At 45.2% G+C, this 230,759-nt stretch overlaps 3 protein-coding genes across 22 annotated transcripts in view; all 3 read right to left on the minus strand.

Moving 5' to 3' along the window:
- The window catches only part of LOC146893485 (scavenger receptor cysteine-rich domain-containing protein DMBT1-like), a 64,601-nt gene extending 41,716 nt beyond the window's left edge, over positions 1 to 22,885 (minus strand). For 4 of the 14 annotated variants that reach the window (XM_087908359.1, XM_087908358.1, XM_087908353.1 and 1 more), the window contains exons 1-10: positions 22,761 to 22,878; positions 18,459 to 18,485; positions 13,796 to 14,107; positions 11,050 to 11,376; positions 8,266 to 8,292; positions 7,402 to 7,431; positions 5,118 to 5,153; positions 3,286 to 3,342; positions 1,774 to 2,097; positions 515 to 541 (exon numbers count right to left, since the gene is read on the minus strand). In XM_087908359.1, coding sequence (XP_087764485.1) covers positions 515 to 541; positions 1,774 to 2,097; positions 3,286 to 3,342; positions 5,118 to 5,153; positions 7,402 to 7,431; positions 8,266 to 8,292; positions 11,050 to 11,376; positions 13,796 to 14,107; positions 18,459 to 18,485; positions 22,761 to 22,821 — 1,228 coding nt within the window. In that variant the 5' untranslated portion in view covers positions 22,822 to 22,878. Of the gene's footprint in view, positions 1 to 514; positions 542 to 1,773; positions 2,098 to 3,285; positions 3,343 to 5,117; positions 5,154 to 7,401; positions 7,432 to 8,265; positions 8,293 to 11,049; positions 11,377 to 12,580; positions 12,617 to 13,795; positions 14,108 to 18,458; positions 18,486 to 22,760 lie in introns of all 14 variants that reach the window. The other 10 variants (XM_087908352.1, XM_087908355.1, XM_087908354.1 and 7 more) reach the window with 10 other exon arrangements.
- Positions 22,886 to 77,853: 54,968 nt separating this feature from the next.
- Htra1 (HtrA serine peptidase 1) lies at positions 77,854 to 128,922 on the minus strand. Of its 2 annotated transcripts, none has more exons than XM_048455182.3 (9): positions 128,322 to 128,922; positions 103,179 to 103,278; positions 102,598 to 102,802; positions 84,619 to 84,813; positions 84,099 to 84,131; positions 82,358 to 82,472; positions 81,916 to 81,973; positions 80,402 to 80,497; positions 77,854 to 78,556 (listed from the first exon to the last, which is right to left on the minus strand). In XM_048455182.3, the coding sequence occupies exons 1-9, from the start codon at positions 128,905 to 128,907 to the stop codon at positions 78,388 to 78,390; spliced, it is 1,557 nt and encodes a 518-aa protein (XP_048311139.3). In that variant the 5' UTR covers positions 128,908 to 128,922; the 3' UTR covers positions 77,854 to 78,387. The 2 variants fall into 2 exon arrangements, with proteins under 2 accessions (XP_048311139.3, XP_048311138.3); XM_048455181.3 differs by having other exon boundaries at positions 80,402 to 80,500.
- Positions 128,923 to 145,747: 16,825 nt separating this feature from the next.
- Plekha1 (pleckstrin homology domain containing A1) lies at positions 145,748 to 198,873 on the minus strand. Of its 6 annotated transcripts, none has more exons than XM_085693219.2 (13): positions 198,739 to 198,873; positions 185,793 to 185,953; positions 181,610 to 181,666; positions 177,865 to 177,910; positions 169,785 to 169,882; positions 163,909 to 164,034; positions 158,522 to 158,665; positions 156,070 to 156,138; positions 152,609 to 152,673; positions 152,030 to 152,093; positions 150,869 to 150,958; positions 149,490 to 149,530; positions 145,748 to 148,309 (listed from the first exon to the last, which is right to left on the minus strand). In XM_085693219.2, exons 2-13 carry the CDS (start codon positions 185,931 to 185,933, stop codon positions 148,099 to 148,101), a joined length of 1,152 nt encoding a protein of 383 aa, XP_085549345.1. In that variant the 5' UTR covers positions 185,934 to 185,953; positions 198,739 to 198,873; the 3' UTR covers positions 145,748 to 148,098. The 6 variants fall into 6 exon arrangements, with proteins under 6 accessions (XP_085549345.1, XP_085549344.1, XP_085549343.1 ...); XM_085693218.2 differs by having other exon boundaries at positions 149,460 to 149,530; XM_085693217.2 differs by lacking the exons at positions 149,490 to 149,530; positions 198,739 to 198,873 and adding exons at positions 194,180 to 194,251; positions 197,997 to 198,134.
- Between the last annotated feature and the right edge of the window lie 31,886 nt (positions 198,874 to 230,759).

The following is a 230,759-nucleotide window of genomic DNA, read 5'->3' on the forward strand; positions in this document are numbered from 1 at the left end:
AAGTCTGAGATGAGCCTGGGCTACATGGATGTCAAAAATAAATAACTAATAAATAACTAAATAACATGGACATATTTTTTTTCTTTTTTAAGGCTTAGGAAACTAATGGGCCTATACTCTTGCAAATCCTAAAGTCTTATTAGTCCTGGACCAGGCAGATTTCCCAAGTGTGGAGGGGGGAAGGCTATCCTTACACATCATCTGCCAAAGCACAGACCCCTGAGGCACTCTGAGTATCCAAGTCAGAGTCCCTTGAGGGAAGGATGTGAATCCCAGGGCACACAATCAGATAATCTATTAATTCTGACACAATCTGAGGCAGGGGCAACATCAGATTGAAGACTTTGCCTGTATTACCACATGACGCTTTATGTTCTAGCTGGCAGAAGCTTCTGTTGTCATTACATGTCCATTCAGACATCCTCATATCCTTAGATAACTTTAGTGAGTCAGTGTTTATTACGACATAGGGGAAACTCTAAACTGATATAGTCCATCTTTCCAAAGTACTTACCAGGTGGTGTATAGCTTGAATGAGAATCTGTAAGGGAATAAAGCAAATTCAGATTCTGTGTTTCACCCACAGGAATCCTGGGGAAAACCTAACTGGGGAGCCAATAATACTGACTCTTAGGCATTGATCAACCAGAACACCCGAGGTTAAGTTTATCAACACCTGAACAGAAAGCTCTTACGTCTCTGCTGTATGTGCTCTCCAAAAACACAATCTAACACTGAGGTTCCATTTTCTTTGTCAAAAGAGCAAACAGCCTCAGTAATATTCCAGTATTACTGTGTCCTTGGCTTTCTTCACGGATAACACGGGCAGTGGATCATAAACTCGGGGAACCCCTGCACCTGTACCCAGCAAGCAGAAGCTTTCATTCTGCCCTCATCCCAGGAGCACGGAAACGACTCACACAGCCGTGGTGTTCTATCAGGGACTCTAACTGGGAATGACTGTAAAAATGTGGAAGGACATGTGTGGGTCACAGAGCAGATTTTATAAAGATTTGAGTAAAAAGAGTTTGGGTATAAGCAAGGAAGTTATTAGTCCTCCTATAGAGACTGACAATATCCCTGGACTTTAGAAAGAACAGTTAGGCTGGGAGGCAGTGGCACACACCTTTACTCCCAGACAGTACGCAGAGTGAATCTCTGTGAGTTCGAGGTGCTATGGTCTACAAGAGCTAGTTCCACGACAGGCTACAGAGCTACAGAGAAGCCCTATCATGACAAAAAAAAAAAAAATCAACCGACTGATCTAATAAAGAACTGAATAACCAATTGCATGGCATGGAAGGATGAACAGGTATGGAAGGCAGGGAGAATAAATGGAAGGAGAAATCTGAGCGGAGAAGGAGAAGTAGGAGTCGGTGGCCAAACACCCAACTACACAGCCAGTCACAGAGTAAGAAGTACTGAGAGGTGTACAGAAATAGGGAAAGTAAAAGCCCTGATGCAAAAGAGAGATGTGATAATTGAAGTTAAGAAAAGGTAACTTTAAAAGCCAAGCTAAAGCTAGGTACTTTAATACAAGAATAAATTTCTGTGTGTGATTTATTTGGGAGCTCAGCGGTTGGCGTGTAACAGCAAGGAGCCAAAAGAGAAAAGAGTGAAGACAAACAGCACTGGATGAGATTGGCAGGGCTCTGGCTATTTACCAGCCTTAGAGATAAACAAGGACAGAATGGAGATGGGAGGGAGGGGGGGTTAAAAGGGACAGAACCATATCTCATGCTTAATGTCAGGACTAAGGATCTCTGGTCATACCTGAGCAGATGACTCCAGCGTCCTCGTGGTGTCCACAGTTGTGGGAGAACCAGCCTTGGTGGGAGCAGCTCCCCAGATGGTACTCGTGTCCTGTGCAGGCCACGTCGTCCATGACAATAGGCCCAGAGCCTGATCCAAACCAAGCATTTCCGGGGGCAGACACGGCCCAGCCACAGCCCAGCTGCCTGCACACCACATTGGCATCATTGATGTCCCAGCTGTCGTCACACACGGTGCCCCAGGAACCCTGGTACAAGATCTCCACGCGACCCTGACACCTGTCTCCTCCATTCACCAGCCTCACAAACAAATCAAATTCTGTTCCTGGAAAGACAAGAGGGATTCTCCTTCACTGTTCCTGTGCGGATAATGGCGCATGTGCATTCCCGGGCAGCTCTTTCATGGGGTTTAAGGCAATTCGGCATGCGAGCCTCTCCCCTGTTGCTTTTTGGGTCTTGGAAAGATCTTAACCCTGTCACTTGCCCTTGCACCTGCACTGAAATGCTCGCTGCTTCTGTTCTAGACAGGAAAGGTCTGTCTGTTACCAGAAGGGCTATGTGTCTGCAGAGCTGACATGGGTTGAATCTATCCTGGATGGTGGGCAGACCCCTGCTGCATCTTGTAACTGAGGCCTTTGAGTACCATACACTCTTCAGGATACCAACATATACTGGTCAATGTAAGGTCTTTCAAGGACATAGAGAAATCACAGCCATCCAACTCCTAATGCACAGACTGCACATCAGTACATCCAGCCCCACTCTGACATACACTGCTCTATGACTGACCAAAGGGACGGAATGATGAGCTCCCTGGCAGAAGACAAGTTCATGGATCCTTCGCAAAGGCTCTCACCGGCTGCTTACCCAGACAAGGGTGAGATGTGTTATCAGAACTGTTTTTTCAGGCCCAATAAAACAGTGTTAAGCATGAATAGAAGCTATTGTTCACCCCACTGAGCTGGGTCAGGAGACTGCCCCATGAGTCCACCTTTTGTCTACAATAGCAGCACACTAGAGAATACTAAATTTTATCACTACTGGTCTCCAAGACCACTGATGTGAACTTACCACTGAAGTCAAGCTTTAAGTACCCACATGTTTAGACAAGACAAAGGTCCACATGGGTTTTGCACTGGATTAACGGGACCCTTTGAAGGGACTCAGAATGGATCCCACAATATATCAACAGTCTCCTTTTGCCATGGAAACCTCTCTGGAAGCTTGTCTTATCTTGATCCTCTAACCCAGAGTTTCTTCTGACATAACATTAAATTTAGAGACCGTGGAAAAACCCACTCCATTGCTGAGTGATTCTTCCACACAGAGACAAATGGGTCATGATAGAGGAAAGCTCCAACAATCAGGACCCGATCCTAGCTTCTCTAAGATTTCACAATACTACACACACAGACACACACACACATCCCTTTAAGTGTGTCAAGAAAGAAAGTCATGGCTGACACTGACATTACAACCTACATCAGAGAGAGATTTATACAATTTCAGTTACCTATTGGTAGAGTGGTGGGCGCCTCTGGAGTGGTAGTCGGCTCTGGAGTGGTGACCTCTTCACGGTCACATATGGATGAGAAAGGAAAATGGGAAACATGAAGTTAAGTCTCCATTGAGAAAAGGTCAGACATGCAAAGACTCTTAAAACTGCTGAGGGGATGTGATTCAGGGTCTCTACTGTGTGATGCTATGTGACTCGAAATGGGTGAGAAATCTGTCTAGTCTTGAGTTCCCCCAATCTAAAAGGCTACATTTGTAGAAATGTCGTTAACCTACAAACCCCAACTCTAAAGCCTACATTTGGCTTGGGTTGAATCTGGGGATTCAATACAAACATGTTTTACATACTTATAAAACTAATTAATTGTTCTTATCTGATTGCATTGGCTGATATGTCTAATATAATCTAAACCAGCAAAGTGTTGGAATGCCTGCTTGAATTTTTTATATAAATGTATTTTTTTCAATTCAATGTCTCTGTATGTACACTATGCTACACTGAAACTCAAGATTCTCCTTATTCAGTCTCCTGAGTACTTGAATTGTGTGTTTGTGAGTGTGTGTGGGTGTCTGTGTATAACCATGCCTAGCTCACAGCTCTTACTTTAGAAATGCTTCTAATATGGCACTTGTAAATAATATATTAGTTTAACAACACATGTGTAAATTGTTCAAAATGTGCCTGGGTGACTCTAGGACATGGTCCTGCTGCTTAGAGAGGAGATATCGGGAGATGAATCCATTGCTGTCAAACACCCAGCCTCTATCGAGTCACTGGAAATGAAGGAAGTTGACCTCTTCCCACACTGTAGGTCCTGATACAAACAGCTCTAGAAAAGTCTTCTCCTGCAGAACTGTGTTAGAGACTTGTCCAGTCCTCCCATGACTGATACAGTTGCATCATAGAGCCTGTCAAGCATCGAAGAGCCTGTCAAGCATCTAAGAGTGTCCTGTAGGGGCACCAATACAGAGGAGAAAATGGATTCTCCTTGTATAGTTGTTAATATAAATAATAACTATTTATATTAACATATAAATATAAATAATATTATATAATATGTAATATTTGTATGTTTAATATATAAAAAATAAAAGGTAGAATCATGGGGGAAACTATGGAAAAGTTAGAACAATGCCAGTCTCATCCTTGGGATACCCAACATGCCTAAGGAAGAACAATGGCTCATCTGTGGGCCATTTAGATTACAAAAGAATTTTGCACTGGCCAGAGGCCTGCATGTGGATTGAGAATGTTCTTGCTGATGACCTAGAAACAAAAAACCACCTGGAATAAAAGAAGTGATTTTTCTTCTGAAAGCCCGGGCTGACAGGCTCTAAACTGTTCTGAGGTGCCACCAGCATCTCTCACTGGAGGATGTGAGAGAGGAAAGCAGCATCTGTGATGTCCCAGGGTGGAGCATCAGGACTTCCCAGGGAGCTTCTTATGCCCCAGAGGGAAAGATATGACAAGGGTGGAGGTTAAGCTGACTTTGTCTTCCTTTCCAGGCACCAAGGCCAAACACAAACCCTAGATTGACCAAGGTACAATGTGGAACATGGGAGCCTCAGGGATCTGAGGATCAAAAACAGACCCCAGGAAACACGAGCCCCATGGAGCCCCTTGCAGATAACTCTTCAGAAGGATTCCCACACCATGCAGGGATGTAATCCATGGCATAAATGACTTGTAAACTTGAAACCCTATTGAGAAATTTCCCCTGGGAACTTAAGATCCACATCCTTTGCCTTCTGCCCATCTACTGGATCCCAGGTGAGCCTGTAGGTTCTAGGGACAATAAGGCCACAGAGATACCACAAAAAACATGTTACCTTCTGTGTACATGCTTGTAGTCTCATAGATAACATCTGCAGAATGAGAAAGAAAGAAGTCACTGGATGTTGGTCCTCACTTGAATCTCAGAAGCTGGAGCTGACATCTCCCATGCTAAAGGCCTTCTCTCACTGATACGCTGTCATTTCTCCCTGTAGAATCTGATACTGACCCTTCTGTTACTTTGCCCCTGAGATGTCACCATGAGCATCTTTTGTCCCTCACCCTCGTTCAACTCCTCTGCTTCTACTTCATCACAAACACCACCCAGGTCACTAAACAAGCTTCAAGATACGAAATAGCCAGATAAAATCTAAATTCCAAAAGTTATCTGGCTATTTCTGCAGTTCAAACAAACATCTCACTATAAACATTTGCCATCACGTAAATATTCCTGAGAAAGTGGCCTCAACCAGAAAGACAGGGGACTTCCACAGATTATTGCACAATTGCAGAGGAAACCTGCTCACAAAGTGACTGCTTGGAGGAGTCTGCTTCTTCAACACTATTCTCAGGTGGGGTCTGGATCACCATAGCCACACTATGCTTGTCGTGACATGTACACAGTCCCGGGGACACAGAACAGCTGCCTATCGATGGTTAAACTAGCAAATCCTCTTGGGGACATACAATGGACTGGTTTCCTGGGTGACTTCTTTGTAGATTGAAAGATGCCTTGGTATTTGAATGTATATCATATAATCAGTGAGATACCTTGTTTTGGGATTTCCTTGGTTGAATCTGGGAGAATTTGTCATCCCTCTGGTTGAGTGTCTTTTGCTTGTCATTTAATACCCAATAAAGAGGACATATTGACTATTTTTTTGCTTTGATTTGGTTTGCACATACGAAGAATAGACAGAGCATCTCTGCCCTTTGGTCCAGATGGAGCAAATATACATCTATACTCAAAATACTAATTGAACACACCCTAGGTCAGGACCTCTCCATTTTGTAGGCACCTGTTGTCAACAACTTTGGAAAACCAAAACAAACTCAAACTCTCTGACCACCAGTCAAGGTGGAATGGACACATATCCATGGGCCAGACAGATTAGCAGCTGCCACATCAACGAATGCCCTCAGACCGAAAACGTGATCCTGCCTCCAGGAAAACCTCAGAATGAGGCTGAGCTGAGAGCTGTCTCCTCCCATCCTCCCTAGTTCTACGATTAACGGTGTGCACCACTACTGCCCAGTTTCTATGGCAAGCTAGTGAGGCTATTGAGATTAAAGGTGTGTGTCACTACTGTCTGGCCTGTAAGGATGGCCAGTGTGACTGTTCTGCTCTCTGGTCTTCCGGTAAACTTTATTTATTAATATCCAAATGAAACACCACTACACAACTTTCCATTTTCAGTCACAGAATATTAGACATGCAAATATTGCCAAATTATCTAACTATGTCTTATTATTCCAATCTGAAAAATAGGATTATTGATACATAACTCAAAATATTAAGGTTTCATTATAGTAGCACATTTTACCTGGATTAGTTGAGCATTGATTATGTGCAATATTTTTAATTATGAAAAATTTGTTTTATTTTTAATTATGTGCACAGGCAAGTGTCTGTGTTTGAGTATGGGCACATAAGTACAGGTGTCCATAGAGGCCAGAAGACGGTGTCAGAGCCACTTGGGTTGGAGTTATAGGTAATTATAAGCCGCCCAATCTGGATGTTTAAAACTATGCTGCGAAATGGCCTTTAATCCCAGAACTTGGGAGGCAGAGACTGGAGAATCTCTGTGCATTCAAGGCCAGTCTGGTCTACAGAACAAATACAAATTTCACGACATCCAGACTTACACAGAGAAACCCTGTCTCAAAAAGACAAAACAGAAAAAAACTAAACATACATATAAACATAGCGCCACTGTCACCTGGCACAGCTCAGTCACTTGAAGGAGTCTCAACTGCTGGCCTCATCTAAATCATGTTTGCAGAAGGCCATGTCTGTGGGAACTTCTCTTGATGGATAACTGACAGGGGAATGCCAGCACACTGAGCTGGGCAGGTGAGCCTGTGCTATATAATATTGCTAGCAAAGCATGACCGAGGAAACCAGCAAGCAGGGCTCCTCCATTGTCTCCAGATCCGTTTCTGCCTTAGGTTCCCACCTTCTCTACACTAGATGATGAACTGTAACCTGGAAGCCAAACAAACCCTTTGTCCTCCAAGCTGCTTATGGCCAGTGTTTTATCACAGCAACAGAAGGCAAACAGGACCCCAAATCAACCAGAAGACTAAAGTCAGAGACTAAGAGGAAAGAAGAGGCCTTACCATTCACTGTTGGATCATGGTATGGATAATCTAAAGAAAAACCAAACTCAGATTAGAAAAGAATCCACTGTTTAGAAATGAACCCATAAAGGATACGAAATTAACCTCAACTGCACTATGCACTCCTGCTAGGGGTGGGAGAATCTGTAGGTTCAGGCCTGGCTATGTCCACTGCCCTAGGTCTTGATATAAATGATTTATTTTTGCAAAAAGGAAATAAAACTAAGTGGTCTAAAGGTTGGGTATATATCATTTCAGGTATAATAAACAACAACTGGACAGGACGACAAACACCTGGAATCCCAGAACTATGGAACGGAGCTATAGGATCAGGAGACCTAGGGTAGGTAGTCTTGCAAGTCTGAGACTACTCTGAGTTAAATAGGCTTCAAAAAACTAAATAAATGAAAACTATACATAGACTTTTTGTGCTTTGTAAAGTCTTAACAAACAAATGGCACAATAATCGTGCTAAAATTAAGACCTTATTAATGTTGGACCAGGCAGGAGTTTCCCCAAAGTGTAGAGGACGGCAAAAAACAGATCTGAGTCACTCTGGGTCTCTGATCAGAATCCCTTCAGGGAAGATGTGAATCCCAGGCCATGTACTCAGATAATCTATTATATTCTGACGCACACTGAAATCTGAGGCAGGGGCAACATCAGATTGAAGACTACACCTGTATTAGCACCTGACCCTTTATGCTCCAGTTGGCAGAAGCTTCTGTTGTTATTACATGTCCAGATCAGACACAGATTATTTAATGATTCCTTGTCTGGTTAGATAACATTTAGTGAGGCAGTGTTTATTACGACATAGGGGAAGCTCTAAACTGATACAGTCCATCTTTTCAAAGTACTTACCAGGTGTTGGATAGCTTGAATGAGAAGCTGTAAGGGAATAAAGCAAATTCAGATTGTGTGTTTCACCCACAGGAATCACGGAGAAAACCTAACTGGGGAGCAATAGCGCTGATTTTATGCATTGATCAACCAGGAAAACCTGAGGTCAGGTCCACCAACCCCTGAACAGAAAGCTCTTACACCTCTGCTGTGTGAGCTCCCCAAAGACAGTCTAACACTGAGGTTTCATTTTCATTGGTCAAAAGAGAAAAACGGCCTTAGTAATATCCCAATCAGCATTCTGTGTCCATGGCTTCCTTCACAGTTTACACATGTGTTTCTGTCTTCAGGCATGTACTTCTCTGTATGTTTCTATCCTTGGAAGTATCTAAGGAAGTTTGGTTATATCTCTGTGTATGTCTACTTTGTGTGTGTATATGTGTGTTTGTGTGTGTATTCATGTTTCTAGGTATGTTGAGTATAAATCAGAAAGGGGCTTCTCAGGGGAACAATGCTCCGGCCATCAGATTGAGCAGGTAGAACAAGCTAGTGAAGGAGAGGATAAATAGATTGGCTCTAGAGACCAGAAGAGCAAGAGTGAGCAGACTGTGGCTACAGATGACGCTGTTGGAGTTGCACTGTAGCAACCACAGTGCTGTGCAGTGAGTGACCTGCAGGACCCTTTATAATAATATAATAAGGAGAATAAAGGAAACCAGAAGGTGTGCTGGGCACGGTGGCTCTAAGTTTTAATCCTGGTACTGTGGGACTGAGGCTGGAGAATTCATTACTTGAAGGCCACAGCAAGGGTTATATGGATAGACGTGTCTCCATGAGATAAGCTGTGAAAAACAGAAAGAACATGGAGGAACTGAAATACAGAGAAGTCAGCATGAATGGACAGAGACACAAAGACACAGGAAACATAGCATGGGACCATGAGGTGCCACCCTGCAGGCTTGTACTCAGTGCCATGGTGAAGTACTGCCCCTCCATGTTTGATAGCATTCAGCAGGGGGGTTCTACATGCCCAGTGGTGTGTTCACACAAAAATTCATAGGCAGACTTCGTCAGCCTTGAATGGGCTGAGACCAAGGATAATCACATAGGTAACATATGTAGGAAAACTCTGATGAGGACAGTAGTAGGTGTCTTCACAGTGCCCTAGTGCTAACAGAAAGAGCCTGACTCCAAAAGTGTCCAGGAGAACAGGGACGCTCAAATTCTAGTTGTGGAGACTCACCCGAGCTAGGTGTGGAATGGACACCGGTGAAGCAGAAGGACAGGGAGACACAAAGTGCCCAGTAGTTCACCAAGGCCACAGGGAGGACAGAATCAGCATTTTCACAAACCAATCAGAGGCTGGAATGGAAGGGCAGGGGCTTCCAGAACAAGCCATGAGCTATGCAGTAGTTCATTGAGTTCTACTCTATACTCCTCTGCCCTGGATGGGACCTGGGCTTCTGCAGCTTACTAAATGCAAGTAAGGAAGTTATCACCACCTCTGGGACAGAACAGCAAAGGCTCTGCATTGTGATGCAGATCGACAGCCAATGGTACCCTCAGCAATGAGTGATGACCACCTAAAGGTCCACCTTCCCAGGACTAGGATTCTGTAGGACTCTAGCAATGCTCGCAGTTCTCTCTCCCCTGCTTCACTACTTCTTTCCATGTGGCTTGGGGACACATGACATACGTCGACCCTGACACACCCACACCCTCAACAGTCATTTGTAACTTCCCCTGTGCTCATGATTGGGCTATTGAGCCTGAATCAGGGAAAATCCTGGTATTATTACAGTGGGAAGAGAGTAAAGAGTATTGAAGTTTTCCCAAAAGAGTCTTTCTGCAGTGCTTCTGAGGATGCGGGCAAACACTGGCAAGAGAGACCTGTGTTTGCTCCCCTAATAGCGCCGTACGACTCTTCCTCTGAACACAGCAAAGTCATACAGAAACCGGTTCCATTTCTGCAAACCATTACTAGCTTACACCTTGCAGGAGGATGTGCATGCTGACCCTGTTGCTTTCTCAAGTCTGGGGCCTGATGCTGCCCTTCCGTGAATTATCTGTCCCACATGAACGCTGGAACCCTGGATAACTGAGAGGATTGTGAAGGCCCTGACTGAATGCTGGAGAATATCATTTTGAGATGAGTTTCATTTGTTTGTGGTGTGGAAAATTTGGTTTAATGATGGAAAGATGTGTTGCCTTCTTTTACGTTACATGTGTTTACCTCTGTGAATCTATGTTACATTACCTGTCCAAAACACATGATTAGCCTAATAAAGAGCTGAATGGCCAATAACTTGGCAGGAAAGGATCAGGGGGGCAGGCAGGCAGAGAGAAGTAATGGGATGGAAAAATTGAGAGGATAAAGAAGCAAGAGAAGAAGGAAAGGAGGATGTAGGCGGCCAGCTACCCAACTACACAGCAAGCTATAGAGTAAGAAATAAAGAAAGGTATACAGAAACAGAGAAAGTCAAAGTCCAGAGGAAAAAGACACATGGAGTAATTGAAGTTAAGAAGACCTAACTCAGAAAGTCAAGCTAAGGACTGGCCTTTATAAGGAAAAATAAGCCACAGTGTGTGAATTATTCGCCAGCTGTGTATGAGGCCTCCGAAAGACCAGGGAACCAAAAGAGAAAAAAGTAAAAACAACAACACCAACTGGGAAGGGCAGTGACCTCTGAATTCACCTGTCTTAGAGGGCTGAGATGCACATGGCCGGAACTGAGTTCTGGGGTTGTTAAAAGGAATTGAACCATATCCCATATGGCTGTGAGAACTAAGGATCTCTGGTCATACCTGAGCAGATAACTCCAGCGTCCTCCTGGTGTCCACAGTTGTGGGAGAGCCATCCTCGGTGGGAGCAGCTCGACAGATAGTACTCGTGACCTGTGCAGGCCACATCATCCAAGACAATGGGCCCAGAGCCCGGTCCAAACCGGGCATTTCCAGGGGCAGACACGGCCCAGCCACAGCCCAGCTGCCTGCACACCACATTGGCATCATTGGTGTCCCAGCTGTCGTCACACACGGTGCCCCAGGAACCCTGGTACAAGATCTCCACGCGACCCTGACACCTGTCTCCTCCATTCACCAGCCTCACAGCCAAATCAGACTCTGTTGTTCCTGGAAAGACAAGAGGGATTCTCCTTCATTGTTCCTGCGGAGATGGCAGAGTATGTGGGTTCCTGGGCAGCTCTTTCGTGGGGATTAAGGCAACACAGCACAGGAGCCCCTCCCTCTGCACTTTGCAGGCTCCCTGTCTTGGAAAGACCTTACCCCTGTCACTTGCCTTGGCATTCTTACTGAAAGCTCACTACTTCTGTTCTAAAGATGCAAAAGGTGTGTCTGTAATCAGACGGCTATGTGTCTGCAGAGCTGACGTGGGTTGAATCTATCCTGGATGGTGGGCAGACCCCTGCTGCGTCTTGTAACTGAGGCCTTTGAGTACCATACACTCTTCCGAATGACGACATACACTGGATAACACACGGTGTTTCAAGGAAAAAGAGCAATCACAGCCCTCCAACTCCTAATGCACAGACTGCACATCGGTACATCCAGCCCCACCCTGACATACACTGCTCTGTGGCTGACCAAAGAGACAGAATGATGAGCTCCCTGGCAGAAGACAAGTTCATGGATCCTTCGCAAAGGCTCTCACCGGCTGCTTACCCAGACAAGGGTGAGATGTGTTATCAGAACTGTTTTTTCAGGCCCAATAAAACAGTATTAAGCATGAATAGAAGCTATTGTTCACCCTCACTGAGCTGGGTCAGGAGACTGCCCCATGAGTTCACCTTGTGTCTGCAATAGCAGCACTCTAGAGAATACTAAATTTTGTCACTACTGGTCTCCAAGACAACTTAATGTGAACTTACCACTGAAGTCAAGCTTTAAGTACCCACATGTCTAGACAAGACAAAGGTCCACATGGGTTTTTGCATTGAACTAACTGGACCCTTTGAAGGGACTCGGAATGGATCCCTAATATATAATCAGTCTCCTTTTGCCACGGAAACCTCTCTGGAAGCTTGCCTTATCTTGATTATCCAACTCAAGTGTTTTTTCTGACACAGCTCTAAATTTAGAGACCATGGAGAAAACCACTCCATTGCTGACCTCTGCACACAGAGACAAATGGGTCATGATAGAGGATAGCTCTTATAATGAGGACCAAATCCTAGCTTCTCTAAGTTTTAACAATACACACACACACACACACACACACACACACACACACACACACACATCACCCCATCCCTTTCTTTCTGCCCATCTTCTAGATCAGAGGTGAGTGTGTGTACTCTCGGGACATAAAACATGCTACCTTCTGTGGACATGCTTGTAGTCTCATAGATAACATCTGCAGAATGAGAAAGAAAGAAGTCACTGGGTGTTGGTCCTTACTTGAATCTCAGAAGCTGGAGCTGACATCTCCCATGCTAAAGGCCTTCTCTCATTGATACGCTGTCATTTCTCCTTGCTGAATCTGATACTGACCCTTCTGTTACTTTGACGCTGAGATGTCACCATGAGCATCTTTTGTCCCTCACCCTCGTTCAACTCCTCTGCTTCTCCTTCATCACAAACACCACCCAGGTCTCTAGCAGCCCCAACCAAGGCACAAGATACGAAACAGCAGGATGAAATCTGAATTCAAAAAGTTATCTGGCTATTTCTGTAGTTCAAACACAACATCTCACTATAAACATTTGCCATCACAGAAATATTCCTGAGAATGTGGCCCCAACCAGAAAGACAGGGGACTTCCACAGATTATTGCACAATGGCAGAAGAAACCTGCTCACAAAGTGGCTGCTTGGAGGAGTCTGCTTCTTCAACACTGTTCTCAGGTGGGGTCTGGATCACCATAGCCACACTATGCTTGTCATGACATGTACACAGTCCTTGGGACATAGAACAGCTGCCTATCGATGGTTAAACTGGCAAATCCTTTGGGGACACACAATGGACTGGTTTCCTGGGTGACATCTCTGTAGACTGAAGGATGCCTTGGTATTTGAATGTATATCATACAATCAATGAGATACCTTGTTTTGGGATTTGCTTGGTTGGATCTGGGAGAATTTGTCATCCCTCTAGTTGAGTGTTTTTTGCTTGTCATTTAATACCCAATGAAGAGGACATATTGGCCACTCTTTGCTTTGAATTTAGTTTGGACATTTAGGTCGTAAGAACCTGCAGTCGCCTTCTCAACTACTGCCCTAAAGAGAGAGAAACTGCCCTTTCGGTCAAGGCTGATCTTGATGCCACTCCTCATAGTGATGGCATCAGAGAGCTCTGATGAGATAGAGCCTGTCCTCACCACTTTCCAGCCTGCGACGCTCAGAGCCTCAGTGTCTTCATCTATGAAGAGAGCCCAATGTATGCAGCGTGTAACATCAATTAAGGCATGATTCACAGCAAAGCACATTAGCAGCTACATGCTGTGCACATACAAGCACACATGCACATGTAAACATATAAGCACGGTGTTGCCCAAGAGTGCACATGCAACAGCTAGAAGCAACGGCCACACTACCTGAACACACGACTCCGGCGTCTTCCCTGTGGCCACAGTCATGGTTGTACCAGCCATCATGCTGACAGCTGGACAGGTACGGTTCCTGTCCTGAGCAGTACACAGCTCCCAAGAGAATGTTCCCTGAGCCCTGACCAAATTGGGCCCCTCCAGGTGCTGATACAGAATGGCCACAGCCGAGCTGCCGACAGACGACATCTGCATCCTGGGTGTCCCAGCTGTCGTCACACACGGTGCCCCAGTAGCCTTGGTAGAGGACCTCCACCCGGCCCTGACACCGGTCACCGCCATTCACAAGCCTCAGAGGCAAACCTGCATTGACACAGCGGGAGCTGCTCCATGCTGTTCTGCACTGGCACCGCCTTGTGCCCCTTCCTCCCCTGACCTCCAGTGCTGTCTTATGTGGTTCCCCACCCTGGACCTGAAATAGCACCTTCTTCATAGTCTTCCCAGTCTGCTGTACTCCACATTTTCTGGAAAATTCCAGACAAGGGACCCTCAAAGTCACCTCTTCCATCCTGATTTAACCCTGACAGTCCCAGGGCAGAACTCTAGATTCACATTCCATCAGCTTCCTGGATACTCATGTCTGCCACTGCAAACTCTGTCTCCTCCTCCTTTGGGATCCATGATGCCACCCTGTGCCACAGTGCTGAGAATGTGGATATCAAGTTTGATGACTCTCTCTCCACCTCTCCTCCTACGTCTCACCGAGGCTCTCACACCAGGCTGTGTCCATCCTCCTGAAACTACCCTGCTCTGGGACCTCTCCTTTCAGCTCTGCCTCTACCTAGTTCTTATCTATACTTGCAGACCAGAGACACAGCCATACCTTCTGAACGGTGTGCTTCATGCCCATTGCCGCCTTGAGGGCTCATCTGTGTCTCCTGGTTGAATCTTGAGTTTCATTTAACAAAGCAGTTGGGCAGCAGGACCCGGTAGATTTCTGCTAGTTCAAGTTCAATATTGTCTACGTAAGGAGTTCCCGTTCAGCCAGGGTTACATGGTGAGACCCTGTATTACACACATTGACACAAACACACACACACACACACACACACAGGGCAGGGTTCAGGATCCTCTCCAAACTCAACAGATTCAAGGATGCAATGGTACTAATATAACAGAAGTCTCCCCCTACTTCTCCAGCCTGCCCTTCCAACATAAGGATAAGCATGGCAGGGGAGTCTGTAGGCAGCATGCTTCTGCATGGTGTGGTGCCCCTAAGTCACTCACAGTGAAAATTTGGGCTACTTGTGTGAGGAAACAGACAGCAGGTGAGTGCTGGCAGGCCCCTCAGGAAGGAGTAGGTTCAGCATCCTGACAGCAGGATCCTGGGTATGGCTTTGCTGTATCTACTTGGTGGTGGTGAGTTCTCTGTGGTATCAAGTGGTAGCTTGGAAGGGATACAAGGTGAGGGGGTCATATGGGTGCTGCTGTTGGAGATCTTCACAGGGATGGGGTGGGGATGGGGAAAAGACGACTGAGCATTCCAAGATAGTCCCAAGGTGCACTCTGGGTCTGAGTGAGCCACCTTGCTGCCCTCTGCTCTGTGAATGTCCCCCTAGAGACCTGCCATCCTCGGTTTGACCCTCACTGGAGGTTGATCACAAAGCTTCCCCTGAGTCCCTGCCAGGACATTTCTGCTTCTCTCAATACATGTACTCAAGGGGAGGGAGTGGCTTTATCATGCCAGGGGCACAGTGGCACAGGCACTGGTCCTCTATGGCTTCCCCTATAAACTCACACAGAAGTCCGCAAGCTCTCACCCTAATTGGGCAAAGAATTGGTAGAGGGAGACTTCTGACAGTTGAATACCATAGCACTTCTGACCCTCATGAGGATGGAGAGGGTGTTGAAACACTGAAACACTCTGTGTGTGTGTGTGTGTGTGTGTGTGTGTGTGTGTGTGTGTGTGTGTGTGTGTGTGTGTGTAGAGGGGGGAGAAAGTTGGGGGATCTCACCATATTGGTTTGGCTAAACTAGAAATCCTTATGTAGAGAATATTGAACTTTGACCTTGCAGGAAACTACTTGGTTCTGTCTCCAGAGTACTGGCATTAAAGGTGTGCACCACAATTCCTGGAAAATGCTGAAGCACTTAGGGCATGAAAGTAACTAAAATATACATGTACCGTGTCAGGATGAAACTCAAGGAAAAACCAGGGAACACAGATGAGCCCTCAGGACAGCGATGGGCATGCCCTGAATGGGAAAAAAACTGGTAAAAAGCCACACTGGCTCTCACCTCAGTCCAAAAACATGATCCTGCCTCCAGAAAAACCTCAGAATGAGACTGAGCTGAGAGCTGTCTCCTCCCATCCTCTCTAGTTCTACGATTAAGGGTGAGCACCACTACTGCCCAGTTTCTATGGCAAGCTAATGAGGCTACTGAGATTAAAGGTGTGTGTCACCACTGTCTGGCCTGTAAGGATAACCAGTGTGGCTGCTTTGCTCTCTGGTCTTCAGGCAAACTTTATTTATTAAAATCCAAATGAAACACCACTACACAACTTTCCATTTTCAGCCACAGAATTTTAGACTTGCAAATATTGTCAAATTATCTAACTATGTCTTGTTTTTTCAATCTGCAAAATGGGATTAATGATTCATACCTCAAAATATTAAGGTTTCATGATAATAGCACATCTTACCTGTATTAGTTGAGCATTGACTATGTGCAATATTTTCAATTGTAATAGATTTGTTTTATTATTAATTAAGTGCACGGGCAAGTGTCTGTGTGGGGTGTGTGCCCGTAAGTACAGGTGTCCATAGAGGCCAGAAGAGGGTGTCAGAGCCACTCGTGTTGGAGTTGTAGGTGGTAATAAGCTGCCTAATATGGGTGCTTAAAACTATGCTGGGCAGTGATGGCACATGCCTTTAATCTCAGCACTCAGGAGGCAGAGACTATGAGGTCGAAGCCAGCCTGGTTTACAGAGGAACTTCCAGGACAGCCAGAGCTACACAGAAAAATCAGAAAGAAAAAAAAACTAAACTTAAATACAGTGTGTGCTCTTAATAACTAAGTCATTTCTCAAGTCTCTACTTTAAATTCTGATGTATCCTTTTCATACATGAAAACTCTTTAAGTTGGGGTACATAACAAGTTATCTAGCTTTGATGATGTTATTTACCTTTGCAAGAACAGCTCTTATTGTACAAGGAAGAACCGATGAGTGTTTCCAGTGAGCTTTTCTGACACTAGGCTCAAGCTAATGTCACCCATCAAGTGACTGAAGGGCAGAGAGGAGAAGGAAGGTGAAGGACAGGGATTGGTGGAGTTTGCCCAGCAGCTTGACACCCACGCCTCTCATCTCCACTCCATCCCTGATTCTGTACCAAAAGCTGCACTTGGATCCCAGCAGACAGCAGCAGGAGCAGCAGGGCTGAGCACCTATTCTAGCTAGCGCCGCTGTCACCTGGCACAGCGAAGGAGTCTCAACTGCTGGGTTTATCTAAATCACATTTGCAGAAGGCCATGTCTGTGGGAAATTCTCCTGATGAATAATTGATGGGGGAATGCCAGCACACTGAGCTGGGCAGGTGAGCCTGTGCTGTATAATATTGCTAGCTCCGTATGTGGCAGAAAATCAGCAAGCAGGGCTCCTCCGTGGCCTCTGCATCAGTTCCTTCAGGTTCCTGCCTCGTGCTCCTGCCCTGGCTTCACTGGAAGACAGACTGTAACCTGAAAGCCAAATAAACCCTTCCCCCTCCAAGTTGCTTATGGCCAGTGTTTTATCACAGCCACAGAAAGCAAACTGAATCCCAACCCAACCAGTAGCTGAAAAAGGACCCACTATTTAGAAACAGACTCATACAGGTTACAAAATTAGCCTCAACTGCACTGTACACTCCTGTTAGGGACAGGGGAATCTGTGGTTCAATCTTGGCTATGCCCATTGCCCAAGGTCCTGATCTTTTTTTCTAAAAGGAAATAAAAGCAAGTGGGATGGAGATGAAGTATACATCATTTCAGATATGATTAACAAGAGTTGGGAAGGGTGGCCCATCGTGAATCCCAGAACTCTGGAATTAGAGGTAAGAGGATTGGGAGTCCAAGGGTAGATAGCCTTGCTACACAGCAAGTCTGAGGTCAGTGTGACCTGCGTGGACCTCAAAAATAAAGAGAGAGAAAGAGAGAGAGAGAGAGAGAGAGAGAGAGAGAGAGAGAGAGAGAGAGAGAGAGAGAACGTGTACCTATTTTTCTTGGTTTTTTTGAAGTTTCAGCAAACTAATGGCCCTGTAACCTTGCTAATATTAGTCTTGGGCCCGGCAGAAGATTTCCCAGAGTGTGAAGAAGGGAAGGTTATTGTCACACATCATCTTCCAAAGCACAGACCCCTGAGCCAGTCTGAATCTCCAAGTCAGAATCTCTTGAGGGAAGGATGTGAATCCCAGGCCATGCACTCAGATAATCTATTAGATTCTGACACACACTGAAATCTGAGGCAGGGGCAACATCAGATTGAAGACTGCACCTGTATTAGCACCTGACCCTTTATGCTCCAGCTGGCAGAACTTCTGTTGTCATTACATGTCCAGATCAGACACAGATTATTTAATGATTCCTTGTCTGGTTAGATAACATTTAGTGAGGCAGTGGTTATTATGACGTAGGGGAAGATCTAAATTGATACAGTCCATCTTTTCAAAGTACTCACCAGGTATTGGATAGCTTGTTTGTGAACCTGTAAGAGAATAAAGCAAATTCAGATTGTGTGTTTCACCCACAGGAATCCTGGGGAAAACCTAAATGGGGAGCAATAGCACTGACTCTTATGCATTCCTGGTTGGTGATCAACCAGGAACACCCAAGGTCAAGTCCACCAAGTCCTAAACTGAAAGGCCTTACATCTCTGCTGTGTGGACTCCCCAAAGACAAAGTCTAACACTGAGGTTCTGTTTTCACTGATCAAAAGAGTGAAACAGCCCTAGTAGATTCCAATCAGCGCTCTGTCTCCACGGCTTCCTTCACAGATTACACAGACTCCATGGGTCCCGTCACACATTACACCATGACTTAATTCACAGATTACACAGGCAATGGATGATAAAATCAGGGAAGCCCTGCACCTGTACTGAGCAGGCAGAAGCTTTCACTCCACCCTCATCCCAGGAGTACTGAGGCACAGAGACGACTTACACAGCCTTGGTGTTCTATCAGGGGCTGTAACTGGGGAGGACTGGAAGGATGCAGGAGGACAAGTGTGGGTCACACATCAGTTTATATAAAGATTTGAGTATGGGAGGGTTTGGGTATAAGCAAGGGAATTCTTAGAACCAACCTCCTATGGAGACTGAGATAACATCTCGGGAATGTTGAGGATGCTGTTAATACTGTTCCTGGTTTAGCATTTGTGCATATATGTGAGTTGGTATATGCATATATTATGGAAACAGCAGAGTTTGGCAGGAGGAATGAGGTTGGGTGGCTCACCATTACATTCTCTGTCCTGTTTGTTGGAATGTAGTCTTGTGAGCCAGGCACATTGTTAGGCTCTTGGTGCATGTACTAAGTCGGGCACTAAGTGAGAATGGTGTGTTCCCTGCCGTCTTGAGAATTCTAACATAAGTAGGCCTCTGAAGACACCAACAGCCAGTCTTGTACAGGGGGCAAGGTCTAGCTGAGAGGCAGTGGAAGAATGTGAATGGCCACTGGGTGACATACAGTGTATGTGTGTGCTTGTCTGTTAATGTCCATATCTGTCTCTATGCATCAGTCTGGATTTGTATGTGTCTGTGCACCTATATGCCTGTGTCTTTGTCAATTTGTATGTAAAACTTTGTCTCTGTGTCACATCTGACTGTCATGTGCATATTTTTGAGTGGGGATATATGTGTATGTTTTTCTGTGTTGCTGTATGTATCTCTCTGCATATTTCTGTCCATGCAAGCGCTTTCTCTCTCTCTCTCTCTCTCTCTCTCTCTCTCTCTCTCTTTCTCTCTCTCTCTCTCTGTGTGTGTGTGTGTGTGTGTGTGTGTGTGTTTCTAAGTATGTTAAGTATAAATCAGGAAGGGTCTTCTACGGGGAACCATGTCCTTGACCATCAGAATGAGCAGGAAGAACAAGCTAGTGAAGGAGAGGATAAATAGATTGGCTCTAGAGACCAGAGCTGCAAGAGTGAGCAGACTGTGGCTACAGATGGCGCTGTTGGAGTTGCAGTGTAGCAACCACAGCTTTGTGCCGTGAGTGACCTGCAGGACCCTTTATAATAAGGAGAATAAAGGAAACCAGAAGGTGTGCTGGGCATGCTGGCTCACAACTGCAATCCCAGTACTTTGGGACTGAGGCTGGAGAATTAGTACTTGAAAGTCAACAGCCCGGGTTACACAGATAGACATATCTCCGCGAGATAAGCAATGTAGGAACCAGCAAGAACATGGAGAGACATGGAGATGTCAGTGTGCAGGGGCAGAGACACAGAGACAGCACAGGACTGTGAGGTGCCAGCCTGCATGCTTGGAGCCAGGACTGTGGTGAAGCCTTAAGTCCCCCATATTCAGTAGCATTCAGTGGTGTCGTCCTGTGGGCCCAGAGATGTATTAGCACAGCGCTGATGAAATTGAAAAGGAACAGCTGTGACAAATTCGGGGCCCATTATGTCAGCGACTCAGAGAAGCCTCCTCAACCAGCACCACTCACAATGCCTGGAAGCCCTCGCTCAGATTTCCCCTGCCTTTCCTAGGAAATAGGACACAACTTCAGCCACACTGAGGATGGCTAAGTCCAAATAAGGAACCTGCCAGGAACGTGTTCACAAGCAGCTCCCTCATCCTATAAAACATTGGCTATAAAGGAATGGGAACAAAGGAGTTAAAGTTAAAAAGATTTTTGTTTCTTTTTGTTTTTTAGCTAATTTTAAATTTAAAAGGACATAGCAAAAAATCCCACTGAGTTGCCACGGCCACTTACTCTCTCCCAGTGCCCAGCTACAGCATCCTGCATCTCACGGTGCATTTGCCACAGCTGACAATCCAAGGCAGTGCCCTGCTACCCACTCCTGGTTGGTCTTATTTGGATTATTCCCAAGTCTCCTCTTCTGGGAGATACTCCGAGATCCATGCTACCCTAAGGGATACAGCATTGGGGAAACGTCTAGAATAGGACATGGATCGTCCTGAGATTTATTCTACCTGGTAGCCCTACCTGGGTGACCTCACTCCTTGACAACCCTTAGTAGAACAGAGGACATTGCCTCATTTGTGAATGCGTACACTGAGGTCTACTGCAGGAGAGAGGTTGTGGCACCGCTGCTGTCCCAACAATGTTCTTGTGTTCCTGGCTCTGCCACTGAGCAGCAGAGGTGCCACAGCCTCCCTCCTGCCCACTGTGAGCCATGCACCTGACTTTGTACAGCACCAAGGTCACCCATGCAGCAGATTTGCCCCCTTTGCTCCCTGAATGAGGAGACAGTGGCTGAACCCACCATAGCTACTATCGCAGTTCCAACAGACCCTACTCTGGGTTCAAACTCTGGTCCAACTGCCAGATAGCCTGTCTCCTGGGCCTTAGTGTCCCCCAGATGAACAATGGAGGTGATGATGTCTAACTTTGGGGTGTCACCAGGCTTGAATTGGAGAAGCTCATGTGGAAGAGGGTCAGTTCTCCTCTGTGCGCTGAAGCCACACGCTTGAATAAACATGCAAGAAGGCACGCATGCATGCACACGTGCATAACTGTGTATAAACATAGATGTTAAAATAACAAACTCCCTCAGCCCCATAGTGCTACTGCATTTGTTTCTCTGTGGACAGGACAAAGCAATTGGTTATCTGTCCTCCAGGACTGGTGATTTCAGGTCACTGGGCAGGGACGGAGCAAGCCTGTCACCCTGAAAGCTGGACCCGCCTCCCATTTCACAGTCTCCAAGAAGACAGCCTGTCTAGTCCTAGGCTGCCTCCGTCTAGAACCCCTTGGTCAGCAGTGCAAGCCTGGGGGTTTGGTGTTGAGAGGGGGTTCTCACGAAAGCCATCCCCCAAGTGAGTTTTCATCTTCAGGAGACTTTCACCCAGCCAGGAGAGGGTGATCATTATGGAATTCATCTGGATATCTAGAAAAAGTATGAAATGTAGCCAAAAGTGACACCAAAGTGGGAGAAGTCAGGATGTGTGAAGAAGAAGGGAAGGAAGGAAGGAAGGAAGGAAGGAAGGAAGGAAGGAAGGAAGGAAGGAAGGAAGGAAGGACGGACTACGAGGAGATGAAGAAATAAGATATCCAGGAATGGGGAAGGTAGGGGAGGAGAGAGAGAGAGACAGATGGTGAGACAGAAAAGAGAGAGAGAGATGGGCAGAGACAGAGAAAGAGAGAGAAAAGATAGAGGGGGGAAGAGAGAGAGGAGAGAGAGAGAGCAAGCAGGTAGACAGACTTGTCCTCTGTGAGATGACACAGATTCAACCGTGCCAAGGACTGGCCAGGTAAGTCTTCCTTGCTCATGATTTGACACTCTGAGAACGTGAAACCGTGTCAGAGTGACTGAGTGAAAGAAAGTGACTAGCGCCGTGACAATGTCCTGTCTGTCAGTCACCTGACCCAGGTTTGCTCAGCAAATATTGGTCACAGCGCCAGACAGCCAAGAGATAAGGCACACGCGGAGAGTTGATAGAAGGCTGTCTCTGTCCGTCTTCACAGCACACCACCCGTGTATTTAGTAAGGTTTAAGGCCTCTTTTTAATGCCCGTAAGCCTTTCCTAGCCTGGGGATGTCTAAGCATGGCCAATCATTCCCTCCATTGAATGACTCCCTGAAAACATCGACGGAATGGCCGCTTTTTCACACAGCCACCATTTGTAGCTCTCAGGCAGAAACAGAGCATTCCTTCTGCATGCTTGCAAGAATTTACAGTTATCAGCAAATAACCTTCTTGAGACGGAAAGTCACACAGCCATGAACAAATTCATCTAACCCACCAGGACCCAGGCTTGCAGAAGCACAATTCATGAATATAAATAATGAGATAAAATACCTGCAGCAAGAATTTGACCCCATAAAAGACATATTTCAAAGATGACCGTGGAGATCCCCATTGTGCCGGTTCCTCTCGATTTCAGGAGAAATTCCTTGACATTTATAAGTTCCTGGGTGGAAGGAGGTGTGCCCTCCTGGGTGGTATATTTCTATTGCTGCTATAAATCGATATGAAGGAAGTAAGGAACTTAGTTAACTGCCTGGCTAATCCGTGGGAACAAGGTTAGGTGTGTTTGATTGATTGTGGTATGAACAATCTGGCTATTGCCCAATTCAGAGGGCCTGACTTCAGTGATAAAACTTCCTTCTAGGTGAGCATCGAAGACTCCCAACGGCTCCCTGAAAATGGCCTTGATTTTCATCTTGAAGAGTCTGAAAGAAATTATGGGAAGCAGGATGTGGGTTGTTGGGCAAATAAGAGACATGGTGCCAAGGGGAAGGCATGTGTTTGGGATGGTTTATCCTGGCAGGCTGTCCTCCTAGTTGGCTCGTGTGGGCATCACCAAGGCTCAGAGGACTGAGAATGCCCTTGCTTACTAGCTAAAGAGTGGAGGGCATGAGGGAGCATCCCACCCAGACCATGTACCCATGCTAGCTTTCAACAGATGGGCCACCAACATCAGGGTCTCACAGGTGCCACAGTCCAAGAGCTGAGGAACGCAGGACCTCAAGCTAAACCACCCCCAACCATCTCAGCCAGCTTTGATTTCTTGTCCTCAGCAACCACACTGTATGATGCTCAGGGCTTGACAAAGTATACAACTTGTCCCTTGTTTCTTTCTGTCTTCCAGTCAATCCCTTTCCTCGGGTTTGAGACGTAAATGCCCCCACACTCCTTGGGATGCCCCACTCTGTATCCCGGGATTCTAATGGACCCCCCCACACACACACTCTGACAAGGTTGCTTGGCATCTGTAAAATACTCTCTGTGATGGAAAGGGCTGGTGGAAAGCGGTCAGCTCAGCAGAATGGCCTGTTTTCTGGCCTTGTGAGGAGGGCCTTGTCTCATAAGACCCCAGAGCGGCTCGGCTCCTGCACTGTTAACCCGTGGTCTCTGTACTTGATTCTAGTGGGATACTGTGAAGTCACCACTAGGGGCTGAGAGTCTGCCTCTAATTTCATCCAAAGGCAAGTCACATTCCAGGCTTGACTTCTGTGCTGGCCAGGGTCGTCAGACAGCGACCTGTCTAAACGAAGGTGCTCACTAAGGATAGCACCACCACCCGTGAGAGACTCTGAAACCAAACTCACCACAGGGCATCCAGACTGTTGGAAGTCCAGCTGCACTAATTACACCGCTCAAAGACTATCAGTACACCAGGAAATTTTAGTCATTGACAATGGAAGTGTATTTTGGCTTTAGAATGAGTCTGCATGAGAGACGAAATTATATCCCAATAGTTTGTTTGGGAGCACAGAATAAGAACAAGGAAACTGAATGGTATCCAAGGGCAACTCTTCCCCAGATAAAGGAGACTGTCATGGGCCTTCTCGGGCAGTCTCTGCACAAAGAACTGTTCTGGGCACCTCTAAGGGCTTGGTGTCACAACTGCCCCCTCTGGATCATGGGCATGTGGTCCCAGGTAAGTTGGAGATGTGGGAGAATTGACCAGATCACCTCCAAGCCAGAATACACATGAACACAGCCATAGACTTGTTTGGCTTATCTAAGGATTCTTGCTGAATTCCAGATGGGTCAGAGAGTGGCAGTCATTGGCCTTTAGGCAGAAGTAAGAGGTGGACCCGTTTCCTCTCTCAGAAGGCTTATGGCTCCAAGCAGCTGATGTTGGGGCAGTGCCATGCAGAAAGGATGCCCAGCTGGAGAGTCTCCTTGCCTTCAGTTGTCACCTGGATCTGCAAGGGAGAGACGACCATGAAACGAAGGTGTCACCAGTGCCCGAGCAGTCTAAATAGACAGGAGCTACTGAGAGCGCAGGATGTGATCAAGTGAACCCCCAAGTCAGATCTGACTTACAGTCTAACACTTAGTTGCACAATTCTTGGAGGGTGGGGATTGTATGTACCAGGAGGCAAACAGCAAGGCAATGCTCAGTTGAAATTGATCAAGTCAGGTGGACTAGGCTACCCCAAAATGTAGATTGATCTTAGGCATTAAAAAAAAAGGAAGACCACTTCCTTCTGAATGAAGGACCCTACCCTGAGAACTTCTGCACTGAAGCCCTGGCTCTGGACTACATACATCTGCTCAGAGCCTGTAGAACAAAACCCAAGACTGTCACATAGGGCCCGGTGATGTGTTACAACATGCCGTACATAGGTTCAGAACCTTACTCAACATAGAGAATATCTACACTGAAGAGAACATAGGGAACCTTGTCACTGTGCCAAATGGGTTTACATCTTGGGACACAGGAACAAAGGAGGAATGGCCCTGAACTTTATGGATCAGGTAGTCAGTGACCCCAGGAAACTCCATAGATGACGGTTATATTGGGGAAATAGGCACACAGGAAACACAGGAGCCCAGAATGTCCCCCAATTGGACTTTGAGTCATTGACACCAACCAAAGGTGCTACCTATATGACAGGGGACTCAGAAGAAAGGTGGGAATTTGGAAAGCAAGTGTTCCCTGGGCCATGTCCCTTCCTTCAACACTTCTTCCTCCTAAAAGTCCATCTAGCCTGCAGCTTCAAAGACAGTCAATAGACCATAGACCCCAAACTCTCCCCCAGACCTGCTTTCAAGTCGTTTGCAACCTGTAGCTGGTAGAGTGCTCACCTAGCATATATGAAGCCTTGGGTTCCACCCCAGAACAGCATAAACCAGATGTAGAGGTGCAGGCAGGAAGCCCAGCACTTGAGGCAGGAGGATCATAAATAAACCCAGGTCATCCTTGACTGCATAGCAAGTTCAAAGACATCTTGGGTTAATGAAAACCTTGTCCAGAAGAAAGGAAGGAGGGAGGAAGGGAAGAAAGGGAGGGAGGGAGGGAAGGAGGAAGGGAGGGAAGAAGGGAGGAAGGAAGAGAGGAAGGAAGAGAGGAAGGAAGGAAGGAAGGAAGGAAGGAAGGAAGGAAGGAAGGAAGGAAAAAAAAACAAGAGGCCCATGATCTGTTGCCCACTTTGCCAAGGAGTTCACCATATTCCAAATGAGCTCAGTTGTATCCCTACGTACCCAGCAGCACCACCAAGTCTCTCCACTCCAGATTACCAGTTCATACAGAGTTTAAGGCAATGGCTCAGGACCTCGGATTTGCTTGGCAACTGCTACCATATCCCCAGTCAGTTATTGTCAGGGGGCTTGGCAAGTGGCCTTGAAAAATACAACAAACACTGTCACTCCAAGGAACTTGGAACAAAAGGGAAGCTTAAGTGTGCATGGGGCAATGACAGGTACACAGCACTAAGCCAAAGCAAAGAAAATAAAAGTGCCATTGGTGTCACCAAGCTAAAGGGCAGCAGGGCCATAATGGGATTCTTATGTGTGGCCAGTGAAGGGGCAAACCGCAATGGATGGCCTGCACTGAGCTCGCTCACACTCAAGTGAGTTCCGTGAGTGGGGATCTCACTTTTGTTTTATTTCCTCCTTCCTCATTACAGTCCCAGGCCAGAGGGCTACCGTGTGTGTGTGTGTGTGTGTGTGTGTGTGTGTGTGTGTGTGTGAGGCCGTGTAGTAACTAACCCACAGTGGATAACACAAGCCTGTCTTGGTGGGTGTAGTTAGGCAAGCATGAATTTTCCAGTGCCTTGGAGGCCACCGTGCTGGTGATTTTGCTAGCACAGTGTCCGTCTCCAGAAGAAGTAAGCAGGGTCAGAGTGGAGCATCCTTCATGGGATGCTCTCCACTAAGGTGTATCCCCAGGTGGACAGCCTGAATGCTGCCAACAGGCTCTGGTTGAAAGAATCGTTGATGCAGTTCTGTCTTGTGTCCCACAGGCCAGGGACCAAGGTGTCTTCTTCACCCAAACACAGGAGACCTCTAAGAGATTCTGATCTGGTCCCACGTAGAAAGCTGATGCCTCCCTCTCGATCTCCTGCACAGCAGGCAGCCCGCCTCACTCTGCTCCTTCATCTCTCACACCAGGCTGCTGCAGCCTAAGTCCCCATGCACCCGTTCCAGGTCCTGCTCGGAAGTTCCACCCCCAACTCTGTGAATGACCTCAAAAGGCAGCTAGGGAAGTCTTGCAAACCCCGTCACCTTCCTGTATCCTGCACCTCATGGAACAGTTCCACATGGCCTGGACAGGCAAGACTTGGGGTCCAATAGTACAACCATCTTACAGATAAAAAAAAAATGAGGCTCAAAGAGGGCAAGTGACCTTCCCAATCTGGTGATCAAGAAGTGAGCACAATGGGGCAGGCTCAGTCCCTGCGCCATGATTATCTGACTGAGGTCCTGTCTGTCCCACTGTCCTTCCTTGGTTGATGTGGAATTTTGGTTCTCTGTTGTCATCAGGCTTAGTCCAAAACAATCTGATGCCATTTTCAAAACCTCATACAATGTAATAGCAAACAATGATGTGGTTGAGATCATGTAAACAGAAAGATAATGGCAGACAAGGGCATGAAAGCTAGAGAAACAGAGCCTAGACCTGAGGGATAAACCATAAGCCTTCCACATAAGCAAGCCCACGTGACCACCCACCCCCACCCTTCCCACCACCTGCTAGAGGGACTTAGCCACTGAAGGTTACTAGGTTTGTGGCTATGCACTTCCTAACAGTCAAAGAAAACGTGGATACAAGATATGGGTCCAGTCCGAAGATACAGCAGAGCCGAGAGAATATTTATCTGACCCGCGGAAGCTCAAGGAAGCTCAGGGCTTGAGCCACTACCTCTACCCTGAGGGAGAGGGGTTTGCATACCTGTAACTCCGCTCAGAATTAGAGGATCTGAAGTTCAAGGTCATCCTCAGCTTTATAGCAAGTTCAAGGTCAGCCTAGAATACAGGAGACCTTGTCTCAAATGGGAGTGTGTGTGTGTGTGTGTGTGTGTGTGTGTGTGTGTGTGTGTGAGAGAGAGAGAGAGAGAGCTCATGTGTACATGTGTGTGCATGTGAGTGTGCACATATGTGTATTTCCATAAGATTTAACCCCTCTCTTGGTTCTTCACATGCCTTACTTTCCTGTTCCCAAGGTTGAAGTTTCGTCCCAGAACTTATAATCTACCTAATGGACATTTCTTATTTCCCAAGGAGGAAATGAAGGTTGCAAGGTTGCGTGCCATTCCCAGGCCCCTAGTTAAAGTCTCGCCACTCCACCTGCTTCCTCCTTGCAGGCTGCTGTTGCTTTATTGATTAATCCCTGTCAGTCAGAACAAAGCCGGCAGGAATGAGAAGATAAGCCAGTGGCCCTCTGATTTTTCCACTCTTGCTTCCTGCAGTGACATAGCAGGCAGAGACTGCCTCCTCCCAGTCCTTCTAGAAGCTACCTTTGCAGACAAGAGAGACTTCCAGTGTAGGATCATTTGAGCTGGCGTCATTCCTCGAAGATGCTAGACACAGCGGCTGACAGAAGGATGAGACTGCCAAATTCAGAAGCTGCTGAGCTGTTCTTGGTGGTTGCAAGAGTCCCCACAGGTCTGCTGGGCTTCAAGGCTTATAGATTCTGAGTCCCTGGGCTGAATTAATATGAGGGAGACTGCAGAAAGCATGGTCTTTGGGCTGCAAGGTGCTCAGCAATCAGAGTTTGCCCTCAAGATTTGTCTTTTGAATGTGCTCAGTTTATTCACACAGATGTTCCTACAATATCCTGCTAATATAAAGGCTAAACAGTCATCTCCCCGAGCAGGGAACAGCTGCATGGGCAGAAACACTGCTGCAGGGCTCTGTTGAGGAATCTTCTCCCTTGAGGATGCTCCAGAAGCTTGAGGAACCAATCCGTATCCTCCATGGAGTCTTTCAGGTGTGGCAGGCTTTCCATCAGGATGGCACTGATGGAGGCCCAGGAGGTCTTTGAGAGCATAGGCCCTTGGCTAGCGCTAGCAGGCGGACCTGTGTGGGTCCAGCAACAGTGCCGGTAGATCAGTGATCCCTGAGTCCAGGGCCATATAGAGAGTCTCAAGTCTTCTTGAGGATGGGCATCAACTCAGAGGCTAGAAAAACCGTGTCTTGGAACATGGCAGTGCCGTCCTAGAGACAATTTTTGTATTAGTTATTTGGGCAGTAGCTTTGTACTACGAGGCTCATAGTTTAGGGCTGGTTCACTGGCACATTAACATCACCTTGGGGTAAGCTCATTAGCATATCAAAGCCTTGCTGGTCTAGGCTCTGTATCTGAGCTGTCCAGTGACCTGAAGAGGCTTGCTTTTGAGACTCAGATCTTACCAGAGCTGCCTGCTAGCAAGCTCAGGCATCATATCATGTCAAGTCACATATAATGGTGTCTGAGTCACACAAAGTGTTGTTTTTTTTTTTTTTTACTTAAGTTCCTAACAGGGGCCCAAGACGTTTTTGCTTAATATTTGTTTAAGATTTCTAGATTAGTGACCCACTGAGATTTAAAGAAAAATAGTAGTTCTGGAGATAAAGAATCACTAGGTTTTAACCTGTACGGTTCAGGAAAGCATGATGACATTCCCACACTGCCCTACTTTATCCTGCCTGAGATATGAGCTGTCTCACTGTCCAGTACCAGCCTATTGTCACTTAGTAGCTGTCTCGGTCATCAGATTGACTGTTGTGGTATGGTAGCACATGTGTTCAAGACAATGGCAGTCTAGCTAGTTGCCATAGTAACTAACATTGCCTCCCAGTGCCCACGTCACCACCTTGCTTCACTCCACCACACTGGGATCTCACATCATCAAGGAATGTCAAGAGACGACACTGATGATATTTAGAGAGAGGCACAGTCACAGAACCTCTAGAAGAGTGTGCTGCTGTTGTTGGCCATACCAAGAACCTTCCACATGCAGGAACCAGGTCCCTCAGAGCTCCCCCACTTCCCCAGCCCCACCTTCAACGGCTCAGTGCCAACAGCCCATCTCTAACCAAGGTGACATATTTATTTTCACTCTGCACCCCCTATAAAGTCCGCCCTCACTTTCTGGCCTGTCGCTGTCTCCATCCCCACTCAGAGGAAGTCGCTTTACATCCTCCTTCCCCAATAAATCTCCTGCATGAGGTCTGTTATGTGGTGTGAATTTTGTGGGATTCCTTGGCCCTCTACTGCCAAGACACTCTTGCCGCAGAATCTTCTCATTGCTAATTCCTCTATTTTACTGCCAGTTGCTGTTCAGTTCTTACTGTAGCCGATTTACCAATTAAACTTTATCTAGAGTATTCACGTATAGGGCAAAACGTAATCCACCTTGGGGACTCCTCCGTAGCTGAATTCCTTTTAGGCCACCAACCAGTTCCCAATTCATAACTCAGAAACTTATTATTGGTTTTGAATGCTCGGCCTTAGCTTAGCTTTTATTTTAATCTGTTTCTCTTTATCAATGTTTTGCCTGGACTTTTTACCTTCCTTATTTCTTTATTTCTTTCTCTCCTGCCTTCCTTCCTTTCCTTTTTCTTTCTTTCTGTATGTCCTACTTCCACTGCTTCTCATGTCTGGTTGGCTGGCAGTTGCCTGGCTTCTGGCCCTGGGCATGCCCCTCTCTTCCTCCCTTGTTCTCTTCGTTCTTCTTCTCATCTCTCTCCTCCTATTTATTCTCCTTGCCCACGAGCCCTGACTATCTCTCTCCTGCCTGGCTATCGGCCATTCAGCTTTTTATCAGACCAATGAGGTGCCTTAGGCAGGCAAGGTAAAACAGCAACACATCTTTACACTGCTAACAAAGACAGCCAAAGCAAATGTAATTAAAATTCATTTCTGAAGCATAAACAAATGCAACGTATCTTTACATATTTGAAATAACAGTCTACAACAGGACTCTACTGGGGTCTTGAAACACATCATTAATGGATAAGGGGGCTGATGAACCTTAAGGACTTTGGGGCTGCAATGCTGTGTTGCCTTATATAGATCATGGAGGACTCTGGATGTAATTCACTGGCAATGAAAAGCCCTGGTGGATTTTTGAGAAGGGGTGATAAGAAGACAGACAAGGAATTGTTAGGTCTCAGACAGTGCGTATCTAGAAACACATTCAAACTGGACTATAGAAGGATTTCGAATAAATAAAAGTCAGAACTCCTCAGGAACTTGTGAGAAGGGTCCCTGTTCCCCCCAAAAGAGTCATTTCCCTGACTTCTGGTAGAGGGGACACATGGCTGTCTATTGACATGTACCTGTAGCCGCATATCTAAGTCTATGCTGGCCTCCTTCAGTCCCTATTCGTGAGTACCCATTATACATTTCAAAGTCCCAACACTAGCATCCTGGCCCATCTCACCTCTGCCTCTACCCTAGGCCTGTTCCAGTTCCTGGCTTTCCTCCCCGCAGCTACCCAGCCTCCTTATAACCCACTATCCTCCACTATCTGTGCCCTTGCTCTCTTGAGTCTCCCCTATCCCCTCCCACATTCTCTCTTCTCTCGCAGATAGCGTAGGGGCTAAAGTTAACCCGGAAGCCCCGCTTGCCTAGGGATGGATAACTTCCTGAAACCCTGGGGGTTCCAGTTTATGTGAGATAACAAGTCATGTGTTTTCACTTCAGTAAACAAGGCTGGTTTCTCCCAACTCCACAGGAAGTGTTTGATCATACATAGGCAAGAGATACATAGGCAGGAAGTACATCAGGATGGGTGCATCCACCAATTAGATGAAGGTGGGAAGTACCATGGCCTTGTGGGTTCTGCCCTTATGAGCACCTGACTGACTGTTCTATAGGGGACCATTCTCTGAGAATCCCGAATATGGATGCACCTGGCCAGCATCTATCTTCCTGGCCAGTACTAAATAAAGCTTGCCTTAATTGGACAACCGTGGATTTGGTCTTTCTCCTTGCAGTTTTCAGATTTAACAACATCCCTGGCCACATCCAGTCTACTTCTTTCTTGCTCTGCTATGGACTCTTCCAGATACTGCTGGATTTTTCTGTCTCTCTTATTCACAAAGCAAAAACAATGGTCGATCCTAGTCAAAGACTTATGAGATGGGAACCAGACTTCCTACACACTTGGATTATAAATTCTAATCTTCTGTGCTATGTAGCATTACTTTTAGAACTAGGAAGCCGTTATTTTAAAGTGGAATTTGCACAGATACTTTTATCTAACAGCTGGGAATAAAACCACAGACCGAATACAGGTTGCTCTGCTGCATCGGCAGGTGGTGTGAGTTCTGCAGAAGCCCGCACTCTGAGTTTGAGGCTCACAGAGAAGTTAGGGGAATTGATGGGGCCTCAGGGGATGCTCTCAAAGTAACAGCTGACATTTCTGGAACATCTGTTTCTCTATCTTTTATTGAAACACAAACCACTTTATTTTCTTTTAGTTTAATTTGATTGCGTGTGCATGTGCATGCATGAGTGTATGTGTGTGTGTGTGTGTGTGTGTGTGTGTGTGTGTGTGTGTGTGTGTTTAATCAAGGGCAACTTATATCTCCAGCCACCTTTTTTTTTTTACTTTTTGTTCTGAGTCAAGAACTTACTAAGTTTTCTAGGGTGGTCTTGAACTCGTGAACATTGTGCCTTACCCTCTAGTTATCTGGAACCAAAGGCCTGTGCCACGAAACCTGGCTTCACTGACCACTTTACAGAACAGCAATGTACTCACAGAGCAGCAATATGAGGAAAATTTGATGTAACATGGCTAGGGGCCATCCTCCTGCCTGGCTTTACAGTGGCCCCACTGCTGGTGCGAGGCTTAGCAGGGAAATGCACTTGCTCCCAAGCCTGAAGATCTAAGTTTGATCCCCAGAACCCCAAAGCCCACATGATGGAAGAAGAGACTCAAGTTCCACAAGTTATCCTCTGAGCCTCCACACATGCAGCTACACACACACACACACACACACACACACACACACACACACATATGCACACAATAAATAATATAGAATTTTAAAAAGAATTTGTGTTTTGATGATACCATGGATAGCATTGTATTTACTCAATGTATTAAATATACTAGCAAAGTTCTTAAGGACAAATACAATTTTCTGAGATTTTTATTTTTTATTTAGTGTGTATCTGTGCATACGTGAGTGCATGTGTGCACATGGATGTCTACACACAACCTCACAGACCTGACAAATACAATTTTTAAATGTACTTACTAAGCAGTGCATGAGTAGTTTATCATCATACAAGGTACCTCCTATTTCCAAAGATTCTTGGGTCATGAGCCTTCCCTAGGCAGGCTCTTTTTACACACCAGGACTGCTCCTGAAACATCATGTTTATGTGAGGGAACTTAGGTCACCAAAGAAATCCTTCTGGGCCTCCTTCATTCACTGAGAAATCTACTCCTAGTTATCCACCCTTGGGTGGGTAGTAATCTTCCTTCTTAAGCATTAGCTTCCTCACTGTTTCAACCCTTCTTCCCATTTGGGGCCAAGCATATGGATATTAAGAAGGCATGTTAGTTGACCTTGAAGCCAGAAAGCAGGGGCTTTTCCCTCAACGAGTTCTCAAAAGCCCTTTGTTTCTCTGCTTGGACTCTGCCATGCATGAAGTCAGAGGGATCCTTGAGTTGTAGGATCCTCAAAATGGCAAGAATCTCAGGGGACAACCTGGTCCTTCTTCTCCATCCTACAGCTGAGAGGATAGTGCCAGAGAAGCCGCACGTACAAATTTACATGGGTGTGTCCAGTCCTTCTCCACTATCCTGTTCCATCTCCTTGCTTCTGAGCCATGCTAGGCCCTGATGGTCATTCCAAGAAGGAAGTCCACTGTGGGTGCCCAGTTTCTTCTTTGAGTCAGGCTCATGGGAAGCACTGTGATGGGAAGGCAGGGTGGAGTGAGGTGAGGTCACCATGGAGAAGGGCGTGTCACTCAGCCTCTGAGTGGTACAAAAGATTTTCACAGGTCCCTGTGTTCCAGAAGGATAACTGAGCAAACTATCTTCTCCCCAGCCGCTCCCTAGAAACCCTGGCATATGCGACCTGTTATCTTATTTCTCTTTGTGTGGCAGTGACCGTAGCTGAGTGTGTAGAAGACTGGGGACAGCTTCCTCTTCCTGATGCCAATGCTGATTGCTCAAACCTTCCCCTTCGTCCCAGCTTGTTATTTCAAGAGGTGGGGTCTGCACTGTGTTGGCCCCCTATAAAGTCCACTTCCCCCTTTAGTTTCGAGCATGCTCCTACGGAGCCGAAGAAACAGGCTTCCCCATCTTCCTTTCACCTGATTTTCTTCCAGAACCTTCTTTATCGCTCTCTCTCTCCTAATCAATCTATGTTTGGCTGTCTCCTCTCAGAAGGCCGCTTGGTATGATAGAGAGCCTGGGGCATCTTGGCCCAAGGCCTGCCTGTCCCTGGCACCTGCCTGCCTGTCTTTATCATAATGACTTTCCTCTTGGCATCTGGCAGATGTTTTTGTCTGTGGTGCCTCTCTCATGGCCATCCTGTGCTGTTCCCACTCTGCTTCTCCTTCCCTCTAAGACAGCCAGAGCACAGCAGCTGTCCATCAGCACGGAGCTTTGTTCAGGGGAGTGCGTGTAGACGCCCCAGTAGGGCACTCGGCCAGGCTCACCACAGCTGCCTTCATCCCAGAACGTGCATCTCTGGGCAAGAAGAAACCATTCCTCGATCTTCTGCTTAAGATATCTCTTTGAGCCACCCCAGATGTTTGGAGACATTTAAACATCAGCTGCTGTTTCTGGCTAATTTCACTTGGCATACTGACCTCCAGGTCCATCTGTTATGTGACAAATGCCAGGACCATCCTCTTTTTTTAAGGCTGAATTATGATTCATTACATATCTTTCTGGTATAAATATGTGTTTATTATATATACATATATATATCATATATATGCATGCACAGTGGCACAGGATATATATATGGTATGTCCATCGATGGTCAACCTAGCCTGTTTGAATACTTTGACTATTGTGAATAATAAGTTTTCAATGAACACAGGAGAGCCGATGTCTTTAATCAGGGGTAACTTCATCTTTTTCAAGTCCAAATTTGGTGTGGGTGGGTGGGTGTGGGATGGTAGAGGGGTGTGGGTGTGTGTGGGGTGATCGTTCTGCTTTAATTCCTTTAGGGATCTACACCTGTCTTCCTTCATAGCTATGTCAGTCTACGTTCCTCCAAGTGAGCCAGAGTCCCTTCTCTCCTGCTCACATTTGCAATCCTCTCCCCTACCCCTCCTCTGCCAGACGGAGGCAGCGAAGGAAGCACACAATTCCACTTACACGTGGACTAGAAAAAGGAAGGTTAAAGTATACTGGGGTGAGAATGAAATCGTAGGCGCCAAGGTGAGTGACAATAAGAAGAATTTTGTTAAAAGTACAGCAATAGCAGACATGAACAGTGAACAAGGTTGGCTAACTAACAAACAGCACAAAGATGAAAGCCAGTGCCGAATTATGTCGGGGTTTTGTTTTAAAAAAAAATGTCTGTGACAGTAACAACTCTCTCTCTCTTTCTCTCTCTCCTCTCTCTCTTCATCCCTCCCTCTCTTTCTCTCCCTCTCTCTTTCTCCCTCCTCCCTCTCTCTCTCTTCCTCCCTCTCCCCCCTCTTCATCCCTCCCTCTCTCTCTTCCTCTCTCCCTCTCTCTCTCTTCTTCTCTCTCTCTTCCTCTCTCTCTGTCTCTCTGTCTCTCTGTCTCTCTCTCTCTCTCTCTCTCTCTCTCTCATACACACACACACACAAACACACACATATACAGTAACCATGTATAATGGGTAGTTTCACCTGCTTCATCATAAAAAGTATTTTATCCTCTCTATACATCCCATAATGTCATGGTGGAGTCCTCAGACATACATAATAAAAGTTATTTAACAAGAAAAAAGTATGACAAGGTTCCATAATTCTTACTCATCCTTTTTCATGGGAGACAAAACACAAAATGTACAAGAAGAATGTTGTTAAACACTGACCCAAAGGGGGAAAGAAAATGACTGTCTCCGTTTGTCCCCGCACTGTAGGGATGGGAGCTACAGGACAGCCTTCCTCTGTCTGCCTGGAGAGGACAGAAAGGACCTGATACCACGTCACCTGGCTTGTACCCCTGCCCAGCAGAGCACATCTGTGCAAACAAGCTGAGAAACAAAGGAGATTTGGGTAGAGAGCCTGTCCTGAAGCCAGCCAGGGAGCCTGTTTGTAAAACTCATTTGGACTTTGGTTGTGAGAAGCAGCATCTCTCAGGTTGATGCAGCTTCCCCTGGATTTTCCTCCAGACACAGAATGTGGTTCCTGTGTCTTTTTCTTGTTTTAAAAGGCCCCCGTGTGTGATGTTGTGGTTTGAATTTAAAGTCTCTGGTAGGCTCATGTTTTCAATCCCTGGCTGCAAGACAGGTGCTGTTTGGGGAAACTCAGAAACCTTATGGAGGAAGAGTCAAGCCTAGAGGCGGGTCTCTAAGGAGAAGCCTTTGACAATGGCAGTTCTAGCCACCCTCTGCTGCCTGGCCTGCCACCATGTCCATGACAGGCTCCTGCTGCCACGAGTGAAGCTGTCCTGCGGCATGCCTAATTAAATCTCTCCTCCTTCAAGGTGCTTCTTTTGTGGGCTTTGTCCCAGTTACAAAGAGAACAGTAAGGCACACTTTGTCTTGTCATGTTGTTACAGGGAGCCCACCAGAGATGACCACTCAGACACAGTCATAGCCAGTTGGAAGTCCTTATTCCAGCTGACTGGGACCACACTCAGATATTTGGGACCCAAGTGTAGCTCCAGGTGTTTATGATAGTGTCTAAAAACTGAATAATCTTAGATCTCATAGAAAAGGTTGAACTAACTATTGTTTAGATTTAAAAGTAAGAATTAAGAGGGCTAGAGAGATGACTCAGCTGTTAAGAGCTTATGTGGCTCTTCCAGAAAACCTAGGTTCAGGTCCCAGCACCCACATAGGACAGCTCACAACCACCTGGAACTCCAGCTCCAGGGGAATCTGATATCTTCTGGCCTCTGCAGGCACCCTACATGCATGTACACATGTATACACACATAAAAATAAATTTAAAAATGTTTTAAAAGAGTAAGAATTAAAATAGTAATGTATAATTTCTAACTTTTACTGTTGTAGGGTAACCCTTCTGTACACTGTGACTATATGTTGCTCTCATTGGTTGATAATAAAAGCTGCTTTGGCCTATAGCAAGGCAGAATATAGCTAGGCAGGAAAGCCAAATGAATACAGAGATGAAGAAAGGCAGAATCAAGAGAGAAGCAAACAGCCACCCAAAAAAACAAGATGACAGCAGACTGTTAAAAGCCACGACTGCATGGCAATACTTAGATGAATAGAAATGGGTTAACTTAAATGTAAGAGCTAGTTAGTAGTAAGTCTGAACTATAGGCCAAAACAGTTCTGTAATTAATGTTAAGATTCTGTGTGATTATTTGGGACCCTGCAGTCAGAACACAAAGCTCTGCCTCCACTTACAACTTATTTGGGCAGAGAAGATAAATAAATGCTAATAAACATTATCATCTTAGTGAAGGTAGGATGAAAAGATACACAAACGAAGCCAGATGTGATGGTATACGCCTGTCTCCCAGCACACTGGAGATTGCAACATGATGAACAAGAGTTTGGGGGCAGCACAAGTTATATAATGAGCTCAATGCCTGTCTGAGCTATGTAGCAAGATCCTGTATCAAAAACAAAACAAAAATGAAAGAAAAAGAAATTGCAGTCAGAGGTGGTGGTGCAGGTCCTTAATCACAGCACTTGGGAGGTTGAGGCAAGAAGATTGCTGAGCTCAGGATCAGTGAGAGTGGGAGCCAGAAGAGGCAGAGTGGCATAGCAAGACTATGAACAAAAAGAAAGGAAGGATGGAAAGAGGAGGGATGGAGAGAGGGAGAGAACCATAAAAGAAATCATGATGATGTGAAGTTTGATCTTGGTGTCAGATTGATTTGCTAGGTTTTGAATAGAAAGGAAAGTGCAAGAGGACACTGAGATGGATACTGGGGACTAGGGAATTTTTTAGACGCGTTATTAATACTATGAACAGCAGATAGAGGGGTGACAGCATAGGAGGCTTCAAGGAAAGTTCAGGCCTCACCACCAGAAACAGACAGCGTGTAGCATATGTGAAGAGAATCAGAGCTCACATGGCAGAGAGTCTCTTTTCATTCCTTTTTCAAGGATGAAAAAGCTCACAGCAAAAGCCTGTAGCCAAGTTCTCTTATCCCAAGGCAGGCAGCAAGGAAAGAAGGGGAAGCAGGATGTGGCACTGTCAGGTGAGATGTCACCGCACCAGAAAGTCTGTTAGCTAGGAATTTACAATGTCCAAGTAAGGTCCCTGTCAGTATCTGTGGGAGGAGACCTGAGAAGAGCCTGGAGTCTAATATCGCATTCCTACTTGAAAATCTGAATAACACAGAAATGCAAACAAATTGGGCAGGAGCAGAAAACATAAAATATGTAGAATAAGTTCAAATAGAGAAGAAATCACACTAAATGTAAATGGTCTAACTTCATTTTTCAGTAGAAGCAGAATTTCTACTGTGTTTTCTCAATCAAGCTATGCCCTGTCTATAAAGGTCATGCCTAAGCCGGGTGTTGGTGGTGCATGCCTTTAATCCCAGCACTCAGGAGGCAAAAGCAGGTGGATCTCTGTGAGTTCAAGGCCAGCCTGGTCTACAAGAGCTAGTTTCAGGACAGGCACCAGAGCTACAGAGAAACCCTGTCTTGGAAAAAAAAAAAGTCATGCCTAAAACAAAATGACCTTGAAAGATTGAGGGGGAAAAAAAGATGTCATTCAAATATCAAATAAAGGCTTGAATGGTGATGCCAAATTTTAACAAAATATATAATTTATACTAAAAATAGCAACAAGGATAAAGAAAAATGATGTAGTCTTTTAGGAAAATATTTCACCAATATTTGATTACATTTTCCAACATAATCTTGAAGCATATCAGACACAAATTGATATGAGTGGAGGAGATATTAAAACCATAACTATCAACCATCATCTAAGATTTTAGTTCAGATACTGTAGATTAAGTAGGTCCAAATGGACAGGAATATGGAAGAGTTACAGGATATTAAAGAGAGCCAGCTACCAGATCATGACTGAAATCTAACCTCTGGCAGGAGTTCAACAAACGCTCTCCTACTGTGATTTCAACACTAAATGTCAACATTCTTTCTTCTTATCACTTCTCTGAGAATCACTCACCTATAACCAACCAGGTGGAGTCTGCTACTGGGAAATGATTCAATAGCTGGGAGTGGGGGGTACAGACATATTTACAATACTTGTCAAAGGATAAGAGTGTCATAAAAATACAAAAAAAAAGTCAGTCCTTGAAATGGCAGGAGTTTTAGGATACAAAAGGGCCACTGTTGCTCCCTCCATCACACCCCAGGACTTATAGCTTGTGATTGATGTATGGACCACTCTATCTGGGGTAAGGTCCTGTGAAGAATTTTTATGGGAACTTGAAGAATCAAACATTCAAAACAGTGTTGAAGTTCACAAGAGAATCTCTACTTTGCCTGTAAAGGCATTCAGATGATGTGCTTCTCCACTGTTCTTCCATCAAAGCTCTGGCCGGGAACTCTTACCATCCTGACTATACACACACACACACACACACACACACACACACACACACACACACACATCAGTCTCAGGCTCAGCTGTGCACAAAGCGCTAAAGTCTTCCCCTGAACAAAGATCTCAGAAAAAGTCTTTCTCTCTCCTCAAATGTCCTGATTTGTTCAACAATATTTTGATGGGTATTTCAATAGCAATATATATTTTCATTATAATGAAAATGTACTGCAGGGGTGGTCCAGATCCACTAACTCTCTTGAGAAGAGATCACAATATACTGAGGTGCCAGAGCCCAACCTCTGAGAAGCAGGATGCTAGCTAGGGTCTCACCATCCTTACTCACTTTATAGAACTTTGTACATGAGGAGCTTTGCTTTCATATAAAATAGTTTAAATGCATATTTAACCTACATTTAAACTGCTCCATGTCAGGTTCTGGGTCAGGTATTAAGAGTCAAAAAGTATCTGGGCAGTGGTGGAGCACACCTTTAATCCCAGCACTTGGGAGGCAGAGACAGGCAGATCTCTGATTTTGAGGTCAGGTCTACAGAGGTCCAGGACAGCCAGGGCTACACAAAGAAACCTTGTCTTTAAAAAAAATGAAACAAAACAACAGCAACTAAAAAACGTAGTCTAAAATAATAAAATAAGGTCCATAAGAGTTTATGGTGCAATGGTGGAAAACTGACTGAGAAGGCAATTACATGGCAAAGCAATGCAGTAAGGGAGCCAAACAGGTACTAAGGGCATCAAGGAGAGGCTCTCGCTGGAGGAAGTAGCACAAAGTATGAACATTAAGTCATAAAAGTAATCATGAGAAAAAAACAGGCAATATGGGAATCAAAGGCAGAAGGGAAGGGGACAGAAAGAGGGCTTCCGAGCAGAACTGGCATGCACAGGGAATGTGAAGGTAAGAGCAAACAGCAGCCTATGCACAGACAGCAGCCTTGTACATATACAGCAGCCTTGTGCACAGCAGGAGCCTTATGCACAGACAGAAGCTTTGTACACAGATAGCAGCCTTAGCACAAACAGTAGCCTTGTGCACAGACAGCAGCCTTGTACACAGACAGGAGCCTTGTACAGACAGCAGCCTTGTGCACAGGCAGGAGCCTTGTGCACAGACAGGAGCCTTGTACAGACAGCAGCCTTGTGCACAGGCAGGAGCCTTGTGCACAGACAGCAGCCTTGTGCACAGACAGGAGCCTTGTACACAGACAGGAGCCTTGTACACAGACAGCAGCCTTGTGCACAGACAGCAGCCTTGTGCACACACAGCAGCCTTGTGCACAGATAGCAACCTTGTGCACAGACAGCAGCCTTGTGCACAGACAGGAGCCTTGTGCACAGATAGCAGCCTTGTGCACAGACAGGAGCCTTGTACACAGACAGCAACCTTGTACACACACAGCAGCCTTGTACACACACAGCAGCCTTGTGCACAGGCAGGAGCCTTGTGCACACACAGCAGCCTTGTGCACAGGCAGGAGCCTTGTACACACACAGCAGCCTTGTGCACAGACAGGAACCTTTTACACACACAGCAGCCTTGTGCACACACAGCAGCCTTGTGCACACACAGCAGCCTTGTGCACACACAGCAGCCTTGTGCACACACAGCAGCCTTGTGCACACATAGCAGCCTTGCGCACACACAGCAGCCTTGTGCACACATAGCAGCCTTGTGCACACACAGTAGCCTTGTGCACACACAGCAGCCTTGTACACACACAGCAGCCTTGTGCACACACAGCAGCCTTGTGCGCACATAGCAGCCTTGCGCACACACAGCAGCCTTGCGCACACACAGCAGCCTTGCACACACAGCTGAACAAGTAGACACATGCCAGGCTAAACAGGAGACCATAGTTAACAGCAACACAAATTCTTCTTCATCTGAAGGACTGGAAGAGCCATTTTGCTTTTCTTCTTTGGGATTTGAATCAATTTCGGCCTTTTGCAGTTTCCAGCAGCCATCAAACTCACCTTCCAGGACCTTCAACGCCCACAGTCAACAAGGCAGATTCCTAAATTTGACATTCAAGGCCTTCCACCAGCTGCATTTATTCTACCTGCCTGTCCACAAATTTCTGTCCAAGCCAAGCCATGCCCCAGTAGCAGGACTGACACTCTCCAACTCTTGGCAACAGCCTACCTACCCTTCTAGAACACAGCTTTCCAGAGCAAACCTAGTAACACAGCACTGGGGAAAGGGAAAAGTGTGCCTTCTTGCCTTGAAATGCAAAGTAAAACCACAGCAGAATACTACTGACCCAGTGGAACCATGATTCTAGGGTCTCACTGTCTTCGTGTTGGCTTTGTCCATCTTCTCATGTTAGTTCTTATCTCCTGGGCTGAAGTGCTAGCTCCTGAGGTGGGGAATGTGCTCACAAAGGATCACTATATATTTTATAAAGAATCAACACACACACACACACACACACACACACACACATACATAGTGGGCCAGAAGCTGATTTCTTCTCTATCATTGTTGCAAGGGAGACCCAAGTAGCTAAAGCCCACACCAAACAGAGCATCTTGATGCAACAGAGCACAGGAGATGAGATGAGAGCTCACTTCCTCCCTCTGAAGGTAGACAGTCTCATAGCTGTCCACCCACTGGCAAGATCATCTCCCCGCCCACGACTTTTATCAGTGAGCTATGTCATCCACAAAAATTCTAGATCACTGAAGAACCATTTACCTCTGAAAGTGGCCATGTAAGTGCCCAGGGACTTTCCCCTTGGTTCGATGAACTTCGACATTATTTGAATCTATGACAGTCATGTAAAACTCGTATACACAATGAACAACTTTTTAAATTTTTTTAAACAACCAGGAAGCACATAAAAATGACAGACGACACCCCAGCTGGATTTTGCGTCCTTTTCCCTCTTCCTGAACACTTAGGCAGGTGCCAGGGAGACAGGCTGAGCTGGGCACCAACAACATTCGGAACATTTTCATTCAAAACTCTCAGTGTGCGGATGCATAGCGTGTGCTGAGACAGAGACAGACAGGGAATGCAGGCTGCAGATACCAGTCAAGACACGGGCATGGAAGTTCTTCATCCTGCCCTCAAAAAAAAAATCATTTCTTGGAACAAGAAAATGCAGGCAGACGGTGAAGTTTTGATTTGGGGGGTGTGCAACTTCTAGGGAGGAGTCCATTCTAATTATTGTGCATCTAGTGGAGAGAAGTGAGAGCAACATAGGGCGGATACCCCTAAGGAAAAGATACTACACATTCTGGGAAGATCTTTTCCATTCAGTTCAGGGTTCCCAGGGAGGGAAGCTGCAGAGGTACATACAAAAGCCATCTCGTCCCCACAGTTCAGGTGACCTGTAGGACCATTTGAGGCCATCCAGGATGATGAGAAGCCCCTTCCATAGTCCCAATGGACAGTCCCTGGACGAGTCTAGCTGGCAGTACAGTCACAGCACACCACAGCCTGCCAGCAGACCAGTCCAGACCAGCTTCTGATCTCCTGGGCAGCTGCAGGAGTCTCCTCACTGGCCTACTGTCTGCCTTCACAGCAGCCTTGATGGTCCGTCTTTCTTATATGTGCACGAGTGACTGAGTGAGGACAAAGAAGCAAACAAAAACCTCACAACGCTTAATTTGCATTGAATATACATGGCAGGGTGGCTAATAAAACTAATACAGATGCACTGCCTTGTACTTACTACTCTGCAGTATGAATGTTGAGCATCTACACAGCAATTTTCAATAATATAATGCATTGTTATTAATTAGACTCCATGTGGGCCACATTGTTCTTGAATTTATGCCTTCTGTCTAAAGGAAATCCTATACCCTTGCTCCCACGCCTTCCAATCCACAGGCCATGGCAACCACCTTTCCACGCTGTACTTCTGTGAGTTCATTTCTGGAGCTCCAGTGGCACAATTGGTTAGCGTGTGGTACTTTTATGAGTTCATTTTATTTATTTTACTTGTTATCCTTTTGTTTATAGTTTGATTGGTTGGTTGGTTGGTTGGTTGGTTGATTGGTTGGTTGGTTGGTAGGCTTTGGTTCTTTTGAGACAGGGTCTCACTACATGCCTAGCATGGCCAGGCTGGCTTCAAATTTGTAATCCTACCTCAAGACTGTTTTGGATATTTGATTGGGGATCTTTTATAGATCTATATACGTTTTAATAGATTTTCTACTAAAGAGTAAAATGTCACTGCGATTCAATGTGATTGCATTGAATCTGTAGACTACTTTAAGTAACAGGGATGTTTTATCTTAATTCTTTCAATTCAGGAACATAGTATACTTTTCCATTTATTTAGAGCTCCTCTCATTTAATTTATCAGTGTCTCTATAGGTCTTCAATTTCTTTGGTAAAGTCTAAACCCACATGTCTTTGCTTTCATAGATATTACAGTTGGGCTCGTTCCTTATGAGTTATAGAAGAACTTCCATATAGAAGAACTCATCGTTGGTAGATTAAATAACTGCTGATCTTTGTATGTGGGTTGCTGTGGTTCCAGTGTTAATTGTTCACCACAGGTTGGTGTGTTTTGGAAATTAGATCTTCAGATGGTGGCACTGCTTGGAAAGGTCTGGAAACTTTAGGAGACATAGGTCCTAGCTGGTGTATGTAGGTCACTAGAGGCAGACCTTGAGGGTTATAGCCTACCCCCAATTTCAGCTGAACTGTTTCCTAACTAGCCAAGGTATGAGCAGGCCATTTTGTAAGCTCCCATCACCACAAACTGAACCACTGAATTCACCATGACTTCCCCTCCATGACGGACCATAACCCATGAACTGAGTCAGACTAAATCTTAGCTGCTTATAGCAGATATTTGGTCCCAATGATAACAAGAAAGTAACTGGTACATGGATGATACAGTTTTAACTAAGAAACAAACAACAAATAACCCATGGGTTCAGAAAATTCTATTAAAGCAAAATAATAATAATCATAATAGAGACATTGTCATTAGTTGTGTCAGCTCCATTAGAATATATAATAACTTTGGGAAGACTATTGTATAACTTTGATAATCTATATGAATTTACAATTTTTCCCTTAGAAGATTCTTTTCTATAGCAATTAGTCAAAAGCATTCCATCAGTGTTAGGTCCTTTCTACTCTGCGGAAGTGCAGGCTAATGGTTGGTCCCTGAGCTTCTCCCTCAAAACATCAGTCCAAGACTCATGAGGCTTCATTTCTTCCATAAATATTTACTGTGCCTTCTTCATACTAAGCTCTGTGAAGAGATTAAAGAACATGGGATTCTGCCCTCCTGAGTCTTCTGAACTATCAACAGACAAATTAAACAAGGGCTGCCTCAAAATCCTCCTTTATCTTCCCTTGTTAGAGTCACCCAAGTGTGTTCAATGACCAACGAAAAATGAGTTCTTCAGGATTTCACCTATCTTTTCCTTAAAGGATGTCCCTAGGCTAGCTTGTCTATCCTTGACTGCAAAATGCTTCTGACTTGAATTATTAGCTGTAAGACAACTTCCATTGTTATTGGTAACCCAATCTGAGAAGCCATATCTTTCACTGTCAAGAGATGCTTCCCCCTCTCAGAAAACCTAGATTATGACCCAAGGGAAAGAACTGTGGCACAAGAAAAATGACTGAGATCAACCTGTTGCATATTCAGTGCAGGTTTTTCTAACTCATAAATCTTCATGCATGATGCATTGCTCCATGTTAGTATTCTATTATTGATTTCCTGAGTTGGGGAAATCTAAACATAGACATAGTTCAACAGATATATGGACTTTAGGGCACCATGAATGCGTAAGATGAAAAGTGTGTGTGTGTGTGTGTGTGTGTGTGTGTGTGTGTGTGTGTGTGTGTATTCTAAGTATAGAGCTGGAATTGTCTCATCTTCCGGTTTAACCAGGCACCAGGCATCATGAGCAAGGCCCACATGCAGATGCAGCTCGGGGAATCTATCCATGCTCTCCAGTATGTCACCTACAGAATGGCCTTTGACACCCCTGGGGAGAAACAAACACCAATAAGAAATAACAAACTGGAAAAACAGGCTGCAACTACAGAAAGAGGACCAAGAGGTGAGTGATCACCTGCCTGGCAGAGCACCCCACTTTCTAGGCTCTCCATACTGGGTCAAAACTGTGGGCCTCTCCCCTACTTGCCTCAGCTTCTCTAGCCAGTCAGCAGGCAAGCTTCCTGCAGGTAGGCTGCTCCAGCACCCCCACCCCATTGATAGGACCCTATAAGCTACAAGTCCCACTCTGCCCCCAAACCCTCCTATCCCCCCCCACAACCTCAGAGGAACTCTGAAACACAGGCTGTAACTGCACAGAGTGGACCAAGAGGACGAACAAAGAGCATAAAAAAGGAGTGGACCAAGAGAGCGGGCCAAGAGAGACCTCAATGGCTCCCTGAAACACGGACAGTGACAGTACAGAGCAGACCAAGAACAGTTCCCAAAGACACAGACAACCACTGCAAGGGTTGGACCAAGAGGCAAAGACACAGCCAGCACCAATTGGAGGAAGAGATGGGTAAATACCAATGCAAGAATCCATTCAACAACCTAAGAAGCAATGCGGTAACACCAGAACCCAGAGGTCATACAACAAGAAGACTTGATCATCCTAACCCAGAAAAAGCAGAAGAAAACTATTTTAAACATAACTTTATGAGGATGATGAAAACTTCTACAGAGGAAATGAAAAATTCCCTTAAAGAAATGGAGGAAAAAACAAACAAAAACTTGGAAGAAATCAATAAATCTCTGAAAGAAACACAAGGAAGAAAAGGAAAAAAAAACAACTAAACAGGTGAAGCATGCAGTTCAAACAGTTCAAGACTCGCAGGCTGAAATAGAGGCAAGAAAAAAGACACAAACAGCGGATTCTGGAGATAGAAAATCCGGGTAAACAAATGAACAGGAACTACAGAGGCAAGCATAAGCAACAGAATACAAGAGATGGAAGAGAGAAACTCAGGTATTGAAGATACTATAGAGAAAATAGGCTCATCTGTCAAAGAAAACATTAAATCCAACAAATCCTAACACAAAGCATACAGGAAATCTTGGAAACCATGAAAAGACCAAACTTAAGAATAATAGGGATAGAAAAAGGAGAACTCCAGCTCAAAGGCACAGAAAATATATTCAACAAAAAATCATAGAAGAAAACTTGACCATCCTAAAGAAGGATATCCCTATGAAGGTACAAGAAGCTTACAGAACACCAAATAGACTGGACAAAAAACAAAAAACAAACAAAAAACATGAAATCCAGAAGGTCCTGGACAGATGTGCTGCAGACCCTAAGAGACCACAGATGCAAGCTCAGACCACTATACCCAGGAAAGCTTTCAATCACCATCAATGGAGAATATTCTATGACAAAATCAGATTTTAAAAATACCAATTCACAAATCCAGCCCTATAGAAAGTACTAGAAGGAAATCTCCAACCCAAGGAAGCTAACAGTATCTACAAAAATACAAGGAACAGATAACCTCACACCAGCAAAGCCCAAAGAAGGGAAACATACAAACACTATCTCCCCCCCCCAAAAAAAAGGAATTAACAATCACTGGTCATTAATATCTGTTAATATCAATGAACTCTATTCACCTATAAAAAGACACAGGCTAAGAAAATGGATACCAAAGCAGGATCCATCCTTCTACTGTATACAAGAAACATACCCCAACCTCAAAGACAGACATTACCTCACAGCAAAGGGTTGAGAAAAGCTTTTCCAATCAAATGGACCTAAAAACAAAGGGTGTAGCTATCCTAATATCTAACAAAATAGACTTTGAACTAAAAATCAATCAGAAGAGATGGAGAAGGACACTTTATACTCATCACAGGAACAATCCATCAAGATGCAGGCTCAATCCTGAACATCTATGCCCCAAATACAAGAGTACCCACATATGTAAAAGAAACATTACTAAAGTTTAAATAACACATTAAACTCCATACAGTAATAGTAGGAGACTTCAATACCCAGCTCTCCCAAATGGACAGGTCAACCAGACAGAAACTTACCAGAGAAATAAGAGAATTAACAGATGTCATGATTCAAATGGACTTAACAGACATATTCAGAACATTCCACCCAAACACAAAAGAATATACCTTCTCAGCACTTCATGGAACCTTCTCTAAAATTTACCGTGTAGTCAGTAACAAAGCAAACCATAACACATACAGAAAAAGTTGGAAGAACTACCTGTATCTTATCAGATCACCATGGTTTAAAGTTAGAATTTAACAACACTAATTACAAAAAGCCTACAAACACATTGAAAGTGAACAGTGCTCAGTTGAACCACTCCTGAGTCAAGGAAGAAATAAATAAAGAAATTAAAGGCTTCCTAGAATTCAACAAAATGAATGCACAATGTACCCAAACCTATGGGATGCTATGAAAGCAGTACTATGAAAAAAGTTCATAGCACTAAGTGCCTACATACAGAAAGGGGAGAAATCTCACACTAGTGACTTAACAGCACACCAGAAAGTTCTAAAATGAAAAGAAGCAGACTCACCCAGGAGGAGTAGATGACAGGAAATAATCAAATTGAGGACTGAAATCAATAAAATAGAAACAAAGAAAACAATACAAAGAATCAATAAAACAAAGCTGGTTCTTTGAGAAAAATCAAGATAGATAAACCCTTATACAAACTAATCAAAAGGCAGAGAGAGAACATCTAAATTAGCAAAAACAGAAATGAAAAGGGGGACATAACAATAGACACTGAGGAAATCCAGAGACTCATTAGGTTATACTTCAAAAATCTATACTATACAAAATTGGAAAATATTTTAAAAATGGACAATTTTCTGAATAGGTACTACACACCAAATTAAATCAAGACCAGGTAAACAATTTAAATAGACCTATAACCTGCAAGGAAATAGAAGCAGTCATCAAATGCCTCCCAACCAAAAAAAGCCCAAGGCCAGATGGTTTCAGTGCAGAACTCTACCAGAACTTCAAAGAAGAACTAATACCTATACTCCTCAAAATGTTCCATGTAATAGAAACAGAATGAACACTGTCAAACTCTTTTTATGAGGCTACAGTTACCATGATACCTAAACCACACGAAGACTCAACCAAGAAAGAGAATTACAGACCAATCTCTCTCATGAACATAGATGTAAAAATACTCAATAAAATACTGACAAACCGAATCAAAGAACCCATCAAAAAAATTATCCACTATGATCAAGTCGGCTTCATCCCAGAGATGCAGGGATGGTTAAGCATATGAAAATCCATCAATGTCATTAACCATATTAATTAACTAAAAAAAAACATATGATCATCTCATTAGATGCTGAGAAACATTAGACAAAATGCAGCATCCATTCATGATAAAGGTCTTGGAGAGATCAGAGATACAAGGAACATATTGAAATGTAATAAAAACAATATACAGCAAACCTACAGCCACCATCAAATTAAATGGAGAGAAACTCAAAGAGATTTCACTACAATCAGGAACAAGACAAGGCTGCCCACTCTCTCCATATCTGTTTAACATAGTTCTTGAAGTTCTGCTAGAGCAATAAGACACCAAAATGAGCTCAAGGAGATTCAAATTGAAAAGAAAGAAGTCAAACTTTTGCTATTTGCAGATGATATGATAGTATATATAAGTGATCCCAAAAACTCTACCAGGGAACTCCTACAACTGATAAATACCTTCAGTAATGTAACAGGAAACAAGATGAACTCAAAAAAAGTCAGTATCCCTACTATATACAAATGATAAAGAAGTTGAGAAAGAAATCAGAGAAACATCACCCTTCACAATAGCCACAAATAACATAAAGTATCTTGGGTTAACACTAACCAAGAAAGTGAAAGATCTGTTTGACAAGAACTTTAAGTCTTTGAAGAAAGAAATTGAAGAAGATACCAGAAAATGGAAAGATCTCCTGTGCTCTTAGATAAGTAGGATCAACATAAGAAAAATGTCAGTCCAACCAAAAGCAGTGTACAGACTCAATGCAATCCTCATCAAAATCCCAACTTCACAGACCTTAAAAGAACAATACTCAACTTCATATGGAAAAAAACAAAAAAAAATTCAGGGTAGCCAAAACAAGAAACTTCTAGAGGCATCACCATCCTTGACATCAAACTCTATCACAGAGCTACAGTAATGAAAACAACTTGATATCAGCATAAAAACAGACAAGCTGATCAATGAAATAAAATAAAAGACCTGGATATAAGCACACACACAGATGAACACCTAATTTTTGACAAAGAAGCTGAGATTACGGATACACGTTACCATGCCCAGTTCGTCACCATCATCATCAACAGTTTTACAGTGCTGGGGCTCATGGATTTTTTTTGAGGTGGGTTTTCTCTCTGTAACAGCTCTGGCTGTCCTGGAACTTACTTTGTAGACCAGGCTGCCTCAAACTCACAGAGATCCACCTGCCTCTGCCTCCCAAGTGCTGGGATTAAAGGCGTGCACCACCACTGCCCAGATAGGGATGCATGTATTCTTGACAGCTGCTCTAGCACTGCTACACCAGGACCCAAATCACTGCTTCAAATGCATCTAAAGGGCCAGATTGAAAACTTGTAATAATGACAGAGATCTCAGCTGTCATCTCCAACTAATAAGAATTGAGCTTGGGTATAGAAGGCGTTGTGGAATCCACAAAATTCTATAAAGTAGATTGTATTGGCCTATTTGACAGATGAGGCAGAGTTGGTGAAGCTATGCAGTGGCACATAGTAAAGGGTTCAAGCCAGGGCCTAACCTTGATTCTCATTGTCCCCTGCTGACAGAAGTTTCTGTTCCACCTGGTACCGCAGCTGTTCAGTCCCAAAGAAATACACAGAGGCTTATATTAATTATAAATTGTTTAGCCTACTAGCTCAGGCTTATTATTAACTAGCTCTTACAACTTAAATTAACCCATAATTCTTATCTGTGTTTAGCCGCATGGTTTGGTTCCTTTTCTCAGTAAGACATTCTCATCTTACTTCTTCTACATCTGGCTGGTGACTGACTCTCTGCCTTTCCTCTTCCCCAGAATTCTCCTAGTCTGGTTGCCCCACCTATACTTCCTTTCTGGCTACTAGCCAACCAGCATTTTATTAGACCAATACAAGTGACAAATCTTTACAGTGTACAAAAGCATTAGCCCACAGCAGTCCCCAACCCTTATTACATCCATCTGTCACCTACTGTGATGAGAGCCTTTGACTGTAAGACCAATGCAGTCCCTAGTTTATTGCATTTAATTGCTTATTCTTATAAGAAGCATACCAAGAATACTGATGTAATAAATATACTTTAATTCTAGACTTGCAATTGGAGCATATGCAGTGTGGATACATGTCTAGAAAGAACTGAACATAGCATCACATGTGACTCATGCATTGGCCCAGGGGTCCAGATTCTACTCCCCCAGAGCTATCAAACACTAGCTGCTGAGTTGATGTCCTTTGCATTGAAATGATCATGAAAACTTGTCTCAGTTGTCAACCTACATGGGAACAATTCCAGTTCATGTCTTTTCATTTACTTGTTTCATTTATTTTAAGATCTAATCTATTATTGGTGCTATTTGTTGGGGAATATTATTTTAAGGTGTGTTGTTTATGTTTATGCTGAATTTGTTTAAACTCTGTGAAGCTGTGATTCTTTGCCTGTCTAAAACATCTGATGGTCAATAAAGAGCTGAATAGCCAATAGCAAGGCAGAAGCAAGGATAGGCAGGGTTAGCAAACAGAAAGAATAAATAGAAGGAGAAATGAGGAAGAAGGGAGGAGCAAAGAGAGACCAAAGAAAGGAGGATGCTAGGGGCCAACCACCCAGCCACCCAGCCACCCAGCCAGTTGTGGAGTAAGAGTGAAAGTAAGATATACAGAAGTGAGAAAAAGAAAAAGTCTAGAGACAAAAGGTAGTCAAGATAATTTAAGAAAAGCAGGCAAGAAACAAGCCAAGCTATGGTCAAGCATTCCTAATTAAGAATAAGCCTCTGCGTGTATGATTTATTTGGGAACTGAGTGGTGGGCTCCCCAAAAAGCCAAAAGAGTAAAAACCTCAGTTAAAACTACTGTTTAAAACTACAGTTGCTGTTGGTAGTAGTAGAAGTCGTAGTAGTGTGTGCGTATGTGCATGTGTGCGTGTATGTGTGTGTGCAGATGCATGCATGCCACCATATGCACATGGTGGACAACTTTGGAAACTCAGTTCTCTCCTACAATGTGGACCCAGGGATGGCATGCAGGTCATCAGTCTTGCATGGCAAAGACTTTACCTGGCGAGCATGCTGGCCTTCCAATGCCCATCCCCGCACTGCAGTTAATCATTCACAAGGTCCCTCACAATTTCAATGGTGCCAGTAAAGTACAATTCAAAACTAACTATTCAGAAAGATTAGCTTCGGTCAGATTGTGTTATAAAATAACCGCACTGCTGGCCCAGAGGTTATCAAGCACTAGGGCTATGTAGAAATATCCTGTCCAAGACCCACTTTCCTGTTACAAACAGTCTTGATTCCAAAAGATTTCTAGGCAAAGTCCACCACCCTCCACTTTTTCCATCAGCCCCTAAATGCTGGATATTATCACGCAGTAAATGGGATGTTGCACAAAACAAGGTGTGATGTGCTGAACACGAGCCGAGATAAGCTGTAATTTGCCAAAATCAATGCATGATTGAGATTCCATAAAATACTTACCATCATTACTTCTAATAGTTAATAGATAGGAACTTTATCCAGGCTGATATGTACTCTGGAGAGACCTAACCGGAAATTAACCATAAGAATCAGTTGGTTCAGCCCATGCACAGAAAGGCCTAAACTTTATGTTTCATTAACTAAGCTCACAAAACTACTCTAATAGCTAATATTTGGGGGAAAACTTTTGTCTAATAAGGAAAAAAGTTATTCTGTCCCGAGATCTTGTAAGCCATCAGAATCAAGGAGTCTGAGATGGATTTAAGATCCACTAGACATAGGGGTACACACCTTTAATCCTAGCCCTTGGGAACCAAAGGCAGGAGGATCTCTATGAGTTGAGTTCTAGGCCAGCCTGGTCTACACAGTGAGTTGCAGGACAGCCAGGACTACCTAGTGAGACCCTTTCTCAATAAATAATAAATAAATAAAAGAATCCTAATGTGGGAGCTGAAGAGATGGCCCAGAGGTTAAGAGTACTGGCTCCTCTTCCCGAAGTCCTGGATTCAATTCTCAGCATACACATGGGATTTCATAAACTGCGGTCTGTAAGCAGAGTTTCAGGGCATCCAGCATGCTCCTCTGGCCTCCGTGGAGATCCGGCACACATGTGGTACACCAGCACACATGCAGGCAGAAAACACACTAAAATTACATAAAACGAACTGTAATGTGTATTTCCGTCACTCTGCTGTAAGTGCAGACAACACTATGCAGAAGAGACAGAGCTGGCCTTTCCCTGGCCCACAGCCCGCAAGGCCCAGGCTCCACCCACCCTCTGCTGCCGGGAACAATGACTCTAACTGACCCAGCCCTGCCTCCTACCTTCTTTTCAGAGCCAAGGGCTAAAGTGTAGTGATAAAAAAGGAAAAAAATGGCGGTATCCTCTCCAGGGAAAGGCTAATATATCTATTAGCTCAAAGCAAGGGATAAGAGTGTACAGCTCACAAAAGGCAGAGCCGTTTACTAAACCCCTTCTCAGCCCAGAACTTCCTGGCTATCGAACTCTACTGTCCTCTTTGCCTATTGAAACATATCCCACTGCGTAGCTCAGGCCTTGGGCTCACAATCCTCCTGCCTCGGCCTCAGTGCTGGGATTATAGACTTGTATCCCCACAATTGGTCACAGTCATCTCATTCCTCCTTCTAGCCACTCACCACTTCACACTCCCCTCACGTCTCCTGAGGGGCACACGCACATGCAAAAGAGATAGCAAATTCTCCAAGTACGTCTGCTAGGTAGACACGGGTTTCCAGGGGAGCAGGGCATTCATCTGGATGGATGAGCCAGAGAAATCACAGCATACGCCCAGCCCTTTCCCGTTCCCTGTATAAACGTATTATTTCACAGTCCTTGAGGGAAGTGGTACAAAATGGATCTGAGGAGCTAAGACCTACGTATCTGTGAAGCCAATCCTTCTTCAGACCCTAGGAGAAACCGTGTGCTTACTCCTAGGCCATTTGGTTTCTTTGGCTCTGGTTTCTTCCTGCATGGCCTTCAATGCTCATTACTTCGACTCCTGCTTCTGGGGCCACTTCTCTTCTGCCCTCCGACCCTCCTGCCTCCTTCTTACAGGAGACTTGAGATACACCTATCAGCTAATCCATAGCGATCTCCGAATTTCAATATCCTTAATCCAGTCACACGTGCAAAGCCTCCTTTGCTATAGTAAAGAACGCATTCACCGCTCCTGAGAGTAAGGAGAAGCATGGGTGTTACTCATCCCCTCCCCACAAACAAATGCCAGGAATCCAGAAAACGGGGCTGGGAGGGGAGTCCCTGCTCATGGATGGGACAAGTGTTGACATTCTGGTAATAAACTAAAGAAACGGTCCCTGAAAGTCTAATCTTACAGTGCTGACATTCTGGAAGAGGACCTTGTCAGCCTCATCACAGAGATAGGCCAACAGAGGTCACATTTTTAGAATCTAACCTGAGGCCTTAGTTCCTTCTTCTATAGACAAATCGTTAGTCTATAATCCAGGAGCTGGATTATATAATCCAGAACTGGAACTCAGGCCAGTTCTCCTCGGCCTCCCAAGTGTTTGTGATTATGCTCAAATTCCTTACACTGTAAGCATATTAATATTTATTGCATGGGCTTGCTCAAAGACTAAGGTGTCTTCGCAGGGTGACTAATGAGTAGGAGAGAAAGGATGGGGACTTTGGAAACACCGCAAATGACGTCAGTGCCCATTTCCCATTCCTCTCCCCAAGGCTGAAAGGGCACAGTAAACCGAGAAATTACCAACGGAAAATCCAGCGTCTGAAGAGACCACAAAAACACTATGAGATGCCATTCTCCTTCCCAGAAATTGTAAGGGCCGCAACCAGTGGCTAAGGTCTCCTGCCAAGTTAGTTGGTTATTTCCATTCAGAAAGACAAGCTAACAGCATGGACAAGCCAAAGGAGGAGCTCAGCTCCAATCAGGAAGTCGATAGATTCCAAGTAGCCTAGCACCGAGTTTGACTTCTCTGTAAACACTGGGTTGGGTTCGTGAGAGAAATAAGTTTGACAAGAATCGTTGATTTCAAACCCAGAAGTCTCTGGCAGACAGGGATCATCCTCTTTGCCTCCCCAATGTGCAGGACCTGAGGCCTGGCATTTGACGCTGAATGTCTGTGTCCATATGCCGAAGGCTAGTCCTCAACGTGATACAATCTGAAATCAGGGCTTGTGATGGTTGATACTGTCAACTTGATGGGGTGATCTAGAACCACCCTAGAAATGAATCTGGGGCATGTCTGTGAGGGAGCTTCTAGATTACATAAAGTGAGAAAACCCCACGCTAAGGGCAGGTGGCACCATCCCACAGGCTGAGGGCCCAGTCTGGGTAAAAGAAGAAATCAAGCTGAGTCCTAGCATTCATCTCTCTGCTTCCTGACTACAGAGGCAGTGTGACCTGCTGCTTCTCGTTCCTGCCTCCAGGGTTTCCTACCATGAGGGACTGCATGTGAGGCCCTACAACTGTGAGCCAAAGTATCACTCCCACACACTTCTCAAAGTGCTTTTGCACAGAGTGTGTCACAGCATCAAGGAGACGGTGTAATGTGGATTTATTGGAAGGTGATTAGGGCAGGAAGACTATGGGATTGATACCTATGAGGGCAGTGGTTCTCAGCCTGTGGGAGGCGACCCTTTTGGGGTCAAATGGCTCTTTCACAGGGACCACATATCAGATATCCTACCTATCAGATATTATATTACAAGTCATATCAGTAATAAAATTATAGTTATGAAGTCGCAAAGAAAACAGCCTGAGGAGATATAGTAAAGGGTCACAGCATTAGGAAGGTTGAGAACCACTGTACTAGTACTAGAGGGACCCCAGATAGACTTCTTGCTCCTGTGAACACATAGAGAAAAAGATGACCTCCAATGAACCAGGAAGAGGGTCCTTGCCGGGCACAAAATCTGCCAGTGCCTTGACCTTGGGCACAACTGGGTGACTGAAGGTGGGGCGGGGAAGGAAATAGAGTGAACTTCCTTCTCACATAACTGGATTTTTTTAGTAGTGAGATGTGACTGATGGAACCAGGCTTAGATGTTAGTGCATTTCCTGGAGGCTTGGCCTGGACCGTTCTCCAGCTTGCGTAAGCAACGGGATCAGTTACAAACACAGGTGTCTCCCATCTGGAAGCTGATTGCCCTCTCTAGCATGACTGAAGTGTTGGGGCGGAATCCCTGGCAAGTCCAGGATGATTCTTTTAACAAAGCCATGGCTTGGCCCTTCTTAAACTTCAGATTGAATTTCCCCCCCTCATAGCCCCTGCATTTTATTGATTCTGGTAGCCCACTGCCTTCCAAGTGGGCAAAAGTGGCTCAGGATAAATACTCATTTCAAAAAGGAGCACTTGAGGACACGGCAGCAGAGGCTGTCGTGGGACCCAAGGGAGCAGACTCCGGGCTGGTGTGGGTCAGAAGGCTATTTGCAGCAGTGGAGTCAGCTGGGAGCCATGTCTGCATGAACCCAGATTCCCTTTTAGTTGCAAGAAACAGAATCTTAACTGGAAGCGCTCAAGCATAAAGGACCCATCCATTCAAGAATCCCATAGTCCCCAGGGGGCAGGATGGACCAGCCTCCAGGATGGATAAGAACTGTCGACTGTTCCCCTCAGGACTCTGTCCATCCCTCACCTCTGCTGCTTCAAACTCAGAAGCTCTCTGAGACAGCGCTTCGTGGTTGGTTTCCTCTGCTGCTCAGAGAAGCCTCGGACAGTCCACAACTCAGGGATTGTTGAGTCTGTTTGTTGGGAGCACAATACGACGGTCCTTGCACCCACAGATCTCCAAAGCATCCAGGATTGTTCTTTGAAATGGAAGGACGGATAAGCTGTTTTTCCAGAAAGCTTGGAATTGGAAGTAATTAATAGCCTGGTGATCTAGGTTATCTGTTGGGCCAGGCCATATCAAGCTCCTGCAACCAGGACTGGAGGTGGCTAGTAATCTACATGACCCTTATAGTCAGCCAAATGAACTCTACACTCTCTGTATGACTGAGACCAGGCCAGACTCATCCCTAAACCCTTAAGCTAGCTAGTACAGGTAGCATATCTCTAGAAACAAGTTACTTACATGGAGAGGTCATTATGACCACCAAAGAAGAGGGGCACAGAGACCAACCAATTCTGTTTCTGCCACATATTGACCGGGACAGTGTCAATATGAAATAGTCCCCTGTGACACATTACTAAATGCTTGATCCCTAGCTGGTATTGATATTTTTGGAATCTATAGAAGGTGTTACATCAGCTCAAGAAGTAGGCCATCATGGGGCTGGAGAAATGGCTTGAAGGTTAAGAGCACTGGTTGCATTTCCAGAGGTCCTGAGTTCAATTCCCAGCAACTACATGGTGGCTCACAACCACTTATAATGGGATCTACAGACTTGCATGTAGACAGCACACTCATACATTTAAAAAAGGGGGGAGTAGGTCACTAAAGGTGTGTCTTTAAATATTATGCTTGGTCTCTTCCATGTTATCTACTTCCTGTCTACTTCAAAGTGAAGAAGCCCAGCTTCCATCCAGAGGGCCATCGGAGGGGTGAGTTTGCTTCGGGCCCATGGCAGGGGCCCGGCAAGGAGGAGCTCGGACTTTCCCCGACCCCATAGACTCCCAGGTCAGCCTGCACTGCTGGCTCCACCCTGCTAGCGCCCCCGCCAGCCATCCCAGCTTCCAGCCAGAGGGCCATTGGAGGGGTGAGTTTGCTTCGGGACCGCGGCAGGGGCCTGGCGAGGAGGAGCTCGGACTTTCCCCGACCCCATAGACTCACAGGTCACCCTGCAATGCTGGCTCCACCCTGCTAGCTCCCCCGCCAGCCATCTCAGCTTCCATCCAGAGGGCCATCGGAAGGGTGAGTTTGCTTCGGGCCCACGGCAGGGGCCTGGCGAGGAGGAGCTCGGACTTTCCCCGACCCCATAGACTCACAGGTCACCCTGCAATGCTGGCTCCACCCTGCTAGCTCCCCCGCCAGCCATCCCAGCTTCCAGCCAGAGGGCCATCGGAGGGGTGAGTTTGCTTCGGGCCCACGGCAGGGGCTCGGCGAGGAGGAACTCGGACTTTCCCCGACCCCATAGACTCCCAGGTCACCCTGCAGTGCTGGTTCCACCTTGCTAAGCTCTCCCGCCTGCCATCCCAGCTTCCATCCAGGTACAAATTCCTATATTTCTCCCTTCCCACTGGGGCCATAAAATTTCCCCAGCTTAGCTGCCTTGCACGCTGGGCCTGCTCTGTAGGTGCATCCCGGAAAGAGGGAGTGCCTGTGCTTCAATAGCCTGCCTGAGGAAAGGTAGGCATTCTATCAGTGAGTTCCCTGCCCAACAAGGGAACCTGACCCGCTGCCAGAAGTTCCAATAGAGAGCATTTGAACAAAGAGATGGGCAGACGCCAAGGCAAGACCTCCTCCAACAATCTGAAAAACAACATGAAAACACCAGATCCCAACGACTCTACAACAGAAGGACTTGAACACTCTAACCCAGAAGAAGTGGAAAAAAGTGCCATTATGAAAGCAATAGAGTCCCTTAAACAGGATATGAATAACTCCCTTAAAGAATTGGATGAGAAGTATGACAAAAAGTTTGAAGAAATGAGTATAGAAATGGATGAGAAATATAACAAAAAATTTGAAGAAATAAGTAAATCCGTGAATGATACCCTGAGAAACCAAGAAAAAACAATCAAACAAGTAAAGGAAACAGTCCAAGAATTGAAAACTGAAATGGAGGCAATGAAGAAAACACAAAACGAGAACCGACTGGATATGGAAAACCTAGGTAAACGAACGGAGACTACAGAATCAAGCATAACCAATAGAATACAGAAGATAGAAGAACGAATCTCAGATTCTGAAGATACCATAGAGAAAATAAATGCTCTGGTCAAAGAAAACGGCAAATCCAACAAATTCTCTTCACAAAACATTCAGGAAATCTGGGACACAATAAAAAAAAGAAATCTAAGAATAATAGGGATTGAAGAAGGAAAAGAACTGCAGATCAAAGGCCCAGAAAATATATTTAACAAAATTATAGAAGAAAACTTTCCCAATCTAAAGAACGATATTCCTATGAAGGTTCAAGAAGCATACAGAACGACGAATAGACTGGATCAAAAAAAAACGTCCCCTCGCCATTTAATAATCAAAACACAAAACATTCAGATTAAAGAAAGAATATTAAGAGCTGCAAAGGAAAAAGGTCAAGTGACTTATAAAGGTAAACCTATCAGGCTTACACCAGACTTCTCTATGGAAACCATGAAAGCCAAAAGATCCTGGATAGAGGTACTGCAGAAACTAAGAGACCATGGATGCAAACCCAGACTACTATACCCAGGCAAGCTATCGTTCACTATCAACGGAGAAAACAAAATATTCCAGGATAAAAATAAATTTAAACAATTCGTAGCCACAAATCCAGCCTTACAGAAAGTAATAGAAGGAAAATCGCAACCCAAGGAATCCAACGTTGTCATCACTGCCTACAATAACCCAGACATCTAGCGACCCTTCACAACCACAACTCAAAGAAGAGAAACACACAAACTCTACTACACACACACACACACACACACACACACAAATAATAAATGGAATCAACAACCACTGGTCATTAATATCACTTAATATTAATGGACTCAACTCACCTATAAAAAGGCACAGACTTAGAGACTGGATAAGAAAACAGGATCCAACATTCTGCTGTTTACAAGAAACACACCTCAACCACAAAGATAGACATCTACTCAGAGTAAAGGGTTGGGAAAAGGTTTTCCAAGCAAACGGACCTAAGAAACAAGCTGGTGTGGCCATTCTAATATCTAACAAAATCGACTTCAAACTAAAATCAATCAGAAGAGATGGAGATGGACATTTCATACTCATAACAGGAACAATTAATCAGGAGGAAGTCTCAGTCCTGAATATCTACGCCCCTAATATAAAAGCACCCACTTATGTAAAAGAAAAACTTTTAGAACTCAAGGCAGTCATCAAACCACACACACTAATAGTAGGAGACTTCAACACACCTCTCTCACCAATGGACAGATCAAACAAACAGAAACTCAACAGAGAAATAAGAGAATTGCTAGAGGTAATGAATCAATTGGACTTAACAGATATCTATAGAACATTCTACCCAAAAAGGAAAGAATATACCTTCTTCTCTGCAGCTCATGGGACCTTCTCGAAAATGGACCACATACTCGGTAACAAAGCAAACTTACACAGATACAAAAAAATATAAGTAATCACCTGTGTCTTGTCGGATCACCATGGAATAAAGTTAGAATTCAATAACAATTTGAATACCAGAAAGCCTACAAACGTGTGGAAGTTGAACAGTCAACTACTGAATCATCCTTGGGTCAAGGAAGAAATAAAGAAAGAAATTAAAGTCTTCCTTGAATTTAATGAAAATAAAGACACAACATACTCAAACCTATGGGACACAATGAAAGCAGTTCTAAAAGGAAAGTTCATAGCACTAAGTGCCCAATTAAAGAAAACGGAGAAAGCATATATTGGAGACTTAACAGCACACTTAAAAGCTCTGGAAAAAAAAGAAGCAGACTCTCCCAGGAGGAGTAGAAGATTGGAAATAATCAAACTGAGGGCTGAAATCAACAAAATAGAAACACAGAAAACAATTCAAAAAATCAACGAAACAAAAAGTTGGTTCTTGGAGAAAATCACCAAGATTGACAAACCCCTAGTCAAACTAATCAAATGGCAGAGAGAGAACACTCAAATTAATAAGATCAGAAATGAAAAGGGGGACATAACCACAGACACAGAGGAAATTCAGAGAATCATTAGATCTTACTACGAGAGTTTATATGCCACAAAGTTGGAAAATGTACAAGAAATGGATTGGTTTTTAGATAAATACCATTTACCAAAGTTAAATCAAGACCAAGTGAACAATCTAAATAGACCTGTTAGTCGCAAAGAATTAGAAGCTGTTATCAAAAACCTCCCCACCAAAAAAATCCCAGGACCAGATGGTTTCAATGCAGAATTCTACCAGAACTTCCAGGAAGAGCTAATACCTATACTCCTTAATGTATTTCACAATATAGAAACAGAAGAATCATTGCCAAACTCTTTTTATGAAGCTACAGTTACCCTGATACCAAAACCACACAAAGACACAACCAAGAAAGAGAATTACAGACCAATCTCACTCATGAACATTGACGCTAAAATATTCAATAAAATACTGGCAAACCGAATTCAAGAATACATTAGAAAAATTATCCATTATGATCAAGTGGGCTTCATCCCAGAGATGCAGGGCTGGTTCAACATATGCAAATCTATCAATGCAATCCATCATATAAATAAACTGAAAGAAAAAAACCATATGATCATTTCATTGGATGCTGAAAAAGCATTTGACAAAATTCAACACCCCTTTATGATAAAGGCGTTGGAGAGATTGGGTATACGAGGATCATACCTAAATATAATAAAAGCAATATATAGTAAGCCAACAGCTAACATCAAATTGAACGGAGAGAAACTCAAAGCCATTCCACTAAAATCAGGAACACGACAAGGCTGTCCACTCTCTCCATACCTCTTCAATATAGTGCTTGAAGTTCTAGCAATAGCAATAAGACAACATAAGGGGATCAAGGGGATTCGAATTGGAAAGGATAAAGTTAAACTTTCGTTATTTGCAGACGATATGATAGTATACATAAGCGACCCCAAAAACTCTACCAAAGAACTTCTACAACTGATAAACACCTTTAGTAATGTGGCAGGATACAAGATCAACTCCAAAAAATCGGTTGTCCTCCTATACACAAAGGATAAAGAAGCAGAGAGGGAAATAAGAGAAACATCACCTTTCATGATAGCCACAAATAGCATAAAATATCTTGGGGTAACTCTAACCAAGGAAGTGAAAGACCTATTTGACAAGAACTTTAAGTCCTTGAAGAAAGAAATTGAGGAGGATACCAGAAAATGGAAAGACCTGCCCTGCTCTTGGATTGGGAGAATCAACATAGTAAAAATGGCAATTCTACCAAAAGCAATCTATATATTCAACGCAATTCCCATCAAAATTCCATCAAACTTCTTCACAGACCTTGAGAGAACAATAATCAAGTTTATATGGAAAAACAAAAAAACCAGGATAGCCAAAACAATCTTATACAATAAAGGAACTTCTGGAGGCATTACCATCCCTGACTTCAAACTCTATTACAGAGCAACAGTATTGAAAACAGCTTGGTATTGGCATAACAACAGAGAAGTCGACCTGTGGAATCGAATAGAAGACCCGGGTATTAACCCACAAACATATGAACACCTGATATTTGACAAGGGAGCTAAAGGTATACAATGGAAGAAGGAAAGCATCTTTAACAAATGGTGCTGGCATAACTGGATGTCAACCTGTAGAAGAATGAAAATAGATCCATATCTACCACCATGCACAAAACTCAGGTCCAAATGGATTAAAGACATCAACATTAATCCGACCACTTTGAACCTGATAGAAGAGAAAGTGGGAAGTAGTCGACAAGATATTGGCACAGGAGACCAGTTCCTAAGCAGAACCCCAGGAGCGCAGACAATAAGAGAAGCAATGAATAAATGGGACCTCCTGAAACTGAGAAGCTTCTGTAAAGCAAAGGACACTGTCAGTAATACCAAAAGGCTACCTTCCGACTGGGAGAAGATCTTCACAAACCCCCCTCATCAGACAAAGGTTTGATCTCCAAAATATACAAAGAACTCAAGAAACTAGACTCTAAAACTCTAATTAACCCAATTAAAAAATGGGGTACTGAACTGAACAGAGAATTCACAACAGATGAACATCCTAATGGCCAAAAGGCACTTAAGGTCATGCTCAACCTCCTTAGCAATCAGGGAAATGCAAATCAAAACAACTTTGAGATATCATCTTACACCTGTCAGAATAGCCAAACTCAAAACACCAATGATAGCCTATGCTGGAGAGAATGTGGAATGAGGGGAACACTCATCCATTGTTGGTGGGAATGTAAACTTGTGCAGCCACTGTGGAAATCAGTGTGGCGGTTCCTCAGGAAACTGGAAGTCAACCTCCCTCAGGACCCAGCAATTCCACTCTTGGGAATATACCCAAGAGATGCCCTATCATACTACAAAAGCATTTGTTCAACTATGTTCATAGCAGCACTATTTGTAATAGCCAGAACCTGGAAACAACCTAGGTGCCCCTCAATAGAAGAATGGTTAATAAAGGTGTAGAACATATACACATTAGAGTTCTACTCAGCGATAAAAAAACAATGACATCTTGAATTTTGCATGCAAATGGATGGAAATAGAAAACGCTTTACTGAGTGAGGTAACCCAGACCCAAAAAGAGGAATATGGTATGTATTCACTCATATGTGGATTCTAACCATAATTAAAGGTCTTTGAGCCCATTATTCGTGATCCTAGAGAAGCTAAATAAGAAGGTAAACCTGATGAAAATCATGTAGCTATCTGCCTGGAGATTGGAAATAGACAAGAGTCCCAGGTAACCTCGGGTGCGTGGGGGGGGGGGGGTGGGAGGGTTGTTGGAAGGGGAGAGAGTTAGAGAGAAGGGAGTAGGGGAGGAATGGGGAAAGCTAGGTGGACTGGGATAGGGGGAGGGAGGAAGGATGGATATGAGATCAGGGAAGAATATATTTCAACTAAGGGAGTCATTTTAGGGTTTACAGGAGACTTGATTATAAATGGGATCCCAGGTCCTAGGAGATCCCCAGATTGTTCTCTGGACAGAAGAGAGGGTGCCTGAAACGGCCTAGGCCCATAACCATACTGATGAATATTTTGCTTAACACCATAGAACCTTCATCTGGCGATGGATGGAGATAGAGACAGAGACCCACATCGGAACACTGGACTTAACTCCCTAGGTCCAAAGGAGAAACAGAAGGAAAGAGAACGTGAGCAAAGAAGGCAAGATCAGAGAGAACCTTCATCCCACGATGGATGGCGATACAGACGGAGACCCACATTGTAGCACCGGACTGGGCCCCCCAAGGTCCAAATGAGGAGCAGAAGGAGGAAGAAAATGAAAAAGGAAATAAGGACTGCGAGGGATGCGATCACCCACTGATACAAGGGGACGGATCTAATGAGAGTTTACCAAGGCCAGTTGGACTCGGACTGAACGAGGACGCAATCCAACCAGATTCTCTGAATGTGGCCGGATTCTCTGAATGTGGCTGGCCCAGAGTCTTTCTGAAAAGCCATTGACAATGGCACTGGGACTTGTTTCCTCTGCATATACTGGATTTTGCAGATCCAGTCCGCTGGACACTCACCTTCCTGGACCTGGAGGGAGGTGGGAGGAACTTGAACTTCCCACAGGGCAGGAAACCCTGACTGCTCTTAGGGATGGAGAGGGAGGAGGAGAGGGAGTGGGGGGAGTGGGAGGGTGCTGGGAGGAGGGGCGGAAATGGAAACTTTTATAATTTAATAAAATTACAAAAAAAATAAAAAAATAAAAAAAACAAAGTGAAGAAGCCTGCTTCCTCCTCTGCACACTCCCAGAAGGGTGCTCTGCCTCACCACAGGCCCAGAACCTACCTTACATGAGCTCCACCCTGTCCTCTCTTGAGTCATTTGTATTGGGCACTCCATCACTGGGATGAGAAGGCTCACTGAAAAGATACCATGTTAACCCCCACCCTTCCTTCTATGATTCTCTCTCCTTCTGGGCTCTGGCAATTCCAACCCTAAGTATCGGGAAGGGCTCCAGATGTCTAAGGAAGGTGGATTGCTTGCTCAGCTTTCCGGAAGTAAGGGCTTCACATCACGGGCTGAGGAAGTAGATGTTAGGATTCAAGCATTATGCTGGCCCTGTCACCTGGCAGGATGAACCCAGGCCATGTTGGATGGGGTGGAGCCAACAGGCAGGGCTGTGGAGTTGGTCCTAGCCATGCCTGCTTAGCATTTAAAAAAAAAAGGCACTCCTGGTCATAAAATGATTATAAATATGCAATTAAGACAGATTCAGACAAAAATAAACCTCTGAATGGGTCATATTGTATTTAAAAAATGTACATAGGCTTGGGAGAGAGAGGAAAAAGAGTATAGACAAGAATACAGACAATCATAGATTAAAGGAGTAAAGATAATAAAATAAATATTTAAAAAGTAATTGAGTTAAAAAAAAATAAGCCATATAAATATGGAATATACACAGAAGAGTCTGTATTGTGTCTATTATTCTGAATATTTTGACTGTGAATGAGCTAACTACAGAGAGATATTTCATATCTAAGCTAACCCTATATATATATATATATATATATATATATATATATATATATATATATTAAAGGTATCTTAATTTCAGAATTTGAGTCTAAGGATATGTTACTTTGGAAAAGAGATTATGCTTTTGTTTCCACAGAAGATGAGAACTTGTGAATTCCTTTCAGATAAATGTGGTTTGCTTGAAAAATGCCCCCCTGAAAGGTCTTCGTGAACCCTAAAAATACTTTGGCCAACAAACAACAGGAAGCAGTTTAGAAAAAAACTTTGCCCAAATTCCCAAAATGATTGTTTATAAATGTTTGTTTTCATTTAAAGGAAGTTGCTTATAAGTGGTTAGTGATCACAGTCAATCTCTTTTTAAAGAAATAAATAATAAGGAGGATATAATACAGAGATGAATACTTTGCATCAGTATGGATCTTGGTCTACTGATACAAATTTTAGGTCGATTTTGTTACACTGTGTATATGTATTTCTGCTCTTGTTTAGGGTACTATGTTTGTGCCACTCATTTTAAAGTGTAATGTATAGTTAAGAAATACAGATTAATAGATAGTCATTCATAATAGTGAAACTTTAAGTCATGTTAGTTAGGTTTTCTAGATGTACAGAGATATATTTCAGATGGATAGGTATCCTTTAAACCTTTCAAAGACCCACAGAATATGGCATTTAAAATGTTTTAAGAACTTAGGCTTTTCTCAACAGTAAGACATATCTGCTTCTGGCAGCACCAATTACTTCAGAGAGGTTGATGGTCATTGAAGAAACTCGTTATGGAATTTGCCTTCAATGTAACAAGGGTAGTCATTTGGGCAAGAAACTGCTCTTGCCTAGACTGCTTGGTGATATGCTGTATGAACTGGACATGCAGGACCCACAGAAAAGTGACTACTGAACTTTCCAAAAGATAGGATGGTCCTTCAGGGTTCCTGCTTCACAGAAGAAACTGCCAGACATTCTGCAGGACACAGAAGAAAGCAACTGATGAGTTTTGCCAGTACACAGCAGAACAGATCTTCAAATTTCCTGCTTCACTGAAAAGTCTGCCAGACACTATGGCCCTGTAGGTTGAAAATAGGCTCCCCAATGTTACAAAGAACTTTGGGTGACTGTCCAGGCAGTAAGATGTCTCTGTCAATTCTAGAGTTTTGGAAGTTGCTCACAATTCACTTCCTGTTTATTTAGGTAATATTATATCCTTCTAGAGTCTTTGATGGAGTTGAAGACTAACTAGTTATAATTATAGTTTTCCTTAGTTATAATAAAAGATTAATTAAATATAAAACTTTATGTTCACAAAGATAGGATAGAAGATATTTTCCTTAATTTGCCAAATGTAAATGGACTAAATATTGTAACTATAATTCTTGTTTGATACATGTTTTGTTATATGTAATGTTACTATGTTAAAGTTAACACCTTCCTTTTTATTTAGACAGAAAAGTAAAGATGATGTGGGATTCCCCTCTGAAAGCTGTGAATATGTTTTATTATCACTGGTTAATAAAGAAGCTATGGCAGGGTAGAATATAGCCAGGTAGGAAATTGAAACAGGGATATAGAGAGAAAATAGGCAGAGTCAAGGAGACGCCATGTAGCTGCTGAAGGAGAAAGACACCAGGCTGGAAACTTACTGGTAAGCCATGGCTTCAAGGCGATACATAAATTAAAAGAAATGGGTTAATTAAAGATATAAGAGCTAATTAGAAAGATGCCTAAGCTGTTAGCCAAACAGTGTTGTAATTAATATAGTTTCTGTGTAATTATACAGGTCTGAGTGGCTGGGAAATGAACAAGCAGTCTCCATCTACATCATGCCTATTTGCATGTCTATCTGCAGACACAATCTAGGGTAGAGAAGGGTGACTCAGGAATCCATGCTGGAGGGGATCCCCAGACCTCATGACCCTGTAAACAAAGGTTCAGACTTGAGCATCTCAGCATCACCAAGGAGATAAAACCTTGCTAATTTTCCATATAGGGGAAAGTTTGGAGGAATTTCTTAACTCAGTGATGATAAATACAGAGGGATGTGAAACCACTCTTGGAAAGGGACCTCAGAAAGGTTCTCTTGTCATATGCAATGACCCCCTGCCCCTCAGGTCCTAAAATATGCTCATATTTCAAGCTTCCCAAAGTCAGGAGCAACAGTTGTTTCTTTTAGAGTGAGTCAGATATGGGGCATTTTTAATGGACTTTTCTTTTTTTCCTTTCATTTTCCTTCCTTCCTCCCCCACCCCTTAGGTTTTCAACACAGGGTTTCTCTGTGTAGCCCTGCCTGGCTGTTCTGGAACTCACTCTAGAACATGTTGGCCTCAAACTCCTTGAACTTAAAGATCCATTCACCTCTGCCTCCCGAGGGCTGGGTAAAGGCCAGCTTCTCGTGAGCTTTTCTTTTTCCCTTACTATCCATGGCCTGCTGCGTGCTTGTATTGGTCAGATTTTCATCTCGGTGACAAGATGCCTGACAGGAACAGGTTAAGAGGAGGAAAGGCTGCTCTAGCTCAGCATTTCAGAGACTTGGTTCTGTGGTGCTTTAGTACACTGACTATACCTGAAGCCAGGCTAAATATGACAGTTATAGGTGTGGGCAGCACAGGAGAAAGCTTGCCTCAAGACAGCCATACACAGACAGAAAGCGCCAGAGACAAGAGATGCCCTTCAAAGTTGTTCCCACTGACTCATTTCCTCCAACTGTGGACTCTCTTCCATACCATCAAATTACATCTCCACCGATGGATTCATCCATCCCCTAAGTCAGTGCGCCTCAGGATCCAGTCACCACTCGATGATTAGATCTACCAGCCGGGGACCAAAAGCCACAGCAAACCCCATAACGTTGGGGAAACGCTTTGTATCTACCATATCATATTGCTCCATGCTATTGAGGTCCTTACTATCGTGGGGCTTATATTGTTAGCAAGAGAAACTAGTAATAACCAAGCAAGTGGGCGAGGCTGGCATGTGCAGGAGGAGACTGTGGCTGAAGCAGAGGAGGTGGAAGTGGGCTTTGGTTCCCTGCCTGAGGTCTGACTGTGTCGTCCTCCACAGTGGGGCTGCAGGAGGTCGTGACTGCTGTTGCCACCAGATTCACATGCTCACTCTCTCTCCATTCCTCCCTCCAGGTTTGTATTCCTTTCACAGGGGAACACCTCCCTGAGGTTCCATGAAGTCAGCTCACCACCTAGTGGACAGACATACACCACCATCTGCGCAGCTTTTCCTTAATGTTTCCCTTCTTTCTAGCAAAGTAAGAAATAGCTGAAGTGTCCTAGACCTCGGGGGCCATATGCCTCCTTCACTGAACAATTTAAGGGTCTACAGAGAAACGGAAACAAGAGGATGTGTTCAGGTATAGAGAAAGGCATGGGCTGTGAGGGACGGACTCATGATGATGCAGGCTGGGAAGTCCCATGATGACACACACAAGCTGGATTCCCCAGCAAAGCAGGTGAGACTGTTCCTGTCCAAAGCTGAAGTTCAGAAACCGGCAACACTGATATCTAAGGACTGAAGATATGTGTCTCTCTTCAGAGAGCGAGGGGAATAGAGAGACTTCCTCTGTCTATTTGTTCTGTTGACTCTTGGTGAGCTGAACGATACTCACCTATTGTTTTAGGAGCAATCATTTTTATCCTGTCCACTAATTCAAAAGCTAAGCTCTTCCAGAAACTTCCTTGCACATAATCAAAAACAAGATTTTTCCCAGCTGTCTGGGCTCCCCTTAGCCCAGTCTGGTAAACACAAAAGTTAAGCTATCACATCCACCATGATGAAAAAGGGCTGGGGCTATAAAATGAGCCAGTGAGAGGAGGGAGACCCCGTGTGAGCAGGACCAGACTAGCAGATTTGCCAACCCAAGCATCTCCTAAAAGATCTTGGTGGGATGCAGGAGGAAGAAAAGTGAGCGTGCTGTCCAGGCAGATGTCTCTGAGTAGACTGCGGCGAAGAGGCAAAAAAAAAAAAAAAAAAAAGAAACCCACAAGGCTAGTAGAGAGGGCGGGTGGCTGTGTGAAGGAGATTGCAGTCATTGTCACGACAGGTCAGTGTCCCCCTCACACCTCAGGAAAGGCGTGTGTGTGCCCCTAGTACAGAAATACATGGTGACAGTGGCCCACCTAAAACAGCACCAAGCAGGCACAGGGCGCACTGTGTCCTTCTTCTCGGTTCCCAGGGACTCATTAGTTCAGAACAGATTTTCCTTCACAGGGACATGTGTTTCTGTCATAGGACAAGTACGTGGCCGGAAGTGTTTACAGAATAGCAGCGACATTGGGAGCCACGTGGGAGCCACGTGGGAGCCATCTGCCATGCTTCCAGCAATCGGTGGGACCTTCCCTTCTGATTTCAGGTTCATTTTACAAGTATAAGCTTGCTGGGGTCTCCTTCTCTAACAGAGCCCCGCTAGGCTCATCTTTGCCCGGGACATGTCTTAGACCTGCAGTATGGCCCGTACAGGTTGTGGCAGAGGGTCAGGGTGGAATCTCTGGGTCAGTCAGGCACCTCCCTTGGGATTGATTACTACCTCTTATTGTTTAGTTTAAAAAAAATTAGTGAGCTGTATCTTTAAGACCAGTTTAGGTTCCCAGGTAAGCTTAATATAAAGGGCAGAAAATTCCCATACATGCCTGGCCTTCTGTCTCTCCCACTGCCGACAGCTACCACAGCTACATGAGCCTCTCACTGTTACCCAAAGTCCAGTGTCCTATAGGGGTCGCTTCCAATGTTGTCTTTTTTTTCCTTTGTTTGTTTGTTTGTTTGTTTTTGAGATGGGCTGTCCTGAAACTCATTCTGCAGATCAGACTGGCCTCCAACTCACAGAGATCTGTCTGCCTCCATCTCCTAAATGATTAAAGATGTGTGTCACACACCTGGCACAGTGTATGTGGGTTGCAGGTATGTGAGTGTACATGCCTGCACATGTAGACGCCAGGGGTCCACATCAATTGTCTTCTTCGGGCACCATCACCCCCTTTATTTTAAGACAGGTCTCTCATTGACCCTGAAGCTTGTTTAGACTAAACTAGCTGGTCCGCAAGGCCTTAGGACCCACTTGCATCTGTCCCCTGCGCCCAGCTCTGGGGTTACAGACATCCACCCAACTCAGGTCCTCATGCTTGCTCACAGCTCTTTACCCACTGAGTCAACTCCCAGACCTTAGTACTGTTCCTCCGGTGGATTTTGTCACCCGTACGCTTCATGATATACCTCCTCCATTACAATATCCTACAAAGGAGTCCCCCGTTACAATATCCTACAAAGGAGTCCCCCGTTACAATATCCTACAAAGGAGTCCCCCGTTACAATATCCTACAAAGGAGTCACACAGCCCAGAAGCCCTTGGTCTTCAGTCCTGGCCCTCTTCTAGCTTCCAGGATCTTACCTTTCTGGGATGCCCTTTATTGGAATCATCAGAATGTGGCTTCTTCCAATCAGATTCTCCCAGCAGCATGCGTTTAAGCTTCCTTTGTCTTTTTTGCTTGTTTGTTTGTTTGTTTGTTTGTTTGTTTGTTTTTACATGACTTGACAGCGCAATCTGTCTTAGCACTGAACAAAATTACGCTGTGTGGCTACACTACAGTTTGTTTATTTGTTAACTATTGAAGGACAGTTTCGTTTCTTCTAATTTTGGGCAAATAGGCATAAAGTATGAATTTTCTGCTCAAAATTGATTTTTAGTGCTGCTTCCCAAGGCTAGCCTCAGAGTTGCTTGCATTAAAGCTGGCCTTGAACTCCTGGTCCTCCCATCTTCCCTGGTATTGGATTACAGGTGTGTGACATGAAGAATAAAATAAAAAAAACAGCACTTGGGAGATAAAGGCAGCTGTGGTCCACAGAGAGAGTTCCAGGACAGACAGGGCTACACAGAAGAACTCTGTCTCTGTCTCTGTCTCTGTCTCTCTGTCTCTCTCTCTCTCATACACACATATACATACACATCTATATATATATATATATATGTATACATACACACACACACATATATATATACATACACAGAAAACGCTCTCTCTACACACACATACACACGCACACACATTCTTTATGGGTTATTACTTAACCCACAAATAGAGTACTATTTTAAGGGCTAAGAGTGGGCTTAGCAGTTGAGAGCACTTGTTACTCTTGCAGAGAACCTAGCTTCAGCTCCCAACATCATAACAATGTCTACAACTGCAGTTCCAGAGGTTCTGACGCCCTCTTCTGGCCTCCACAGGCACTGCATGCATGTGGTGCAGACATACATATAGACAAAACACCTATACACATAAAATAAAAATAATTTCTAAGACACCATTTTAAGTAATTTTACTGATGAGAAAATTATATTTGATGAATGTTTGCTTCCTCCCAGCCTCCAAAATGTCAATAGGGACAGGTCTATATGCCTCTTGATCATTAAGTCAGTCAGGACTTCAGGGCCTAGGCTACCTCATGCAAATTTGGCAACTGCATTGGGAGCCAGATTATAGGACCTGAAGGTACAAAAGCTAGCTCCTCCCCCTCTGGATTCTGTAGCTGTGTACCCTTGAGGAAGGGAAGATGCCTCTCTGAATTTCTGCCCACCCACTCTTAAAAAAAATCCACACATTGACTGCGTGTGGTATCATGGGAAGTCAGTGGAGTGTATGCAGTACGACAGTGCCCTAGTGCCTCTCCCAAAAGCAGGACATGACCTGACCAAGCCCCACCCTGGTCCTCGATGCGGGGGACTAGTGTCTTCATGTTCACTTTGATCCACTTTCTTCTTTGGCTGTGATAAAACAGTGACCCAGAGCAACATGGGTGAGGAGAGACATCATGTGTCTTACACTCCCAGGCCAAGGTCCCTCAGGATGTCAGGGCAGAAACTTAGATAGAAACTTGAAGCAGAAACCATGCAAGAGCACTGCTTGCTTGCTCAATCACAAGCTCATGCTTAGCTGGCTTTGTTAGAAAACTCATGGCCTACATCAGTCAACAAGGCAATTCCCCCACAGACAGCCCACAGGCCAAATTCCCCCACCCCACAGACAGCCCACAGGCCAAGCCACTCCCCACCCCCAGACAGGCCCACAGGCTAACCCCCCCCCACACACACACACACATGCCCACAGGCCAATCTGATTGGGCAATCTCTCAATTGAGATTCCCTTCTCAAATTACTCTAGACAGCTAAAACTAACCACACCACCATCTTTCTCAATTAAAGTTTATACCAAACAATGACTGAAACATGAGGGAAGAGCAAGAATTAGCAGGGCAGAAGTGGTTGAAGACCAGGGAGTCTGGAATGTGGAGCAGGGGAAGAAGATGGAGCTGTGTACACTGTCTTGATTTCCTCTTCCAACCACCCAGAATGCCTTTCCCGAGCTCCGCATCAGCCAGAGGTCTAAGCTTTCAGAGCCTGAGCTTTGACCTGGGGTTCTTTCAGACTTGGGGTTCCCCTCAGACTTCATGTCCTGGTCCAATGAGGAAGAGAATGTGATCGATACTACAAGATAGACAGACAATCACAATATCAAGGAACCTGAGCAGCTACACAAGAAAAGGTGTACCTGCCTGCTCCATGTGAACCCACCTGCTCCCTCTTCCTCCCCACAGCACCCATGATGCTTGCACAGGAAGCAATGCCTATGGAACACGATGAGAATCTACCCATCTGAAAACTCAGTCGCACACCTACCGCTGAGCCTGCCTGGGTCAAGCCAGCTTTTCTTTAATGCTACTGAGATGCCATTGTAGAAGGTAAGTCTTCAGTGACCATTGTCCCTGGGAATCAGACCAAGGGGATCATAGGGTGAAGGGAGAAGGTTCTGGAGACCAACAACATGGGTTTCCAATGTGTTGGTTGCCTTTTCTCTTCATGAGCGATTTCAGGCTGGTCACTGAACTGCTCTGAGCCTCAATGCCCTCATTTGTTAAATGGCGATCCTAGCATTACCTATCTCTGATATGAGAAGGCTGAAACCACCTTCAGTACACTGTCTGCGTGACTGGTGGTGAAAGCAATGATGGCGAACAAGGAAGAGCCCGGGGGGAGACCGGTGATGCCTTAGCATGCATGCCTAGCTTACCTCTCCTAGTATATAGAAAGCTGTCACCACACAAAAGCTGAGCCCTATTTCATGTAAACGGAAAGAAAACTGCATGTGTTAGCGTTCGCTGCATTTGATCTTTGCTGGCTCTTGGCTGGGGCCCCACACTGAGGCAACTGCTTTGCAAAGTTCTAAATAAACCAGGAAGGCCCCTCCCCTGGCTCTGCTCCACCTACATCTGGATGGAAGCACCAGAGGGCTCATGAGTCCAGCCCAGCTGGGCCCCAGACACTGAACAGCTTAGCTCTCCCAAGGCCAGGCTGGGTACCCTGGAAAGGCCAGCCCTTCTGATGTGTGCCTGCTGCAGACAGACATTTGAGTCTAAGCACTGGCATCCTGTGGGGCATTGGAACTCCTTTCATTCTTCTGCTAGGCTGAAGGTTGGGGAGCACGGTGTACCTATCTAGGAGCTAGCAGAGTGGCTAAGTGGAATGTCAAAGAGAAGCCAGATCCATTTATGCCACAAAGTGACATGGCATCTCTCCAGGGATGAGGGAAACCTGCTGTGCACACGGAACAATGTCAAGGCCCAACCAAGCAAGTGAGAAGGCAATATGGCGGGAGAGTTCTCAAGTCATGTGGGCACGGGCAGTGTCTAAGCCTCAATTGACCATTCCTTTTCTGGTTTCATGGAACTAGGTGATAATTACAGAGAGTGAGGAGACAGAAGTGGGTGTGGGATTGAATCTGGCCCTGCCTCTTCCCAGTGCTCCGTGCTTCCATTTCCCCTCACGATAAATGAACACTTGGCTTGTGTCAACGTTCATTCCCCACACACTCGGAAGGGAGGACAAAACAGTGACGGTGGGCGGGGTTATGAAGGGCACACTCATGCGTCTGTGCCTCCTACAACATTCACTGCCTATTTAGAGCCCAGAAGTTGTCCACAGAACTGTAACATTAGCTTACATTACCAAACTGACAAAAAATGTCTGAATGGGGAATTGTCCAGATCGGGCTATCCTGGAGGCGTGGCTGTCTGGGATGACCTTGATTGGGTTGGCACAGAACAACCCAGCCCATCGTGGGTGGCACCATTCCCTGGGTTAGGGTTCTGGGTTGCATAAGAGTGGAGAGAGAGAACTGAGTAGTCCTGCATATCTCTCTCTCTCTCTCTCTCTCTCTCTCTCTCTCTCTGTGTGTGTGTGTGTGTGTGTGTGTGTGTGTGTGTGTGTGTGTGTGTTTGATATTGTTTTCCGAGACAGGATTTCTCTGTGTAACAGCCCTAGCTGTCCTGGAACTCACTGTAGACCAGGTCTGCCTCTGCCTCCTGAGTACTGCGGCTGGAGGCATGTACCATAACACTGGGCTCCCTGTCTGCTCTTGACTGTGGATGTACTGGCTCCTAAGATGACCTTGGGCTGTCTTCAGTCCCATTAACAAGAACTAATCATCCACTTCCGTATCTTACCTAAAATTCTTTTAGCTATCAGATACAATCTTTAAAAAATATACTAATTAGCCAGGCAGTAGTTGTGCATGCCTTTAATCCCAGCACTCAGGAGACAGAGGCAGGTGGATCTCTGTGAGTTAGAGGCCAGCCTGGTCTACAAGAGCTAGTTCCAGGACAGGCTTCAAAGCTACAGAGAAACCCTGTCTCGAAAAACCAAAAAAGAAACCAAAAAACAAACAAACAAAAAGGATTAATTAGTATACCACCAGCTTTCATCAACCCCAAATCTAAGAATGTCATCAGTAATATCTGAGGCCAGCAGCAGAGACCCACTGTCGTCTGTCCATCCACCACCACATGTGTGTGCGCGCGCACACTCGCGCACACACACACACAATGTATTTGCAACAGCATTAATTTATGACATCTTTCGTTCTGTGACCATTAAGATAAGCATGTCCGTGATGGAAGATGCCATCTAGGGCAAACCAAATCCAACCTCCAGTCTATGGTTACCCACACTTGGCTCAGAACACACTATCATTTACTCCTTTTGGACCAAGAGCTCTGTTTTGCAGACAAGCTTGCCCACAGATATAGATTCTGTCTGCCTGTACAAGGCCTGTGGCTCTGTCTTGGGGAAAGCCTATGAATCTAGTCCTGGTTGGGCTCAGAGAGGATGTCCCAAAGCAAACTGTAGAATGGAACTCAGGTCCCAGGGACCTCCCCTTGACCCACAGCTTCCAGCATCTCTGAGCACCTTTGACCTTGTCTCCCTCCCCAAGAGCAGAGAGGGAGGGGAAGGTTTCTCCTCAATTTCTTGAAAGTTCCTTAATTTGAGTAAGACCACTGAGGGGAACTCCACCCTGGAGTACAATTGCCAAACTGGGAAGATTAACCAGGAAAAGACTGGACAAAGACTAGAGTCCTTCCCACACCCAGCTGCACTTTTCCTCTGCTTCTCTCCGGCAGACAGCCTGAGAGACCTGATCCACAGGTCACACCAGGCCAGTGCTGTTGCCTCTATGTCAGGGATCACCTGATTCACAGGTCACACCAGGCCAGTGCTTTTGCCTCCAGGTCAGGGATCACCTGAACGCTGGTCCAGTGTGGGAAGTCCTTCTGTATATGAGTTGCTTCTATTGGTTAATGAGTAAAGAAGCTCTTCCAGCCAACGGCTTAACAGAATATATAGGCAGGCAGAAGATATATAGAGAGAGAGAGTAGGTGGAGCAAAAGAGACGCCATGGAGCCGCCAGAGGAGAAAGATACAAGCCGCCAGCCAGAACCTTGCCGAAAGGCCATGAGCCTCATGCTAAAATATAAAATACCAGAAATGGGCTAATTTAAGGGATAAGAGTGAGCTAGAAATATACATAAGCTAATAGGCCAAGCAGTGTTGTAATTAATACAGATTCTGTGTGATTATTTCTGTTCTGGGCATCCAGGAACCAAAAAAGCGGCTTCCTCCTACACTGGTCCACTCCTGGAGGCAGAGATGGTGAGAAGACAGGAGGCTCTGCTGTGCAGCGGGCACAGAACAGCAGGCTTTGGGTCGGAACATTAGAGAAGTAACAACCTGTAGGTAGATACAGACATGGGGCTGGAGAGACGGCTCAGTTAAGAGCACTGACTGCTCTTCCAGAGGATCAGGGTTCAATTCCCTGCGCCCACATGGCAGGGCAGCTCACAACCGTCTGTAACTCCAGTTCCAGGAGACTCAACATCCTCACACAGACACGTGTGCAGGTTAACATCAAAGCACATAAAATAAAAGTTATATAAAAAAAGATTCTTTTCAAAGGGAGAAGAAAAAGATATGAATATGGAAACAATAGCATAGACGGCATCAGTCAGAAACCTCTGGGTCCTGGGGAGATGCTAAGACCTGCTCCTGAGGGCCTAAAGGCCCAGCAGGGTTCATCTATGTTACCAAAATCCTGTGTCAGAGGGACCTGAGCTACCACTGTCCCCAGACTCCTCGTTGCTTCTATACATGCCCACAAAGCCACATCCAGTATCCGCCAGTGACCAACAGCGGGCAAGCTACTTCTTACAGATTGTCACTTCTAGGCCTATGAAACTGGAAAGCAGCGGCTCCTATTCCTAGCTGCTGTGGGGCTAACGAAGGTATGTGCGATGCCTGTCTGCTTGGCACAGATATCCTTGGCCATGGCATGAGGATCTCCTGTCCACGGTTCTAGTTGTAAAATGTTGCGTCCCCAGACAAATCCCTTTCCTTTTACTATTTTCTGTCTCCCAGTTTTTCAGTAGGAGTGGCATGAACCTTACTTAGGTTAAAGTAACAATCGACTCCCACTCCCCTGGTGCAGTCCCTCGGCCCCAGACCTTCCAGGGAACACCTTCCCAGTGCCTCTAAGGATGAACCTGAATGCTCCCTTCCTCCTGTTAAGAAACAGAACATAAGCACTGTTGAACTCCTTCCCGACATGCCTACATCATCTAAGTAGAGAGCAGAAGGCTGGGCTGGGATGCAAGGACCACAGGATACCACAAGTGCGAAGACCAGAACTGGTGTATACTTTGCCTAACATCAGAGGCCCTGCAATCTGGCCCTCCGATGCCTCTCTTGGTACAAACTGGACCGTGCTGGAGAGAGAAAACTCGGTCTGGACAAAGAAACCTCTCTCCTGTGCCAGGACCATCTTCTTGATGCTGGTTATTACTCGACTCTTGATAACATCTCCCCCACAAGCCATGTATTCTCCTCACGGAGATCCAGGTATGTGTACAATTCAAAGTCTGGCGACAATTTTCTTGAGTCCCGCTGTCCAGACCCTTGTAATTCTTTTCCACAGGAAAAGGAGTCCTGCAGCTGGGAACGCTATACCTGTGGGAAGGCAGTCTGAGGGAACCCTGCTCTAAATTCCAGAGGAGGGAAGTCTTCCTCTTATTTTGGACTCAGGATAAGTGCGTTTGCAGAAGCTTGTGCGTTCTGCAGACTTAGATCAGGCCATTCCTGTGTCCTGGTCTAAACCGGCTGTCTTTCGGGAGACCTGCCTACAGAGCAGACGGCTTGCACCTGTCCTGTCCCTGCTCTGGCTGTCCTCCACACTTGACAGGACAGATGCAAGGCCTTTTGGCACAGAGCAGAGGCCCAGGGAAATCGCTATTGACTGATTACATGACGTATGAGATCAACAGACTCTCTTTAGTTTGACAGGCTCCAGAGAAAAGCAGAACTGTCCATTCAATGAGTCAAAGCAGCCAAAAAGGGTCGTGTAACACTGTCAAATCCCAGTGGAGAGATTTTGAAAGCCCAGCCCTGCATGCACAATATGGCCGAATGAGGAGCCCACTGACATCAGGGCCCATTTCAAAAGGACCGCCGACCGCTGGTAAAAGAAATACACCAGGGCTGGAGAGATGACTCAGTGGTTAAGAGCATTGCCTGATCTTCCAAAGGTCCTGAGTTCAATTACCGGCAACCACATGGTGGCTCACAACCATCTGTAATGAGGTCTGGCGCCCTCTTCTGGCCTGCAGACATACACACAGACAGAATATTGTATACATAATAAATAAATAGTTATAATAAATAAATAAATATTAAAAAAAAGAAAAGAAACACACCAAAACCCAAGTATGAAGAAGTACTTTAATAGCTGAAACTCAAAGTCATTGTGCTCCTGGTTCCAGGATTCCTAATTGGCATCTTTGGCCATCTCAGAAGCCAGGGTCACCCACCTATGGTGTCAGGGCATGAACTTCCTCTGGGTGCTGAGAGTTGGAGGAAAGTGTGACCACGTCCAAGCCCATGGCTGTGAGGACCTTCCTCTTATCTATGCATCCAGTCAGCCGCATCAGTCGGACAACGTGGGCTAAGGAAAGAGACGAATGTTGACTGCCTAAGCAGGAACAGCCCAAGCCTGTAAGGAAAAGCACGCTGCATACATAGCATACAGAGGGGAGGGCTTCTGCCTGTGCATCTGCAACATTACATTTGTTTTGCCCGCAAACTATCAAGAAGGATTCTGTCGGCAGGGGATGCTCCCTGAACAAGCAAAACGTTGGACAAAAGTCCCGGATGTCCTGCGTCACCAGCTCAGAGTTCTCATGCGTCATCCACTGGAGAGTTTTGAGGGAAACATGAAGTCAGGCTCCTGCCTCTGCCTATGGGTCGATTTCTTCAGGAATCACGGTAATCATAACGTCTTCGTTGCCCCTGCGGACAACCATGTTCAGGGTGTTTTCCTTTTTAATGACATCGCTGACATCATTGGCAGTGACCACCGACTGTCCATTGATGCTGATGATGACGTCATTTTCCTTGAGCCCTCCACTGAAAGACAAAGGAAGACACACTGGTGACACTACCCTTGTTCCCAGTTATCCAGGAGGCCACAGCTTAGAAGCCCAGAGCCCAGAACACAGGGGTTTAGAGGAGAGGGTGGTGAACTGGGAGAAATGACCTCTGACTGATGAGTAGGTGATGTTTCCTGTCAAGATTTTTAGGCTACATCAACAATGTCCATTGCAGAAATGCCTGTGACATTGTGTAGTGATAAGAGCGGCGGGCTGTGTTCCTGCTGCCCGGCTCACGCACGGCTAGCTTTACACCCAAAATAACAACACACAAATTGTATTCATTCAAATACTGCCTGGCCCATTATCTGTAGCCTCTTATTGGCTAACTCTTACATATTGATCTAACCCATTTCTAATAATCTGTGTAGCACCACGAGGTGGTGGTGGCTTACCGGGAGGATCCTAACCCACGTCTATCTTGGGCAGGAGAAGCATGGCAACTGCCTCACTGCCTTCTTCCTAGCATTCTGTTCTGTCTACTCCACCCACCTATGTTCTGACCTATCAGGCCAAGCAGTTTATTAATTAACCAATGAAAGCAACAGAAATACAGAAGACCCACCTACATCATTTCCCCTTTTTCTGTTTGAACAAAAAAGAAAGGCTTTCATTTTAACATAGTAAAATTACATACAGCAAAACAGTTATAAAGCAAGAATTATAATTATAATATCTATATCTATTTTATCTTTTATCATAATTAAGGAAAACTATAACTATCTATTTATTCTTCAACTCCATCAAAGACTCCAGAAGGATATAATATTGCCTAATTAAACAAGAAATAAGCAACTCGGCTGTTCTCAGAGAGGACAAGGAAACACCAGGTACTGTGACCGCAGCCAGTTTGCTCATAAATGGCCTCCTAATCCAGAAAGTGATTCCTCCAGGAATGTTGGATGCCTCTACTCAGAGAGGCTCCTTTGTGCTGTGGCTGGAACCTTAGTTCATACGTGGCAGGGTCACTGTGCTACCGCAGTCCTCTTCCTCCTATCCTAGGGCTACAGACTTGTTCCACAAAGGGCCAGAAGGGAAACAGCTCAGGCTTCCCCAAGTATTTAGTGGCTGTGTCTTAGCTATCCAAAGTCTGCTGCTGCAGCAGAAAAACTGCTCCAGACAAGATGTCATCTTGTCTGGGGACACAGCTGTGGTCCAATGAAACACGTGTCCACATTAGCATCTCAGAGAATTTGCAGTATCACAAGACAGTGTCATTTGGATTTTTTTTTTCCAACCATGAAAAAAAATGCAAAAACTGTTTTTTGTTATCCCACAGGTCATGGACAATGAGGCATCAGGCCAGGTCTGGCCCCTGGGGCTCATATCTGCAGCTTCAGTCCACATTGCTTTCCAGAGGTCACGGGGGGTCCAGGTAACAAGCCTAACTTTTGGCTGAACTGCACCATGGGGGTCCAGGTAACAAGCCTAACTTTTGGCTGAACTGCTTCTTTCACTATTTTGATGTCATCTGGATTGTTTTTGCGTAGGTGTTGACAGGTATGACTTCACTAGTCACAAATACAACCAGAGCAGGCCCTGGGGATCTGCATCCTGCTCCACAGAACCTTCCCTCTAGCCAGGCTTTCCAGGAACTCGCAGTCAGCCCACCAGTTGAGTGCTTTTTCCATATGGATGACCCCAGCCATGACCCAAGGCAAGAAACCTCCTTCTGGGGGACAAGCCCTGAGTCCAACCCAGTCAGAAGCCCTGGCTGCGGGAGATGGTGGGCTGACACACCCATCTGAGCCAGCCGTAAACACTGCTTCCTAGCCCACAAGCCACGTGGATATTAGAAAAAGGGGAAAGACTTATCACTCACGCTTCTGCCGGGGTATCGGGGATTACTTCGATGATGTATGCCCCAGACAGTACATCTGGGAAGTCTCGGTGGCGGTCCTTCAGCTCTTTGGCCTTGCTGCTTAGGGGGAAAAGTCTGTGTGTTAATATTAAGCACCCACAACTTTCCTGTGCCAACACTTGGCTCTTACCAGAGTCCCTTCTCATTCTCCACTTCAAGTCGGCTGATTTACTTGATCGTGACACATACATGCACAGGCTTTGACACAGCACAGAACACATGCCGAGGTCCAAGGACAATCTCAGTCATCACCTCGCACCTCGTTAGGGACAGTGTCTCTTGCCTGCTGTTGCTCACACAGGCCAGCTGGTCTGCAACGGAGAGTCTCCCCCGTTTACCTCCAGTCCTGATATAAATAGCCCCAGGACTACAGACATGTACTTCTATGCCTGGCTTGGCATAGGTCCTGGGGATTTGAACTTAGGCCCTCACACTACCACAGCAAGCACTGTACCCACGGAGCCACCTCCCCGGCCCCCAATTCTCCTTTAAAATGGCCTGTCTACTAGCATCAGCAGCTGCTGTATGATAGCAGGAAACTGATCTAATCATCAGCATAAGACAGCTGCGGCAACAGTGGTTGTCACTACCAAGGCTGAACCATACCTGACGATACAGTAGGCACACCCACACTGTTAACCTCATCCTAACGGGGAGGGTGCTGAGCACCCAGGATAGAACTTTGAGAGGTGTAGGGGCAATAACAATGAAAGGAGACCCCATAGCCTAGCTTCCTCCACCCATACTTCCATCTCTTTGGCTCCCAAAGACAACCCGTGTGCGTTCAGGCTCAGCAAGCTGTCCCGTTCTTGACAACACTGAGAAAAGTACCATTGTTCATAGCTTGTATGGAATGTCTTAATATTTTGACAACTGGGTAAAACAGTACTATCAATACATTCTGCTCTTTAGTGACTCAGACATGCCAGTCAGTTCGGTTTCCTGAATTTCCTGCAGGTTCCCTTCAACCCCCTCTAGTAGTACGTCACGAGCCTGGCAACCCCAAGCAGCAACCTTCACACTCAGGAAAACAAGCCCATCAGTCTTCAGTACCCCGAGGCAGGGCCTGCCCTGGCATTCCTGCAGCCACACCCCACGCTGCAGCGAGCAGGGGAGGCGGGTGCTCTCCGCTGGGGCGGGCAGGCGCTGGGGCACTCCTGGAATGTGAGTTTCAACAGAACAAGTGGCCAGAGGCAGGCAGGAGAGTGTGCTGGAGGGAGCCAGCCGTCTGCTGTTCAGGCCTGCCTTCGGGGAGGAGGGCAGGGTTTTCCAGGTGGTCAGAATGCAAAAGCAAAGAGGCCCAAGCCCAACGGCCCCTCTCCTTCCCCAGTGAGACTGACTTTTAAGCAGAAACTGAGGTATCTGAAGGAAATAGTTTCCCTTCAAGAATAGCCATGAAGCCTTGTGATGTCCAGGATTGTATAAAGACAGGGCAGATGTTCACATTTATATCACTGTGTGTCCTGTTTACCTACCTAGATGTGAGCGACATCATTCGGATCCCAATATACTTCTTCTTGGTGACAGCTTTCCCTAGTGTGGCAACAAAGGGACAAAAAGTCAGCCCAGTTGGTGGGAGTATTGGGACACAGGAGCCAGAATTCCAAGGCTCCAGTTTGTAGCATGAGCCAGAGGAGGGCACCCAAAGACTGTGGTTCAGTCCTGGCCTGGGCTTTTAAGAATGTCTCTCATTTCAGAACGGTCAAAAGCTTAGCCCTTCGTTCCTAACCCCTTTGGGTATCTAGATTGAGAATCCTCTTTGTTCAGTCTCTACCACCACCACCCTGGTAACACATATTGACTCTTGAGAAGACTGGTCTCAGGGACTGTCACCTTCCCCTTTCCCAAGTCCTCAGGGGGCAGCTAAGCCTCAGGACTGAACCTGCAAAGGTCCCCAGGATGCCTGGACCTGGTTACCTTTGGCCTGTCGGTCGTGGGATTCTGTCAGGAACTTCTTTATCTTATCGGATGGAATTGCAAAGGAGATGCCCGCCGTCACCTTCAATGTGTTAATTCCAATCACCTCGCCATCCTGCAAAGCAAGCACAGCTCACTGAACCTGGGAGGGTCAGAGGCAGGTATAGGCAGGAAGATGAGCAGACGCGCCATGTGACAGAAGTCTTTGAAATGCGTTGCCAGGTGTGGCGCCTCGCGCCTGTCATCCCAGCTCTCAAGAGCAGCTGAGATAGGATCACGCTGAGATCCTGGCCAGCCTGAGCTATGGTTTGAGACCTAGTCTCCAAAAACAAGGTTGAGAAGAAGATGCTATCTTCGCTGGTCATCCCATACTCTACCCCACAAATGTGTACAATTAAAACAATAAAAAGAAGAAGAAGCAGTGTGGGCTGAGAAGATGACATGGTAATTAAAGTGCTGACCAGGCACGTGAGAAACTGGGAGTTAGGATCCCCAGAGTCCATGTATATGCTGGGTGTGTGTGGCGGCTTGCCTGTAATTCCAGCCTCAGAGGCAGAGGCGGGATCCCAGGAGAAAGCTGGTTGGTGCAGCTAGCTCTGGGTTCGACTGAGAGACCCTGCCTTCCTGGGTAAGGGGAAAAGTGAATGAGGAAGATCCTTCATCAGCCCTGGGCCTCCACAGGCACAAATACATACGTGCAAAGACAACACCCCCCACCCACCCACTCACACTTGGGACCATACATACAAATGCTCATATACATAGGCATATGGCAGGGAGAGCATTTTGGCTACGTTTGAGAATCTGGAGGGCTGCAAGGAGGAGCCTGGGGGTCAGGAGGGGAGAGGCATTAGGGCACTTGTGTAGTGCCTACCACACTCAGTTCTGGAAGGATAAACAGACGCTCCAGGTAGGAGTTTAAAGACTGCTTCACTGCGTGTACAGATGAGGTTAAAATCCACCAGATGTGCTCTTCTCACAGAAGAATGTGTCCACCCCTCATTATCTCCGTTTCCAATGCCCCTGATGTGACTGTGGATGCTGAGTTGAGCCTGGACCCTCAGGGTTTACTCCCAACAGCTGCCCCAGGGTACGGTAGGGACAAGCGAGGATGTGGCTCTTTCCTGAGAAGTTTCTGGTGACCTATTGCTGCACTGAAAAAAGGGACCTTAAGAACGGTCAACATAAATTGCTCCTGTTGTACGTCACAGAGAGCAGCTCCTGACAATGATACTCCCCAGGAAGTATCACTGGGTGGCCTCAATTTTATACTCTCTTAAACAACTCCCAAGCGCTGGCATTCTGTGACCTTCAGTTTTATGCTGAGGTATTAAAGTCTAGGTTAAGGGAGATTTGTGTGAGCACGCGGTGGCTCCCCATCATACCCACAGGCATTCAGGGAAGGTTCTGGCATGGAGACAAGCCAGGCCAGCTCATCCCCACTCAGTTACCCTCGAGGCCAAAGGCACCTTTATGCAGCCGGCCAAGCTGCAGGGACCTTCAGTCCCCTTTCTGCCTAGAATTTCACGGCATCCACCTGTGGCCTGAAACCCAAGAGTGTCCTCTGGCCTTACTGCTTCCAGAAAGGGCTGCTGGGGCGAGGTGCAGAGATACAGTACACTCAGGCAGCTCCCTATAAAGTTAATTACGTCATGTGTTCTGACAAGCTCGTGTCCAAAGAGAAAGCAAATAGCATGCCCACAGACGGAACAAACACAGCACAGGGATTGAAAGGCCTTACCAGGTTTACTAACGGGCCTCCGGAGTTTCCATACTGAAACGGAACCAAAAGGGAAAGGTCAGGTCTGTTTCACACCATCATCTAACCGATGTCTCCGCCCAGCAGGTTTCAAATCTCTGTGCTGAAGCAGCTGGCAGGGCTCTTTCCCAAGATTCTCTGCTCCCCTAATATTTTCTTGGCTCACAAAAAGGATCTTGACCATTTTCACAAAGCTTGGAATGTGCCATAGTGAGACGATTTAGCTCCAGGCCCACTGTGAGCAGCTAACCCCTTTCACCTCCTCCTCGGATGAGACTAGCTACTCGCTTGCTTCAGGACCCCATAGTTCAACCCTGTTCAGTCCCAAGGGGGTCACCACCATCACCACCACCCACACACACCCCACTAGGACTACACTCCATGTAGTTTATTCTAGTTCTGAGAATTCGTGCAGACTACAAGCAAGTTTGGGAACAATAGCTAACTTCCTCTGACAAAAGCTTGTCCCCACCCCAGTAGGTAGAGGGAGCGGAGGGCTCACATTGATGATGGCGTCCGTCTGAATGTAGTCCATATCGGAATTCCGGAGCCCCAGCTCTTTGCCGCCTCGCTGGGTGGTGCTGACAATCCCGGTGGTGACCGTGTTTTGAAGAGAAAAGGGGCTTCCGATGGCTACCACAAACTCTCCCGGTCGTAGCTCTGAGGAACGGCCAAGCAGCAGAACTGGCAGCTTTCCCTGCAAGCACAAAGGCAGGTGTTGCTGCACTGCAGCTTGGCATGCTGGATAACGCAGATGTAGGGGCCACGGAGCAGTCCTGGCTCCTAGGGATGAGCTCGCCAGCACTAACACCGCTCTCTCAAGCCCTTGCCATAACCCAACACCACAAGCCATCAGGGACCCAATGAAACAGAAGATATCCAAAACAGAAGAAGGAAAATGGGGAAACGTGAGAGACCATTTCTCAGTTTCACATCTTGGAGCTATCCACACAGCTAGACAGAGGACACCAGGAGACAACTTAGGCTGAAGACAGTCTTAGAGATCAAAGTTGCAGACAGGGATCCTGAGCCCAGGTGCCTTAGGGGAAGCAAGGAACCTCAGGCCTACTTCCCATAGGCATAGCCTTCCTGAGGCCTGGGATATGAGGAGCCCTGAGGGCAGGGGCTCACACTGACTTCCTTGTGCGCCCCAGTGGTGGTGAGGCACAAGGACAAGCAGAGGGGTTGGCAGCACTGGGGACCCAAGTGTTGGGCTATCTCTTCTGCTGGCCCTGGGAAGGTGTCTACGCTCCCAGCCTGGGCAGACGGAGGATTCAGCGGAAGAAGCCGCATTTCCCATGCCCTCTAGTTAATAGGCAGAGTTATGAGCCCTAAATAACTCCTCATAACAACACAGGATCCTCCAAAGGCTATGGAGGTTGATGGGCTGAGGAAAGTCGATAGAGGCTGCCTTCATTCACTAACAAGGCCCCCAGGCCCTGCGTTCTTTCTTCCACGTAGCCCAGCAATCCCGCATGCCGCTCGTGGACTTCTGTAAGAGCTGGTCCCACTGCCTGCTAAGGGAAACTCTTTACATTAATTCACCTTGGAAAAGAATAAGCTTAAAGAAAAAAAAAAAAAAGGACCCAGTGTGGGTGGAGATGGGATGGGCAGAGAGACCAATGACTTTAGCATCCCCTCTACAAAGACAATTGTGCTGCTGATGAGCTGGGACAATTGTTCAGCAGACAAGGGAAGCTCCAGGGACCTGGGTGACTTGTGACAGAACCAAGATTTAACCTGATTCCTCTACCCTCCACCACTACACAATCCAGTGCAGATTCTACACACACACACACACACACACACACACACACACACACACACAAAGTCGCGCACATGTGCTCACACGCACACATACTGAGACAGACAAGACAAACAGACAGAGGAGTAAGGCCAAGACTGGATAAGAAAACTCATGCAGAAGGAGAGAGTGCAAATTCTCACCAGCAAGGAGCCTGAGAAGCCACACCCCTTGACTCTCGGATAGCACGCAGTCCCACAGAACACCAGCCATTGGTGGCACAGACTGAGGCCAGGCTGCCGAACTGAAATTCTGCGTGAGTTTACAAGCATGAACTCCTCATCTGAGAACTGGAAATGAGACAGTCCACCGATCTCAGTGGTCTCCTGTGAGAACCCGATGAGCTAGGAGCCTGACCGGCTCTCTGGAAACAGCCGGCTTGGCTGGTGTATCAGCGGAGCATCAGCTATTCGCCAGTATTAAAGTCCCTGAAAATTCAATGAAGGAGTCCAGCAACTGTGCTGGGACAAGCTAGTGTAGGTCACCTTTCCAGACTCAGCTCCACCCAGTCTTTGACCCTTTCACTTTAAGGTCACCTGAGGCCAGAGCCTATGGCATTCCCTAAACAGACCCACTCAGCATCCAATGGCACGTAGCAAGCTCAGCGCGACGTGTTTACCCTGGGTGGGCGCCAACAGTCCCTGCCAGCAAACTCTGCCAAGAATGACCTCAGCAATCACGGCAGGGTGAGGCAGAGTCTGGCTGCTGATGTGTGCTCGCTCGGCCACACTGGAGGAGGCCCACCAGGACAGCCCCATTCCTTTGGGGGCCCAGGAGTGGCTGAAAGTCCTGTCTTTGAGGCTTCAGGGATAACTGAAGGGCAGGCAAAAGGGGTGGCCAGGGCTGGAAGCCTGGACATCCAAGGAAGCAGTCTACACAGATAGTCGAGTTTAACTTGGAAGGGTAGGCCCAGCTACACAGTGGGGACTATATCAGGTTGGAGGGAAGGGCCACTGAGAATCATTATCAGCATTTGTCTTGTGCCATACCCTAGCCTCTGCCTGCTAGGAGGGGTGGCAGAAGCAGGCTTTAAGCCTCAGGGCCCTTAAGACAACAGGGACCTAATGACAACTCTGTCTAGCACTTCTGTTCCAAAGTCTGAGCTCAGGCCCAGAGGATGCTGGGAAAGAGACAAATGTTTTCAGGGGAAGTTGTGTGGACAGATGGTAGGACCTCTATGATGGAAGGAGATCGAGGCGCCTATGTCATAGAGTACTTAGAAGACATGCCAAGCTCAAGATCAATGGACTCATCCACTGTCACCAAGGTGACCATGGGCTTGGACAAGAGGAACACTAATGGTGAGAACCCATAGGAAAGCCTATGTCACCACCCTGTCCTATCTGTCCAGGTGGGCAGACCCAATGGTCATGTCTCTTTAAATATATGCTATAAATCATTCAGGGTGATTATAAACACAGTACTAAACAGGCAGACACATAATGGCAGGGCAAGGAGAAGGGTATCATAGTCCAAATCCTCAATTTATAGGAAAGGATTAACCCTTTCCCTGACAGGTGACCAAGTTCTTACAGGGCACTCAGATGACTTGGGGACATAACACCCCCACACACCATTTTATGGCTATGGAAACTGAGGCTCAGGACGGAGGCACTCTTCTCAGCCGTGAAAACCCTGATTAAGCTTGAGAATCAGCTTCTAGGCTTGAGCCTCCATCCCCATAAGGCAGGAATTCTAATTGCTGGCCTCCAATTATAGGCTGAAATCCCTACAAGGGAGAGTGAGGTGGTGCCGAGCTGGCGGCCAGGCCAGATTTATGGCTCTGTGAGGTCAAGTTGCCTTAAGGGGCCCTTTTGGCCCTTGCTCCCTGCAGGTGCTGGCTGGCTTTGAGCCTCAGACTCCTTAGTTTATTCGGATCCAAACGGGGCTGATTCTCAGCCACAACCCTCACTCAGGCCTGTCTGCTTGGTAGCTATGCCTTTGCTGGCCAAATTCCTGCTCTGTAATTGAGCTTTTAATTGTATCCCTGTCTAGACAGCCACACTCTTGGGGGGACAGAGGAGAGGAAATGTCCAAGGCTGGAAGGCACAGCAGTGCCGCAGCCTTGACCTACAGGCGCTCTGTCACACTTCAGGGTCCCTGCTCTATGTCCACAGGCTGCTTCCTCTGTGTCCACATCAAAGCTGTCTCCAAGCTCCTGGCTGTAGACGCTCTGTCTAGGGTTCCCTTTGAAGCAGCAGTCAGTCAGTCACAGGCCATCCAAGAGACCAGCTCCTCTCCTGACAGACACTTCCCATATCCGCCCCCCCAATCCTACAAATCTAAGCTCCCCTAAGAAGTAAACAGGACAAGCATCCATCCTGATAGTTGCAAAGATTGAGGGGGAAAAAAGGGATCCATCACTCCCACTGACCTCACTGCTGGGGAGGCACGGACATGTAGCTTGTGGGAATAATAAAGTCATGAGAAGGAAAAACAGAGCTGTGAGACTCCATATCATGAAGCCAAGAAGGAGCCCTCAGCCTCTAGCAGGAGGGCCAGCAGCTTACACTAGGTCAAAACGCAAGTCCTTCTAGGATGAGGGACATTGCCCAGTGAGTCTCGCACAGTTGAGTTCTCACCAGGCTGGAGAGCAACAGTAGCCTACGAGGCCAACAGAAGAGAAGAGTCTGAAGCAGGAAGATATATAACTACTGTATCTCCGGGGCACTGCCGGATGCTAAACAGTATCCTCAGCATCAATAAGAAAGTCACCTGGGAAAGAGAAGAAGTCCTGGAGGCTGGGAAGATGGCACAGCCAGGCAGCCAGATGACCTGAGTTCCACACCTAGAAACCTCATACAAAGCCACACGTGATGTCACAGATCTGTAATCCCAGCACTCCTACTTTGAGATGGGAGAGAGAAACAGGAGATGCTGCCAGGAGCTCGTGGACCAGTTAGCCTGGATAATTATATGCAGGGCAGTGGCAGGAATAAGAGGGAACTTCAACAAGGTGAAAGACAAGAACTGTACCTTAAAGCTGTCATTTCATCTCCACGGACACACTTGCATACCTATGCATAGGCACACACATACACACACACAACAACAACAACAAGGATAATAAAAGAATCCATAATGCCCAAGTTATAGGCACACTGTCACCTGAGTAGGTGAAGAATGAGCTCAAGGGAGTGTCAGCGGCCCTGGACATGGATTACAGGCTTACCTTGTCCACACAAATTACTAAATAGTCACAGACTGGATGCTAACTGTGAAGTAGGTCAAGGGCTTGGTCCACAGCATGGTTCTAGCTAATTAAATTATAGCCATCACAAAAGCAGGCCTACAAGCTTTGCTTTCAGGGCACACTGCCTACCTGAAGAGGAATAGTTTCAACAAATAGTCTTCCCAGCGCCTGGCGTAGGACCCATGTATCCAGTCCGGCTCTCCAGGCTTCCTGTCTGATGGACAGAGCATGGATGGACCACCGGGGCCCAAGAGTAAATGCAAATGGAGTCCATTCCCTTGCCGTAGGCAACTGGGCACAGATCGTCTACAATGCCAAGCACAGAACCATACTGCAAGGATCTCTGCCTGATTGACATGCAAGGAAGAAAAAGCTGAATCTAAAGTGGACACAGCCACACAGCCAGGTGTCTGGGGCCAGAGTTGTACCAAGCCTGGGAATAAGGAGAAGCACTTTGTGAGGTGAGCTAGGAGCAGGCTTGTCCACTATGCCCAGGCTTCAGAGGCTGAAGAACATTAAGACCCAGAAGCATCCTCCTCTCCACTCCGTCAACTTCAGTATGCTCACGGTCACCAGACAGTCACCACCATTACAGATATCACACAAAGACAAGAAGATGCCTAGTAGCCACATGACAAAGAGGGCCAGTAAGATGGCTCATTGGGTAAAAACAACCGCCACCAAGGCTGATAACCTGAGTTCTATCCCTAGGAAAGGTCCCCCAAGATCTGGTCTGTGACATGTGTCTCAGCTTAGTCAAGGCACAGGTGACTGAGTGGAGCCTGGCCACAGTAGACAAGCTCACTGCTGGTTCACCTCACACAAGTGCCTCCTCCCACTTTGTGGCTCAGGAATTGTTTACAATGAGCATAGGGCAGGCTCGCACCCAATGGGCTGGGGTATGCGTGTGTGAATTCAACACTCCCTCTCTCCTAAACCTGGGTGGTAGATCTACTCCAAGTGTTCCCACCAGCCCACCAGTCCAGCAGGCAGATGCTCAGGTCACACCAACCAGCAAGGGAACAACTGATCCGTGCACAGAGGGAAGGGACAAGAGCCAGGGTAACAGAACAGAACAATGAGAAGTTAAAGAACCATGACATAAACCAGGAGGTAGTGGCACATCATTTAATCCTAGCTCTTGGGAGGCAGAGACAGGGGGATCTCTGAGTTCAAGGCCAGCCTGGTCTACAGAGGGAGATTCAGGACATCCTTGGCTACACAGAGAAATCTTGTCTTGAAAAACAATAATAGCTGGACGGTGGTGGTGCATGCCTTTAATCCTAGCACTCGGGAGGCAGAGGCAGGAGGATCTTTGTAAGTTCCAGAACAGGCTCCAAGGGTACAGAGAAACCTTGTCTCAAAAAAAAAAAAGAAGAAGAAGAAGAAGAAGAAGAAAGAAAGAAAGAAAGAAAGAAAGAAAGAAAGAAAGAAAGAAGGAAAATGAAAAATAATAATAATAATCACATAAAAGAATGTAAGTGGAGCTCAGCACATGCCAAGATCTTGTGTTCTATCCCCAACACAAGGAAATTTTAAAATATAACAATCAGATGGACCAGCCGACATGAGCTGAGCTAGTGGTTCATAAGTAAAGGTGCCCTTGCTTGTTACCCCACAGTATCTTTTGGGAGGTCTGTCTTATGCTCATTCAAGCCCTGGTAGGCCTGGGCCTTGGCTTCAAGGCACCATGTGCTGGAGGTTTCATTAGTGGTCAGAGGATGAACCCTAACTTCCAGAACTTCTCAGGACAGGAAAGCTGAGCCTGCAACTAAGGAAAGCTGTTGCCTGCGCTAAGCAACACTTCATGGTGATGGCTGCTCATCTAGGGCTCGTGTTCCAATATCAAACCAGCTGGTGCCGCAGAGAAAATCAGGCAAACACACTCACAGGCATGCACGCTCCCCAGTCTGTTCCATGCTCACAGGAGAAGCAGACATCTGGGTTTGGGCTGATCCTATGTGTGTGCAATAGCACATGTGTGTTGGTCAGAAGACAACTTTGTGGAGTCAATTCTCTCCTTCCTCCTTTATAGGGGCTCTGGAACCACACTCGGACATCAGGCTTCTGCGGCAAGCACCTTCACCCAGTAAGCCATCTCCCTGGCTCTGGGTCCTCAATTAACTGAGTCTGTTACTTGATTGATTTCTCTGGACCTCATACCTCCTCCAAAACTAAGGCCGTTCCATTTAGTCAGTTACGATGACGAGGGCTCTTTCCAGATGTGGCCGTTGCTGAAAATTCCATTAGCAGTAGTTAAATGAGGAAAATCGGAAAGGTAATGGGGGAACCTTAAATTGCACACAACTCCCAAGGCGGTCTAAAGATCCTTGCCAACTTCTGAAGCATCAAGAGGAGCGACATCTGGACATCGTGAGGTTGTGGTGGGACCAGTCATCCTCCCGCGAGGACAGCAAACAGCCCTTTCACTAGCTCAGCAGCTGTTACCGGCTCAGGGACTCACCTCATTCCCTGAAACTTGAGGCGAAGAGCAATAAAATGAACCAAGAAGCCAAAATGAAGGAAAAGGTGCCAATTTCTTTTTAAAGTCTAATGAGTCAAGTCAATCACTTCTTTCTCTCCTTTGAGAAGTACAGCAGGTTCCTCAGTCGCAAAAATGTTTTTGCTGCTGAGTCTGCAGTTTTACTGTGTTTGCCAGCTGCCTGACGCACTCCTGTTTAGGGCTGGGGTTTGCAGGCTGGGCCTCTTGTTGGCTGAAGCTTTCTTCAAAGGCTAATGTTGCAGCCACTGGCTGCAACTCAACTGAGTGATTCAACATGCCTTCTGGAAACAGTTATGTCAACCTTTCATTTTCTTTCAAACGATGCAGGAGGAGGAACTGTCCATCTACTACACCCAGAAAGAGGAAAGCAGAGGGGGCTAGGAAGTCAGTGGGAGGGGGATGTACCATCTAAGACTTGCCTAAAGGCGAGCAGAGAGTGCTCCAGACTGGACGAGGTGAGACACAGCACGTGACCAACAGGAGTGGTAGAACCATGGGCTGTGGACCAGCTGAGTCAAAGTTTTGCTGATGCCCTGGATAGCATCTACAGGGCAATGTGAGATAAGATGTGATCCCTTCTTCAGAGGCTCTTTCCTTTTCTCTACATACGCACCCCCATATCTTAACAGTTTGTGTTTGTTTTCGTCCTTAAGGAACAAAGAAATTCCCAGATCAGCAAGCGCAGACACCCAGTTGGCTTCCCAACCCAGCATTTTGCCGCACGGCTCTGTAACCTGCACACTGTACCAACGGGGATAGAGAAGAAAAGCCTGGCATCTCTGCTTTCCAAGGCCCAACCCACAGATGATGGAAGACTTCGCGGGCTTTGCCATTACCACCTCTATGCTTCTCCGTTGGGTACCTGGATCAGAACAGAAGCTTTCCTTGCCTAGTATACCTTGAGTCTGTCACTGAAAGCCCTGTATAACTCTCTGTGCTAAGATCTGTGAAGTGTGACAGCAGCCCTGTGCCCGTGCCTCTTCCAGGCATGAGGTTTAGTTACCACGACTACGTAGACAAAGAAGAGGGGAACAGGCAGGGTCAGAGGTCCCTGTAGAGGGTAGTGGGAAGACCAGGAACTATCCTGAGGAGGAAGAATCACCAGAGTCAAGGCTCAAAGCCTACTCAGCATACACCATTGACCCACTGGGTATCAAAGACAAGACACAAATTCAAGGACCAAACTGGGACAATGCTCTCAGAGCATAGACCTTTCTGAGCCCAGAGCTTATAAATGCACCGATCTATGTCCATAGTTACCTGCCAAGTGAACCAAGACTGAAATGTTTAGAATCTATATTACAGACGGCTATGAACGACGTCAGGGTCTAGAGTACAGCCTTGACAGAGTCAAGGATGGCTATGGTGAATCGAGGGATAGGACTAAAGAGCGGAGAGGCCAGGGCGAAGAGGGACCTGCAGCATGGGTACTGAGACCACAATGTATCCAGGCTCATGAGACTGATGTCACCAGCATCCATTTCCCCATCAGACACGTCTGGGGATATAGGACACACGAGAGGATGGTTGGAAAGGAGATGGAAGAAGTGAGAGCGATGGAGAAAGCGAACGCAGGATGCAAAAGAATGTAAACAGCGAAAGTGCAAGCTCCTTCCTCCTCGCTGTTTATGAACACCACCATAATATTTAGTCTCCTGTAAGACACATCAAGAAATGTTTGCTGCTTCAAATATCCTCTTGCTCTGGTTTGGACCACAAAATGTCAACAGCTCTATATGGGAGCCAGCAGCCAGAGGCTTTACATTCTGTGGCACCCAAAGGAGAAGAAACCGGATGTTGCTCAAGTCTTGCCCATGCATCAGCCCCTTTGACCACTGACCTCATCATAGCGGCAGCTGCAGTGTTGGGTCATGGCGGATGCATGATAAATATTTAGGGGAAAAAAATCAATAAATGTAGTAATTGGAGCAGCAGGCTACATTCCCGCCCAGACCCCAGCTAGCTTACCCTCGAAATAATTACATGGAAACTGTATTCATTTAAACACTGCCCGGCCCATTAGTTCTAACCTCTTATTGGCTAGCACTTACATATTGATTCAACCCATTTCTAATAATCTGTATGTCACCACGAGGTTGTGGCTTACCGGGAAGATTTTAACCTACGTCCATCTTGAGCCGGACCTTCATGGCGTCTGCCTGACTCTGCTTTCTTTCTCCCAGCATCCTATTCTGTCTACTCCACCCAAAGGCTGGCCTATCAAAAGGCCAAGGCAGCTTCTTTATTTAACCAATGAAAGTAACACATAGACAGAAGGCCCACCTACTCCAAATAAATGAACTTAAAAGATCCACTGGGATCTTGGGGTGAGGGAAGGTACTTACATTAGCTAGGCCTAGCATTTTGGCCATGGTAACTGTCTTGAAATGTCTTGGTTTCCAATTATTTATAATGTGTTCTTGCTATGAGATTTCAGTACCATGTTTAACAAGCATCTTTTCAATTAGTGTGTTAGAACTAATTAGATTGTTCAATTAGGACAATTAGTCCTCAATTCACCACAAGGTCTTACCTCTCCCTTGCCATAGGAGGAGGTCTGAAGGGTTTCGAAACCAGTTAGGGGAAACCATGTTCCATAACCAGATAATCAGGAACTCTTGTTGTTGAGTTTCTCAGGAAACTGACTGCATAGACAGCCTTGAGGTTGTCAGAAGAGGAACATCAGAGCCAACCAGCCAAGGCCAGTAAGAAGCACAGACGATACAAAGAGATAACAGCTAACTAGACACATCGGCCTTGTGTTCTAGAAGTTATCATAAACTCACGAGGAAAATGACTGTTGACACACAGATCAAGATCCAGGACCTCGAGACTGGACAGAAGAGAACTGAGCAGCTTCAGTTCTCTCCCACTGGGCCCCAGCTGGGCAGTCCCTTCTGCAGATAAGCTCCCCCAACCCACACCATCTATGGGTGGGCCTTCCATCCCCGGGAGGATCTTGCCCTTCTTTCCTTTGTCTCCTTCACTGCCAACCATCCCACTCCTGACTTCCACACTAATCTCAGGTCCATGGCTTATTCCCACTATTGCCACAGTGTGCAAACCTAACAATATTTGGCCAAGGCAAGTGTGCAATAGGCACATACGGACACCAGCAAATGAAAAGGGGGCCCAGAGGAGCTTAGAGTTGGATAGTAACTTGTAAAATAGCTTGTAGTTCTAATAAATTCCTTTATACCAAAACCACAGAGAAACGGCCAGACCTTATGCTCCTCTCTGCTCGGTCTGGCAAAACCAAAGCCTCATTTTCACAGAGGCAAACTCCTCCTCAAAGAAAGACAGAAGAAATCAGCTTAGCTGTCTCCACTTCTGGTCCCTTGTGGCCTCACCTAGCTTGGTGCATATAAACACCCTCTTCCCAGACACTTCCTGTTCCCTCAGAATAAGGATTCTATCTCCCACTAGTGTTGGCCAAGTCTCACTGTGAAGAACTGGGAAGCAAATATGTCTGGCTTCCTTTCCCCTGTGGTCTCCAGGCCAAGCAGGCAACTCCTTCAGTACAGAATGAAACCAGCAATAGACTCTATACAAATGAACAGGCATGGCTGTGTTCTGATAAAACTTTATTTACAAAAACAGATGGAGGGTCAGATATGGACTAGAGGCTATAGATGGGCCGTATGGTCATGCTCACAGCAATCAGATAGACGCCTCCTTAATGTCTCTCCTAGGTGGGATGGTCAGGAGACATTCCCAATGAGCTGAGACTTGCTTTGCCTGGACCACAATCTTCTCTCTCTAATTCCTTACAAAGAGTGCCAAAGTGAAAAAAGGCATTGCCATATTAAGAGAAAAATGGAGCCAGAGAGTTTCCTCAACCCTCAACGAAGTTCTTGAAATGGGGCCAAAGAACACAAAGGGCCCCGTTTCTGAGTTTGGGGAAGTGAAATATTTTCACATGCCAAAATGAACTACAGTCAGAACAGTAAGGAGCCATGCCGCCATTTGCTTTGGGGCAGAGAGCTGGCACTGCAGAACAAAAGCCACCCTCCACGTCCCGTCTGCACTTCTTTCCACATGAAATATTGATGCTCGCCTCTCTGAAAAAAGGTAAGTATCAATCCAGTAATGGGAACCTTGCCATAGCAATGGGCTCTGCGGCATCTTTGGCAACTGCAGCAGAAGCCCTCCTAGTTCCAGGAGAGAAGGCCACAGAAAAGAGCCGCAAAAGGAGGCACAGAAAAGCCTCCAAAACGGAAAAAGCACAAAAGACAGAGAAGGAAGGTTCCGGGGCGGTGTGTGTCTACACTAGACTCCAGTTTACTTTATGGGAAGAGGGAGAGCATCCAGAGGATGCACAGGCTTTGGTTATCTGATTCGCTCTGGGAAGAGCCCAGGGGCTTAGTCAGCATCCTCAGACAATCAGGTGGCCTGAGGAGAACCCATGTGAGTCACACCCAGCTCCACACCGCTCCGCCTCCCTGGCTCCTGCCTCATCCCCAGAGACTGCCTGGGCCTTCCTTACTCGGAACACCAGTGGCTGACTCTCCACGCACAGGGCCAAACTGTGAGAGGTTTAGACATGAATGCCCCAGCCTCCAGTGACCCTGCTCTGAACTCCATGATCAAGCCTTAGCCTTCAGGCCCGGTCAGCAGGCTCAGCAGTAAGAGGACCCTCAGCAAACAATGCCAACCAGTACCCAGAGGCTAAGCCTCAGCCACTTCAAACAGGTCTGTGGGACTGGTGGGCCAAAGGTGGCTGGGCACCATTGTAGGCCTTGGCGGGGGAGGAAGAAAACCACCTCAAGCCTGGATAAATGCTGTGTCCAAATATTTACCTGGTGGTTGGCGTCAGGGAAAGGAACCCACAGGAAGCGTCATTGCCTCATCAGCCCTCTGAGGTACCAAGACCACAGGCTCAGTGTAGCCCTGGCACAGGTTATATCCGGTCAAACTCCAAAACCAGGAGGCGTGAGACAAGCGTATGCAGTCGGCCTGCCGCACAGTCCTTCTCATCTGAAACTGGTTCAGAAGAGCTAGGTACGAGCCTGTGGCGTCTCTCCTAATCCATCACACTTGAGAGTTGCAGGCCTGGTTTTTCTCTGAGCAGATGCTGTTGTCTTAGTTAAGGTCACTATTGCTATGATGGAACACCATGACAAAAAGAAAGTTGGGGAGGAAAAGGATTATTTGGCTTACACTTCCATATTGCTGTTCATCCTCAAAGGAAGTCGGGATGGGAACTCAAAACGGCAGGATCCTGGAGGCAGGAGCTGATGCAGAGGGCCATGGAGGGGCGCTGCTTACTGGCTCACTTCCCCTGGCTTGCTCAGCCTGCTTTCTTACAGAACCCCAGGACCACCAGCCCAGGGATGGCCCCACCCACAACGGGCTGGGTCCTCTCCCCTCCCCCACAGTGAGCTGGGCCCTCCCCCATCGGTCGCTAATTAAGAAAATGCCTTACAGCTGGATCTTATGGAGGCATTTTCTCAATTAAGATAACACTAGCTTGTGTGTTGACATAAAACCAGCCAGCAGAACTGTCCAACATCCGTGACCTGACCTGAAGGCCACAGGAAATGTGTTCCTCATGCTCAAGCAGGAGAAAGCTGAGGCTGGAAAGGAAGAGCTGAGAAGAAGTTTCAGTCAGTAAAGTGCTCGCTGAGCAAGCAAGAGGACTCAAGTTCAAGCCTCCGAACCTACAAGAAAGCCGGGCAGAGAGCAGCACACCTGGGATCCCAGCACTAAGGCGACAGAAGAGGATTCTGGGGGCTTGCTGGCCAACCAGTTTAACCAAATCAGTTCACTCGGGTTCGGCAAGAAATCAGATGAGAAAACACCTGATATCAACCTCTAGCCTAAACGGTGGGGGGGGGGGGGGGGAGACAGAGAAATCAAAACCAAGTGAAACTAGGCACAGGGTTACATGCCTGAATCTTAAGTATTTGGGACGCAGAAACAGGAAGATCACTTGAGTCTAGAAGTTTGAGGCTATTCTGAGCAATATACTAAGCACACACACACCCCAAAAAATGATGGAAAATTAAACTATAAATAGCATCCGATTTCTATTTAAATGAGGAAGGACAGCAAATACAGAATGTATGGAGTCTTGAGTCCTGTCCCTCCCGTGATGGGGGATGCTGAGGGGATTCGGATGTGGGGAACTACTCCGTGCAGTGAGTCAGACAAGGGATGTCCCTGGGGTCTAAAGCAGGGTGTGATCCAACACTGAAGGACAGAAATACTGAAAGGAAGACCAGAGAGAGAGAATGCTCTAAGCCCCACAGGACCTGAGGAGATGGTGAGGGGGCAGCAGGAGGATGAGGAAGGGGCGCCAGATCAAGTTCAGTGACCCCAGGAAGGAGTTCCGGATACAGAGGGTTTGCGTGGGATGGGGAGGCCAGCACAGCTGGAAAAACAGCTGTGTGACAAAAGGCACTTTCCCTCCTACCTTAACACTTGCCGTGTTTCCGCCCACGCCCCGGCTCCAGCCTGAAGACACCGATTGGTTCACTTTTTATGTCTCTCCCTATCTCTTATGGCTCTGCCCTCCTCTTGAACTGCGGGGGGGGGGGGGTGAGGACACAAAACGACGATGACAACAACAACAACAACAAAACAACAACCAAAAACTGCCTTTGAATAAAAGTTAAAAATATTCTGTACACATGGCCAGTGGCTCGTGTCAAACACATTTGGAAGTAGTTTGTATCACAAGCTGAACTAGTTTGCCCTCAAAGCTGCTTCCCATTAAAATGTTTACATGGGCGATCCCCATCCCCCACCTCCAGACCAACACGGATCCCATTGAGGACCCCTAGTTTAAGATCTGGGACAGGAGCGTGCCATGAGGCTCAAGGGAAGAGCCAAAGGGGTCACCCTCTCTCCTCCAAGGGGCGGATCAGTAGCCCCGCCCACAAAGGGCTTCCCTTGTGAGCCTTTCCCACGAAGTCCTTTAGGGTCTCAAAAACGCAGTAAGCAGAGCAAATGCACATTATGTCGGCTCAGCAGAGAGAAACAAAAGTCTTTTGGTCACAAGCCCAGAAACCTCTCTGGCTACTGCAAGCCAAGCAGCTTCAAGCCCTTAGAGATGGGAGGGGCACTCTGAGAGGGAGGAAGTGGAGGAGCTCGGGCGGCCTGCGCTGTAGCGCTGTCCTTCCTGTGAGCAGCATGCAACAGCAGTTAGCAATTTGATGGAGCAGCGTGTGCTCACCCTACTTGGGCCCTGGGGGTTGAGGCTCCGCGGCTCACAGTCGGGGAAAGATAGGATGGCTCACGCTCTCAGACAAAAAAGGGAGATGCAGCCAGGCCCAGGCGTTGTTTAATCCCAGCACTCAGAAGGCAGAGGCAGGGGGATCTCTGTGAGTTCGAGGCCAGCCTGGTCTACAAGAGCTAGTTCCAGGACAGGCTCCAAAGCTACAGAGAAACCCTGTCTTGAAACGTCCATTGCACCTTCCATTTCGTGAAACGCATGTTCAAAGTGGACAATTCCAGCGTGAGTCACAGAGAACCCCTTCAAGCAAACTCATAATGCTGATGAGAAACCAGGCCCAGATGACCAGCCCTTGAATTAGTCACTAGGCTCGTGCACGTGGTGCATGGCCCAACACCAGCTTCACTGGGCTGCTCTTAAATGGCTCTGGGAAGGCCCAATCATATCCTCACATGACAAAGCACCCTGGGGAGTGACTTTCCCAGGCTGGACCTCAAACTTGATGCTTAACGGAGGCTGGCTGTCCGTAAGCCTAGATCTTCTTGCCTTCCATCCCCCTCCTCAAATGCTGGAACTGGAGGTATGCACCACCTCACCCACTGTCCTCGTCTGTCTTCTCCCCGCTTCCCTGACCTGTTTCTTTGTTGTTGCCTAAGAGGACACAGTACCACGCCAGCTCCACTCCCATCTACTGCCTACCTCGCCTTGATCACATCACACACTAAGGGGTAAATTCTGCCGGAACTCAGTTCACCTGGGTGGCCAGTTCCTTCCCAATCAAGCTTTGTTACAAGCCAGGCCAGACTCTCCCCAGAAATAACTCTCATCAGAACAGACAAACAGAAAAGGGGTGGGGTGGGGTAGTCAGCGCGAATTGGGCTTTGATGTGGGTGTCTGCCTTTCATTTCCAATTCCATTTTCAAAAGCTACGTCAGTTCCATTTTACATTTCCAAATATTCGGGTGGGGGGAGGCAGCACTTGTCAGCATCAGGCATCTGGCTAAAGGGCTAGACTCCTAGGGACAGCCTGAAAGCCTTCACACAGCTCCTCTGTTGAGCGCTCTCACATTCTGCCTGGACATGCCAGACACGAGGTGACACGAGGCTCCTGTCTCCTTGTTGGCTCAGAATCAGAAAAGAATATCCCCGGGCTGGAAGCAGTCACATGGCATGCACCCACGCATTCCTAACGTGAAATGACATGAGGAGACAGCTCACACACCACGCAGGCCAGGGTCCCGCCTGCAGATGGCCAGGAGGCCACCCAACGCTGGCTGTCTTCCGTGAACCCAGTGGGTCTGAAGGGTCTACTAGCCACTGGCTGTGCTATTCTGGCCAGCCTCCTCTGGTGCTACCACCACATTCTAGACGCCTCGCCAGCAGCATTCCTAAACGGGAATGTGCCAACCTATTTAAGGTTGTGCTGTCCCATCCCACGTAAAGGCCAGGCTCTGTCCCTGTGGCTATGGCTGCAGAGTTGGGTAGCTGAACTTCTGCCCACCGACTCCGAGAAGGCGGGGGTGATAAGGTACAGGTGCATTCCCGGAATGTTTGTACTTCCTTTATAAAATGGGAAGAACACAGCTACCCTGTGTGTTAGAGAATCATTAGATGTGAAGGGCAGCGCCTGGCCCAATTAGCTTGGTGCCAACAAACACAGAGCTGTTGATAGAAATTCCACAGTAACCTGGCAGAAATAACACACCACTGTGACCTCACTAAAGTCGGTCACTCGCATGGGCACAGAGCCTGTATGGGCTACGGCCTTCAGTCCTGTCTTCACCACTCAGCCTCTGAGGAGGTAAGGGAATAGACAGGGTGGGGAGTGAATGTTTGGTCCTGTGGTTTTTCCGGAAGAATGCCTGATACTATTTTTAAAAGGGATAAAAGGACCCAGCATCCTCCTGCCCCAACAGTACACTGAGCCGCCTCTATCCAATAGTCCAGAGCACACAGTAGGACTTCACCTCACTGACATCCTACTTAACAGTCAGGTGAGAAGCAAGAGCATCACAAGAAGATGCTACACTTCATTAGCTCCTGGACGGGTGTCTTTTACTGCACCAATCACAAAATTCCCACTGACCCTCCTACCTTCTAGCTGAAGAAATTTCTGGGGACAGGAAGAAAGGAGTAACAGAGGTCACATCATCATGTGATCTGCATGAGGGTGAGTGGGAATCTTTGTTGGCAATCCAGTAAGACCTGGATTTAGTTTCAGGGCTGAAGACTTTGCTAAACAAGGGAGGAAGATGTGGCTCAGTTGACAGAGTGCTTGCATAGCTCTCACGAAGGTCTGGCTTGATTCACAATACTGGAAGCCTGGCGTGGTCGTGCATGCCCATAATCCTCACATATGGAAGGGAGAGGCAGGGAAGTCAAAGGTTCAAAGCCACCTACAAGTTATCAAATGTGTTTGGAGGCAACCTGGGCTGCATAAGACTTCGCTGAGCAGAAATAACTGCAAACAGAGTATCAAATATTTTTTTAAAAAAAATCTTTTTCTTTTCCTTTTATAAAAAAAAAAAATTGCCAAGCGTGGTGGCACATGTCTTTAATCCCAGCACTCAGAAAGTTGAGGCAGGTGAATCTCTGTGAGTTTGAGGCTAGCCTGATCTACAAAGTGAGTCTAGGACAGTCAAGGCTACACAGAGAAACCCTATCTCAAAAATCACACGAAAAATAAATTAATTTTTTTTTTGTTTTGGAACCTGTCCTGGAACTAGCTCTTGTAGACCAGGCTGGCCTCAAACTCATAGCGATCTACCTGCCTCTGCCTCTTGAGTGCTAGGATTAAAGGCCATGCGACACCACTGCCCGGCTCGAAAAATAAATTCATTAAATAAATTAATTAATTCAAGTAGGACTAGAAAGAATCTGAGCTATAAACACCCCGACCCCCTAGGCAATTTCACATACGCATTTCTCAAAGTGAGCTCACGCTCGCTACATCTTAGTTTTACACCCCGGCCCTGCCTCAAAGTTAAGGGCGCGAAGAAAACAATAATTTGGGCAGATATTGTGTTCTAGCCCTTTTGCCAGGGGCTATGTGCACATCGGCACATTAAAGATTCTAAGAGGCTCAAGGAAGAGACGTTAATTTTGTCTTAGTTTCCCAAAACCTTGAGCACAGAAAGTTTAGTAAGGGACTAGAGAGACGATGACTCAGGAGCTGAAACGGCACACTGCTACTGCAGAAACCCAGAGTCAGGCGGCTCATAACCCTGTAACTTAAAGCTCCAGGGTACTCAGCTTCTCTAAGTACATACGCACATACAAACACAACACATGGTTAAAAGTCATTCTAAAAATAAAAAAAATAAAATTTAAATCCATCCCACACACACTAAGAACCCAGGACACCCCCAATTATGTATGTGGAGACAAACATCTCTCACACAGATGCCTCAACATCGGGGACAGAGTCTCTCTTCTCACCAGTTACCCATTAACTTCTTAGAGTCTGGTTTTATGAAGAAAAAAATGCTACTTTTAAAAACTCTACTGTGTGACAGGTGATGGGGCATGCATGCCTTTAATCCCAGCACTCAGGAGAAATCCCACCTCAAAAAATGATTAAGTAACTAATTTAATTCAATTAAAAATCTCCGATCCGAGAGCCAGCTTCTTCTAGGAGCTTCCCGAGCCCCTTCTCTCCTGCCGCCTGGCCCTGCAGCTTCCGTGCTGTGGCTGCGTGCTCCAGGGTTACCAGAGAGCTCTGGTGGCCTCACCCTCTCCAGGTCTGGCATCTGAGAGCTGGGCTCTGTGGGCTGGGGAGGCGCTCGGGCCTCGGGAGCTTCTCACCTGATGGTCGATTTTGATGAGCGCGATGTCTGCCTTTTCATCAACATCCTTGATCTTAGCTTCATAGGTAGCTCCGTTCTTCAGCTCAACCTTGACCCGGTTTTTGTTGGTCACCACGTGAGCATTTGTCACAATCAGTCCGTCCTCAGACACGATAAATCCAGACCCGCTAGCCACCGGCACCTCCCTCTTTGAAAATGGAAGCCTGAAACAGACATTAGTGAAGCCTGAACACCTCTAAACACTCACACAAACCAGGAAATGACTTTGCAGGAGCAACCCACGCACATCTAGCAAGTGTTTAACGGTTTAAAAATAACGTTGGGCTACTTTTTGGAATGAATCAAAAATTCCACTTAGAAAATATTCCCTGGGAATCTCTTCAGAGCTAGAAGTTATTAAAAGAAGGGCCAAGATTATAGATTTAAGTAGGAAAAATTTCCTAAGGCAGAGAACTCCATCATAATATAGGAATCTACCCAGCGACATTCCTAACACTTTAATGTGCGTCAAAAATAGCTCTGTCACTAGTTTCCTAGTGACCGCTCCAGATGTTACGGGAAAGGGAAGGCGCTCTTTACTTGCGATAGAGTTCAATGTGAACCACAGCAGGCGCGATCTTCTCCACCACGTCAGCAATAAAGTTGTATTTATGCCGCAAACTGTTGGGATCTTCCTGCCCTGGGAACAAAAGCAAAGACAAGGTAGTTTAGCGATGCTGGGCCTGTGCTCGGGCCTGGAACATGATGTGGCTTAGGGGGAGACGAAATGCATTAAAGGATCAACACACACATACATACATGCATACTCACTCAGGCACATGAACTCAGGCTCATGCATGAGCTTCCACACAGATGCTTACACTCACATGTACAGAGCATGAGCGCATGCACACATACATACACATGCATAATCACACGCACATACACATTTGTATAATCATACACAAGAACATATGCACAATACACACCACACACACACACACACACAAACATACACACACACCCTCTGAGGAAGGGAAACAATCATCCCCTAGGCTAAGAACTGGGACCCACCACGGCTGCATGTCCCCAGGGTGCCCCCGTTCCAGGGCATCTGTAGATTATTCCGGTTCCACTAAGATCTGCAGTACCCCAACCGGACATAACTGGGCAAAGGGACATACAGGGACTAACTTCCAATGCTGGAAGGATACCTCCATAAACAGGGAGCCCTCCAGTCCTCTCTTGTTCCCCCTCAGCCTGGTTCCCCTCCCTAAGCTGCTTGATACAGCCAAGAAATTTGATCTGTCTTCCCACGGTGTGATGTTCACAGGTTCAAGAAAAGGACTACAGCTTCCAGGGAGACTAACTAACTTGACAGATTCATGACAGCAACATCTTAATATGTCTGCCTTCAAAGCCTTTTCACTGTCTACTTTCTTACAGACTTCAAAAATAAGTCTCATTACCATATTATATTTGGGGAAACTGAGGCAAGGATTCCTCCATGAATACTAAATGGTCTTAATAACAAACATAAACTACAGGGAAATCTGGGAAGCCGTCCCCCCCACCCACTCCATAGTTTCAACAAATCTACAGCTTTTCCACTTCCACAATGACATACACCGATCTGCTTCTGCATGAGTCACTTTCTGTTGCTGCGATGAAGACACCATGGCAACTTTTAGGAGGAAGAGTTTACTAGGGCTTACATCCCCAGCAGGTAAGAGCCATTAGGTAAGGGGGGGTGGCAGGAACAGAAAACCCGGAGCTCACATCCTCAACCACAAGCGCAGAGAGAGAGAACTGAGTGATGAGAGGCTATGCATCCCAAAGCCCAACCCCAGTGACGTACTTCCTCCAGCAAGGCTGCACCACCAAGACCTTCCCAAGCAGTGCTGCCTACTGGGAAGCAATGGCTGAAACACCGGAGCCGGTGGATGGGTGGGTAGGGATCTTATTTAAACCACCGCAGCTTCTCTCCCTGGAATCTAGATAGCCGTGATCAGTGTGTACCCTGAACACCCAAATAAAAGATGGAACTGTGGGAGGAGAAGATCCACATTCCTTCTGCACACAGAGTCTGGCAACCATCACGGAAAGACAGCTGTAAACAAGTGCATCTGGGCTTCCTGGGACCAGCTCCCTGGGCAAGGACCAAGTGGAGGTTTAACTCCAGCTGGCCAGCAACCAGAGGGCACGTGGTATTCTGCAACCACCAGAAGCACAGCTGCGAGACGCCTGCCTTGAAGGATAACTAACTCGCCTCGCCTTTCTGATGAGCCGTGCTAGGGCGGAAGAAGATCTGCCCACAGAAATGTGAACATAAGTATGGAATCCTTTTTCAGGCTCAAATGGGCAGGTGCCTCGCTCATGCAAAGCAGGGAGAGTGGCTGCAAGGTCTGTCCACCAGAAAAGCTACAAGAAGGACCTGGCCTAAGCGCACGAAAGCCTGAGACCCATCCTAAGTCCGCACGGTAACTCCCATTCTCTCACCAGTAAATTGGGGCCGTTGCCGCTAGGATGAGGTGTGTGTGTGTGGTTTGCTCCTTAGAGTTCAAACCCCGAATGGAACGCTCAGCCTGACAGGGGCATCAAGACAAAGAGCAGGTGGCTCTGGGAATGGATACAGGGCTCTCCCACTCAGCGGATGAGGCAGAAGGAGGAGAGAGAGAGAGAGAGAGAGAGTAGACAGTGACAAGCCAGCTGCCAGCTTCCACTGCTGTCATTTGGTAGACATCCACATAGAAACTAAATGGAAGTGACTTAACACAGGAGTACCCACAATTGCTCAAAGACGGACAAAGTGTCAAGCCAAGGAGAAGACTGGCTTCTACACCTGCAGCTTCAGAGCATCTTTACATGCAAAGCAGCATGGTTAGGGGCCCGTTCCTCTCTCATTTAACTGAAGGGAGCTGCTGCTGCTGCTGCTGCTGCTGCTGCTGCTGCTGCTGCTGCTGCTGCCGCTGCCTCCTCCTGTCTACAGACACCCTGGTGGCCCTGCTGCTCTGATCTCCACTGCAGTCCTCTGTCCTCCTTGTAAAATGGTCAACCCAGACAGACTCACCCCCACCCCATAGGTGAAGCCAGGTTGGCTCTGCCAGCACCTGCTCTCCCAGGGAATGCAGAGGGGCTGAACGTTGCTGCATCTAGACCCCACATGAAGGGAAGAACACCAAACACTAGCTCTGCCCTTCATTTGATGGCTCTGGGCACTGTACCCACTACTGTCTGGTCTTGGTCACATCACCAGACTCTACTTCCCTAAGCTTAAGTCCCTTGTCAGAAAGAAAACTTGTGAAAAGCACAGAGCTCAGTGTTTCCCGCACAGAACGAGAATGTATGACCTCTGCCCAGGAAGCGTTTGATGAAGCCATGGACGGAATACAGCGTAAGAAGAGAATCGCTGTTCAGAAGGAGGCTCTGGGCCGTGGTGACACTTCCCATCAGTGAAACAACAGAGACAGAGGAGGGAGGCCGAGGTGCAACCAATCAAAACTTGAGTGGGTCCTGGAGCTCAGTCTCAGTGGCCAATCCTGCACTGGTCTGAAGGGTAACCTGTGACGACAGCCTGTGCCTGCTTCCCAGTTCACAGTCACCCCCACAGCTTCGTGGAAGAGGGGCCAGCAGTTGGGTCGGTACCTCATCTCACCCCAACTGCAGCCCAAGTGGACACTCAACCCCAATGGAGTGGCCCAAGCGACTCACCAGCACACCCTGAGGAGCATGACCCCACCACACCTTTCTACACTGGAAGTTTGTTGGCCCTTCCTGATTGTTCCACGGCTATACAGACAGAGCAGAAAGCTGGAACTGGATGCCCTGTTCATTGTAGTAATGCCATCCTTGGGGTGGTGGCCTACACACAATGAGTCAAGGGAGGAAAACAAAAGGCATGATGTTTGGAAAGGAAAACAGAAGAACTGTGTTCATTTGCACATGATATGATGGCCCCTCTAGAAAAGTCTTAGAAATATAAAAACAAAATGTCCAGGATAAGTGAGTTTCAGTGCCATAGGAAAACATATCAATATACATAAATAATTGCAACAAAGCAACTTTAAAATATCATGACAACATCAAAAGAATTAAAATACTTGGGAAAATATTTAACAAAGGTTTGTCCAAGAACTGTCCACTGACTGCTCCAAAACAGTGTCAAAACAAATTAAATATGACCTAAATAAATGCAGAGAAATACTAGATTTGCAGTTTGGAGACTCAGTGTTGCTACGTTTTCAATTCTCCCCCCCCCCCAAGGGAATGTACAGATTAAAACACACTACCCACAGAAAATCTCAGGAGTTTTGGTCGAAACCGATAACCTACTTCAAAAATGTTGTTGACAGTAAAAGCCTGTAATATACATAGCGAGTCTCAGGAAGGAAAAGGTGAACGGCTTACAACAGGACCTCGTTTTTAAAAAGAAAATCCTAAATAACCAGGATTAGCAAGCGGAAAGATGAATCACACTGATTTACAGAGATAAATCTTTCCACTTGACTAATAAATATTTAGTATTACTGATTTTAACACAATAAATAAATGGCCCATTAAGTACAGCCAACAATTTCTTACAGCTTTATGAGCTCATGGCTGCCAGGATTCAATCCCAAGAAAGCAAATGACCCGTCTCTCTCTTTTATAAACTACCAGGCACACTACTTCATAAATATCGAATCCATCGTTCTAGGGTTTACATCTGTGTTAACCAATTTTTGCTTGTTTGTTTGTTTGTTTCTTTGTGTTTTTAACACAAGGTCTCTCTACATAGCCCTGGTTGTCTTGAAACTCAATTTGTAGACCAGGATGGTCTCAAACTCAAAGAAATCCACCTGCCTCTGCCTCTAGAGTGCTAGGATTAAAGGTGTGCGCCACCACGTCTGGCCTTTTTCATTCTTGTTTTTCTTTTAGTTTCTTTTGGGGAAGGTGGAATTTAGCTACTCTCAACAACTTTTTTTCTGGGAGGAAGGAGAGAAACACAGAATTTGGAGAAGGTTTCCATACCCGTTACAGAATGCTAACTGAAAAGAAGTTCAGCCATCTGACCCTCAGCATGGTAGGGGATGGGTTCCAAGATCTAAAGCTTATGTTCCTTAAGTAAAGGGCATGGCGTTCTTCATGCAACTTACCACATCCTCCCATGCATGGTAAATGGGCTCTAGACTATAATCATAGCTAATATGGTGTAAATGTCATGTAAATGGTGGCTATAATACTGTTTAAGGAATTTGCACAAGGTGGACGCCTACACATGGGCAGTACAGGCAGAAGCAGCTTCTGTGCACACACACAGTGGGTAGACATAAAGATGGTAGATGACCGAAGATAGATAGGTGACAGATAGCGATGACATCACGACAGTAGTGTACCTCAGTGGGTAGAAGGCAGGACCAGCACATCAGAAGCTTTGAGTTCCCTCCTCAGCACCACCTAAAATAGGATGGTGGAGTCACATGGCCTGTAATCCCATCTATCCCAGAGGTGGAAGCTGGGTGTTAAGGGCTTCGAGCTCATATGCAACCTCAGCAGCCCTTGGACCACTTGGCTACTTCTCTAAATGAAAAAGGGTAAATAAATTGATGATAGATGATTGATAGCCAGAGAGAGAGCCATGTGTGGCCAGCTGAATCTGTGGATGAGAAGTCTGAGACACACAAACACGAAGCTGACTGTCTGACATAACACATGATCATGTTTAAGAAACCTGGCTATGGTAAAAATGAAAAAAAAATCACAGGCAGACCAGGCTTTTCATTTTTATTTATCTATTTATTTACTTATTTATTTATTAATATCTCTCAAAGCAAGGCACGCACGGTGGGTGTGTGTTTTAGATGCATGAAAATGTGTGTTTCTTTTATCTCTCAGGCAGACGTGCCATGCAAAGATAAGAACAGAGTCGAAGAGAACAAAACCGAGATGAGCCCAGTGCCATGATTCTCAATGTCCGGTCCAAGACACCCCAGAGCATACGGCAAACCCATGGGATCCTCCTCAGCCCTGGTGACAGCCGGTATCTGGTGGATACCTCATAAACAAGTTCCAGCTTGTTCAATTTCAAAACCACGTGTCACCACAGGCCTTGGATAACCCCTTCGCCCACAAGGTGAGGCTGCTGGCACTCGCTTTGATAAAAGGAACAGACCACAGAAAATTTATTCAACACTAGACGTGGTGGGAGGAGTACTCAGTTGACTGTAATCCCGGCAAGGTCAAGGGGCACTAGTCTCATCTGGTTTCCTGTTGTTGCCATAAACACCACAACCAAAAGCAACTAGAGGAGAAAATGATTTATTCCATCTTATAGTTACAATCCATCATGCAGGGGGATCAGGGCAGGAACCCAAGGAGAAACCATGGGGAAACACCACTGGCTGGCACTAGTTTCCTGACACAGTCCAGGACCCCTTGCCTAGGAATGGCACTGCCCAGAGTAGCCTGGGCCTTTCTACACCAATTACCAATCAAGAAAAAGCCCCATAAAGCAATTTAATTAGCAATCACCCAAGTGAGACCCCCTCAGCTAACTCTGGATCGTGTAAGTGGATACCTGAAAAGTCACCAGGAGGGACAAATATCCCATTCATAGGAAACTGGTGATTGTGAAATGAAAGACAGTCGCTTTTTCCCTAATGACTTCTACACTGTAAGGACACAAATAAGTTATTTGAACATCACTGCTCGACAAATGGAACTCTTGGGTATTCTTTCGGCCTGGGAATGCCATGAAAGATTTACTGTGACACAGCTGTCTTCTAGGAAGAAGGAGAGGGACACACGGTTCAGATACCTGGAGACTGTCATAAGCCAGGAAGGTTTGGGAACCTCCAGTACCACTGAATCCCTACACCCGGTGTGAGCGATGCAGAACAGAGGTAACATACAATGAAAGTCTCCCAAATGGTGAGACCCCAAGGCCAGGGCTATGGCAAAGCATTAACAGTGGGGAACTTGTCAAGGGAAAACAGTTAATCGGCTGCAGTTGCTTGAGTTTTGTGGGTTGGACAGGAAGTGTCCCCCTCGAGGCTCATCATGTGTTGGAGGTTTGTTCCCTAGCTGGTGATGGATCCGATTGCTGAACGACTTTGACTTCGCCAATGGACTAACCCACTGATGAGGTCATCACGTGGTGGCATCATTGGGAGGTAGCAGGAGATGGGGCCTGTTTGAAAGGAGGACACTGGGCTGTGTTGTAGTAAGGGCTCGGAGCTGCGGGCAGGCCTGCTTTTCATCCTGCCCAGCTCCTGCACGGCTAGCTTAGCCCCAGAAATAATAACACATAAGCTGTATTTATTTAAATACTGTCTGGCCCATTATCTCTAGAGAGTTAGTTACTGGCTAACTCTCACATCTTGATTAACCCATTTCTAATAATCTGTATAGCACCACAAGGTGTGGCTTACCGGGAAAGATTCAGCATGTCTGACTTGGTGGCTGGCTCCATGGCGTCTGCCTCATTGCCCTCTTCCCAGCATTCTGTTCTGTTTACTCCATCTACCTAATTTTCTGTCCTATCAGAGGGCCAAGGCAGTCTCTTTATTAACCAATGAAAATAACACATAACAGAAAGCCCACTTATATCACTGTGTCTTTAGTTCTCCAGATCTTTCCTTTCCCCCATCCCCACCCCCACCCTCTTCTCAGCTGGCCTGAGATGAGCAGACTCTTCTGCCACCAGCTCCTGCAAGTGTCTCGCAAGCCCACTGAAACGGAGCCAGGTAACCGTAAATCTTTCCTCCCTTGGCACCGGGAATGTAACTCAGCCGGCAGACTGCTTGCCTAATGTGAAGGAAGAAGCCCTAGGTTGCTGGGTGCAGTAGCTGATAGCATTCCAGGCAGGCAGGAGGACCAGAAAACTCAAAGTCATCCTTGGCTACGGTACTGGGTTCAGCGCCAGCTTGAGATTCCTAAGGTCTTGTCTAAAAAACAAAACAGAGCAGAAACCGCTCTCCTCCCTTAAGTTTTTGTTCATATCAAGTATTTGTCACGGTGACCAAAAGCCAACAGAGATGTCGCAGAGCCTGTCCTCCTGTCACGCGGCAGCTATCCTAGGTGACAGGCCGCACAGAGAGCATGACCGCCCAAAGCCAAGGTCTCTGTTATCATCTCCTCGCACTTGCTGAGCCAACAGCGGGGGCCAGTGCCCCGCGACAGCTCCAAGTGGCTCTTCCTGTGTTTTGGAATCTTCTAAGAATTCTGGGCCCCTCCCTCTCAGTCCCCAAAGCTCCACTTCAGCCCTCGTTACTCACACCCGTTTTGCTCCTGGCCTACAGGAAGGCAGTGTATTCTTTATTCTTCCCTACAACTAGTCCAATCCCACCCAGCCTTCAATTTTGGCAGTAAACTACTAGGCAATGCTAGCCAATAAGACTATGTGCTTGAGCACAATGCTAGACACAGATGTTTCCTCTGGTTTCTCCTCAAAGCCTTCAGGGTGACTCTAATGCCTGACTCTATACAGAAGGAAAGTGTGTTGCTTGGAGCCCTGGAACTGGATTAAGGATGTAGCTCAATTGAGAAGAGTGTCTGCCTAGTATGCAGGAAGCCATGAGGCTGGTCCCTGGTACCACACATTAATCCAGGCACGGCGGAACCACATCTGTAATCCCAGCACTCAGAAGATGAGGACCGGAGGATCAGAAGTCCAAGATCATCCTTGACTGTCGATCTGTCAAGTTCCAGGTCAGCCTGGGCAACAGGAGAACCCTCATGCCCTCTCCTCATCTCCCCCCAAAAAGCCTCAGAGTTGGTGTGCAGCAGAGCAGGAAACTGAGCCATGCACAGAGGCTCCCCGATTGATCTCTGCGTTCTACATTTGGAGCCTCCCTTCTCAGCCCTAGCTCTTTCAGCCCCTTACTGCCACACCACTGTGGGAACCCAATGCACACTTCTGAATTGGAAAATCGGAGCCAGGATGCAAGTCCAACAGTCCAACCTTCGCTTCCAGCAAGAACAATCCCACCATCTAATTCTCTGCCGAGTTGATAAGTCCAACTAATTTGGAAAACAGAACACAGTGTATTCGAGGGAAAAGAAATGAATCCTCCTTTATTCCCAGGGAACAGCTTGTTCCCAAATTCAAATCAGTTGCAAGGACAGATTGATCAAACCCTTGGCATTTTAATGCACTGTCCTACATTCAGCACTGGCTACGTCGTCTGCAGGACCCAGGGCAAAATGAAAATGAAGCTTTTGTTCAAGAGATTAAGAATCTCAAGGCAGTGCCTGCAGAGCATTAAAACAGGTGGGGCCCTTCTGACTATAGTTACAGGGCCCCGTGTGACTAGACAGGTCTATGCCCAAAGAAGTCGGTCTGCCAACACTTCAAGTTCATTTGACTTTTAAAGCCATGCTAGAGTTGCTAGAGACATGGTTCTACTCTGTGGAGCCAAGGAGCACATGGACTGTCTAGGAGCTCACACAGCATCCATCTGCTGGGAGCACTGACCACCTACAGGGGCTCACACAGCATCCATCTGCTGGGAGACAAGGGGCCTTCCTTGTCCATGATGATCTGCAATGTCGGGACAGTACGCATAGGCAGAGGCAAGCTATATAACCACAGACAGGGGGGACCATCAGGCTGGGGCTCCTCGTCACAGTGACAGAGTTCTGCTGGGTGACCTCTACGGTCCCAACTAGCTCTCAAATCAATTTCCCCCTAATTTCTTCAACTCCAAATACTAGCACAGGCGGTTATACCTGAATTCACATCTCAAAGACTGCAAATAGAGTGTGGGTCACTGCAGCAGAAGCCAGGTCTCAAGGAAAGGAAGAAGATGAAAATACCCAAGGGTCATGCCAGGGCATGCTCAGTAGGAGATCAAGGAGACGAAAGGGGCTAGACAGGCCCTTGAAGGGAAAACATGCCTTCCTCTCTGGCATTTCAGGTTCAGATTGGCTTCCTTCTGCCATGTAGGCCCGGCCAAGTAACACAAAGTCATTTCAAGGCAAGAACCTAAAATGCCTTGCAAGAAGTTGGAGAGGAAGGCCCATGAGAAAGGTGTTCATTCCCACTGGAGGGGCCTTGACCACCTTGATCCCTTGATCACCTGAGACCCAGAAGCTATCATCTAGGAGGTTGCCTACTGGGAGCCCCGAAGTCCTACTCATTAGTCTGGAAAAAGAGTCTTCCCCAGGCTCCCGCAGACACAAGTAGGCATTCTCCCCCTGGCAAAGCAATTATAAACAACACAGGCAAACACAGCCAGCACCCTGCGGGTGTGGAGGAAACCAGGAGTGATCTTTGGGAAAGCTCCAGTGTGCGAAGGGGTAGGACACACACCTCAGCTGTCACCAGCACCTTCCCATGGTCAATAGTCACCGTGTGAGGTCCAGCTTCAAATGCCAGCAGATCTGCAATACAGACAATCCCCCTGCTCAGAATCTGTAGCCAAGTGGGTACACACTGCGCATGTCCTCTTCTTTATCCTTAGGCTGTCCCAGAGTCACGTGTTGTCTTTGATAGTTGGGTCAGTCTGAAGCATGACCTAATGACAAGTAACTACAAAAAGCTTGCTAGCTGCTAGGTCAATGTAGGCTCGGGAGAAAAGCTCACTGCTCTCCGGGGGCCCATCTGCAAGGGCTCCCACCCACCCCACTCACTGGGCAGCATCTGCGCAGGAGTCCACAGCAGAACAGGGCAGCTCGGGGCTGGAGTGCAGCTTCCGCCAAGCCCCCAGCACTCCGAGCTCAAGCCAAAGCCCTCATACATGCACCACCTGCTCACTCTCCCTCCCTGCTCTCTCTGTTAGTCTGAACACGCACATGCTTACATGGCACGGAGGCTAGAGGTGAGCCCCGGATGTTATCCCTCAGAACAGCCATCACCTTGTTGTTTGTTTGTTTCTGGAGATGGGGTCTCTCAGCTAGGTTGGCTGGCCTATCCTGTCTCCACCTCCCCAATGCTGGGACGGCAAGCACGTGACACCCGCCCTGCCTGGCTGGTACCAAGAGTCAGCTTGAGTCTTTAGTCTTGCCTGGCAAGCACCTTACTGCTCACACACGCTTCACTGCTCGGGGTGGATAGGCACTAAATGAGACACAACACAGCAGCATGAAGGAGCAGCCAGCAGGATCAAGGCAGCAAACACCACTTTCGGAAACAGCCAGTCCCTAGAAGAAGAAAGCACCTGGAACTGCCTTGCGTAGCACACTGAGTCCACACCTTGGGACTTTTCTTGTCAGGATAGAAATTCTGGCAGCTGAGGCCCAAGGCAGGTGTGGGTGGCTGGCGTGCTGAGACAGGACTAGAACCCGCAGCTGGGGAGGGGCACATGCTGCAAAACCAGGAAGGGGAACAGATGGGAAGGAGAGAGCTGTACAGTCATGGAGGGGACAGACGACTTGTCCCCTGGAAAAGCTCCCTTTGTGAGAGTTCTTGCTGAATTTGAGAATGGCCTGAGAGGTCAAGGGCAAAAGCCCAGATGAGCAGAGGGGGTAGGAGGGCTGGAAAGCCCCAAGGAAAGAGGCGAGGGCCTAAGGGGAACGTGCAGGGCTTCTTCTCTGACAGTGAACTTGGACTGCTTTCTCTGAGGATCAGGGATACCTGCAGGCTCGATCTGGTATAAAGTAAGCAGGAGATGGGGGTCTCCTGTTCTAAGCAGATGTGCCTGGAGGTAAGGGGGAGAAAAGGTATACACCGCCGGCAACCACAGCGGAGATATCCCACCAGGCTCACAAGCCCCATCCTCAGTCTGGATGGCTGGGTTCTGCATGTCCCACTCCATCAAATTCCAATGTCAGCAGCAGCCAGCATGGCTCCAGTGCTGGGTTCTGAGGTGGAAAGGCCGTGGAAACAGAAGACTTTGGACATTCCGGGAAACCAGAACCCCTTTTCTGAGCGGTGCTGTGACTGTAAATCCCAGGGTGTTGAGCATGGGATCCAGGCAAGAGCAGGGAGGCCTGGGCAGAGAAAGGGGGCACCAAGGGCAAGGCTGAGCGGCAGAGACAAATAGTAGAGGTCTAAGCTTAACCTGAAAACAAACCCCTGAGCCATCATCTGGTATCGCCTGCAAGCGGAAGGGAACAGTAAAGACTTGGTCCTTGGTGTCTTGGGTGTGAAGCTCATGCAATGAGTATTTTGCCCGTTAAGCTATTTTCTCCCCCTTTTTTTTTAGGGGGGGGCACTGAAGGTCTCACTACATAGTCCAGGCTGATTTGTAGCAATGCTCTTGCCTCTCCCTCCCGAATACTAGGGTGGCATCTGTGTGCAGCCATGCCTGGTTCCGATATTTCTTTTTTATGATTAAAACTTGGAGGCGAGGGCGCTAGGGAGGTGGCACCACTGACAGTGTCTGCAATGCACAGAGTTTTGGGTGAAATCCCCAGTAGAGGAGAGGGCACACATCTGTAATCCCAGCCCTCGGGAGGTAGGTGCAGGAGGATCAAAAACTCAAGGTCATCCTTGAATAGATAGAGAATTCACGGACAACCTGGATGCAGGAGACCCTGCCAAAATAAAAAATAATAATAAAAAAAATGGACTCTGCCCCTGTCTTTTGCATAAAATTCCAGAGAGTTTCCTGTGACCTCTTTCTTTCCTCTTGGTGAATAAAGAAGGAAGAGGAGGCGGAGCCAGGGAGCCTGGCCTTGATTTCCAGCCCACACTGGCACTTCCAAGCCTTGGCAGCCCCTCTTTCCGGTACAGTCTCCCAGACGGCTCCACGTGGGAAAAGCTTGCCCTATGCCAGACCTCAGGCTGGGGATGGTGCAAGAGACTGCCTGCAGGGGCCGGGGGCAAGGCTGCAGTGCCAGGTGCCCAGACACTCACAGCAGGTGAAGAAAAGGGGGCTGGATCACCCAAACAAGCCTGAGGCTGTCTTCCTCAACTGACCACATGGGGACCCAACTGGGGGCACCTGGCCAGCTGGCCTGCAGCCCCTAACTGTGCTGTGACTCACGAGTCGACCTAATTCTGCAGTCTTGGCGGTCCTGGGAAAAGGTGCCTTTTACAGAGGCACGTATCGACGCTGATTGACGCGTTCATTGAAAATTTACTTTTCGGTCTCAAGGGTAAGAGAAAAGAAAATGAGAGTAACCTTACTCGCATGCCCGTGGTGAATGCTTGGGGCTGGTTGTCTTTTTTAGACGGCTCAGAACGCCCAGCGTGTGTCTATTATTAACTGCAGGGACAAAGCTGACAGCTCAGGCTCACCACCTCCCTCCACTTTCCCCTGATAAGCATCTGGCTCCAGTCCTGACCTTCACAGATTTCTCGTCTGAGCCCTCTTCCTGCTAGATTCCTCTAGTTGTTTTGTCTGGGGCTGCCTGGCTGTTCAGTTGCTGAAACTCCAGCCTCCAGGACAGGGCTGGAAGGTGGGGTCCAGGGACTGCGCCTCTGGAGTCAGGAGAGCTGGGGCTAGAGCCAAGAGATGGGACTTCTCATCTCAGAGAAGTGAGCTGGCGCCCGATGGAACCTAAGAGAAGCGCCGATGCCCACTTGCCAATGAGCCGCTGCTCCTGTGGGCAAGCCAAACAGCAAGGGGTGCTTATAAACCCGAAACATACACCAGAAGGAAACGGTGACTCAAACAAGACGTGGAAAGGGGAGCCTGGATCCAGAAACAAGGCATGTCTTCTTTCTAGGCCTCAGTTACCTTGTCTCTTAGACGAGGGACGAGGCTAGACCATTTCTGACATCCTTCCTATAACTACAAAGAAAGTATTATGACTTAATAAATCTGAAAGGGATGCTTCCTGATCTTTTCGATGTGGGATTCTCAACCTTATAATTCTGGCTTCCTGTGGTTCGGGTACCAGTTTCCTCCCAAAGAACCACGGAATACATTAATACTGCCTGAGCAGTTTAAACTTTCAGGCCTGGAATTTACGAGTTCCCCAGCAGGGAGAGATGGCTTCCCAATAACCACACAACGGGAAGATTTTTTTTCAGTCGTGAAATGATAACATGATGCCAACTGACAGAGGCCAGTCCCAGCGGATCGTGTGATAGGATCCACTTACAGAAAACATCTCGAAAAAGTGACTTCCCAGAGACAGGAAGTAGACTGGTAGCTGGCTCGAGCCAGGCAAAGCACGCATGGAGTGATGGGTAAGGACTGCTGTGCTTATTCCAGAGGTGACGAGAACGCTCTGTGTTGTGGGAACTGAACAGAGCCGCTGTCTCTGGGGGAGACGTGAGAATGAATAGTTACTTGTTTTCTTGAAGTACTGTGACCTTGAAGAATCGTTGTGGTAACCGGTAAAGAATCTTTGTGGAAAACAGTGATTGTTGTCCGTGATTTGTAGAACTGTTTCACTGAAGGGGCGCTGCAGCCCTTCCATGACTTTGGTCACAAGACCCCTCTGGCACCTGAGGCGCTCAGATTACTGTGTACTGTCAGCAGTACACAGTAAAAGACTAGAGTAATGAAGGCCTGTGATGCTATAGGGAGACATACAGATTAGATTAGGAACCTTGGTATGAGGAAATACTTTACCAAAAAACAACTTTGTGTGTAACCATCAACAACTCCCCCTTTGTACGGCTGTTCAGGGTTCAGTCCATCACAGCGGCTGGACTGTCCTGCTGCTGCGTAGGCCTTAAAATTTCATCTTGGAGTGATTTCTTTCTTCGACTGATGCCTGCTACACAGAACACCCTGAGAGTTCTGGAACTAGGGGCTCTAAGGACATATGAAAACCCTGTATGTGAAGTACGTCTTTGAAATGTTGTCATTAAAATGAAAATTAATAATGTTCTGTTTTTTATAAACTAGGAAACTGAATTTATGGAGCTCACATTACACTCCTTCATGTGTCCAAAACATTTGAATAAACACATTCTCCAATTTTCAAAACAGAAACAGACTGGCCTTAATCCACATCCTGGAAAGAGCTGGCATCTGGAAGGTTCCATGTAGTGAGCCCTGAGCCGGGCATCTGGGGACTCGCATTCTCTGTCATATACTGGAATGCCTTTGGACCTTTGTATACCCTCACTGTCCCAGGCTCCTCCCCCTCAGGTGATGAACACAGGTGATGAATCAGATGACTGACGTGACAGTCACAAGTCCTTTCTAGATGGTCCATGATCCCAAGTCACCTACCCCAGGTAAATCCAAATGTCTAACGTGCTTGCTCATTCCACCCCAAACAGGGCTTCCCTTACAGGAGGTGAACTTGAAGACACCCGACAGGCAGTGGGAAACCCTACTGACTCGGACAGTACAGCTGGCTTTGAACCAACATCTGCCATTTATCATGAAGGATTGCCTTTGAGGGGATTTTTTTTATTGACTTTCTTGTGACTTGAGAGGCTGACATTCCAGAGCTGGGCTGGGAAGAGAGCTCAGGCAGTAAAGTGCTTGCTACACAAGCACCAAGGACCTGGGTTCAATTCCCAGAATCCACAAGAAGTCTATTACGGAGGCAGGTGCTTGTAATCCCAGCACCGGGAGAATCAAGCAAGTGGACCCATGGCAAGCTCCAGCCCAATGAGACCCAGGTCTCAAAAAACAAAACAAACAAACGAAAACAAGGTAGACAGATGACATCAGAGGTTAACCCCTGGATTCTGGACCCCCACAAATAGGTGTGCAAATGTGCACCCCAGACACATATATTCTTACTCTCCCCTAACACATAAGAAAGAAAGAGAGAGAAAGCCCATCACTGGTGACCAAATACTGTAGCGACCCTTTGGGGAAAGAGTTTGACAGTAAACACCACGGCTACAGCACCCTGATCCCCTCCTCTCCAGCTACTGTATTTGTTACTGTGTCTCCTAAAAGAATTTGACACAGGAAAATACCCAAGAACATGAAGGGAAGAGTTAACAACCATGGTCCCCCTGAGGGGAGCAGGGGCCAAGCTTGTGTTCCCTGGTGACAACAGAAATGTTTATCTCTTTCCTTGTGTAGTTTGATGTGACTATGCTTCTGATTTTCAAAGCTGATAGGGTACAGTGGATCATCACCAGATGTATAGATGGATTCCCACAATGGCTAAACAATATGGAGCAAAGACACCCAGCCTGTCTGCCCAGGGGAAAGCAGGCTCCTCCTGAAGAAGCTCAACCCACAGGTTAAGACACTGAGGCTGCTCAGCCCTGATTCACCCTCTGTGATATTTATGCAGCTTTTCCCGAGGCACATGCACTGTAATTAGCATCCAAGGGCCTCAAGATGCTTCAGGGGAGAAGCCAATTACCACACGGGTGGGGATTGATTTGTAGTCATCATTTTAAGGAGAAAAAAAATCAAAATCTCTTCAGTGACAATTTGAAAAGTGAGACTAAGTGAAAACACCCACTATTTCTCAGGCCTCAGGGGAACGACCCGTGTGAACCCTAGCCTCCTCCAAACACTTCAACCACTCCAGGGGAAGGAGATCTCCAAGACTGGTTCATAGCAGCAGCCGCCACCACCAAGCTCCTACATACACAGCGGTAACCGTTCTGACAGGGATGAAGACATTCTTTCTAATTAATCATGTGTGTTGTGCATGCGAGGGCCAGGAGAGAGTATTGGATTACCCAGACTGGACTTCACAGGCAGCTGTGAGCCACCCAGCGTAATGAGAACCCAACTTGGGTCCTCAGCAAGAGAAGTCCACACTACTGAGCCATCTCTTCAGCCCCAGACAGGAAGATATTCTAAAGAGAGTCTTGTGTCCCCACCTTTAGCTATCAGACTATTGAAACGATGGAATTTCCCCAGGAATCTTATGCTGGAGGACGGAAAAGAGGGAAACCTGGCGCCAGACCAAGGAGGAACGTGTCTTCAGGGAAGAAACTTCACACAATTCTGACATGTTCAGAGCATCCTTCAGGAGATACTGGAGTTGAGACAAAGATGGGCCAGTGATGGGTGGGACCACACCATGACTGGACTGCTTATACTGTCTGCCTCTGGTCCTCTATTTAAATCTAATCTCATGTCAGAACTCCCACAGATAAACTTAGGAAGGGCCACTGGACTATTTTGTCTCTCTCTTCCCAATGTGGCCACACTGAACATCTTATTTCTGCTTTCCACAATTAATTGTGACTTTAATTGACCTGCTGAGGACACACAGCAGAACCTAGGTCGATAGGGATGCTAGGGCCCAGGCACTGACCCTAGCAAGCCTAATAACCCAGCTTGTGAGATTCTAGTTCCCTTTAGGTGCCTCAGTTTCCCCAGCTACCTTTCAGCTCTAGGTTGCATGCTCTGGGAGACTGGTTTCCCTGCAGTCACCTGGTGGCTTTGGCCAGCCTCTGGTATCTCCACATGGCAGTGAAGTCTTGGCCCACAAGAGCCACGGAAACATGAAAACAAGGAGGTGGTACAGCAGGTCACCATGGTAGCCATGATGAGCCGCTGTGGTTGGAGCATCTCCCCTGTGTGGTGCTGTAAGGAGGTAGTATGGAGCCTTTAAGAGCCAGGGCAACCGGATGACTGGGGTCCGGCCCTCAGGTGGAACTTAGGCAGTTCTCCTGGGTCCCTGGTGAGTTCTTATGAGAGGGTCGTTATGATAGAATAAGCCTGGCCTCTCTCTGACTTCCATGTTGTCTCGTGATCTCCCCGGTTCACACTCCCACCATTACAGTGCCACCCACCATGACATCTCTACCAGAGTCAAGCATAAGCCTGAACCTCCAGGAAAGTGAGCAGAAGAACGCTGTCTTCTTTGTAAAGTGTCCAGTCTCAGGTATTTCCTGAAAATAACCATGGCCAGAAGAGACTCGGTAAGCACGCACCTTAATTTTCCATCTTTTCAAATGCCTTGGTCTTGGTGTATTTTTTTTTCCCTAGCAGGAGATCTGGAAGAGTCTGGAACAGCTGTACAGCAGCCCAGAAACGGGTCAATCATTTGCACTCCGGGTTGACAATGCCCTTTCACTATCTCATTGGTTTATCTGATCTCACCAGATCCCGCTGATGTCCTCCAGGCAATATCTTTGTCCTTGTGCAACAAGGACAGGAAACAGAACACAGAGAGTCCATAACTCATCCAGGGGTGGGGGTGGGGCCTCGGGAGATTTCATTTTTCTAAAGCTCAGTCCCGGAATAGAGACTGCAGCTGAGGGAGCTTCAGCATCCACCCCTTTCAGACCCTGCCAGCAGAGGTGCTAAACCAGCATCTAGTTGACCTGAGGAGCACTGCCAATGAACTCCATCTAACTGATATCTGGGAGAGTCCAGCCAACCACAGCTGAACACATGCTCTTCTCGAGCCTGTGCAGAGCAGTTACCAAGACTGACCGCATTCAAGGCCAGAAAACACACTCTAAGGAACTCAAAAGCACAGAAATCATGAAGCATGTTCTCAGACCACAATGGAACTGAACTAGAAAGTCATAAAAGGGAAGAGGCTGGAAAAGACTCCAAATATTTGAAGATTAATCAGCATGCTTTTAAACAACACTTGAGTCAAGGAAGTTCCCCCAAACAGTTTGATAGTGAAGCGGAGCCAAGTTCAAATCTTAGCTCTCTCCTCCTTCCTGGGTGGCCCTGGATGAATGAAATCTCTTGGAGCCTCTTTTATTTCTTCAGTTAGGTAGCAGCGTTTGTTGCTACTTTCTTCCTGGGTGTCCATGAAGGAACAAGACAAGGCCTGTTACACAATTAGAACAGTGGTGGTAACTTTTCAGGTCACTGTGGTTTGGTGACATTTCTCCCATTCTGACCCAAGAATATAATCTCCACTTCCAGGCAGCTCACTGTGTGTGTGCAAAAAGCAACCATAACTGTCGCATGAGTCCTCCCTCCCCGTATCCGCTGGCCACCATCTACTGAGTCAACCCCAAATAGCAGCACTCTGTATCCATCTGTACACACAGAACGGGGACTCCCACTTTGAGTACGGGCACCCAAGAGAGAACTCATCTTAAGTGACAGCGTGTGAGATGCCACAGTGCTGGATACTCAGGTAGCGTCTTGCCCAAGACTGTGTGGAAGGGAATTCTACCTCTCATCCACACTGAGACAGGCTGGGCTCACCACACAGGCAGCCTCGCATCTCCTTCTAGAGAGCTTATTGCACAACCAGGGGGGAAGACGTTCCTGAGGTCTGAAACATTGCACAAGGCTCTGACTCATGAAGACATGGGTTATTCAAATTTGGGAATTATCAGAAATTCCAACCACGACAGCCAGCCCTCAGAGAATCCAGTGCACAGATGTGATGGTCCCGCGGCAAGGGAGCAATGCCGTACAGGATCATTTATGAAATATGCTAAGTCAACAACTTGTTCTAGCAATCAAAATAATAGGGCATTTGTAAACTCCCAAACTGTTCGGGTTATTTTTTATTTCCCTCTTTTCTTAAGACATGACAAATTTTTTCCTATGAGGGATTTCCAGAACATAAAAACAAAAGCAGGCCAGATTCGAGAAGGACCTGGAGTGTCAATCAAATGTCATGTCCTGCGGGTCACCAGCTCCATGAAGGGCAAGTAAGATAATGTGTGTAAAGATATTGTCTTAAGGACTGAGGAGACACCCAGGTCAGTAAACTGAGGCACAAGCATGAGGTCCCAGTTCCATCTCCTGCACCCATGTGAAAAAGCCAGGCACAATGCCACACCTCTAGCATCCTAGCACTGGGGAGGGTCTATGGGGCTCCTTGGCCAGGTAGTCTAGCTGAATCTATGAACTCTAGGTTCAGTGGGAGACTCTGTCTTGAAATACAAGGTGGTGCATGATTGAGAATGAACCACTGGTCTCTGCACACACGCGCACACACATGCGCGTGCGTACACACACACACACACACATACACACACGCACACGCACACTCCCAGGTATCCCACGCATGCAGCTCTTAGTTTAAAGGAAGTCACATATTTCTCAGAAGATAATGGTTAGGAATGAGTAACTGGGCCCATCGGAGGGTATGGGTAAGTGGCACTTGACTCCCTCAGCCCTGCGAACCTTCCAGTCTAGGAAACTCTGATTTCAGCCTCGGGACACATGTTCCCATCACCCCTTCTCTGTACATCCTATCTAACCCACCCACTCACCAACCCAAAGTGTCCATGGGACAGAGAGACATTCTAAACTTTCTCTTTGAGCTGAGTACCTCATTGGAGCTTTGACCATGATGTCAGTGGTTGTCTGACAGGACAGGGTTCTAGCTAGAAGGGCAGCAGATGATGCTCAACACTTCATGAAATGACGTCCTTCCACGCTAACAGCTCCAAGAGGTGTGGGCAAACGATCTTATTTCCATCCGTGTTTTACTGGTGAGGATACCAGTCACACATCCAAGAAGAGAAGCTCAAAAAGGAGCCTCGCCCACCGTCAGGCATCTCACCTCGATAAGAAAGGCCAGCCAATCTGACCTCTCATTCCATTTATTTATTTATTTATTTATTTATTTATTTATTTATTTATTATGTATACTGTGTTCTGTCTGCATGTATGCCTGCAGGCCAGAAGAGGGCATCAGATCTCATTACAGATGGTTGTGAGTCACCATGTGGTTGCTGGGATTTGAACTCAGGACCTCTGGAAGAGCAGCCAGTGCGCTTAACCTCTGAGCCATCTCTCCAGCCCCTCCTTCCCTTTACTTTGTATACTTCTGCATACACCGTAGCTGTTTGGTAAATGCATTGAATGAAGTTAGAGTTTACACCGCTGCTTCTGGAAGCTGAATCCTGTGCCTCTAGCACCATACCCACCCTTCTTCGCTGCCACTTCTGTCTGTCTCTGAAGCATGCTGTCTTGGCTAATGCTCCCCTGTGGTTCCAGACGCCCGTCATTTAACAAGACTGAATCACACCAACTTTCCAGCCATTTCTGAGAGCCTTTAGGGAATATCTACTACCCTCCTCAGTTTCTCTGTTGGAAGCATTTTTCTTTCCATTTCGAATGGCAGAGAAAGTGGAAAAGCAAAAGAAACAGTTCAGTGGGGGAATCTCAACCTGAAGGAACAGGAGGCAGGGCTCAAAGTCACAGAGAAGGAGTAAAGAATGAATTACCAGACTCGCTGGCATTGGCTCTTGGGAGTGGGCATGTCACTCTCGTTGTCTCCCAGATACATTCATAAGCTGGCAGACAGCTGACGTGAAGGCGGCTAAACACAGGGTGGGGGCCACCATTCAGTGCCAACCCTGGCTTTCCCCATCGTAATTTAAGGAAAAACAAGAAGCATCTTTTAGGGCATCCAAGCCTTTGACACAGACACAGGACCACAATCTCTTCACAGATCAGTTTCCTTATAAGACCCGTAGGCCATTCTAGCTAAAAGGGAAGGATCCAGGCCCTTCATGGCTGCGGCCCTGAGAGCCAGAGGAACTGGTACTGGTTAGGTCTGGCCCCACACAGGCCAGAGCCAGGGGTCAGTACTCAAGGCTTCCTCCAAGCACTGCCAAGCGTGACCGCTCCCTCCCAGCATGCGGGACCAGAGCTATTTGTCCAGAAGAAACATAAGCTCATGAAGAACCTGGTGTCTGAATCCAAGGCACAAAATTTGTCCAGCATGCCCCAGCTCCAAACCAACTCAGAATTCGGCCTGCCGTACTGAGGCATCCGGCCAGCTAGCTCTCAGCCTCACCATCCCTGACCAATCGTGGTTAAGTTCCAAAGTAATCTATTTATTGCTCCCTGGGATGGGATAAAGTAAACCAAATGCCTGGCTTTTGATCCTGTTAACTTACTAATTTTATCAAGCCTTACTATTTAACACTTTAGCAAACCGTTGGGACAATAAGGGAAGGCACCAGGCCATGAGAAAGCCGTACAAAGGCTAGGAAGGCAGTTTAAGATGACAGGATCCTGCTCACTCTTTCTACCAACCCTGCCCTAAGATGAAGCCTGGTCCCCATCCTGTGCACATATTCTCTTAAGGAACCAAAGGTACATCCGACTGCCAATAGCAGAAATTATTCTAGTGAACTTGCACTAGACAAGAGGAAACAGCCTCTAGTAATGAACAACTGTCTTTACCCCTACTGTGTTAACTGTGAGCTCCCTCAGGCAGGGACTGGGTAGTTTTTGTATCTCCGCTATTCAGCAAGACCAGGCACTAAAGTTCACAGTGACAATCTGCTCAAGGTTCACAAAGAAGAGCCAGCTAAATCAAGTCAGTTTTACAAATAGTTCATGCCTCCAAGAGTTCAACCTCTAGCTGTCCCCCTCCAGCCCTTTTCTGCCCCCGACCTGAGGCTTGGAAACCTCTATGCCTGTCTTTTGGGGATGTCCGGGGTAGGGTGGGCTTTCCTGACGTGTACAGCAGGAGAAATGGATGAACTAGGTTTTTCCTATCTGAGGAGTCTTTTTCCTGGCTCTTTAACAGACATCTGCAGCACCTCACACCATAGCTGGTCTTTTGGAATGTCCCTTTCCTGCCCAAGAACAGTTTAGAGTCAGGAACTCTGGCTTTGAGACTCATCTTTATACAACCCCTTCTACCCTGTGCTTCTCCTTGGCCAGTAACTGAAGGCAACCTTGCCCTGACTCCTGTGCCCATTGAAGGAGAGATCCATCCCTCATCGTCCAACGCCATGGCCATCTGGAGTGTTGTTTATTTCAGCTATTAGCTGCTACTCAGCTGGATCTGGTTTATAATCTCCGTTGCTCAGTCAACAGCACAGAGTGGTGGTTAAGAGTGGGCTCCGGATCCCACTTGAGCATGGGCTCAAGGTGCTACTGTGTGATGGGCAGCTGTACCAGGAAAATTACAACACTGGCACTGTGAGGAGGACCAAAGGCTTGGTAAATAGATGCCTGGCGCAGAAGTATGAACCGTCTGGCACCTTGTTGCTGGTACGCTATATTGATCGAAACTTTTTTCAATTTGACACAGGGTCTGTTGGCCAAAACTGACTTCGAACTCTTGGAACCCTTGCTGGAAACACAGACATGAACCAGCACACCCACCATTAATTATCACTTCCTTTTTACACTCTCCTGGTCAGTAGTAACAAACCTCGGTCTTCTAGATACCTGTCTACTTCTCAGCCAAACCCTGCAGCACTGATAATTCGTCTCTATTTCCAAAACAAGAAATGGGCTCTGATGTTTTCATTAACCAACTTACAGACAAGAGTTTCTCTCTTTTTGTCGGGCATTGGTGGCACACACCTTTAAACCCAGCATGCAGGAGACAGAGACAGGAGGATCTCTGTGAGTTCGAGGCCAGCCTGGTCTACAGAGCGAGTTCCAGGACAGGCTGCAAAGCTACACAGAGAAACCCTGTCTGGAAAAACCAAAACCAAAAACAACAACATCAACAAAAAAGTTTCATTTGGTGTGATGGCATTTTCTCCATCCAAAGGGCTACCGTGACTCCCGATGCAATGCCTGGAACCTCTCCCCCCACCACACTCCCACCTGTCTCCTGAGCTGTCTGCCTAGATTCTGCCTCAGAACCTCTCTGTTCTCAGTGTCTTCTCACAGCGCTTCCCCTCATCTTCCACTCGATGGGACTTCTCCAAAAAGGCCCTGTGTCCACCCAGCTACAACAGGGCTCCCATCGATCTGCCCTTCACACTGGAGCACATAGTCAGTTCTCCTTATTCAACTGTGACATCAAGGGAGCTAGCTGCCCTGGGCACCAGCGGCTGAAAGCTGGAGCAGGGTGAGGCTGAAGGAAAGGGGCTGACTCCCAGGGTCTGGGAGCTACCTCAGGACACAGCCTCAGCTGGGAAGTAAGGGCAAAGCAAAGCTACGCGTCCACTGTGTGTGCCAAGCATCTCCCATCTTTCTGTCCACCCACCCACGTAACTATCAGTGCCTAAGTACCAGGTAAGCAGATATATTATGTTAGGCACAATACAGAGCAACAAGTGCTTACCAATGTAGGAAGGATGGCTAACCTCCAGCTCTTCTTCCCTTGCTGTCTCCACACAGAGGGACCACTGGGGCCTGAGCCAACAAAGGGCCTGTCTCCCTGCGACAATTCAACCAGCCAAGTATTTGGTCTCTGCTAAGTCCAGACCTTAGCTGACTCAGCTCCACACAGTGTCAGGAACCCAGGCCCCATGACCTGGAGCCATAAACAGTAACAGCTGCTTCGTTCTCCATCAAAATGTGCTTTTAAGACATCACCACCCCACACTCGGATTCTTGCAGAAGCGGCCCAGATCCCCTGCCCTCTGCCATCCTCCTCTAGGTTAGTGCTAGCTACAGTGGCCCTCTTCTGAGAAGCGCCTACCAGAGAACTAATCAAGAACTCCAGCCTGTGTGACACACCTTCCTCCCCAGGGGATTCTGAACGCCTACTCCGGGTTACTTCTGGACATCTCTACTTGTCTCCGGCAACACCAGTCTATTCTCGGCTTCAAAGAAGAGTCCACTCAGCACCGGCACTGCGCCCACTTCTTCCCAGGGTGAGGCGGCCATTCCAGCCCACTGGAAGCCCCTTGCCTCCATCGAGCCTGGGGATCCAGCTCTGGCCTTCTCTGAACGAAGCTGCTGGGTTCAAGTTCCAGCCGAGGGACCCTGAACAAGTCAGTCACCCTCAGTTCCACTTTATGTAAGACACGAATAAAGACAGAAGCTTCCTCCTCCAGAGGCTGGGACCAAATAAGCGTGGAAGGGTAACTTACCTGCCGCATGGGCTGGGGCTCAGTGGGCATGCGTCCTCACCATGACCGTTAGGAAACACTCTGGATCAGTCCTCTCTGGAAAAACTTTCCTCTCTCTAATAAGGCTGAGTTTCCTGGGGCTGAGGGTCAGCCCTGGGCTCTGGTGGTAAGACTACAACAATGGTACACCTCTTTCTACACCACGCTAATACCTTCCTGTCCACGTGAGTTAAAATTTGCCAAATCCAAAGTGATCATATGCGCCATAGTCCTATAAAGAAAAATCTAGATCAATCCCTCTGTCCTGTGCTTTCCTATCCTCCCACCACATGCCCAGAGGGAGGTGCTAGGTTTGGGCAGGAGCCCTGTAACTGAAGCCAAGTGTACTACCGAGCCCAGTTGGCTGGTCCCTACACGGCTTGAGCGGCCAGTCTGAGCTTACTGTTTTTCCACAGGGTACCTCTGCATTTAACCTTGCATTTATTTCTCTGGAAGTCCCGGCAGGGAGCTGGGCACTTTCTCACCCTCCTTCACCCCATCACCAGCTCCCTGCCACTCCAGACCTTGTTGGAGGGGGTTGGGGGACATTTTTCCTCATCCCTAGCCGGCCTCTCCTCTACCTCGGCAAATTCTGTGGTTCGGTACCTGTTTGAGCTCATTCAAAAGAACCAAAGGATGAGTTCTGGCGCTTCTTTTTTTCTTTTTTTGGAAAGTTAATTCAAATCAATGGAAGCGAGAGGGCCGCGGTACTAAGCCTGTTTTTGCTTAGGAAACGAGGTGAGGAAAGTGCGGGCTGACTTGGGCAGCGCTGTTCCCTCTTCCCACATCTCCAAAGTGAAAGTTCTCACTGAGGATACAAGAAAAATAGTGCCTGGCTAATTCCAAGAAGAAAGTGGACAGCAGAAAGGGAAAAGGGAAGGAAAGCGACACACAAGAGTTCTTGTGCCCCCCCCCCAAGGGCAAGTGTATCAATATGCCAAGATCCTGATACTAAGTGACTCTCCCCAACGGCATGCGGGGTCACCCTGGAGAGGGGCTGCCTGACCAAAGTGCGCAAAACACCTGCTCGGTGTTGCGCGGAACGACCCTATGCCGGGCGCAAAAATTGGGTCCGAGGGAGCTCTTGAAACACAGGCACCCCGAGTCCCGTTCCTCTCCCCCACTGACTGGATGCCCGGAACACCACACAGTTCTTTGCTGTCCCTTGGTCCGGACAGGTTGGGTTGGGATGGTGAGGGTGGGGAACCACCCAGGAGTGCAGTGCAGGGTAGGGCGGGTACCTTGGCCGCAGGCGCCGCGCTGCAGGACGATGACCGGAGGCTGGCGAAGCTTCTCAGAGCGGCGACTGGCGGCGCGCAGCTGGCACAAGTTGGTGTAGGTCTTGGCGTCGCTGCCGCACACCGGCTCGTTGCTGGCACACACGCACAGGCCGGCCTGAGCGCGCCGTCGTACTGTGGCCGAGGCGGGCACCCCGAAGGGCACCACGCACTGCAGCCCCTCGCCGCAGGGACCCTCCTGCTGGCCGCACGCTGCGCCCTCCGTCCCGCGGCACACCTCGCAGCAGTCGCACGCGTCCCGGACTCGGCCACCCTCACAGTCCGTGGGCGGTGGGGCACAGCGTGTGGGATCGCAGCGCTCCGGGCACACAGAGGTAGCTGAGGCCGAGCGGCCGGTCCCGGACGGCAGCGCCAAGGAGGGCGCGGCCAGCAGCAGCAGCAATAGAGAAAAGAGCGCGGTGCGTGAGGACTGCATGGCGACTCCGACGGCTGTGGACCGGACGAGAGCCGAAGAATCGCGCTGGGGACGGCGTGTCGGGGTCTTGGGGACAGCGGGTGTGAGTGCGCGCGGCCGTGCGGCCCAGCCCATTGGCCTAGCGGCGGTGACGAGGAGCCAGGGGGACGGGCACGGCTCCCGGGAGGGGGGCCGATTGGGGACCGCCCGCGGGGGGAACGAGGCGGGGCAGCGAGCGACTCCGCCCTCCGTCCAGGCTCAGTTTCCCAATCTAGGCTTCTTTTTCTTCTGAGGTTGACGACCTTAAAACCAAAGTAATACTCAACAGTGAGAAGCCTGCTCAGCCCCACGCGATCGCCTGGGAAAGTTCCCATAGGTCGTCCAGCACGGAAGGCGATCACATAGACCCCGGCCACAACTGGAATGGACCAGTGCCCAGCATGGGGATCTGTGGATGCGAATCAATCTGACCCTGTCATGGAAAGGCAGCGTCGGCAGTACTGGCAGAAACCCAGCGCCCAGACCTACTTTCAAGCGAGAAAAGCGAAAAGCAGAGGCCATTGGCAGCATAAACCTTCCTGACGCTTCTTTTATTTTAAAAGTTGTTTTCGGTGGTGTGCGTGGCAGCGCACGTTAGGGTATACGGGGCTGGTACCTGGAAGGCTTGCCGGGAGCGTGCAGAGGCCGCCTGGCTTGGTATGGTTTTGTTTTGTTTTGTTTTTTACCCTGAGTCGTCAGGGAACGTGTCTTTACCACACAGAAGCGCCCAGCCCGCGCCTGCAGTCCCAATACTTGGGCAAATCAACCGGGTCCCTATCTATCTTTGAACTCGCAGATGAGGATTTCAGTGACAGTCACTTCTTTGGGACAGAGATGTAAGAACCATTTGGAAGAGCAATTGTGACCCTGGAAGGGGGTCTCGGTGCCTGACACACTTATTGGCCAACACTAAACACTTAAATCTTGTCTTGGGGAACCAGAGAATCAAATAGTTTTGTGCGCGTCCCACCTGAGCTGCCTCCTCGCCCCTCCCCCTCATACCTGGTGGGGTGCTGTTGACCTTGAGGAAAGGAGGAGTCACTGATAAATAAGGCTGATCTCGCTCTTGTCAACTTCTGGGCTGTCCCTTGTGCACAGTAAAATTTTCCAGTAAAAATGCTTCTAAAAACTAAAACCCAAATGCAACTCCTCTCAAAACATACCCCGCCCCATGTTAAGTCTCAACGGCCACCAGGTAGAGGGTCTCTCCCAGCAAGGGGCAGTAGAAAGGGGCCTCCCGTGAAAAATACTTTGGTGTCCTAGCTGGAATCCTCGAATCCTACAACAACATAGAGACGGGCTAAGGAGGGGAGTCCTTGACCCGAGATCTACTCATCTCGGTATATGCTGGAGACCTGTGTTTTCCTCTATTGCAATAAACAAAAGGAGGGAAGCGAGGAGGTATATTTGGTTCCATCCCAGCAGGCTGGTGGCATAAAAGGAAAGATGTAACTCCTCCTTGTCCAACCCCCTTGTTTTTCCAGGTAAGAATGAAGACCGGAAAGGCTAAGCAAGCCTTTAATCCCAGCACTTGGGAGGCAGAGGCTGGCAAATTTCTGAGATCAAGGCCAACCTGGTCTACAGAGAGAGTTCCAGGGCATCTAGGGCTACCCAGAAAAATATTATCTGGGGGGAGGTGGGGGGAGAGAATCATATCCAAACCAGAGCAGGTCCCAGTCAGTTCTTCCCAAAGTCTCACTAGAGTGATGGTTCTCACCCTTCCTAACGCTTCAACAGTTTTTCATGGGGTGGTGACCCTGACCGTAATGCTTCATGCTTTCTCTCTTCCAGAGTCTTCCCCTCTGCAGCCACTTACATAGAGAGACTGCTTTTTTTTTCCTTTTAGAGCACTTTTTTGATGCATCATGAAAACTCATTTCTCTTCCATCAGGTCTTGGCGCCATTTCCTACAGAAGTGTTTTCCAGGGTGAGGAGGGCAGCTCTGCTGGCAAACAGGCTGGTTCCCTGCCGCTCTTCCTCAACTCCAGTGTCTAACATGGAAGCTTCGGTTCTGAACAGTTGGTCTATTCATGAATAATGAATGAGGAGACACCGCAGCTGCCAAAGCCTTACTCAGCAAAAGGCTGAGCTGACCCCAGAAGCCATGGCCACTGTGCAGCCGGAGAAAGATCTGTCATCCACGTGGTGTGTGAGTTCACTCGCGTGTGCAAAACACCCAGAATGCCTGGGAACTGGGATGCCAGTACTTCACACGGCCCCAGATCAAAGGAACAGTATTGGTGATTTTGACTCTTCCTGGGCTCTTTGCACTCCACCCCCTGTTAGTCCCAGCAAGATCAAGTCCAGGTTGCTCCATTTCCTTTCCAGTCACCAAACTGACCCTTGGGTCAGGTTGCCCATCAATCCCAGGGCTGCAGGCAACCTTATGGACACAGCCATCCCCCACCTGTCCGTCCCTTCTCGTAGTAACAGAAGCCTGCCACCAGATGGAACTCCTTCTGAACTGGTTTAGGCTTCCATTCCCTTGAGCATATCCCCTCCCTCAACACTCCAGCATCGGGAGGCCACACTGATGCACTCTGCCAGTCTTCCCTGCAGCAATCCCAGGTCGTTCAGTTTGGTTCACTGTAAGAGAAGTCTCTTCAGCACGGGCCACATGACAGGATAGCACGCAGGCCCTCAGCAGAATTCTGTATGTAGTATTGAGGGACTGAGCTCGGCCCCCAGGAGCTCAGAATCTAGTATTCCCTGCAACAGTGGAAATGTTCTCAGTGTGACGACAGCTAGGTAGCTGATGAGTGGCTGGGGCAAACGAAAAACTGGGTTTTCATTTTTATCCAACTTTAAGTGGACATAAATGAAAGTTGCCACTTGAGTAGGCCCTGTAAGTTTCAAAAAGCCAGGGCCTGTCGCACGGCAGAGAGGGAGCATAAGAAACCAAGAGCAGGGTGATGGTGGGTGCCTGGTGGGGGGCTGGGAGATCAGGGCACTAAGGGCTTGGAAACACAGTGCAACCGTGGCCACCGGAGACGGGAAGAGGAGAGAAAAGGGATGGAGAAAATGGGTGCCAAAACAGTTAGCTAGGAGGATTGGGTCTAGCGTTCACAGCATAGGCAGGTGTCTGTGGGCTAGAGCACTCCATGACTTGATGGTTAATCTTGATTTTCAGTTCTACAGGTTACCCAGGAGACAAACGTCTGGGAGTGTCTATGAGGTCATTTCCAAAGACGTCCAGTGGAAGTGAGAAGACCTACCATGAGCGGGTGCAGTGGTGGGGTAGAGTGGGGGTGAGGAATAGAGGTGGGGGTGGAATGCCATCCCGTGACCTGAGGTCCCAGGCTACGGCAAAAGGAGAGAGTGAACTGAACACCAGCATTTGTCTCTCTGCTCTCTGACTGTGCAAGGTGGGTGCAAGGTGACCCGAGTCACTTCCCACCATGACAGGCGGATGTACCCTTGAACAGGGAGCCAAAACAAACCTGTCCTTCCTTAAACTGCTTTTGTCAAATATGTCACAACAATAAGAAAAGTAACTAATAACGTAATATAGCTCAAGATAAGTAGAAGAGGGCTGGAGAGATGACTCAGCCGTGAGCAGCAGTGACCGCTCTTCCAGAGCACTGGAGTTCAGTTCCAGCCCCCACAGGATGCCTCAAAACCATCTGTAACTCCAGTGACAGATTCTAAGGAATCTTAGGCCTCCTTCTGGCCTCTGTGAGCACTGCACACATGTGGTACATATATACATATGCCAAAAGTCTATAACACATAAAATTATTTTTAAAATTTTTTGAAAAGAAGAAGAAAGAAGGAAGGAAGGAAGGAAGGAAGGAAAGAAAGAAAGGAAAAGAAAAAGAAAGAATCTTTTTATGTCTCTCAACCTTATATACGTTACATTTCTTTAGTGAATTTCCTTTCTGAGTCTGGTAAACAAGGAAAACTATAACTATTTTTCTACTTTTCAACTCCCTCCGAGACCTGAGAAGGAAATAATATGAATTGAGTAAGCAGGAAGTGCGAGCAAATAACTTCCAAAAACTGTGAGAACTGACAGAAACAGCTGTCATTTCCTCTGCAATAAAGGGGCACCCATCTTTGGCCTATAGGCCTAGAATATTAGACAGACTTTTCCACGAAACAGGATTTTTGAAGGACTGTCCCACCTTATCTTGATAAGGCTTTGGAGTCACTCTCTTTTGTGTTCTGCTTGTCCAGATTGCACAACATACCATCAACAATCAAGGGAAGAACACTTTCTTGCCCAGTGGTTTACTCTTGCCACAAAGAAAGTAAACTATCTTCAATTCCCATCATCTTCTCTGAAGTAGATTGGTGCTGCCAGGAGCAGACGAGTCTCATTGTCATAAAAAAAGAAACTATGTTATTAAAACATCTTAAATTTCATATTCTATAGATCTCTGAAGTGTTTGAGGATGACTTGTCTATCTAAAATATCTCTGTTTGACCTTGTAAACATACCTAATGTGACTGCAAGTTCCACTGTAATAGGTGACTAACTACTAATCTGCATTTCCTTATTATCCTAAATAGTTGGTAATAATAACTTTCAAGAACTAGAAGCTTGCCTTCCATTAGTAAATGAGCTGCATAGAGCTGTATAGGTACTATGGTACAATACCTTGAACAAGATTAGAAATGTATGTACAGTATGTTCAAACAAAATTAGTCTCAAATTTGTATCGATATACAAAATTTGTATACAGTATACAAAAGTTCAAACCAGTGTAAAATATTTAAAACTAGTGGTTGCTTTTTCAAAAGTAGATTCAATAATCTACCCTTTCATCCTATCGTATCTATATTCCCTTTTTTCTTTTCAAAAGAAGTACCTTGAATCTAATCTCTTTTGTTTACTTTTTTCCCTGACCATTACCAATAACAAATTGTAACCAATTCCCCTAAACAATGACAAATATTCATAATTCAATGAATGATCAAAAACCATCTACCCTACCTCTTGGGAATGTGGGTGTCCTCTTCTTAAATTTACTTTCTGCTGTCTTGGGGCAATGGCATCTTTAAGGGATCCTGAGAAGAAAAAAATTGGGTTAATTGTCAAGTCCTGGGAGAAGTAGGAAAACTTGTGCACACAGAGCTTGGGGTCATCATCCATAGTGACATTATTCATAACAGTCAGACAGTGGGGTGCTTCCACTTTCTGTCCTTCCTTACTTACTTACTTTTTTTTTTTTTTTTGAGACGGGTTTTCTCTCTGTAGACCAGGTTAGCCTCAAACTCACAGAGATTTGCCTGCCTGTCTCACGAGTGCTGGGATTTTTTTTTATTTCTTTTTATTTATTTATTTATTAAAAATTTCCACCTCCTCCCTGCCTTCTCACCTCCCCCTCCCTTTCAAGTTCTAAGAGCAGTCAGGGTTCCCTGCCCCCTAAAGGTGCCGCCCCACCACCTGGTTGAAAGAGATAGCAGATTATGATGACTTCCAGGCATGCTGGGCTGTAATCTCAGCACTAGGGAGATGCATGCAGGAGTGTCAAGGAGTATCATCCTCTGATACATGCCAAGTTTGAGGCAACTCTCAAGTCACCCTGCCTCAAAAACTCAAAAATAATACTAAAAACAAGTCACTGTGATGGCTGTGTGTGTGTGAATATACTAAACAGACCAAACTGGACAACTTCAATGGGCAAACTGCACGCTGTTTAAATAGCCTGGCAGTGTAGTTGTTAGAAACAGCTGGGGCAGGGACTGAGCATCCCATGTTTCTGAAGACTCAACCAACTCTAAGCAGTGATGCTGAGAGTCACAGACAGGCCATTCTATGTACTGACACCATGTGGGTAACATACGCATATATATTTCAGCCATTCACTTATTTTGTATGTGTACATATTTGATACATACATGTGTGTGTATGAGTACACATGCCCATGTGGGTACATGTGCACGTAGAGGCCAGAGTGAGAAATTCTCCTTTGGTGCGATCTGCATTGTTGCCTTGAGACAAGTCTCTCACTGATCTGGAATTTCTCATTTGGGCTAGGTTGGCCGGTCAGAAAACTCCCAGAAACTACCCATCTCTGTTTCATATTCCTAGGGATCCTGGAACACCCAGACACACCCAGGTTTTTTTTGAACATGTGTGCTGTGGATTTGAACTTAGATCCTCATGCTTACAGAGCAGGTGCTCTTACCCACTGAGCCATCCACCTTCCCAGTTATTCTTTAACCAGGGTAATGACCTTAGAGGTCTAAAACACGGGAACACTTGGTGTTTTACATTAGCACTCGTTTTTACTCAGTCAGTCTGTGTCCAGATGGTGACCGCATTGCCCTCCCCCCAACGCGGAAGTCTGACTTGCCCGATGTGTCTACACTGCTGGTCATACAGCAGGCTCCGGTCTGAGGTTGCCATGCAAACAGATGTGTGTGGCCCCAACCAGGTTCAACACATTCTCAACTTGACATTCATTTAGTTTCTTGTCCCAAACTTAACTCCATCTTTTGATGTGACTCTCAGCTGAAAGCCGTGTGCGTGCCAGATGGGTAATGGCATGGCCCCGGCAGAGCATTGTCCCCAGTGATTCACGGCTGAGGTACTTTTCCACTTGGCCAGCTGCCACCCTGCCTTCTCCATCCTCCCAGAGAGCCCTAAGGCCTTGTCTTGTGGCATTTGTGTTCTTCCTGCCTGGCTGCCATGTCTGGATGTTCTTGCCTGGTCCTGCAACCTGGCACCGGTTAGGAAATTCAAATTCGTTCTTCGTTCCTTCAAAATGAATAGTCACCAGCTTGAGAAACCAGGACCCTGGAAGCCACGCCCCCTTCCTTTCAGGAAGACCTATGGCTTGGGAAGAAAGAGGGAGAAAACATACACCCTATGCCTCAGGAAGACCCAGCCCAGACACTTGGGTCACCCGGAGGAAAGTCAAGAACCCCACCCTAATGGCTGAACTTCCCTGGTTTGAGATTCAAAGGGAAACCACATTCCTGGGGTGAGCCTTGCTGATCTACTAGACAAGATGCAGGAGATGAAGCAAGTGTGTGTGTTGCTGTTCCAACAGTTTGACAAATTTGTCCTCAGACCCAAATCTGGAAGGCTTTATGGGGGCAAGGATGTGTCCCTGCATGAGAGGGACAATGAGTGGTGTTCTCTGCTTTTAATTTTCTACACTCATCATTAACCCTAGGGAGGTTACCGATAAGATGACCAGGAAGGACAGGTCAAGCAAGCCCGCTTTGCCCTCCATGCCCACACGAGCTGGCCCTCGACAGCCCCTCCCTTTGGAGGCCCTACCGGGTACAGAGCTCTGCTTCTGCCCTCCTGCTTCTTCCCCCAGCACCGCAGACCCAGCCTGCCCGACTCTTAGCCTTCTCCCTCTGCTCAACCCCCTCCCTCCACCTACCTCTGCTCTCTGAGTTGGCCACTCAGCCGAGGGGACATCCTATGCCCAGTGCCAGAAGATGGCCACAGGCGCCTTCTGAACTTTAGTATTCTCACGACTGCTCCTGAGGAGATGGACAACTTCTTGCCAACATTTTCCAGTGAGACGTGTTTTGGATTCACACTCCTTTTGATGACCTCATCCCCTCTAATCCTTAAAAACAGAGTTTTCAGGGGCTGAGGAGATAGCTCTGTCGGTGGAATTTTGCTTATGGTGTGATCATGGGGACCTGAGTTCAAACACCAAGAACTTATTTATGCACATAAGTGGAGTGCACACATAATCCCAATGCTGGGAGGGAGTGACAGGTGAATACCAGCGGGAGAGCCCCAGCCTAATAAGAAGTACTACCTCAAAATAGAAATAACTCCAAAGCATCAAAGACGGCTGGCATCTGAGGAGCAACACCCAAAGTTGGATCTCATGTGTGTGGGGAACATGCACACACATGCACCTGCACACACAAAACACACAGACGCACATGTACGCACCAGAATCTTTGGGTCTTCAGAACAACTCTTTCTATAGCTACATGTGTCTTATTCTCTCCATTTTCCAGTTTCACCTTCCCTGTGCCTCGTAGCCACGTCTGCGTTCTAGCATAAGGAAACACCTTGCCAGTAAACTGTCTTCACTGAGGTGACGGCTCCTGGGGTTCCTCTGGAGGTGATGCCTAGGTCTCACAACATAAACTGGCAGTATGGTGCTGGCACACAGATACATAAACCAACTGAGCAAAAGGGAGCCCAGGTCAGACCCGTGCAAGGCTATAGACACCTGATTTACCAAAGGCCTTGTCGCAATTTCATAGGGTGGTCTTCTCAATAAAGGGTGCTGGATCAATAGCTACTCAGGTAGGGAAAAGGGAACTTTAGTTCCATGCATACAGGACATATCCAGACAGGACATAAGCACTCATTCTAAGAAGATCTGAGGTTTAAATGGGAAAAGCTGAAACAAGGGAAGAGTCCATGTGAAAAGGGTCTGCACAAGAAAACAGCACAATCTGGGAACCAAGAGATTTTGTGAACAGGACACAAAAATCATAACCTTGAAAAAAATTTAAAAAGACCCCTATGTAACCTAATTAAAAATGAAGAATTTCTGCTCATCACAAACGGAGAGAAACTATCAACAGTAAACGTGGGCTTTCGAGCAGTTATAATGAGAATATACAACTCAAAAATAAAAGGGCAGGTCTAGAGAGATGACTCAGTGGTTAAGAGCACTGGCTGCTTTTCCCAGCATCTGATCCCAGCATCTACATAGCAGCTCACAACCATCTTCAGCTCCGGTCCCAGGGACAATGGTCTCTTCTGGATTCCATGGACACTAGGCATGCACATCGTACACATACATACAAGCAGGCAAAGATTCATACACATAAACTAACTTTTAAAAAAGGCAAAACTAAGGGGGGAAATCTTGGATAAAGGGCTCACAGTGCATCCACTGCCGCCAGGAAGACACAGGTTTAAACAATGGACACATACACAAGAAGAGGAAAGTGGACAGAATCCTGAGGTGGCCTCCAAAGTTTCTGGCCTCTTAGTGGCCATGTCCTACTTAGTCCTCAACCCCCCCTCATTTGGGGACAGGATCCTGGTTATAATGGATGTCACTTCTGTCGTTAGGTTAGCTGGGGAGAGGGTGGATCTTACAGGCATAGTTAAGGTCTCGAATGAGTTTAACATGGAGTCCGTCAAAAGGGAGAGTTCGCTGGGTCTGCCTGCTCTGATCAGGAGAGCCCTTTAGCTTTCGCACTCCTAAAACAAATCAGAGTAAACACAGACACACGCACAAGAACAGACTACCATGAGCTGACTCGGATTTTCCTGCTGGCCTTGAGGAAGCCGGCATGTGTCACTCTGAGTGGTGCTTACGTGATTATCTTTCCTCAGGACCAAGGAATTGAATTTGGCCACAGTCCTGTGCACCTGTTAGACAAGCACCCATGACCTTGTCTGTCTCTGCCCAATAGTGGAGCCTTCTCCCGCCCTTCCGGACAGCCATCCTATCAGTATAGGTCACTGGCTCCCTAGCACCTTGCCCATTGCCAGAACTCATAATAGTCTGAAGTGACTTATTAAGACTATCTGACCTCCACAAATGCACAACAAAACTAAGCTTCTTATCGTTGCTATTTTTGTAATTTTACTGTATGGAGTAGACCAAATAATTCAAGATTTTGCTGCCCTCATTGTGGGATTATATTATATTAGGCTACACATAATTGCTTTTTTTACCATTTTCTTTTATATAGTAGAATGCCAATCTCATATGGTCCAACCCAACACTTCCTGGCCCTTTGCTGTCTAGCTTGAGTATTATTTTCTCTGGCCAATGAAGTAGGAACGTGGTGGCACGTGTCACTTCTGAGCAGTTTTAAAGTTGTCTGGCAAATCTTTTCCTTCTTCCATGACTTCTAGACATTTCTCAGACAAGGGTGCTCAATATGCTTGGGTCCCAGGATGAAAATGACAAAGAACAGACCCATTAGTAACCCACAATGGGCATCTAATGATCAACGAGACTGTGGTGGTTTGAATGGCAATGTTCCCACAGGCTCAGATGTTTATGTGGCCTTCAGTTGATGATGTTTGGGGAGATGCTGTGTGACAAAACTTCACCTGCAGAGACAAAGCACATCTCAACTCATCCCAGCAGGGAAGCTCGAGACAGAACAAAATACGGACACCACCAAAGTCCAACTTGGTGAGTTTTCGTGGGATAACTTACAGAAATGGGCTAGATGGTGGCTCACAATCATCTGTAATGAGACCTGGTGCCCTCTTGAGGAAGAGACCTGGTCAGCCGTCCTCATCAACTTAGACCATGAAACCCAATATGGACAAATTCAACAAAACCGCCATATATGGGCTGCCCATGCATGCTTCAGCATTGCCAGGGCATAAATTTCATTTTTTTTTTTACTTATAGGAATATGGGTAAGGGGTTACTTATAGGAGCAGAAATAACTCAAAGACAGCTGCATCACCAAAGCGCACCTCCGCACAGGTGATCACTCACAAAAGTGGAGAACCTGAGCACACCGCACAGCCTGCAGGCAGCTCAACAGGCTTGAACATGTCTTTGCAGGTGCCTCAGTTGGTCTAAACCTCTCCAGTCAACTCAGAAGGTCTCTGCTTCTTCCAGGCAGCTGTTCTGGTCTCAGTCTTCTTTGCAGTTTGTCTTGTCTCAGAGTCTCTGCACTGTTTGTTGCTTACTCTAGCAGAAAGAGGCCTAGTGAATCTGGTCAGCTTCAGGGACTTCCTGGAGTTATTTTGAGTTGCTTACTTTCCTGTTGAAGGAATCTCCGAGGTTGCACAACAGGAAGTTTAGAGGATAGCAAGTATGGGCATGGGGGCTGAGGATTCAAAGTCACTGTCATTCTCTTTTTCCCTTTCTCTGCTTGCTTGTAGTCGAAGATGTGAGCCTTTAGCTTCCTGTTTCTGCCATCTGCCACGCCTTCCTGTCCATGCCTTCCTGTCATGATGGACTCCCCCCTCCAGAACCGTTAGCCCAAATAAACTTCTATAATTTGCCTTGGTCATGGTGTTTTTGCCAGCAACAGGAAAGTAACTGACGCAAAACCTCTAAGTTACAACCCTCCAAGACCTTTCCTGTTGAATAGCCTAGCATGTTCCTTCAATACCTATCTTGGCCTTGGTGTACCCTGTAACAGAGGTGACCTTTGTGTACCTGTCTCTCTTCCTCCTTATTCCCTGGGATCCAAGGGAATTTCCTGCCCATGAGAAGCCCTTGAGTGCTGAGCGACTTTAATCAAGGACATTATTCCTGCCTCTGGAAAGAAACTGGCTGAGCAGAACCACAGACACTGTGCGGTGCTCATTAAGGCTTGTCCTAGTTTTAAGCTTAAGGACAAGAATCAATCATGAGCCAAGTTGTGTCAGGTCAGCAAAAAATCCCCTAACAATTAAGGCATCGTGAAAGCGGTCTTGGAACAGCTTCCAGAATCAGAATAGAACCCAATGTTCAGCAAGTGAATGCTGGCTCCTCTCCCTGGGGGCCTTCCTGTCACCTTAATCAGGATGATGACACCAAGTAAGGCCACAGACACTGGCGCTACAGTGAAACCATGTTGGTCTTCTTAGCCCATGAGACACAAAGCCGTGGAATGCTGTCAGAGGTGTATGCAGTAGAGGGACAATGTGATGTCACTGTGATTACGTGTTGCTTGTTTGGGTTTTGAAACAGTCTCCCTATGGAGCTCTGGCTACCCTGGGATTCCCTACGTAGATCTCCTGACCTGGGACCCACTGAGATCTGCCTGTCTTTGCCTCCCGGTGTTGGAAATAAAGGTGTACAATGCTATGCTTGGCTTAAATATTTAAAAAACAGGACATCGTGGAATTGGAGAGATGGCTCGGCAGTAAAGAGAAAGCACACAGACAACCATAACTCCGTTTCCAGGGGATCACACATCCTCTTCGACCTTCCAAGGGCACCAGGCACACGTGTGATGCGCTCTGTCTGTCTTTCTACTGGTGTTATAAATACCATAACTGAAACAACTGGAGGAGAAAAGGGGTTGTTTGACTTACATATCGCAGGTCATAGACCACAGAGGGAGGCCAAGGTAGGAACATGAAGGCAGGAACTGAAGCAAATGCCATAGAGGGGTGCTGCTTACTGGTTTTCTCCCCATGGCTTGCTCAGTCTGCTTTCTTATACTACCCAGCACCACCTGCACCTTTCCCTAAAGCAATCACTAACCACAGCTCTTGCCTACCGGCAATCTGATGGAGGCATTTTCTCAACTGAGGTTCCTCTTCCAAGTAACTCTCTAACTTCTGTCAAGCTGACTTTTCTCAGTTACAAATTTGCTTATCCAACTGCCTGCTGGCCATTTTTACTTGGATATATAGTTAAGTATCTCAAACATACCATGTTCAGTACTGAGACTATGGGCTTCTCCCTCAAGCCTGCCTACCTACAGAGCCACTACCTCAGTCATAGCTTCTCTAGGCTTCTAGTTATTCAAGCCAACAAACAGGCTGTTCCCCCTTAGCGCTGGTGCCTCACTTCCTCTCACTTGCTACACAGGACCCACTGGAAGATCTTTCTTTTTCAAAATATAAGCAGGCAAATGGAAAGATGAGAAGACGAGGGACAGTAGGAGCCAAAAATATATGCCATATATATATGATGATCACCACGCACAGATGTCCCTGGGACCAAAGGCTCCCATTTGGAAATAACAGGGTGATGGCTATCCTGGATTGTCAACTGGGCACAATGTAAAATCACCTGGGAAAGGGTCAAAATGAGAGACTGCCCAGATCTGGCTGGCATCTACTGTGGGCTTGCTCATGTGGACTGTTTTGACTATGCTGAGATGGGAAGATCTGCCCACCATGGGTGGTGCCAGTCCCTGGGAAGGGTATGCTAGATAATATAGAATGGATACAGTGCTAGCATGGATACATTAATTCACTGTTCTGTGCGCTTGACCGTGGACGTGATGTGACTATTGCTTCAAGTTCCTGCCACCTGGACCTTCCGGCAGTGACGGACTGCAACCTGGGAATGTGAGCCCAATAAGTCTTGTTTCTCTTATGTTGCTTTTATTAGGGTGTTTTATCAGGGTGCAGAAAAGGAAATTAAGAGGGTGAATAGCTGGTGGGAGGGCTTAACCGGACAAGTTCCTGAGTCATGGAAATTCTCCCCCATTTTCTCCCTTTCTTACCTTTCCCCTGAAGAAAACTAGGGCAAGGAGAGATTTGTGAGTCAAATATTGGAAGAAAGTTCCTTGAACCATGAAGAGACTCATTTAAATTCTCTATCCTTATTTGGACCATGGAGATTGCAAATCAACATTTATGCATTCCGTGTCATGTAAAACAGAAGTTTCCTGGAAGCACCTTGTTCTTCTAGGGCATTCCTAGAAGTCCTCTCGGATACAGTGCTTCTTACCTTAGGTCTGCAGTACATGGAAGGCAAGAATCTGACTTTAACTCCAAGTGATCAAAAGGAGAAAAACATCCACCAGTCACATATATAAAATGATTCTTTATATTCACGCTCTACAGCTACATCCAAAGCCTGATGAGCCGTCAAGACGGCGCCTTACACTAGGCCTGAGTTCAGTCCCCAGTACCCACAGGGTAGGAGAAAACTCACTCCTGAATGCTGTCCTCTGACTTCCACTCACATGCTCATGTCCACAGAAATAAATCTTTAAAAATATGTTTTTAAAAAATCAGTTTGAACTCTTGCACTATGGTTACCAACAAAGAATTTCCCTATTCTGCAAGTTAACTGAAAAGAATGCATAAAGACATCTGTCATGTGAAATGGCTGTCTGATAACAACCCAAGAATTCCATCACTTACTAATCAGGAGACATAAAGGGCAGTTCTCAAGACTCCTACACACACAGCAAAATACCAAAGGGACTAAGGGTTACACTTCAGCACCTGAAGACTGTTTTAAACCCTAATGTGTTGGGCTGGAGAGATGGTTAAGTGGTTCAGTGGTTCAGTGGTTAAGAGCATTGCCTGCTCTTCCAAAGGTCTTGAGTTCAATTCCCAGCAACCACATGGTGGCTCACAACCATCTGTAATGAGGTCTGGTGCCCTCTTCTGGCCTGCAGACATAAACCCTAATGTGCCTTTAGGGAATTCAAAGAGTTTGGTCCAAACTGTACAGATGGCTATGACTCTACTAAGATAAAGAGGGGTCCCGCAGTGATGGGACTGTTGTGTTTCTGGACTCTATCATGAGATAGAATATCTATATCTATTCTAAGACTGTACTGTAACTTTATAAGAGATAACTGGGGGGAAACTGAGTAAAGGGCATACAAAGACAATCCTGTATTCTATCGTTTTATGAGATGGCATTTCACTGTGGACATGCCCAGCTTCTCTCTATTATTTCTTATATATGGGAAGCTACAGTTATCTACTAAAAAGTTTAATGACAATCATTTAGGAAAGGTGATTTCAAATTTCTATGAATTTCAAAGTTATCCTACGCTGCCACGGCTCTCATTTCCTGTTGGGTAAAATAAAACACGTCAAATTACTTTAACTGTAGCAACCAATACCAGAAGGTGGCACTATTGTCACACGAACAGACACTAGTAAACCACTTCGATGTCAGGGCAGCGAACTAGATTTCATCAACTGGTATTACAAACACTAACCAGTTCAGCAATATTTTTAAACACAAGTCATTTAAAAATTTTTACTTTTATTATTTTGTGGGGGGGGGGTATATGTGTACACATGCGGATGTAGGTGCACCCACATGGAAGCCAGAGGAATCTGCGTGTCCTGCTCTGTCGGGTCTGGGTCTCTCCTTGAACCTGAAGGCAGCCTGGCAGCCACCAGGCCCACTGAACCTCATGTACCTGCCCCTACCAGCTCTGGGGCCAGGCATGAAATGATGACCACACCAGCTTTTTACGTGGATATCACTGGTTTCCATGTTGTGTGGCAAGTGTTCTTACCCACTGAACTCCAAATACATCTTGATGTTTGGGAAAAATACATTTTTTTAAATGTATATTTATTCTTTGAAAATTTCACACATGTATACAATGGATTTTTGTTTTTTGAAGAGGTCTGAGGGCTACCTATAATGCCTGAAAGCTAAGGGGACCAAGGAATTTATTTTAAGGAAGATACAATTTTTACAAATCATTTGAAAATGGGGAAAATTGAACTTTAATTTCTGTAAAATGGGGAAAATTGAACTTTAATTTCTGTAATGTGAAAGTTAGCAAATGGAAAATACAAAACCATCTAATTAAATATGCTTCTAATCATGTCTTGAATAGATTTTCAAACCCTTCCAAACACCAAGCTTTTATATGAGATTTAAGATTAAGCTATTAGAACTTTGTTGCCTTTCTTTTTTAGAGACAAGGTCTCACCATGCAGCCCCAGCTAGACTGAAACTCTCTCTGTGGACCAGATTGGCCTCAAACTCAAAGAAATCCGTTTGCTTCTGCCTCTCAACTGCTGGGATTAAAGGTATGTACCACCACATCCAGCCTTACATTTTTAAATTTAATTGGGGCTTGCTTATAGTTTCAGAGGGTCAGTTCATTATCATCTTGGGGTGTGCGGTAGTATGCAGGCAGGCATGGTGCTGGAGAAATAGCTGAGAATTTATATCCTGATCCAAAAGCAATAAGCAGAGAGAAAGAAACTGGGCATGGTGTGGGCTTTTGAAACCATTGACAGAACTCTCAACAAGGCCATACCTCATAATCTTTTCAAACAGTTCACCAACTGGGGACTAAACACACAAATATACGGGCCTGTGGGAATCATTCTCATTCAAACCAGCATAGGAGGTCGGATTCCCTGGAATCGAAGTTACAGGTAGGTGTTGGGAAACTGAACTCTGCAAGAGCAGTACATGTTTGTTTTTTGTTTGTTTTGAGACAGGGTTTCTCTATATAACAGCCCTTGCTGTCCTGAAACCCACTTTGTAGGTCAGGCCGGCCTCGAATTCATAGAGATCCACCTGCCTCTGTCTCCCGAGTGCTGAGATTAAAGGCGTGCACTACCATGCTCTTAACTGCTGAGACTCTCTCCAGTCCCAAAGCAATATATAAGGACAGCTTTTTGTATTTTAAATAATAAGTGTCGTTCATTATATTTTACATTAGTGGCCCATCCCTCACTCAATTGGTAAGTGCTTGAACTGTCTCTGGGAAGCAGGCACTGAGTTAGACTCTAGACATAGAGTTCACCATAGTTGGTCAGCCGAGTTCACTATCAAAAAGAAAATTTGCAAAAAGCAGGGGTAAAGGTTCTTAGATTTGTTTTGTTTGGGGTTTGACTGCATCTCCTCACATCTCAATCTCTTCCCCACCACTCCCCACATGGCAGGTAATCTGCGTGGGGGGGGGGGTAAGGGGGGTGGGTCCTATGCCTTCTGCAATTAGTTTTGCCTCAGCTCAGACTGACAAATAATCAAGAGCCCTATGCAGCACAGATGATCCAAACATGCTTCATAGGTAATTTTTACATTTAATGTTGCTTTTGAGAATATGCTTTTTGTTCGTTTTTTAAGTAAAATAAGCAAGCTTTTTAAACACACAGACATTTTCTTCATAGGATTTCATATACAACTGTCTTCAGAATTCATGGATCTATTGGGTCTGGTGGTACACACTTTTATAGCCCAGCATTCGGGAGGCAGAGCCAGGAGGATCTCTGTGATTTCAATGTCAGCTTGGTCTACATAATGAGTTTCAGGCCAGTTAAGATGATATAGCAAGACTCTGTCTCAAACAACAAAACACAAAAAAATAAACCCTAAGAATTTAAGAATGTGAATTTTCTTTTCTTTTTTCCCTTTTGTTTTTTTGAGACAGTTTCTCTGTTGTATCCCTGGCTGTCCTGGACTTGCTCTGCAGACTAGGCTGGGATCTGCCTCCTGAGTGCTGGGATCAAAGGTCACCACCACCTGATGTGAAACTTATTTGTTCAAAGGTAAGCAAATGAACTAACCAAAAAACGGTTCTTATTCACACAAGACCTGAACCAAACAAAATGAGAATGAAGTGAAAATGAATTCTGAGCAGTTTATTCTCAAGTCATTACAGTGTTCAACCAATCGGACATACAAAGAGAGCAGGTGTAACAGTAAACATCAGGAGGCACATTCCTGTTCTGAAAGGAGATACAATATACACACAGGAAAAAATGCAGCAAACATTACGGTATTCAAAGTAACTGTTGACACTTCAGATGTGACATATTTACAAGAAGGTATGTTTTAAAATAATTAAATAATTTCCATTAGCTTACAAAAGAATTGAGATAAATATTAAGAAATTCTGACAACCACAAGAACATATTCCTATGCTTCGGGATAAGGGTAATTCTATAAAAAGTCCCAAAATAGAGCTAATATTTTGCCACCATGAAATATATCAAATTACCAATACCAAAATATGCTAAAATAAACGTGCACTGTGGAGGCTGTACCAAAGAAAACAGCGCCAGGCTCATCAATACTGCAAAGTATCTGTACACAGTTCCTAAGTATGTTCATGAAAAAGGAACTTCCCCAAGAGCCTGGATAGTGAACACAGCAGCAGAAGCGTGGTGACTGCTTAAAAACCTCGTTGTCCTATGGTTTTCCAATGCAGTTGCAAAAAAGAAAACTACACAGAACTCTAACATATTAGCTTATGAATACAAAAGGTAAGTGGTATGCTCTTGTGCTGGGCAACTAAATAACACATCTCGGCCCCTCGACCCCACACAGAAGCGATTTCCTCCTCCTCCTCCAACAAGTAGTCTTAGAACATAAAAAGGCAAAACACTAACACCCATGTCTCCAAAACAGAAGTGTGCGGGACTGGGAATACTATAGAGCAGCAGCCTGGGAAAGCAAACACTTAAGACTTTGCCACAAAACAGTACTTGCTCAAACCAGTCTATCACTCGACACCAGAAACTATGGGTTCTTTAGAGAGGTACTTCCATTTAGGAGATCCCCACGATTAAATGCATACTCCAATTTATTTCAAGACATAAATATTGCACAGATAATAGAACACCAACATTCTGGTGTCCCTGACATAAAAAGCTATTTTATTTAACATATCAAACTATGCTATTGAAATTAATTTATTCAAACATTTAAAGCCAATCATGTAGGACTTGGAGCACATCCTAAATGAGATGAGAAGACACAGGCACTTGAATATAGGTTATTAATGATGAAAAAGTAGAGGCCACAACAATTTCATGACTAAGGGCAGTTATGAATTCACATATGAACTGAGAGGTCTTTCACTAATCCAAATTTTAAAATAAGATCTATTTACAAAAACAAAACAAAACAAAAAAATCAGCTGGACATTGGTGGTACATGCCTTTAATCCCAGCACTCAGGAGGATCTCTGTGAGTTTTAGGCCAGCCTGGTCTACAGAACAAGTTCCAGAACAACAAGGACTACAGAGAGAAACTGTCTTGGGAAAAAAAAAATCAGATCTTCCCAAAATTTATAACCAAGTAATTTTTACTGAAATAAAATACTGATAGGTGCAAATTCTAAGCTTTTTCAACCAAGTATCACACTGTGTAACACATGCCTATAATTTGGGAGGCAGCAAAGGCAGGAGGATCACCACAAGTTCCAGGACAGACATGGCAACAAAGAAACCCTGTCTCAAAAAAAAAAAAAATCCTCACCAAAAAGAAAAAAACTTTAGCTATAGTTTAGCTCTAATCCCTCACCCTTGCTGCTCCACCCCTGTTCAACCCCTACCTGCACCAACAGTCTAATCAAATCTTCTATGCAAAATTTACCACTCACCTGATATCAAAAATGGTTAGAATTTCTATATAATCCACATTGCAATATAAATTTTGCAGCACCACAGACATGAGTTTAAGAATTTTTGTCTGGCAATGTCCCAGTTGATAATGTTAAGTGATAAGAATGTGTAAATATTGAGTATTTCATAGGGAGTCATATTAGCATTTTTAAATGACCAAATAATAAGAAATTTTAATGTTTTAAGTTGTTATTTAAAATTTCAAAGTCACTAGAAAAAAAAAGTCACACACACATTTTTACCACCCAAACATAAAGCTTCAGACAGTTGATATGGACACAGCTTTCTTCCTTCCTTTCTTAAAGAAATTACACTGACTTGGCCACTCCCTAGATTCTTGGTTTGCCAGTTTATAGAGTACACCCAAGAGACAATATAATATATGCACTGAAACCATTCATCCTCTATCATCTTTGGCTAGAATCCTCATGAAAGGACACTGAGGGATGAGTGGGGCAGGCAGCCTTACACATCACTGACTGGCAGGCTGGCATCATCTAAGTCCACTGGCTCACCATCTTTTCCCTGAGGGCCATTTTTATTCTGAGGTCTAAGCAGAGCTTGTTCAGTCACTTTGGAAGCTGATTCTCTTGCAGAGACAGTCTGGACCTTGAAGTTCCCTGGCTTGATCTTGGCAAGAGATTCGTAAAATCCTCGCTTCTCCATGGTATAGCTTGAGACCAGAGAGTGGCTGCGAGAGGCTGCGGAATGTGAGGTGGCTGCTGCTGCCCCGGCAGGACGGCCAGTGTATTTGGATTCTGAAGGGCAGCCGGAATGCTCCTGGAAAGAGGAAAGGTGGTCAGACACAGCTAATCACTGACAATGAAGTTAGTCATTCACTCAGTGTGAGACTTGATTCTCTGAAAAACAAACAACACACACACACGCACACACACAAAGCAGAAGCATGAGCCATGCAGCGTAAATGTGCAAGTTCCTTCCCAAAGCAATGCATTTTAGGGGTAAGTTCAAAGCAATGATAGCCAACAACCAATTCTACTAAGAAACTGATTCTGTCACCAAAGCTGAATTTGTCAACTTATGGCACTTTGAAGGCCTAGCTAGCCTAAAATGAAATACAGTGTTCCAACTGCAACTGAATTGTGTTGAAAGAAGAGTCTACCCGCATTTAAGAATAATAGGGGTTATCCCAAGTCTTTAAAAAAAAAAAAAAAGACAAAACATAAAAATGAAAGGCTTTTCAGACTTTTCAGACATGATTTTGTCGAGTAGTCTGACAACTTTTTTTTGCTTCTATTAATTTCACTATAATTATGGCAGCTGATTTAATTATTTTGGTAAGTCACACATTCATATGGTTTAAGATTTTAAAAGTAAGAATGGGTACATCTGAATCACTTTTAAAACTGATGAAGTAAGACCAGTCATGAAGACTGACTTTATTGTACGTCTAGTAACAAATCTGGTGACACTGGAGTGCTGGGCAGCTCCTGGAGTGCACTCATTAGGATACTAGCTGCCTTGATAATAGCACCACAATCAGCAAACACTACAGGCTCCCATTATAAGGTAAACTTCACCAGAGCTATAAAATACCATGCAATTCTGGTGACAAAGTTTATCCAAGGTGGATGCGTGCAGAAGTTTGCCTGGATCAGAAAAAAAAAAAGCACATTTTAAGTGCTGTATAAAATAACAATCTCAAAATACGTAAAACATGGAAATCAAAACTCTTGCAGCAATTCAGTCAGTTAGTTACTGAAGCTCTGGAAGCTTCCATTAGTAGGGTTGCTTTTGTCTTTTTTTTACTATACATACTCAATCTGATGACTACAGTAAAATAGTTTGCGTTAGTGATGACAACTGCAAAAGGCAGTCCAGTTAACTCAACCTTCTATGATCAGTTGTAAGTAGGGAGCGAGTCCAGGCCCTCTACTAAGAAGGCACATTTGCATGAGAGCCCACATACGTGCTGCATTCACCAGCTCTTGATGTATACCTCTGTATACAAGGGTTCGACAGCCTTCTGGCCTGCCGCATCTGGAACACAGTGCAAAGCTAAGATTAGAGTTAACCTATATTGGGAGAGGGAGGAAAAGAGAGAATTCTGCTGATAGTCACAGCTCAGTCCGATTTGCCCCACCACAAAGCACAGAACACAAACACCCTTCTCCAATTTTCCCTCTTCCCAACAGACATTGTTTTTGCAGAGAATCTCATACTTGATTGTTGAAAGAGTCACATAAAATGCAGGCAGTTACAAAACTAACACCCATGAAAGAGATTTCTTCAATATTCCTAAAGGAATACTAGTATAATGATAAATGATTAAGGAATGGGAAAAACGGATTACTATCTACTGATCTGTTATTATCACTCTCTTACTACCTGGAAAAATAATGAAAGTACAGGATATCTAGGCTATGACACAGCACACCAGGACAGCTGGCAACTTTTAAGATGTAATTTCTCAAAAGGGTTTGCATTTTCAGAACAGAAATGAATGACCAAAGTATTTCTGACAAACTATTTCTTTTTTCTTTTTTTTTTTTTTAGATTTACTTATTTATTTATTATGTATACAACATTCTGCCTGCATATATGCCCACACACCAGAAGAGGGTGCCAAATCTCATTACAGATGGTTGTGAGCCACCATATGGTTGCTGGGAATTGAACTCAGGACCTCTGGAAGAGCAGGCAATGCTCTTAACCACTGAGCCATCTCTCCAGCCCCCTGACAAACTATTTCTTAGGATTCATTTAAACAAAATGAACAACAAATGTTTCTCTTGCTATATCTGAACAGATCATTTAGTTGTTCCAATGTAACTATCAAACTACAGCAAAGATAAATAAGCTTTTCTATCAACCTGCTAAAAATTTTAAATACCATGAAATAGGAAAAAGCTGAATGGGAACACAAAACTGTACTTAAGGCTCTAATTTGGTTAGTGGTATTCCAATACCACTAAGGGAAAAAAATCTTAACTGAAAATTGGCAAGTAAAGGGGAAATCAAGACGTCACAAAACTGTTTTGCTAGAACTGAAAGTGCCTTGAATGGCCAGGCCAATGCCACATCAAGAGGGCCAAATCGCCACACCTAGACCTACTAACAAGAACCTAACTGCAATAACAAAGGAAGAAAGGCTCTATTCTTTAGCTGCCCAGCTTGTGCATTAACACAATGTGCACAGAAAGTCATGTACATGTGACACTACAAGGAAGCTCTGAATTAGGGTGCATTATTTTTGCAAGTCCAATTGGTATGAAAAGTCAACATGCAAATAATCTCAACAAAATAGAAACCAAAGGACTAGGGGAGAGGAAGAAAACAACAGCAAAGGATGCAGAGTCTCCCCAAGGAGAAACCTACAGAAGATGCTGATCTGCCAGGTCCCCGCTGTGCTACGATGGCGCCAGAGACTGCTTTAATCCAACTGTGCATTTCTTCAGGGCTATCAGCCTAAAGGAAATAAAAGGGATATCTCAGTGAAATTTCTCTCCAAATCACCTTCTATTTCCATATATTCCATACCGTGGCAATAAGATGTCACCTGCAAACACATTCAAAGACAATAATTTCTTTAAAAAGTTTTCAGAGCACTTTTGTTTATTTTTAATTATTTACTTTTGTTTTGTTTTTCAAGACCGCTCTGGTGGTTAAATCTGACCTAGAACAACCTAAAAATTTAGAAATTTAGGTCAAATTTTAAATCTAGATGTTCCCTTCATCATATTTCACAGTAAATGTATGAAAACTCTAGATAAATGTGTAGTCACAAAGACCAGAACTTGAGAAACAGCCGTACGTGGAGTGAGTGTAGTGAAATTCTAAAATGTTTGCAGAGATGGCTTTTTGTTTGTCTGATTGAGTTTTCTGAGACAGGATCTCACTACACAGCCCTGGCTGGCCAGATTCACCAGGATCTACCGGCCTCTTCCTCCTGAATGCCTTGAACTGTGTGATTAAACACAAGAGCCACCAGATTTAGTTATTGCCAAACAACTTTTAATGACACAGGGAAAATGACAATATAGGAAAACAAACAAGATTTTATACATGTAGCATATGGCCTTGCTTGCTGTAAGAATCAGTGCTTGGATATGAGAGTGTGTGTATTTTATAAACTATCATTTTCTTAACTTTTCTGCAATAAGCAAATGTGCTAATCTTCATGAACAAAAAATCTTCATGCTCTGTCCAATAATTTCATTTATATACTTGAGGCTTCCATTTTTATAAAGTTAAAAAATATTAAAAACACAGAAAGAAAATACACTTGAAGGCACAATGCTAAAATATAAATAAAACAGCACTTCTTTTCTTCCAAATGTGACTTTGATTGATATCACTAATTCATACCGCAATAACCCTCATTTCTAAACATATACCCCACCACCAACCACCACCTGACATCTTTCAATAAGCTGGTAAATTACATTTGTCAAAACAGACAAGGTTTATCTATATTTATTTCACCTCTGAATGTTATTAACTGCTTGCAAGACAATCTATAATCTCCAAGTATCTTACCTGCACATAAAAAGTTCGAGACGTCGTTACAATTTCAAACAGGTTGTCCCTCATCATTATGTCACTGTTATGAAAAACAATCATCCAGTTGCATGTAAATCAGTTTTGACAGTTTCTCTTTCAGCTGTTTACTCAGTACCAAATATGTGTCATTAAATGTTTAGAGAGAAAACACTAATTTAACAAAGCCATATTATCTTTTCTCAGTTTTGATTACAACTCATTTAGAGAACAATCATAAAGCAACTTTAGAGTCTAAGTGCTTATAATTTATTCAATTCAGCATGGTACAGCAGGTGCAACTCCTTGTGACAACCTGTTCTCTGCACCTTATTAATTTCTCATAATTTTTCCTTTGCATCAATGAGCTACTTCTGAAATGCCATTTATAAATGAGTAATTTGTAGTTTTCAAATAAAAGATCGCAATACCTTACAGATTAAAGAACAAAACTGCAGCATATCTCAACCACAGTTTAAAATTCTCATAAGATGGAGAAGCACATGCTGTAAGTTCATGAACCAGGCCAGGCGTTGTTTGTTCTTCAAACTGCTGTGCCAGCGTCAGGCGGTCCCTTACCTGTGCTTACACTCTTGGACTTTATGAACTTCTTTAAGTGGTATTACCCGCAGAGGTTCCTTTTCCTGGCAAAAAAGCAAAGAGACACAGGACATTTCAAGTCAATCTCAGACACAACTGTACCTTCTGAAACCTGCAGCAGCAGGTCAGCTTTATGGCCTTACACACACAGCTGTTTTATAGTTCTCTGGTCTCAATGACAGTCGCTAACCAGCAGACTTGGTCATGGTGGACCATGAGGACCAGTAAGTGCTCTATTTCCTCTTTTGGAATGCTATCTTGACATCAGCAGCACCGTGCAGCAAGCCCCGCTTTGCTATAAGCCTGTGCACATGTGTCTGAATACACACTTAGGGAGCACCTGCAGGTAAGATAAAGACATGGTATATCTATACTACTGGGTACTTGCATTTAACTTCTAAAACAGAGTTTCCATGATCACGGCATAGTTATGAAGCTCGGACCTCAACATCTTTGCAGTATGACCACAATCCACAGGCCACATTCTGATCTTACAAGTTATCCCATGGGTGTCCGTCATGGCAGAAGACAAGCTGACATATTTTCTGTCCAAGATTCAGAGTCTATGGCAGACTTGCTTCACTGTCCCTTCTCTTCGTCTCCTTTACTTCAGAGCAGTTACTTCTTTGGTCTTCCGTGATCTTGCAGAGCTGTAAATCGCCCACTTATTTCACAGACTGTGTCCCAGTCTGGGTCTGTCTGATGTTTATTCATTCTGATGCGTAGGCCACATGCTTCTAGAAGGAAACCACAGTACTGACTACTTCTCAGCCATCCCTACCAGGAGGTGCACGGCATGGACTTGACCAACTGCTGGTACATGACTCATATTGGTCACCACTGAGACATTTGGAGCCTATGCAGTACTCGATTTTCCAACATAATTTCCCCACCAGTTTTACCAAATATTGAGGATTCTTACCTGAAATCATTATTACTGGCATAACTGACTGCCAAATGGTGATTTTTCTACTATCACTGACATACATACCAACCTGGAATTTAAAGAAACACTACTTCTTCTCCACTTATTTTCTCTGGGAACAGATCTGTGATCTTTCCCTCAGCCACAGCCTCATGATTAATAATCTCTATCTGTGCAGTGTACATCTGGATTTCCCTGATCCTGAGTGACACTGAACACTGTTACACAGTAGTACTAAGGCTCTAACCCCAAGGCCTCAGATACACTGGGTATACATGCTACCATTTAGCTTCACACTACGTTCAATTTCTTTCTAAATGAATTGTTTGCTTTTTCTGTTTCTTTCCATGCCAGATATTTTCCTCTCAATTTTCTGTCTCTCTTTGAACCATGAGACAACCAGAACCTTACAAAAAGACTAAGAACACGGTCACTTCGAGCTGAGCTGCTGCTCTAGTCTACTACCTAAGTCCTCACGCTATGGGCATCACAGTCAGCAAGTGGCCTCCATGTTGTCTTACGGGGTAAGAATGCTCACTCACTGTCTCTCTTTTCCTTTAGGATGAAGAGTTCTCACTCCTGGGCTGGAGAGATGGCTCACTGGTTAAGAGCACTGTCTGTTCTTCCAGAGGTTCTGAGTTCAATTCCCAGCAACCACATGGTGGCTCACAGCCATCTGTAATGAGATCTGGTGCCCTCTCCTGGCCTGCAGCATACATGGAAGGAATGTTGTATACATAATAAACAAATAAATATTCAAAAAAAAAAAGGTCTCACTCCTGTAGAATGAGGACTGTAGAACCCTGCAGATCACAACAGTTACTTTATTTTGTAGATTGTCCCCTCCCTCGGATGTGGCTACTGTCCCCTGGTGACTAAACTCAGACTATTCACCTTCAACAGGGGCAGCACAAAACTGATGCTGTGTTCTTTCTAGGCTATCCTGTCAAGTGTCAGTGGTTTCAACATCCTCACCACCAAAGAAGTTCACTGAACCTGATTGTCTGCCAGTCTTCACTGTACAGCTGCTCTCTTCCCTCTGGGCTCAGTGTTTATTTCACAGATTGATCTCTCATTCCTATTTAGGCATCTTGTCCCTCAATGTAATTACATGAACTCAGTCACCACCCAATCATTGAGTCATATGGATATATGGGCTGTAATATATTATAATCATTATGTTATTCTGATACTCTCACTGCCCACAATCTGGTGAGGGGATTGTTTGTAAAGTGGTTTTTGGGTGATTATCATTTTCTCAGCATGTTCTTGCTTTCTGACATAAGACATTGCAGGCTCATCTTGCATTTATTTCTCTTGCCCAGGTATAGAATCTGCTATTTCTCCATGGAGTCCAGGATTCTTTCAGGGGGGAAGGTATACTCATATGCACTCACATGAGTATATAATACATATCTGAGTCTATGTTTGTTGAGTTATAGCAAAAACTATATTTTTATACCATGATTTTATACCAAGAACCTTGATTTCTAGGTTTCTATTATCCTTCATATATTTCCTCATTTTATCAAAAGTATTGTGTGACCATTCTCATCTCTGTCACTATCCACGTCCTGTGCATTCCTTCCTCTCTGCTCTTCAGGCTGGGAGGGGAAGCCTCCTCGTTATATGTGGGCTCTGACTGTCTACGCCAGCTTATACAGACTGCTTCTGCCATTTTACCCCACAACAGTTTCCTAAAAGAATTGACACTTAAGACAAATCTTAAAATATTCCTAATACAGTAGCTATTGTCCATGAACAACTATAAATTTAAATTACTAAAATGAAGTAAAATTAGTTTTAATTTTAAAATGAAATAAATTCAGTTACTTATATACTGTTTATTACCAGCACTCAAAAGTCACATGTATCCTGCACAGAACATAGGTATGGAACATATCTCTGAACAGAAAGTTCAACTAAACAACGTTGTTTTGATGCCTTCATTCAAGTACAGTACGGAGTATACAATAGTCCCACACTTTTGAAAAGGCAGAGAATTTTATTAATCTATGCAATAATCTACTGAAAGATTTAGGCTACATGACTTCTTAAATAGTACATTATTCAAATGGAGGGAGGAGGGCTCAAATTTTGATTCTGCCTTCAAAACACGACAAAAATATCTCAGATGAAACAACCTAAGAGCTAATCTGAGGCAGGCAAAGAAAGGGCTAAGAAGAAGAGCAGGGAAGGCAGACATGCAGAGGGCTGAATGCTGCTTTTAGAGGATTCCTTTTACCACCTCTTCCAATCCCCTCTGACAGAGATTTACATATGGGAGCTGACAATTTTAGATTCATCAAAATGAAATGTTTCCTTGAAGATATGGCAGTTTTATTTAAAACACATTAAAGAAAAATGTGACTAGCCAAATGCATTACGACCAAGTAGACTGAAATACAGATGCCCTCAGAACCAAATTAGGAAAACAAAACAGCATACAAGCATACATTCATTACAGTGTAACTTGCCAGGCATTTGAAAGCATATTTATGAAGTAACTGCATACCAGTTCAGATTTGAAGTAGCCTATTGTGTTTTCATCCAATTGAAAATATCTTCTTTTCCAGTTTTTCATCTACCAGAGAAGACACAGACATAGGCTTCAAAGAATGTCCAATGTTAATCACCCCTTAATAATTCCAGTAAGAACCCACAATCAGAAACACCAAGCACACAGGAACAACAGACTTCCCCCAGGGAGGTGACAACTGGCACCTGCTCCTGTTAAACAGTCCCTGAATGGTGGTCTCAGCCTTGGGCAGCTCACTCTCAAGAGTTTATGAATCACTGTGTAATTTCAGATTTTTTTTAAAAACTTCTTTCTTTTTATTTTATGTGCATTGGTGTTTTTGCTGGCATGTATGTGTGAGGATGCCAGATCCCCTGGAACTGGAGTTATAGACAGTTGTGAGCTCCCATGTGGGTGCTGAGAATTGAGCTCAGGTCCTCTGGAAGAGCAGTGTTTGTAACTGCTGAGCCAACTTTCCAGCCCCTCAGATTTTTTAAATATTTATTTATTTATTTTAGATGTATGAGTGCTCTATCTGCATGTATGACTTTATGCCAGAAGAGGGCATCAGATGCCACTATAGATGGTTGTGATCCACCATGTAGATGCTGGGGATTGAACTCAGGATTTCTGGAAGAGCAGTCAGTGCTCTTAACTACTGAGCCATCTCCCCAGTCCGATCACTAACAGTAGAAAATTTTTACAAAAGTATTCCTTTCATTTCTTGCCAGCCCAGCCTACAAAGTAAAGATCAGCATGGGAAATGTCATTAACTCATCAGGTTTCTCTATCTATAACATGCATTTCAAGTATTTCATATATAACAGGTCAGCAATAAAAACAAAGCAGAACAAACCATACAGAAAATGTTCAGTACATTTTCATATGAATAGCTCTGTCAATTTTTTAGTACCTGAAATTATCTGTAAATAGTGTTGGAGAGATGGCTCAATAGTTAGAATGCTTTTCCAAAAGACCCAGGTCCAATTCCTAACACCACACAGCAGCTCAGAACTGTTTCTAAGTCCAGTTCCAGGGGAGCCTACACCTCTTCTGGCCTTCTCTAGCACTGCATACACACGGTACACAGATGTACATTCAAGTAAACACACATATACATAAAATAAAATAAATTTTTAAAAAATCTCAAAAAAATTAACGAAAAAAATCTGCAAATTTTTCTTTCTTTTCTTTTTTTAGATTTAGGAATAAAGGTCACCTCCTTAAAAGCCTAATTAGCCTACAACTAAGGCTCACAGCCTGGGGAAATCCTTCCTCCACCTATGGACAGCCTATCTTAAGAAACTGGTTCAACAGGCAGGAAGAATTTTTCCAAGCTGAGCTACCAGAAAGTGAAGCAAAATCAAGCAGAATTACCAGGAGAGTTTGAAGTATTTGTTTATTCATATTTTTTCCTTTTGTTTTCAAATGTTAAACTTTATCTTGTCCTGAGATTCTCAAGATTTAGTTCATACAAAATAAATGTTTAAAAAAACTGATAAAATAAAACAAACATCAGCTGAATTGTGGTAGCATAGCACACCTTTAATCCCAGCAGTCTGGAGGCCTGGCACAGAGAGGCAGATCTCTGAGTTCAAGGCCAGCAGCCTGGTCTACACAGAGTTCCAGGACAGCCAGGGTTACACAGAGAAACCCTGTCTCGAAAAACCAAACCAAAAAAAAAGAAAAGAAAAAAGAAATTTCCTCCCATGACGCTGACGATGGGGACAACCTACACTCACCTGTAATGCTTCCTTAGCACCTAGAGCTGTGCCAAAAGCTACACCTCTCATTTATCTCTTTCAAAAACCACAGACCACAGGTTTTATAAAAATAGTTTTCTCACATAAAATAAAACTGGAAGTCTGGGAGATTAAGCAGCCCAACCTCAGAGCTGTCCGCTAGCAGCCACTCCTGGTACTTCCGCTTCTCTATATACTTGACCATCTCTGAGGATGCAGGAAATCAACAGAACTTTCTGGGAGTTAAGATGACTCAGCAGGTAAAGTCACTTGCCTAAATTTAAGCCTTGGAATCCAAGTGAAGGTAGAAGACCAGAACTGACAAAGTTGCCTTCTGCTCTCAAAGCATAAAACAGTGCAGTCATGCTCCCCTCCCTCCCTCATATATGCACGCACATTCACAAACTAAAGCTTTTTAAATAAAACACAAACAAACAAGAAATCCTTTCTATCACAAACCTAAACTTGGGAAAGCTCACTTACACTAAATATAGGGGAAATAAGCATTAACTTACCCAGCAGTGCAAAGACCAAGGAAATAACTATGCTGTGTGATAAAACATGGAGCAATCCCTTTCTCCCCTTCCCAGCAACAGACTGCTCTGCACTCTGGGCCTTTCAAACATAAAGCACACAACTTGATTCTGCCTTGCTACCTTGCTGGCACATGACCCCCCCAACTTCACAGGTCTGGTTAAGCTACTCACCACTGCTCCTTGCTTCACACAATATCCAGCTTTGATAACTGCACTGTCTGGAGGTGGCTTAGGAGCAAAGTAAGGAAGATGGCTTTGGGACCGTTTCAAATTGTTTCTGTCGACAATTTCACCACATTCATTTACTTCTTCTTTCTAAAATGAAGCCAAAGAAATTATTTTCTTGCTTTAAAACATACTTTCATTTAATGTTATCTTAGAAAATCTTAAAATCGGTGACACTCAATCACAACTTTCTTGATCAAACCACAAACATCCACTTTTATTGTTTTGCAAACTCCTGACTTCAGGTTTTTCTTGGGGTGGGCTTTTTTATATTGAAATCATTTAAACAGATCTATGGGAAGTTACAATAAATAAAAAAGTAGCAGATGTCTTGTATACCCTTTAACCGAATTCTTCCCAAAGAGGAAGTATGTATTTCTAAGGTAGATCACCCAAACCAGGCATCTATAAGCTTTATTCAGGTATCAACATTTATATATGCACTTGTTTGTCCATATATGGTATTACCATTTGCAGTTGCTGTTGTGGGATATTTGCACACTGTGTGAAGATATACTGCTGGGATTGGTTTAATAAAAAGCTGAATGGCCAACAGGAAGGAGGTATAGGCAGAACTTCCAGGCAGAGAGAAGTAGGAGGAGATAATCGAGGCACAGGGGAGATGCCAGGAGACACAGAGAGGAAAGAGGAGGTGCAAGATGGAAGGGAGGTAACACCATGTGATAAAACATAGATTAATATAAATGGGTTAATTTAAGTTATAAGAGCTAGTTAGGAACAAGCCTAAGCTACAGCTGAGCTTTCAGAGTTAATAAAGTCTCTCTGTCATTATTTGTGAGCCAGCGACCCAGAGGAAGGTCTGACCAGAAGTTGCACAACTATTGCCATAATCAACACAAAGAACTGCTCTCTGCCACAGGGTCTGCTTGTGATGCCCTTGTAGCACTCCTTGACAGCCAATCATTTGTTCTGACATCTTGAAAATACAAACAGAAGCACACAGTAAAGACCTTTAGGGATTTTTTAAAAAAAATATTCACTCAACATAACTCTCTGAAGGCTCATTCAGATGGCTCTTGTCTGACTGCTGTATCCAGTGCTGTGGGTATATCACCACACCATGCTGCTGGCCACCTACCCGATTATTTCCATCTTCTAGCTACTAGGAATGAAGATATTATAAGTGTCCGTGTACAGGTTTTTGTGTGACCATAATTACCCACTTCTTTAGGGTAAACGCCGGAGAATACATACTAGGCTAGAGAGCAATTGCAAGTTTATTTCTAAAAATATGACAACAAGAAAACTACCACACCAAATTGTTTTTTTCAGAGTGACTGAACTGTTTTATTTACATCTCCACCAGCAATGGATGAGAAGCCCAAGAATCTTTGCTTAGGTATAATATTTCACTAGGTTTTTAATTCAATTTTTTTCTAACGGCTACATATAGTGGCAATCTATCTTTCCTAGTGCCTATTAATACATATATCATTTTTTGGTGAAATGTCTGTTTCTGAATTTCGTCTACTTTTAAGGAATTTTTGGTTGGTTAATTATTGTGTTTTGAGCACTCTTTCTGTAGATAAAAGTCCTTAGTTGAATAAGTAGGTATCTTGCAGACTTTTCTTCTAATCTTTTTTTTTTCTTTAATTTGGAGAAATAGTTTCTATGTAGCCCTGGCTAACTTACTCTATAGACCAGGCTGGTCTCAAACTCAAAGACCTGATTTCGCCTCCCAAGTGCTGGGATTAAAAGTGTGTACCACCACCGTTGACTAGTCTATCTTTTCTATTCATCCTCTGAACAGGGTCTTTCACAAAACATAGATTTGATATACTGATGATGTGCAATTATCCGTCTTTTCCTTTTACAGATAATGGGCTTCATATCAACTCTAAAAGCTCTTTGCCTAATCCTTGACCTGCAGTTTTTCCCATGCTCACTCCTGGAAGTGCTATAGGATTTTTTGTTTTGTTTTGTGGGGTTTTGTGTGTATGTGTGTGTGTATGTGTGTGCTATTGTTTTATGGTTTTTAAATTTAATTACTTTTTTAAAGATTTATTTATTATGTATACAACATTCTGCCTCCGTGTATGCCCGCACGCCAGAAGATGGCGCCAGATCTCATTACAGATGGTTCTGAGCCACCATGTGGTTGCTGGGAATTGAACTCAGGACCTCTGGATGAGCAGCCAGTACTCTTACCCACTGAGCCATCTCTCCAGCCCCTGTCTTATGTTTTAAAGTTCAGTGTTAACAAATCCTTAACCATACCCAAGACTTCCTGGTTATTTACAACATCCACAAACTACAACACCACAAATAAATCACTCACATATTTAAAACTCAAAAGAACAATTAAATCTGAACTGTCGGGCTTATGAGGTATTTTCAACCTGTTCTACATTTAAACAGGTCAACAATACTAATTAAATACTTAATAATTAGCCAATAGATTCTGAATAAATTAATCATCCAAATGAGATTTAATTAACATTTTCTTGATTCTATGGTGTGAGAAGTCCTTCTGTCTATGTATTGCTCTTATTGGTTAATGAATAAAGAAACTGCCTTGGCCTGTTGATAGGTCAGAACTTACGTAGTTAGGGAAAATTGGACTGAATGCTAGGAGAAAGAAGGCAGAGTCAGGAAGATGCCACGGAGCCACTGGAGATAGACATGCTGAAACTTTGCTGGTAGGCCACGACCTCATGGTGATACTCAGATTAATGGAGATGGGTTAAATTAAAATGTAAGAGCTAGTCAATAAAAAGTTAGAGCTAATGGGCCAAGCAGAGTTTTAAATAATACAGTTTCTATATGATTATTTCAGGGCCAAGCTAGCCGGAACTAACAAGTGGGCCCACCTCCTACAATTCCATATTGTCTAAATGTTACTTTGTATTTTTGTTTGTTTGTTTTTGTTTTTCAAGACAGGGTTTCTTTGTGTAGCCCTGGCTATCCTAGAACTCACTCTGTAGACCTGGCTAGCCTGGAATTCAAAGAGATCCACCTGCCTCTGCCTCCTGAGCATTAAAGGAACTAGCACTGGAATTATTCGCTACTTTGTAATTTTAAATTCTGCATTACAATAAAACAGTTGCATTATTTTAAATCTTTTAAAAATGCCATCTTCTATAGAATCTATTCTACAATAGCCACACAAACTGCAACAGTATCTTAACAAACTTATCCAATAGCCAACACCAGTCATAGCATGGGAGAAAGTTCAGCCCAGCTATTCATCAATCACAAGTTTAGCGAGCTAAAATCATTATTTTAGAAAAAGCAACACCACACACATCCTTCTCCCTAATTTTTTTTTAATTCAACTTTGAACAACAACAAAAGTAACTGTAAACTCCCCCGAGAGCAGAGATTGGTGTTGCTAAATATCCTTTACAAAGCACAGAAAAAGATACTCAAGTTAATTGATGTTATAAGATTTCTTCCTACTAATCACACTCACCTGGCACAAGGCTTGAAAAAATATGGTATCTGTTAAAATTTTAAAAGTCTATGCTACGTGGTGGAGGTGTACTCCTTTAATCCCAGCACTTGAGTGATAGAGACAAGTGGATCTCTGTGAGTTTAAGGCTAGCCTGGTCCACAGAGTGAGTTCCAAGACAGTCAGGACTACACAGAGAAACCCTGTCTTAGGAATTAGGGAGTAGTCTATAAAGCATCAAAGTTTTTTAAAATCCAAAGACAAAAGTAATGAGAATATCCAATGCTAGCAATAGCTATCACTTTAAATGCTTGTTTTTCAAATTTTAGTAATTTAATTTGCATTAAAAGTACATTTTTCTCACACTCTTCCATTGCTAGTGGGAGTGCAAACTAGTTTGGATACCAGTATGGCAATTTCTCAGAAAATTAGGAAACAACCTTCCTCAAGACCCAGCAATACCACTTTTGGGTATATATCCAAAGGATGCTCAATCATACCACAAGGACATGTACTCAACTATGTTTATAGCAGCATTGTTTGTCATAGCCAGAACCTGGAAACAACCTAAAGGCCCCTCGACTAAAGAATGGATAAGGAAAATATGGTACAGTTACACAATGGAGTACCTACCACACAGCAGAAAAAAATAATTACATCTTAAAATTTTCTGAAAAATAGATGGATCTAGAAAACAGCACACTGAGTGAGGCAACCCAGACCCAGAAAGACAAATATCATATGTACTCACTCATAGGTGACTTTTAAACATAAAGCAAAGAAAAACCAGCCTACAATTCACAATCCCAGAGAACCTAGACAACAATGAGGACCCTAAGAGAGACATACATGGATCTAAACTACATGGGAAGTAGAAAAAGACAAGAGTTCCTGAGTAAACTGGGAGCATGGGGACCAGGGGAGTAAAAGGGCAGGGGAGAGAAAGGGATGGGAGCGGAGAAAAACATACAGCGCAATAAAAATAAAAAGAAGTCTATTTCCTCAATAGCAATACAAGAAACTTAAGTTCATATAAAAGTTTCAAGTTCATTTTTTAAATTACATAAATTTATTTTCCCTAATACCTAGGTACATCATTACTTTTAGGATACAATCCAGCCAGAGTTGCAACCCTCAGGTTGTAGGAAAAATACAAAACACACACAGGTTTTTTTTAAAAATTTACACATATTTGCAAATGCTAACCTAGCAACTTTACTTGAAAGCATTAGTTTATCTTGGTGTAGACTTGTAGTTACAAGGCTGGTCTGAACTAAAAAGTAGATTCAAGGACAACTTGGTCAGGGCCAGCGTGGTGGCATGCGCCTTTAATCCCAGCACTCGGAAGGCAGAGGCAGGTGGATCTCTGTGAGTTTGAGGCCAGGCACCAAAGCTACAGAGAAACCCTGTCTCAAAAAAAAAAAAAGGACAACTTGGGCAACTCTAAAAAGAACTATGATATAGCTCAGCAATAAGGCTCTAGCATTAAATCTCTAAAATTTTAGATATAAAAATGTTCATTACAACATTTTTAAATAAAATAAAGGAAAGAAAACCCTTCCATTTGTCTACCAATAGAGGCTTATAAATTATGGTCAAATCCAGGGCAGGACTCTACAGCCATTACAAGTGATAGAGACTAACTTCTGATGCCTGATTTAAGATATGCTGCTACAAAGTCTGACATGTAACCCCCATCCCAACTTCTGCAGGGAGAATACAAACAATTCAGCTCAGAGAAGGACCAAGTGTTTATCTGTGTAACTTCTGATCTTTTTTATAGTAACATACAAAAGTTTGCAAAGCACTTTCTGAATAGGAAACCAAATTAAAAGCTTTTGTAGTTAATAAATATTGAATCAATTCAAAGATATTCTGTTTCAGCTTTGATGAAAATACAGCAGACGCATTGATTTGGTACCTGAGTTGGAGTGATGATGGGAACACCACCAACAATATCAGTTCTGTAAGACACTTGCTTCTTGCCACAGTCACCTTGGCGACTCAGGCTGTCAGAAGCCGGCTGTGAGTCTGACTGCTTTGGTACCTGGAAGAGTAAGGTGGATTATCATACAACAAGAACTGCATTTGCAACCCTCTTCATCACTACAGAATTTTCAACTAGTTAGTATCTATAGATGACTGACAAACAATCTACTTGCAATATTGCAATTCAAGATCTCAGATTGCTCTGGCCTGGTAACACTTTACGTCACAGACACCACCACCTACTGCTGGTGCTGGTGCAGTCATTAGTTCACACACTTCCTCCACTCTCCCCTGGCCAATTCTCATCACAGTTGGAGAGGGAAGCAGGGCTTAGAGGCAGCATGGAACATAGGTTGAGATCACTGCTGAACTACTTTCTAGCCAAGTTTGTGCAATAAAATGACATCATACTTGGCACCAATTACATACTGAGTATGATTTAATGTATAATTTGTTTAGGAATCCTCACAATCTTTCAAAGATATTATCAACAACATGAATGACAAACACATGATAATGGTATAAAAATGTTTAATTTAAAATTAAGTCATTTGCCCATCACCTGTGAACTACAGAGAAACTACTAACACTGTAGTCAAAGGCCCTACATGTACCAATGTGATTCCATTCAAGGCAGGGAATGTCTCATACAGGAATATCACTAAAAGTTGTAATCCCCAGGCTCCATCCTAGAATGAGTCTCTAGAACATTCCCCCGCAAACTGGAGTTTCAGAAGGAAGAGGTGCTTTTGAGGGACGGTGTTTCACAAACCACACTTAAGAAACCCTACTCCACACTGTGATCTCACTCTTCCTCACACTGCACTCACCAGGTCAGGAGGAGAGCTAGGGTACACTGTAGGGCTGTGTGCATGAAAAGTCCTCAACCCATCTATACTCATGAACACAACTGTTCATGGATACGAATGGCTTGTATCTTAGGTAAGGTCATTTCTTGCACTGCCTCCCTTGTCAGGCTTTCTCTCAAGCCCTAGCAGCACTCTCCAGCTTCAAATGCATACTCCCTGGAGCACAATTTAAAAAAAAAAAACTCAGAGACAGAAATTGGGGTTCAACCTAAAGGTCAGAAAAGCAAAGCGGTCAGCCACTGGCTCTTACCTTGACCTTGGTCAGAAAATGGCCATCCTGCCTCCAGGAATCTCAGAATGAGACTGTGTCTGAGAGCTGCCTCCTCCCGTTTTGTAATCCTCTCTAGTTCTAGGATTAAGGGCGTGCACCACTACCATCTGGTTTCCATGGCAAGCTAGTGTGGCTACTGGGATTTAAGGTGTGTATCATCACTGCCTAGTTTGTAAGACTAGTCAGTGTGGCTGTTTTACTTTTCTGATCCTCAGGCAAGCTTTATTTATTGAAATACAAATGAAATCCACTACAGCTCCCAATACAGTATCAATCACTGGTGGAAACTGGAAGAAAAGAGAAAGGGAGCCTGGCATTGGCGGTGCATGCCTCTAGTCTCAGTACTAGGGAGGCAGAGGCAAGTGAATCATTGAGATCAAAACCAGTCTGCTCTACAATGAGTTTCAGAACAGCCAGAGCTACACAGAGAAACCTTACCTCAAAAAACCAAAACAGAGAGAGAGAAAGAGAGAAAGAGAAAGGGGAAAGGGAGGGGAAAGAAGGGAAAGCAGAAAATGAAAGAAAAGAAAGGGAAAGGAAGAAGAATCCTGAATGCCTGTGGAATCCTAAGAGGCCACACTCTTGAGTGCTTTTTAAAGGTGCTTTTTACAAGAGAACAAAGTGTTAGTTGTAGGCTAAAATTAAGATACCACGCCCTAGAACAATCTGTAATGAAATCCATAACATTCTCTAGAATCACATAATTTATCTCGGTCATTTTACAAAGTGTAATCCTGTCAACCCGTCAATCTGAAGCCACAGAGATGACCTGAGACTGCTGCTCTGTGGTGACCTGCCAGAGGAGCAGTGGTTATCCTCTAAGGCTTTCATAGAAACTTTAAAATATGCTAATATATGCTGCTTTCCCCACTTTCCTTCCAGAAACATATCATACCAAAAAACCTTTTTTGTGCAACTGGCCCACTGCTAGCAGCCCTCATAATAAAGTCTATGCAAGCACAAGTCCCCCACCCGAACTGAAGATTACAATAAAAGTTATCTAAATTATCATTACCTTGTTTTCAAAGAAAAGTGCAAGTAAACTATTCAGATATAAAGTAACTCCCGTAGAATTTATAAAAAACTCTTACTGAAAAGTGAGTCAAATCCAAACGCTAACCCCCATCCCAACACACACGTACACCTGCAAATCAGCCAGCTGTTAAAGAGCATCAAATAGCCAACTCACAGGGCAGAGGACAAACGTCAGAAATTAAATATTCTTATGTACTATTGTTTCTTCCCTGATTCTTATGTGACTATTTCTTGGGAAGGATCTGAACGTGTGCTTAGTAGGCATTTACTATGATCCCCACAGAATGTCTCAATATTAGAAAAGAAAATACTCACTAGAGAAGGAAGCTGTGAGCAAAGAAGATATTTATGACAAAATAAATAAAAGGCTACAGCCCTCTCAAAAGTTACAGGGCAGTGAAATTCAGCCAGCCAGGAATAAGTGCAGAGTTAGAGGACAGAACCTAAAGTGTTTGATACATTCCTTGGCGGCAAGACCTGTATTCTCTCCATCTGACCTGGCTGATGGCAAAGGCTCGGCTAGACCAGTACTTAGCTTACTTGTCCTAGCTAGCTGTCACTGTGAAATCTCTGCTACAATTTCAAAAGACTAGTTTTTAGATTAAAAGTTAATGTAGACTTTTAAATTAGAACTTACTAGAACTTAAAAGACATTTTAGAAATAGTGGACTTCTGCTTAGGAAAAAACTCTGGACATTTTCTCTTTTTTTAAGCCAGGAAGGGTCCAGGAGCCACTACACTGATGGCAGACAAATACACATTTGAAAGCATGCTTCCAATTTTGATTTTCCAAACTCAAGTAACTAAAAATGTCCTTCAAGATTATTTCTTCTAATACTACTGACTTTTAAAACTCTTCCTTCTTCTTTAAATGCTTAGGAGATAACTGACAATGTTGCGCAGACGGAAGGTGAAGACAGACTCCAGTGGTGAAGAGCAGTGCACTGAGAAGGTGTGCTACTACAACTGGAACACTTAACTAATCACCATGCTCCTAGCCACAATGCTCTAACAATCTCCAAGGTGAAACCACATTCTGGAAAACTCCAATTTTAAATTTCTGTATGTGTTAAGTGTACAGATGACATAGTATTCAGCAGACCACTAAATTATAGGTGATTAAAATATTATTTGGAATGATTGTAGAGAAAGGTAAAACTACACATATACTAAAGTGGAAATATTAATCTTTCAAAGATTCTACATATAAATCAATAGACATTTAGATATGAAATTAGACATATCACACTCCAAAATAATTAAATATGCAAAATGCCTATGAAGTCTAAACTGATCTAAATTTCTGTTAAAACATTTAACAAGATGTCTATTTTTTCCTCTTTTTTTTAAGATTTATTTATTTATTATGGATACAGTGTTCTGTCTACATGTAAGCCTACAGACCAGAAGAGGGCGACAGATCTCATTATAGATGGTTGTGAGCCACCATGTGGTTGATGCAAACTGAACACAGGACCTCTGGAAGAGCAATCAGTGCTCTTAACCACTGAGCCATCTCTCCAGTCCCCCAAGATGTCTATTTTTAAACACACACACACACACACACACACACACACACACACACACACACATTTGGTTTTTTCAAGATAGGGTTTCTCTGTGTAGCCCTGGATGCCCTGGAACTCGCTTTGTAGACCAGGCTGGCCTCAAACTCACAGAGATCATCGGCCTGCCTCTACCTCCTGAGTGCTGGGATTAAAGGTGTGCGCCACCAGCACTCAGCTATTTTTTTTTTTTTATTTTATCTGTATGGGTGTTTTGCCTACATGTCGTGTACCACCTACATGCCTGGTGCCTGTGAAGGTCAGAAGAAGGTACTATGTGTCCCAGCACTAGGGTTATAAACAATTATGAACAGTTACGTGAGTATAGGGAACCAAATCCTTTGCAAGAGCAGTCAGTGCTCTTAACCAGTCCCAGCAAAATACATCTTATTAAAGCCTGGGAATTCTCTCCTTTTCCTATGTTTACCTAAAACTGACTCCAGTCAGTTACCAGTTTTATATTAACATCACTGCACTTAAAATTACTGTATCTTATTTGTATTTATATTTTCTAAATATGAACGATAAAAATCACAAAAATCATTATCAAGATTTATCTAAAAACAGTAAAAATGCCATATAAAATAAAGCTGCAAGATCCCAAAAGCTAATTAAATATTACCAGTTTCTCTTTCCTGCGGAACAGCTTACAATGACATAAAAAACTATTTAGTCTCATGAATAAATGAGAGAACAATTCAAGGCATTCCAACTTAGTAAAATGCTGAGACTTTTCTTTAAATCATTAAAAGAAACCAGTTCTGCTTATTGCTGTAGACTATAAAAAACAAATCCAGGAAAGTACTACATACAGACTTTATAAAGACATCTTCGAGGTAGGGAATATTTATTAAGAGCTCAAAATGATCAGCTAAAACTTTTAAGAATGTAAACTTCTGAATCTGCTCAAAATATTGCTATCATGAAACTGCACAAGCCCCAAAATAACTTCTGCTTCGCATACAGCTCAGATGTGGTGTGTGGGCGTTTTCTGTCATGTGGTAACAAGCTGTTCTGATGCAAGACAAAAAAAAAATTGATCTAAGAACAGCCTTGGTCGGCTATCTTAACTCTGCTGCTGTGTGGCACAGACAGAGAGAGAATCATTTCCTTGAGGTGAAGACTATATGCATCAATTTCCTGGAACATGCTCTTTGACCAAGAGTAGATTAGGATCAATAAATAACTATACACCACTGAAAAAAAGTTTAAGTGATACAACCCCACACAGGAGGAGCTCCTTCCTAAACCTTCTAGGCAGCCTACTTTTAAGGAGAAAAGGCACAGCAAGGCAGTCCATGGGCGCAGCAGCAGCAGCAGCAGCAGGGGCAACTTGCTCAGAAAGGCTTGTCTGACTTTAGGAAGGGGTTCTTTATTCATTGCACTGCAGAATTCAGGGTCCAGGACCAACCAACAGGCTTGCCTGGGTTTCAGCCTCATAGCTTACCAGTGCTGAAGTCTATACAAGTCACTCAACCTTTCTGGAAAACTGAAGGAAAACCTTCTGTCTAAAGCCTTCCTGCTGGTATGGTGTAAATAATCAGTAAGTACTGATGTTCATCTTAAAACCAAACAGAAGAAAGGTTTAACAGCAGAGGGTTGTAGCATCAACAGGAGGGAAAAGCAGCAGGCCCTGAAACTCCAGGGAAAAGGGCAGGTGACATCCCTAGAACACCCAGGCAGGACCCTCTGGGCACCACAACTCTTCAGACTCAATCTCTAGACCTGAGCCTTCTCCCTTATTCACACCCATCTCCTTTGCCTGCCATGGCTTAGAAAAGGGTAATACTATGCCCATCCCCAGAGTAAGAGGTTCAAAGCCTCTCATCCTACTCTAGATATACAACAAAAACACAATCAACATACACAGTGATGAATCCTTACTGGAGACACACTGTAAGGTATTCACAGGCTGACCGCCCCACGCACAAGCAAATGGCTCACATTCAGAACATATCTTTTAAACCAAACTTGAATGTGTAACCTGCTGGTAATCTGAGGATATTAGACACATTTTTAAAATGTAAAGATTACTTCTGTAAAGGGAAAATTTTAAATACATACTTACTGTAATTTTTATAGCTTTGTTCAAGACATTTACCCACTCCACTAAGTCTTGCTGATCATTGGCTTGTAGGAAGTATTTTCTCATCCCTGCATTCATAACTGTCAAAAGAAAAATACATGAAATATAGTTGTTATCTCTAAATTATGTTTAGGACAGCTGCAAATGTCTTCCCAGATTCAACACTGCAACTCCTGGATTTCACAAAATACATTAGGCCATATAAAACACTGCTTTCACTGAGCTATACAGGCAAAACTCTTTCATGACCAGTTTTCATTAAATGCATATACTGCTAAATAGTGAGTCAGTTCTCCAGTGATGTATACTTCAATCCCAACGCTCATGAGGCAAGCAGATCTCTGTGAGTTCAAGGCCAGCCTGACCTACACAGAGAGTTCCAGGAGCCAGGGCTATTACACAGAGAAACCCTATCTCGAAAAAAACTAAACAAACAAAAGAACATCACAATGAAATATCACATGGACATGCACCTTCACACTTTGACCAGCATTTCTGTGGAATAATTTTCTTGATACAGACTTAATGAGTCACAGAGTATTAACATTTAAAAATTTTGCTTTGGGGGGACTGGAGAGATGGCTCAGAAATTAAGAGCACTGGCTACACTTCCAGAGGACCTGGGTTCAATTCCTAGCACCCACATAATAGCTCACAATTGTCTGTAACTCCTTCCTCTTCCAGGGTATCCAATACCCTCTTCTGACCTTTGAGCACTGCATACTGCATACAAGTGGTGTACAGACCTGACAGCAAAATACCCACACTAATAAAATCATTTTAAAAGTAATTTTTAAAAATTTTGTTTTGGGTCAGGCATGGTAGAATATGCCTTTAATCCTAGGACTCAGGAGACAGAGGCAGGCGGATCTCTTTGTGTTCCCTATCAGCCTGGACTACAAAGGAGTTCCAGGTCAGCTAGAGCCATATAGTGAGACATTATCTCAAACAAAAAACAACAAAAAGAAAAAAGAAAAAGAAAGCCAACTTTTGCATTAGAAAATTGCCTTCCCTAAGACTGAATCCCTATCCAGAAGCATCTTCCCAATTGTGTGCACACCTCTCACCTGTACTGTTACTAGCATCTGTGCTACATATACACCCATGGCTTTAAAGTCTTCAAGCTTGGAGTCTCAGAGTCTGAACCGTTCGTTACTGCATAGCTTCCTGGTAGCTGCTCCTCCATTACAGATGATTCCTTTCGCTCTCCTAGCCCAAGTGGAGCAGCTTCATGCTGTCCCTAACGTCTCAGTTACTGCAACATCTCCACTGCGCTCTTTCTGTCTTCTGACATGTGTAAGAATAATCCCCCTGTAACGATTACCTTGGGACCAAGAAATGCCTCAAATGTTATTTCATTCAATGAAGCCTAGCTGATACAGCACTCTATTAACAACCTAATTAGTTGCTAATAAGTAGATAACTAAACCTTGTTTGAATTTGAATTTAATTATTGAGAAAATAAGTTTTATATGGGTATTAGGCACCTGCATTTCCTTCATGAGCTTTATATATTCTTTACTCATTCCTCTTGAGCTGCTCAGCTGTAATTTACTGATCTACAGGAGCTTTCCTATTAACCAGTTACTTTATCATAAGTACTTTCCCTGTTAATTCTCACTTTCCCTGTTAATTCTCATGGTATCCTTGACAAAACAAATATTCTATCAATTTTCCCTTTAATCCTGTAGACTTTATGTATTTGAAATCCTCCATAATTTAAGCTTATACACATATTTATTTTTTAGCCTCTGATAATATTTTTAGCCCAAAATAATATTTGCATTTAATTTTAAATAAAGATATTTTTACACTTGGAGCTTTCACCAAACAAAATAAAACACCAAACCTTTTTATTTTATTTTATTTTTTTCTCTTTTTTTCTTTGGTTTTTCGAGACAAGGTTTCTCTGTGTAACAGTTCTTGTTGTCCTGGATCTAGCTCTTGTAGACCAGGCTGGCTTTGAAATCACGGAGATCCACCTGCCTCTGCCTCCCAAGTGCTGGGATTAAAGGGGGATTAAAGGCATATGTTCAATGCAATTTACAAATGCCTACTTAGGGACTGGAACCCTGAACTTCATAAAGCACATCTGCAGGCAGCTGTCTACAAGTCATAAGGGGCTCTTTAATTACACCTATTTATATCATATGTATTTGTTTAGAAAATCAAAGACTACTGTAGAAGCTAATGCATCCAATGCACCTTAACAGCCACGCCATTGAAATTGTTCAAATATAAAATCAACTTCCAAGGCCAGGTGTGGCCAGGCGTGGCAGCACACACCTTTAATACTAACACTCTGAGAGACAGAGGTAGGCCTATCTCTGTGAGTTCCAGTCAGCCCAATCTATATAGTGAATTCTAGGAAAGCCAAGGCTGCAGAGTGAGATCTTGCCTCAAAACCAACCAACCAATAAATAAATAAATAAATAAACAAACAAAAAAACTTCCAAAAATCTCCACCACAACATTGAATTATTAATGTACTAGCACTGAGTTGAATATGACTAAGAGAAAAAGGAAATGAAAACCCTCAAGGGAAAAGTTATTTCTCAAACACACATGATTTTGAAATTGGGCCTGAGAACAAACTACTCTAAAACAAAGCTCCCTAGACTAAGTTGAAAATTACAGAAGTCAAAGCTATCTTATGATGTGCTACAGAAAAATTCACCTGAAAAGTAAAAAACTGTAATGCACCACATTTTATACTTTCGTTTGTTTCTAGAGCAGTGGTTCTCAATCTGTGGGTCTTGAGCCCCTTGGGGGTTGAGCAATCCTTTCACAGGGGTCGCTAAGACCATCGAAAACACAGATATTTGCATTGTGATTCATAACTGTAGCAAAATTACAGTTACGAAGTAGTAACGAAAATAATTCGATGGTTGGGGGTCACCACAACATGAGGAAGTGTTCTAAAGGGTCAAACAGCACTAGGAAGGTTGAGAAGCACTAGAGGGTGTGTATTTCAGCATAACTAGGAACTCCCTAGGACAATCTGTGGCCAGCATACAGTAGTCAGCACAGTATTCATCCAGACCTTGCCCACTGTCAGCTCAACGGTACTTCCTCTCCAAAATAATGTTTAGGGCATCAGCTCAGAATACTGAAGAAGTTTATGATCTAAGAGAAATGGCTTAGGTCTTCCAGGGGATACAAGTACGACTCCAGAACCCATGTGGCCATGTACAACTGTCTGTAACTCCAGTCCCAGGGAAATCTGACAGGCACTAACCAGACACACACCTGGTGCTCAAACATACATGAAAGCAAAACACCCATACACACAAAATAAAATAGTAAGTTTAAAAATAAATAGATTCTAACAGTGAACTACACTAGCTAGCACAGGCAAATGTATATAATAAATATACTTCTAAAAGTGTAATATTTATAGAAGGCTTTTTTGAAGGAACAAAAGGAGGCCAACATAACTAAACTAAAAAGACTCCTTGCAGTTTGAGATGTAGCTCAGTGTTTGTCTACCACACGCAGGCTCTGGGTTTTATCTCTAGCCCCTAAATCCCAAAACATAAAAACTAAAACAAACAAAATAACACAACTCTTGGTATACCCTGCCGTTGGAATAAAAAACTCACATGCTTTCATTTCATACCTAGGGGAGCAAAGCCATCTACCACAAACTACGAAGTCAGGAATTAGCAAGGCGGATAAACATATGCAGGGCTCTGAGCACTGTCTAATCTGAGTTCTGCTCTCCTCACCTCCGCATCAGCAATGTCATGCATCCTTTCCCAGAGAAAAGTGACAATGCATGTGAAGACATGGACACAGGGATCCTCCTATCATCATCTCCAGGGAATTACTGGAAAGTGGTGTGTATGCGATGCAGGGGGGGAGTGGACATGGAAAGGAAGAAAAAGCTGTGAATCCCACAAACACAAAGCCAGGATACCTCTGGGTTGCCAAGCCTTTTAAAAAAGCAGTCCTCAGAGGCTTGTTTGCTTCCTACCTTTTCACCTGAGTACATTTGTATTCAAATCTTTACAAGAGAGGAAATAAATGCATAAAAACTACAGCACAGGCATTAGTGTAACTGGAGCAAAAACCCTCCCATGATCCAGGACTAAACAGCCATGACTCAAGTGTGTTAGTGTGGCCACAGATTTAGTGGTGACGGGGTCCTTTTCTCATTTCTCTGGTTTTTGCCCCTCCCTTTATAAAAAAGTGGCTGGTGGCCTGTGACCTGCCATCCCCTAGAAATGCTGAGATTACAAGTTTATAAGTGAGATTGCCACATCAATTTCTCTATTACCTCTTTTTAACTTTTGCTGATTTGCCTTTAAAAAAAAAAAGTTAGCCTGGTGGTGGTGGTGCATGCCTTTAATCCCAGCTCTAGAGAGGCAGAGAGGTCTCTTGAGCTTGAGGCCAGTCTAGTCTACAGAGAGTTCCAGAACATCCAGGTATACACAGAGAAACCCTGTCTTGGGGAGAAAAGAGAAAAAAGCTTTCTTCTGTGTTTTGTATTACTTGTTTCTTTTTCTATCTGATAAGTCTTCTCAAATACTAAGTAATTTGGGCTGTCTGTTACTATTTTAAAAGAGGGACTAAAAGGCCGGTTGTACCCTCCTGGGTTGTGAGGGTGCTACATATTGCCTAGCGACAACATCCAGATGTCAGTACCACTCTTCAGTTCTTGAGGGTATTCAGGCTCTACCCACCTATTGCTGGCTGCAGCTGGCTGCAGGTTCCCTGGGGCTGCACAGGACAGGAATCCTTCAGTATTCAGATTCTCCTTTAAATCCTCCTTTTCAGTTTGTGCCTCATTCCTTCCCTTCTCTGGGATTAGTGTTAGTTTCTATTTCTGGACACACCAAACATCCCATTCCCTGCTGATCTGGGGGGAAGGACTGCTGCTGACTTGAGCCAGATGGAGACAGAGGCTAGAGTTTTGTGGGGGGTTTTTTGTTTTTGTTTTTGTTTTAAAGACATCCAAACAAAGAACCTGTTCTCAGTCCCCCTTCACTGTAGCTTCCCCCATCCCCCAAACAGGCCCCATTACCTACGCCTATTAGAGACAGGGCAGGGCTCTTCATCGGCCTCTTTCTCTGCTCTGCAAAGTGAGTTGCTATTCTTCTATCTGCTTTCATATTTATACACTGAGGGTCACCTGCTCATGTCTCCTACCTTTATCAAAGATAAGGTTTGTTGTTTCTTGTTTCCCCTGTTTCAGGGTAATTAGAGATAGCCTGCCACTTTAGAATGAAGTTGGGGTTCTAGTATCTCTCTCTGAAGGCAACTGTTTTATAAATAATCTATTCCTGTCAGATGCAGTAGACTACAAAAAAGACGAAAAGAGGCTCATCTTATTCTTTGATCCCAACTAAAATCACCTACTCTAATTAGGCCTAATAACTATGAATGTTGAATTTATTACTATATAAAAGGTTTCTATACCCCAATATTAAGTATCTCTGCTGATGCAGCAAACACAATCAAGCTGAATTAAGAATTAAACGTTCAGATGTAATGAATAAAACACAGCAGGACGGTCTTCCAAGAGAGGAGAAGGGGAGAGGGAACAGGAAAACCACCTGGCCTTTTCTTAGGAGGCCTTTAAATACCCTGTAGGTATGGTCGTGAGTATCTCTTCAGGAAGAGTCACCATTTCTTGTGCTTTCTGAGACTGGAAAGGGTTTGAAGTGGGGAGGAGAGGGCAAGGCGGAATTCCACCTGAACACTTTAAACAATGCCCTCAAACTAACAAAGGGGAGATATTTTTAAGTGTTAAAAGGATGTGTGTTTGGGCTGGAGGTGTATTTAGCTCAGTGGTAGAGCATTTGCCTAGTATGCCCAAGTCTTAGGTTCAAAATCCAGCACTAAAAATAAGCATGTGATCATATATTCTAACAGAATTCTGTTAGGTGATGAGCCCTAATACCCTTCAATTCCAAGGCTCTGAAACATCCTCTTATTTAGTAGCCATAATTCTAATGTGCAGCAATGCATAACTTTTACAAAAGTTTCTTAATAATGACAAACACAGCAGGCTTCTCTGAGCAGCTAACTTCAATCTGTTCACAATGGCTTTTAACTTACTGGACATATGTGGCTGCTATCAGATTCTGCTCTGAATACTAACTTGCAGGAGAAAGACACCCTCTACACTGGGAAGAATGCAAAGAACTTTAACATTAATATTGTTCCAAAAGTACCCTTTTTTAACTTCAATGTAAAACAGTCCCCCTTTTATAGGAGTTAGTCAATCTTAATTTCCTTCCCACATTAACAGACTGAGAGGCACCAATTTCCTCAGTTTGAGCTACCGCCCATCCTCTTAACTCACTCTAAACTTCTCCATATACTAATGCACACTAATTGTAAAAGCCAAGAGGTTTCACTGAGTCTCTCTGTCCCCCTCCCTGGATCCTCTCTTGCTCCTGTTTTAGTTCCTTGCCTCACTGCTACAACAAAACATCTGTTAGAAGCAATTTAAGGAAGGAAGGGTCCATTCTTGCTTACAGTTCCAGATGATACAGCCCTCACAGCAGGGAAGATGTGGAAGCAGGAACAGGAGGTGGCAGGTCACACTGCATCCACAGTCAGGAAGCAGAAAATGATGAACCTCTGTGCTCTGTTCACTTCCTCCCCAAATCCACATAACAGTACTACTCACATTTAGGAAGTTCTTCCCACCTCTGTTAATCTAATCTCTAGGTCACATTAACTCCCTCACAGACTTGTTTCTCCAAAGGGTTGTTTCATGATGGTTCTAAATTCCATAAGTTGACAATCAAGATTAGGCACCACACCCTAGCTTCCTGCTCCACACTGTTCCACAGAAGAGAAGGTTCTCTTCTCTTTCCCTGACCCTTTCTACTTTTAGGGTATTTTTACCTCGAATTTTCACATATTAGAAAAAAAAAGCCACTTCTTGGTATATGCCTAAAGGAAATGAAATCAGTATACAAAAGAGACAACTGCAAACCAGTCAGAATATGGAACTGCCTGGGTGGAGGCCAAATCTCCAAGTCTCTGTACTTCTAGCTTCTCTCACCTCCATCAGTTCCATCACGTGTAAGATCTCAAGTACAGTAGTCACATGACTACCCTTGTGTGGAGCCAGCAGCCTCATTCACCTTCAGGTACTCTACTTTCTTCCCTTTTTCAAAATAAGGAAATGCACTGGTTGTCAACATACCGCACCCTGACTTCTGCCTCCAGCATCGTCTCCAGTTCCTACATCACATTCTCCTCCCCTGCACACCTCTGCCCAAGAGGTCTTATTTCTTGTGACTGGTGGTAAAAAGTGGTCGGACTTGGCCCCCAGCATGGGGTGTCCTCACCCACAGTGGCACCTCTGACTCATATCCCCGTCTACTGACGGCAGGAATGATGACGACAGTATTATATCTGTCAGTTAGCCTGAGATCCTTGAGGCACCAATCCTCCTTATTCTCCCACAGCCCAGTGTGTCCTAGGCATTCACTGCACACCTATCCACAGCCTAGGTAACATCCTCAACTCCTCTTGCCTCCAAGATGTAAATATCTCATTCCCTTGCAAAAAAAAAAAAAGCACCCTTTGCATTATTTATGTGGTCAACAGAGACAAAAAAGTACAGCTAAAAACTCCCTGAAATACTGCTGGGTGAGATCACAACAGTTACACAGGAATGTGGGGAGCTTATGACTAGGATGAGAAGAGGAAAGACAGTGAGGTTGGTAGCAGGGTCGAAGTTTTATTCCCTCACCTGGATGATAGGTGTAAAGGAATTTCTCACAGATTCATTAAGCCATAGGACTGTTTCTTGTGGCTGTATTACTATTTCTCAGCCTACCGTAAAATAACGAGCAGAGCTGGCAGGACGGCTCAGCGGGGAAAGGCACTGACCACCAAGCCTGATGGCCTGACTTCAACCCCTTGAGCCCACATGGTGAAGAGAGAACTGACTCCGGGAAGTTGTTCTCTCATCTCCACATGAATGCTGTGACACACACACAAATAAATAAATAAACGTTTTTTAAGAAGAACTAAAAGGAGATTGGTGGAATGATTATCATTTAGAAAATAAAATAATGTAAACATGGCTACTTACCAAAACAGAACTCTGCCTTTGGCCTTAACTTAGTTGCATCACTAACCTAGTAAGAAAAAGAGGTCTGCGTTACTCCTTCTTCACATGTTACATACAATATTCCACTTCAAGTACTATACAATCTTCCACATGCACGATTTCCCACTTAGCATACCAATCTGAAATTAAAATTTAAAAGCAACCTAAAGATAGCAAATTAAATACAGAATAATCTGGGTCCCAATTGTAATATAAGACAAATAGTTCTTGTACATTTTCTTTGAATAACTTCTTTTCTCCAGAAAACGTGAAGTCGAAAGTGTACCTGTAGGCGTTGTCACACACACTTTTATAACATAATCTACAACATGCCCTCAATGAACACAAAAACTATGGATAGCCCCAACTTGTTTCTATGTTGGCAGTCAACTGAAGTGAAGATAGTAGACTGCAAGCTTGCTTATCTAAAGTCCAAAGCCCAGAAGGCCTTAATCTCTTTGAGGAGTCAGCATGGCACTCAACCTCCTCCTGTTGGGGGTCATGACAAGCAGAACAGCTCGTCTCATAAGCTGATACAACAAGCCACTACCTCAGTACTATTCCTCTGGGTAAGTTCTCCCCAGACCCTATTCATGACCTCTGCTGGGCTGTTCCCAGTGACAGGACTCATATTTTGCATTTCAAAATGAATTCCCAATTCACAGCCCAGTCATGATGAAGTTTGCTTTAGGAATAAATCCTAGGGAAAATCGCATGCCTAAAGTGGAGCAATAAAATTGAATAGTTCAAACTACAGAGTTGAAGGAGAGGTACTAGACAAACAGGGTTACATTTTAACGCAGGAATAACGAAGCAGGGGAAACAGTGGCCACTCCCTGCCTGCCTCACTGAGCTAACTAATACTCATTTCAAGGACAATCTTCCATTTTAAAAACTCAAGGCAACAAATGAGATACAGGTTGGTGGGCAGTACTCTGTTCTCGGCAGTTATTACAACTTATCCTTCTCACATCACTCTGTGTACAGTGAAAAGCACTTGGCAGCACGTTTGCATTGTAGTATACATGTACCATGGGCAACAAGGAAATTGGAGGTCAAAATTCCATTTTTACAATGGAATCCTACTTCTCCCAATAACCATCTCTACAGAAGGCAGGTTGCAAGGCATTTTGAAAAACATTTTCTACAATTTTTTTTTTTTTTGCTTTGTTTTTTCGAAACAGGGTTTCTCTGTAGCTTTGGTGCCTGTCCTGGAACTAGCTCTTGTAGATCTGCCTGCCTCTGCCTCCCAAGTGCTGGGATTAAAGGTGTGTGCCACCACCGCCCAGTTCTGAAATACATTGTCAATGTCTCAATTTACAGAAAATTATTTGTCTTCTGAAATTTTACAGTTTGACTTGAGCAGAAATGTTTCTCTTTAAATATATAGTCAATCTTGTCCAGGAACAATACAGATATAATTTGCCTATAAGAACAAATGCTGTATTATAAAACTGATAACCAAGTATTTTATATATAAAGATGGGTATCTTAAATAAAGGCTATAGTAGTTTGAATGTAATTGGCCCGAATAATCTCATTAGGAGGTGTGGCTTTGTTGTGTATGGCTTTGTCTGGGGGAAGTGTGTCACTGTGGGGGCAGGTTTTGAGGTTTTCTGTGCTCAGGATACTATCCAGTGTCTCAGTCAACTTCCTGTGCCTGCACTTCAATATGTAGCCAGCACCACATCTGCCTGCACACTGCCATGTTCCCCACCATGATGATAAAGGATTGAACCTCTGAAAACTATAAGCAAGTCCCCTAAATTAAATATTTTCCTTAGAAGATATATTGTGGTCATGATGTCACTTCACAGCAAAAGAAACCCTAAAACAAGGCATACTGGGTGTCCTGTTAAAGCAATCCACATCTGCCGCAAGACAACAGCATATGCTCAGAAGTACTAAGTGTGTCACTACCATCAACAGTACTAAAAGTGTCAATAGTACTAACATTTGCACCTCATATTTTAAATTATCAACAGATGCTCAAAACTTCTGTGTAAAACAAAGTTACACATACAAACAAACCCATAGGGCTAGCATAGCACCTCGGTAACTTAATCTTAACTTTACAAAACACTATTTTTAAAAAAAAAAAAAAGACAGTGGTGGTCATTTTTTAAAAGATTGATTGATTGATTGATTGATTGATTGATTGACTATTCATGCAGTGTTCTGCCTGTCTGTATGCCTGCAGGTCAGAAGGGGCACCAGTTCTCATTACAGATGACTGTGAGCCACCATGTGGTTGCTGGGAATTGAACTCAGGACCTCTGGAAGAGCCGTCTCTCTAGCCCCTGACAGTGTTGGCCTTTAATCCCACACTTGGGACACAGATGGATCTCTGTGAGTCTAAGGCCAGCCTCGTCTAGATTACTACATAGTAATCTTTGAAACAGTCTAAACTACAAAAAGACCCTGTTCCAAAAAAAAAGTGCCCTGGCATGGTTTACTACACCTTTAATCCCAGTACTCTAAAGACAGAGTCAAGGAAATTTTTAAATTCAAGGCCAGCCTGGACTACATTGTAAATTCACAGACAACAAAGATTATAAAATGAGACCCTGCCTAAAAAATAAAAAACAAACAAAAAGGTTATTAAACAAATATATAACCTAAATTTTTGAAAACTAAAATTCAGTACTACAAGATCTATTTCATTCATTCATTCATTCATTTTGGTTTCTCAAGACAGGGTTACTCTGTGTAGCAGTCCTTGCTGTCCTGGAACTTGCTCTGTAGAACAGGCTGGCCTTGAACTCAAAGGCATGTGCTACTACTGCCTGGCACAAAATCAATTTTAAGAAGCAAAAATTAGTAAGAGCAAAGTAAAAAGGAGAAACCATCATTACTTCAACATGATGACAGTGTACATTTTTCTCAAAATAAAACATAGGGGGTGGAGAGAGTTCAAAGGTTAAAAGCACTTGTTGCTCTTTCAGGGGCCCCAATTTCTGTTCCCAGCACCATGTCAGGCGGCTCTTAACTTCAGCTCCAGGGGATCTGATGCCCTCTTCTGGCATCTGCAGGCACCCAAATACATACTATGTGTATGTACATACACATACAAATAATAAAAATAAATCTTAAAAATGTCAGGCAATGAAATTTTTAAAATTGGGGAAAAAACCTTTAAAAAGTAATACAAACTTAGCAACTCTTTCCTAGAACTTCAAGACAGAACCCGTTAACTGACTTCTCTATGGTCTTTTTGATCATTATTTAACTTTCAGACAGTGTCTTGCTGGTAACCAAAGCCGGCCTTAAACTAGCAATCCTGCCTCCACTTCTGCCCGCACCACAGCTCTGCCACTGTCCTCAGCAATTTCTCCCTTTTGTAGCATCCAGGTACATGATCATAAAAATTAATATTACTTCTCTAATTTGCCATATTCTATAAATTAATCTCATATTCCTTTCAGTTTTATCAACTTAAAGAACTAGTCACAGTAAGCAGGGACAATCTTCATCATTACTGGAACCTGAGCATCACTGCTAAATGACAGAGAGAAGCTATTCTGATCTGTTCACACTCCCACCTGGGGACAGGAATTCACATGAGAATAATGCAATGAAAACTGCACAGGATGACACACACCTGTAATCCCAGCACTCAGGAAGATGGAGAATTCAAGGCTAGCCTGGGCTACATAGTTAAGATACTTTCTCAGAAACACCAAAGAACAAAAAAAAAAATAAATTTTAAAAATAATATATAGTCTACCTTTGAAATGTAGGTAAGTTTAATGGCTCCAACCCGTGATGATCCCGAAGGCAAGTTCTAAAAATAAATATTAAAATACAATTATTATCCAACATTATTTATTTTATAATATAGTTTAAATGTACTAAAAACATTTGAAAATTTTTAAAATAACATTTTATAAGTATACTTTATTCAGTTTACACATTTACTAGATCTGATATCAAGATAACAGTGCAGGACTGTGGGTGTGGCTCTGTGGTAGAGCACCTGCCTAGCATTTGTGAGGCCACAGGTTCTAATCCCTGCAGGTAAAAAACTGAAACAAACCGAAAAGAAAACAACTGGGGTAAGGAGGTGAGTCTCACTCTGCTCCATTATGGTATAGCCTAGAGCTAAAGAGCTGTCTTTTTCATTGTAGCTAAACTAAAATTCTTTTTTGAGCTTAAAGATTTATAAGACCAAATTTTGTTTATGTAAACAATGGGAGAATATTTAGAGACACAAAGCAATATAGTTTTAATTAGTTTTAAAAAACCATCCATTTTACATTGATCTAGTAAAACTTATCAAATATATCACTTTAAAAATATTGGCCTTTTGACTCCAAGCAGGAAATAAATCCACGCCTTGCTCAGCCATTCTGAGAGAAGCTTCCTCCTGTAGCAGATGGGAACAAATACAGAGACCTACAGCCAGACGCTGTGCACAGTGAGAGACCTCGGAAACTCAGTCATAAACAAGATGGCTCCATCAAATCCCTCCTCTCAGGGAACCCAACAGAAGAGTAGGTAGAAAGAGTGCAACAGCCAGAGGACACATCATTTAAATGGTTTAAGTGCTATGCTATAAACTACTTTAATGCTTTTTAGTTTTCAAAAATATTAACTCACTCTCTTTTTAAAGGAAATGTGCTGTGTATACTTGTAAGTCCTCGGCTCATCTTGCCAAATACTAAACTTTTCAAGTCTCTTCAAATTCACTTCCTAGTACAGATACTTCATTAATTCTGTATCATTACCAACTTCCTCAGCAAAACATAGCCATAAAATGAGTCCTCGTAATAGACTCGAGTAGATTTTTAGACTGAAGTCTAGTGACAAAGAAAGCAGTGGAAAAAGGAAGTGGCTCTCCAAGGAGAGGCGAAACAAACTGCTTATTTATCAAAGCTCTTAAGCACTTGGACATATACAATGAAGTGGAACCATTTGAAGTTGCTACTACTTCTCAGTCATTCAAAATGGCTCTAAATTGGCAATCTCGTATGGCTTAGTCTTTATATTTAAAGGTGAAACAAACTTGGCATTAATGACTACTATACTGACTGACAGAAACAAGATTTTAAAAAGTTCACTTAAACTAGAAAAAAAACTGTAAGGAGCCAGGAGGTGGTGGAGCACACCTTTAATCCCAGCACTGTGGAGTCAGAGGTAGGCGGATCTCTGTGAGTTTGAGGCCAGCCTGGTCTACAGAGTGAGTTCCAGGACAGCTAGGACTGTTACACAGAGAAATTCTGTCTTGAAAACTCAAAAAAAAAAAAAAAAAAAAAAAGTAAGGACTAAAGACTGAAAAAAGACCTTAATTATATACAATATTCAGAAACTCAATATACTAATTACAAAAAGAACAAATGTCTTTTAAAAAGTTCATGTGAGCTGGGTGTGGTGTTCCACACCTGTAATTCCAATACACAGGAGGTAGAGGAAAGAGGATCAAGAGTTTCAGGCCAGCTTGGGCTTGTTGTGCCCCTGTCCAAAAACAAACAAACAAACAAACACCGAAAGGCTAGAAGTTTAGCTCTCAGTGGGGTATCCTGAGCTTAGTACAGATGGGGGCAATCATCAGCACGTGCCTTACAACCGCCCCGTATGCACAAAAAGTCTATGTGAAAAGAACTAGCTGAGTGCCAAATTCAGAAGACCCCTCCCTGCCAAAATGGATTACTAATCCAGACACTCTGCAGACACCTACAGTGACTCCTTTGCCACTGCTACCCTGAATCCAGGGATCATTACTTCTCCACTTCTGGGCCAAAGTCAAATTCAATCTTCAGGTCAATTTTAAGTGTCACCATCTCCACTAGAATGTCAGCTCCCTCTGCTTTTTGTAACTTTTTCTAATTCTAAGTCTGTGTTTCATACACGGTAACAAATAAACTTCGTTTCGTATTTATTTTTGTATATATCTGTTAAGTGAGAAGTTTTGGTAAAAGAGAGAATTTTAAGAAGAATTCACACAAAAATAATAATAAAAAAAACCAGAGGGTTTTATGGAGAATTCACAAGAACCATATGTAAGGTCCTCTGCAAAGAGACCAATCAGGGTAAAACATTGACAACCTACGCCCTGGCTCTGCGGGAACCAATAGCTGAGACCTTGCAAAGAGGATTCAGTGTTACTTCTGATTGAATCATGTCCCAGCTAAACACACAAGACCATAAAAGAAAAGAATCGAATTCATATGTTGAGGAAAAGGAATCAACATGAACTTTTGATTCCTGCTGTCCTGTTATTTCTCACTGACTCAGACCAAGGAGATGAAGATAATAACCATGCAGCTGCTTGCTCGGCCAGGTAACTGCCTCCTGAGGACATCCTTAGACTCAGGGATAAAAGAGTAACACAAAGTGTTAATAAGCTCTGCATGGACACTGACAGAGGATGCTACTGCCAGCTAAAATGTCTCACCATACAAAGTGAGTACACAGCTAATATAAGCTGAATTAAGATATAACCCATCCCATCCATTCAAATTTCCAAGATTACCTGTAAATAAAGGGCTAAACCTATATGGTAGAGAATCAGAGGGTAAAATCAAGACTGGTGAGGAAAGCCAAGGAACTGGATTTTAGCTCTGATAAAAATAATAATTGACAATTTCAAATATGATACACACTTTTTAGCTGTGTGTCATTCGAACTATATCTAAGTTGAAGAAATTAAGGAGACTGAATTAACACTAAGGTCATCTATAACCCCCAGACTATATAAAGGAATACTTACACATTATCACATCAGTACAGATAATGAAGACTAAAGACTAGTTACAGGGGACCTGTTTCTGGTTATGGTGACCTCTCTAAAAATTCCTGCTCTATCCAAGGCCATACAATCAACGCACTGGGTAGGAAGCTGGCCAGACCCATTCCTCACTTTCCACATACTTCACCATGACACACACTTCCATTTTTAGCTTTTAGAATAATTTTGACTGGAAATAAAGAGCTCCACAGGTAAGAAGCTTTCAACTATTCAGCAGAAAATTTTTAATTTCAGGTCTCTCACTGATTTTAAAACTGGGATTTTTTTTTAAAGGTTCTTTTTTATTTTTTAATTAATTAATTATGTATACAATATTCTGTCTGTGTGTATGTCTGCAGGCCAGAAGAGGGCACCAGACCTCATTACAGATGGTTATGAGCCACCATGTGGTTGCCGGGAATTGAACTCAGGACCTTTGGAAGAGCAGGCAATGCTCTTAACCACTGAGCCATCTCTCCAGCCCCAAAACTGGGATTTTTTTAATTTATATTATATTTATTGAGGCAGGAGGGAGGGCATGCACATCATGGCTCAAATGCGGAGGTCAGAGAACAGTTTTGGGAGTCTGTTCTCTCCTTTTACCATATGGATTCCAGGAAGAGCGCGCAGGTCCTCAGACTTGGCCACGGTGCCTTGACTTACTGAGCCATCTCTCAGTAATTAAAAGTAGTATTCTATTTTTCAACTTCTTACATCTAGCCCAAAAGTTTTCAAGAAAACAACAAAATTAAAGTCAACTTCTGTCACAGACTCATCGCAGTGACTGACACTCAAAGGGACACACACGATGAAAGAACTACATGAGCCCAAGAGTATCAAAGAGTTCCAGTAGGTTTTCCAAATGGGAACACTCACAATCTTAGGTAGAGTATCTTAAATCTGTGGTTAGTCAACATTTTTCTACAAGAAGAGTACTTCCCTCACAAGAGGGAGAAAATAGATGTGCAAGGATAAATTTTAATTTCAATCAAATAAACTTAATTTTATCCTCTGAAGTTCAAATAGGAGTACAGTTCACAGGTACCAACAGGGGAGAAAGTTAAACCAGTGGAAATAAATCTAAATATGAACTGTTTAGGAAGACAAACTCATAATCTACATCAAACGCTGTAATAAATACAACTCTTTATGCTGTTATAAGGTGATTTGGGTTCTTACAAACCTGTGGATTATCCATGTACCATACGAAGCTGTCCTCTCTGGTATCCAGGATGAAATACCGTCGAAGAAATTTCCCACTGTTTTCATTTTCTTCAATGTCTAGAAAACCACAAATGCGATTCTGCCGATCCACATAAGGCATTTCTGGGCTTGAACATTACACTGTAGAATGAAAATAGCAGCAGTAAGCCCGAGGAAGAGTAATTTCTAAGCAAACATCAAGATTAAACTTGGACGACAGTTCAGTCTATTCCACAAGCAGCACAAACCCCACTACAGGGGAGACCAGTAACAGGAGCTCACACCAACATCGGACGCACTGGCAGAAAGTATTTAGGACTTAAGTTTGCCACAAATGTGCCACTAAATCCAACTTCAAACTGGACAAAGAAGAGCCGTTCTACTCAATTAAATAACTCACTTGATTTCCTTCTAAAATAAAACCAAGTGTGCTAAAAATTACCCATTCAAACTTCAATTTCCTCATAAGTCAAGATGACCTACCTTTTAAGATTATTCATGGTTTTAATTTTTTTAAAGATTTATTTTTTGGCTGGTGGTAGTGCAAAACTGGTATAGCCCCTTTGGATATCAGTATGGCAATTTCTCAGAAAATTAGGAAACAACCTCCCTCAAGACCCAGTAATACCACTTTTGGGTATATATCCAAAGGATGCTCAATAGTACCACAAGGACATGTGCTCAACTATGTTCATAGAGCATTGTTTGTCATAGCCAGAACCTGGAAACAACCTAAAGGCCCCTCGACTAAAGATGGATAAGGAAAATGTGGTACATTTACACAAATGAGCACTGCACAACAGAAAAAAAATAACGACATCTTGAAATTTACAGGCAAATGGATGGATCTAGAAAACATCATATTGAGTGAGGTAACCCAGACCTAGAAATACATTATCACATGTACTCACTCATAAGTGGTTTTTAAACATAAAGCAAAGAAAACCAGCCTACAAATCACAACTTCAAACTGGACAAAGAAGAGCCGTTCTACTCAATTAAATAACTCACTTGATTTCCTTCTAAAATAAAACCAAGTGTGCTAAAAATTACCCATTCAAATTTCAAATCCCAGAGAACCCAGACAACAATGAGGAACCTAAGAGAGACATACATGGATCTAATCTACATGGGAAGTAGAAAAAGACAGGATCTCCTGAGTAAATTGGGAGTATGGGGACCATGGGGGAAGGTTGAAGAGGAGGGGAGAGGAAGTGAGGGGAGCAGAAAAAAACACAGCTGAATAAAATCAATTTAAAAAATAAGTAAACAAAAAGATTTATTTTTTTGTTTAAGACAAAGTCTCACTATGTATTCCTGGCTGGCCTAAAACTCAATATGGAGCCAGGCTGGCCTCCTGTTAATAGAGATCTTCCTGCTTCTGTCTCCTGAGTATTGGGATTAAAGTCATGTACCACCATGCCCAACTGATTTATTTTATTTTTAATTGTGTGTGCGCCTGTATCTGGGTATGGGGATGTGCACATGCAAGAGCAGGGCAGGTGCCAAGTTCAGAAGTCAATGCCTGATCCTGCAGAACTAGAGTTACAAGAGGTAATGAGCTGTCTGGTATAGGTACTAGGAGTCGAACCTGGGTACTCTTTTAAAAACAGCACACTCTTCAACCTCTGAGCCATTTCTCTAATCCTTCAGAATATTTTTAAATTCACACAGCAATAATTAACATTTACTGATCACTGCTGTACGCTAGCCTCTGTGGCAGGTTCTCTTCTAAGCATAATCGTAATCTTCAAAGCAATCCTAAAAAAAGGAAAAAGGAAAAGCAGTCATCAGCATTTCCGCTTCTCAGAAGTCAATGCTGAGAGGGAAGTGAGCTTCCCAATTAAGATAGGGGGAAGGGGACTGGCAGTGGATTCACACGCCTTTAATCCCAGCACTTGGGAGGCAGAGACAGGCAGATCTCTGTGAGTTCAGGGACAGCCTAGTCTACAGAGAGAGTTCCAGGACAGCCTGAGCTACGTGGAGAAACCCTGTCTCAAAAACAAACAAAAGACAGCAGGAAAATAATAACTGCTTAAACACATATTCCTAGGCATTAGACTCTTTAAACTCTTCAGATTAAAATGAATCAGAATAAGCAAACAACAAAGAAAGATGGACCAGGTATTATGTATTTCCTTATGGAAGACATTCAAACATCACCTGTGAAATCAACATGATAAGAAAAGATTTTATCTAAATCTGATTGAGTTACTAGATTCTCCTGTATTCAATTACCAATTTATTAGAAATATAGAAGACACAGGAAGACACTAACTGCTCCACAAGAATTCCATCAACAAAAGACAAACTGGGAAACAAAAGGATATACAATCCAATTTTTTTCAAAAGTAAAGAGGAACTACAGATTCAACTTGTTAGAGGGGTTAGAAATGGCCAGGGTTCAATTCTCAAAACCCATATGACAGGTCAGGATTGCCTGCAATTTTAGTTTCAGAGGATCTGATGCCCTCTTCAGTCTCTGCCGTGCACTGCATGCCTATGGTGCATACACATACATGAAGGCAAAACGTCCACAAAAATAAAAATAAATCTTTACAAGTATTACAGCACTCACTCAGCATGTAAGGGACCTAGGTTCTAGCACTATCAGTACGAGAGAGAGAGAGAGAGAGAGAGAGAGAGAGAGAGAGAGAGAGAAGAGACAAAAAGAAAGGAAAGGAAAGGAAAAGAAAAGAAAAGAAAGGAAAAGAAAAAGAAAAAAGCCACAAACATCAGAGAACGTATACAGTATACCTACACCGGGTAACCAACACTAAGAACAGTTAATTACAATTCAATAAAACAAACAACAGTAAAATGGACACAGAGCTTCACAGACCAGCTAGCAAAGATGCACATCATTATTCAGGAAGATATGGCAGATTTCTAAAAACAACTTTGAGATACTCTTAGTGTCTCCTAGGACAGCCCAAACAAAACTAACAAAGCACCTAATACCCACTGTCAGGGATGAGAGACAAGCAAACTTTCATACACACTGCCAGGGTGCAAAATGGTTTAGCAACTCTGAAAAACAAGTTAGCAACAGATTCTAATAAAGTTAAAAATACATATAATACAAGCCAGAAATTCCACTTCTGAGTATTTATCCAAATCAAATGAAGATCTGTTCACTCAAAATCCTGTAAGCAGCTGTTTACAGCAGCATTACTCGTAAGTGTCAAGAATCAGAAGCAACCCAATTGACCGGCTGCCGAGTGAGCGCAGTGCAATGGAGCTTTACTTGGAAAGGGGTGAACTACTGACGCACAGAGCAACGGAAATCTCATCTGTACTGTGCTAAGTGAGAGGCAATCTAAACATGCTGTGGAGTCAGAACAGATTACTAGGTAAAGAAAAGGGTGACTTCAAAATGGTAAATTTGGGGTGTGATGAAATGTCCTATACCTTACTTGTGGTGAACTAGGCGCTTATCAAAGCTATAAAGTCTACATGTTATAGGACAGAGAAATCAAGCTGGAACCGAGCTGGAGGGTCCTTCCCCGCTAGCTTGATTAAGTTCACCGTGCTAGAAAGTGCTATAAAGGCTGCTAAGGAAAAAAAAAAAATCAATGATTTTACCCACCTGTAGACCTGTATGCTACAATACTAGGCACCAGGCAAGCTATGCCCCCTGCAGCGACAGTAGCTAAGTTGGTAGTAGGGATAACCAACCACTTTGTGATTGGGTTGGAGGCCTGCTCCACAGGAAGGAATACAAATCTGGTATTATAGTCAGATCAAAGCCTATTGCTGGGAAGTACAGAGGCCCAAAGGGAGAGCTTACTACACCACTGTTGCCCTAAATGGACATTTGTCAAACTACCATAAACTTACAGACCAGTGTCACTGGAAGCCTAGGACCAAGAAGTTTCTTTTTCAGAAGGCTCATATCTCACATGTAGAGGCTCATATCTGACCAAAATGTCAAGAAACAGTGACTGTTGAGAACTCAGTCCTAAACAGGATATACACATCACCATCACCTCTCCAGGCCCATTGAAGAAGGGGGGAGGGGATTAAAAAACTGGAGGGAGTAGGGGAAGTGCCATAAAATACTGCCATCAAGACATGGCACTGCCATTGCAATTCCAAACAGCAGCTATGGTTACCTTCACAAGACTGGGCCCTTCAACATTCCATCACAGACACAGGAAGTACCTATGGGGCTCCATCCTTTCCTGACAAGCTTTCCTGCAGCCACTGGGAGACTAGTTGAGGAGAATAAGGAGTTGAAAGAGAAAGGGAAGTAGATCATAGAGAGTAATGGGGGTGAATATAATCACAATACACTGTATATAAGTATGAAACTGTAAAAGATAAAAAAAGATATTAAAAGAATAAACTTCTTGCAAAGTAAAAAGAGCGAAGCATCCACCCCACCACGTAGAAAAGATATATGACTAGGGAAAGGATCAACTACAAAACACTTTGAAAATTTTTTTTGAGGGGCACGTTTTGATTGTGGTAGTTATACTGTTGTATTCTTATGCCAAAATTCACAGAACTGTATGCTAAAATGGGTAAAATTGGTTGCATGTAAATAACATTTCAGTTATCCCAAGCTTAAACAAATAGTAGCATATATACTCCAGAGAACAGCTAAAATAAAGCAGACTGGCAATACAGTGTATCATCAAGGACAAAAAGCATTCATAATTTATGTATACACTGTTGATGAGAAATATAAAATAGTAAGCCACGTCAGACATCATTCTACCCTGTGGCCCACCCACCTCATCCCACATATCAGCCCAAGAGAAATGAAAACAAGCACAGAAAGACTGACGATGCTCAGAGCAGCTTTATTTACAGGCTGTAAACTAGAGACAAAGATGCCTCTCAGCAAATGAACAGACAATAAATGCAGCATAGCTAAACGATGGCACGCTGGTTTGTTATACAAAGTAGTTATTGACATGTAACAGTTTGGATAAAACTCAAAAATCATTATTATACGAAGTAGAAAAAAGGCACAAAAAGCTGCATAATAAACAGCACAATTCTAGTTACTTGGAACTGGGTAAAAGGGGGAAGATTAACATCAAAAAGCAAATTTAAAGATTAACAGCATCTTGAGCCTTGTCTTTAACCCCAGCACTTGGGAGGCTGAAGCAGGCAGATCTCTGAGTTAAAAACTAAACTCATCTACAAAGTGAGTTCCAGGACAGCCAGGGTTATGAGAGAGACACCGTCTCAAAAATAAATAAATAAACAAATAAATAAATGAAACAGTAACGATTCAAGAAATCACTGATAAATAACCACAAATGATTTTAAAAGAATTTGGATGGCAAAAATTAATATGCATAATCAAAGTCAACAGAGTATGTTTGCAACTTATTCCACAAAGGGCTATTTTCCATTGCCAAGAAATATAAAAAAAAATATCAAAATTCAACAAAAAATGACTCAGACATGAATAGATATTGCACAGAAAAAGATACAATCAGACTTTGTGTGCTTCCTCACAGAAAAGTACTATAGCCTGAGAGCCTAAAAAAGGGCAAACAGAAAAGAGAAACCTCTGCACAAATATATCTGAATCTGAAATTCTGTGAACTCTAGATGTTTGGAAACATGACAGCAACAGCAAATCACCACTGTATATAATGCCACCACTGAGTGATCAGATGTAAACACCCCAACAGATATTACAACCACCAAATGAAACAGGAAGAAAAAAAATCAAATAGCCTCAAAATACTACCTCACAATTTTCTTACTAATCACAAAGAGGAAAATGTATCTTTTCAATGAAGAGATCGTCTAGCTCCACCTTTACCAAGTGTTTTAAAATCTAATGAATCCAGAAACTTGGTCTTAATGGATATGGCTTCTTTCTCTCTTAGTAGAGCATACTATATAGGATTCTACTGGTATAAAATATCCAGAATAAACACGTAAATCACTTAGATCAGCAGTTGTCTACTTACAGGAGGGTAGGTAAGAAATGAAGAAATGAGGATGGGAAGTATGTTGGGTTTTCTTTTGCGGGGGAGGTAATGATACAAATATTCAAAATTTTGGTGACAGCTATACAGCTGCAAATACACTAAAAATCAATGAACTGTAACTTTAAGCAGATGAATTATACTGGGATAACTCTCAATAAAGTCTCTTTTTAAAATGAAATAATTATAATTGTCTTTCATCCTAAAGAGCATCAGAAATACTTTGGGACATTTCCTCTCCCAGATCTGTGAATGATGATATAGTCTAAGGCTTCATTTCTATTTAAACCTGGTCTCTTGGTGAGCTCACTTTCACATGTTTAAAACAGTAGAGTTCCAGTCTGGAACTTTCAGTCTTAAACATCCTTGAACTCTAGACTCATGGATACACAGCCCACAATATATAATCCACTTACTTCCCTAACATACATCTGCAACTCACAGAACTAAACCCAGACACTCCCCCTCATAAACCTGACTCTCTTGTCTTGTCCATCTAAGAAAACCACCATGTCCTCCTTTCAAACTGGAACTGGAACTACTTTAGTTCCAGCAAAGTACCTCACCTAGTCATGCTTGAATAAAGTTCTCCTTTCTCACTCCATGTTCAATACATCAATAAATCGTGTTGGTTCTGTATTTTAAATATATACAGATTCCTTCCACTTTCCATTCTTGCTGCTACCTGGATTGCTGCATGGATCGCCTTGCTTTTTTAGTATTTGCCCCACTGCAACCCATTCTCAATCCCATAATTGAATAAAACACAACTCAAGTGTTTACTTAAAAAAAAAACCAACACAGACATTTACCTCTTTTTAGATGCTGTTCTAAATACTAGTTTAATCCTTATAACAACAATATTACAGATGAGAAGAATCAAAGCCCAAAGCAGAGGGTTGGGAAGAAACAGAGCCAGGATTCAAATGAGGGGAGCCCATGTCCCCTAACACTACACAGTATCTCCTACTACTCAAAAAGCTGCAGTAAAGTGGATGCCAACCCCAGCTGTTCAGTAGAATTACTCTGAGTTTCTGAAAACCCTGATGCCTTGGATGGTCAGATGATGCCCCACTCTATCCCCTCTCAAGACCAACTCTAGAGGAAATTCTGGGATTGAATCCAGTCACCAGAACCTTCCTGTTCATCCAAGGCTGAAACACTGTCATTTCAACAGGATCCCATGCCACTCAAGAGTAAAAACCAGGGCCTTTACAAAGACCTATAAGGCTTCACCACCTCCCTGTTCCCTGCCATCCCAGTACACCCCTACCCACCCACTCATTCATCTGTCACCAGACTAACCAAACAAGCTCCCGGTGTAGTGCAGGGAAGGGCCTCTTCATTTCCTTCAGTGAAGACCTCCTTGTGACCTTAGCTAAAGTTGCAGAACCTCCCAAGCCCACTTCTCATCTCCTTTCCCTGCTGCACTCTTTCGCACATATCAACATCTAACAGGCGAGGACTTACTTTTTTACCTGCACCTTTTCTATTTCCCCACTCTGGAGTGCAAGCTTCATGAGAGCAGGGTCTTTTGTTTTTGTTAACTCACTGCTGTTTCTCCAAAACCTACAACAGCATGGTGGAAGGTGTTCACAAACTACCTTCTGGATGAAGTGTGAAGTGACTACCCATAATTACTGCATTTCCAGATACAAAGCTGCTTTTCCTTTATCAGATAAAAAGTCATGTAGCAGATTTAACTGGTTTGTTTAGATGACAGAAAGAAAAAGGCCCTAGTACTATATTCCTATTTGAATTTATAGTCTCAGTAAAGCAAACACCAGAAAAAAACATAAAATTACAAGATCAGCCCACGGCCTCACATCTACTCCTCAGCTTGATTTATGTACTGAGGCATAGCCGGATTTAAAACTCAGTCACAAATTAACATCCAGTTGTCATTTCATCAGCTGGGTACCAAGAAACAAGGCTCTTAAGACACAAAACAAAAATCCGACAGAAGAAAAAGGAAGGAAAATATAAATTTTACACCGAAAGACCTCAGGCCACAGAATGTCATACTATTTGTTAATCAGATGCTGTACAGACCAGAAACCCACACAGATGGAGCAGAGAACATTCAGTTGTTCTCCCTTACCCATGGGGATTGGTTTCAGGACCCCCACTGATACCAAGGTCTGTGCTGCTCAACAGCCTACGTAAAGTGGCACAGTATTTCCATATAGCTCACGCCTTCTTCTGCTGTACAGCACCTCTAGATTACTTACAACATTGAACACATACAAGTAAATATATACACATGATTGTTAGCACAACAATATTACAAGAAAAAAACCTGTACATGCATGAAATATGATGAAATCTTTTTAATCTATGGGTAGCTCATTTGGGGGATAGCATCTACACGGTACAGACAGCTGAGCAATTAGGCATGGCCTTCACCTACCTGCCACATACAGCTCTCAGGGCTCTGGCACTCCGAGTACCTCCTTAACATCCTTTTCCTCAGGAGAAGTAACTGACAGAGAGAGAGGGAAGAAGTATCCCATGTCTTCAGGGAGAAGAAGACAGAAAGTGTTCACCAACAAACAAACATTCTATTCACTAAAACTCGGAACGTCTAGGAGACAGGGAGACTGACACTGCACAGTCCAATTCACTTTCGGCCTGCACAGCAGACTCACAACAGGCTCTGCCTCCCAGAAAGCAGCAGGCACAGAATGGCAGTCTTAAGCAGCCCGCAAGCAAAGGAGTGAGTTTCCAGCGGCTTGAGCAGCAATGGCAAGCACAGAGGTACTCAGGTGGTCTTGGCATCATCAAAAAACTTGACTACACAGAAAAAGATTCTTAACCCTCTTCACCCCTACACACTATAGGGAACAAGCTGGTGGAGTGAGAAATGGAAAAGGCCTGGCCAGAGAAATTTCATATGCAGAAACTGTGCAGCAGGGAGTCGCCATGCAAAAACTCACCAGTAATATCAGCTTGTGTGTCAACCCCGCCACCATTAATTAAGGAGGAACAGATAAGGAATAAGTGCATTTTTCCATTCTTCTGACCAGTCCCTATCCAAGCAGATCCCCAAAGAGGTACAGGAAAAGCTGCATAGTAATAAATAGCAATCCCTCTGTATCCCAAGAGCTTTAGTCAGTAATTGGCCAGACTTTGGGTAAGAGAGGAAAGTAGTTCTAAATTAAATATCTGACAGATGCTTTAAATTGGAATAGATTGGACTAGAGCTTTTTCTGGGGGGGGGGGGGGGCCCGCAGGGTCCTAGACAGGGTCTCACTATGTAGTTCTGGCTGTCCTGGAACTCACTATGTAGAACAGACTGTTCTGTAACTCTGTCTGACTCTGTTTCCCAAGTGCTGGGATTAAAGGAGAAAACCACTATGCCCAGCTCTGTCTAACTTGAGCTTTTAATAGCTGTAAAAGATAGAAAAGCTAGCCTTACTCTTGGGGTATGAGAGAAAAAAAGGAAGATCCTTCAAACACGACTGAAAACAATGAACATTAAAACTGTCTTACGTTTACTGTTACTAGCTCAGACTTCAATGGACCGGCATAACCACCCTTAGTTATGGGAGGGAACACCTGACATGGAAATTCTCAGGGAGCATTTACTGTACCTGCTACAAAGCTGCATCAGGAGCCCTCTGAGATTACCCCTAACTCTGGCACGGCTAACAACTATCTATTCTTCAAGAAGAGGATAAACAGAAGCCAGAACCAAGAACTCACTGGTTAAACTATAAAAAGCACAGCTGCCTAAAGGCATTACCACAACCTGTGCAGTGTACAGTTTTCAGACCGACAAGTCAAATTAAGAGTTTCATTTTCAAACAGTATTTTATTCTAAAAAACATTCAAATCCTAAATGACTCTAATTTTCTTTTACATCCAAGAAAAAATCCAGTTCAAAGAAAGTGTGGTATAAAAATTACCAAAGCACTATCATTTAAAAATCAAAGCTATTCAATTTGTCCAATGGTTCATCAAACAAATGTTCACTTAAATATATTCTAGGAATCACAATGTACATATTCTTTATCATACAGAAACTACAAGGAAAACTATTAACCCTTCAATTGCTTAGTTACTCTTTAATTGTTACAGACTCCTAGTTATGTGACAAGTTATCAACAGGATGTCTTTTATTTATTTATTTATTTATTTATTTGACAAGTTCTATTATGTGACTCTGGCTGTCCTGGGTTCTGGAACTCACTATGTAGAACAGGCTGGCCTGATCACAGGGATCCACCTGCCTCTGCCTCCCAAGTGCTGAGTTTAAAGGCGGCCTCAATGGGATGTCTTTTTCTTGTATGAAAACATTTCATACAAGTATTTCTAAAAACAACTGAGTATTACAGGCAGGCATCTAAAGCTACTGACTATTTCCCCCACATGAAGTAACTTCATATACAAGTCAATCCATTCTCAAATGCTGCATACTCATAAATAGTCGAAATAAATGAGTAAATTAATAAAGCTAAAATCTGATATTTATTTCCTACTGGACCCATCTTATTTTATTATTACAGATCAGAAGCAACTTTTTTTTAAATATTTATTTATTATGTATACAATGTTCTGTCTGCGTGTATACCTTCAGGTCAGAAGAGGGCACCAGACCTCATTACAGATGGTTGTGAGCCACCATGTGGTTGCCGGGAATTGAACTCAGGACCTTTGGAAGAGCAGGCAATACCCTTAACCGCTGAGCCATCTCTCCAGCCCCAGAAGCAATTTTTTGCTTGGGCATATGGAAGGTGATTATTCGTCTATGTTTAGCTCACAGCTGGCATTCAGTGGACGCTTAAAAACATCACTACCAGTCTTGAAATTTTTCAGTCAGAGCAGAGTAGCTACTGGCACATCTGTACGGTCACTACAATCTACCAAAAGCCATCTTCCTCATGCTTACATGACAGCTTCTAAACAAGAACAAGACAAGTGTACACCGCACAACATGACCATGACAAAGTCTGATTTAAATCATACTAATTAACTATTTCTTACATTTCCTTCTGGCTTACGAAATACGGAGGGGGTGGGAGTGGGATCTGCAATCTAACTAGCTGCATAATAGTAAAGAACTTTCACTCAGTCTTCGGCCCAGAAGTCATGTTTTCAGTAGAAAAGTCCATAGAGAGATGGAAGCTTCCACCTTTCTCAAGTGTCTTCCTGGGCATTGCCCACAATATCTTATCCCATTTCTGAATACTGCCCACAATAACTGTTTAAAGAAAGGAATCCAATGCTATTCTTAACATCCTTAAATACTTCTAAAAAGGTCCTTCCTGCTTATGAACTCACCACCGCTTCCTCACAATTGTATACTTATCCTGCCCTGCTGTCTCAGTCTCCGCCAAACAGATGGACACAAGACCTCTTTCCTATTTTGCTACATTGCTAAACCCAGACAGAAAAAAAAAAGATACAAACCTGCTCCTTTCCCCCCAAAAGCAACAGTGAAACTATTAGCGAACAGGATAAGGGAGATAGAAGGCAACATATATATATCACTTCCCTGCTGTGGCAAGCTACTGACCCTTTATTACAAGCACAAATTCACCGTCCATCCCCTGACACAGGGTTACTTCTCAGGAGAAATCTGTCCCTTGGCACACTGTATGGTTTATAACACTATAAAATAAACTATTAATTTGAATTGTCTGATTTAGTACTCCGGTTTAAACGTACCTCGGCTCTTAAAAAAAAATTTAACTTTCCCTAAGAAGAGAGTTAGTACAAAATATGGAATATTCAATTTTGAGGAAAAAATGCTTTGCCACAAGTGTGCCGTCAAGAAAAATTAAGACGCACGCATTGCATTCAAAATGCATGTCACTATTTTTGAAGTAATAGTTGCTCAAGTCCAGCAGTAAACTAAAAATGGTTTTTCAGTTTTGCCCCCAAAGCCTGAGTCACTTAACGTTCTCATAAACTTTGCAGTAGATTCTTCCAGTGGCAGTCAACGTAGAAAGCATGGACGCTAGCTAGCTCCTCCGAGGAAAATAAAGCAGACTGCTTCTACAGTTTTAAGATAAAAGACAATGGTATAAACCTTGGAGTGGGCTATTTGTTCCGGTCATTAAACACACAGGAAACAAGCTTTTCTAGGTAGAAAACTAATTTACAAAGGGCAACGACTTCATTAGAGTACAGAAAATCCCATTACAATAGATAACGACCGACTTATCCAAGCAAGTATTAGAAAGAATGGGAAGGCGAACTAGAAACCAAATGCCATAAACTACCTGGGTATCTGTTCCTTAAACCTGTCCTCGGGATCTGACCCCAACCAGCAAGTCACTTTCTGAACTGACTTGGCCCTCGGTCGAGGCTCCGCTGGGGTGTCGCAGCAGGCAGCACGGGGATTCTAGCAAAGGCGGAGCAGCACGCACAGCAGGGCGCTTTCAACCTGACACCACTTTCTTCCCGGACGCCCTCCCGGGAGGGTCAATAGAAAGCATCAGAAAGGAACCACAAGCCGGGCAGGGCCGCCCCCCGACGCTGTCCTCCTGCGAGTCCCCAGCCCCGGATCCGGGCACCTCCCGGGTCCCACCCGCGTGACCTTGGCCGAGGCACTCCCAATCGTGCCACCCGCCGTCCGCACACGCGGGGAAGCCGGGCTGTGCGGGAGCGAGCGGCGGGGGATGATGAGGCGGACACGGCCCAGGAGCGGTGCCGCTCCGACAGGCGTCGCCACCGGGATCCCGGACAGGGGCCGAGCCGCGGAGGCGACAGCGAGGACACGCGGGTCCGTGGGCCTTGGAGGGGACCCCTCAGGGCGGGCCGCGGAGCGCGAAGGAGCCCGCGCACAGGTGAGCCCGGCCTCGCCCAGGTGCACGCGCGCCCGCGGACGCGCGAGGAGGCCTGGCCCCGCGCCCCCTCAGCAGCCGGCGGCCGCCTCCCACTCGCCTCAGCCTCGCGTCCCTCGCCCCGCTTTCCCCTTTCTCACACCCACACCCGAGCTGCGCGCCTCACGCCCCACGTTACCGCGGCCTCCGCCCGGAGCACCCGCGCCGACGCGGACCCGGCTCCTTCAGGCACTCAGCTGCCGGGAGCGGCGCCCACGACGGCCCGCCCGCGCACTGCGCACGCGTGCACGCGCCGCCTCTACCCCACCAGACGGCGACTGAGATTCCGGAGCGGGCACTCCCAGCCGCGGACACTACAAGTCCCGGCAGGCTCCGCGCGCGCCCAGCGGCGTGGCGGGCAAAGGAATCGGGCGTCTTCCTAGTTTCAGGGCGGTGGCTCGCGGGCCCGCGCGGGGCGCTCGGTTCCTGCACCGCGCTGCATCCTGGGGCTTGCAGTTTTCGAGGATCACGAGGCTTGGCTTGGGACGTGGAACTCCCTGATGTCATCACCTAGAGCTGCGAGGCGCAGCGATCCTTAAAAATAGGCTTGGTTCCTTTGCAGATAATTTTCAGGCTGTCCCACAGTGGGTCTAAGAAGCATAAAATTCACCGGTTGCACTCCAGCTTTTCAATAATAACCATTTCTTTCTCGAAATACAATTTCGCCTCATCTTTATAAAGGTGTTAATAGTGCAAGAGGCCAAAGGAAATTTAAAGGTTTGGTCAAAACCCTTTCAGGGACATAGTTAGAAACAGTCAGCATATTTGTTGAGCAGCTACAGTGTATGAGGTCTCTGCCCTCATGAAGCCTTATGTTTCATATGGGAACTAGCCCTGTCAAAAGTACAGTCTTTATATTTTTACGTGGGAGAGAAGAGTGAGGTTCAGAAACAGGGGAGTCGGGCTTCCTCAGAAAGGACGTCCTGTCCAGCAAAGTTCTCCGGGGAAGAGATATTTGAGCTGAAACCTGAAGGAGGAGAAATATTGAAACATGCAAAGAACTGGGAGAAAATTACATGTACCCCCGTTTCACAGTGAGTGACACACTCTAGACTCTCGATAAACGTTCGAAGGTTCTGTGTCCTTGGTATCCCCCCACTGCGCAGCTGTGGATCATGCCCTCTCAGTAGAAAATCTTTCTCAACGCTTCGCATGACAGCCTTCCTCTGGCTGTACATGAGACAACCCTCAGGATGTGCTAGTCTTAGAGTGGGCTGCGAGGGTGGAGGTGAGAAAGAACTGGCAAACTGCCCCTTGCTGACTCTCTGGCTCCTCATCACCAGCTGCTGTACCTCCAAGAGTCAGCGTGTTACCTTCTGAGAAGTCTCAGCTGCACAGCCTTGCTGAGGAACATATGTCTCTTCTAAGGGTGGGAGCAGAGGATTCATTTCCGCAACCACATAATGCCTGAAAGAATCTATAAAGTAGCCAGAGCTGACACTTTTATTTGGTCCACGCACTGAACTTTTGCTGATTTAACTGAATGTGTAGACGACATTTTTAAAAAGTTTTCACGTAGGAATCCAGACATCACCTGTCTGATTTGTCCAGACTTTTGAGACCACCTTGGTTTCTCAAAGATCTGAAAGAAATCTCTGACTTTTCAGCTCTTGGAGCCTTAGAAGATTCCACTGGGAGGAATTAGGACATAACCAACAGAATGCTTGTTTGCACTTCTGTAATAAAATACCCAAGAGAAGCCGCTAAGTTAGGAAGGGCTTATTCTGGTTCCCAGTTTGGAGGTATGGTCATAGAAAAGGGTATGGCAGCAGAAGAATAGATGGTTCACCACACTGTGTCTGTGATCAGGAAGCCAAAAGAGATGCACGCCAGTGCTTGACTTACTTTCTACTTGGTCTTCCTTCTGGGACCTCAGCCCATGGAAGGATGTGGCCTATATTCAGGGTGGGTCTTCTCGCCTCAGTTACATTTCTCTGGAAATTCCCTCATAGATATGCCCTAAGGTAGTGTTCTCTCTCTCTCTCTCTCTCTCTCTTCCATCAAGTTAGCAATTAAGATCAACCAACACAATCTGAAAATCAAATACAAGTTCAGTGTCTTTTCATGAATACCTAACCCTGAAATCAGATTGTCATAGCAGTGATCTTCTGAGTCCCTCTCTGTTCCTGTTGTCCACCAGAGAGCCATTCTCCTGCTGGTTGTTATTACTGTTTGACTAATACTGTGTATGTGGATAATGAACCCTAAAGCTCACTGGCTTTGAGAAATATATATGTGTGTGTGTATATATATGTGTATATATATATATGTATATATATGTGTGTGTGTATATATATGTGTGTATATATATATATATATATAAAATGACAGGAACAAGAGAAGTGACTCAATTTGCCCAATGACACACAGCAGAGTAGTCCCAGGGCTACTTCGAGACTGGGAGCCAGCCAAAACTTGATAACTCCTGATCTCCCTCTAAGTGCAAAGACTAAGGTGGAGGGGGAGAAGCAAGTGTAGGTAATAGAAGGTCCTCTGCTCTTCCACTGCCCCCCATTTTTCAGTTCATTACATAACAGTACTTTCAGTGTTATTTAAAGAAAAAAAAAGCATAAGCATGTGAACTATCCCTCCGCCAAGATTAGAGTCTGAAAGTGGGCCCAGTGAAAGGGCCGAGGCATGCCGAGATACCTCCTAGATCCAGTCTCCATCCAAGGCTCTGTAATTCCCCTCTGAAGCATTGCTGGCCCATCATCGCCACACTGCAAATGGATAATGCATTTGGGCCTTTTCTTCCGAATACGCCTTGGTTTCTTTCTCCACATACTTAGGGCAAGACATTGGCCCCTCTGATAAAGCCAAGGAGACTGGAGTAGAGAAGCCAGGAGACTGGTCCCATCGCAGATGTGCTAGGGGGCATCATCCCCTCCTTGACAGTCTCTGACTTGCTTTCCCAGGGAGCACACCTCACTTCTCCACATTACTTCCTCTTCTTTGCGGTGCTCATGTATTATTTCTATAAACCTGAGGAGACCATAGCATACATATCGCACTGGTCATATTTGTCTCCCATCCCACTAGAGTAGAAGCCCTAACCTGTCCATGTTTAATTCACTGCTGCTCTCTGAGTGTCTTGAACAGAAACGTGTGCTAAACAATGTCACAAGCCTCCTTTCCTGTTGGAGTCAGAATCCCAAGTCCAACCGCAGAAACAATTCCTGAAGTAAATCCCTGTCTAGCCAGAAGTCAGGGCCAAGGTGGGGCAAGGATTAAACAGGGATGGAACGCTCTCTGAACCCAGCTCTGTTCTGTGTTCCCTCTGGAAACTCAGAATCAGAGAGTTAAAAAACAAAAACAAACCAAAAAAAACAAAGAACACAACAGCTTTTCCTTAATGTTCGGCAGAAACATAGAAGCAGAGCCAGGAGAGAATCAGGATTTTGCCTCCGCAGCTACAGTGGTGAAGCTGGCTCCTGGCTCGCTGCCACACCCACACACCTGGCAACAAGCTAGTGATAGGGAGGATGGTTCCTGGTAATTACCCGGGGCTGGTCGGGTTAAGGGACTTGCCTAGACTACAAATGAGGTGGCTGGAATCTCCTTCGGGAGTCACGTCTTGCTCAGCACACAGTCCCACTCCGAGAATGAATGTGAAGGACTACCCTGGGTTGGTGCCTGCTCGGGTGCCAGCGAGAATAGTCAGATTTCCAAGTGGGTCCGCAACCAGTCAGAATCCCAGGCCCACAAAGAAGAGAGAGCGTGCGCAGGTGACCAGCTCAGACACCTGGAGAGAGCAGAGTTAAGTCTTTCCGGATTGCTGACCGTCAGGCAACCAGGAAAGAGCATAGCCCTCCACATCTGGATCAGTGTGACGTAAAAATCACCTAGTGCCACTAGAGTGCCCAAAGTGCCCAGTCACTCTGTGATCTCTGGGGTCTAGGAGCTTCTAGCCACATGAGACATCTGGTTATGTCATTGTCTAATTCTTCTGACCACACATGGTGATTCTAGGATGCGGGTAAGCCCTAAAATTGAGGCACTCAGACTGCTGCTGTGTATTATCCAAGCATGTGGCCTCTTGCTCCAATGTGTCATTCAGACCTGAAAAGCAAGGTTTTCTGAGTTCAAGCTCACCATACAGCTATGTCTCGATTGTTCTTTGCTATGATAAGGTAAGGAACATTCTTGAAGGTGAAGGCTCTTTTCAGAGAAAATTGAGAAAGACTCTGGGAGCTGGGAACAGTTTCATCTTGGCCATCATAAGCTCTTCAGCCTGTAGGAGACCCTACTTAGATCACTGCCACACACTTGTCCCGCTACAGCCAGACCCCAGCTGCAGTCAGAGGTCACCGGCTTTTCCCATCCAACTTACCATTTACCAGAAGTGGTCATTAGTATTCAACAATAAGAACTAAAACCTCGAGTAGCCCAGAGGGTTAAATGCATGCTATGATCTGTTTCCCAATAAAGAGAACATGAAAAACACAGCCTTTATCACAATCCCATGGCTACCTTATCCCACCCCAGGAGAGGACCACAAGGAACATCTACAGTCCATCCACACTGACCAGCTGGGCCATCTTGGCCTGTTACCTCACTTCTCTGAGTGTTAACATTGCTTCTTTGTAAAGGGAGGGGATTATAGCTCTTTTTTTTTTTATGGTTTCCTAGGGAGTCTTAAATGAAATAACACAGTCTGGCCCACAGACTGGCTCCATCACTGTGAACCATTAAGTTAAGTAGTTTACCCCAGCTTCTTGGGCTGCTATGGACTCTACAGTTAACAGGGAGACTGACGTGGGATTGGCAGCTCTGCCCTTGTCTAGAGAGCAAGGACAGGTAGAAGCAGGGCTAGAGGACGGGGAAGGACTCCAGAGACCAGGGATTCTGGTTTGTCTTCTCAGGTGCACCCTGCTATCACAACCACACAAATAAGCACGTTCGCCTAAGAGACACCAAGGCTTGACTCTGAGAGTGTCACCGGCATCATCCCCTGCGACTCCCTGAGAAACATTTTAAACTTGAAAGACTCCCCGATGGCTCCCTCCTTGACAACTGACAACTGGCCCGCCCTCAGCCAGCCGCAAAGGCAACTCTCTAGATCCGGCATTCCTTCGCCGACTCCCCTCACCGCGCCGCACGTAAACACGTCCTTCTTCCCAGCTGGCGTTTAATAACTGCTCTTTCGAGCGAAACAAAAGCTGCAATCAGAGTCCAACAATCGGGGCTGAAGTCGGTGCCGAACAATACCTCCAATTCCCTTGGTGATCTCTCCCATCCGCAGCTGTGAGAACCAGAAATGGAACCGTGAATTCCATTCACCATTATTCACCCGGCCCCACGGAGGCTTGTTTGAGTCAACGCTTTCCTGCCTCCTCAGCGGGGCTTTCGAGGGTCTGAGATGGCATGCCAAGCCTGGCCCAGAGCCAAGAGCAGGTGTACCCGCAAGAGTTGGCTCTGAGTAGTCTGTACAGGGGTCCTATGACAGAGCCAGAGGGCCCCAAGCTGCGGCCGCCATTCCTGCAGGAGCACTTCATGCAGGACTTACTCAGGATGAAAGAGGGCTTCTTCCTGGGAACGCTGTGGCCTCACATTCCAGAACATCCCCAGCGGCTGACTGCCATACCCAGGCCCCGCAACCTTGGAGAAGAGAGCTCGCTGAGACTGCTCCAGCCAGTGTCACTGGGGTCTGTTAACACAATTTGGTCTGAATCCCTGGCTACTTTCTTGTTTTGTGTAGGTGAAGTTTCATGTAGCTGAGGTTGACCTCAATTTCCCTATGTAACCAATGTTGATCTTGACTTTCTGATCCTCCTGTTTCTACTTCCTAAGTGCTGGGACAACAGGTCTGTGCAACCACACCTGGCTTACCTTATGTAGTGATGGAGATCAAACCCAGGACTTCATGCCTGCCCGGCAAACAGAGCCATATCTCTTCACAATACTATCTTTCCTTCTTTCTTTTTAATTTGTTTGGGGTATAACTTAAAAGTTTCAAATTATTAAATATAAAACTCAATAAACTGTACCTACCACCCAAGAAACACTTCCAATATCCTTCAAGACTTCTCTGACAGCTGGAGACAGCCACTCTTCTGACTCTTGTCCTCAGAGAGTGCCTGGCTTTGCCTGTTCTTGAACCTCACAGAATGGTATCAACACAGTTTGTCATGTAGTCTTAGATGGTCTGAAATCTTTTGCTCAACATTGTTTTTTTGACACAAAACATGTCATTGGGTATCACATTGCTGTGTGATATTGCACTGTGTGAATCGCTTACAGTTGCTTCTTCTACTTCTTCTGCTGTGGGACATTTGAGGCTCCAGTTTGGGACTATAGTGACTAAAGCTGCCTCAAACCTTCTTAGGCAGCTCTTTTGTGGACATTTGTACTCTTAGCCCCTGGAGGTGAAATGGCTTTGGCAGGTCATCTACTAATAGTATCTTCATCATCTTGAGAAATGTGAGCCCTTGGTGTTAGACTCGAGCCCCTGCTGCATCCGCTCTCCTCAGCTCACAGACACCAACAGGTGCATTACTAGGATATTGTCTGTGAGCCGATCAGCGGATCAGACATGCCTGCTGGTACCACGGTTTCACCTGGGAAGTGAAAAAAAAAATATATATATATATATATATATATATATATATATATATATATATATACCAATGAAGTGCCACTTCCTGTCCCCCACCCCCTTCCCACCTTCTGCCTGGAAATCTGAGAGCCTGGCTACAGCCTCCTGCTGTGAATATCCCTCATCCTCCATCCTCACAAAGGATAAGAAGAGGCTTCACCCTCTGCCTTGTGGGCTCCAATTCTTGGTGTCAGAACTAAATCTTTTTGTTTGTTTGCTTGCTTGTTTTTGCTGTTTTGTTGTTTTTTTTGAGACAGGGTTTCTCTGTAGCCTTGGAGCCTGTCCTGGAACTAGCTCTTGTAGACCAGACTGGCCTCGAACTCACAGAGATCCGCCTGCTTCTGCCTCCCAAGTGCTGGGATGGGCTCCAATTCTCTTGAGAGACCATGCCACACTGTCCCATGGCCATGCCACAGGGTGCTGGAAGTCAGGGCCTCAGAGTCCCTGCCATGGTTGACCTATGTGTCCATGGAGCTAATTAATAACTCTTCTATTAATTCTTCAGTTCCCCAGTAACCTGTCTCAGTGTCCTCTTGAAGTCATATTCAAAACCCAACAAGAAACAGCAGTGCTGCTTTCAGAGAGCTTCACCAATTTCCTCCCCACCAGCAATGCATGAGCTTGAGAGCTGCAGTTGCTCCACAACCTCACCACCCCTGGCTGTTGTTGATCTTTCTCTTTTAGTCCCTTTGAGTGGGTACGTAACCTTACCATGGTCCCATCGATTTTAAAATACCTCCATATTATCATTTACAGCTTGGGTTGAGACTCAAGGGTCTTATTGGCCTTGCTTTGTAGACTAGAAAAACAAAACAAAACAAAAACCCTGAGGCTAAGAGAAGAGCCAAAGAGCAGCACAGGGCTTCCTACTCCCGAGCATAGGTTTCTCCTTGGGATGTGTGTCAGCGCTCTGGTCAGGTCTGGCTGAGCAAAGCTGCAAAGCTGGTCTGATTTTAATGTGTCAGCATCACAGGGGAAGGGGTGGGGGAGCAGGAGGAAGTGGTGAAGCGCCTTGGCTGGCTGGGGGAGGGGGCTCGCACAGGTGTGTTTCTGAGCCTCATGGCCCGAGGGCAGAGAAAGCCAAAGGCTCTCAGGTGTTAGTACTTGGAGAAGCCCGGGAGGCAGCTGCTGGCACCATGTACTTTGCCCAGCAGAGCCAATCAATCTCCTTGCACATTCTCTCTGCAGTCCTAACACCTTTTTGTCAACAAGCAGAAGTCTGGTCACCTCCTTTGATTTCTTCCTACCCCTCCTGCCCACAGTCAGTATTGAATATTGTCAGGGCTGATTTTTTTTTTAATAATTTTACCTTTTCTTTTATATGTATGTGTATATGTATGGGCATCATGTATGTGCCTGGTGCCCATAAAAGACAGAAGACAGGGTGGGGTGGTGGTGATTTAAGTACGCCTTAAATCCCACTACTTAGGAGGCAGAGGCAGGTGGATCTCTGTGAGTTCGAGGCCAGCCTGGTCTACAAGAGCTAGTTCTAAGAAAGGCTCCAAAGCTACAGAAGAACCCTGTCTCAAAAAAAAACTAAAAACTAAAAGCAAACAAACAAAAAAAGACAGAAGACAGTATCAATCAGATTCCTGGAACTGCAGTCACAGATGTTGTGAGTCACCAAGTGGGTGCTGGGAGCAGATCTCAGTTCCTTTCCTAGAGCAGCAAGTGCTCCTAATCACTGAGTCATCTGTCTCAACTGACTCTTGACCATCAGGAAGATCTATCCATCCCCCCTACCTCAGTATTCCTCACTGAGCTGGGCCCTGCCATCTGTGCCTGAACCCCGTGTCAGCCCCCTTCTAGAGCCAACTTTCATATACAAACTCTGTAGATCTGTTCTGCTTAAAAGAGCATCGTGGCTCCCAGGAGAAGTGCTAAGTCAGTGGTTCTCAATCTGTGGGCCTTAACCCCTTTGGGGGTCAAATGACCCTTTCACCAGAATCTTCTAAGGCCATCAGAAAACACAGCCATTTACATTATGATTCATAACAGTAGCAAAACTACAGTTATGAAGCAGCAACGGAAATAATTTTATAGTTGGGGGTCACCACCACACGGGGAGCTGTGTTAAGCGATCGCAGCATTAGGAAGGCTGAGAACCACTGCAAGCTCAGCACAACGGTCTTTTGCTGTCTGAGTCAGCAGAGGCTTTGCTACAGTCTGATAAATGGCCCCCAGGCTTAGTCTGCACAAGGCCCCGGTGTCTGAAATGAACTCTACTGAGTATAGTCGATGTTCAGGAAACCCCACATATCTAAACAGTCAAGCAGCACAGTTCGTTTTAAAAACACCCCTTTGAGTACATCTCCACAATCGAAATAGTCAGCACATCCGACACCCCAAAGTGTAAAGCCGCTCTCCCTCTACCCCTGTACCACTCCCCCCCTCCTGCTCCCCATCAGCTCCCACTAATCACCTTGACGATTTTTAATTTTCTAGAACCTCCTATAAGTGGAGTCATACAGTATGTTCTCTTATGTGTCTGGTTTCTTTTGCTCATCAATTTGAGTTGTAACGGAATTAAACGTATCAGTAGGTTTCTATTGCTGAATAGCATCCCAGGGTATGGATGTGCCACAGTGTGCTTAGCCATTGATCTATCTGCTGATAGACGTTTGGGTTGTTTCCTCTCCAGAATCCATTTTCTTACCTTGGTTTCTCTGCCCAGAACGGCTTTTCTCTCCATCCCTACCCCACCCCCTAACCTCAGACAAATAAAATCTCTGCCCGGAGGGACAAAGATCTCAGTGAAAGCTCCACTCCTTGGAGGAATCCTCCTGAGCTCTCAAGGGAAGGTGGCCTTTCCCCTCTGCAGCATCCCCATCCCACACCTACTTTACACTGTAGTACAGACTTTACCCTGTAGCCAGGAGACTCTGATTTCCTCACTAGCAGGGCCTTGTCTTAACTGTCTGGCTAAGACTCTGCCCAAAAAAGCCAGGCATGGCAGCACATACCTTTAACGTTAGCACTCAGAAGGCCGAGGCTGGCGGATCTTTGAGGTCAAGGCCAGCCGGCTGTGCAGAGCAAGTTCCGGGACAGTCAGGGCTGTTAAACGGAAAAACCTTGTCTTAGGAAAAACAAATAAACAAAAACAAAACTCTTAGGAAAAACAAACAAAAACAAACCAAAAGAAAACTCTGCCCAAGTGCCGTGTCCCAGGCAGGTACTGGGAAGACAGAGCGCTGGTAGCTTGTTTCTGGGAGACAGGTCTGCTACTGGGGTGTGCCTGGGCAAGTCTTGGGCAGATCTGGCTTTGGGGTGAGGTGGCCGACTGGAGGACATAAAGGGCAACATGACAGGACACTCACGCGACACACTGGAAGAAGCACTGGGGACTACTCAGGGTTCCCTTCTGGCAGCAGCCCTGGGTGACTTCCAAACCCTCGTTCTCAGCTTCAGACACTGAACTGCATAGCCCCTGTGCTCCTGGGAGAACAGATCCTCTAGATGGATCAGTGAGCCCAGCAACAAAGGGCCGAGGACTAGAGTCCTGTATCCTGAACTCCATCTCGGGTAGTAAGTGCCGCGTGGTTCATGGGCTCCCAGTGGAGCATTCGACCTGTCCAAAAGGCTCATCAGAGGATTCTGTTACAAAATTAATGGCAGAATTTCTTTTATTTCTCTCTTCTTCTTCTTCTTCATATAAGTCCATTAAGGACATCGGTATAGTTTTAAATCCAGTATGGCAACTCATTCCCAGGATCTGCCTCTAGTTAGGCTTTCTGTCACACAGAGATAGTAAGTAGGGGCTGGGAAGATGGTTAAAATGCCTACCTTACAAGAAGATGACTTCAGTTCAGATCCCTAGAACCTTGTAAAAGAAGCCAGGCATGGTCTCCTTGTCTGTAACCCTAGCATAAGCAGGTAGAGATTGACAGCCCCAGAGCTCAGTGTCTAGCCAGTTTAGCCAATCAGTTAACACCAACGCCAACTTCAGTGGGAGATACTGCCTCCAATGTCGATCTCTGAATTACACACACACACACACACGCACCACAGGCATAAGGCATACACAGCACATATACCACACCTCTCTGTCTCTCTCTCACACACACACACACACACACACACACACACGAGTTAGTAAGTTTTACTTAGGAAAACTGCTTTAACATTATGACAGTGACTGGCCTTTTACCAAAACATAAACGATCATCACGTCTCTGGGATCTAAGTTTTCTGACCCACGACACCAGGTTCAAGCCCACTGCTTGCTGGCTCTGTGGCTTTGAGCCGCTCACTGAAATTCAGTTCTGGGATCCAGCTTGTGTTCTCATTGGAAAACCAATCTGCTGCAGAAAGGCTGGAAGATGGCGCTTGGCACACTGTAAGCGCCAGTAAGCGTTTTAATGATGACATCCACTGGACCGCGGCGAGAGTCATGTGGGACCTCTATGCAGTCCGCTTCCTGGCTTCCTCATCTGCTTCCCAACAACAGTTGAGTTGGTTTCTCTGGAAGTTCTCCTACTTATCCTGAGATGCCCTCTCGCACTCCATTCCACTGCCCACATGCTGCCCGCCAGACTGTTTGTTTTGGATGCAGGAGGCCAGCCAGGGAGTGGCAGGCCTGCCCATACGGTTCCTTGAAACAAAAGTTGATCCCTGAGTCATCTCGGAGAGAAACCAGCATATCTAAACACCCACAGACATGTCAGAGGCAGAATGCCCCGGAGGCAGAGTGACAGGGAGAGGGGCCCTATAAGCCTGACAATAGGCAGGAGATTTACCCTAGGGAAATGTAGGGGAATAGATAATAAATACATACATGCATGCATAATAAATGCAGAGCGATGAATTCTATGGAGTCTGAGCAGGCAGCTTGGGAGCAAATGCTACACCCCACCCCAGTTCAGCCTCATCAATGCTTGTCTCTGTTCCAGTTACGGCATTAAAGCAGACTTTGCACTCCTGCCTCTTCTGCGTGCTTGCCTCTGCTGGCAACGTCCCCCACTGTCCTTCAGGTCTTGCTTGCTGTACCTATTCCAGAAACACTCTCCATGCCCGCAGCACACGACTGTCACCCTGCACTACCAGAACCCATGGCTTTTTCCCACACAGGCCCAGGTGAGAGCCACTTATAACTGCTCCCCTGGGGCAGCTAATTCCTGCAGGACACCGTACTGTGAAAAGAGCAAAACCTTTGTAGTCGGAAGCCCTGAGTTCGAGTCCAGAGTCTGTATAGCTGCTTCGTGGTCTTCGGTATCTTCACAGCTTCTCTCTGAGCCACGCTTTTCTCCCTTGCCCATAGGCCAACACAGGCATCTCCAGGGGTCATGGTATCATGGGAATTTTAAAGCACTTGGTAAACACTCAGATCAAATAAAAGCTGGAGACAACATGGCTGACGTACCAGGGAGGTCTGGTATGAAACCCTGGCGCAGTCTCCTGCTCTTGACTCTCTTGAGACAGGCCATCCAATCTCGCTGGTATTATTTTTCTCCTTTGTAGGCAGAAAGCTTACTAACCGCCTCTGGAACTAAAGTGACAGTCTAGTATGTCAAGAGGTCAGCACCTTACCTGGCGTATGGTAACCTGGCAACGGATGTTAGTGCCTCTCTCTCCTCACTGCCAAAAGAGCTTTGGACTTTGGAGTGTATACGTATCTGTTGGTTGCCTAGATGATTTTATTATTGGCTGAGCAAATGAAAGGATAGATGCGAGGTGAGTAAGCAGGTTGATGGACGAGTGGAGGGGATGGAGGGATATAGGGAGGAGAGATGGCTGAAGGGCTGGAGGGATAGGCATTGGATGAGTGAGTCTGATTGTGAACAAAAGGCTATCTAACTGGATGAATCAGCGATCGAATAACCAAACTGATAGCTAAATGAACTCCAGGAGAGAATTAAGCACCTGAATAAACGGCCAGTGACTGGAAAGAGCAAATCTCTAAAGGAATGACGAGGAGATTGGACAAGAATAGCTGTCCCCGTGACCCAGAGACTGTCTCCTTCTGTCTGTCCTTTGCAGAATGACTAATATGCTTGTTACTACACAGGCCCTTCCTTATGCGCAGACAGACCTCACTGATGGGTATCCAAGGCACTAAAGTTCCCAAAGAAGCAAAAGGCATGGTGACACGTGCCAGTAACCCCAGAACTCAGCAGGCTGAGGCAGGAGGATTGTAAATCTAAAGCCTGCCTAGGATATTTAGTGATGCCTTGTCTTGGAGCAAAACAGATTCAGAAAACAGCATCTTTGAAGGCACATCCCAGCCTGTGTTGGCACAGAGGTCAGCCTTCTGGGACCACGTGAATGGAGGAAGAACCCACTCTGAGCTGCCGTGGAGCCGTTCTACCTACTGCACCAGGTATCTTCTACAGTCTACGCAAGAGGAAGCCTTGCTTACCTCACTGCAGAAGATGGACACCCGACATCAAGTTAAAACCCCAGGAGGTGGGAATCCGGAGACAGGCACGGCTCACATCACTCACCGATTGTGAGCCAGAAGGTCAGGAATGGCTGTCAATCCGTGGCTCTCACAGCCATGAACAAAGACTCATATGTAAAGACATCATGACTGAGCAACTGCTCCCAAACACCGGTCTCTCTCAAAAGTCACCTTGGGAGGCAGCCAGACAGTGCCAGTCCCTTCCCACGCTTACACAGGCCCTTTGCAACAGTAAGGATGTCCCCTTTAAGATTCATATCAAAACTTAGTATAGAGACTGTTGACATTTAGAGACTGAGTCTTTGGGAAGTAGTTGGGGTTGACTGAGTTATCAAGCTGCGGTCTCCATGGTGGGATCAGTGCTGTCACAAGAAGTAAAGGGGAAGCCAGGTGTGGTGGTACACGCCTTTAATCCCAGCGCCCGGGAGGCAGAGGCGGGCGGATAGATCTCTGTGACTTTGAGGCCAGCCTGGTCTACAGAGGGAGTTCCAAGACAGCCAGGGTTACACAGAGAACCCCTGTCTCAGGAAAACCAAACCAAACCACCGCCACAACAACAATAAAATAGAGGGGAGACCTGAGCAGAGGCCCGTCGTGACACGTGTCACCCTCTGCCGACTGTGCTGCAGCATGAAGACCTCTCAGATGCTGAGCATCCTGTTCTCAGACCTCTCCGACCCCTCAATTGGGGCTCAGATAAACTTCTACTCTGTTTCAGTTGCTAGTTTTGATTATCTTTCTATAGTAACACAAAACAAAGATAACCCTGTCTTTTTTGTTTGTTTGTTTTTTGTTTTTGTTTTCTTTTGTTTTGTTTTTTCGTGACAAGGTTTCTCTGTAGCTTTGGTGCCTGTCCTGGAACTAGCTCTTGTAGATATTATTAGGCTGGCCTCAAACTCACAGAGATCTTCCCGCCTCTGCCTCCCGAGTGCTGGGATTAAAGACGTGCGCCACCACTGCCTGGCTCAAAGATCACCCTGTATGGGAAAAGATTCTCCCAAGGCTCGAGATTGGTAGCAAGTCTCAAGATTTGCAAAGCAAAACCCTAGGTTTGGGGATGGGGCGATGGCTCAGTTGATGAAGTGTTTGCTGCCCAAGTACAAGGACGTGAGTTTGAATCTCTGGCATCTACCTGAAAGCCAGGCACAACAGCCATGTTTGTAAGCACAGTGCGGATAGGATAGGGTGAATCACTGAGCTCACTGACAAGCCAGCCTAGACAACTCAATGAGCTCTGGATTCCAGTCTCAAAAACGAAGTTGGAGAAGGACCAAGGAAGAAACCTCTGGCCTTCACGTGCACACGTGCATGTGCACCCACACACACGTGCCCACGTAATAACCTGTTGTTTGTGTATTTTTTTGTTTGATTGTTTGTTTTTTTGTTTTTCTCAAGGATAGGATTTTTCTATGTATCTCTGGCTGTCCTGGAATTTGCCCTGCAGACCAAATCAGGCTGATCTCAAACTCAGAGATCCTTCTGCCTTTGCCTCCCAAGTGCTGGGATCAAAGGTATGCACCACTATTGCCCGACTTAATTAGGGTTTCTTTGTCTGTGATAAAACACCATGCCCAAAAGACACCTGGAGAGGAAAGAGTTTGTTTCACCTTGCAATTCATGAGTCCATTTTTGAGGAAGTCAAAGCAGGAAGCAGAAGGCAGGAATTGAAGCAGAAGTCATGGAGGAACCCTGCTTACTGGCTTGCTTGGTCATGACTTAGCTTGCTTTGTTACTGCACCCAGGACCACCTTCACAGCACCTGGGACCACCCACTATGGCTGGATCCTTTCATATAAGTCACTGATTAAAATATGTCCTACAAACTTGCCTACAGTCCAATCACATGGAACCATTTCCTCAATTTAGAGTCCCTCTTCCCAGATGGCAATAGAGTGTGTCAGGTTGACATAAAACTAGCCAACACAACACCATACATCACAGAGAGAAAGAGAGAGACACACACACACACCACACGGAGGCGGGGATGAAGGAGGAGAGAGAGAGAGAGAGAGAGAGAGAGAGAGAGAGAGAGAGAGAGAGCCAATGAGATGAAGAACCCAGTTCACTTTAATGTTGTAATTCTACATGTACACATTCCACACTGGAAAAAAATCAATCTTCACTCACCAAAACCACGACTAACACAATGAGCCAGCGTGTATCTATCTGCTTGCATGAAAAGGACCCGTCTATGAAGCGTTGAGGTCTGCTGTCACTGCCTAGCACATCAGGGCTCAATTATGACTGATTTGCTATTGCTGTTACTAATTAAGACAATTAATATTCACCAGCTCAGAAAAAAAAAATTCAAGAGGATCTCTGTTGTGTGTTTGCTATTCACTGGCTGAGAATGTGAAGTGAACTGAGTTCAGAGGCATTCTCCCGGGCATGCGCATGGTGAAGAAGGTGGCGGTGAGGCAGATCTATCTATGTGCTGCTGAACAAGGGTCAGGAAAGCAACTGGTGCTACTGGACTCCCCAGAGAGGCTGTAACCATTAGGAAGGAGTATGTATCCCCACCAAGGACAACCCCCCCAGTGTCAAATCCACACAACTAGCCATAGCCCACACCACTCCTTCCCTCACGCTCAAGGCAAACACAGTCCTTTTCTTTCCATTCCCCTTCCTTTCCCAGCATGCATCAGGGATCTTAATCACTTTAGATTTTAAGTTGAAAACAACCCAGATGATACACAGAACACAATGACAGTGAAAATCATCCTCATATGCCATCTTGACTCTGGCAAATATCTTTCCAGATATCTCGCCACACAGATCCATTTAGCTAAGGACAAGTGATTTCACCAAATAACTTATTCTACTTCATAGTCTTAAAAAATTAAACTCTGAAGTAATTGAAGATGCAGGAAGTTACAAAGAGGGTACAAAGAAGCACCCTGTATTCTTCGCCGTTTTCCCCAATAGTTACAGGTACACAGTTGCAGCATAGGATCTAAACCAAGAAATTGTTATCGCTACAATGTGTGCAGACACATAGCTTTATTCCATTTGTTGCACTGTGTGTAACTGTGACAGTCAAGGTACAGGTCCACCTGTTACTACAAATATCTCTTGTGTTTGAGAACTATTTTGGGGTCCATCCAAATCTTTGAGTTAATAGCTCATTCTTTTTTTTTAACTGATAATTACTATTTCCATACCTTGAATATATTACAGTGTGTTTGTTTATTCACTTATTCAGAGATTTAAGAGTTATATTTATAGCTGGGTGGTGGTGGCGCACACTTTTAATTCCAGCACTCGGGAGGCAGAGGCAGGGCGGATCTCTGTGAGTTCGAGGCCAGCCTGATGTACAGAGCAAGTTCTAGGACAGGTTCCAAAGGTACAGAGAAACCCTGTCTTGAAAAACCAAAAGAAAAAAAAAAGCACTATATTTTGGTTACTTCCAATCTGGGGCTGTCACAAGTAAAGAAATGATAAATAGTCACATGCATTGTCTTTGCTTTTATGGGGTAAGTACACAAGAGTGACGTTTCTGGGTCACATAAGTATAGGGTTAGGTTTGGTTTTGTTTTTAACTAAGAAATCTTTTTTTTAAATTTATTTTTTATTTTTTTATTTTAGAGACAGGGTTTCTCTGTAGTTTTTGGTGCCTGTCCTGGAACTAAGCTCTTATAGACCAGGCTGGCCTCGAACTCACAGAGATTTGCCTGCCTCTGCCTCCCGAGTGCTGGGATTAAAGGCGTGTGCCACCACAGCCCAGCCTAAAAAACCATTATAATCATTTCCCTACATTTTGTCTGGAGCAAAGCTTCATTGCATCGGAGTGACCGTTCTACCTGTGTAGAGAAGTTCACTGAGCTACAGGGAGTGGGCTGGGCAACAGCTTGAGTGCTTTCAGTAATCTGTGTGATGCAATTTGTGAGTTTGTTAAAAATAAATAAATAAGTAAAGCTATTTCAATTAATTAAAAAAAAATAGCTGAACCACTTCACACTTGTATCAGCAATGTGTGAAGGACCCACCTCCCATCTCTGTCAGATTTGGTCTTACCACTTTCATATCAGCCATCCGCATAGGTGTCCTTATCATTCTTTGTGTTTGGAGAGCTTCCTTTGCCTATTTTTCAGAGCCTGTCTCTAGGCAACAAGCGACCCGAGCTTTCCTTCAACCGAGAAGTCTTTCTTGCTCTTCAGCCCTGATTTGCTCACTGGCTAGGGAATTATGAGTCAACTGTGTTCTTTTAGAATATCGAAAAATGTGCCTCTTCCTTCTGACCCCCAAAGTTCTAATGGAAAAATCTGCTGCTGTCTAAACTGCTATCTAAATGTCTTATTGGTGTTATGTGATTTGTTTCTTTTTTAATTCTAAATATGTATTTGATGATTCCAAAGTATTTTACTTGCTTTCAGCTTTTAGAAACTGTCTTTAATGATTCTGAGCGTGGATTGCTGTGCCTTTTCACATTTATAATTCAACCGTCTTCTTGACTATGCAGCCTCACGTCTTTTGCCAAACTAGGGACACAAAACCACTCTATTCTCTTTCAATTTTGGTCCCACTCTCTTTTCTCCATCCTTCTGGGGCTCTCGTGGTATAATTCTTTCTCATACTCCCACGCATCCCCTGCGTCCTATACATTTTATTTTTCACTTTATTTTCTCCGTTTTATTTAGACTTGGTAATTCCTATCTTCAAAATCACGATTCTTCTCTTTTTGTTCTCATTCCATTGTTATATCCATCGAGGGGTAATTCTTTCGTTTGCTTTGTTTTCTGTTTTTGTTGTGGTTAATGTCTATAGTTAGTCTTCATCACCTGCTTGAGCAGATGTGGGGTCACCTGGGACACTGGTGAGGCACACTTCTAGATGTGTCTGTGAGGGCATTCCTAGAAAGGGTAAGCAACGAGAAAGACTCACATTGAAAATGGCCAGCACCACCCATGGCCTGGGAACCTGGCCGGAATAAAGAAGGAAAGGAAAAAGCCAGCAGAATGCTTCCTGCCCAACGCCAGGTAGGGGATTTCCTGTGCCACATATGGGGCATGCCACACACACGGGATTACGGAATCATGGACTGTGTGGGTTACAGAATCATGGACGTATGAATCATGTTATACACACGGGGTTACCAAATGATGGACTGAACTCTCGGAAACCACAAGCTGAAATAAATTCGTTCTCCCTTCTCTATGACAGGTGTTTCCATCTCAGAGACTGAAAGTAATACTGTGGTTTCTCAGTTTTGAAGTTTCTGTTTGGCTCTTTTTTCAACAGTCTATTTACTGAAATTTCTATTTCTGTATTGATCATTTCATATGCGTGTGTGTCTGTGCATGAAGTATATGTGCACACGTGTGGGAGTGTGCATGCTTATACTTGTGAAGAAGCTAAACCATGAAGCCAGGTGGGCTGCTCTATCAACCTTCTGTCTTAGTCTTCGAGACAGAGACTCTCACTGAGTCTTGAGCTCGACTGGCAGCCAGCAAGTCCCAGCAATCCTCCTGCCTCCACTTTCCACAATGCTGGGGTTTCACACACACCTGTGAGGCCACCCCCGGCTTTTTAGGTGGGTGCTGGGATCCGAACTCGGATCCTCAGGTTTGCGTAGATGGTGCTCTTACCCACTGAGCCATCCCTCCAGCCCTGGGATGAGAATTCTAGGTCGCTCGCTCACTGGCTCCCTCACAGCACTTTTGCAGTTGATTGGCTGGCATATAGAACGGCTACTCTGAAGTCTCTGTCAGGCATTTCCAATCTGTGTCATCTCGTGTTGGATCCTTTCTTCTTTTTTCTTCATTCAAGTAAACATCTTTAATCTTGAAACAATGAGTAACTTTTGTTCTGTTGCAATTTAGACATTTGGGTGCATACTTTGTTATGAGGCCCTACACATTATTATCTTTGGGTTCCAGCCCTTCTGCAGTATTCTGAAAAGTTGCTCTGGCAGGGAGCTAAATACCTTGAACTGGGTTAGGTAGTGATGGATTTCGGAGTTCTCAATGTGGCCTCCACTGCCAGGGGAGGTGGGTAGGAGGTGTGGGGGAGCCCCATTATTTCTGGGCAAATGCAGGTCTTCTCGCTAGGTTCCAGCAGATACCTCCTCAGTATAAAGGGCAGGGGTGTTCATTTTGCACCCCAAGTGGCCTCCAGTGGTATTGAGGTCTCGGGGGTCATCTTGTTACTACTACTGATCAGTAGGGGAAAGTCTCAAGTTTCCATTGGCCCTTTTCTGACACCGCCCTAGCTAGGGAGAAGGGGGCAGGCATCTGGGTATCAGTCACTCAGGCTTCCTGGGGTTGAGAGGGCAGGGAACCTGTCCCTGCAAGCCTTCTCTTCCCACTTGGCCTGCTCTCACAATAACACCCGGTGTTGGGGGTGGGTGCTTGACTGTGAACAGGATTACTGCTACATCTCGGCAACAGTGCAGGCCTATCCTGCACACACGGCTTTATGGGCTTGAGTGTAGGTGGGAGGGTCACCGAAGTCATGTTGAGGCTTGGTTCCCAATGCAATGGTGTCAGGGCATTTGAGTTCGCGAGGGATCTGCCCTCACGAGTCTATTCATTTAGCTCTTGAGGAAATGGATTCCTTGTTGCCAGAGCGCATGATTAGGAAGCTGTGTCAGCTCCTGTCTCCTTCCCTCTTTCCTGGAAGTGCCCATTTCACTTCTTCTTCTGCTTTTTCCGCTATGGATAGCAGCACGAAGCCTTGCCACAAGTCCAGAGGACAATAGTGGCTTCTCAGCCTCTAGACCATGAACAGAGATCAACCATTTTGGTTTTCCTAAAAACATGTTAGATAGTCTCCGATTTCTCGTTGTAATTGAGACTAAGAAAAATATGCAAAGTGTACTTTAAAATGTACAATTGCCTGTACGTCCAGAGAACTGAGTTAGTTACAGCTATTTAAACATTCTTCCTTTGGTGTGCTATCTGGTGCTTATCAGCATCACCTGATGGGAATGCCTGATAAAGAGCTGGTCCCTCTCCTTAGCTCTCCCTGCCCTTTAACTTGGCACAACCTTCTGGGTCTTCAGTAGACATGGTTGATTCTCAAACTGAAAAATCACAGGCTGAAGACAACCCCTGTTGGCAGGTGCAGGCCACCCCTTACACATATGACCAAAGACCCCTCCTCCTTTTTCCTTGAATGACAGATTTCAGATTCTTGCAAAGAGCAGGCCCTTTGAAAGACTCAGAGTCCTTTACCCAAAACATAGCCCTGTGGGTAGCCAATAATCTGGAGGGGGCCTAGGGGAAATGAACTTTCCACAAGGCCCAGGCAGGCCCTGCTAGACAGCCTCTGATGTGATTTTGCTCTCACAGCCAAGCTCCTGGGACCCTTTGAATTCTAGTTTATCCTCTGGTCTTGTTCCAGGACCCCTCGTCCCCTTACCTCTCACCACAACTCAGGAACTGCCACCACAAGTTAAGAAAGGATGTCCACTTTCCCTCCGCAATCTGTCACTAATAAAATGTCTGCCCTAGCATTGGATCCAAGAGTCCAACAATTCTCCAAGAGTTCAAGCATCCGGACAGGCTCCAAGGGCTTCTCCTCACTGCTGACCCATGATGTGTTTGTCTTGCTGTACACTACTGCCTACTATGCGTGCTACTGTACACTGCGGACCCATGATGCGTGCTGTTGCACACTGTGGACCCACGATGCATGCTGCTGTACACTGTGGACCCACAATGCGTGCTGCTGTATACTGCGGATCCACAATGGGTGCTGCTGTAAACATGGACCCACAATGCGTGCTGCTGTACACCTTGGACCCACACGATGCGTGCCGCTGTACACCGTGGACCCACGATGCGTGCCACTGTACACCGTGGACCCACGATGCGTGCCGCTGTACACCGCGGATCCACAATGGGTGCGGCTGTAAACATGGACCCACGATGCATGCTGCTGTACACTGCTGACCTGAGATGTGTACCGAAAAACCAAGGCAGTAACTGACAAAGCCCTCAAGTCACAGGTCTCTCCTGTGCTTTCAGCTATCCTGTCTGCAAGGTGGCAGACAAGAACCAGAGGGGTCAGGGCGGCTGGGTGAGACCAAGGGAAGACTGGGGCTGGTTGTTCAGAAGAGTCAGCAAAAGGTAGCAGATGAGGTCAGGTTCTTGCCTCCTCCTTCACGCAAGCATTTGCCCTCCAGCCATTCCAAAAATATGGCTTTTAAATTGTACCTGATTTTTTATCTGGAGCATTCTTCAGCCGTGAGCCCAGTGTCACTCTGTGCAGAGTTCTCATCTTGATTGTGGCTTAAGGGTCCATTTTGTATCTCTACCACTAGGTTGTGAGTGATAGAGATTTCTACAATCTCCTTCCCCCCTCTTTCTCTCTCTGTTCCCCCTCCCCCACCACTTTCTCTCTCTCTCTCTCTCTCTCTCTCTCTCTCTCTCTCTCTCTCTCTCTCACACACACACATCTACCACCGAAGAACAGATGTTAGGGAAAGAGCTTTGGATGGTCCAAAGATGAACAGTCAAACAAGATAATTCTCAGGCAAGAGGAACTGAAAACAAAAATTTCCAAGAGCAATACCTATCAATCACAAAGAATGGATCGCCAGTGGTGCAGTGGTGGGATTTCAGGCAGTAGAACAGACAAGGAAAGGAGGAAACAGAAAATGTGGCCAAAGGCTTTCTTTAAGATCTGAGGGGCATGTCCTACCTACTCAGTCACATATAATTATGTTGTGGCCATATCATTTTTCATTTTCCTTAGGACAAAAACTTATCTTCATTGACTTAAAAGAGCAGCAAAAGTATCCATTAATTTACCAATTAATGTGTGTTGTGTGTGAGAGAGAGCATTTGTCTGTATATGTCTGTGTGTGTGTGTCCCTGTGAATATATGAGCATGTGTCTCTGGGTGTGTGAGTGTGTCTCTATGTGTGAGTGGTGTGTGGTGTGTGCATGCGTACAGGGGTGTGGAATCCAGAGGTTGACATCGGGTACTTTTCTCAGCCTTGGTCTCCACACTGCGGCCGCTCAGCTGTGCCATCCAGGACCACTCCCTGGTACCTAGGCTCCCTCTCCTGTGTAAGATGAAGGTAAAGGCAGAACCTCACAAGGTTAAGGATTAAACCTGATGATGTACATTGAAAGGCTGGCATCACAGGGCCTGCCACAGTAAATTCAAATAACTAATCTTTGTTACTGTCATTAATACGAAGGTGATGTCACTGTTGCTGCAGTTGTTGTGCCGCTTGATACCCCGTCCTTCCGCCATGACGTCAACCCCTCTCCATGTCCAGTTGTTGAGTTGTTTTGTAGGATGGGAGGAACAATAATAAAAAATAATGTTCCCTGCTGAATGAGGTAGAAGATGTAGTTGAGAAATGGACCATGGTCTCATGGATCAAAAAGGCAATCAAGTGAATCCTAGCGAGGGTGCTAGAGGCTCCCATGATTCCTCAAGCTGCCAGGGAGACCGAGGTGCTCAGAGAGTCTGCAGTTCCTCTGGTCCAGACTCCTCAGTCGGAAGTGCTAAGGAAGCTGCAGACCACCACAAAGTGAGTGACGCTCCAGGAACATCAAGGACACCCAGCATGGTGGCTGCCTTCCCAGATCACTGGTCACACTTGAAAGATGAAGAGCATAGTCCATAGTATTCACATGATATGCCTGTGATGGCCCGGAGAGCAAGGAGGGGAATGACTTCTGAAGGCCCAATGTCTATGATTTCAATGACACCTCTTAGCGGTAGGGGTGGCTCAGACCATGCCTAATAACTTTGCTGCAGAGGAGAGCAAGGGAAGGCTGCGTTATGAAGCCTTGGGCATTTTTTTAGGAGTTCCAGAAGCCTGGCCCTCTGACCATCAGGGCCAACTCTGGGACATAGAGGCACCAGGTGTCATAAGAGAGGTTGAACTAAGGAAATTCCATCTTGTCGAAAGTTTAAGGTTTCACAGGTCCCAGCCGTAGAACAATTCACTGCCCTATATGGGAGTCTTCATGAGTGACGTGAACTAGGGACTCTGTCAGCCTTTTAAGGAACGAATGAGAGACTATTTATGTCCTTGGCCATTTACAGTCAAGTGAGAAGCCTGCACAATGACGAAGAGCCTGAGACTAGAGAGCATGACATCGACTCCTCTACCTGCCCCTCCCATGAGACTGCTGGTCCTTCTTCCCAGACTTCCCACTCCAGCTCTGACCATAGATGGCCAGCATCCAGTGACAGACACCAAACGACTGTTTGGTTGTGAGACAGTGGCTGACAATTGACTCTTGTCAACCATTCTGACTGTCCTAGCACCAGGCTCCTTTGGTAAAGAAGTGACTGGTAACAGTTACAGTCACTGGAGAGTTAGTGGTCATGCTCATGGGATCTCAGGTGTTCAATCCACCTTTGACTTCAGGTTCAATGACGTGTTCCATGGGGCTCAGAAGGACCAGCTTTCTGAGGGAGACTCCAGTACCTAGCCCTTCCTATGAGTTCTGTCCTGAGAGTCGTGGGGACTTGCTTCAGTGGGAGTCAGTGCACTCTGGCTGGTAGAGGCCTCCTCCTCTTCCCCATTGTCCTCTGACCCTGCTCCACTCATGACTCTGTAATCTCTCTGGAATCTTTGCTCCCTCCTGTCCTCCTCCTGGTCGCTCTGGACTTCATCCTAGTTTCAAGGGTGAAGAATTTAATGTGAAGGGTCCTTGAAAACTGCACACCTAAAGTTGGACTCTCAGGCAGTCCTTAGACCTTCCCCGCCTTAAGGCAAAGCTTTGACTCGGCACCAGGTATACTGCAGATGAGGCCAGTCTTCTTCCTGGCTCCTAGTAAGATAAGGAAAGAGTCTCACTCTTCTCTAAATCCTCAGGGACATTCAGCTCAACTTGATTACTAAGTGACAGGCATGTTCCCAGGTACTTGGTGAAAAAAACCTAAACTTGGACCTTCTGCCGCTCATGTTCTGTATGTATAGAGTACCTAGGACTGGGGTGGGAGGAGGAAGTAAATCAAATTATATGGCACTTTGAAGGTGAAAAAAATTACACTGAGTAAAGAGATCAATGCTGAGGAGGGGAGGGTGTGGTCCAACTGAACTTCAAGAAGGTCATAATTGTGCTCAAGGTTATAGAAGGTGAGCCCTGTGGCAGGAATGGCTTAACCTTTAGGTGGTGTGATGGCTGGCTTTAATTGTTAATTTGGTACATTCTGGCATCATGGAGGGGAGTGTCAATGAGGGATTATCTAGGTTAGGTTGGCCTCTGGGCATGTCTGTAGGAGGTTATCATGATTGTGTTCCTTAAGGCAGAAAAACTTTCCCACCGCCCCCGGTAGCTTTCCCTTTGCAGCATCCCTAATTTAGGGAAGAGGGCGGAGGTAATTAGCTGCTTGAGTCCCTGCCGCTTTGATCTTTCCCACAGTGATGGTCCTAGGACTGTGAGCTAAAATCCACACTCTTTCCCCTAAGTTGCTTTTGACAGTTTTTTTGTTGTTGTTGTTGTTTTGGGTTTTTTTTCTTCTTCTTTTTTTTTCTTATTGCAGAAACAGAAATAAACCTAAGGCAGGTATGGAAAAGCCAAAGATTGCCCCTAGGAGACTTTGAGGGCAGCAAATACTAGAAAAACAAGTTTGCTCATTCCAAAGCGAGGAAATACAAATGCTAGAGTGAATAAGGCCTATACCAAGTCCCTTAGCTGGCAAACCGAGGTAGAGTTGTGGGACGTTTAAATGAATAAAACAGATTTCTTTCACGTCACAGAAGTTCCCAAGTCTACAGAGTTGCTATGAAAGTATCATTGATTATACACTAAATATCATTACAGCAGAATAATTTCGAAGCCAAACCGTAAATATTCTTTCAAAATAGACAACAAATTATCAAACCTAGATGATTAGATGTGGAACGCGCCAAGCTTTCCTTTGTTTCCTGTATAGAGTCCTAAAGTGGGATCAGGTCAGAGGTGGTCCTAAGTCAATAAATAGTCCCACCCGCTGTGTCTCGTGTCCCAGTGTCACGTGAGAGCCAGCTGTCCAGCAGAATGAGGTACAACCCATTGTGTGCAGAATTTCTCCCTTCTCGGTGCTCACAAAGGAGCCGAGGGCCCCAGCCCATTGAGCTGCATCCCAGCGCTCAGAATCCACTTCTAATGTCCACCTGCACCAAGGGAGTTTTGGTTTCTTTGTTTTGTTGCTTGTGTCCCTGTGGAATCTCATCTTCCAGGGCCTCCCTTTCTCTCCCTGTGTCTCTGGCTGGGCACATCTCACTGCTGAAGATATGGTGTCCAGGGAAGAAGGAATATACTAGGATGTGTTCTCCCAGCCACTAGATGGTCCAGGTTCACATGTTTGTTAATGCTGCTCTAAATAGCAGATGCCTGCCACATTTCTGCTACCGGACTGGGTGCTTGGCCAGAAGAAGAATTCTGGTACTGTGTCTCTAATTTTTTTCTCTTTCAGTGCTGGAGTTTGAACCCTGGACTTCAATCATGCTAGGTCAGTTCTCTACCATTGAGCCACCTTCTCAATCAAGCACCTGCTCTTGAGCTACAATACCCCAAAGCTCATGTCCTTGCGAATTTGGAGTCTGGTCTTCCAGAACAATGTGTCAGCAAAAGGGGCCTGTGAGAAATCCCCTGAACAGAGAGAATACACGCCATCAAGTTTCCCTCCTGCCCAGGCTGCCTCCTCAGAGAGCAACGCCCCACCCAGTATCCCACACACCCTATCCCACGGGTCTGTGTAGCAAGTCCTCCGCCAATTCAATGCTGCTGATCACGTTTGAAAACTGTTGACCTCACCAGAGGTTCTCAACCTGTGGGTCGTGACCCTCTGGGGGTCGAATAGCTCTTTCACAGGGGACGCCTAAGATCATTGGGAAACACAGATTTCTTTTTGAATATGCTAAAAAGTTTAATTGAAAGAATTTCAGAAAATCCAAGGAATAAGAAGCGATTAAGGAAAGAAATTACAAAATAGAAAGTACAAAAATATGGTAAATTTTTTTTTAAAAAAAATCACATTTATTTTACATGTATGTCTCACCTGTAACAGGATGCACATGTGAATCTTAGGGACTAAACTCAGGTTTTGAGCAACCTAATTTGTAAAAACATACTACTTAGTACTATCCTAGATGGTGTGGTATACATCCTTAATCTCAATTCTTAGGAGTCTGAGGCAGGATGATTGTGAGTTTAAGGCCATCCTTGTATTTAAAAAGAAAAGAAAAAGTGGGCCCAGAAGACTGCTGAATCTCTACTCCATTCATTTTTATGAAAAACAAAGCAGAACTAATTGAATATACTAGAAAGCTGCCATTAGAAACAATTTTGGAAGGAACGGTGTCTCCTCTCAACTCCTGTTTTAGCACAGGCGCTTACAAGGAAACACGGATATTTATACTACAACATGAAACAGTAGCAAAATTACAGTTCTGAAGTGGCAATGGAAACAGTTTTATGGTTGGGGGTCACCACACATGAGGACCTGAGTTAAAGGGCTGAGATCCTGGCTAGAGATGATGCTCTCCATGTAGATAAATTCTACTCTCATGGTGCGATATCATGGACTCTGGGAAGCCCTGTACTGTGGGGTCTTTCCTGAAGAGTCATAGATACCCCAGTTCATGGACTGGGGAGAAGATGTGATGCTGTAGCTGAGTGCTGAAGCCAGCTGGCCTGTGGACCAGCACCTGTACGCAGGGCTTGATATCTTCCCGGAGAAGTGCTGGGGCCAGTAAAGGAAACGACCCAAGAGGCAGTCCGCCTCATAGCCAACACTCAGCCTAAATTCCAATACGATTACAAGTGTCACAACTCCAAAATCATGGTACAATATTTGTCGTGGCCCTCAGAGCTCATGGGGCAGTGACAACTTCCCAGCCGGGACAGCCCAAGGACAGAATTCTGTCCACAGTCCTCAAATCAGCCCGGCCTCTGGTTTTCCTGTGGCCGCCTCCCCCTGGTAGCAGACATCGAGAACCCAACAGGGCCACCTCTGCCTCCTGCCACAGGTGGTGGCTTTGGTGGCTCTCTTGGTGGGCCCTACAGCCAGATCGGTGGGTAGTGAGCCACGCTGACTTTCTTTTCTCCTTTCTGCTGAGAAATACTTGGGCTGTGAATTCAGGCACTGAAGAATACCAAACATTTTCCGAAGTCTACCCTTGAACAGCAAGCTGTTTGCCCTCCCATCTATACCAGGCCCTCAAAGGCTGCTCTGCGGACTGGTATCGGGGCCCAGGCTCTTATTCTACATCCTTTGTGGAGTATTTGTAGTCAGTGTTTAGACCCCGTCATGGTGTTTGGGTGGCACCGCTTGCAAGGGTGTGATCAGTGGGCTTGTGGAAGCCTTTGTTCCGGTTCCAGTTCACAGAATCGTCATTGTACATGACCTCCACCGTTCACACACCAGCGTCCCCTCTGAAGGCTGTGAGCACTCAGAGACCTAGAAACTTGGAGACTTGGAAGCCTGACTTGGATAAACGCGAAGAGGTTCTCTGTGCTTTCCTCTCTGCCTCCTCTGGTCCCACCCTCCCTGCCTTCGGGGCTACGATGTCGAAAATTCTGGAATGATTCAGAATGTTTCTTTCTGAGGAAGGGGTCAAAGGGGAACCTAGAGCAATGCTAAGATTCATTTTGGACCTTTACCCAAGCACCAGGCAGCCAGGAACAACTTTCCAAAAATCTTACCTGTGCCTGGAGGAGCTCAATGAGGAGGGACAAGGGGTAGGGTGGGGCCAGCACAGGATGTGCAGCCTGGGTTAATGCCACAAGACCCAGAGGAGGACAGAAGCTAGCAAAGGAACCCCTTGGTACCCTGAGGGAAGAGGGGGCTGTCCTTTGGTGGGAGCATCACATGCACTCTTCCAGAGCTTTCCACTGACCCCCTCCGGCCACCACAGTGGAAAAATCCCTTTATCTCCTTCTGTGCCTCTTCCACTCGGCTGATTTAGGAGATTTTCCAGCTCAGTGAGCCGTGGACTGAGAGACAGGCTGCATGTGGCTTTCAGATCCCAGACCTCCAGCCTCCGTCCTCAGTCATTACGCTGGGGGAGTCAGCTAATTAATTAGGCGACCTTTGTGTGTTGCTGGGCGCTGGGCTGGGTTATGAGCGCAGGTGCTCAGTAGGCCTGACCCCCTGTTCACAGAGCTACAGCGCAAAAGCCAGGAGTGAACAAGCTCCAATCAGAGAGCAGCAAGGGGGTGGGGTGGGGGAGGGGGAATAGGGCCAGAACATGCATCCTGATGGCTCGCAGCTCCTCAAGGCTCTTCAAGCAGATTCATGGGATGTGACAGAAAAGTCTTCAGAACTGAAAACATCCCTCCCCGAGACTCACACATGAACGCCCGTGACTAAGCCACGCTTTGAAAGAGGCATGGTCCCATCTGTGCAGTGACCCGAGGACAGCGGATCTGCTAAGAAACAGGTGTCTGCCCTGGAAAGAAATGTCTACCAGCAGGTTCTGTGGAGGCCTGAGGGTACCAAACACACACCAGTGGCTGGGCACCTATGTGTGTTAGGCCAAGGGCTAGGGTCCTGGTTACCCTGCAGTGATGTATTCTGTTAGTTCTTGGGGGAGCTTAGGAGAACTCTGTACCTTTGGCTCATGTCTCTTGGTGACTCTGGCTGCCCATGAGGAAGCATTCTTTCTGCAGCCATCTGTACAGTTATCAATGATGGAGTCTGCTAAATATCTTGAATTGTAGCCTTCAGGATGCCAGAATGCACCGGGCAATGTCTACTGTGCTGTGTGAGGGGGTGGGCACGTGCCCTTTTACATCTCGTTGTGTTAACAGAGCTCACAAACAGTACAGCTTGTGTTCACAAGGCGGTCAGAGTCCCTTGGAAGCACTCAGAGCCACTTCTCTTGAGGCCAGGCTCCAATCCAGTGGCCGGGCAAGGTTAGGTAACAGACATAGGCCAGCTGTAAGCCACAGCCCTGCCGGGGGTGGGGTGGGGTGGAGGGGTAGGGTGGGGGTTAACCTCCTGGTGAGAGAGCCTAAGCAAGCTGGCATGGATAAGCTGACACTATGATGGCTCGTGGATACCCACAGCTTTGGCATCTGTCAATCACCTGCTGCAGCTGCACAACAGAAACCCTTCTAACTGTATGCACCAGTCTGCATTAGTTGCCTGTGGCTGTTGCGACAAATGACCGTAGACTCAGAAGCTTAGAAACAGTGAGCTCAGGTTATCCAAATGGCTCGGCACAGAAAGGAGCTTACCACCAAGCCTGAAGACCTGAGTTAGACTTCTGGGTTCCTCAGGGTAGGAGAGAACCCACTACTACATGTCTGACCTCTACTCACAAGGTGATACCAGGGCCACCAAATAAATAGATTAAAAAAAAAAAACCCTACACATTCATTATCTTGTAAATTTGGAGGTTAAAAGTTCAAAGGCAGTTTCATGGCGCCAAAGTCAAAATTTCTGGGCTGGATCCTTCTGGTCCTCTAGGCAGGAATCCGAGCCTTGCTTCTTGAAATTCCCAGGAGGGGCTCACACTCCCTGACTTGAGGCCACATCCTTGCATCTCTGCCTTTGTTTTCCTATAGCCTTTTGTCTCTCAAGCCTCCAAGTGCTTTCCTTTTAGACAACTGGGAGATGACTCAGCGGTTAAGAGCCCAGTGTTCTGGAAGAGGACCCTAAAGTTTGATTCCCGGACCCCACATCAGTCAGCTCACAATTGCTTGCTTCTCCAGCTCCATGGAAGCTGACAGTCCCCATGACCTCATACATGGACATACACATGTACACACAAATAATAATAAAATGGTTTGTTGTTTTTTTTTTTTTTTCCCCAAAAAGATCCCTGTGTGGGCCGTAAAGTGTTTGCCTTGCAGGCACAGGACCTGTGGTTGCCCCGGAACCCATGTGAAAAACCTGGGCATGATGGTGTACACTTGTAATCCCAGCGCTGTAGAGATGGGGGCGGTCGTCCCCTGGTGCTAGCCAATCTAGCCTCCTGCGTGAGTTCCAGGTTCAGGGAAATTCTGTCTCAAGCACGAGAAGGTGTTGGCGCCTGGGGTTGCCCTTTGACCTTGGGATGGGGAAAGGAGGGTCGGAGAGTGGGAGCGCACAAGCTTTTTTCCCATCAGGCTGCGGCCACAGCTTCCAGCAATCAGGCCGTAGGTGCCGCGGAAGCCATTATTCTGCCTACGACACCCCTCCCCCCAATTCATCCTTCACCAGCCTCACAGTGGCTCCGCGAGGATCAGAGCGGTTAGGCAATTTGCCAAAAGTCACCCAGGCAGAAAGTGGTGAGGGAGTGATGTGGGATACCGGGCTGTAGGATCCCAACAGAGTCTAACAGCCAGAGGAGGCCAAGGCCCGGTCGCTCAGCAAAGACCGGCAGCTTCCCTCTCATTCACGTCTCCGCCAGCCCCCGCCCCGGGGCAGTCCTTTGTTTTCCTAAGGGTTGGGAGCCGAGTCTTTGTCTGAGCACAAAGAGAACACCTGCAGACTGTCCTACTTCAAGAAGTGACCCACATTAGAAGAATAGAGCCAGGCAGGCCACAGCTGGCTCCAATGCCCCCACCTCCACCCCACCCCCACCCTTCAGCCTTTATGGCGGTCCAAAGGTTGCTGGCCCAGAGTCTAACATGTGGCTTGGTCAATGATTTTCTCAATTAGCCCAGAAGTACATAACCTCCTTATTACCTAGGGGGATGTTCTGTGTCCAGGGGACCCTCAGTCTTGAGCCAACAGCAAGAAAAAAATAAAAACCCAAAATGGTTTTGTATCTTTGGCACTGTGCCAGAGCCCTCCCGCAAGGCTCTGAAGTCAACATTGACTTGTTTTTAGTGAGGCACTGTTAATTCAATATTTAAATGGCATTCGATGGTGCTGACAGGCATTACGCATTTTTCTCAAGGACGTGTGGACAAGCAGTCAAAAACCCGCCAGGAATAAAAGCTCGCTTGGGCCACGCTGAGCTATTCAGTGGCTCAGAGGTTTGCTCTGAGGCCAGCAGGCAGGTTGAGCTGCTCAGTAATTCAAGGATTAAAGAAAAGTTAATCACTGGGCAGGAAGCTCCCTCTTGACAACCAGGGCTCCAGCTGCCATCCCATGCAAGCTCCTGGCCTGGCTTCTAGAGACAGTATATCCCCTGCCTCCTGCCCAAGTGTGCCCTGAGACGAACCAGGTTGGGTGAGAAATAGGTCAGGGGAAAATGTGGGTCTGGGTGGAAAATCAGGAAATCTGTGAAGAGAAGCAAAACAGAGGCCACGTTTTCTTTGCTGAAGATCAGTTCCGACAATGGGCGGATCAAACTCTGTAAATGCTTCATGTGAAGGGACCAACCCCAGGGGAGTAGGGCTGGCAGAAACAACACAGAGTCAGGAAGGCTCCTCACTACAGGTGGGAAGAGAAAGGATCACACTGGTTTTAGAGATCGATTTCACATAGCAAAGGGAAGAGTTACACACCTGTGGACCTATCATCTCATATTAAAATATTTGAGATATTCATATTTGGGGGTGGTCACATTTACACATTTTAAAAGCTGTCCGATTAATAAATCCCAAAGGTAGTACCATGGTGCTTTTTTTTTTTTTTTGGTCCTTTAGACGGGGTCTCACTGTACAGCCCTGGCTGCTTACTCTATAACTCACTCTGTAGACCAAGGGTGGCCTTGAACTCCTAGAAATTCACCTACCTCTGCCTCCCAAGTCCTAGGGTTAAAGGTGTGTGCCTCTGTGCCCAGCCATAACTCATTTTATTTATTTAATATTTAATTATTTATTTGTTTGTGGCAGGGTTTCTCTGTGTAGCCCTGACTGTCCTAGAATTCACTTGGTAGACCAGGCTGTCCTCGATTTCACAGCGATCTGCCTGCCTCTGCCTTCCAAGTGCTGGGTTAAATGGCAGGTGCCACAATGCTCAACCCCCATATACATTCTGAAAGTGGATTTACTTAATGAAAAGAGTGTGTTTCCATTAACTTCTGCAGGGCATACATAGTAAAACCACCACCACCCCCCACCCCCGAAGTTTAGGGACTTGAAACAATGGTTTGTTTATGACTCTGACCAGTTGATCTTAAAGATCCTTTGCAGGGTTCTCCTGGCATCTGCACCAGACTGCATCCCACTGGAGGGTGCCGGACTGGAAAACTCTGCCAGGCAGTCTGTGCTGGAGGTTGGGTTGAAGCAAGCATGTGGTTCTCCTTCACATGGCTCTCACGTGCCCACCAGGCACTTCGAGAACACAGGGTTCCCAGGGGACATGGACAGGGCATCCATGGCTCCCGGAC

Source organism: Myodes glareolus, chromosome 7 (genome assembly GCF_982192425.1).
Source record: "Myodes glareolus chromosome 7, mMyoGla1.1, whole genome shotgun sequence".
In the NCBI taxonomy this organism is placed as follows: Eukaryota; Metazoa; Chordata; class Mammalia; order Rodentia; family Cricetidae; genus Myodes; species Myodes glareolus.

Bases quoted from the DNA above. Each gene is read 5' to 3' on its own strand.
- Htra1 (XM_048455181.3), bottom strand. From the start codon at position 128,907: ATGGGCTGGGCCGCACGGCCGCGCGCACTCACACCCGCTGTCCCCAAG. The intron at 84,814-102,597 runs GTGAGAAGCTCC...TTGTGCTTGCAG, and splicing joins TCATCAAAATCGACCATCAG to GGAAAGCTGCCAGTTCTGCT. The intron at 82,473-84,098 runs GTAAGGCCTTTC...CTTGCTTTGCAG, and splicing joins GAGGCCCGTTAGTAAACCTG to GATGGCGAGGTGATTGGAAT.
- Plekha1 (XM_085693215.2), bottom strand. From the start codon at position 185,933: ATGCCTTATGTGGATCGGCAGAATCGCATTTGTGGTTTTCTAGACATT. The intron at 158,666-163,908 runs GTACCAAATCAA...GCTTCATTTTAG, and splicing joins CCATCATCACTCCAACTCAG to AAAGAAGAAGTAAATGAATG. The intron at 150,959-152,029 runs GTAAGATACTTG...TATTTCCTTTAG, and splicing joins CTCGAACTTTTTATGTGCAG to GCTGATAGCCCTGAAGAAAT.